The sequence below is a fragment of the Halichoerus grypus genome, chromosome 7 (genome assembly GCF_964656455.1).
Source record: "Halichoerus grypus chromosome 7, mHalGry1.hap1.1, whole genome shotgun sequence".
Lineage (NCBI taxonomy): Eukaryota > Metazoa > Chordata > Mammalia > Carnivora > Phocidae > Halichoerus > Halichoerus grypus.
The window spans coordinates 85217078-85484891 of NC_135718.1; the positions used below are offsets into that span (position 1 = coordinate 85217078).

Consider the following 267814-nt stretch of genomic DNA (forward strand, 5'->3'; position numbering starts at 1 on the left):
GGTCTCACAGACAGCATGTGGTTAGTCTTTGTTAGAGTGAACAGTAAAGAGGGTGCAGAGAGAGAGGTCGGCATTGTAAATGTCTCAGTGTTCCCCTTTCCAGAAATTCCTCCAACATTTTTTGGGCTGTACTCCTCTAATATGAAAATTCTATTTGACTGCCATGAGGAAAAAAAAAAGAATACAAGATATAGAACATGATTCAAGGAAAAAAACAAAACACTACAGAAAAGTACTTCGAAAGTAAGTACCATGAAGCAACCAGTCTCGCTCAAAAGCACTTGCCCAGAGAGTTCTCAGGTAAAATCCTAGACTCCAGAACTCAACCTCCACCATAAGTTACTGCTTTACAACCACGTGGAAATCAGATCTGTCTCTGGGATTCAGGCTTCCACACTTTCCGTTGAGTTCTTAACAATCCCCTTCACAGATCTGTGGTCTTGCTTCTGTTTTTTATTATGAAATGTTAAGGAAAGTGTGCAAGGGTGGATCGTTGTGATACAGTCTAATGCTCTATGCATACTTTGGTAAAGAAAAAAAAATGCATTGCTATATTTAAGGAATCTTGCTTATGTGCAATAGGGTTGCCAGATTTCACAAATAATGAGGATGCTCAGTTACATTCAAAATTTACATAAACAATAAATAAATACTCTCTTATGATAAGTGTGTCCCATGCAATCTTTGGGACATACTTATGACGCAGGCAGGCCAGGTCCAAGGACCTGGAGGGAGCCCCGCAGAACCAGCCAGGAGGGTCCTTGGCTTCACACAACCTAGAAATCAAATGCAAGCCAGGAGGAAGTGAGAACAGAGTCTATGGAATAATGTCAATGATACAGTAGAGCGGGCAGACGACTGGGAGGCTCAGAAAGGAGGAGTCTCCCCATCGCTTGGGGTTAGAGGTCCAGAGTCCATGCTCCTTCAGAAATCCAGAATGGGGTCCAATCGAAGGTGAGTGACAGGTGAACAGATGTTATTCCATGAATCAGCGAAGGTCAGGGGTATTGATGCCAGTGTCAACCGAGGTTTGACTCTATTGTTCTGGAACATGCTTGGGATCCAGTTCTGAGATGTTATCAGGTGTTTGGGGGCAGAGGACGGAACTCAAGGGACGATGAACTTTCTTGCTTCCCTCCTGGAGTGGGAACAGCTTTTTGGGTCGCTCAGATGCAAGGACATATAGAACACAAATAGATGGGGCCTAGCTGAGAAACAGCAGAGATGGAGCCTTTCTAAGATGAAGTCCCTTCAGCTCCCCTACCTCACTTATACTAAAAATAACACGAAATTCAAATTTAACTGGACATCCTGCATTTTATCTGGCAACTCTATGTGCAGGGTATTTTTCTGGGCAGTGAGTATCTGTAATGTGGAGGTCTGTCTCAGGACAAAAATACAGAGGAACAGAGCTAACTCTCTATGATTCTGCCATGTCTACTCAAGGCAGATATAACCAACCTGTAGGTATCACTTGATTTTAAAAGTTAAGAGAGTGCCGAAGGAAGTGACTTCTTACTAATCAGGAGACTCTTGCACAGAAGGCATATTCCTCTTTTTTTTTTTTTTTTTGTCTTTTTAATGTAAGATCTATGCCCACCATGGGGCTCGAACTCACGCCCCCCAGGTGAGGAGTTGTGTGTCCCACCCATTGAGCTAGCCAGGCACCCTGCCATGCTCCTCTTTAAGGGACACATCCATTGTTTTTGCAGGGAGAGTTTTGCCTTGAACTTCCCAGCCTGTAGCTAATTTCTTCTTAGGAAATAAGTTTGTATCATTGAGACTCAGAGCTGAAAAGTCATTTTATTATTTACCTAGTGGTGAGATTTTGAGCTGCGTGTCTACTTTTGTTACCAAACTGTGGAGTGAACCCTTTATTCACCAGGAAAGGCTTGCTTTACCAGCCCTGCTGGGATGAAGCAGGTGAAGCTTTCTCTGGCAGGAGCATTTCTGCTTAGCTGTGAAGCCATTGGGAGGAAAACACAGCAAGCCTTGTGCTCCAATCAGATGTGTGGAATGCTCGTCGCTTTTGCAAAAAGACAAGCAAGGATTGGCATTTACAGTTATCAGCTTGTATAAAAGTCCTTCAGAACATACCCACCCAAATTTTCCGTTAATGAGTATCGTGCCAAGTTTCTCTGTTGTGTTTTACAGGTGGGATTACCAGGTGTAGGTCTTAAAGAGGTCTGAAGTAGAAATATCTGATTATTATACAAAGTGTCCCTGTGGAAATCACAGGTTTCATTTGAATTCCATAGGAGACAAGAGGTGAATAAGGCCCTATTTTATTTCTATTTATAAATGTTTACTTGCAGAAGATATGAATCTGTGTTGAACATATTTTTATGGGATATGAAACCTATAAACCTAGACCAAAATTAGATTTAGGGGAGCTGGGGAATGGAGAGTTACTGTTTCCTGGGTCTGAAGTTTCAGTTTGGGAAGATGAGAAAGTTCTAGAGATGGACGGGGATGGCGACCACACAACATTGTACATTTGAATATGGCCGAAATAGTAAATTTTATGTTTTATATATTTGACCACAATAAAAAAAAATAGACCAAAATATCAAAGGTTATGTTTTTAAATATTCCAATCAAATGGAAACATTTCTGGGGCAATTCCCCAGGCTACCCTTTTGGGAAGAAAACACCACCTTAAATGTCATGAGTCAATTTTCACTTTAAGTGGTATTATTGAATCACGGAAGATTGAGATCCTCATAAAAAATACCTTGGCTTTAGGACTCTGCAGCCCAGTTGGGAATTATTAATTGGAGAGCATTGGCTGAACTTATTGTTCAATACATAATCTTTAATTAATATGATTTTACACTAAGTGTTTAGTATTCCAAGGGACATGCTGTTCTGATTGCCCCCGACTACAGACGAGTTTATTTTGCAACAAATTACTAGTGACTGTGTGCAAAGGGATCGAGGCACAGCTGTGGACCTAACTGCTGCTGAGGATGGTGATGCTGGTTGATCTTTATGAACAAATACAGATAAGAAAAACACCCATGTATGAACAAGAGAGAATATATATAGAAAGTGTAAATACACTCTTTAACCTTATTAGCTCCGTTAGTTAACTCATTTATTTGTCTGAGCCAGTGGTGAGTACTGAGAAAATGTTTCCTTAAAACGTTCTCTCCTGATTCTGAGCGAGATGTCTGTTTTCCACCCTCACTGACAATGAAACAGGGTCACGATTTTGCAGTCCAGCTGATGCTAGAGGCCAGGAGGTGGGTGGCAAGAAGCTCAGCAGCCCACCTGGGGACCTCACATTGGCGTCCGGGGGGGTATTACACTCCCTCCACACCAGAAAATCAGGCCACGGACTGGGAGGGAGAAGATTTTGCACTAATCCTGTCTCTGGGATGGTTGAAACTGTTTGACCTTGGGAAAACCACTATGTCCAAGTGGACTTCCGTTCTCCCCTCTGCATAACAAGGACTTTGGAATACATGGTTTCCCTGTCTCCCTCCCATGCACCCTGAGGCAGTTTTCCTGAAGGGACCAGGCAGCAGTGGAGGTGTGCAAATCTTCCTCCTGTCATTGGCCTGGGAGGACAAGCTGGCTCAGGAGCTCTGCTGAGAAGGGATGGATGCTGTAGGGTGAGCAGGCAACCTGTGTCTTGTGAATTGCTGTCTTGTTCCATTGCTGGGAATAGAAACCTACTAAAACTAACTCAAGGAAAATGGGGACTTTATCGGAAGGACACAGAATTTTATTTATTTTTTAAAAGATTTTTTAAAATTTGAGGGGGGTAGGGGCAAAGGGAGACTCTCCAGCAGCCTCCCCACTAAGCACGGAGCCTGACATGGGGCTCCATCTCAGGACCCTGAGATCATGACCTGAGCCGAAATCAAGAGTCGGACACTTAACAGACTGAGCCCCCCAGGCGCCCCAGAAGGACATAGAATTTTAATACAATTTGAGGACAGGAAGTGTAGCTGGACCTCACAAGGGACTGGAAAACAAAATCTGGCAGGTGGGGACTAAGATGAACACCCCTCAGATAATCCTGTCTTCTCTCTTCCCTCCAGTTTCCCCACCTTTCGCTCTACGTGCCTCCGACATCTTGCTCATGCCTAACCCAATTCTAGATTCATATGACATTTCTATCTCAACAGGAGAGACCAATTGTAGCTCCAATTATGACCAAAACCTGTGCATGAGACTCTCAAGCTGTTTGGGTTTGTAATGGATCTACTGGTTTCCTGTGGCGATCAGTCTGGACCATTTGTCTCAGTGCCCATTCAGCAGGGGCTCTGAGAGCAGATGGTCTTAAACAAGGGTGTGCTGTGGGTGCTTGCAAGCAGCAGAAACCTTCTCTGACAAGTCAGGCAACAAAATGTTCCAAGTACATAGGGTATCTCCTGCAATCAAAGGAGACAGGCAGGTCCTGGGTCCTCGGCAAAGGATGTTAACAGATCTTTCCTTTAGGGCACTGACTGCCCTTTATGTGTCTGCTCTAAGGGCTTTCTTGTTTTCCTATGCCATATTTTAAATTCCTGGGGGTGGGGGAAGAGTCTAAATGGCCCGGTTTAGGATGTGTCCATCTCTGGATTAATCTCATTTACAGGGGATGATAGTAGGAACAACTTGTCCCACTTTTCCCAGCACTATCCCAGTTTAAGCACCAAAATTCCAGTGTCCTGGGATCCCCCGCAATCCTGGGCAAACCAGGACATTTGGTCACCCTAGAACACGGTCACCTGTGTATGCATATATGGCTCTTTAATGGATTGCCCTGTGTGTTAGGGCCATTCATACAACAAAACGACAAACAACTGTGATGATCTATAGCAAAACATTTCATGGAGTGCCTCTTACATTCTACTTCTTGGTGGCCCAGCCCCAGTGTGCACATGCATGCGTGCTAACGCACGCTCGCAAACACACACAATCTTTTCATTCCTTCCAAGTTACACCTCTCTACCGCATGATTGGGTTATTTCATACACCACCACAAATGGACTGCTCGCCTCCCCAAGGTGTGCCCTTCTACTTCATCCAGAGGGGATGTTGTGGCCTCAGGGTACAGACTTTCTACATGACCTCCATTCTTCCCGTTCTTCCGTAACAACCCTATCTGTGTATATCACAACATACCCTGCTACTGGCAAAAGGAAAAGAAAAATTGTTGTCACGCTTTTTCTAAAAAGGAAAAGGGGGGCTTGGTGTGCGAGAAGGTATAGCAAGCAAGAAAGTAACTCAATAGAGCCAACAATCCTCATTACTGTAGCGGGTGAAGTTTTCTCCTCCTCAGCCCATTCTGTGATTCCCTGTGGCTTCAGCTGGCATCTCGCTCGGTGGGGGTGACTTGCCCAATGGGGTGACCTGAGGGGTGAGAACCCTGTGGTCCCGCCTTACAGGACTTAGTCCTCCACCGCCGTTTTTGCATCTGGGTACAGCAGTTTTGGAAACGCTCCCTCGAGGGTGAAATGTTCTGTCCACAGTCTTTGTATTTTTCTTGATGACCAGGTCCATGACACTAGTCAACCCCACAACTCCCGACTTTCTCTACTGCCCTAGAGAACCCGCCCTCCCTGCTGTAAGGAGTCCAAAGTCCAAGCTCCTTGGTACAAGGTCCAGCAGTCTTGGTGGTCCGGCGGGCCCCGGTACTTGCTCCTGGCTCCGTGATCTTCGACCTTGTGGCGGTGGCTGCGCCCCAGCTCCCGATGCGCGCCCCCCCACCCTGGGCCCTCGAGGCAGCCCCCCGGCCCCCGGCTCCCAATAAGCCCCCAGCTCCCCGGTGCAGCACCCCCGACTCCCCCACGCGGCCGGGCTGTGTCCGGCGCCAGTCTCCCCGGCATGCACTCTTGCCTCGTCCCGCCTTCAGCTCGCAGCCGTCGCGGGCGCCCGTCACCCCCCGCCCCCGGCGCCGCGCCCCCTCCGCAGCACCGCCCCGCGCCCGTTCACGGCCAGCGCTGTGCCCAGCCCGCGGACGTGTGTGTGACCTCCCGCCAGGCTCAGGTGCTCCGTCCGGCCCGCAGCGCCCGCCGGCTGAGCCGGCCGCCGCCAGAGCGGGCAACACCCGGGGAGGGGAGGCCGCGTGAGCCTTCCCGCAGCTCTCCGCCCGCGCCCCGCACCCACCCCGCAGGCTGGGGCGGGACTTCCGGTCCCGCTCGCGGACGCCTTCCGGCGCGAAGCGGAAGCCGGCTCCGGGTCCACATCGGGGCCGGCGGGTCCCGGGCGGCCGTCTCCTCATTGGACGCGCCCGTCTCCTCAGTGGACGCGTCTCGGCGCCGCGGGACGGGGAGACAGGGTAGGGACGCGGCGGGCGGGCACCCCGCGCGGGCGGAGGGCGAGCCGGGGCCCCGGGCTTGAGGGAGGCGAGCACGGTCGGGGGCGGTGGGCGCGGGTAGCCCCGAGGGCAGCCGTGAGGGGGGAAGCCGGGGCGGGGGGCGCGGGCGACCCCGGGCAGGGGATGCGTCCCAGAGGGCGGGGGCCTGGACGAGGCGGGCCGCGGGGCGGCCCAGGGGGCTGGCGGGGAGGGTCAGCCGTCGTCTGGGGGTCGCGGGCGAGAAGGGTGCGGGCGCAGCGGGTCGGGAAGGTGGCCGGCCGCCCGCTGCTGGACGCCGAGCTCGTGGGACCCCCCCCGCCAGGTGGTGCTGGCTCCTCGGGGCGTGTGTGTGCTCACCCCGTGCGGGTCTCCGGAGGAGAGCTCGCATTCCCGGGGAAGCGTGGACTCTCCCCTGCCCGTGGCCACTCGTGCCGCTCTCTTTGTCAGACCCGTCAGGTCATGTATGATTTGTAGTCGCCTGCCCCCGCGGTGGGGCTGGGACCCCCACCCCCCGACTGCGCCGTGCAGGCGCCCCCGAGACCCGCGGTCGTGCTCGGTGCTCTTCCCCGAGCGGGTAGCAGTCCGGGTTGTCTTTCCGCCTCCGTCGTGCAGTGAGCTCCTGAATGCCTTCACAGCTGCAGGGGGACTCAGCAGGGTTCTGCTTAACAGACAGCGTTTCTACTATTGCTTCAGTTCTCGGCTGAACTGGAAAAGCGCAACTGTACAGAAGCCTGCAGACAGTTTCGACCGATTTCTAAAAATTTACTTAGGCTTTATTTCTGCTACGTTGCCATTGACAGCGTGTTAAGAAATATTAATGACCCAAGATCTGTTGTTATATACACATTAAACACGTTCAGTTTTCTTTAGTGTCCAGTGAAGTGTGTGGGCTTGTTATAACATTACCGGAGGTGATCATTATTAATTTCAGTTTTTGTCTGCGTTGTATGTAAGTTTTATTGGCTGCAATTAATATGTGCTTCCCAATCTACATCGTGTAGTGTTTCCCGTAAGTGTAATTACGGAGACTCCGGGCTGTGAGCAGCGGGTGCACAAACTGGGCAAGGTAGCTAGGGACAGCCATCACGTTGTGGTTGGTGGAGGGTGATATCTGATGAGCGCTTGCTTGTTGCAGGTGTTTGCTATTTCAAGTGTTAAACGTTTGTATTTTTCAAATTACTGTATTGGTACAGGTAATTTTTGGATCTGATTTGGTGGTCTGACTTGCACTAATTAAATAAACTAGAATGTTTTGTATTTATTGCTGCCTTAGTGTCTTGCTAGCTTATAAATTCCTCCCACAACCCCAGTTTTATGGAGGTATAATTGACAAATAAAAGTTGTATCTATTTAAGATGTACAGTGAGATAGATATATATACATATTGTGAAATGATTGCCACAGTCAAGCTGATGGCAGATCATCACCACACATACTTAACCATCTTTGTGTGTGTGTGTGTGTGTGTGTGTGTGTGTGTGTGGTGAGAACAGTTAGGATCTACTCTCTTCCAGATTTCAAATTCCAGTATTGGTAACATGTATAAACTCTTGATGGACTTGAAAGTCTGTGCTTGAGTTACATAGTTATGATTTCCTTATATTTAGGGACACAGTTGGAAAGCAGTGCTGAGGAATAAACAATGCTTTAACATGTAATTGAGCATATTCAATAATTTCTCAAATTAGAAAATGAAAAGATGACACTGATCTTTATAGTTATTGAATTACCTGCTGTGTACATTTCTGTATATGTATCTCTTAATTTAATCTCATTTCCTTAAATTAGACAATTTTTTTTTTCTGATAAGGCTTGTCCTGAATTTTCCATAAAATCTTGGTTTAAAAAATGTATTCTTTCCCTTTTCCCTTGGCTTTTGGGAGATAAAGCACTTGAGAAAGTATGCAGGTCTTTAGCCTTTAGTTTGGGTAGAGGAAGTGCTTGTTTTTGAAACACAAGAGCTCGCCTTCTGTGGCAAGTTTCTAGTTATATGTCTGAATGATATATTTGAAATTTGATTGCTCTGTGTTCTGGATAATCTTTGAAATTTTTGTTCTTTGTCCTAATTGAGTACATTTTTAAGCTTTTATAGATAAATCCTACGTGTTATTCTGTAGGATTTAGATACATTTTACAGTTTAACCAATAGTGGAAATTTTTTATGAGGGTGCAGCAAATTACTAGTTATTCTTATGGATTTATTATTTCTTTTTGTTTCTGCTATGGCAAACTATGTATCTGTGCTTTGGGAGAACTACTAAAACAGTGATAAGCCCAAACTCTGTTTTTGTATACACCTATGTACACAGTCTCTTTTCCATCATCACCTGTTTGTAATATATGAAGTAGTTTGCTATATGAGTTTTTTGGTTCTGTGCTCTCTGATTGTCAATTTTATAATTACATAGTCCAGTCTCAGTTATCTGTACCCCCTAGTTAGAAAGCCATTCCCTGCCATTTGATGGAATCAGGAGAATTTGTTACTGCTGAGGAATACTGCTTCTGGACAAGGAGATTCCAAGGAGAGTGTTGGTTTTCTGCTGACTTACTACCCAGCTGCCTTGTCTGTAATGTAAGGTTGGGTGAGGCATAGTCAACCCCTTCTTTTAGTAGGACTTCTGTCCTTTTTCTTCTGCTGAGTTAGACCTTTTCTCTCAGTGACTAAGGTGACCTGGCCTCGGTGTGACTCGGGGGATCAGAGCAGCCAGAAGGGCTGCAGTCCTGTTGGTCTAACCTTGTTCATTCTACCGAGTCTGATCCCATAAATCTTGGCAAATTTTCCACCCTCCAGACACTCAGTTATGGCTGTGAACCATTTGTTTACATTATTATTGTTTAAAAAGTAGTTTTAATACTAAATCATAATTGGTTGGATTGTATAAATGGACTCAACTTAGTTTTGCCTAGAGTGAGGCATCACATTAAATTATACACAAACTTTCCTATTAAAGTGATACAGTTGGAGATATTATAGAAAATACACTGATTGCCATTAGTCATTGCTCTTTTACTACTTTTCTTGGTTGGTTTGCTTTAATTTGAGATCCTAATGAAAAGAAAAACTATCACATAAAAGATGTGGGGGAGGCAACCATTACTGTTGACCTGTTAAGAGGTGGTGATGGGAGCTGTCTCTGGTGGTTGGGAGTATCTTAGCCCTGACATTGTTTAGAATTGCCAGTGCTTGGTGATAATAAAATCAGCAGAAAGACTTAGTTGGCTTTATTATTGTTTTAAAGTACCGTACAGACAATGCACTGCTTTATTACCTGCAGGGAGCAGAAAGAGAAATCCCTCCTACTTCTCCCACCTCCATGAGAATGACCTGGCAGAGGCTCTTGAAGTCAAAAGTTTATGTGGTAATTAGGAATCATGGAAAGTCTTGAGGGAAGGGTTGAAATGTGAATAAAAAAATAAATATTGAGGTTTATTTTAGCTTTGGGTTTTATTTTCAATATCTAGAAGAAAACGTGGAGATTGATGAGAAGACCGGGCAGTATATATGAGCGAACGTGTCTTAATTAAAGTGGCAGAGGAGGTAGGGCAGACCCTAGGAAGTGATGCATTATCAAGTTCTACACTTTACCACAAGAGCTAAGACTATGCAGATAAGGACTATCAGAGTCAACACCTAATATTTTAAACCTAAGTGGTGACTCTTTCACAGTGATTGAATAGAGTTGCAAAAATAAAAATAGTACAAGGAACCACCTGTATACCTTTTATTTGGATTCACCTATTAACATTTTACCCCATTTGCTTTATCACTTAAGAACGAGAACACTTTTTTTTTTTTTGAAATAATCTCTACACCCAATGTGGAGCTCGAACTCATGACCCTGAGATCAGGAGTCACATGGTTTTCTGACCGAGCCAACCAGATGCCCCAAGTAGAATGCTCATGTAAAATATACTTCTGAATGGAACTGCTAACTTTCTTTTTCTTTCCTAACAGTTAATTGATTGGCTCTAACTCAGTGCTAGTGCTAGAAAGTACATTGGTAGACAATCTGATGTGACTCACTGAAGGGTGGTGAATGTTGACCAGTCCACGACCAGTGTGCTTTGATTTCTAGACTTCTGTAGCCTCTTGCAAGGTCTTATCATCCTGACCGGGGTTATAATTCTTATGTCTGTCTGTTGCTTTGTGGCTTATACCTTTTCATTTGATTTCAAAACAACCATGTAAATGTTCTTCCTTAGACCTACCTGATCTTGCTTACATTCACTCAAGTCTGCCTTTTCTTTTTTTCTTTTTTTTTTTTTTTTAGGATTTATTTATTTAATTGAGAGAGAGAGAGCATGCATGGGGGAAGGAGCAGAGGGAGAATCTCCAAGCAGACTTCCCTGCTGAGCAAGGAGCTGCTGCCCACTTGATCTCAGGACCTGAGATTATGACTTGAGGCAAAACCAAGAGGATTTTGGCTCAATCAAACCAAGATGCTCAACCAGCTGAGCCACCTAGGTGCCTCCTCTTAATCTCTAGTCCTTGGTTATTGAAAACAGCTAAACAGCACCCTTTTTAAGGACATTTAACCTATTTTGTAATAAATACCTTGTTAACACCTCAGGTAAGAGTATTTTTTAGGATTTCTACCTAAAAATATTCTTTCTGTGTCTTTAGTCCATTCACAGGGCCTTATGTTGGTTGATCTTTCAAGATCCTAGGTTTTTCATACCCTTTTTATTTATTTATTTTATTTATTTATTTTTAAAAGATTTTATTTATTTGACAGAGAGAGACACAGTGAGAGAGGGAACACAAGCAGGGGGAGTGGGAGAGGGAGAAGCAGGCCTCCCACTGAGCAGGGAGCCTGATGCGGGGCTCAATCCCAGGACCCTGGGATCATGACCTGAGCGGAAGGCAGACGCTTAACAACTGAGCCACCCAGGTCCCCCTTTCATACCCTTCTTAAAGTGCAGAGCTTAGAAGAGTCTGACTAACGTAGAATAATGACCATTTATGTGTAAATTATTTACAGAGTGCTTCTCTTATCTAGTCATTTGGTCCTTAGGGCAGGACAGGTAGTATCCCATGTCAGAGACGGAAACCATGAGCTATATAGAATGGTTCAGTGACTTACCGGATGTCCTCTGGAACGAGGCTGTGTTGTTTCTGGGATGCAGCCCCCCCAGTCTTCTAACCCTAAATCCATATACCCTTGATCCCGATTCACCTGTTCTACTGCATCTCCCTTTTAGATCCTATATCACATATTTTTGAATGTATTTTAAAATCCTTTTGGCGGGGCGCCTGGGTGGCTCAGTTGTTAAGCGCCAGCCTTTGGCTCAGGTCGTGATCCCAGGGTCCTGGGATCGAGCCCTGCATTGGGCTCCCTGCTCAGCAGGAAGCCTGATTTTCCCTCTCCCACTCCCCCTGCTTGTGTTCCCTCTCTCCCTGTGTCTCTCTCTGTCAAATAAATAAATAAAATCTTAAAAAATAAAAAAATAAAAAAAATTCTTTTGGTTTTCTTGTTTCTTCTCCCTTTTCACCAACTGAACTTGGTGTTAGGGGAAGAAAGCGCTGACTCTACTTAATCTTTTCTTCTGCACTTAACATAGTATCACTGCAGGCGTGCTGGGCCCATAGTATCACTGCAGGATTAGAGTGGACAGGTAGTAAAGTCATTTAATCCAGTCTTCTACCTAATTTGGATACTCTCATGACCCTTCCCTTCCCAAAGTTTATGGGAAGGGATTTATTTATGGCCCTTGCAGGAAAACTTAGAGTAACAAGGTGTTCACCTCTTTCTAATCAGCCTTGGTTCATTGTTGGGAGGCTCCAGGTATAAGAGTATTTTTTTACTTATAACAGATCCAAATTACCTATTGTGGTTTTTATCGATTTGTTTTAGTTATATCATCCAGAGCAACATAGAAGATCTATTTTCTCTTTGCAATGTAAAATTTTGTCATATATTTAAGGTTAAGTGTCTCTTCTCAGGTTAAATAATGCCACTACCTAGATCTCTCACCATCCTGATCCTACTATTCTGGGTGCAGTAGGTTGGCAGTATCTTGAAAATATGGCTTCCATAATTGTCCATGCTACTTTAGACATCTGATCAAGGCAGCAAATGGGGGGATCATTACTTCCTGTAAAGTTCTATTACTGCACGTTCAATATTACTGAAGTCCAAAATTACATTAACATTTAAGAAGACACATCTTGCTCTTATATTAAGCATTTGGTAAGTCAAAGCCCCCAAAATTTTCATGGGAAATCTCTTAGTCTGGTCTTTGCACCTGTGCAACTGGTTTTTGAACTGAACTACAGGACTTTACATTTATTCCTGTTAAATTTGATCCTGCCTGGGTCTCAGAGGTGCAGCATTTCAGCCTGTAGTGATCTATTTTGGTCCCAGTTTTCTTACTCACTTATCCTTTTCAGCTTTGTCTTTTACATTTATAATACCTACCTCTTCAAGCTTGCGTGGAGCCAGGGCTGGCTTTGGATTGATGATAGCTACATAGCTCATGCTCCTCGTAGGGCTTACAGGCAGATTGTCTGTGTGTAATTTTATACCAGGTTTTCTGCAGAGAGGTGTGACAAGTGGTGGTTCTCTGGATCAGGTGCCCTTATGCCCTGGGAGACCCAAGAATTACTTAGAGGCCATCCCAAAATTTGTGTTGGGTTTTCAGCTCCCTACCACTCACTTTTACACGCGTGTCTCTGAAGAATGGAGAAAACAAATCATTGGAATTGTGCTTCCAATGGGAGAGAGGCTGGCTTTCTCCCAGCCCTCCAGACAGAAGGCTACCACTTAAACCTCGAGTAGTTGAAACCCTGGTTTAAAGAAAGTATCTGGGACCTGCCATTTCTTATGTTTAAGATTTTGCTTGGAGTTAGCCTTTGAACTATATATGAACTCTTTATCCATACTCTAAAGACTTAAAAACTTACAGAGGGAAATGATAATTAATGTTCTTGGAAACTAAGCTTTGCCAGTGGCCTCAGTCCATTATTGTAACGGAGATATATAATTATGCATATGGATTATATGTAGATCGACATAGATTGTAGAGCTTATTTTCATTTTCAGTCAATGTCAAACCTTTCAGTCCCAAACTAGTAATCTCTTATATAGACACATTTTTTAAGCTTTAGTTCAAATCTTATTTTTTTTTATTTCCATATTTTTAACATTAAAATGGTTTATAGCTAAGTCTAGACTTGAGGAACGTCGATCAGTTGGCGAGATTAATTCTGTATTTACTAGGGGAGTTAGACATGAAACAATTGAGTTTTCGTTGAGTTAGGTACAAAATGGGAGAGGAGTAGTTGGAGCCCTAACCTGAGTTCAGGATATCTGGGTGCCAGAAGTAGCTGTGCCGCTAATGGGCTGTGACTGGTGGGGTGCTTGGCCTCGTAACCGTCCTGTGAAAAGTTAAGGGGTTGATCCCATCAAGGTTCTTGTTTTCCCCAGTGTTACGGGTAAGCCTCTCTCAGCTGCTGCTTCCTAATTCCTATTGTGGGAAGTCTGTTTCCTACGGTAAGAGTGGCTGGATTACATGGCCTGCAGGCCCCTTTTCAGCTCTGGTATTCCAGGGCTGTGCTGTCCAGTACCGGAGTCAGCGGTCACATGCGGCTACTTGAAAAACGCCTTTCTTCAGTCACACTAAACCTCCCAACCAAGGCTTGCGTGCCACACGGGGTCACCATGTCAGCCAGTGTGGATGGCGATATTTCTGCCTGCTCGGTGTTTGGTTGCACACTGTTCGGTCGATGCTGTTCTAGAACCTGCTCTGTGTGAAGTAGGGACAGATCTCAGGAAAATAACAATGTGGAAAGTGACTCACTGAGGATAGAATCTTTGTGTCTGGTGGGCAAGGGCAGCTGCCTCAGGGATGGCTGGGCTCTTTCACGGACACTGTTAATCCCCGCCAGTTCCCTTCACCATCGGGTAGAAGTCATTGCTGAGACACAGACGGTGAGCTGGGGGACTGAGAGGTCCTCAGCACTAGGTTTTCACGGCCCTTTCTCGTATACTCTATCCAACAGAGGACAGGACATATGGAAACCACACCTATATTGTGAGAACTAGTGTTTATCTGTAAAAGAGCCAGTTAAAGTTGCTTTTGAACTCTTGAAATGCATTACCTTTGTTTCCAGGGTGTGAGCAAGATTGGCATCTGTGTTAGGGAAATTTGACCAAAAAGGTATCTTTAGACCAGTGGTTCTTAACCTGTCAGATCCAGCACTCTGTTTTTATAACAAGTATTTTATAATTCCTCCTTTAGGATCCTGAAATGAATTCATAGATATACAAACCTAATGGCAAAGAAATGAACATAATTTCTTACTGTGATATAAAGGAGGAACAAAAATGAAATCACTTAAAAAATATATTTTTAATATGTATGTTCTCTACATGTTCCAAATGGTCAGTGTTTTGCCGCTGTGTCTAGAATCACTGTGAATGAGACAGTCACACATTCAGGCCTGGGCAGCTCAGCTGTACTTACGTACCCTGAATGCTGGTGCTGTCATTGAGGTCATTGTCCAAAATGGTGAGCAACTTGGTCAAATTCACACAACAGTTAGGTATGGCCTTGACTTGGCTTTCAAAGCAGTTGCATTTTGGGAAAATTTAATGATTATTAAAAGTGTGAATAAGATAATTTGTGTTTTTATGTTAAATGGCTCAGATAATTTAAACAGTTTTCTGTCCACATGTGTTTCTGGTGGGATATTCAACACTCAGGCAGGACACAGGATGATCTCGTGGCGCAGAAGTGAGCTGTGCCCAGGGCTGCTGTGTGCCTTGCACTCCTGGCCTCGGTCCACCTGCAGTGGACCTCGGTGCCTTCAGTGCCCCTCAGCCATTCTCGAAACCAGACTTTAACAATGCCCCTTAGGTTTTAAAATTAAACCATATTATGTTTCAGCCTTATAACATCAGAGGAAGCCAGTTTCTTTTCAGAGTGTGTATGGAGAACTCTTTTTAGATTAGGGATAACAAGTATGTGCTAACATCACAATTCTGATTCATTAGTGATGGTTGTCTTGAACATTGTGTTAAAAAACCTTGGTATTAAAGAATATTGTGATTTATTAGTTATATCTGCCATAGGCAGAAGGGGGAATGGCTGCGTGGGACACCTGCCATTTACTCCCATTGCTGATACAGTTCAGTGCATCTTGATCCACTGGGTGCCAACACTTCCACCCCAGGGGATTTGGAAATCTGTGGGAAAGTTTTTGTTTGTCACAGTGATGGGTGTATGTGTGTGTAGTTAGCATTTAGTGTTTGGGAACCAGGGGTGTGAAATGACCCACAGTGCTTTGGACAGTCCTACACAATAGGAAAATACCCCATCCCAAAATCTTGATGTCCCTCATGGGGAAACTCTGTCTAGCTCGGAGAAGAGTCTAATTATGGGAACTCTTCTGAGCAGGACGGTCACTGGGACTTAAACAGAGACCAGATATCTATTTGTCAGGGATGTTATTGGGGTCAGCAAACTACACCCCCCACGCTAACTATGGCCTGTGTTAGTAAATAAAGCTGTGTTGGAATACAGCGACGCTCATCCATTTATGGATTGTCATTGACTGCTTTGGGGCGACAGCAGCAGAGGTATGAGTAGTGGCCATAGAGACTTGATGGCCTGCAAGGCCTAAACACTACTGGCCTCTTTACAGAACAAGTTTCTAGTTATCATGTATCATAATGTTTTTTGAATGGCACCAGTGTGTGAACTGATGTCACTAAGTGTGTGATTCTTACATCCTTAGTAGTTTTGTGTGTGTGTAGTGATTCGGAAATCTTTTTCTCTGTCACTGTAGCACTGAAGATTCACCAATTGATGGATCAACAATAAAAATTAGAGCTGGAGAATTCTCAGCTTGATTTTGCAAATGTCACCAAGTAGGGCAAGGTCTACATCTATTTTGTATGCTTCCTCAGTTTTTGAGATTGGGCTGATGGTTGACTTTCCCCACAGTGATGTTATACTAACTGGTAGTGAGGAAATACTTTCAAAGCCATGACAGAGAAAAAAATGGAATCTTACAATCTTCTGAAATCAGTTTTGGAGCTTAAAAATTCCAGGTAGGGAATATCACTGTTGTTCTTTTCCCTCCTATGTATTTTAGTAAAGAAAAGCACAGTGAGATAGCAGTACTGCTAGTTTGTTGGTTTTGTGCAGGAAGTACTAATTTAAAAAAATACTTTAACATTTAAAAAATAATATTTTAAAAAGGTTACAAGAAACAGACATCTGTTAACCCTTATTCAGAAAAGAAAAAAAAATTGTCTTTCAGTATGTTGGTGTCTTGGGCTCCCCAAGAGACAGAGCCAGGGTGTGTGTGTGTGTGTGTGTGTGTGTGTGTATGTGTGTGTGTGTGTGTGTGTGTGTGTGTGTGTGTGTGTGTGTGTGTTTCAAAAGAGATTTAAGGAATTGGCTCATGAAGTTGTGGGGATTAGCAGGTCAGAATCCGCAGGGCAGGCTGACAGGCTGGAATGTGAGGGAGGCATTGCTGCTGCCAGGCTGAAGGAGAGCTCCTTCTCTGGGAAACCTCAGTTTTTGTTCTTAAGCCGACAACTAATTAGATGAGTCGCACCCATACAATCGAGGGTAATCTCCTTTATTTAAAGTCAGCTTCTTGTAGATATTAACCACATCTACAAAATACCTTCCCTGCAACACCTAGGTTAATTGTTTGATGAATTAACTGGGTCCTGTAACCCAACCAGGTTAACCCATAAGACCAACTATCACAGTATTTAAAACATGTTTGGTATATTAAAATATGGCATAGTGAGTACTGATTAGGATAATGTCTATATTTGAAGACCAGTAGTCTGTAAGGGATTATCTGGGTCTTCATTCATGTGTCAAATACAGAATAGAAAATGAACAATTAAATCAACCTTGTCACCCTTTGAAATGTAGAAGTTCTCTTTTTTGTCGTTTTTATATATTGGATATTAATTTTTAAAATTTAGAGTGCCTTGAATAATTTAAAAATTTGATAACTTTTTTTTGTTTTTTATAAGTTAATGCTGTTGCTAGCCTTTTTGCATAAAAAATTCTTAGAGGTGGGAATTAATTTTGCACTTATTTAGTCAAATTCTCTTCATTTGTGGTTGAGAAACCAGTCCCAGGAAGGTGGAGTGATTTGTCCAGGTAATGCAGTAAATAAAAGAACCATTATTAGAAGCTGGATCTGATTTCCAATCCAGTACCGTTCTGCTATGAGAGTGATTACAGGGAAGTGAAGCTAGTAAAGGGATTTTCTGAAGAGAGGGTGATTTTGAGTCCTTACTTAAGGGATTGAGTATGAATTGATAGTTGAGAGAATGGAGGTGATATTCAGTCCACTCGGTGCCACTGGCGGGAGGGTGGGCAGAGTGAAGTGGGTGTGTCCCGTGGTGTGTTCAGGTGGACAGCATACCCACTTAGGGCCATGGCGACATGGGATACCCCTGGGGCCTGGAGAGATTTCACAAGTAAGTACAGGCTAGCCATCGGGTGATTCCCAGGGGATAGTCCAGAGGACCTCAAGTTGGGAGACTGTGTGGTTTGGAAGAAGTGGCCGAGAGAGCTTTCTTTCGTGAGGAGGTTAGTAGAGAAACAAGGAGCTGTTGGAACCCAAGTGCTCTCTGAGCCCCACAGGGCTGGAGTTTGGAAATCCCCCAAGAGGGAATTGTAAGGATTCCCTGGGGCACAGAGAAAACATCGTAGGATGTAAATGGGTCCTTTAGAAGGTTTCAGGGCTTCAGGCATCATCGAGTTTACTTCCTTACCTGCAAAATAAGTGTATTAATACCCACTGCTCGGAGTAGTTAGAGGGAGTAAAGGAGATGATGTGTGCAATGTGCTCATTAGCATAATGCCTGGCTCGTAGTTCTCAAAAATGATAGCATTTATATACTATATCCTGACAGCTGGCTGAGGGTCTTACCAGAAGCTGTCACTAGAGTGAGATCCTTTTTCTTTCTCCCCTTCTCTTACACTTACTCTAGCTATTTTAGGCCAGCCTACAGCTGTTCACCATGGTTTCTTACTTCAGGTTTAGTATTTCCAGGCATAGACAGTACTTCTTCAGCTCTGTGGTCAACAGGGCTGGTCTTTCTGAATAAGCTGTGCTCTTTTTTGGGGGGGTTGTATTTCAATTGCAGATTTCATCTCATCAGATTGAAACGATGTACTTAACTATGGCATTACTTCCAATTGATTCTATTACTTTTTTTGCACTTTGGACTATTAACTAGGAAGATACAGTTGGAAAGGGGAGTGAAGGTGCAGGATTTTGAAGCTACTTCTCCCTTTCCTCTTCAAAGGGTTATTTCCTTCAGGTTTTGAGTAAAAAACAAAATGAAGTATTTCAGTGGATGCCAGCTCGAAAGAGAACTGATTTAAAAAGACATTTTCTCTGATAATTGCGTCTTAAGATATAAAAGCACTTATGGATGTAGACTCCGCAGTAGTCAAATAACAGATTTTTTCAGTGTATGGGATCAAATTTGAGATGACTAGATGTGAGGCATAGAGTATCTGCTCCAGCTTGATAGTGTGATTATTTCTGAACCAGGCTCGGAGCCGTTTCCCTGATGTTCAGAACAGAGTAACCTGGAGTGTTTAGTGTCATTCTAAGGAGCCTTGCTGGTACTCGAACATCTGTTGAGTAGGGTTCTCTCTGGAACCCTTAGGGCTGGACGAGAGTGTCTCTGCACAGGTTTGTATGCTGGGTTTAAATTTAAATTGAGAAATTTGTGCATTTCTACATTTCCACGCAAAAGGAGTTCAGAAAAGCTTGAAAGAAGCCTTCAGGGCAAAGAAGTAAGTGTGAATGTTTCTTTTGAGTGACCTCTGACTGCTTAAAAAAAAAAAAGATGCAATTAAATGAATATTAATCTTTGAATGATTTCTCTGTAGTTTGATCATAAGGTAGAACAGGTTTGTATTTGCAGACCCTAGCGTTTCACATTACCTGGTATCCTGTTTCATAGTCCTAGAGTTGATAAATATTGGTAATCTGCAGTAGCCTTTGATTTTGAGGGAAATAGGCTGGGCATTATTGCCCCTAAAAAGCCAGAGGAAGGGGGGTCTGTTGACTATTAGCGTTTGTTCTCTGGCCGCCCCTGCACCCTCTCCTGCAGTCTTTCCCTTCCCCTGCCCTGCGGTGTCCTCCATTAGGTAATGGTGCTAAAATCACCCATTTCTCTCTCTTTTGTACCTTAACCTCTCCACCCAGTGAAATCTCCCATTTCCCTCATAACTGATAGCTAATCCATAATTATTTGATTATGTCAATTCAGAGGAAGGTGTGGATGACCGATAGACCTACTCCTAAGGTACATTATTTAAATTGTATGTGTATTTTAAAGTGAAATTCATAAAACCACACAAAAACCTGTCAGTCCAAAGCGTTAGCACATGGTTTAATATATAGAGATTGCTTGTTTACCTGGTCTGTTCAGACTTCCATTTTTTGGACTCCCAGTTTCTAAGAGAACATATTTCTTCCTTAGAGGGGTTAAGAACAGGAGACATGATAATGGGGAGAGACAGGACCTTTCTCAACTTGACAGATTGGTATAGCCGCTTTATGACTTTTTCCTTCTTCAGGTCCTTCCTCTGTAATCTCACTACATTCTTTTTGTTTTCTTGTTTAAATACTCTTCTTAGGAAATATAACTCACTTCTTAATTGCAGGTTCCAATCTTCCGCCTTGCCATAAGTTAAGTGCTCCAAATTTATGGTATCAAGTTACAGGTTCTCTCTCCTGTGAAGCTTATGATTTCACTTTGTCTTTTTAGAACAGTAATAGTAAGTTCTGTTGATATGATGAATTTTTTCCACCAAAGAGTACAAGTCACCACTAAATGTGTTCCTCTTGTTAAAAATGTCTCTGATAACACTGGCTTCTATTTATTGATCAGGCACTGCACTGGGCATTTAATAGACATTATATTCAGCCCTCGCAACAGCCTTATTTAAGGTAGATACTTATATTTCCTTTTTATAGGTGAGGAAACCAAAGTTTAGAGAGTTTAAGTAATTTGTCTAAATTTGTAACACTTATAAACAGTGGAACTAATTCTAAAGTCTGTGTGCTTTTGATTGTATACTGTTTTCCTCTATGTTTTAAAAGAGCCTTAAATTGGGCGCCTACCCTCAGGTACTTTCTAGAGGGTATGAGCAGCATGGTGATTCTAGAATTCTTTTTTTTTTTTTTTTTTTAATTTATTTATTTGACAGAGAGTTAGAGAGCACAAGTAGGCAGAGCGGCAGGCAGAGGGAAAGGGAGAAGCAGGCTCTCTGCTGAGCAGGGAGACCAATGCGGGGCTCGATCTCAGGACCCTGGGATCATGACCTGAGCCGAAGGCAGCCGCCCAACCGACTGAGCCACCCAGGCGCCCCTAGAATTCTTTTTAATATCTACGTACTCACAGTAGTGTTTGTGATTCATCTGTTCCACTTTAAACTTCTATGAAATGCTATCAGGGTCTTTCAAGGCTGGTACCATAATGTAGCTTCGAGCAAGAAGTAGTAAATGCTTACAAAATATTTGCTGCGTGCGTAAAAACAATGACACAAAGAGAGGTGGCAGTTAACTTAGAGGGCTGTTCAGAGAAGAATGCATTTCTTTTAGAATGTGAAGCAGGAACTTTCTCATATTACAGCGGGCTGCAGGGCAGGGCTGGAATCCAAGCTTTGACGAACATTGCCCAAACTCTTTTTTGTTTTTCTGCTTTACAACCACAAGTTATTGCCAGCTGAACAGGATAATGGGAAGTAATGATGAATGCATTTGCATTTGCTGTAAAGAGAATTTTAGACACTTCCGTTCTTTTTAAACCGAGGTAAAAAGGCTGCTTTGAAATGAAGAGTAAATTAGTGGCTACTGAGTAAGTGGTTATTAGATTCCTGCTCTAGGAGTTGGCTCAGTGATATTGATGGTGGTAGCTGCCAGTTCACAGTTAGGTCTCAAATAGTTACTGCCCCGGGGGGTGGTGTAAGAATTCAGTCTTTCTTAAGAGTCTTTTCTTTTCATCCCTGAATTGTAGGTTTTGGATATAGGTGTTACTTTCCCTGGGACTGCTTAGGTTTTCTTAGGCTGTCAAGGTCAAATGCAAATCAGACTTTTAGAATTATCTGCTGTGGGTGCTCGTCCCCATGGAACACAAGAGAACTCAGCTGTTGGTGAATAGCCTCCTGTTCAGCTGCTCAGGCTGTGAGGTGGGCATCTTGAATTGCTGTGGTCACAGAATAGTTGGCAGTTCTTGATTCTTTTTGACTTTATTATGTTTTTTTATGGTTGCCTCTCAAGATCACTGCAGCAGTGTATTATAGAAAAATTTCATTAGTCCCTTAATCCTGTAACCTGATTATTAGTAATCAGATCTCTGGCCTCAAGTGAGCAGATTAGTGGCCACTGTTATGCCTTAATAATTTTTAATGATTTAATTTGTGGCTCTTTGGCATTGGATCTGGTTCTTGTGTTTGCTTAATGCTGTATGATGGGCATTAGGATTATCTACTATCAAGGAGTAACTGAATATAATTTATTTAGCCACTGCTTAAGGTGCTTTTTGACACTTCTGGTAGTGTGGTATTATAAAATAATATTAGAAACAGGATAATAATTCCATGGCTAGCTCACAATTATTGAATATTTACCGAGTGTCGATTATTGTGCTAAGGACTTTTACATCTGTCATATCTAATTTAATCCTTACTGCAGTCCTATTAAGGGCTGTCACGCCAGCCTCTTAGATGGAGACTGAACTATGTGGAAGCTAAATAGCTTGCCTGTGTTATACCGTCATCGGGGCCGGGGTCTGAATCTGGGCATCCTGACCTCAGGGCCACAGCCCTTAACTACTCCACTGGACAGCTAGCCTTCTGTTTTATACATCATCCAGCTCTGTGTAAGCTTTCTACTCCTGGAAGTCCACCAGGCCCTATCAGAGTCTGTGTATACATACAGGATTTTCCATTTCTAGTCAAATAGAACTTTCATCTTTAGTTTTAGTGGTTGCCAGTTGGTTTCTTGCAAAACAGTTTCAGCTTTTAGCATTTTTATTGCAGGTAAGAGGACTGTGTCACCTTGCTGACTATTTGACATATTGCTTTAAAGTTGGTAGCCAAACCTTTGTCCTGGGAGAAACAAAAAGTTAAAGCATTCATACTGTATTTTGGGTTATATTGTAGTTTGGGGGGCAGATTTGTCATTTGAAGTTTATCTTAGGTATGGAAATTAATTTCTGTTCTCTAAAATGTACAGATGGGGAAGGTCTGGAAGCGTCCTGTGTGGAAGAGAAAAAAGCCACTCAGAATATAAAATTGGCCATGGACAGTTTAAAGCAGGGATGGGGTGAGGACACGGATAATCCATATGTGGGTTGTCGAACTAAGGGTTTTTCACATTATTTTGTCCTTAGAGTCAACCTTTATAACACTCTCATTGGGAAACACTTGACATACTAAGCTTTTACTGAACATTCTGATTTTTGGAGCACAGTTTCTAAATTCACAAAATAATCTTTATACAACAAGATATTATTTTATTGTATTTTGGGATTATATGCTTAATTCTGAATTTTGACAAATTTTAATTAACTGAAATGAGTTACACATCTTTGAGGTAACATAATTTTTTTTTAAAGACTTCATTTATTTGAGAGAGAGCATGAGCTGGGGGGGAGGGGCAGAAGGAGAATCAGACTCCCCGCTGAGCTGGGAGCCTGATGCCCGACTCAATCCCAGGACCCTGAGCTGAAGGCAGACACTTAACCGCTTGAGCCACCCAGGTGCCCAAGATCAGTTTCTTCCTGATACAAACTATTTTTATTAGTATTATAGGTTCTGCGACTTGATCTCTTTTTTTTTTTTAAGATTTTATTTATTTGCAAGAGAGCATGCGTGTGCGAGAGAGAGAGAGAGAGAGAGCACGAGCAGGAGGAGCAGCAGAAGCAGAGGGAGAAGTATACTGTCCGCTGAGCGGGGAGCCCAACACGGGACTTGATCCCAGGACCCTGGGATCATGACCTGAGCCAAAGGCAGACGCTTAACTGACTGAGTCACCCAGGCGTCTTGGGACGTCCGGGGACTTGATCTTTTAACCCCAGAAATAACACAGTGTTTAGATTTACCCATATTCATTTATCTTTTTTTTTTCCTTCTGACCATTCTATTGCACATATGGATAGGAAGATGAATTGTTTTTAATTTTTCTCCGCTTTAGGGCCTTCTGTGGGTGGGGCTGTGCTCTGGCTCAGCACTTTGCATAGGCACCCCAGTTTTGCCTCCTGTTGTCCTGTTTCCCATAGCTTCTCCTCTCCCCACTTTAAGTTCTAGCCACTAGGACTGTGCACATGAGCCTAGGACATGCTGGTTTCAGAACTAACTCACCTCTAGATTTGTGCTTTCTTACCATTTCTGCCTTAGAACATTTCTCTTGCTTTATAGCTGGCTCTGCCATACATTCTAAAAATAATTTTAAAATATATAATACAGCATTTTTAGGGGATCTCCAGCCATCGGGTTTACATTGCCAAAGAAGTCCACATTGTTGTGCTTGATTGAAGTGTTTTGCATTGAACCTGGGGGTTGGGGGACGACTTACATACCCATTCTTCCTAACTGGCAAACCTCTTTCATTGAGAGTCCTGAGAAATAACTTGTTTCAGCCAGCTGGGTGCCCCAGAAATAACTTGTTTGAAAGAGAATGATGGGGTTCAGGACATGCTACCCCCAAATATGGCACTTGGGCATGTTGAATATTTTAAGCTGAAGGAATTTGAGAAATTGGCAGGTGTAGGAAGGACTTTCTGGCCTTTCCGTGAAGCAGGTCATAAGACCCACACCTGAGAGGTGCCCTCGCTAAACCCAGAGGAAAGGCTCATCCTTATCTCTGAGGATGGAGTGATGCCAAGAGGAATTTGAATGAATAGTCCTTGCTAAGTTTCCCCATTTTACTACTTCTTTATCTCATCACATTTTTCCATGACTCTGTTCCTCATCATACCTAGTATAAAAACATTTCTTTGGTCTTAATTTCCTTCTGAAGACTCCTCTGTCACATAAAATTTATGTTAAATAAATTAGTATGCTTTTCTCTTGTTACTCTGTCTTCTGTTACAGAGTCCCAGCCAAAATTTAGAAGGGAGAGAGAAAAGATATTTTCCTCCCCTGCAGTTTCTGGTGACTGTGAAGGCATGGCTGGGGCACCCCACTCACTCCAGAGTCTGCGGATGGGATCTTAGGAAAACTGACAAAAGACCAGGAAAGGTAAGACTTCTTGCCACAGTCAGCTCTCCCAGATCGCTGTCTGTAGTGCCCAGTCTACCCTAAAGAGAAGAAGGGAAACATTTGTCTTTGTCCCTTCATTTCCAAATTCAGATTAGCAAGAGAAAAACAGTTGTAAAAATCAGATCTTTGAATTGTGACTGTCGTGAATTTGGTTTTGGGTAACCAATTGATTACAGATCCTCTCCTTCCCGGGGACAGCTGTTCTCCTCCAGCTCCTTTCTGTCTCCTTGTGTCCTGAAAGCCTGGCTTGCCTTTCTCCCTGCAGGGGCATGCAAGTTACTGGACTTGTGTGTGCAGTTGGCCGGCTGCAGGCTGGGGGACCATGGGGTCCCCAGGGATGTGGCACCCCATTTGTGGCTAATGTCCGACCCACTGTTGCCACCTCTCAGGGGTGTTGTCTTAGTCTTTCTTTTGGCTGTCTTTGGGGGTGACTCTGAATCTTGAGAGGCCTGTATCTTCTGCAGCCTCTCTGGGGAAGCCTGGTTGTGTCCTTGTTTGAGCCATAAAACGCTCACTGGTTTTAAGTCATAAAAGGCTCATCAGTTTGGAGTTACTTGAAATAGGTATACCTTTGGTTAAGAAAAAGTGGGGCGGGGGGAGTTCAGTACTGCCAGGAATTTTTGTTGTTGTTCTGTCTGAAACCTGATGAGATATTTTAAAGGACTTTTTTTTTTTTTCTAAGAGAGCACAGGCAGGGAGAGGGAGAGAGAATCGTAAGCAGGCTCCATACTCAGTGCAGAGCTTGATCTCATGATCCTGAGATCATGACCTGAGCCAAAATCGAGTTGGACGCTTAACCAACTGTGCCACCCAGGTGCCCCTGGGAAAAGTTTTTAAATATTTGCAAGGCAACAAATTATTCCCGTTGTCCACTTCATATAGCATAGTACTGGTCATCAGGATTGGAAAATTAAAATCAATAGTATTACCAAAGATGGAGGGGAGATGATAACGCCAGGACAGAGAGAGTATGACGTGATTGATGTATCTTATAGTCTGAATGACTCCAATTTAGTTTGAGAAGATTATAATCTTTGTCCAGGATACAAATATAACCCAAATAAAATTAAAGAATAAGTGACCCTTTCAAAATTTGAAATTATCTTTTGTTCAGTGAAGCTGCTTCTGACAACCGGTATGTGTCTTTTGAGTTACTGCCTACTATTTAACAGAACATGGTGTCCTGCGCTCTCAGAAATCCATAAAAGGGCATCATATAAATTTAGCCTAAAAACAAATACTGAAACCCAGGTCATTATGTCCATAAAGTTTTCTCTAATCTCGTTGTCCTGTGATAATCTCTTCTGAATCACTACAGCACTTATACTCAACAAGTACAGGATATGGGGTCATCAAAGACAGGGATGAGAATTTATGGCTGTTTGTAAATTCTAGCCAGCGTCAGAAATAGCTCTGTACACATCATGGGCATTTGGTATATATTTGTTAAATAAATATAAGAATACCTTTTTTATCCAAAAATAAACTTACTGCCCCCAAAATAATGGCCACATATTTCACATATCTGCCTGATTCATAATTTCACATGTGTATGCATGTATACATATAAACACCAAACTGAGTAATAGTTAAAATGGAGAGGTAGCTCTCATCAGATAATAATGCTGACATTCAATGTTAAAACAACCCAGTTTTTAAGAAAATCATCTGAGAGGCATTTCACATTAGCAAAATCGAAGGCCAGCATATTAAAGGTTCTGTACAACTAATACGTACACACATCCTGCAGAAGAAAAAAAGGACCCATGAACAATTTTTAGAGGAAACCTATGTTGAGAACATTGTAGGTATATAAATCCAAAAGATCCATCAGTTCCATGTGCCACCATAACAACCTTTGCAGGTTTTTCGCACTTAGACACCATTCTTTAGAGATTAGACTCCTTCCCCATTACACCTAAAATAAAAGGACAAAGAGCAGAGGTTACCATTTCACAGATGTTGACTTGTCATCTATAAAAGACAGGTACAAAATGCCATACACACTATTTGATTTTTTTTTTTTTTAATTTTATTTATTTATTTGACAGAGAGAGACACAGCGAGAGAGGGAACACAAGCATGGGGAGTGGGAGAGGGAGAAGCAGGCTTCCCGCGGAGCAGGGAGCCCGATGCAGGGCTCGATCCCAGGACCCTGGGATCATGACCTGAGCCGAAGGCAGACGCTTAACGACTGAGCCACCCAGGCACCCCACACTATTTGATTTTTAAAAACGTAATGTCCTGTTGGCCTTAGCACAAAGCTGGAACCATTTGGAGAAGACAACCAAAAAATACTGTAGAAATCTATGCATGGAGACTCACTTTAAAGAACGTGAAGGGAAGGGGAGGAGAAAAGTTTCCAATATACATACACAAATTGCACAATCGTCATTGCAATGACCTGACCCCTCCTCCCCCAAGAATAAAAAATGAAATCTGCTTGTAAAGAGTCCTTTCAAACAGCTGATTGATTTTCATGGTCAAGTTACATGGTTTGTAAGACTTGAAGGTACTCAAGCCAGTGATAAACACCAAATCACATGACCCACTTGAGGAAAAGGCACGGAAAATCTGTCTAGGGTTTATACTGACTGTGCAAATGAATGGGCTTAGTCGTTACTCAGCATCACCACTTAAAAGCAAGCAACTGTTTCCTTTCAAATACTCATCCTTTCTCTTAGCACAAACTGAAAACCACTGTCAACAACTCTGAATCAATACCGCCTGCTACGGAAATAATAACTTGATAAAATGTTAACCTTAACCCATTAAAAAATATTTGGGTTAAGCATCTTTCCCATTAAAATCGTATTTTAACAATGTTTAGTGAGCAAAGGAAAACACATATCTTATGTAGGTAATCACATTATAAGATTATATGAAAGAAAAAAGAATATAGGAAACACTGCTCTAAAATTATTTTCTACTTCTAGATGCCCTCCTAATACTTATTGCTAAATAAGGAGAATAGATGAAAAATAGAACCTAGACACCATTTTTGATAATGCATGATTTTTTCACTTAAAAACATGAATTAATACAGATATAAGGAAAATTTCTCTTATCTAATTTCTTTTAATAAAAAAATCTGTTCTTGAGCCTAAAATCTGAAGAGAACTGATGAGGTACAGTTATCATCTCTTTGAAGATTACAGAGGCCCTTGAAGAAGGTAAATCCTCAGAACTTTGCAAAATTCCCATACAAATAAGTTTTTTTTTTTTTTAAAGATTTTATTTATTGATTCATTAGAGACAGAGAGAGAGAGGCAGAGGGAGAAGCAGGCTCCCAAGGAGCAGGGAGCCCGATGCGGGACTCGATCCCAGGACCCTGAGATCATGACCTGAGCCGAAGGCAGACACTTAACCATCTGAGCCACCCAGGCGCCCTACCAATAAGTTTTGACATGTTCACGGTAACTTCAGCCTTAATATTATAAATATTCTTAGAGTATTTGCTCCTACCTGAGCTTTACACATGGCAGTCGATGCTCAGATTAAGTAATTCTTGGCTTCTGTTTATCTCAGAATAAGATTCAAGAAAAACAATACTTAATGCTCCATTAAAAGATCTGTTTTCAGACTTTTCTCTTTCTTCCTCAAGGGGCAGTCAATATAAATAAGCCTCCAGAAAGGGGAGTATTCAAAAGCTTTTTTTTTGGAAGTCATCTGGTTCTTTATTATAGGGGAGAAAATACCAATTTCCTTCTACCTTTCTAAGTTCTCTATAATAGATGACAAATTAATGAAAGAAAGCATTCAAATTTATTTAATGCAAATTTTATGTGCTATAGGAGGCTTCAGAAGGAAATGAAGACCAAAGAAATGCTTAAAACCTGATTTTTATCCTAGGTTTCATCAAAAGTAGAGGGACAATGAAAAATAGGATAGGAAAAAAAGGAGTATGAGCTGAGAGTAGTAAACGGAGGAAAACAGAGTCTTCTTGGTGTCCCTGCATCTTTAGAGAGAAGTATGCTCTTTCCCTCCAGATACAGGGAGGGCACTTCTCATTTGAGGATCTTATGCCCTTCTTCAGGGGAAATTCAGCTAGTCCTTCCTGCATGTGCTATTTCTTAAATTCCTTCAATTTATAATATTCGACATGCCAAGGTACCATATTCTGGGGTAGCATGTCCTGAACCCTGTCATTCCCCCATGCGAAACTTTCCCAAGTCTCATGGTCCAAACCCCGAGTTGGTAGACTCTCCCACAACCCATGGAACCAATCTCAGTCCTGGGAAGAGGTCAGTCCTGTCAAACAGTTGTGTCTCATTTCAGGATGTGTTAGTCTAGGTGGGAGTAGAGATCCACCTACATTAGGCCTCTCTATGGTGTGAGCAGTCAGGCATTTAAGAAGGGACATTTTTCTAGAGACAAGAACAAAGATTAATGTTTAGAACAAACTCTAAACTCCGTTTTTGAGCCCAGATGGCAGTCAGTTAAGATTTCTAGATACTGGGTTCAAAGCATCTTTGAGATGGTGGAGTGAGGACAGGCAGCAACAATCTGACAGATTTTCCTGATTTGCAGTTTGAATGTCTCTGTGGGGTCACCATGTGTTCCTGTGAATTTCCTGAGTGGCCCACATGGCTACAGGCAGGAAGGTTGCTCACACATGATCTGCTGGGGCGATTTCTCAGATATTTAAATCAAATCAGCTATCCTCAGCTTGCAGGGCTTCCAGAAAAGGACAGTTTTGGTTCTCACTGCTTCCAAGGCAGAAGGGTGGGAGAAAAATTGGAAATGTTAATTTGGAGAACTATAGCCAGATATTGGAGGAAGCCAGAAGAATTCAGGATCCAGTCCAATTTATAGGTAGATAACAAAGCCTTAAACACAATGAACAAGAGTAGAAATTAGGACCCCCAAGGTGGATACAATTAGCTGCTGAAACATTGCTTTTCTCTATAGTCACTCCCATTTCTATCAAAGATAAAGTGTTTTGTTTGCAAAATAAGCCTAGTCTCATTAACTTTGGCCTGATTATTTACACAAGTGCAGCAAGAACAGGGTTGACCATATAGACTAAAATTTTTAAGGTTGCCTTGCTAGAACTTTTAATGAGGACTCTCAAATTAGATTTAAAAGCTTCTCATGGCTAGGAAGCCAAGCCAGGAACTTGCCACTAGATTTTGCCTTCAGTACCTATAGATTTGACTGAATTCCTCTCTTCCTGGGATTCCCAAAATATTTTAAGGTTCCTGGGTCTCCTAGGAAGTGACATTCCTTACTCACCTATAAGACTGGGAAACCTGTAAACCAATTACCAGGCCAATTTTTTCCTCAATAGAGTTTTATTAGCATGAAGACCATCTTTGTTTTTTAAAACTGTCTGGTCATATCTAATTGTATACATCATTCTCAAGTATGACAGTTGAGTCAAAGCCTTGGCAATATAACCAATGTTTTCTATTAGTTCCTGTTACAAGGAAAACAGATTTTTATTGGACTTAGGCAAATAACTATATTGCCATGAAAACAAAAATAGTAAGAGGTTCTGAGCTCTGGAAGGACCAGGGAGGGAGAAAAACTAATTGTTTAATTTCTTTTCACAAAAGTATACTTTACCAAGTTGCTGTAAATTATAGACAGTTTAAGAGGAAACCCAAATATTAAAGAATGAGCAATGTTTCAAAAAGTTGTTAAATTATGACCCTCCTCATCAGTTCATTCAGTCTCATGTAATTAATTTCTTGTTCTGGTTGATCTTTGATTAGCAGTTTTATGACCCCATCAACTTCATTCTTTGGAAAATTAGTCCACTGGTATGGTCTCAAACTTATTCAAATGATGGCATCATTGGGCATTCTCAGCTGTAGCTGATTGCAAACACTTTCAGAGAAGGATCAGGAGTAGAAACAAGTCTTTTGTCTGTGAATGACTAAAGACTGTAAAATGGCCATGGATAAAAATCTGATGAGAGGTCATTCTAATGTAACTGACAAGGAACTTTATTTCAGTGACATACGATACTTTAACGTAATAACCATAATTGTGACTGATAACATGATGCTGAGCACATCATGAACATCAAGAGTACTGACAAATTTCTCTGAACTTCATACAATTCTGAAATACTTCTATTAATAGCATATATCCATACAAATACAACTGAAAGAAAGTTATCACTTACTTGACAACATTTCCCATGCTGTTTATTTGAATAAACTTAATTAGTTTAACATCTCTCACAAGGTGAGAGACAAATCCTTTGAGATTTTCCAGGGACCCTCTTTAAAATATCAAAGTTAGTTTAGGTCAGAAAGACTTTATTTCGGGGGCGCCTGGGTGGCTCAGTTGTTAAGCATCTGCTTTCGGCTCAGGTCATGATCCCAGGGTCCTGGGATCGAGCCCCGCATCGGGCTCCCTGCTCGACGGGGAGCCTGCTTCTCCCTCTCCCTCTGCCCCTGCTTCTGTTCCCTCTCTCGCTGTGTCTCTCTCTCTCAAATAAATAAATAAAATTAAAAAAAAAATATTTCGAATTTGATTTTGGAAAGCTTGTAAAAAATGTCAAAAGATTTGAGTATTTGATTAAATAGTACATAGATCATTATAATACTTGATTATCTATTTAACCAAAGTGACAAAAAAGTTCTTAAAGGCAGATACAGAAGGTAACATAGTTGTGAACAAACCCTTAGCTCTTTTAATATTGAGAAGGTTTGGTTTTCTTAAGTAATCAAAGACCTGATAAAGACAACATGAAGCCCAGGAAATCATTCTGATAACACACAAAACTTTGGTTCCCCAGGAGGATTACTTAAAAGATAAAAATCTGTTTTCAATTTCTTAATGAAAGTGGGCCAATAATCCAAGAAAATCTGTCATTCTAGTTTTACATCAGTATACTTCTGATATTAAGGTTCATCTTTTTTTTTTTTTTTTTTAAGATTTATTTATTTGAGAGAGAGAGAGAGAGAGCACTCATGCGGAGGGGCAGAGGGAGAGGGAGAAAGAGAATCTCAAGCAGACTCCCTGCTGAGTGTGGAGCCTGATGCGGGGCTCAATCTCACAACCCTGAGATCATGACCTGAGCCGAAATCAAGAGTCCTACACTTAACTGACTGAGCCACCCAGGTGCCCCCATCTTTTTTTTTTAAACTTACAAATAAATCTATTTAATCTTAGCAGCTTGAACATGCAATAAATAAATAAACAGAAAATAAATAAAATGCTTTTTTTTGTCCTATTCTTTTCCTTTTTCTCATTTTCTCTGGAACAGCCAATCATACCCTATATTAGGACAAATTACTTTCTCTCAACAAAACCATATCCTTCATACCTTGTATACTTCTTCTTACCACAAACATATCTTATTTTCCTTGCATACTTTGTATATATTTTTCTTCTTCTTCTATATTATTTTCAGTAGTTTCATTTACATAGTCGATAAGAATTTTTAATCTTTAGTAACCTTAATTTTCAGTGAAAACTAGGGAGCAGGCAACTATGAGCTATCTGCCACATACTAACCATCTGTGGTATATTAGTAAATTTATGAATACACTACTTCACAATTTCTAGAGGTATTTGCCTCCTTTGAGTACAACTTTTCAATGTGGCAAAGGACATGTTTGCTTAACAGACCTAAATACCGTTTGTCTCTCTATAAAATTTCAGAAGCAAAAAGTACATAAACTTATATTCAACAATTAATGTTTCAGTGCTTTATGTTATTTAGAAATGGTCAAGATATTCAGTGACTATCCATTATTTAACTTAGTATAGCTAAGTTTTCTCCAAAAAAATTTTGGAAATTCTTTTTAAGTACACATATTATAAAACCTAACGATTATTTTAAAAAGGCTCATTTATAAACTTTTATCCCACTTAGATTAATTCACTTGTTCTTAACAATTATGCCTGAGTAGCTCATGAAAATTTTGTGAGACACTAAACAAGACTAACCATCATTAAAATTATTTTTCACATGGACAGATCAAGCAAGTATGAAAAATACTTGATTCCCCCCTCTTCTTCTTTTTTACTGTTGTCCTTGACATACACCAAGCAATTTATTTGTATTGCCATCCACTGCTGTATCAAGCTAGCTGCTTCAGGATTGTAGGCAACATGGTAAGACCTATTAATTCCAAGAACATGGGCCCACTGTTGCATTTCTTTTGCTTTGAAGTGAGTTCCTGATCAAAATGAATGCTGTGCGAAATACCATGATGGTGGATAAGGTATTTTATAAGTCCACAGACAGTAGTTTTGGCAGAAGCATTGTGTTTAAGGAAGGCAGATCAATATCCAGGGTGTTTATTCCAGTAAGGACTCAGTGCTGCCTCTTCCATGATGGAAGCAGCCCAGTGTAATCAGCCTGCCACCAGGTAGCTGACTGATCATCCTGGGGAATGGTGTCATATTAGGAGGTCAGTTTTGTTCCCTGCTGCTGGCAGATTGGACATTCAGGGATGGCTCTAGCCAGGTCAGCCTTGGTGAGTAGAAGTGCGTGTTGCTGAGCCCATGCATAACCTCTATCCCTGCCACCGTGACCGCCTTGTTCACGAGCTTGCCTGGTGATATGGGGGTGCCTGGTGAGGGAGGCTAATGATATCCACAGAGTGGATTGTCTTATCCACTTGATTGTTAAAATCCTTCTCTGCTGAAGTTACCCTTGGTGAGTATTCACATGGAACACTGAGATCTTCATACGTTTTTGCCCATTTAGAGAGGTCTGTCCACCTTCGTCTTTCCCAGATTTCTTTGTTCTCAGTTTTCTGATTATCTTTCTCCCATGTCACTGACCAGCCAGCCAGACCATTGGCTACAGTCTACTTGTTACAGTCGAGTGTCTGGTCATTTCTCCTTTCAAGCATAGTACACAACCAGATGCACTGCCCAAAGTAATGTCCACTGAGAGGGTTTCTCTTCACCGCTGTCCTTGAGGGAGGCCCCAGAGGGGAGGTGTAGTGCTGGAGCTGTGCCCTTTCTGGTGGTACCTGCTTCTCAGGCAGACCCATCTGTAAGCCAGGCCCGAGTCTCCATCTGTCAGCAAATCGTAGGGAGCTCCCCATGAAGCTGTAGGTGCAGACTGGGAGAGAGAAGGCAGAGTAGCAGGAGTGGGGTCCACTTCATGTGTCTGTCTTGTGCTTTCAGGGCCTGCTTGGACCTGACCATGTATGCATCACTTATATTTGATGATGGAGTGTGGCTCTGCACGCCCAACTCTGTGGCTTGGTGGGTCACATTATACTCCGTTCATGATGGGCGGCTCCAGTCTCATGGTAATTTGGGGCCCAAAGCCAAGCATTTAATTTGTCCTAAGGCCCAGTAGCAGGCCAAAGTGTGTCTTAAAAGGGGAGTATTTGTGACAGGGTGCTGGCCGGGCCTTGGTCCAAAATCCTGAAGGCCTGTGGTGAGTCACCAAACACATTTGCATCTGCCACTGACACTTCAGGCACCATGGGATCTGCTGCATCACGTGACCCAAGGGGCACAGCCCCAGTCAAACTAGTAGCTTTTCAGGTCACTGGGTAAATGGGCTGGAGTCACACACCCAAATGAGGAGTATGTTGCCTCCCAAATCCAAATCCAGGGGTTGTGCCTCTTTCTTGGTTGTAGGAGGGACCAGATACAACAACTTACCCTTCACCTCAGAGAGGATAGGTGGTCAACATGCCTCGACGTGTCTTACCAGTAAGGCTAGAGTAGTTCCTACTTTTCCTTCAGTAGGGCCCAGTCAGCACAATGCCATCGATGTAATGGACCAGTGGGAGATCTCGTGCAAAGGAAAGGTGATCCAGGTCTCTGGGAACTAAATTATGCCCTACAGCTGAAGAGTTGATATGCTCCTGAGGTAAGACAGTGAGGATGTATTGTGGACCTTGGCAGCTGAAAGCAAACGGCTTCTGGTGGGCCTTCTGGACAGGTCTGCGGAAAAGGGTATTTGCTAGATCAGTAGCTGCCTACCAGGTGCCTATGGGATGCATTAACTTACACAGTGGGATAACATCTAGCACAGCAGCTGTAATTGGAGTTCCCGTTCGGTTAAACTTTGGATGGTCCATCATTCTCCAGGATCCATTTGTCTTCTGCACAGGTCCAGTAGGATTTTCATGGGGATGTAGTAGGTATCCCCACTGCCATCTCTCAGCTCCTTGATGGTAGCAGTAAGCTCTGCAGTCCCTGGAGGGATGTGGTATTGCCTCTGATTTACTATTTTCCTAGGTTTGGACAATTCTCCTGGCTTCCACTTGGCCTTTTCCACGTAATAGCCCTCATTACAAAGGTCGGGAACCCGTGTGCAGATTCGGCCAGCTGCTAAGTGTGTGAATTCCAGTCATGCGTTCTGGCACTGGGGAGATAACCACAGGATGGGTTTGGGGACCCACTGGACCCATGTGAGACAGCTCTGAGCTAGAACTCCATTGATCACCTGACCTCTGTATAAGCCTGTACTCTGACTGGAGGGCCCACATGATGTTTGGGCTTTCCTGGAGTCTGTCACTTCAGAGCCAGTGTCCATGAGTCCTTGAAAGGCCTGATTATTTCCATTTCCCCAGTGCACAGCCTATGGAAAGCCCATGTAGGTGCTTTTGGGGGGATACTGGGAGGATGATTAACCGTATTCATTTTCTGTAGTGTGCCAGGGCTCTTCCTCAAGGGGACTGGGCCTCCCCTTCATTCAAGGGGCTCGGATCCAGGGGCAGCTGGGTATCTCAGCTCAGGTCTTGATCTCAGGGTCACGAGTTCAAGCCCCATGTTGGGCTCCATGGTGGGCATGGAGCCTACTTTAAGAAAGGGGGGATTGGCGGGCGCCTGGGTGGCTCAGTTGGTTAAGCGACTGCCTTCGGCTCGGGTCATGATCCTGGAGTCCCGGGATCGAGTCCCACATCGGGCTCCCTGCTCGGCGGGGGGTCTGCTTCTCCCTCTGACCCTCTTCCCTCTCGTGCTCTCTGTCTCTCATTCTTTCTCTCAAATAAATAAATAAAATCTTTAAAAAAAAAAAAAAAGGGGGGGATTGGCTCTAGATCTGTAAACTGACTCAAGTCTGGGAATTGACTGGGGGACCATGGCTCTGTTTGCATGTTTTGAGTTTTTTTTTTGTTTTTTTTTTAAGTTAGACTTTTGTTCACTTGACCTAGATCTCTTCTGCTTCTAGAGATCAGGTAGGAATTTAGTAGACTTCGTATCTACGTCACTTCTGGCAGCAACATGGATAACCAGCCAGTGCCATAGGTCTGTATGAGTCCTGCTCTTCTGATGTCTGTTTGGCCTGCTGTCCATTATAGTAACTACACCCACCTTGCCTTTGGCTGCTGAGTGCTGTCACTTGGCACTCTGGGATCCAGTTACTCCCACTGCGTTCAGGTTTTCCAGTTGAGTTGGTTGCAGTTCCCTGTAAGGTCTGGCTTACAGAGGAGAGCAATTAAGGGAGCTCTTCAAGAGTGCTGGGACCCCTCCCTCACAAATTTATTTCTCAAAGTATGGGTGAAAACTATGTCTTCTGGATCCTCCCCCACTGAGTGAGCAGGTCTTAAATGACAATCCACTCTAACAGTCCAGTCTCCCTGAGCCTTTGAATCCCTTCCTCTGCATTAAACCAAGGGAGCTTGGGCATTTCCAGTCTGCTCGCAGCACAGCATATTTTGATCTACCTTTCAGCCAACCAACCAACGAACCAACCAGTCGTTAGAGCCTTTGCCAACTCCCTGAGCTGCAACATTAAATGCAGAATTTCTTCTTTGTGAGCCCAATAAATCAATAAATTCAGCTCGATCCAACTTGTTGTTTCTTCCACTATTATCCCACGGCCTTAAATATTCATTCCCATACATATTCCTTGGATTTCTGCTTGTATAAATTAGAAAACCCAAGTAGTTCTTTTGAAATGTAGCACACTTCCTCATGAGTCACACTTTGTATCCCACCTTTAGGTACCTGGTAGGACTCGAGTCTAGTTATAGGTCTAGAAACATAGAGGGGTGGGAGAGGTGAGTCCTGAGGACAATCAGCATTGTCTTGCATGACTGCTGCCTCTGGGGAGATCATTACTATTTCCGTAGGCAGGTTAAACCCCTCAGATGGAAGTGGACAGGTCAGTTCTGTAGGTGGGGAGGCCACTACTTCTTGATACCCAGGAGTGTTTTCCAGTTGTGCTGTATTTAGCAAGACATTTTTAAAAAGATTTTATTTATTTGAGAGAGATTGAGAGAAAGAGCACGCATGAGTGGGGGTCGGGGGAGAGGCAGAGGGAAAGGGAGAAGCAGACTCCACACTGAGCAGGGAGCCCGGTGTGGGGCTTGATCCCAGGACCCTGAAATCATGGCCCAAGCCAAAGGCAGATGGTTAACCGACTGAGACACCCAGGCACCCCTAGCAGGAAATTTAAAAATATATGTATTCCTTTTGTCACTTAACATGATTTAGTAGAAATAGTATAGGATCTAGAGACAGAATATGCATTTGAATCCTGGCTTAATTATTATTAGCTATGGGGCCTTTGGCACATAGCTCTGAATCTCAGTTTCCTCATTTAAAAAGTAGGGATGATAATACCTACCTGTGACAAAGACTGCTAACTATACCCCAGTAGTCATTTTTTTTCTTCTTTTGAGACTTTCCAGTCCCACTCCAATGTCAGCTAACCCATGACCTCCCCAGGTATAACTGCATTCCTTAGCAAGACGCACCTGGATGTGGCCCTGTGACTAAGTTTGGGACCCTGGGATTTGAAAGGAAGAGTTGTGGGCAACTTTTGGGTCCTCTTCTAAAAGACAGTTATATTTGCCCTGATTGTTGAAGCAGTAGCCTTGGATCCAGAGGTAGACACCAAATGATGAAGACAACTCACTCACTTTTGAACTGTTATGTGAGAGAGAAATAAACTTCTGTCTTACTTGAGCCCTTGCATTTCTGTATTTCTTTGTTACAGCTATTACAGTTTGTTGCATCCCACCTAGTGGCCTAAACAAAACACTACCTTAAAGAGTTGTGGATTGCCTACTGAATGTCAGAAAATATTTGTACATCATATATCTGATATAAGGGCCTGAGCTCCAAATATATAAAGAACTCATACAACTCAGTGGCAAAGAACATTGTGATTAACAAATGGGCAGAGGATCTGAACAGACATTTTTCCAAAGAAGACCTACAGATGGCCAACAGGTGCATGAAAAGCTGCTCAGCATCACCAGTTATCAGGGAAATGCAAATCAAAACCACAGTGAGATATCACCTCACACCTGTTAGAATGGCCATCATCAAAAAGACCAGAGATAACAAGTTGGTGAAGATACAGAGAAAAGGGAACCCTCGTGCACTGTTGGTGGGAATGTAAATTTTTTTTCCTGCTTCTACACATACGTTTTATTTTTTTATTTATTTTAAAAAAATTCTTGGGCGGGGGGAATGCAAATTTGTACAGCCACTGTGGAAAACTGTGGAGGTTCCTCAAGAAAATTGAAAATATAGCTACCGTATAATCCAGCAATTCTACTTCTGAGTATCTGAAGAAAATGAAAGCACTAATTCAAAAGTATCTGTACCCCCATGTTCATTGCAGCATTATTTACAATAGCCAAGATGTGGAAGCAACCTAAGTGTCCATCGATGGCTGAATAAAGAAAACATGATAATGTGTGTGTGTGTGTATAAATATTTAAATATAATACTCAGCCATAGAAATGAAATCTTGCCATTTGTGACAATACTGATAGACGTTGAGGGTGTTATGCTAAGTGAAATAAGTCAGATATAAAAAGATAAATACCATATGATCTCACATGTGGAATCTAAAAATGAAAAACTGAGCTCATGGATATAGGGAACAGATTGGCAGTTGCCATAGGCCGGGGGTGCAGGTGGGCAAAATGGGTGAAGGGGGTCAAAATGTACAAATTTCCAGTTATAAAATAAGTAAGTTGTGGGGATGTAATATACAGCATGTGATTATAGTTAATGATACTGTATTGCATATTTGAAAGTAGAAGAGTGCGGGGCGCCTGGGTGGCTCAGTTGTTAAGCGTCTGCCTTCAGCTCAGGTCATGATCCCAGAGTCCTGGGATCCAGCCCTGCATCGGGGTCCCTGCTCCACGGGAAGCCTGCTTCTCCCTTTCCCCACTCCCCTTGCTTGTGTTCCCTCTTTCGCCGTCTCTGTCAAATAAATAAATAAAATATCTTAAAAAAAAAAAAAAGTAGAGTGGATCTTGGAACTCCTCATAAGAAAAAGAAGTTTGTAACTGTAAGATATTGGATGTTAACTGGACTTAATTCTTGGAAAAACTTACAATTTAATTTAGACATAAAAGAATGTAAAAATGTATGGAGAGGTACCTCATGTAACTTAATATTATAAATGGTTGTTTCTCACAAAGGTTTACAGGTTTAATTACTGTTAAAAAGCTGAACAATGAGGTCAAGCCTCTAAAGAAAGATGTGGGTCGGTAGCCCCAGAGGTGCCTGGTTTGAATTCTTTTAGCGGTTTCTTCTGGTATTTACCTCTGTATTTTTAAATATTATTTATGATGCCATTTCTTCATTTGTCACTTACCTGTTGACTTTTTAGTGAGGCAATTGAGGACTGACCTCTTTTATACCTCACTTGTCATTTCTCTTCCTCTCCCCCTCAACATTGTTCCCGATTTTTGGTTGGTCAATGACTTCATTTTTTTTTTTTTTGTAAAGATTTTATTTATTTGACAGAGAGACAGTGAGAGAGGGAACACAAGTAGGGGGAATGGGAGAGGGAGAAGCAGGCTCCCCGCGGAGCAGGGAGCCTGATGCGGGGCTCGATCCCAGGACCCTGGGACCGTGACCTGAGCCGGAGGCAGACGTTTAACGACTGAGCCACCCAGACGCCCCAATGACTTCATTATTATACTTAAGTATTATTTATAGTGGAGTCACAGAGTGATTGCAGTTATATTCACTTTTTCCCATAACTTGTTTTTTTTGGGGTTTATGGGGAATTTTCTTGTATTATCTTTTGGATTATTTCTTCTCCCTTTTTTCTGGAATTTTTAGAGTCTAGTATTGGATCTCCTGGATTTTGGTCCTCTAATTTTCTTTTTTCCTTCTTTCTCTCTTTCTAGTATCTGGGCATTTTCCTCTGCTTTATCTTCCAGTCTTAGTATTATATATGTATTTAAGTTTTCTGCTCTCATTTTAAAACCCCAAAAGCTTTTTCTTGTTGTGTAAACATTCCTTTGGATAGGCCCTGTTACTGTTTTATGGACACAGTTTCATCTCATCTCTCTGAAGATGTTAATTTCAGTTAAAAAAAAAAAAAGGGATTTCTTTGTGTACTGTATTATCTCTTTTCCGTTTGTTTTTCTGTTGTTTGGTTTCTTTCATGTAGAAGAATTCCTCACGTGTTTCTCAAGTGCTTGGCTAACTTGAGAAGTCTTAGTGGAAGCTGTGTGCATGGGTTTCATTCCAGGGCTGTTAGTTGAAGACCAGATTTATTTTATTGACACATCTCTGACTCTTAACGCCTGTAGTCTTCTCTGATTTTCTTCCCAAAGAGGAATCCTGTCTCCTGCCGAGGGGGTTTAGGACTGGCCACCAGATTCTGGCAGTTGATTAGGAGGGAGAGTTGGAGGGGAGTGGGGAGCTCACTACTCAGTATATAAACTTGGGGCAGATGCCTAATGACTGAGCCACTCAGGCGCCCCATCTTAGTTCTATAACTTAGGGTATCTTAAAGGAGCTATCTTGTCAAAGCCTCAGCAGTTTTACCTGAAAATGATGATACTAGAAGCCATTGTTATATAAGTTGTTTTCAGGTTCAAATGAGATAATGCCTTCAGCATAGAGGCTGGCATGATATAAACACCCAACAAATGTCAGCTTATAAACAAGACAGGCATGACCACTATGTGGCCACAAATGTGAACCCGTGGCTCTTCAGTCACACTATTGAGTTAGGAACACTGCTGTTGAACTGTAGGGCATGCAGCTATGGTTCCAATGGCCTTCACAAAGAGCTCACTGAAGAAGCTTTGTTCCCAATGTAGGGGTTAGCACTGATCTTACAGAATATAAAGAATAATCAAGAAACAGCCATCTAGAACTGCATGAATATGGAAGCTAGCCCAGATGGGAATCCGAATGCCACTGAGTAGTCATGACATGTTACTCAACCTCTGCATTCCACTTTCCTCATCTCTATAATGGGGATAATACCACTTACTTGACAAGTCTGTTAGAATAATAAGGAATAATCCATGTTACATGCTTAGCAGATGCCCAACACATTGTAAGCGGCCAATCAACGGTACTACAATAACAACTATGATAATGATAGGCACTTTACTTCTCTTACAATCGGGTAACAATAGAAGAAATGGGCTTACACTGTTCTATTTCTTTAAAAAAACAGAACAAAACAACTATTTCTTTTAAAGTCCAAGACACCACCTATTGAAATGCAGTTCTTCCTGAGAGAGGGGGAAATAGATATATATATCTCATTCCTATCCTTCCACAAAGTGAATTCAAATAGATGGGTGAGGGGCACCTGGGTGGCTTAGTCGTTAAGCGTCTGCCTTCGGCTCAGGTCGTGACCCCAGGGTCCTGGGATCGAGCCCCGCATCGGGCTCCCTGCTCCGCGGGAAGCCTGCGTCTCCCTCTTTCACTCCCCCTGCTTGTGTTCCCTCTCTCGCTATGTCTCTCTCTGTAGGGGGAGTGGGAGAGGGAGAAGCAGGCTCCCCACTGAGCAGGGAGCCTGATGTGGGGCTCGATCCCAGGACCCTGGGACCATGACCTGAGCCGAAGGCAGATGCTTAACAACTGAGCCACCCAGGCACCCCAAATAAATAAAATCTTAAAAAAAAAAAAGTTATAGAACTAAGAAAAGAGAGCTGGAATTTGACCCCATGCATTCCGGTACTGAAACCTACTCTCTGAGCATTCTCCGATGGCTCTCTGTCTTTCAACAGTGATAATAGTCATCTTTACTCGTCTTCCCTTCCGTTCTTGTGCTGCTTCTACTTCATGATGGTCTTTATCTTGCCACTGGTCTTGTCTTTTCAATTTTGATAGAATGGTGAATTGATACAAGTCATTTACAATAGTTGATTAATTGTATCTTAGTAAGAAAATTTGAAAGGTGCAGGGGGCACCTAGGTGGCTCAGTCGGTTAAGCGTCTGACTCTGGATTTCAGCTCAGGTCATGATCTCAGGTAGATCTCAGGGCACCCCCTGCATGCTCTCTCTTTAAAAAAAACCTGTTTTTTATCAATTTAAAGATACATGCAACTAATTTTATCCAGTGGAGTAGTCTAATAAGGAATGGAAAAGTCTAGAAGTTAGACTTTTCCTAAGAATGTAGTGTCTGATATCCTAAATGTTTAGAAATACACCGCTGATTTCAGCCGCTGAGACAGTGCAGAGGGAGAGAAGTATTTAGGTAGTGTCTGCTCTTAAAGGGATTATAGACTTAAAGCTTTTAAAAATTTCTATATAAAAGTTTTAAATACTGTTTGACCATTTGTTTGTGTTGATTGATGTTTTGTGTGCTTGTTGTATACTTGAGTAATCGGGAGATGATAAGGCAAGGTAGATACAAGTGGCCAAGTTAGAAGGCCGATCATGCTTTGCATCACCACCCACAGCGGAAACATGAGGGTCTAAGAGCAACCGTAAACCCGCCTCAGACGAAAGAGGCACATCACAGGCATCATATTGTCGCTGTTCATTTCTATCAGAGCAATCAAATTATTTGATAAAACAGTACTAGTTTCTTTTAAGTTTAGCTCCCAAAGCCAGGCTATCCTTTCCAGCAGGCTCTAATCAACTAGTGAGTGGAGCAGGGGTGAAGACGTGATTACATGTGCTTGTCCACCGGGTCACTGGCCGGACCTTTCACTGGCGGTATGTCTAGAGGGTTCTTAAAAACCGTGATAACAAAACCACATACCTATACAGTTATACCATTTAGTTATATACTATATACATACAACTTATTAACTTTAAATTTTTAATAAACGCTACAGTGAGCAGAGTACCCAGGTAATCTTGGGTCAAAGATTTTTTCTTGTTTATCCTTGTGACTGTGCACCTAGCACAGTGCTGGGCATGCACAAAGCGATGAGCACATGTTTGCATGAAGGAGTCTGTGAGTTAGGGAGTAAGTATCAGTCTGTAAGTTGGTACACATATCCTTATCATCCATAAATCCTTCTGTTATGAATATGTTTCATTTGCTTTCCTTAGGTGTTTGACTCCTTCCTTTTAAAAGCTTACTAAACTTTGGGATGCCTGGGTGGCTCAGTCAGTTAAGCATCTGCCTTCAGCTCAGGTCATCATGCCAGGGTCCTGGGATCGAGTCCCGCATTGGGCTGCCCGCTGAGCGGGGAGCCTGCTTCTCTCTCCCCCTCTGCTTGCCGTTCCCCCTGCTCGTGCTCTCTCTCTAATAAGTAAAATCTTTAAAAAAATAAAAGCACACTAAACTTCATTTCAAATAATTTTCTCGTGTAATAGGATTCCATAACAAATAAATAATGGCATATTTAACAAATGTGGATGTAGTGCTTACTATGTGTCTGGTACTCTTCTCCATAAGTCATGTTCTTCTCACGAAAACCTTAGGAGGTAGCTATTGATATTACTGCACGTATATGGGGAAACTGAGGCACAGACAATTTAGGTAACTTGCTCAGAGTTACCAGCTATTACGTGTCTCAGCGGGATTTGCTCCGTGTCTGTGCTTCACCACCACAGTAGTACGCTCCTGTTTTTAACAGATACCAACTCTGAGCCTATTTCCATCTGCCCAGAAGACTGCCCATACTGCTGGGGCTTGTCTTATTGTTTATAGTAAAATTTTGCTAAAATAGAAATTTTCTAACAGTAGCATTCACTATACTTATCTTTTATCATCAAACTATGTGATGAATATGTTGTGTTATTTTAAAAGTTATATTTATTGTAAGCATATTTGAAATATGCCTTGTAATAGTTACATTGATAAACTATCGATAGTGGTAAATGGGGCATTATTTCCAAATGTAACAGTGGGTGTGACTGTTGGGATGCTTTACCTTTCTGTTGGTAAAGTGCTCTTTCTGTCTGAAACATCTTTGAGGTGTCAGAAGAAATGAGAGTCGTTGGATCAGAAGGATTGGATTTTTAGACATCTAGCTGCTATTTTTGACACCTGTGCTAGGCACCTAGTGAATTTTGAACGTAGGACTGCCCTTGGTCTGCTCTAATAGCCCCGGGACCTGAGGAATTGGAGGGTCTCTGCTCCTTGCCTAGTTCTGTGATCCAGGAGAGTGCTCTGAAGATTCACGCTCTATTCTAGTTTGAGTTTGGTATCATACAAATCAAGGCACTCAATTTACATTTCGTTTATGGCTATATGCAGCCCTTCCTTAAAACCTTTGGGAGGGCGCCTGGGTGGCTTAGTCGTCAAGCGTCTGCCTTTGGTTCAGGTCATGATCCCAGGGTCCTGGGATCGAGCCCTGTGTCGGGCTCCCTGCTCGGTGGGGAGCCTGCTTCTCCCTCTCCCACTCCCCCTGCTTGTGTTCCCTCTCTCTCTCTCTCTGTCTGTGTCTCTCTCTGTCAAATAAATAAATAAAATCTCTTTTAAAAAAAATAAAAGCCTTTGGGATATTAGTATTTTAGTTATTTAAAGTCCCCATTAGCCTGAATTTTTTAAAAATGAAATGTCTAAATTCAATGTGCCATCTCTTAAGCAAAACCTGTCATTAAAAAAAGGAATTATCTGTTGAATTCATATACAGCTACAGCAGAAGGGTTCAATGTGGACAGAGCATTGTCTGTCTTTTCAGGTGTTACTGTTCTTAGGAGAAGAATAATAACTTTATTTCTCTTTTTAACCTTTATGCCTTCCCTCTTTCCCCAGTAACCAGTACCTTTACAAATACAGTATCTTGGGGCACCTGGGTGGCTCAATCATTAAGCGTCTGCCTTCGGCTCTGGTCATGATCCCAGGGTCCTGGGATCGAGCCCCGCATCGACCTCCCTGCTCCGCGGGAAGCCTGCTTCTCCCTCTCCCACTCCCCCTGCTTGTGTTCCCTCTCTCGCTGTGTCTCTCTCTGTCACATAAATAAATAAAACCTTAAAAAAAAAATACAGTATCTTGCAGAAATTGCTTTATATTAAAGATTAGAAACAACAACCAATAGTGACTATTTTCTGTAAATCTTAGTATTTGCCAAAGTATATTCTGTGGGACTTTACTTTAGGGGGATGCTCTGCTGCAATATGGTTTTGTAATCATAAGCTGAGGAGGAATTGCATAAATACCACCCCTCCCAACATACACAGATGCATGCGTCAGCACACGTGCTTTGAGGAGCTACAGTCTCTATGGATATGTTAATGATACTGAGAAATCCTATAGGGATAAAAACCGCCTTAGCTTCCTTCTCTCCACATTTCCCACGTTTGTTGGAACCTCGAACCCTTTTTCTCCATAGTATCTGTTGGTTGTCAGATGCCCTTTGTGCTCCACAGACTGAGAAATAATGGTGTGCAGTACAGCAGTGTGACAATATAGTAGTTTGCTGAGGTTTCAGAATAGCGATCCAACAAAAATCTGCCATTATTTCGTTTCTAGTTAATAAATAGATTTTAGGGAATAGCACTTAGAAATTTAGAAATTGAAGGTGCAATGAATTTTCTTTGAATTTATATACTATAGTTCCTTGCATTTGTAGACATTATTTACAAAAGACTTAATTTCTCTACTTGATATATAGTGTCAGAATAATAAGCCTTATTAATTCCAACTACTCTGGGGAAGTTATGCAAATCCAAGATAATGTAAAAACAATACGGAATGTTTTTTGAAGAAATGCAGTTTTATCACTGTAAGTACTTCATCTCAAATTATATCTTCAAGTGGGAGATTCTGGGTGGAAATTCTTTAAAGACTAAATATCGGTGACTTTAGGTACTTCTGAAATACTTGAGATTATTTTAAAGCATGTCTTTCAAAGGCTTAACTTTTATTATATGAATCTTATTTACAGTATTTGCTTGCTAAGTCATTTTCTTGTAAATTAATCTACAGATTCTTAATATGGCATGTCTCATAAAACCTTAGTTATTTAATGAGCTGTATCCTAATTGAGAGTAGAATGAAACCTGGAAATAAGGCAAAAGAAAGATCTTATCTAATGATGAAGGAAAGAAAATTTTGAGCAGTGATAAAAAATGACAAGGACCCAAGACTTGAACATTAAAGCCAAAAGGAATTAATAATTGCTAAACCAAAAGGAAAGACATCTGTTTGTTGAGTTCTGTAAAAGTCCAGATCGAATGTCAAGGAGTATTAAGTTACCTAGAATGAAAAAACAAAAAGAAAGGTGATGAGATGCTGAGAAGAGTTAAAAGATGCTGGAAAAGAAAGTTGAAATTAGTTACGGTGGTTGAAGCAGCCATGATGCTTAGATGTGGAGGAGGTCTGAACGCAGGGGCCAGTATGCAGAAGAGTCAGCCTCCAAGGAGCAGAAGCCGCAGCCTGCGGCGGCCGTGCAGGTCCTGGTGTGCCCTGCCCTGCAAAGTGCGCTCGGGGCCAAGGAAGACACCCGCAGGGTGGCAGCAGTCCTTACCCAGCTGCGCGCTTGCGTGCGAAGTGTTTATTTCCAGAATATATCCGAAATGGTCCGTTCCTTCCTCTTTGTTTTTGTATTTTTAAAATAGCATTTACACATTTGTTTCTAAAATCTTGTCAAATCAGCGGTTCTTACCAGGCTTTAATAAACCTGATATGCTGAGATTTCCTTTAATTGCTTTTTGCTTCTTCGGTACTTTATATTCCTTTGTACTACGAGGAAGTATAGTAAAGCCTGGTAGTGTCACTCCTTTGATAGGTATGGGGACATCAAGGTGAGGGTTGAGTGGCTAATGCAAAGCATGAAGGGAAGGAGGCTTCCATGAGCAGAAGTTTGGTATTTTCACAGGGAAAAACTATGATGGCTGACTGAGCAGGCTTTCTGAATTTAACTTTTATATCTTTGATTCTGCACTCTAAGTATTAAATCTTCAAGCATTATCTGTATCAGCACTGACTAATCTGCCTTTCATTATATAATGGATAGCTGATCTAGCTTTTCCTTTTAAGAAAATCCTTGAAGTATTAGGTCGTTAAAACAAATTCTAACATTTGGTGCTCATTAGTGTTGTAACTGAAACAAAAACATTTTAATGGTTGATCCCAGAGTATTTTGAAGTTAGTGTAACTTTGCTGGAAAGGTATTTAAGCTGTAGTATCAATTACAAACAGGCCATGAGCCAAGGTTCAAAGCTGTTTCTAAATAAGAATTCGAGTTTTTCAGAATGCAGAAAAGACATCATGCGGCTCTGTGCCATGTGGAAGCAGAATGGAACAATTACCGCGGGGTTTGTATTGATAACAGTGTTTCTCAGTGAGTAGTTTAAGATACTGTGAAGCAGAGTTTGGAATAACTCCCCAGGGTGTCCAACAATTGCTTTATTTTAGTTGTAGGCTGTGAAAGAGGTGTTTTGAATATAAAGGATGAGAATTGCTCGCTGATCAACAGTGAAAGCTTCAGACTCCCCATTTAGGGTTTTATAGCTCGTTGAGCTGACTAAAAATGGGTTACTTCAGCTTTCTGACTGTACATTTCAAGAAAACTGTCAATCATTTATCTATTAAGGTTAAAATAATAGTTTTTTTGTAATCTAGTGATTAAAAAGGTAAAATCGTAATTCAGATACCTGTTTGTATTTGGCCAAGGAAAAGAGTTTGGCAAAGAGGATATTTCTTGAATACTCAAACCTAACTTAATTTGCTTGTGGTAACTGTCGAAGAAAGGCAGAAGTGGGTTACTAATGTTCTGTGTGCATTCAAGATCGATTTTGCACTCCATTTGTCATCCTAAAGCAAAAACAGAAATGGAAGACAGAATGATTTGATTGATAGTAAATACCATCTAGTGGTTTATGTGTGTGTTTTGACTTTTAACCACACACTCTTCTTTGAAAGGACTCTTTTTTTTTTTAAATCCCAGACTATTTTTTATTTAAAGTTGTTTGAATTTGTGTAATTTCTCAATGTAAGATAAAAGACTTAAAATTACGTAACTATTAGATGTGTTTTCAATTAGTGTTTTTGAAACATTATGTAGATCTGCAATGTTATACACATTAGCACAGTGAACATTTAACAGTTCTTGAGTTCTGGTTATTTGAACAATATGTTTAGGTTGTTTTGAATTATTTTTATTGTGACTCTGAGTTGATTTGTTTTTGTGTGCATGTTTGTGTATTTTGGCTTTATCTGGACCTCAGCCAGATAGTTCAATGATTGTGCTATCGAGAGATAATTTTGAAGCCTTACTCTTTACTTTTTTCCCCCTCCATAAGATGCAGATTTTGGAATAGAAGTATGTTTTGAGGTATAGTATTTGGAAATGTATGAATCACTTGACGTGCTTTTAATATTCAGAATAATTTACAGTGAAACTGAATACTCGGCAACTGGTCAATGTTCTTTATTGAATATCTGCTATTTTTATCTAAGTAAAATGTAAATTTATCAGGTTTAACTTGTAGGATACTTTGAAAATATATTTTAAATGTTGGTTTCCTACCAGTTTTAATTTTTAATTTTGAAAAAATTCAGTTAAAAATAAAATTTAAGTGTTTAGTTTCATAACTTGGTTTTGATTTGTTTTGGTTTATATTATTTTGGTCCAGATCCACATTGTAGAATGTTGCTCATATAGAATAAAATGTCATTAACTCCAAATAGGTTGGAGTAATTTTTATAATCGTCCTAGTGAGACTTCTGTAATTTTTTATTATTTCTTGAGCCTGTTGTTTTGGGCATGTGTTGCCTTCTGTTTTTTTTTGTTTTTTTTTTTTTTTTTTAACCTGTGCTCGCCAGTATGATTTACATGGAGAATAAAAGCTGTGGGTGTTCATTAGGAAGAAGATGGAAGGTAGTAGATTTGTTTGGAACGCATTTTCAATGATGTAAACAAAATCAAAATGTCATCTTTATGATGATGAGTAAGTGTGGTTAACAAGTACATATGATGACAGGAGAGTGTAAGGACTGTGTCGGCTGCTGACGCTTTCATTCAGAGGTGCGGGGGGGCTCTGTAAAGCTGTGAGATGACATGCTCTCCTAAGTTCATTTTCCAGCTATGATGAATATCACTGCGTTTGATGGGTAACAGCTTCTATCTACCTCAGATTACTTTATAAGATAGATACTGTATGCGTGTTGTAAAAAATTCAAAAGGGGTAAAGGTATTAGTCCCTCTAGCCTTGCCCTGTCTTTACAAGTGACAGCTGACACCAGTTCCTTCAGTATCCTTCCTGAGATTTTATGCAGATACAAGCATGTCTGCGATATGTGCATATATTTTATTTACACCACAAACAGCGTCCTGTACCCTCTCCCTTATTTGACAACACATTTGGAGGTCATTCATTCGGCAGGTGAGTATTAATAAGTGCCTGGCTGGCACACATCCTGGGAATACAGCAGCAAACAAAACAGGCAAGATCTCTACTCTCATGGAGCTCACATTCAAGTAGGGGAGATAAACACACACGGAGAGAATGAATGAGTATTAAAATAGGGTTATTTTGTGGTAAAACATGACTGAACTAGGTGCTTAGGGATGGTCTTGGAAGTAGTAACTTTTAAATGGAGACCTGATTGACAAGAAGGGTCCAGCCAAGGGAAGATGAGCAGAAGGAGGCTCCAGGAAGCTAAAGAAATTGGTATGGATGGGGGTGTGGAGGGGGAAGGGGTCGGGCAGGCAGGGGCTAGGCCAGGTAGGGCCAAGGCAGAGGGTTTGGGTTTCATTTTAAGAGTGATGAGAGGCCCTTAGAAGGCTTGTTCATGTGCCTGATTTGTCAAGAGCGTGGTATCTGCTTTAGGTTTTTGAACAGATAATGCTGGCTTCTGTGAGGCTTTAGACTGTAGATACCTGTGCACACAGAGCTGCTTACTAGTCCATTGGACAATGGGGCATGTGCTCAGTCCTCTTTGGTTGACCTTTAAGCTATTTCCATTCTTGGATTTTGTGAACAACACTGTAATTGTACTATCTGTGTGTGTGGATAAATCTTTTTAAACATTTCTTTTTGGGGGGGGGAGCAGAGGGAGAGGGAGAGAGAAAATCCTCAAGCAGGCTCCATGCCCAGTGGGGAGCCCAATGTGGGGCCCAATCTCACAACCCTGATCATGACCTGAGTCAAAATCAAGAGTCAGACGCTTAACCGACTGAGCCACCCAGGTGCCCCTTGTTTAAACATTTTAAAAGTAATTTTTAAAAATGTGGAAGCAGAATGATTCTCATGAAGGAGAACCAATGATACGTATGTGAACTTTGTACTACTAAAATATGTTTTGCAGAACATCAAATATTTTTACCCTGAAGAGCTTGAGGGGGCCAGGGAATTCAGAAACATGTGTAACCTTGGTAACCAGTGTAAAATGAACATTTTTGAGTCTCTCAATCTAGTTTTCTAATAAAATTAACTTTATTGGGGCACCTGGGTGGCTCAGTCAGTGAAGCATCTGCCTTCAGCTCAGGTCATGATATCAGGGTCCTGGGATCGAGCCCCACATCGGGCTCCCTGCTCAGCAGGAAGCCTGCTTCTCCTTCTCCCTCTGCCACCCCCCTGCCCCTGCTCATGTGTACCCTCTCAAATAAATAATCTCAAATAAATAAATAAAATCTTTTTAAAAAATTAAAAAAGTAAAATAACTTTATTGAGATATAATTTGTGTGTAATAAAATGTACCCATTTTAAGTGTACAGTTTCAGGTGTTTGGCACATCTGTACAGCCCCCTCTAAAGAGATGTTCTGGCCTCATCTTGGCCTTTCCCTGCCCAAGCCCTATACCCGGTCATTTCTCCCAGGAGCTCTGGTTCTTCCTCGTGGAGAATGGTGTTTGGAACAAAGATCCAGACACTCAGTGTGCTCATGCTGCCAAGGCCCCATTGCTTTTAGGTACTGTCAGTGGACTGACTTTGGAAATCATATATGAATGTGCATATGTGTGTACACACACAGGTGTCTACGCAGGGCATATGTATTTGTATGTGTTTCTGCATCTGTTCGTCTTATAAATACCCTCTGTTGTATTCCAGTGTCATAGGGCTTTCTTCTCTGCAGCCTGCCTCCCACTAACCTCAGGATTTTACTTACTTGCTCAATCCCCTTATATGTACAACTCTTCTGGCTATAATTAGCCAGATTTTTGCTCCAGTACTTGTTGGCTCCCCTTTCCCAGCAGCCATGCCCTGCCCAGGTGACAGGAAAAGGTGTGGGAAGGGAGAGGGAGGAAGGGAAAGGAGTGAATCTTGTCCCAGTTACTCCATTGGGTGGAAAAAACTGAAGGAAGGAAGGGGTCAGGTAGAATTTTAAACTTGAAAATAGTCAATTTCATCAATTTCTCTTTCTCTCTTTTTGTTTCTGACTTTCATGTCACCAGCTAAGTTCATAAAAGTATTTGTAGTACTCTTTAAGCCTTTTGTTTTATTTTTGACATTTGAATCTTTAATCCACCTGAAATTTACTTGGAGTTGTTTTAGGATCTAATTCTATTTGATGCGTCCAAATGGATAGCCATTTATTCCAACATTAATGTTCACTAGTCTGTCTTTCCTCACCTGAGGTAAGATACATTCTCCACCGGATCCTGCTTTACATTGTTGTTTTCCTGCGTTCTTATGTCCCATTTATCTCTTTCTTCCACTGTATGCCCGATAGTGGGATAGCACCTCACAGGGTGATTGTAAGCATTACGTGAGAAATGCACGTCTGATGATTAGTAGTGAATGGTTAGAGAAGATGTGGTATATACACACTGGAATATTACTCAGCCATAAAAAACAATGAGAGCTTGCCATTTGCAACAACATGGATGGACCTTGAGGGCATCAAATAAGACAAAGACAAATACTGTGTGATCTCACTTACATGTGAAATCTAAAAAACAAAAACAAAAACCAAGTGCCTAGATACAGAGAACAGGTTGATGGTTGCCAGAGGCAGAGGGTGTGGGGTGGAGGAAATGGGTAAAGGGGATAAAGGGAACAAACTTCCACTTATAAAATAAACTACTCACGGGGATGTGATGGTTAATAACACTCTAGTGCATAGTTGAAAGTTGCTTACTTACTGTGGTGATCATTTCACAGTCTCTCCAAATATCAAATTATATTCTATACCTGAAACTAATGTAATGTACGTCAGTTATACCCCAGTAAGAAAATGATTAGAGCTGGCTGGCTGCTACAGTCAACACCTATTACCCATTGTTATTATCGTCTCAGTGGAGAAGGAATCCATTATTGAAACATTATTGAAACATTATTGAGAGTAAGTTGCAAAAGAAACATAAAAAGTATATATAGCAAGAAGTACTGGCATCTCTTTTTTTCCATAAAAACTCAGAACTTCTCATTTTTTAAAATTTTTTTTTTATTTTTTAAAGATTTTATTTATTTGATAGAGACACAGCGAGAGAGGGAACACAAGCAGGGGGACTGGGAGAGGGAGAAGCAGGCTTCCCGCCAAGCAGGGAGCCCGATGAGGGGCTCGATCCCAGGACCCTGAGATCATGACCTGAGCCGAAGGCAGACGCTTAACAACTGAGCCACCCAGGCGCCCCTAGAACCTCATTTTTGTACTATGCTTACGAATGACAGGAACTTGTATTTGCTATAGACAGATAAATTATATTAAAACACACAACCGAGATTAGATGAAGTTCAGTTATTTACAGTTATAGGTGTTCTAGATTACAGGATCTTTTGAGGGCAAACACTACATCTTATTTCATGTAACAATGTGTATCGAGCACCTGAACCAGTCGTAACATTTAGCTGGAGCTGCTCGCAGTCCAGCTGGGGAAACAGATGTATAAACAAATAAATATAAATACTATGAAAATGCTTTCAGTTGTCTTCCACTGATACAGAAATATTTATATCAGAACTGCACACATTCACTGAGACATTTCCGTAAACATAGGATGGGAAGATGAGAATGTTTAAATAGTGTTTTTTAGGGCGCCTGGGTGGCTCAGTTGGTTAAGTGACTGCCTTCGGCTCAGGTCATGATCCTGGAGTCCCTGGATCGAGTCCCACATCGGGCTCCCTGCTCGGCAGGGAGCCTGCTTCTCCCTGACCCTCCCCCCTCTCATGTGCTCTCTCTCTCTCTTTCTCTCTGTCTCAAATAAATAAATAAAATCTTTAAAAAAATAAAATAAAATAAAATAAATAGTGTTTTTTAAAAAAAGATTTATTTGTGAGAGAGAGAGAGAGAGCCCGTGCAAATGAGCGAGGGTAGGGGCAGAGGGAGAGTGAGAATCTCAAGCAGACTCCCTGCTGAGTGTGGAGCCTGACGAGGGGCTCAATCCCAGGACCCTGAGATCATGACCTAAGCTGAAACCAAGAGTCAGATACTCAAATGACTGAGCCACCCAGGCACCCCTTAAATATTGTTTAAATGCTAGCTTCCCATGAACTATATCTCAGAGTATTTACGTATCTGCCCCCTCCCCCGCCCCCAAATCCTTGTATAATGCCAATCTCAAAGAAGGCAAAAAGATATTTTGGGAATGCTTCTTTTGTATATTTTCTGCTGTTAAATACATTAACTCCATATAGTCCATGTTTAATCCTAAATAGTGAATGTGTATACACTACATATTAACAAAATGGTAGTAATTTCTGTACGATATTCTAATATTTTCTCTGAATGCTTCTTCTAATTCTGTGACTAAAATCATGTAAGTAATTTGTGTGTTTTTTTAAGATCAAATTAATGCATTTTAAAATCCCAAGTGTCCATTCTATGCACACCTATGACAAGATGATTTTAGCCATTCACTTGGAAAAGGGGCATGCCAGCTTTGAAACATACGTTCTATTTTTGTGTGGTAACCGTGTGAAAAATACCAATTACTGAAACTCTGGGAAGAATGAAGTTACTTGTAAACCTAGTATGCATGCAAAAAGGGCCATCTAAATCAAAACCATACTAGATGCAATAGACCAGATCTGTATAACATAAACCTTTCAAGATCAGTGTAGCTAAAAAAAAAAAAAAAAATCTGTGATTTGGGAAGGCAGCTTTAACAAAACAGTATTGTTGAAAATAACGACAGGGAAGCAACTGGTGGCCAGTCTGACAAAAGTGTACCTTGAAAAGACTGCGGAACCTAAAGTACCTTAGTGAGTGACGGTTACAGGTCTTGATTCTAGGACATTTTTTATAATATCTCGATGCATATGAAGCATTTTTGGCAAGTGGAATTATGAAATTTCCAAAAATTAAAAGCCTAAATAAAAGTACCAGTTCAGTTGGAACGAACATCATGACACAGTGTTATATATCAGTTATATCACAATACAGCGGAAAAATAAAAAAGAAAACCCTGACAATTTCAGATCTTGACGAGTGCAATTGAGATTCAGGAATGGGGCCTCCTGAGAAAGAGAATGTATTCTGGTGCCCCTGACGTTAGAAAGTTGTTGTAAGGAGGGCCACGGAGAGGAGGGGTGCAGGGCGTGTGCGGGCACCGCTGGGCAGAGCTGAGCCTCTGTTGAAATCCTGTCACCATCCCTTGTGGGTCGGCTGCAAGGGCACCTCCCCTTTCTGCGTCTCCCGATCCTGAGCTGGGACGTGTGCAAGATGGATGTCCTGCGCTGGTTGTGGGATCGAAGTGGGCACATACGGGAGAGACGTGCAGCGAGCGTCTGTGTCAGCAGACCTCCCTCCCTCCTCCCTCCCCTGCCCACCCCTGTTCACCCTTCTCAGTGTTCTCATCTTCCCACGTGTTTTCAGTTCCACCAACTCCCTTGTCGTTCCCTCTTTCTCTCTTACTCTGTTTTTTTTCCCATTTTACCCTAAGGTTTGTTATATTTTTAAATTTCCCAATTCCTGTCCCTTTGTTTGACGGGCCCAGTGGCTGTGCTTTCTGCTTCCTTTTGGGGTTCCTGGCCGGGTCTTCGTGTGCCTTCAGCGGGGCTGCAGAACCTGGCATTGTACATAAGGTTTTATGAAGATGCATTATTTAAGGGAAGTTTCCATAGTTCTTTACCAGTTTCAGAGGACTTCATGAGTTCTCTGAGTTGAAGATGTCCTCCTTCCCAGATGACTTGTTGGGCCCCTTTCCCTTTGCTTCTCAGGTGTCAGGGGACCTCTGTGTATGTTGGGAAGGTGCTCCCCACTCTGTTGTCTGCTCTCAGGGAGGACAGGAGATCCGCACTATACAAGTATAAAGGGACTTAATTATTCCCCAGTAATTCATTAACTGTTACATTCTTTTTTTTTTTTAATTTTTTTATTGTTATGTTAATCCCCATACATTACATCATTAGTTTTAGATACAGTGTTCCATGATTCATTGTTTGTGCGTAACACCCAGTGCTCCATGCAGAACGTGCCCTCCTCAATACCCATCACCAGGCTAACCCATCCTCCCAACCCCCTCCCCTCTAGAACCCTCAGTTTGTTTTTCAGAGTCCATCGTCTCTCATGGTTCTTCTCCCCCTCCGATTTCCCCCCCTTCATTCTTCCCCTCCTGCTACATTCTTCTTTTTTTCTTTCTTAACATATATTGCATTATTTGTTTCAGAGGTACAGATCTGAGATTCAACAGTCTTGCACAATTCACAGCACTTACCAGAACACATACCCTCCCCAGTGTCCATCACCCAGTCACCCCATCCCTCCCACCCCACCCCCCACTCTAGCAACCCTCAGTTTGTTTCCTGAGATTAAGAATTCCTCATATCAGTGAGGTCGTATGATACATGTCTTTCTCTGTTTGACTTATTTCGCTCAGCATAATACCCTCCAGTTCCATCCACGTCGTTGCAAATGGCAAGATCTCATTCCTTTTGATGGCTGCATAATATTCCATTGTATATATATACCACATCTTCTTTATCCATTCATCTGTTGATAGACATCTTGGCTCTTTCCACAGTTTGGCTATTGTGGACATTGCTGCTATAAACTCATTAACTGTTACATTCTTGGGTGTGCTTTAATATTTGAGTGTAACAGCTTTGCTTTTAAATATTTTAATGGTGTTAGGGACATAAAAAGCATTCTGTAGTTATTTTCCCTGTTTCAGATATTCCTAACAAATGGCCAGCTCCATTTAAAACAAAGTAGATATTTCTCATTTTAATTGTATTTTTTTCCAACTTGGAAACAAAAGCATTCAATATTTTTGAAGCTAATTGTCTAGTGGAGGAACATTTTATTTGGAATCAGTTATAAATTCATTAGAAAAAAATTCAGTTTGACAGCATTTGGGGTTTCTCATAAGCCTTTGAAGGCAGAGAGGTCAACTGTAACAAAACAGTATAGTATAGTATATTTAGTATATTTTTTTCTAGTTGGCCAAAGAGCCAAAGTTGTTTTCTTGACTAAAATCATCATTCACATGACTCATCATGATAGCCTGGAAAAGTTAGGCCTCCTCCAGGAGGAGGAGATACCCAAGTAACACATCTTACCAAGTGTCAGAGTTGCAAGAAGAAAAAGATTCCTTTGAAATTAGTGCTGCTTTCTGCACTGATGATTCTGACCTCAAAAATAAAACGGCCATTTTCAAGGGTCTTGATTCTGCTGGGGAGTAATCAAACCAAATTAACAAACACAAACCCCTTACTCCCCCTTTTAAAAAACTACTGGTGATCAATCCTGGCTTCATGTGTGGGGCTTAGCTAACACGTTTAACAAAAATAACTGAGTGCCTCGCCGGTGCTTGCTTGGGCTGTGTAATAGTGAACGTGGCACAGAAGGTTCTTGCCCTTGAGACAGACACACACGTGTGTAAGTATAGGTCCTACATATGTTCATACACAAATAGCCTCAAGTACAGTAAAGAGATGAATAGGGCCTGAGGAGAAGGCAATCTTTGCTTCAGAATGCCACCTACCATTAGTTATTTGGCAGAGAAAGTGGAGGCCTGCATCTAGTCTTGAGGATTAATGTCTTTTCTGTGTTTTAATAATAAAGTTGGTGCCAGGCCATGATTTGTGGCAGTTCAGAAAAGAAGCTGCAGTCATCCAATAATATTTGTGCATGGAAACAGAAAATTTGCCCTGGAAATGCAAACATGTGGACTCATACGCAAGGAGTGTTGGCCACAGCCTGTGCGGGAAGGCGGTGGGAACAGATGGTCTGTTTCTCTTGCCCCCATGTCCCTGATGCGACAGGGCTGAGTTGTGGAAGCTGGTGCCCGGAGCTGCATCTTGGAGACAGCTCTGCACTCCAGTCTCTGCCGACCAGTCTAGTGTGGGCCTTTCACTTGCTGAAACGGGGGCTTCAGTGCCTTCCCTCTGGTTCATCAGAAGAGATCCTGTTGTCCAGCCTAAATTTTCCAATTCACTGTTTTGTTTGCTTTCCTTTTTTTTTGTTTTTGTGGTATTTGGGTAATATTTTGCTTATCCAGAAGACTGTGCTTTGAAAGCTGAGCGTTGAGGGATAAGTGGGGATGTTGAAATGTTTTCGATGAACAAAATTTGGGGGACTAGGAGAGTGGCTGCTCCAGAGCATTAACAGTCCTGTCTGTGTCCCGAGGAACTGGGACAGTTCAGTGTAAATCATTTTCAGATTTGTCTGGATGGCGCAGGGACCCCCCCAGACAACCCTCGGGGCTGCCAATGAGAGCAAGTGTGCAGAGACGTGGGGGAGAGGGGAGCTCTGCCCACCCCACTCCCCTTAACTAGGGAGCTGCTACAAAGTCAAACAAAGAACTTGAAAACAGTGGACAAGTTCTTGCCTCTTTGTCACGGACCCTTCCCCCGTGGAGCGTGTGCACCAGCTCCCGAGGAGTTCCTGCATGTGACAAGGAGCCACCACAGGACCTTTTCACCTGGGCTTCCCTGTCCTGTCCTCCTCGGCCCTTCTCACACAAGGAAAGTAGGGAAAGGAAGTGTAAGAGTTGACTTCCACACTGAGAGAGCGAGGAAAGTAAGAGCTGTTAGAAATGATGGATTTAAACGTTGATTAACGTTTGAAAGCCCTGAAAGATACTCTTCAATTTTCTAAGTGAAAAACTGCATCATCTTCATTAAGAATATGTATAGAAGTAACCAACACTCAGAACTATGTAGAAAGCAACAGATTTTAGCCACTAATGAGTCTGAACCTTTGCAGGATCAACACGTGGAGATGGTTATTGGGTGCCAGCAGATAGATGCCCGTCCCGGGCTGCCTCAGTCAGGCCCGGTCTTCGTTAAACCAGGCCGTCCTGATTTTTGCAATTAATCTTACTTGGTTACTAAGTGCTTCTCATGCTTAATGAAACAAAATTTAAAGAGTTGACTAGCTTAATTTTGTAGTATGGAAGGCTTCCTTTTTTTATTTCAAAGCACATTTTGCTCCCCACCTTTTGAAGATACTTTCACTAATTCAGATTTTGCATAATATTAAGAATATCATCATTTGTAAGCTGTAAGGATATGTGATTTGAATGCTTCCTACCTAATGGGACTGGAATTTTTCTCCAGTTACGGGAGAGGCAGACCATCATTCTCCAATTTCAAAAACAGTATGCCGCTGGCTGCAGAAGGAGGGCTGAGCTCACAGAACATTTAGCATTTTGAAAAATATGTCCTGGGGGAAAAGATTTTTCTGTTCAAAAAGATACTAAATTATTTAGCTTGGCAGCTCCAGGGTGTGAATATTTTGAACGCATGACTGTCATTTATTTTTTATTGAGTTCAAATGGAAAAATTGAAAACTTTATTCTGACGTGTAGTCCTTCATTAGATCTCATATAAACCCCTGGCTGCAACGGCTGGCACGCTCCTGAGATCTGCATAGGCACATTCCACTCCGAGGGGACCAGTGTTTAATTTTCAGAATTCTCAGCAAATAGCAGAGCTGCAGCCAAGAATTCCTGCACCGAGACTCCTTCCGGCCCAGATGAAACTAATAATTGCTGGCTGTGTTGCTGTCACTTATTACTAATCCAGGTATGGCTGCTCACTGTTTTTAATTTTCTTCTTCTGAACCCAAAGGCAGTGTTTGCCTTTTCCCAGGAGAAGGCGTGATCATGTGCTGGAGATTCCAGCGGCTGGAGGTGGAGGCCTTCCCTACCCTGACATAACTGGGCTTTGTTGTCGGGCTGGTGGGTGTGGGCTCACTTGTAGACTCGGTGCAGCAGAGGATCGGCGTGGGGCGGGTCTTCCAGAAAAACAAGGCTGTGTTGGGGATTGGCCCTAAGGTTTTGAAGCTAGTGTGATGGAAAGCAGCTCTTTCCTACCATAGGGTATCGACTGATGCCACTGGCCATTTTGGGACAGAATGTTGAATTGGGTGGACAGTATGTTTTAATGTTTATTGCAAGTTATAAAAGTAATAGAACTTTGGGACAAACATTCAAAATATTATCACCATTTAACATTCTGTTAAAATCAGATCAGAATGTATTCATTTCACATTTTAAACTGTATTAATGGAAAAACAGTGTGTAGAGAATAAAAATCATGGAACTTGGAATTGGGCAGTTTTGGCTTTGTCTCAGCTGGCTCTCTGACCTTAGGCCAGTGGTGTAAGATCTCTGAGTCTTAGTTTTAGTCTTTTTTTTTATATATATATAAAAAATAGCATAACATTACAGAGTTGGTGTGAGGATTAACGATATGGTAGGTATGGGTGCCTATGTAAGGCCTAGGGCATATTTGGTACTCAACAAATGATCCATTCTATATTTATTGTGAATTGTCTGTCTCCGTCGAGTCTGTCTGCCTGCCCACCCATCCACCTGCCTACCTACTTGCCTATCTATTTATATTTATCTTATAGATCTTTTTTTTTTTAGGCTTCCCCCTTCTTTTTTTAATCCAGCTGTATTCTGGGGGTGCCTGGGTGACTCAGTCAGTTAAGCATCCAACTCTGGGTTTCAGCTCAGGTCATGATCTTGGGGTTGTGAGATCGAGCCCCGTGTGGGGCTCCATGCTCACTGGGGAGTCTGCTTGAGGGTCCTCTCTCCCTCTGCTCCTCCCCCTACTTGCGCCCTCTCTCTCTCAAAACTCAGAACTCTGGCTGAACTGACTGTAATGGAATAGAGGGTGACAACCGTAGAAGAAACTTGAGCAGCATTTTGGAGGCTGGACTGTGGATGGACCAGCACTGATGGGTTCAGCAGAGCAGAGAAGACAGAACAAGGTAGAAGCAGGTAATTGAAGGGCGCATCCCTAGAGGCCACAGACATGGAGGGCGCAGGGTATCTTGGAGGGCGAACATATTGCAGGACCTGCGAACAGGAGAATTGTTTGAAAATTGGGTTCCTGGGCTCCTGTCTCTGCTGCATGTGGCCAGGGGACTGCCTTTCCCCACTCTAGCAGAAGACTGGTGCTGTATTTTCAGAACCCTTCAGCTGGGCACAGTTAAGGAGAGGGATGAATACCACAATAGGTATTGGGTATGTATGAGTGATGTAAACAGACCAAAAAAGCTCTGGAGGAGCTTTTTTTCTTGTGGGAGGAGATAAACAGTGAACAGTAGATGTAGTAAAGTGGTTTGCCTAGGATGTTAGAAGTGATAAATACTTACAGAAGAACTTAGAATAAGGGAAGTTGTGAGTGCTGGGGGGAAGGGTTGTAGTTTAAAACGAGGTGGCAGAGTGGGAGTCTATTTGAGCAATGCATTGGGAGAGGGAAAGAGTTTTGCTGATTGGAGGTGGGAGTGTTCGGGGCAGAGGAACAGGTAGAGCAAAGGCCTTGAGGTGGACGCAAGACTGAAGCATCAAGGAGGTTAGCTGGTGGAGGGGAATGGAGGTGAGGTCAGAAGTACTGAAGGGCCATGGACCGGGCAGTGGAGATCACGGAGGGCCTTGCTGGCTATTGTAAGGACTTGCTTTGTCTCAGAATGAGTTTGAGTAACACGTTCTGACTTAACGTTTTAACAGAATCGAATCAGAGTCTGCATACTGCGTTGCAATGCTCTCTGCCCAATTTTGGCCAACACACAGAGGCTCCCAGGCTTATTGCTTCCCCCCTCCCACCACCCCCAACAGACACACACACACACAGGAGAATGGAGGATGTCTCTCTAGGGAAGAGAAACAGTTCTGCCATCGACATACGGCCACTGCTTATGTCTCTGCTGTCTCACTCTTAACTCGGACAGACGTGCTGGGGGAAAGTCTCTCACATGAAAGAAACCAAAACAAAGAGGAAGATTAAAAAAGAATGTGAAAGGAACAGAAACAATAAAGGAGCAAAAGACATTTCAAAGAAACTGTAATTAAAATCCTCAGATAAGAGAAGACTCTGTGTCTACGGAACAACAGGGGCTCCAGAAAGGATCATTCACAGAATAAATAGGGCTCTTGGATATTGGAAGATTATTAATTCAGTAGAAGGGCTGGGACATCAAATGGAGACTACCTTCCCCAAAGTAGATTTCAACAGGCGGGGAGGCAGACAATAAAGTGGAAATGGAGGTAACAAGGTGCAGCTAGAGGAAGCCGGGCTGGTGTTTGTTGGGCAGGATGGACAGGACAGGACAGGAGGCACTCCGGGACGGACAGGGCAGGACAGGAGGAGCTCTGGGATGGACAGGGCAGGACGGGAGAGGACAGGAGGAACTCTGGGTCGGACAGGGCAGGACAAGAGGAACTCCAGGATAGTCAGGGCGGGAGGAGCTCCAGGACAGGACAGGACAGGAGGAACTCTGGGATGGACAGGGCAGGACAGGAGGAACTCCGGGACGGACAGGAGGACCTCCAGGACAGGTTCAGGGAGACCACTGTTGTCCAGGTGCGTGTCACTGTCCAATGTACACATGTCACAGGCCTGGAGGTGTTGTCACCGAATCATCCTTGTATTGAGAATATGTGCAGAAAAGTAGGAGGCCGCAGATCAGAAGGAAACATGTTGTCAAAAAAGGAAATGTGATCGTCGTTCTATAAGCGATTCCTTTGGGAATAATATTTAGGTGCTATTTAGTTGTAATGTGAACAGTACTGATTTAGTGAACAGGTGTGATGTGCGGAGAAGGTGGGGGGATGCTCTGGAGAGCTACATCCATATCGTCTGTATGAAGTCCGTATGTAATGCCTGGAGTAGAAAGACTTAAAAAGCATGGGGCGCCTGGCTGGCTCTGTCAGTGGAGTGCATGACTCTTGATCTTGGGGTCATAGGTTCGAGCCCCACATTGGGCGTGGAGCCCACTTAAAAAATTTTAGAAAGCAGTTATGAACATGTGACCTGCAGATATTGAACGAGGAGAAAGCGTAGCGGAAGCAAGGAGGGACAGGGGACCACTTTGCCCCCAATACAGGTCCTGTAGAACTACCTTTAAAACTATGTAAATAGGTTGTTTTGATGAAAGTAAAAATTAAATTTCAGATATTTGATGAAACCAGGCTCCATCCATTCCTACACTGAGGCCACACTTGTCCCCAGAGTGTGGCTGTCTCTGGGCCAAGGAGCCCTCCCTCTGGGACAGCCCCTGTCTTCTCTTGGCTTCCGTGGCTGCCATCCTGTCTTCTGAATTACTGTGTTCCTTTAGAGACCTTAGTACAGTCAGTCCAATCGTAACCCAGCGTGGCTGGGAGCATTCCACCCCTAGTTCTCTGGTCTTGTGGTGACTCTGCATTTTCATCCCAAGGGCACCCTCACCCCCGACTTATAAGCCATTAGTGGTTATTTTCTCGTAACTTCCAATTGCTGATAACACATTTCACTCTAGAGAAGCCTACTAGTGCTTTGACTATTGTTCCAGCCATTTACATATTCTAGACCGGAAATTCTGCAGTATCAGGGATTCTGTTTCTTACGGAGTGCCTGTCAGTCTGTGCACACGGGAGATCCTCAGGTATTTGACACAAGTTCTCCTACGCCATGAAACGTAGGGTATGTAGTGTTTAAGAGCATGGCTTCTGAGTCAGTGAGCCTGGATTTGAATCCCATCGCTGTCACATCCTGGCCTGGTCCCTTCCTCTGTGTCAGGATGGGGGTGCGGGGCGCGACAGGGACCCCGCTCAGCACACAGCATGTGCCTGAGACTGCTCACGGCGCTGTTTCTGCCTCCCTGTGGGGCCATCACTGCCCTTGGCTTGGTCTGGTTATGAAGTCAGAGCTGCCCAGCACGTGTGCACGTGTTAATGACTCTCGGGCACATTTCTTCAGCTGTCCTTCTGGTGGATGTCTGCACCCGTCTCTTGCTGAAGTGCTCTCTCTCAGCTTCCAGTTAACACCGACAAGCCCTCTCCTTCCCAAACATTTCACCTTCTCACTGTGTGGTGTTCCTGGTCATCATCCTACTGTTCTTCCAAAATTTATTCACCACAGTGAATGATTAATTGGGCGTTTAAAAATATTTGGTGTTAGTAAAGCCACATGCCCTGAATTCTCTACTAATGTTATTGTAATATAGATCATGTTACAACAGAAATATTTTTAAAGCAAAAATTCTCTTCTCAGGAGATAGATTTATTTATTTTTAGGAATGTTTATTATAGAACTTCTGGTACAGTAGGGAAAATGTTCATGTCCTTCACAATATGTTTTCCTTGTGAGGTATTTTGGCTGCATTAGAAGAGAGTAGTAATGAGATAATTTTAGGGGTGTCTGGTTGGCTCTGTCCGTGGAGCATATGGCTCTTGACCTTGGGGTTGTGAGTTCGAGCCCCACGTTGGGTGTAAAGATTACTTAAAAAAATAGAATCTTAAAAAAAAAGATTATTTTACAATTTGTTTTTCTGAAAGGCTGAGCAACCCTTTCAAGACTGAGATGTCCTCAAGGGTAGGAATCTGTGTTCTGTTCATCTTTGTCCACTGTGTGACATTTATAAAGTCTTAACTGTCAACCGAAGGACTACATTCATGAGTGGATTAAAACTATAGTGTTTCATTTGTTTGTAATTTTTATTTTGATATAATTTCAAACTTAAAGAAGAGTTAACAAAATTAGTACAAGGAAATCCCATATACTGTTTACCCAGATTTACCAATTGTTTACTAAGTTTTAATTTTTTTAAAAAGATTTATTTATTTATTTGAGAGATTGCATGTGTGTGCGTATGAGGGTCTGGGCAGAGGGAGAGGGAGAGAGAGAGAGTCCCCAAGCAGACTCCCTGCTGAGCATGGAGCCCGACACAGGGCTCAATCCCAGGATCCTGAGATCAGGACCTGAGCCGAAGTCAAGAGCCAGACCCTCAACCAACTGAGCCACCCAGGTGCCCCATTTTTAATTTTTTATACATGCATAATGTTTTTCTGAACCCTTTGAGAATAAGTTGCTGACATCGTGCCCCTTTACCCCTAAATACAGTACGTAGTTCCTAAGAAGTCTATTCTCCTATAAAGTGCAGTCCTCTGTATTTAGCCTTGATATACTACTGTGCTCTCCCCTGCAGTCCACGGTCTCATGCTGCCTGGTACAGCCGTTTCTTTCGGGTCCAAAGCCATACGGTCCACATTAGTCTCATGACCTCCTTTAATTCAATCTGGAGCAGTTCTTTAGTCTTTCTTTACTTTCTTGACCTTAATTAACATATTTTGAAGAGTAGGAATCAATTATTTTGTAGAATAGTCCTCAATTTGGGTTTGTCTCATGTGTCCTCATGATTCAATTGAAGTTTGCTAGTTTTGGCAGGAAAGCCAGAGAAGGGATGTTGGGCCTTCTTCGTACCTCGTGATGTCAGTACCAATATTACTGATCTGGTCAGTCGGTTAGATTGTATCCACCAAGTTTCTCCACTGTAAAATTACTGTTTTCCCTTTGTAATTAATATGTAATTTGTGGGGAGATGCTTTGAAGCTATAAATATCTTGTTCCTCATCAAACTTTGACTCAATAGTTGTAGCATCCATCCTTCCAGATCTTCCCTGTTCGTTGGTATTATGCTCTAAGAAAGAGCTTCCCTCTCTTCTTTTTAAAATTTGTCTTAGTTCAAGCTCATAGATTCTTCTTTTATTCAAGGAGTTATATTCCTTACTGTCATTGATTATTTCAATGCTTGAATTATTCCAGCTTCGGTCTGAGGGAACCCCTACCTACTAACTGTTCCTCTGACCTTTGGAAATGTCTTCATAATTCTTGGAGAATTTCTTGCTTCTTGGTGTATAACAAGATGTTCTAAGTTCTTCATGTACTTTCTTTGCCCCAGCCCTGGACTCAGCCTTTTTCTAGGGTGACTTGGTTCCTTTTTGTGGAGAATGGTATTTTAAAAGCAAGATCTGGGTGCTTGGCGTACACATTGCTAATAATATGTTGTTGGCTTTAGATCCTGTTAGGTCTCAGATCTCTCAGTCTGAGCCAGGGAATATGCGTACCTGTGTGAGTATAATATACCTCCGTCTGTGTCTGAATTAAAGCTCTGTGTCTAAGTGAACAGTTCACGTCATCCCACTTCAAATCTAGCAGCCCACAATTTGTTCTAGTCTCAGCATGTTTGTAACCCCCAACGGCGGAAACCTGGCTCCATGATGCTTTTCCGTGTCCCTAGTATCTTGTCTAAGCCTTGGCATTGAGTGGTAAATCCATTGTTTAAGGATTTGGATGAATGAATGAGTAAATCCAGTCATTACAGTGTTATCTCTATACATATTCTCACTGCTGTAACCAGTATTTGGCATGAGGTGGATGGTAAATAAAATTTTGTTGAACAAGTGGTTCTTTCCTCTCCAATATCTTCCTATTTTATTTTCAAACCAAATGAGATATGACTACATATAAGTATTCTTGGTTTTATTTGTTTTTGTTTTTTTAAAGATTGATTGACTGATTGATTTAGAGAGCACAAGCAGGAGGGGCAGAGGGAAAGGGAAACAGAATCCCAAGCAGACTCTGAGCTGAGCGTGGAGCCCTACATGGGGCTGGATCCCATGACCTCGAGATCTTGACCTCAGCCGAAACCAAGATCGGACACATAACCGACTGAGCCACCCAGCTGCCCCAAGTACTCTTGTTTTTTGCCATTTAAAGCTTGAATCCAGAGAAATTATTCAATTAATAGGAACGATCATTTTCCAGTAAAAAAAAGTCATAAATAAAAATAAAATTACTCTGTACGAAAAACAGTTCTTTTATTTGAAAAACCTCAGATTTGGGCAGCACCATTGTAAAGGTTCCTGATTTTCTAATTACAGAAATTGTAGCTTGCAGAGTCTGGCACACTTTTCACATTTGTCAGCCTCCATTGTCAGACAAAAACAATTTCCATGTCACTGCTGCTTGTTACTAAGTTGGTATAAGAAAATGCTGGCAGCTAACTTTAGGAGCAAGATTAGAAATTTCTGATAACCTGCAGACTCATTGCCGGTTATATTAACTGTGAATAATCTGGGGAAAAAACAGTAGGGTTTCATTCACCAATGACCTCAAAGGGTGTAGATTTACAATTTAGAACAGCTGTTAATGATGTTCTTTCATGAAGTGGATTTTTTTTTCTTAAACCTCAGGAAATGCCTATTTTTGTCTTGATATAATTAAAACTAACAACTCCTTGCTCATAAACTCGTATTTCATCCCTAGAACTTGTTTAAAAAACTACTTTATCCGGGGGCACCTGGGTGGCTCAGTCGTTAAGCGTCTGCCTTCGTCGCAGGTCATGAACCCAGGGTCCTGGGATTGAGTCCCACATCGGGCTCCTTGCTCAGCAGGGAGCCTGCTTCTCCCTCTGCCGCTCCCTGCCACTCTGCCTACTTGTGATTCCTCTCTCTCTCTCTCTGTGTCAAATGAATAAATAAAATCTTAAAAAAAAAATAAAAATAAGAAACTATCCTTTTATGTATTTGCTTTTTCTCTCTACCTGAAGGGTATTAAGTGTAGCATATGCATTGTAATCTCTAGGATAGAATTCACAATATAATTTCTAATGAGTCATACTACTAGACACTTAGGAAAGAAACAAGTGGGTTAGTTTTCAATTAGCAATAATCGTGCCTCAGATAAACCTCATTGGCTACGATACTGCCACTGCGCAAAGCTACAAGTGGGTTAGTTTTATGTTTAGGAAGACTTCCATACAGTTGGCTGGGAATTGATTATTTTTTGTTTTAAAGAAGTTTTCTTCCAACATGGTATCCTTAACCCTTTACAGAAACATTTAAATTTTTTGTCCCCCTGCTTAAAAGGGGAGAGTGCCAGGATTCTGTATCTTTTTTTTTTTTTTAAGATTTTATTTATTTATTAGAGAGGGAGGGAGAGAGAAACAGCATGAGAAGGGAGAGGGTCAGAGGGAGAAGCAGGCTCCCCGCTGAGCCAGGAGCCCGATGTGGGACTCGATCCCAGGACTCCAGGATCATGACCTGAGCCGAAGGCAGTTGCTTCACCAACTGAGCCACCCAGGCGCTCAGGATTCTGTAGCTTTTAAAACTAAGAAAAATCAAGACATTTAAAGCACTTCAGTCTCGAAAGCCCTTCCTATTTAAAGAAAAACTAAATAGCAGTTTACATACTCTTTTCTAAGATTAAATGTTTGAAAGTATAAAGTTTTTTGGATTTCTTTTTTTTTTTTTTAATTTGAGAGAGCGAGCGTGCGCATGCGTGCGACCAGAGGGAGGGGCAGAGGGAGAGAGAATCCCAAGCTGACTCCCGACCCAGCACGGAGCCCGACGTGGGGCTTGGTCTCACGACCCTGAAATCATGACCTGAGCTGAAACAAGAGTCAGTTGCTTAACCGACTGAGCCAGCCAGGCGCCCCTGGATTTCTGTCTTTGTATAGACGTACAAAGCTAAAATCCCAAAACTGTTGTTTAAGAATTACTTGGGGGGTGGTTAAAGTGTTGTCGTATCATAGATTCCCTGCTGCCTAGTTTGGCTGATCTCGGTAAGAGGAGATTGCTCCAGCATCAGCCTAGTATTGCTGATTTACACACGCGTTCATGGTAGTAACTGTTAGAGGCAGGTGTAGTTGGCAAGACAAAAATGTCTTTGCACTTGTAGCCCAAAGTTACTTTTTTGTTTTCTCTTTGAATTGTCACTTCAGGGCCCCCTATTGGGTTTATGATAATGCAGTGTCTTCTTCAAGGAGTGGGCCCCCCAGGAACTGGACCCACATGAGGACTGGCAGGAGTTACCCAGGGAAACTCGTATTTGCCTCGGTGGGTCTGTGTCTGGCCCTGCCTGCCCACCTGTTCCTTGCCTTAAGCAGGAGGACTGTAGGGAGGGGGGAGCAGAGGGGCCAGTGGGGGTCTTTCTCTACGCTGGATGTTGTTCCCCCCCCCCCCCCACTTTCTAGGCACACCCTCATCTCTTGTCAGTGGTGGCTTTGTCTTCATTGCTTTCTCTCACAGGAGCACATGGCCTCAGAAATGGGATCCATGCAGTGTTTTGGGTTCGTGTTGTATTTCCTTCTGTTTTACATGTTTTTGAATGAGACAAACATCAAGTAAATTAAGATGCAGGTACATTTTCATTTCACTCATGAACTAAAGGTACTTATGGATAAGTAACTTCTTGTCACCCTTTCCTATAAATTTGCAGTGAGCCAAGCCTCTCTTGCCAGTTGAAGTAAACACTAACTTTCCTTTCTGTTTTTAAGAATGCAGCAGAGGGGTGCCTGGGTGGCTCAGTTGGTTGAGCATGGGACTCTTGATTGTGGCTCAGGTCATGATCTCAGGGTTGTGAGATCATGCCCTGGGTGGGCTCCACGCTGGGCATGAAGGCTGCTCAGTATTCTCTCTCTCTCTCCCTCTCGCTCTGCTCTCGCTTGCTCCCACAGTCTTTCTCTCTCTCTCAAAAAAGAGAACACAGCAGAATATTTGTAAAAAATGACACACGAATCTTTTAACAGAAACATATTAAAATTTAAGTGAGTCAAGTCCAGTTATGGAGGGGCCAGTTTGAATTAGAAAACAGTCTGGGGTGCAGATCTGTAGGTGTTATGCTGTCCCAGTGGTGGGGGGCTGCCCCGGGGGCTGTGGATCTTTCCCACAGTGGTGGCCCTGGAACAGCACAGTGTCTGCCCAGCACCCTGGACACGCTTGATAAATATCATTTTACTGAGTGAGTGAATCCTAAAGCTTCAGGTACTTCTTAAGTTTTTAAATGAAGGAACTTAATCTAGAAACTGAATAGCTGAGGTGGAAATACAGCCAGGTTCCCGGTAGCTGCTCAGCACTGACTACACTTTATCATCTTCAAAATCTGTAATAATTGGAACTGACCCGAACATACATAATAATGTGAGATTTTTAGTCATACTAAAAATTGTGATTAGCATATAAGTTATAAATAGGTAATTATAATATTCTTATGGAAGTACTTAAATAATTTGCTTTCTTGAGTTGTTAAAATACCTGTTCTTTTAATATTGTTTGCACTGTTCATTTGTTAGTAAACTCTTTGTGGGAGTTACGCAGACATTCTTTTAGTAAATTATCCTCTCTGGGCTGACATAAAGGCTGCATTCATTGAACAATATAGGATCATTGATTTTAGTGTGAAGGTACTAGAAATTATCTAGTTCAAGCAGTTCATTATTTGGGGGAGGAAATGGCCCTCCACGTAGTTATGTAACTGCTCAGTGTCACATTGGTGGCTCATCTCAAACCTGAAATAGAGCCTGGGGTTTATGGTTCTCTGTCTCGGGCATCTTTCTTGTAAATAATAGACTTCTCACTACTATGTAACATAAGTTAGTGTCTTTCTGTGCAGATTTATCTAGGCAATATGTTAAATATGTTCAAATATGGGACATTGAGGGGCAGCCTTACATGTAAAATTGGGTTTAAAAAACAACTTTTCTGTCCTCCCTAGCGCTCACAGAGTGTTGGTTGCAGAGGGGGTTAATGAGAGGGAGGCCCACAGGGAAGGGGCTAGGGTCAGCAAGCATTTGGGAAGAGTCTGAACGTCGTCCATCAGGAAAGGGAATAAAGGTAGTTGTTGGGGGCATCACAGACTGCGTACGCTCTGCATCTAACACCAAAGGCATGGCCAGGATGGTAGTGAAAAAGGCAAGTTGCAGAGTAGTATGTATTATCCTATCAAAAATAAAATAAGGGGCGCCTGGGTGGCTTAGTCGTCAAGCGTCTGCCTTTAGCTCAGGTCATGATCCCAGGGTCCGGGATCGAGCCCCTGCATCGGGCTCCCTGCTCCATGGGAACCTGCTTCTCCCTCTCCCGCTCCCCCTGCTTGTGTTCCCTCTCTCACTGTGTCTCTGTCAAGTAAATAAATAAAATCTTTAAAAAAAATAAAATAAAATAAAACCCTGCATGTGTATGTTTATGTATTATGTGTTATATGTCTCCATATGAGGAATGTAGGGATATATACACACATATAACATATATACATATATGTTACATATGAGATGTTTATCTGTGAACGAGCATGGAGCATTAATTGTCTCCTGGAATAGGATCTGGAAACTTTGTTGTTTGTTTCTTTGTTTATCATTATATTGTTTAATTTGTTTCAAGAAGCATCTATTAACTTTTGTTATTAAAAAGACCTAATAAAGAAAAATTAAAATCAACCTATAGCTTTGTGTATTTATGATTTTTTAGGGTTAGGGTTAGGGTTGCTAGAGGTACTTGGGTGGATCAGTCAGTTGACCATCTGACTCTTGATTTCAGCTCAGGTCATGATCTCAGGGTTGTGAGATTGAGCCCCGCGTCGCGCAGGGCGTGGATCCTGCTTAAGATTCTCTCTCTCTCTCTCCCTACGCACCACACCCCCCCCCCCAGCTCACGCACGCACATGCTCTCTCTCTCAGAAAAATATGGGATGCTTCGTGAAAAATATTGGATGTCATCTGTGCGCAGGGGCCATTTGATCTTTTCTGTATTGTTCCAATTTCAGTGTTTGAGCTGCTGAAGCAAGCACTGATGTTGTTGGTAGTGCTTTTTTTTTAAATGAACTTATAACAGTGAGGTCCGTTAGTAGAATTTCCCAAAGAAGAAAATCATAGATTACCTGGCTACTGATTGGCTGTGTTTGGTTGGTTTCTAATACAGTGAAATTCTTCAGTAATAATATATACAGAAGGGAACATCTTGAGGATAATTTTCAGATGTGCTTTCCCTAAGATCACATTTTTCAAATGCTTACATTCTTCAGTCACATAATTTTAAGCATTTACATAATTCATAATCTTTTGTATTTAGCAGTAAACTGATTAAATTAATATATTTACCAATAAAAGATGAATGTTATTTCCATGTGAAACCAAGACTCAAATTCTCATGCCCATGATTTAATGAAGACTCAAACCTTCCTTTTGTCAAGAAATGAATTGCTTAGTGTAATTACAATTTTCATTTAAAGAAAGAACCACATAGACTCTTTGCATTTTGCAAATTTTCTTAAATTCAAAGGCTCTGAGCCTTCAATAATCCAAATAAGTGCAGATACCTTTGTAATTTTCCAACAGAAGGGATGCCTCACGCCTAAGATGTTGTTTGTTTTAAATCACAGGTACTAATAAAAGAAAAATATTTTTGAATGTAAATATTTACTGGAAGTTTGTTAGTCATAGGTCTCCCATAGCACTAACAAAGCCATTATTCACATAAAACTTAAAAACTAGTCAATTTTAAATCTTGAAGAAAAATACTGGTGACAATTTGAGTGTATTTAGGATGGAGAAAACAAAATACATTTTTCTTGGCTAAGGTCTGTGTGTGTAATCAGTTGGTCTTGTGGCAGGCTTTTATTTTTTCATTAAAGTAGCACAAAATTAATATCTTTAAAAGACCACGAGAGTGTAGCCAAGACCTGACCCAGCACTGCCTGTGGACAGGGGGTTCTTTCTCTCTGAGGAGCTGCTGAAGCCTGCAGGAACCATGAGCAGCTGATGCATAAACTCATAACTGAAGGGTTAGTTGACTGATGCTACAGAAGAACAAATAAATTACACAGGATGGAACAGTTATAAAGAAAAACAGAGAGGTCTTATCTTCTTGATCTTTCTACATTTTGAGGGATGGGAGCACCTAAATTCACATTGTAGCTTTTCAGATGAATCTGGTGTGGCAAGCCCCTCAGGAGGAGCTCCAACACCTGCTCCTAATACAGCTGAGGGAGAATTAGACCATTATCAGGCCAGAGGAAACCGTGACTGTGGTTTACTGATTTTGTGGAGCGGGTGCTATGAAAATGGAAAATGGGGGAGAATTCTGGGCTTTTAATGGGGTGGGCCGCTGGGGCAGTTAGCTTGGGCCTTGCACTTATGGAGGGCCCTAAATTTAAATTTTTTGCTCTATCTCTAGTTAAGGTTATATGTATAGTTGTATGTTTTTTGTCTCTGTGTTAAAAACATTAAACTATAGAATATACTATACATTATCCTAACTCTATTTTGGCTCTTTTTCATTCTTTTTCTATGTACTTGGAGCCTACAAAGAGTGAAAGTGGCAAGAACTTCTTTTGGCCTCTTGGAGGGACAAGGAGGCAGGAAATAGTCGCAGAAGACAGTTGGTAGATGCTTGTCATTATGAATTAAAATGAAGAGCTCTTGATCTTGCTATTGCATTTTAAGATATGTACATGAACGTAAGCTTGCCTGGAAGAAAACAAAAATACGTGAAAACAGCCAGGAGAATTCTGCAAAGGAGAGTCACTTACCTATCTAACTTGATCTATCAGATAGCAAAGGGGGATAATAACCTCTTAATGTTGTCATGAGAATGAAAAGGTATTTTTTATTTAAAATTCTTAGGATAGGGGTGCTTGGATGGCTCAATCGATTAAGCGTCCAACTCTTGCTTGATCTCAGGGTCATCAGTTAAAGCCCTGCATTGGGCTCCCCGGTGGGCATGGGGCCTACTTAAATGAATGAATGAATAAAATTCTTAGGATCGTGACTGACACAGAACAAATGTTTAATAAATTTCCTGGTTTGGATACTGATTTTATTTCATAGACGTTACTCACTTGCTCTGTGTATATGGGGAGAGGTTTGGTTGATCAGTGTTGGTGGGGCCAGAAAAGACTCAGCTTCTGGAGTATATAATGTGATGTATCTTTAATCGATTAAAATGAAAGGAGTTACCCGTATGTTGGTGAGCAGGTTTGCAGTTTCTGTGCACGGATTCTTCTGTGCACACCAGCAGTTTCACTTCTTAGTGAGTAATGCAAGGATTGGGGGCGCTGACTTCCCAGGCAATTGAAAGTTTCTGTGTAACTTTTGACTCCAGAGAACTTCACTACTAATAGCCTGCTATTGACTGGAAGCCTTACCGATTGATATCTTGTCAGTTAATACATTGTTGTATGTATTGTGTACTGCACTCGTACAATACAGTAAGCTAGAGAAGAAAAATGTTATTAGGAAAATCATAAGGAAGAGAACATATACAGTCCTGTCCTGTAACATCTGTGTACGAGCGGACCCATGCAGTTCAGACCCGTGTTGTTCAAGGTCACTCCGCTGGAGAATCACCTGCATGTATGGGAGGCAGAAATAGGTTCATTGAAGCACTGTCAGTAGTTGTAAAATACCAGAACTCCTCAGTGTCCACCGAAAGTGATAGGGGAGTGAGCTTAATGGCTCCACACTGTGGAATAAACCGTAGCAGTTAGAAGGAGGAAGTAGAGCTGTGTGCGAGCCATCACTTGGGAGTGGTGCACATGATGTGACGGCATTTACAGGAAGTTTGAGGACGTGCACGACGGTACCCTGTTGTGTATGGATACGCGTGGCGCAATAGTACAAGAAATACTTGCATATGAAAACCCCAGGTTCAGGATAGCGGTCACATCTTCGGCGTGAAGAAAGGGAATAGAATCGCGGAATGTTCCGCAGGGGAATCCACTTAAAGCAGTTTATGGGGGAAAAAAACGCAGATAAGACAGATTTTAAAGATGTTTATAAAGCTGGTAAATGAAGGCGTGGGCACTCGTTATATCCATCTCTTTTTCTTATGTTTGAAATACTTTACGTGCACACAAATTAAGATAAGTATGTGGAGAGACTGTAAAAGCAGCAAGGAGAGGGAGACAGTGTGGCCCCTGGAGTCAGAGGCACGGGTCTGTCCTCTCTGCTTCTTCGGACTCTGGCCCTCAGCTCCTTGCTTTACTTCTCTGAGCTTGTGACCTCATCTCTAAAGTAGGGATAATACCTCTGGGCACCTGGGTGGCTCAGCCGGTTAAGTGTCTGACACTTGATTTCAGCTCAGATCTCAGGGTCGTGAGATCGAGCCCTGTGTCGGGCTCTGCACTGGACATGGAGCCTGCTTGAGATTCTCTCTCTCTCTCTCTGCCCTTCCCCCTCCCTCCGCTCACACGCACACTCTCTTTCTTTCTCCAAAAATAAAATAATTTTAAAAAATAGGATCTCTAGCCCAGTTTGTTAGGAATTAATAGCATCCCTAAAGGGCCTTTTATAGTTGTTGATGCAGAGATGCCAAGAACTGGGAATAAGGTCTGAGCAACAACAGGCACCGTCCTTGCTCTTACATCACTGCAGAGTCTTGTGGGGGAGGTAGATCATCAGTTAATCACCCACACAAATGTAAATGACACCTGTAATCTGTGTCTTGAAAGACATGTGCAGTGTGATTCCCTCTGATAGGGGATATTATGGACCGCAAATCTGTGTCCCCCCGGATTCATATGTTGAAACTCAAATCCCCAATGTGTTGGTATTTGAAGATGGGGTCTTTAAGAGATAGTTAGGTCTTGAGGGTGGCTTCCTCATGATGGGATTAGTGCTCTAGTAAGAAGAGACAGGAGAGATCTTGTTTCATCCCCCCTCCGATGTGAGGAAACCAAGAAGGGGGCTCTCACCACAACCTCCTTCTGGCATGCTGGCACCCTGATCCTGGGACTCCCCAGCCTCCAGAATGTGAGAAGTAAATGTTTGTTGTTTGATCCTCCCAGCCTATGAGATTCTGGCTACAGGCCTGCAAACTGACTAGGCCTGGGGAAGGAGAGCTGGTTGGGGAGGTCCTGAAAGGCTTCCCTGAGAAGTGCCTTAGGGCTGGGCTTTGAAGAAAAAGAGCAGGAGCTCAGTGAAGAAGAGAGGGTAGCTGGTCCAGCCTGAAGGCACAGCCCCAAAGTGCTGCTGGAGGGTGCACAGTTAGAGAAGGAGCCCAAAGGAGGCCAGTGGAACGGGGTGCAGAGCTCCAGGGGGAGAGGCTGAAGACAAGCTACGAAGCTCCGAGCCAGCTGTGCAGCACTCTGAAGGCCCAGCTGGGTATCTGGGGAATGAAAACAGCAGTGAAAGACGATCTGGTAGACTAGAGTCCCTGAAAATCAGGGTGAACCAAAGACATTCTTGAAGGATGGTTTGGAAACAACTGTAAACAATGGGGCATTGTTAGGAAGTCTTACAAATCGATCTGCCTAGAGAGAAGGACCCAGAGTAATCAGAGTTTAGATGGCTTTTTAAAAGAAGATGAGAATTGAGAGGCATAAGCTGCATCCACAAACCCGTGGGTAGTTTTTTGAAACATCTGTGCGATTGGAAAAGAGTTTTGATCCTCCCTCCCTTACTCCTTTTTGCCAGTAGCTGTTCACCCTAAGGGGTCACTATCTTTAAATATAATAGAGTGCTTTGTGGTGTGCATTCCTAAGTTTACACTGTTCTACAAACACAGCTAGAGCCTAAAATAAATAGTGAACAAATACCAAGGACCTTAACAGTATCCTACATAGATGGTTTGGGTATAACCACTGTTACCAAAATGACAATGATATTCCTACTCATTGCCACCCCCAGCTGAAGTGCTTAATACATGAATGTTTTAAGTGCTTTCCAACATTCATGAGTTAAACAAATACTTGTTGAGGGTTCACTGTGCCCAAAGCACTGTGTGTGGTGCGTGATGGATGGATGCATGAGTTTATTGGTGTGCTGCTGCTTGCTCCCAAGATCACTCCCCTCCACCCACCCTTGGCTGTGGAGCTGTTCCCCGTGCTTTCTGGGGCAGTTCCTGTGTCTCCTCCAGCAATAAAGGGACAGCCAGAGAGAGGAGAGAAGGGGAGACGGTGTGGGCTGGGCTCCAGGCACTGGTTAATAAGAGAAAGAGATCTCAGTCCTCATTGGTCACATTTAGAGGGTGCTAAGGGACCAACTCATTCTGAAAACTGGCAGGTAACGGGAGAGAATCAAGGACATCAAGTGTAAGTTAAAAAAAATAGAGACGTATAAAGATAAACATTTTTAAATAAACATTTGGCATAAAATTCTGTTATAGGAATGGACCTTTTTTCAGCTGGTTCCCTGTTGATGGAGAATGTGTTTCTATTTTCTCCTCTTCCTCCTCCTTCGATAAATAGAGAATGGTGCAACAAATATACTTGTTTGTATTATTTTGATGAACTTTAGGTTAGTCATAGGGTAAATTGTGGCAATGGGATTTCTGGGTTAGAGGGTATTTTTAAAGGTGTATTAAAAATATTTATAGCTGTTACTGTGTTTCCTCTGGAAAGGTTTACTAACTTTGTTAGCTCCCATGGGTCTGACAGTGTCCACACCCACACCATTGTCCGCAGGGGTGTCGGCAGGCTTAAATCTAGCCTAGCTGAAAGTAAAAGTAGCATCTGAGTGTTTTGATCTGAACGTAACTTAGTTATCAGTAAGTTAATTTGCCTTTATTATTATTATTTTTTAACCTCACATTTTTTGGCTAATGCTTTTTATTCAGTTCTAATCCAGAGTCCTTAATTGTTTAATGCTTTGGTTGGCTCCAAGGTGCTGTGGGTCCCATTACGCTTACAGAGGTGTGGCTTCATAAGGAGGCGCAGTGGGTGTTATGGAAAGGTCTTCAGGGGAGGAGCTCTGCTCTGTGATTAGCTTCACAGCGAATCATATTGATGGGGTTCCGGAGCCGACGACGAAGAAAGAATTCTTGAGACGTTTTGGTGCAAAATGGTGGTTTATTAAAGCTCGGGGATGGGACCTGTGGGCAGAAAGAGCTGCTGCCCCGGGGTTGTGAGGGGTGACCGATTATATACTATGGGATTGGGGGAGGTAAGGGAAAAGGGAGGTTTCCAAAGAACTTTCATATGCTAAAGAGGACCTACGAGATACCAGAGGCCTTGCCATTATCAAGTTAAGGTTGTTTACCCCTCTAGCAAGGCATTAACATTAAGATAGTTGGGAGCTTCCTGGAGGAACATTACATTCTGCCCACTTCAATTATCTCTCAATGGGCTGCCGATTATAAGGGCATTTAATTGTATCTCCATTTCCTTTTGGAAGCTAGGTTATTGATGATAGGAATGCTTTGTTCTTGTAGATTGCTAAGACATTTGTAAACTGAGGGAGACTCCTGTCTTGTAGGATTGTGATCTCTATAAGTTAACTATTTGTTTTTCCTTTAGGGCAGCCAGGAGTGCCTTAGGAATGACACATATATCCCATGGGGGGAGGGGGTTGTGGGGTGTCAGCTTCTGCTTTGTCCTCAGCTTGCCTTCTTTTCCCTCATCAGTATGATATTCTCGGCACAGATACCCTAGGTGAGAGATAGGGCTTATAATGAGCAACTACAACACGTTATGGTAAAGCATTTTTGTAAACTCTGAAGTCATGTAGAAATACAGTGTTACACTTTTAAGAAGTTTACTTACTTTTGAAAGCAAAACCTTTAAATGTTTTTTTAATTCTTAAAAAGATCTTTTTATTTTATTTTTTAAAGATTTTTATTTATTTATTTGAGAGAGAGAGAGCACGTGAGTGGCAGGAGGGGTAAAGGGAGAGGGGGAGGGAGAATCTCAAGCAGTCTCCCTGCTGAGCGTGGAGCCCAACTCAGGGCTCAATCTCAAGACCCTGGGATCCTGACCTGATTTGAAACCAAGAGTCAGATGCTTAACTGACTGAGCCACCAGGTGCCCCTGATTCTTAAAAAGGGACCTTATGTGCTCTTGGAAAATTAATTTCAGGAAAGCTGATTTCTGACCTTTAATATTGATTAGCATTGTGATTTTATGTGTAAGGAAACTAAGTGTAAATACTTGCTTTCTGGGGTATAAATAAAAGCAGCATTTTAATTATTGTATGTTTATTTGGCAGCTCAGGATTTTGTTTTTTCTTTTCTTCTGAGCAAAGACTTTGCCCTATAATAGATTAGGGCCCTGATAGTTATACCTTTAACTGAAATTGGCTCGCTCAGGGAAGGACTTTTGAAGACCATTAGTTTTAATTATGCTTGTTAGTGTAACCTTTGTTTTAAAAGCAAAATCATTTAGTATCTTAACTGACAGTTCATTCTCTGGTAATAAGACCCCTGGCTTAGTTGTGTAGGAGGACCTCAGCGATACATCTTCACTTTCCCATTTCCTTTGCCGTATGAAACGTGTCGCGGGCTTTCCTCCCGGACAAGCACATTTCGTGTGCATTGGTCATACTTGAGTGTGTGTGGTGTGGGTTGTTGGGAAGTGAGAGTTGCTGTGTTGGTGAAGGAACTGAGTGAAATGCGTCCTGTATGTAGTGACTTCACGTGATGCCATGATGACTTGAATGACTGGTAGACAGACTTGGAAATTATATAAGGAATATCCATATATTATAAAATTTTTAATTTCTGTAAAATGCAATTGTCTGCATTTTCCCCTATTGATCATGAAGAATATTTTAAATATAAGGTCATTTTTATAGGACATAAAACTTAACAACAAAAGGAGAAGACAAAAAGCAAACTAGTAATACTATAATGTCATCAAAAATGATGAGATTGATATCCATGAATTATAAATTCTTAAAAATGATAAGAAGACCAAATTCTTCATAGACAAGAGGGCAATTCACAAAAGAGGACATATATATTATTAGCATATGTAAAAAAAAAGATTTACTTTTCCCAGTAATCAAAGAAATGTAAATTTAGATACTCCTTTCACCTGTTAAGATTTAACAAAAAATGTTGACGGTTTGTCAGAATGAACATTCTTGCCTTGCTTGTGGAGTACAGATGGACAGACCATGCAGCTTTACAATAAGCATCAAGACTCCACTGCTGGGAGTCTTAAGGAAATGACAACATATATGTAGAAAAAGTCATGTATGAAGGTTAATTCATTGAGGTTTCTTAATAGTAAAAATCAGAAGCAATCTAAGTGGTTATTAGGGGAATGTTTGGTTATGCAACCGTTAAAATTTATATTTATGAAGCTTAACTTGAGCACTGGGGAGGAAGCAGGAAGCACAATCCCAGTTCTGTTGTAAAAAGAGGAACATGGGCACATACACGGGCCTGTTGAGAGAGCATCCCGGCTTTGGGATCACGGGTGACTGTTGTATCAGTGTTCAGCGTGGCGCAGTGTTTCTTCAGTATGCACGCACTACATCCGTCCCCAGAAAGAGAGCGGACAGTATTTACTTAAAATCACTTCTGTGACATCTACCCATGCGAGGGAACGCAGTCTGCCTCAGCCTTCCTAGCAGGAAAAGGCTCTTTGTCCCAGAGAAACACGTGTAGGTTTTCCAAAGAGAGGGCAACACTTTCCTGTGTGAACTACTCAGGGATGACGCGTTCTGGGGGAAGTGTAGCTTTCCCGGGTGTGGAGGCCTTCTAGAAGAGTAGCAGGAGAGTGTGCAGGACAGGAGGCTGGTTTGACCTCACATGACTTCGAGAACTTACGGGCCTGCTGTGCCCCACTATAGGGAACTGCTCCAGCCCCTTTAGCACTGGAGATACATTCCCGTTGTGCACATCCATGGATTTTAAGGAAGGAACTGGATGTTCAGACAAGCGCTTCTATCTTTTCTTCTTGAAGTTCTCCTGACAGGGGTGAGGGAGGGGCCACATTTGCAGCTCCTGTCATGGATTTATTGACAAAGCCACCTGCATTGGGGTATAATTTGAGCTTGTAAAATTAGCAACACAGTATTTTCAGTTGTGCTTGAACGTTTTTACAGGTCATTGTACCTTTGGTTTTGGTTTAAAGGAAAAATACTACTTTGACACTCTTTAATTCTGGATTTTGAAAGGGACACAAAAGATGCTCCTATTTTGGGAAGAGTAAACAGGAACAGATTTTTGAGTGAGTACCTTCATATATATTTATGTGGGTTTATGTATCCAACATGTACACCTGAAATAAGACTTTTATCAAATTAAGCATTTGAGAAGGCGGTTAAAGGAAATTTTGAGTTGGGGACTTTAATAATTAACATTTAGAAAAACAGCATTTCTTTCTTTTCTATAGAATTAGAACCTTGACACATCTTTAAAGGAAGCACTACATGAGCACAGTTGTCTCACTTCCTTCTGCGACTGACATGGAGAATTTTCAGCTTTTCTTAATCCTTTCCATCATGGTCTTTTTACCATATGTGTTCATGTCGTAAGAATAAAATACTTGTGGGACGCCTGGGTGGCTCAGTCAGTTAGGCGTCTGCCTTCGCTTCAGGTCATGGTCCCAGGGTCCTGGGATCAAGTCCCGTGTTGGGCTCCCTGCTCAGCAGGGAGCCTGCTTCTCCCTCTCCCTCTGCTGCTCCCCCTGCTCGTGCTCTCTCTCTCTCTCTCTCTAATAAATGAATGAATAAAATCTTTTTTAAAAAAAGGATAAAATACTTGTACGTTGCAGATCATTTAAGATAAAATGTACATTGCAAATAAATATGATAATGTTATTTTGCAATGATTTTTCTCATCTTTTAAGATTTAGCTTCTAAATTTAATTCTTCCTTGCAGGCATGTGAATTTTTCCTTACTTCTCGAGGGCCATTCCAATCATCTACAGAACGAAGGAGCAAAACGCACTCTTGCTAGTGTAGTAATCTGGGAGTGGCAGATATTTGGGAGAACTCCAGTACAGTGGCAGAAGGAGGAGATTGATGTCTGGTGGGATCTTGTCTGCATTACATTGGAAAGTATCTTTGTCCAGAGAGGGAAGAAGACATACTGCAAATTTGCAGGCTAATGCAAAGGGACCAAATTTTTCTCTTTGTAACTTTGTGAATGGAGAAAACTGTTCTCTGTTTGTTTCCTTTGTTCTAGTTTTAAAACTTCCTATGTGTTCCACTTTTAGGGCATTTCCCATTTGTCTGACTCTGTTTTCCATGGAATTTGACAGAACAAAGAAAACATTTTATGGTGGAATTACATAAATTCCTTATGTTTCTATGACAGGCCAGACTCACTGGACATAAATGATGATGGCAACAATTGACAGTATGTTAAACATCAGCATGGGGTATCTGTCTAGGTACTTGGAAACTAACATACACTAGAGAAATTAAAAATATTATCAGAGAAGATAAAAAAAGATAAGTTTTCCAAAGGAATTTTTCAGAAAGAATGTCAAAGTCTGTCACATATAAAGGCTTTACTGAAATAGGTAAGATTATGACTGGACCAGCCTTTAGCAAGATGTCTCTGTCCGTACAGCGAGAAGACTTGTGGGAGGGTACAGTTAACTAAAGAAATGGCAGTTAAAATAAGGCAGGAGAATAATTTCATGTCTTTTAAACTGACATTTTTTGTTTTTTAAAGAAGAGGAGGCCCAGACCTTGTCAGGTTGAAGGATGCAGAGGGCAGTTTAAGTACTGTAAATATGGGGCACCTGGGTGGCTCAGTCGGTTAAGCGTCTGCCTTCAGCTCAGGCCCCACATCGGGCTCCCTGCTTAGCGGGGAGTCTGCTTCTCCCTCTGCCTTCCCCCGTTAGTGCGCGCGCTCTCTCTCTCAAATAAATAAAACCTAAAAAAAAAAAAAGTTTAAATACTGTAAATACGTTCATAGCCTCTGACCCAGTAATTCCAAGCATAAACATTTATCCTAAGAAAATAATTTAAAAGACTTAGATAGACACAGCTGCAACAGGAACCAAGGGTGTACACATGGACCAAGTGTTGTATAGAAACCTTATTTTTCCACTTTCAATATTGGTTGTTTAGAGACAGACTGTGCAGGAGTTACAAGACATAGGCGCTCAGCCACAAGCATGCAGAGGGCTGTTAATTCTACAGATGGACTTGTACACGTGCTTCACAAGGCTCACTGGAAATACAGCCAAGGCTCTGGAAAGGGGCAGTGTGGAGGGTCACGGTGCTGTATTCATATCGCCAACCTGGGCAGTATGCTAACTGTGCTTACAGGTAGACAAATGCCAGATGCACCTGCACCGCAGTGGGGGCCGGTCACACACCGTAAGGGGAGAGGGGATCTGATTATAAGGAGAGCCAGCAGAGTGACAGCTCTGAAGATAGGGACCCATCCTGTCATTCTCATCCTGGTGCCCCAGTAGAGGACCTGTCCTGTAACCGGCTTTCAGTCAAGGATTCATGTTTTGTTTGTCACTCTTTTCTTTAAACTGATTGCTGGTGCAGGCTTCCAAATTCCTGCCAGGTGACTGCACCAGAATCACTTGAGATGTTTAAAAACATAAATGCCTAGATCTCCATTCCCTGGAATTCTTATTCATTCATGTGGGCTTATTTTCACAAGTTTTTATTTGAAATAATTTTAAACCTTCAAAAAACTTAGAGGGGCGCCTGGATGGCTCAGTCAGTTGAGCATCCTACTCTTGATTTTGGCTCAGGTCATGATCTCAGGGTCCAGGGATGGAGCCCCAGGTCAGGCTCTGTGCTCGCTCAGTGGGGAGTCTGCCTGAGATTCTCCCTTTCCCTCTGCCACCCACCCTGTCCCCATTCACGCTACCTCTCTAAAATAAATAAATAAAATCTTAAAAAACAAACTTAGCAAGTTCCCCTTGACCCTTCACCCAGCTTTTCTTCATCCTACCTAACTATAGCACAATTATTAAAACAAGGAAATGAACATTGTCTTAATGCTATGAACTGATGTCTTAATGCTATGAACTGATCTACAAGCCTTATTTGAATTCTGCCAGTTTTCCCACTTATATCCATTTTGTGGCCCAGAATCTGATCGAGGGTCCCACATTGCACTCAGTTGTCTTGTTTTCCCCGTCTCTTTCTGTGTTTGATGATAGCCCCTCAGTCTTTATCTTCCACGATGTTGGCAGTTTTGAAGAGCACTTTGTGTGTGTGTGTGTGTGTGTGTGTGTGTGTGTAAATGTCTCTCAATTTGGGTATATCTGATGTTTTCTCATCATTAGAATGAGGTTATGCATTTGGGGCAGAAATACCACAGGAGAAAAGCTGTACACCTGTTAGTACATCATATCAGGGGTATATGATGTCACCAAGTCTTACTACTGGTGATGGTAACTTTGATTTCTTAGTTACGGTATCCACCAGTTTGTTTTACTCTGTCTCTGTGTAGTTACTATTTTTTCCTTTGTAATTAAGTATCTTGTGAGGAGATACTTTGCAAATATCCTGCTTCTCAACAAAAATTACCATTAGGCGGATACCATAGTAGTAATTCTTGCAGGCAAGAGCATCTGTGGCTTGATGACTTTGCAAATATCCATATTCTCATCAAACCACTGTCACTCTTGCCTGCAACAATCATTACTATGGTATTTGCTTAATTTTTTTATTTTTACTATTCCTTCCACATTCAGTAATTGGAAAGTGACTGTAAGGAAGAACTGTCCCTTTTCCCTCGTTTACTTATTTATGTCAGTATGGCCTCAGGAGTATTTATTTTACTCTATGGGTTTTCATCCAATACCATCATCAATTTATTTTCCTGCTCAAATAGTTGCAGCCTTGGCCATCGAGAACTCCTTTGAATTAGCTTTTGACTTCTCTCTGCATTTTTTTTTTAGCACATCTGTACTTTGAGACATCACAAGGTATTCTAGGCTTGTCCTCTATTTTTCCTGCAATGGCTTTAGAGCTCCAAGGGTTTCTTGTACTGGATACTTGTATTTAGAAACCAAGATCAGGGTGCTGGACATGCTCCCTGCTGCTTGGGTGTCTTTGCTTGTAGGCCCTTTGGTGGACAGAGCTAGTGAATGCACATAAGTATGCTAGCACAGCTGCACACATTCGTTTCAGTATCTACCTACCTCTGACTCAAATCCCGTAGGACAGGGTTCTTTCTAACGTCACTGCCTTTCTTAGTGGCAGCCTATTTTCTCCAGCAGTGAGAGACTTGGCACCCATTATCTATAATACATTTCCTTGTTTGTTCAAATCTTGTAGACACAAAAAGCAGTGATTCTAACTGCAGGCGGTTTTGTCCCCAAGGGTCATTTGGCAATGTCTGGAGACCCTGTCCATTGTCACAATTCAGGTGGGGGAGTGCTAATGGCATCTAGTGAGGACAGGCCAGAGACATCCTGACCTTCCTGCCATGCCCAGGACGGCCCCCACAACAGAATTAAATGGTTCAGAATGCTGGTAGTGCCCATGGTGAGAAACCTGGGGCATCAAGCGGTTTCAGAATGGCCAGCCTGTACCCCTATGAGAAACACATAATCTTTGTGTAGTTACTTTTTCTTTAGTCTTACAGTATTCAGTCAAAACAGTGTTACTGAGTTTATTAGGACCAGTTCCTTCCTCTACCTCCTTCAGTATGGTTGTGATGCACTTGTAACCCAGTTAGGGTCCTTTGTTACTGTCTGTACTCAGTTTGGGGTTTGGTTGATTGAATGTATGTTCTAAAAGTCAGACCAGTACAGAAGGATGTGCTCCAAAAGTGCAGATCTGTTTTTACAAGTTCCTCAGATGATTTTGATTTTCACCTTTTTTCAGAACCAATGGTGTAGCTCATGGGCGTTGAAGTCAGACCTGAATTTACATCCAGTCTCTTATCAGGTATGTAATGTCGGGTAAATTACTTTCCCTCCCTGAGCCTACACTTCCAAGGGTTGTCATGAGGGTATGAAAGTATACATGCGGTGTTTATCAAAATGTCTGCACAAAGTGGGAGCCCACATGAGAGCTGTGTTCATTCTTTCCTGTATCCGTTTAACACATACACGGGCGATGCTACCGTGTGCCGAGGCGCTATACTTGCTCCCCAGTGAGACAAAATAAGTAAGACCTGATTCATGCCTTTTAGGGGTTCACATTTTAGGGGGGCTCTTGGCAGTTTTAGAGTGGCCATTTCTTACATCGATGTGGAAGCTTTTCCCTAGAAGGCCTGACGGGTGCAGACTATGTATTTATCTCTCTGGTGAGCTGTTGTGGTAAAACTCAGCAATCTAGAGAAACAGATCGTTCTGTGTCGCCGACTCTCTCAAATAGATGTCATTTCAGGCTTCTAAGGATGTCTAGATAGCAGACTGTACGAAGTTGAACTCTCTAGGGAGCACCTGTATTCAGGTGTTCAGAGTTCTTGGATACTAGCCATTCAGGAGATTTTTTAAACATATATGAAAATGTTTTGGAGCAGTGCTTCTCAGTTTTAGTTTGTATACAGATCATCCAAGGATTTAGTTAAAAAGCGGAATCAGTCAGTAGGTCTGGACTGGGGCCTGGGACTCTGCATTTATAACAAGCTCCCAGCAGATGTAGCTGGTTGTGGGTCACACTTTGAGCAACAACGGTTATTACATGACTTTGAAATCACATTTTCTGGGGCATTGAATCCTAGTTCTTCAACTTATTAAGTATGTGCCTCTTACTAGTGATTGATCTCACTCTGAGCATATTGCACCTTTAGGTTATTAGCTATTGAAGTCACCGCTTGGATCATATCAGCATTTTAAATTTGTAGTATGTGAGGACAGACCTCTAAAAACTCATTGGTGGAATTGAAAAGCAAGTGTCATGATTTGGTATTGCAACTAACGATGTGCTTCTTCCATTTGGATCTACATACTATCTTTGGATTTTTCTTCCCCATGGTGACAGCCACTAAAACTAAGTACCTAAATAAACTGAAATTAGGAGCAGAGTTGTGTTATGTTTTGTTTGGTTTTGGTTTTGGTTATGTTTTGTTTTTGGGCTCCATGTGGAGCCCAACTTGGGGCTTGAACTCACAACCCTGAGATTAAGACCTGAGCTGAGATCAAAAGTCGGACACTTACCAGACTGAGCCACCTAGGTGCCCCTGTTTTTTATTTTATTTTTTTTTAAGTAAGCTCTATGCCCAACATGGGGCTTGAACTTACGACCTGACATCAAGAGCTGCATGCGCTACTGACTGAGCCAGCCAGGTGCCCCAGACCAGAGGTTTAAAAAAAAATGTATAGATATACACACACATATATATAATAACACTGCTCTTACTATGTTAATATATAAATAATAAATAAAAATGTTATAGTGAAACAGTTTTTGAACCATCAATCAATAAAGCAATACTTTAATGTATTATTTACATTGTCCTGTTAACGTCTAATTTGTGTGTTTTTGAATTTAACAAATGTTTTGGTACAAAAGTACATTTCTGTAATTTATATTCTAAATCGGGGGTATGTGCTGAGGAGTACAAGGAGTGGAAGAAAAAAGTTTTGATTTTACTGCTATGTAGCAGAGAAAAAATGACTTTCTTTTGAAAACAATATTGAGGGCAGATGTGAATGGTTTGCCACGGGGACTAACTAAAGATCCCTTCAGGGTGTTTCCAGGATATCTGACACTGAGAAACTCTTTGTGATCACTCCATGTAGTTTAGCTGGAATTGGGGGCCCTTCACTGGGATCTAAATGTCTGGCAGCACAACCCTCCCCTCCCCAAAACAGAGGGTAAGGGATCTCAGAATTTAAGTGACCAATTAGTGTATTCCATTAATTAAATGGGATTGACCTATTCCCAATGAACGAGAGTTCCAGGATCTTCAAAACAAAATAATTAATTAGAGGTCTGTGGCGGTAAGTATAAACGGATTAGCCCACCCTGGCATTGTAGCGAAGCGAGCTGCGTGGGGTCTCCCTTGTTCTCGGTCTTTGCCTAGACATTTCTGGCTAGCTGAGCCACAGTGCTCAGACTCTTTGACCTGTAGAACCTTTTACACTCTTTAAATTGGTTGAGGACCTCCGGGAGCTTTTGTTTATGTGAGTTACAGCTATCAATCTTTACCACAGTAGGAATTCAAACAATTTTAGGGGGCGTCTGGGTGGCTCAGTCGGTTAAGCGTCTGCCTTCGGCTCAGGTCATGGGATCTCAGGGTCCTGGGATCGAGCCCCAAGTCGAGCTCCCTGCTCAGTGGGGAGTATGCTTCTCCTTCTCCCTCTGCTTTCCCCCCTGCTTCTCTCTCTGTCTCTCTCTCTCTGAAATGAATAAATAAATAAAAAAATTTTAAAAAACCAGAATTTTAAAATATTCATTAATTCATTAAAAAATAAAACTATTGCACGTTAACATAAATAACATATTTCGTGAAAAAATAACTATTTCTGCAAGTAAAAAAATGAGAATAGTGGCATTGTTTTATACTGTTTACAAATCTCTTTACTGTCTGGCTCAATAGAAGCAGCTGGACTTTTCTGTCTGTTTTTACACTCGGTCTGTTGCAGTGTTGCTCATCATGTAGCCTCTGGAACACTGCGCTGGACACTCATGAGGGAGTAAGAATGTAAAAGGGACAGACCTTGCAGGTGCCCTGGAAGGGTCTGTGGGATCCGGGGTCTCCCTTCTTCCTAAGCTAAGGAGGGGGTTGCCATGGCTCTCCGAGGCCTGCGTGGGGCTGAATCTGCTTCTCGGGAGAGGTTTGGCAGGGGCACCTTTAGGGGCTGTGTGTGGAGCCCCATCTCCCCTGTTCCAGCCTCCCCTGCTGTGTCATGGTTTCATTCTCAAATCAGCTTCTGTGGCGCCCTGATGCCCCACACGCTGCCTAGGTATGTCTCTGCTGCATCCAGTAAACCTGGTCTCTTTCAAGTTTGCTGAAAAATAGGCTAAGTGGATAGAATTTGCTCAGTTTTGAGTTTTTCTCTTGTAAATTATTCATATCTGTTCTTACCTTTTGTTCGTAAACATTATGTGGAAAGACATGAACAGTTATATTATTATTGATGCAAGACCTTGAAATGATCATATTAAAATTCATAAGCTTGTTTTTTGTTGTGATATAGGCCCTTGGTTGAGTTTTGTTTAAAATATATATATTTTATATACACATATGGGGTGCCTGGGTGGCTCAGTCGGTTAAGTGTCCGACTCTTGGTTTTGGCTCAGGTCATGATCTCAGGATCGTGAGATTGAACCCCACTCCCCCCACCTTCGGGCTCAACACTCAGCAGGGAGTCTCCTAAAGTTTCTCTCTTCCTCTGCCCCTCCTGCTCATGCTTTCTCTCTCTCTGTCTCTAAAATTAAGAAATCTTTTTTTAAATTTAATTTTTTAAAGGGAAGTGTTTCAATTATTGCTTTTATTTTTGTTCTTTTTTTTTTTTGTTAAGATTTTTTATTTTTTTATTTGAGAGAGACAGAGCATAAGGAGGGAGAGGAACAGGGAGAGGGAGAAGCAGACTTCCCGCTGAGCAGGGAGTTTGACGTGGAGCTCGATCCCAGGACCCTGAGATCATGACCTGAGCCGAAGGCAGCGCTTAACCAACTGAGCCACCCAGGCACCCCAAAGAAGTAAATCTTTGAAAAAATACAATTCTATTGAATAGATCCTGTTTTGTGCCATCTCACGCAGACTCAGCATGATACTTCAAAAAAAAAGCACCATAATGTTCTGGTATGTTCTGCCCGATGAGAAAGTGTGAAAACCCCTGCAGAGGGCAACTCGGGAGGCGGTGGGTTTAGGCTTCGTCTGCTGTGTGTGATGTTGCCTGTGGAGTCCCTCCCTCTCAGCTGTGGGGGGACCTCTCCAACTCAGACACTGGAGCTGATGCTCATGCTCCTTTGATGTTTCTCCTCCACGTTTTCCTGATGCTGATGGCACAGAGAGCGAGGGGCCAGGTCCTCTAGTTGTGAGTGCTGGGAGAACACCAGAGGCAGGATGGGGAGCAGCTGCCCGATTCAGGTATTCATGCAGTCAGGAAGTGTTTGCTGAGCACCTGCTATGTGCTTCAGAACTACACTGACAAGGTCTGAAAACACTAAGACTTATCTTCAGAGAAAGCCACACCAGTGGTAGGAAGACAGCGTTTGGATCTCTCTGGTAAATAATGTGTGCATTTCTTCCTCAAGGTGGATTGACTAGGATAGGAGGCAGCTGAGCACAATTGTGGCTGGCTGGGGGCCAGCTCTTTGAAGTTCCTGAACTTGTGTAGACTCGGCCTGTGGATTCCAGCGGTAGAGGAAGCTGCATGTGAGACCATCTGAGGTTGCACTTCCTTTGAAGCAGAATGACTCAAGGCAATCTTGGCATACACGGGGCCAATCAGGGGACCTAGAAAAGCCTAGAAAGAAAAATCCTCTGCCAGAAGGGAGTTGAAAATAGCTGTGGGTTATTTGAAACATCATGTTGACTTGAAGAGTTTCAAGAGAGATTATTTGGAGTTAATGTAGTTTCCCTACAGGCAGAGGATTAGTTGCTGAAGAGGATTCCTTACGGGAAGTTGGACGGGCTGCAGTGCCCCCTCCGAGTCCTCTGGGCTCTGGCCTGTGTCCTTGCAGACATTTCTGGAAAGGGCCACGTTATGGATGAGTGCACAACTCTGCACACGCACCAAGTGTGCGGTTGAAATGTTTTAAAGAAGGGTTTTGGGTGGGAAAAAATCATCACAGAAGCTGATGGTTCGGTTCAGAGATACGGAGTTACCAAGTTTCTCTTCCCTGAGGTCAGGTTAATGGGAAATCGGAAACCAAAAGCTGGTTCGTGTTACCGTCTCACACCTTAAAACCTTGCTTGTTAAGACAGGCACATTTTTTAAATACTTGTTTGAATACCTGAATTACAAGCCTTATTTTCCTGCGGCTTGTCATCCTTCTGAGTGGCTGTTCTGATCATAGCCAGGGCGTCTGGACATTTCTTTCTTTTTTTTATTTTATTTTATTTTATTTTATTTATTTATTTGACAGAGAGAGACACAGCGAGAGAGGGAACACAAGCAGGGGTAATGGGAGGGGGAGGAGAAGCAGGCTCCCCGCCCAGCAGAGAGCCCAATGTGGGGCTTGATCCCAGGACCCTGGGACCATGACCTGAGCCGAAGGCAGACGCTTAACAACAGAGCTACCCAGGCGCTCTGTCTGGACATTTCTCAACCAGTTGAGAGTAAAAGAACCCTGTCAGAGTATTTTCTTCTCTCATTACTCTGACACTTCTAGGCCAAAATGCCTAGTAGTTTCAGACATAAGAGTTTTCCTGAACCAAGTAATACTTGTAAATATCACATTGGTCTTTAAAAAATTTTTATTTTTATTTACTTATTTTTATTTATTTTTAAATATTTTATTTATTGATTTGACACACACAGAGAGAGAACAAGCACGGGGAGCAGCAGAGGGAGAAGCAGGGAGCCCTACGCGGGGCTCGATCCCAGGAACCTGGGATTGTGACCTGAGCCGAAGGCAGACACTTAACCAACTGAGCCACCCAGGTGCCCTGGTCTTTAAAAAAATTTTAATCTTGTTTTTTAAAAATTCCATTTATTTAAACTAAAAACAACAACTACATTTCTTCCACCCTCTAGCTCCCCCACCTCTGGCAACTACCGGTCTGTTCTCTGTACCTGTGAGCTTGGGGTGTTTGTTTGCTTTAGATTCCACAAGAGCGATCCTAGGGCATTTGTGTTTCTCTCCTCTCTGTCTGACTTACTTCATTTACCATACCACCCTCAGGGTCCATCCACGTTGTTGCAAATGGCAAGGTTTCATCCTTTTTTATGGCTGAGTAGTAATATTACACACACACACACACACACACACACACACACACATCTTTATCCATTCATCCGTCGATGGACACTTGGGCTGCTTCCACACCCTGAATGTTGTAAATAATGCTGCAGTAAACATGAGGATGCAGGTATCTTTTTGGGTTAGTGTTTTCATTTTCTTCAGGTAAATATTCAGAAGTAGCACTACTGGATCAGAGGGTACTTCTATTTTTAATTTTTTGAGGTATCTCCATACAGTTTCCAGAGTGGCTTCACCAGTTTGCATTCCCACCAACAGTCCCCCTTTCGTCCGCATCCTCACCAACACCTGTTGTTTCTTATGTTGTTGATTGTAGCCATTCTGACTGGTGTGAGGTGATATCTCACTGTGGTTTTGATTTGCATTTTCCTGATGATCAGTAATGATGATCATGTGTCTGTTGGCCACCTGCATGTCTTCTTTGGAAAAATGGCTATTCAGGTTGTCTGCCCATTTTAAAATTAGATTTTTTTTTTCTGTTGAGTTGTGTGAGTTTTTTTATATATTTTGAATATTAGCCCCTTATCAGATGCATGATTTGCAGTATCTTCTCCCATTTAGTCGGCTACCTTTTCCTTTTGTTGATGGTTTCCTTTGCTTTGTTATTTATAAATATTGCATTGTTTTTGTTTTGAATATCTTCATGTTCAAAATAATGATGTCTTTGAGAATGGAAAGAGAGCTTTTGTCCTAATTTAGCAGGTGGGAGTGGGGTTCAGAGGTCACAATAGCAGAGAAGTGACCCTGCTGACCCTTTATCATCTGATTGTTCCAGTTGCTGATTTTGGGTTCCGATAGGGACTCTCCTGGGGCCTTGGCTGCGTGGTCCTTGAAATATTGATTATGGAACTTTAAGGAGTTCACAGTTGGGGTGGATTTGCAAAGTGGGTCTGCCTGAATGTGAGGAGCAAGTTGGCATTTCCTACCAGTTGTTTAATTGAAGACCATTTCTAGTAGATGGTTTAGCTTTGTGGACTTACCCCAAATGGTCACAGCATGGCTCTCCTTGAGCCGAGTGCCCCCCCACCCCGCTCCAGTCGGTGCTGAGTGATGTATGTGCAGTGCAGAGAAAGGCCGTTGGTACAGTTTGATCTCAATGGGAGAGCCGATCATGGTGAGCCCCCCCATGTGACACAGGCTAGCCGCTGCATGGGCGTGAATGGCATGGAGCAGGTCCATACATGCGTGTATGGTGTTCACACATGCGAATGAAACAGACCATCTTCTAAAGAGTAAAATTTCAAGCCATTACATGTGTTGGACAAGCCAATCTTAAGAAAAAGTTTTTTAAAGTAAAATTTTTCATGGTAGTGTATTTAATGAAGACTTAGAACTACTTTTAGTTTTTTCTGAAGAAAGGCATGCTTGGTGGGGTGATATTAGCACGTCCACAAGAGTGGGAGAGTCTCTGAAACGTTAAGTGTTCCGGTATTTTTATCGTTGCTGTTCATTGAAGCTAACAGGCAAACCAGAAGGTGTTCCCACAATGCTTATTTTCTCCCACAGACTTCCACAACATCCACGGTGCTAACTTTTGTGAGAACTACAAACATTTTAAAGTTTTTTTTTATGTTATTTTAGTGACAACCTTATCTTGAGTCACTGCTTATGTTCTGTGTTTTGGTGGGTTTTTGTTATGAGATTTCTTAGTTTATTTAGTTGTTTACTTGTTTTTAGCCTTGAAACCTTTTAGGTAAGTAGTTTGTTTTTTTCTGAGATTCTTACTCTTGTTAAAAATACATTTTATACTTCAAGTCATGCTTTTCTGATTATGGTGTATTTTGGAAAACAGTGTCAGGATCCTTTTTGAGGTCAAGAATTTTTACCTTAAGAATGAGGGAAGAAGAAACGTCAAAATCCAAGTAAGCGAGTATTAAATAAATTGACGTCTAATCCCTTGAAAGCCAGGGTTCTGTTTGGTGTTCAGTTACCTTGTCCGCTGAGCTGATTAATGATAGGGGGTCTGTTTCCCCCCCAATAAGTGCTTTTCTGCAACTCCTGAAGATTCCTATGCAAAAGGAGCTCTTTTGAGAGATTTTCTGATTAAAGATGACAGAGTGCAAACACTAGCACTTGGGACACTATCTCTTGGTTTGTGTGATACTGATTTTCTTCCAAATATAGTTTTGAATTGGCTTATCATTTTTCTCATAGTCATAGCCATATATTATTACAACTACATGAAATGTATGTGTTTTGGGCAAAGACCACAGGAAACATAGAAAAAAAGGAAACTCCCTATTCTGTTAGAAACTTAGGATAATGGATAAAAATAATTTTTAAAAATTTCTCCATGTTGTGACGCACTTGGGTGGCTCAGTCGGTTGAGTGTTCAACTCTTGATTTCAGCTCAGGTCGTGATCTCAGGGTTGTGGGATCGAGCCCCATGTCAGCCTCCGTGCTTCTCTCTCCCTCTGTCCCTCCCCCTACGTGCTCTCATAAATAAATAAATAAATAAATAAATAAATAAATAATAAATTAAAAAAAAAAAAAAAAAACCTCAGCAATATGTAATAGTCCAAGGAAGACACTTTTCCTTTTTGACAATCTTGAAAAAAACATTTTAGCCTTCTCCATTTTGCTGTTTCAGAGCAGAAACCTTAATGAAGAAAGTTTTTTAAAGTTTTATCTTCAGTCCATAAATTTAAATCATTTTTAAATCAGTGATAGCTAAGAGCTGTGCCTTTTGAGTTCTTTTGTTGGCAAACATTCTTAAATATTAAATATTAGGTGGAAAGCAGAAGTGAGTTGATGAATAATGTATTATTACTAAACGAGATTTCCTTTAATATATAGAAGGTTACAATCCTCAAACTTTTACTATTTGTTTTTGTTTTGTTTTAAGATTTTATTTATTTGACAGAGAGAGACACAGCGAGAGAGGGAACACAAGCAAGGGGGGTGGGAGAGGGAGAAGCAGGCCTCCCGCCGAGCAGGGAGCCCGATGCAAGGCTCGATCCGAAGACCCTGGGATCATGACCTGAGCTGAAGGCAGACGCTTAATGACTGAGCCACCCAGGCGCCCCAAAACTTTTACTGTTTTTAAGTGATTACAACACCCTTATAATGAACTGCCTGCCCTATTAGATAGGCTCATTTAGTCATTTCTTCAGCATGTAGAATTCTCGGTTGCCTTCTGTGTGGCTGATGTTGTGTGCTGGGGACACAGTAGCGGGCAGAGCAGTCCTGGGTTCTGCTGTTGGTGTTTATTGATACACTCGCTCACTGTACACCAGCCACATACCTGGCGCTGTCCTGCAGGCTGGGGTCATGCTCCGTGGAGGAAGAAGCAAGCAGTAAATAAGTACATACATAGATGATGCAGCCAGTTTCAGATGGGGATCAGTGCTTCAAGGCCAGGGAGAAGTAACTGTGGACACGGACTGATCTGTTTTACAGCCTAGAGGACATAAATGCGAGTACAGTTAATCACACAGATGAATACGATAAATGCCACGAAGGAAGGGTGGAGTGAAGCCATGTAAGTCGGGGAGCTGGGGACTAGTCCATTTTGAGGGAGACAGGGAGGACTTCCTGCAGGAGGTGACATTTGAGCTAAGATTGAACGACAACTAGGTGTGTCAGTTTCCAAGGGACTGCCATATGAAGTGCCACAGACTGGTGGCTTAAACAGTAGAAATTTATTGTCTCATGGTCTGGAGACTAGAAGTCTGAGATCAAGGTGTTCCTTCTGAGGTTTCTAAGGAGAATCTCTTCCATCCTCTCTCCTAGTTTATAGTGATTTGCTGGCAGTCTTCAGCATTTCTGGCTTGTAGACACATCACCCCCGTCTCTGCCTTCATCCTCACATGGGCATTCTCTCTGTGTGGGTGTGTGTCCAAGCTTCCCCTTTATATCAGGACACCAGTCGTATGAGCTCATCTGAAGAAATTACTCGGTATCAACCCTGTTTCCAAATGAGGTCTTTCCGCAGTGTTGGGGTTAGGACTTCAGTGTGTGAATCTTGGGGGGACACGGCAACTCACAACACCAGCCAAGTGAAGAAGAGGGGAGGGGAAAACTTTTTTCTCAAGAAGTGAGGACAGCATGTGAAGGTCTCATGTTGGAAAGAAGCCTGGCTCACTTAAGGACAGACTTGGGGGCCGGTGCAGTGAGGTGGCTCCAGGACATGCTGAAGGTAGGATGGGTACAGAGGCCGCGTGGGCCCTGAGCATGGCCTGAAGGAAAGCAGGATTGCCATCTCCAGGTGCTGATACCCCAGCAGATAGAAGTTAGTGTCTGTTGGTCAGGAGCGAGGCTGCGGCTGCAGAGAAGGACTTCGGGGTCGGGGCGTCCTGGGTCAGAGTTCGCTAAAATCACTCAGGAACAGTGTCTCAGGTGGAAGGGCTGGGCTCCTTAGAACCTGAGGAGAACCCGCATTTGAGGAAGAAGTCAGAACAAGCAGCCCACAGAAAGGCAGTAGGAGGTACCTGGATGGAGCCCTGCTCAGAAAACCAAGTAGAGGATGGGTTAGTGGGGGCAGGTGCTACACGGAAGTTGAGGAAAAGGAGAGCTGAGAAGAGATCAGAGGTCAAAGACCAGGCTCTGTAGGAGGTGAGAGTGGAAACCTGATTGTTGTGTGTTGAGGAGGAGCAGGAGTAAATCATTAGTAAGTATCTTTATATAGTATACATTTATACTACAGCGTGAAAATACATAGTAAATGTACTGAACACTGGCAGGGGAAGGGGGTAAGGAAAGTGGCACCCAGACATGGTGGAAGATAGCAGGATTGGAAGCCAAGAGCAGGAAATGAGGAGGGGCAGGTGATGAAGATACCTAAGAGAAGGGTTTCCTTGCACAATTTATGTCCTTTTTCCCAGACCCCAAATGGTGGGGAAATCAGGAAAATAGGGAAAATGTTGTAACTCTCCTGTAAAAATTAAGGTTTAGCAATCAAGGCATAGATTGATGATTCAGAGGGTCCCACTGACATCAAGTCCTGAGCGAGAGCAGGAAGCACGGGCGCACAGGTCGCGGGCCAGGGAGGACATTCCTGGGAACCTGGACAGCATCGTGCAGGAGAGAAAGAGTCACACTCTCCCTTGTGGCTGTTACATGTCTTCGTGTGTATTCTTAGCCATGTCTGCTGCTAACAGTGAGTCATTCTTGCAAACAAAGTAAGTATTTTTTTTAAGAGTTTATTTATTTATTTATTTGAGAGAGAGCGCACAAGCAGGGGGAGCGGCAGGCAAAGACAGAGGGAGAAGCAGGCTCCCCACTGAGCAAGGAGCCTGATGCGGGGCTCCATCCCAGGACCCCGGGATCATGACCTGAGCCGAAGGCAGATGCTTAGCTGACTGAGCCACCCAGGTGCCCCACAAAATAAATATTAATAAGTTCATTCACATAGTTCATCACTTTGTATGATTCCAGGGAACGGTGTTCCAAGAACTAACAAGTACAGCAAACTGGTGGTCTGGACCTGCGGTTCTGTGTCACGCTGGTCCCCTCTCTAGGAGATTCAAATGATGTTATTGGAATGCTACCTCATTATGTCTGCTGATGGTTTCCAGGGCTTGATACATGCTACGGGCTGCAATTATTGCCAATACTTTAGTAGAACAAATGCAGAGAAGGTGTGAGTGTGGCTGTGGGATTGAAACTGATCTGTAATCTGAATTCACAAAGCAATACTGACCTCATTGGCACAACCAAAATCAGGGCAAGCAGACAAAATAATTTCATCATTAAAAAGGGAAATGGGTGTGGAATTTAAGAAACAAAACAAGTGAATAAAGAAAAAAAAAGAGGCAAACCAAGAAGCAGACTCTTAACTCTAGAGAACACATTGATCGTCACCAGGGGTGAGGTGGGTGGGGGATGGGGGAAACAGGGGATGGGGATGAAGGAGCACACCTGTCAGGATGAGCACCGTGATGCGCACCAGGTAACGTCTGGAACTGTGGAATCACTATATTGTACACCTGAATCTAGTATTGCTGTGTATGTCAACTATACTGGATTTTAGGAAAACAAAAAACGGAAATGAGTTTAAATGAAGCAAAATATACCCGAATGCCCAGCGTGGAGACCACACCATCTGTGCAAAATGAAAGAAATTTTTCATGAAACAGAGATTAAGACTGTCACTGTTTTGTGTGTTTTAAAATTTTCATTTAAAAAATGATAACTTTTGGGGCACTGGTTGACTCAGTCGGTTAAGCATCTGAGTCTTCGTTTTGGCTCAGGTCATGGGCTCAAGGTTGTGAGATCGAGTGCCCCAGTTGGGCTCTAAGCTGGGCATAGAGTCTGCTTGGGATTCTCTCTCCCTCTCCCTCTGCCCCTACTCCACTTGCGCTCTCTCTCTCTCAAAAAAAAAAAATGATGACTTTTGGGGCGCTTGGGGAGCTCAGTCAGTTAAGCGTCTGACTCCTAGTCTCAGCTCAGGTCTTGGTCTCAGGGTCATGAGTTCAAGCCCCATGTTGGGCTCCATGCTGGGTGTGGAGCCTTCTTAAAAAAAATAAAAAATAAATAAAATATAATGACTTTTATATATTTTTTCATTTTTAAATGATTTTTGTTGGACATTTATGTTATATTCATTTCATTTGTTTTCTGTTACTAGATGTCTATGAGGTATAGATTGTTCTTACATATTATTGAAATATATAATCTTATTACAATATATTGGTTAATAATAATAATAAACCATGCCTTTGTTATTAAATCTCTTGTGTTACAGGAAATCTCTGAAACTTTTAATATAATCCTATCTTGGAAAAATTATTCACTGTGTATGATTTATGTCACTTGTTATTTTAAACATAAATGTATGAAAAATACAGACTAACGTATGGTATTGAGAATTCTCGGGGATTCCAGTTTCTGGTTTCAGATACATCAGGGATTCACCACCTGAGACATGGATTTGACCCAAAGGCTAAGATGAAGGACATGGGTAGAGAAACCAGCGTCTGAGTAGGGACATCTCCGCTTTCCTTTTTTTTCTTTCCTGGGAAGGAACAAAAGATGCGTGGAAGTATAGATGAATTTCAAAATCTAAAAGATGGTTTCTGTTTTCTCTCTAAAGAAGGAGTGAACTCATACCTCTTGATTATGATGGGCAAGCAGGCTGGCCTGGGCGGCCAGGGTGGGGTGGTTATAGTTGGGAAGAGCTGACCAGGGATGAGTCTGAGGGAGCACCATCCAGTTGAAGGCCAGGGGAAGCATTTTGGGGAAATTTTGAAAGGCTTACTGATGACCCTTTGTGGAGCTAACCCCCTTGGTACTTTTTTGCCTCTGTATTCATTCCAAATAGTTGACTGAATAACAGTCAACTTAGAAAACTAATTTAACACATTTTAGTGTTACTTTGGCTTATATTTATTGTTTTAAGAACAAGTGATTTTTTTTTTTAAGATTTATTATTTATTTGAGAGAGTGTGCGTGCGTGTGCGTGCTTGCTTGCAGGTGTGTGCATGTGGGGGAGGGGCAGAGGGAAAGAGAATCTCAAGCAGACTCCCCGCTGAGTGCAGAGCCTGACAAGGGGGCTTGATCCCATGACCCTGAGATCACGACCTGAGCTGAAACCAAGAGTCGGATGCTTAACCAACTGAGCCATCCAGGTGCCCCAATAAGTGATCATTTTTAAAGAATAACAAAATACAAACTTTTGCCATTTTTCTCAATCTGTTGCTATTCCTTGTTGAAGGAATACATCAGTATCAGTGGTTGCCTTGGTTCTGACTCCTGATACCAAGACAGAGGAAATAATGTGCAATTCACCTCTTTTTTTTTTTTTTTTAAAGATTTTTATTTATTTATTTAACAGAGAGAGAGAGCACAAGTAGGCAGAGCAGCAGACAGAGGGAGAGGGCGAAGCAGGCTCTCCGCTGAGCAGGGAGCCCAATGTGGGGCTCGATCCCAGGACCCTGGGATCATGACCTGAGCCGAAGGCAGCTGCTTAACCGACTGAGCCACCCAGGCGCCCCTACAGTTCACCTCTTTAAGAGAACATGATTGATAGACAAACAGATAAATAGAACAGCAGAGTCCAGAAATAGACCCACACATATATAGCCAATTGATTTTTCAACAGAGGTGCCAAAGTCATTCTGTGGAGAAAGATTAGCCTTTCAACATGTGGTGCTGGGTGAACTGGCTCCCTTGGGGGATGGGTGAAATAACCTTGATCTCTGTCTCACGACAAATACCACGGTTTTTAAAAAATCGATCGTAGACCTAAATGTTGTAAAACCTAAAATCAAAGCTTAAAGAACAAAGCATGGAAAGCCTTTATGTACTTAGGGTAGACCAAGATTTCTTAGTCCGTTCAAGCTCCTGTAACAAAGTAGCACAGGCAGGGGTGGCTTACCAAGAACAGATTTTATTTCTCACAGCCCTGGAGGCTGGAAGTCCAAGATCAGGGTGCCGGCGTGGTCGGGTGAGGGCCGTCCTCCTGGTGGTGAATCTCATTGTGTCCTCATGTGGCAGAGGGGGCTAGGGTTCTCTCTGGGTTCTCTTCTGTAAGGGTGCTAATCCCATTCATGAGGGCCTCATCCACATGACCTGACAACCTCCTAAAAGCCCACTTCCTAATCCATCACATTCGGATTTAACATATGAATTGGCGAGGGGTGGACACAAACATTCAGACCATAGCAACTTCTTGGGACAAAATCACTATTCATATGATAAAAAAAGTGTTTTAATAAATTGGACTTAAAGACTGTACACGTTTCTGGGCATCAAAAGTGACTATTTAAAAAATGAAAAAGCAAGGCATAAAGTGGGACAAAATATCTGTAAAACAATATGTGACAGAACTTGTATCTAGAAGATTTAATGAACTTTTACAATACAATGATAAGTCGATTTTTAAAAAATGGGCAGACCTGAAAAGAACTTCAGTTATTTAAACTTCACAGCGAGGGGGCTCCTGGCTCTTGATCTCGGGGCTGTAGGTTCGAGCCCCATGTTGGGTGTAGAGATTGCTTAAAAATAAGATCTAAAAAATAAAATAATATTCACAGCAAGATACCACTTAGAGCCACCAGAATGGCTAAAATTAGAAAGACTGAGAAGGACAAGTGTTGGACAGAAAGCAGAACAAAGTGGAACATTTTCGACAGGCGCGAACGTGGTGTCATCCCTTGCACAACAGCCAGGCTCTGAGTAGACACACATGCAAGTCCATAGCTGCATAGTTACCCAGAAGTAGTGAAAACATGCCCACAGGCAGACTTGTGCATGAATGTTCTCATCAGCTTTAGTTTTGTTCGACAAAAGCTGGAAACAACCTCCATGTGTATCCGCAGGAGGACGTGTGAACGTATTGTGATGTAGTCATTCCCTCCGTGGTGCGGGGAAACCAGACTTCCGGATACCACAGCATCAGCACGGAGGGGTCTCCCAGGCGTCTGCTGATGACAGACAGGGCCCAAAGTACGTCTTCAGGGTTCCATCCACAAAGTTCCCGAGCGGAGAGGAGTCCTCTGTGAACGCAGGAGTTCCATCAGTGCTTGTCCGGAGTGGCACAGAGTCGGGAGACTGGCTAGAAAGGATGCAAGGAGTAACATTCTGTAGCTTGAGCCTGGTAGTGGTCACGTGGACGAGTTCACCTGTTTGTCAGAACTCATTGCAATCTGTACATTTTATTTGTGTAAATGATACATCAACAAAGCAGTTTAAAAATAAGAACATGAAATTGTGTTTTAAATCATTAAAATACTGTTAGCATCTAGTTTTATGTATTTGTTAGAAAGCATTTGGTCAGTTAAATTTACCAGGAGCCGTTCTGTATTTCTAGGGTGTTGTATTAAACCTTCAAGGACGCCGTTCCGTGAGCCGGTCATGAATAGTTGAATGTTGCACCTAATAGTTGTGGTGCAATTGAGAACTAACGAGGTCTGCCTGGTTACCTCTGGGAAAAGCTTCTTAACCTCTGCAGCTCTTACTTCCAGTTGAGTGGCTTATGTTTTTAACATGTGTACCAGTGTTATTAGATTTACTTTACTGTATCTTTAGAGGCTCAAATACTTGGTGTCTCAGTTACATTACACGTGCCTTAAAAACATGAATGTGTTCATTTTGGATTTCCTTCCGAGAAAGTATTCCCTGTGTTACCGGAGTCGTGAGCGTGTGCCGTCCTGCTCTCCTGCCTTGTGTCTCCGTGTCCTGCAGATGCATCATTGGCATCTGATTTTCACTAGCCAAGTTCTTGGAGGAAAAACATAAGCTTGCTTATGAAATGGTCTTATTGTAGGGTTCTGGTCACTTTCTTGGGGGTTGGCTATAGCTTATAGCACATGGAAGAAATTTAACTGCAGGGATATAGACATTTTTTTGAGTGGAAAAAGTCTGCACCAGTTGATGTATTATAAAAGTTTAAGCCAGTATCAAAATGTCTTTTCAGAGGTGGTGAAGGGAATTATTTTTAAAAGACCGAGCTCACACAGCAGTTGGGAGAGGGACACAATTACTGAGGTATCAACTGGTTTTTATGTGGCATAGAATGTTCTTTGAAGAGGAAAAGTGATTCTTTTGAAAAACAAATGAAAATTATTAGGTAATTTATAGCTCTTGAAACCCTTCCTGTTGAATTTTTGGTTTAATAATAACAAGAAAAAAATTTTTTCAATTAAAAAAGTGCCTAATACTTTAAACCATTTTCTTATTTAAAGATTTATTTATTTGGGGCACCTGGGTGGCTCAGTTGGTTGGGCGACTGCCTTCGGCTCAGGTCATGATCCTGGAGTCCCTGGATCGAGTCCCACGTTGGGCTCCCTGCTCGGCGGGGAGTCTGCTTCTCCCTCTGACCCTCCCCTGTCTCATGTGCTCTCTCTCTCAAGTAAATAAATAAAATCTTTAAAAAAAAAAAAAGATTTATTTATTTACTTGAGAGAGAAAGAGTGAGAGAGAGAGATAGTGTGAGCGGGAGGAGCAGAGGGAGAGAGAATCTCAAGCAGACTCCCCACTGAGCACAGAGCCGGATGTGGGGCTCCATCTCAAGGACCCTGAGATCACGACTTGAGCTGAAATCTAGAGTCGGACGCTCAACAAACTGAGCCACGCAGGCACCCCCTAAACCATTTTCAAATGTAGCATCTCTCATGAGCTCCCCAACAGCCCGCTGGGGTTGGCTGGGAAGGCACAGTTTCCATTTTTAATAGAGGCTGTGTGAGGTTGCATCCAGGGTTACGTTATATAATACACATTACATTACTTTCATTCCCTTACATCTCCTGATATGTGAGCTTGCATTTTGGACTAGTTTAAATTAGACAAGCTAGGGGCGCCTGGGTGGCTCAGTCGTTAAACGTCTGCCTTTGGCTCAGGTCATGACCCCAGGGTCCTGGGATCGAGCTCCGCATCGGGCTCCCTGCTCGGCGGGAAGCCTGCTTCTCCCTCTCCCACTCCCCCTGCTTGTGTTCCCTCTCTCGCTGTGTCTCTGTCAAATAAATAAATAAAATCTTTAAAAATAAATAAATAAATTAGACAAGCTAGTTGGCATACTGGGACCCTGATCTGGTTTATCTAAGTACGTAATTAACACTGAAATAGTTTAACTTTTGTGACATTTAATCTTTGATGCTTCTGAGAAAAGATTTAAATATCTTTTTAGAAAATAAGTTGCAAATACATTTTTGAGCAGCTTCTATTTGAAATAACACTTGATATGAATACAGTCTTTTGCTTTTTCAGTTGATTCGTACAATAAGGCCGTGAGAAAACCAAAGTTCACAAGAATTATGTTTCATACAGTCTTTCCACAGCCTTGTGCTGTCTCCTGAAATTTTCAACCTGTTGATTGTAGTGGGGGGAAATCAAGACAATAGAGTCTTAGATTCTAATGGTAAGAGGATATCTAAAGCAGTTTTAAAAGTTAATTTGCTTTCCCTCAGTCTCTGCCTTCAGTATCAATTTTCTCAGGCAGATGTCAGATGAAGACTAAGGTGTCTTCTTAGTTGATGAATTATCATTTACGATTTTTTTTTTTTTTTTTTTAGATTTTATCTATTTGACACAGAGGGAGAGATAGCACAAGCAGGGGGAGAGGGAGAAGCAGGCTCTCCACTGAGCAAGGAGCCCGACATGGGGCTTGATCCCAGGACCCTGGGATCGTGACCTGAGCCGAAGGCAGCCGCTTAACCGACTGAGCCACCCAGGCGCCCCTCATTTATGATTTCTAAGTTGTGGGTATTCAATCTCAATTTTTCTGTTGACCAAGTTTTCAATAATAAAATCTCCATTTTAATTATGTTCTCATTGCAAAGGGTGAGGGCCTTATTTTATATTATCTGGCTTAAAGGAATGAGATTATTTAACTGGAGCAAGAAGAGATTTTTTTTTTAATTTAAGATTTTTTATTTATTTATTTGACAGAGACACAGTGAGAGAGGGAACACAAGCAGGGGGAGTGGGAGAGGGAGAAGCAGGCTTCCCACGGAGCAGGGAGGAGCAGGGAGCCCGATGCGGGGCTTGATCCCAGGACCCTGGGGTTATGACCTGAGCCAAAGGCAGATGCTTAACCGACTGAGCCACCCAGGCACCCCAGAGCAAGAAGAGATTTAATGTTAATTTCTATGTAGAACTGTCTGTTGCCTTAATCCAGTTTTTCAAAAAGTAATGGTTTGTTTTTACACGCCCAAAAGGTTGCTGACTTCAAGAGTTCAATTAATTTTACTATAAAGTTTAATAAAAAGTACAATATATGCTGTGTCATTAGGTAAATTCGTAAGATGAATTAAAGCAAGTAAAATTCAGGTAGTTTAGTTCCTAAAACCCTGACGGGGCTCACGTGTTGGAGGGCGTACGTTACCTTAGGAACCTGAGTCCTTAGGACTGACCTGTACAGTGCATAAGAGTCTAGGCTCTGGGCTCAGACACCAGGCTTTAATGTCAGTTCTGCAACATTGGTAAATCTTCATTTTCTCGTTGATGAAATGGGGATAATCATGGTGCTTGCTTCTCCAGGGAAGAATGAGGATTAAACAAGCTTTATTCATGTGAATAATTTAGGTCATCCATATACGGTCACACGATGCAGGGAATTTGGATTATCTATCTCAGTAGATGAGACAGAAAACAGAAAATCTAGTTGGTGAGTGGCTTTCAGTTCATTGTACCCTTCATTTGTTGCTGTTCTTGGCTTCTGTTTTCTTTCGTCTGTTGGGGATCCTACTGAGTAAGGAATTAATCAGAATATGGAAAAGTTGCATTCTTCAACAAGTTTGCAAACTGGATGATATATCACTGGGTAGTCTGAAAGACTGAAACTTGACTGTAGTTATGCTTTAAATGAAAACAGCAATTACCAAAATCACCCAGAACTTACTTTTTTTTAAAAAATGCTATTTGTTCTAGAGCAGTTTTAGTTTCATAGCAAGATGGAGAGGGAGGTAGAGAGACTTCCCGTGTGCCCCCCGACCGCACGCACCAGACGGGACTTGTTACAGTGGATGGACATACACCGACACATCATAATCACTCAGAGGCCTTGGTTGTATCCATTAGGGTTCATTCTTGGTGGTGTGTATTCTGGGGATTTGGACAGACGTACAATGATGTGTATCTATCGTTACAGTATCACAGAGTGTCTTCACTGCCCTCATAAACCTCAGTGCTTCACCTCTTCATCCTTCCCTTCCCACTCGACCCCTGGCAACCATGGATCTTTATATTGTCTCCATAGTTCTTCCTTTTTCCAAAATGTCGTATAGTTGGAACCATACAGCATGTAGACTTTTCAGATCAGCTTCTTTCACTTAGTAATAAGCATTTAAGATTCCTCCATGTCTGTTCATGGCTTGAAAGGTCATTTCTTTTTAGCTCTGAGTAATGTTCCATTGTCTGCATCAATGTCTGTTCATTTATCCATTCGTCTACTAAAACACATCGTGGTTCCTCCCAGAACATACTTTTAAGGCAGGATAGTAACTCACCTGAAAAATTAGAGATATATCAATATGGCAGTAGTGAACCATGATCTCAAGTGATCTCAGTGTGATCCCAACAAACTTGACTATGATCTCCCTTGTGATCAAAGCTAATATTTTATGAACAGAGTGATGAGTGGGAGCTGAAGTTAGGGTGCTGTCTGGAAATCTGGGCATGAGCTGAGGGGAGAGTTTCTGTTTGTCTTGTTATTTTTAAAACAGAAAAACTAAGCTTATTTGTGAACTGATGGAGTGAGCCAGTAGAGAGGGAAGATTTTGCGAGAAGTGTTGGACAGTGCTCTGTAGTGTGCGAGGAAATGGCATCTAGGGCACAAGTGTAGGGTTATCCTTACATGTGAGAGTAACTTATCTCTAGGAGAAGGCAGGTGTCAGAGAGCTGGCCTGCCTGCAGACGCTGCGGGGCCCCTGGCAGTGAGGGTTGCTGCTGATTGCTAGTGTATCCCCAGGGATCTAGAAACTCAGGTCCTTGGCCCAGCATGAGAATGGGGGAGGATTTGTCAGAGGTTTGAAGAGCCGGGATCAGGTATGAAATAGTCATCAAAAAGAAAATGCTAGGGACGCCTGGGTGGCTCAGTCGTTAAGCATCTGCCTTCGGCTCAGGTCATGATCCCAGGGTCCTGGGATTGAGCCCCTCATCAGGCTCCCTGCTCGGCAGGAAGCCTGCTTCTCCCTCTCCCACTCCCCCTGCTTGTGTTCCCTCTCTTGCTGTCTCCCTCTGTCAAATAAATAAATAAAATTTAAAAAAAAAAAGAAAAAGAAAATGCTAACAATGACTGCAGACAAAGGTAGGTTTCCTTCCTAAGACTGACAGCCAACTTACTAGCAGGTGCCAGAAGGCTGTGGGCTAACCCTTCAAAGTGCTGGGGGGAAATAATTTAAGAGTAAAAATGAAAAGAAGACATTTTGGGATCTGCAGAGACTGAGGGTGTATACTATCAATAGATTTTTGCCAAAAGAGCTGCAGAACTGTATGCTTCAACTAGAAGAAAACTGAACCCAGATGCAAGCGTGAGAGGTAAGAATCAATATGAGCAAAGAAGTGGGTAGATATTTTGGTATATCTAAAGAAGCATTAATTGTAAAAATAAATATTAAAATGTAACATTATATATTTAAATATATCTACTAATATTACAGTGGGAAGAATTTGGAGCATATGCTTGACTATAACAAATTGCTTCAGTTACTGTGCTTTTCCCCTCTGGGATGAATGAGGACATAGAAAGCCCCGTGAGCTCCTGTCCCTTAAGCTGCCTTTGTGATCGCTGTTTAGAGATGGTAGAGATAGTGGGACCCGAACTGCACTGTGTAAAATCAGAGGGTGCCAGAGATAGTTGACATTACCTTCCAAGTATGCTAAACATTAATACTCTAAATCCTGGATTTATCAGACACCAAAGACATTCCCAGGCTCCGGGATGTTTGTGCAGAGAAGGGAAGAGTGCCCCTCCTGTGCGTTGGAAGTTGTGTATTCGGGCACTCGCTCAGCATGAGACGGCAGTGTGAATAAACGTTGAGTTTGTGCTTAAATACATTTTTTATTATCCGTGTCTTCTCCACTGTGTTCAGATCAGATAAAACCTAGCATGTGTGCTGTGTTCCCCACAATTCAGATCCCTTTTATGGAAAAGAAAAGTCTGCCTATTCCTTCCTTCAGGAAGGGCAAAGCTAATAGGCATGGAACAGCTGAAAAATATTCTCATGTCCTTTAGGTAAAGGGTTAAACATCTTTAGAAATCATTGCGGGTGCCTGGGAGGCTCAGTCCAACTCTTGGTTTCTGCTCAGGTCGTGATCTCAGGGTTGTGAGATCGAGCCCCGCATCAGGCTCTGTGCTCTGTGTGGAGTCTGCTTGAGATTATTTCTCCCTCACCCTCTGCATCTCCCGCTCGTGCTCTCTCTTGCTCTAAAATAAGTAAGTAAATCTTAAAAAAAGTAAAAGAAAAAAGAAATCACTTGAGACATGGGAGGTGTTTGATTACCTGCCAGTGTGAAGTTTTTAATGTTTTTATTTTTGCTAAACTAAAAAGTAATCTCCAAGATTGAAGTTTCTGAATTGTTAGAAAATATAATTTTGTGGGAGTTTCCTAAACCTCTTCTTGTAAGTGATCATCATAAGTCGTTACTAAGCCATTTGTTTTCAACAGTACCAAATATGCTATTTGTATGCTAAAATATTTGTAGACTTTTATCACCTAAGACATTACCATTCTTGATGTTCAAGAAGGCCAAAAGTTTAGACATTGGGGAGGGTATGTGCTATGGTGAGCGCTGTGAATTGCATAAGACTGTTGAATCACAGACCTGTACCTCTGACACAAATAATACATTATATGTTAAAAAAAAAGAAGAAGAAGAAGATAGCAGGAGGGGAAGAATGAAGGCGGGGAAATCGGAGGGGGAGATGAACCATGAGAGACTATGGACTCTGAAAAACAAACTGAGGGTTCTAGAGGGGAGGAGGGTGGGGGGATGGGTTAGCCTGGTGATGGGCATTAAAGAGGGCATGTTCTGCGTGGAGCACTGGGTGTTATATGCAAACAATGAATCATGGAACACTACATCAAAAACTAATGATGTAATGTATGGTGATTAACATAACATAATAATAAAAAAAATAGTTAAGAAGGCCAAAAGTTCATTCCCGAAACCTTTCCTCTTAATGTGATACTTTATATTAAATTTAGAAAGGCTAATTTATCTTTAGCTTGTTCGGGGACTCGTGTTTTACCTTAATAAAATGATTCCTAGTTATATGATTATATTATGGAATATTTTACCTTTTAAAAATTATATTTTACAAATGTTACTAGAAAAACGTAAAATATACTCATGTTGCAAGTAATGTCTTCTGGTAATGCAAATCAGATTATTTCTTTTGAGACTGATTTTATTGAGTTTTTAGATGAAGATTTTATTGTTAATATATCCGAAAGAAAAAAGAATTAAGTAGCTACAATAAACCCTTTCAGGGATAAGTCGGAGCATAAAAATAAAAAAATAAGATGTATTATGACATATGAAATGTTCTGTGGGGTTAACATTTTATTTTACAAATAGTTAAATAATTTAAGAAATATTTTTTTCCCGTCAGTGTTAATACTAAACCAGGCTAGTCTGAGATACGTATTACTAATGCTCAGAATGGAAAATATACACCTGCGGTAAGAAGAAAAATGTCATGGTAAATATGTTTATACAGCTGTGTGGTAATGTCAGTTATTATGAGTACATTTACAGAATCATGTAATGAGCCTCATTTTCAAACAGCCGTTAACTTTGGCTTAGAAATGCTAATTAAAGAATAACTTCATTTTTCAAATGCAGACTATATAAGCAATATATAGCATCATTTTAGCTATCCACAAGCTCTGAGTGCATAAATTTGATCATGAGTAGATGTTGCCTAATTTCTGAGGAAATAGAGACTTTCTGTAAGACTGTTTCTTATTTATAACTTATGCTTTCATTGCATACCATGCCCACCCCTTAGTACCAGACTGAGTTTCCATTAAACTTTATTGCACTTACATGGGCTCTTCTGTCATGCTTTAATAAAATTATAAAATTGACTTAATTGGGTCTGTGTGAAAGCTTCCTTTATCATTAATAATTCCATTTATTCCATGGGCTTATTAGTTTTGGATAACTTGAATGACTTCATTAAGATTTGCACTGGAATATGAATAAATACTATTTAAAAATTAAGCACAAGTAAAAGCAAATTTAAAAATGTAGTCATAGGACTTTGAGGATTAGAAAAATGTCTATTTGGTTCAAAAGAGTAAAATGTTACACTAAATATATATCGCCGTGGTGTTGTCTGTAAAAATATTTCATCTGGAAAATTTAATAGGCAGTGAGTGGTTTCATCCTTTTGTCTAGATCTTGAGCTGTTGTGCGCCATTAAACTCCAGAAATACCAAGATGGGGAAGGCTTATTTCCTGCCCTCAAATACTTTAGTTTCCTATATAGAGAGAATACCCAGCATCAGTTTGTAATTACCAGCAGTTAGTTTTCTTAAGCCTACTGCATGAGGTTGCAAATCTATTTAGCATATACATAGTGGAATCTTTATTACACTCTGAACTCTTTTTAGAACTCTTTAAAATGGATACTAAGTTAGAAGAGGGCCAGGAAAGAGACTACAGTAGATATGCTAAGTATCCATTTCCACTCCTGGAAAAACCAGTTCAAAATGCTTTAGGGGGACTTATTTTTTGCTTGTGGAAACAATTTAATTTCTAAGACGGATATGGAGTCATGGGGTATTTGTTGATTTGAAGCTAATTATGGCAGGTTTTGACCTCAGTATTTTTCACAGCACTAAGTATAGTGACTCATAAATTGAATTACTGAGTGAATAAATAAGGAATGATAAAGGAGTGGCCATTTATTGGCAGATAAGGAGAGCTTTCTAGCAGAGTGAGATCTGCGGTGGCCAGAGCTGTGGAAGGGTCTGCTTGGTTGGACAAGAGATGAGGTCGGGATAGACAAGGGACCTGATTAACAGAGGGGCTAACGTAGGGAAGGGAGTTGGTTTAGCTTTCATGTGACAGCCCTGGTTGGTACACTGATGTCTGGCCTGAGGAGGGTTGGTTTAACTCTGTTGGATGTAGTGAAAGGGGAAAGAAGCTGGAGCCATGGTTCTCAAAGTATGGCTCTCCAACTAGCAGCTTTGGCATCCTCTGGGAGCTTGTTAGAAATGCACATCCTTAAATGGGAATCTGCTGGTGAAGGACAGCCACAGCCGGGTTTTAAATGGGCCTTCCAGGGATGCTGGTCTCAGCAGGCTCATCGGGGAACAGCTTAGGATCAGGAATTCTATAGAAAAGATGACCACTAGGGTCATTTCCAACAGAAGACAGGATGGTTTCAAGATTTGATGATTTAGCACAGCTGTCGGGAAATTAGTAGTCCTTGAATGTACAGACTTTTAAAAGAAAGAGATGTTTGCACTTTGATGGAGTAGTAACCACAGGCTTTCAGCTTTGCAGGTTATCAGTTTACCCAGAAGTAACCAGAGACTTCTTTGTAAAGTACATTGTCAAGATATCATGGGATAGTGGAACAAAACTAGCTCGAACCAGAATGACACACTTCCATGTGATGTGTTTATTTTCCTGGAAGGTAAAACTATCAATCAAAGCAGCTGTGTGGTGCCCAGAGAATTAAATCAGCGGCAGCTGGATATTCTTAAGCATTATTTATTTTGAAATCAGTAGCCTAATTTAATTTTTCCATACCAAAAATATTTCAATGTAAAATAAATGGAAGCCTTTTCAAAAAATCAAAGACCATTTTCTCCTGGTCAGTGCTGAAGACCTTGGAAAAATTTTTATTCTTTGACCTTTTCTTTGACCTTTCTCTTTTTTTTTTTTTTTTTTTTTTTGAGAATTCCTGGGGATTATTACTCTTCTCTTTGTGGTGTTAATATGCTATGTTTTGCAAATGTATTGTATCCTGATGGCCTCAGGATTGGTTGGGAGGCACTGTTTTTCCTTACAGCATATACTTCCTACAAAAAAAGCTTCTTGGGATGACTTACTGCCTTTTTTTAAAAGATTTTATTTATTTATTTTAGAGAGAGGAAAAAAGAGAGAGTGCACATGAGGTGAGGGGCAGAGGGAGAGAGGGAATCCCAAGCAGACTGCACACGGAGCGCAGAGCCAGACGTGGGGCTCCATCCCACGACCCCGACATCATGATCCCGAGATCAGGATCCCTAGATCAGGACCCCAAGATCAAGACCTCAGCCGAAACCAAGAGTCGGACATTTAACCAACTGCGCCACGCATGCGCCCCGGGATGCCTTACTTCTGAGAATGATGTGGGCTAAATGGGTTTGAGTCAATTCATGTTAATTTCAGTTTCGGATCCAAGAAACATTTTCCTTAGGATCATGTCACCAATAATGTATGTAGAGAGCAGAGGAAGTCAGGAAGAGATGGGTCAGCGCCTGTGGTTAGTGTTTTATAGCCATTAGCTCACTGGTGTTCTTAGAACTGTTTCAGGCTCGTTATGAATTACACATGAAATTGTCACATTCGTGTGGCTGGCATAGACATGGCTATTTTTAATCAAAGCAAATAAAATATATATGCCACAATGACTGTTAGTGCTGTGCTGTGATGATTCAAGATTCCATCGACATTTGGGGGTGTGCACTTACCTTGTGCAGGTTATTTATCAAAACCCTATTGTGTATTAGGCACCACACTGGGTGACAGGAGAGCCCGGGTCAGCAGGGCTCCAGCTCCGTAGGCCTTGTTTTCAGCACCATCCTCCACATGCCAATGGCAGAGCAGAAGAGAGAAAACTGAAGGGACATGGCCAGCCTGAAAATCAAGACATGCACCTCAAAGACCATAAGGTGCTCAGAGATAGGAAGTTGTGATCGGACTGGAACTTGGAACTGTGGGCCAGCCAGTCTCCTGGCCAGGGCGGGAAGGTGCTCGAGGGCTCCTTGGCTCCTGCAGAGGGACTGGGGCAGTGGAGCCGGGCTCCTTGCTCGGAGGAAGAGCGGAAGCGAGAACCCTTCCCCCACCTGATTTCCATCACTGTTGTTGCCAGACGCTAAAAGTCGCCAACTCTGCCAGTGTGTTGGGGCCATAGCGTCATTAGAAGTTGTGAACCAAGGGAAGAAAGTGGGATAAAAACATGGTTTGGCCAGAAACCAGGGCAGATTGTCTGTTGGTTCTGTGTTATTCCTGATACCGCCATTGAACTGAATCTCTAAACTGCTAATATCTGCACTGTCTTAGAGCAAGTGTGTGAACACAGTCAGACTGGGAGAGGAGCTAAGAGCAGGAAGCCACAAAAGCAGTTGTCAGGAGAACAAGGTCGAAATGAAACAAAAATGACCTCCCTTTCAAAAATGATCCTGCAAACCTAATTGCCAGAGCATCTGTTAAGGAAGACAGAGCAGAAACTGGAACATTGAGTCCACTATTGGAACTCTCTCACAAGGATTGTAGATAAGTGTGTCTGGGATGCTCAGCGAGCAGAAGGGCTGGGCACCTGACGCCAAGGCTTCCAGAATCGGTGGAAGTCAGGAGGCAGCAGATCAAACGTACTCCAGGGACCAAATGGCAAATAAAGGTAAATTCACACTTGAAACACTGTAGTAGAACTACCTCAGACATAGAAAATAGTACAATGACTGGGGGAAAGGCTTCCCCTAATAGACTTGTCCTTGGCAGGTGAGATGCCAGAAGACAGGGAAGTAATAACCGGGCTGAGCTGAGAAAAAAAGAACAGTGTGCGTAGAACTTTGCACCCTCCTAAACTGTTGCTCCAGGATGAGAACAAAATTAAGAAAATTTAAAATATATAAAATAAGAGTGTTTACCATTCACATAACCTCCCAGAGGAAATACCAAAAAATAGACTCAACCAGAAGTTATCCCAGAGGGAACACTTGGGTGAAATCCAACAGTAGTACAGGAGGGGAGAATACGTCAGAGTGGGAGTCAGACCTTCCTTTGAGAATGTGTGAACATGACATGCTAAACAGCATTAATTCAGTTACTCCAACTACAAAGATAGAAGCCCTTACGATCCTGCAAATATCCAGTACAGGCAGAGAAACGAGTTGTTAGGCAATCAAAGGAGAGAAGGATCTCTGTGAGTCCATAGTCTAACAGAGAAAAGGAGATTTAGCTGTACCTTAAAGAAACGGAGCATTCAGCTTTGCTGCTCTCACAGGGGACTGAGCACAGTGCGTGCAGGTAATGAGGTTCAGGACTCATGCTGACAGTAGTTTGGCCCGACGTGAGGATTTATGTAAGAAAGTGGTAGAGGAGGTGCTTTTGAATTTTCTGGAGCCCTTCTGATGGGCATGGGAGTGTCTCTGTATCAGGAGAAATGGGTTCATCTCCTTGTATTATTTTTACTTACTTTTAAAACCTATTTTTCCTTTGTCCCTCAAGTGATCCTCAGACTGAATAAAGGCTGCTTAGGGATTAGTATAAATTAAGGGTGTCCTAGCAGCACAGAGTATCTGCTCCAGATGGAAGCCTGTTGCTGTTTCTCTTTAAATTGTCCAGAAGATGACATATCTGCAGCAAAGGGACTGAGATAGCTTGCATTTGCTCTGCTCAAAGGGGAACACCGGGGAGAGCAAGGGCTAAGGAGCTGTTGGAGGAGGGCAGCCACATCTGGTGGCTGTTTGTCTCCTACAGGGGGAAGAGACAGACCCCTGAGGGACTGAGGTGGCCGTGACAGCTGCAGGGGGTAGCAGGGGCAGGTGCCGTGGCTTTCAGAGGACCCTGCTGCGTCTTGACTCCGGATCCCCGAAGTGCCTTGAGTTTCACAGGCTCTTACTAACATGCCTCAACTACGGCCCTGGTGTCCAGGGTTATAACTGGTGTTAGGGGTCATAAGAAGAGAACTAAGGTGGAATCTTGGAAAGAACCACGATGCGTGAGAACGCTTAGTCCCACCCCTGCGGTGACTCTCTACGTCTGCCCAGGGACACAGTTTGCTCCAGTCGTGTTCCTTCTGCCAGTAAATTGTTGTAGGAGCCAAGATGACCTCTCTGTGTTCGATTACAGCATAAAACACCCAAATTCCCTTTTGCCTTCCTAGATTCAGTGGTATATTTTGTCCTCTCCCTTCAGCTCCCTATGTCCCCCTCAGATGGCCTGAGTCCTCCCTTGCTGCCCTTCTTCCCTGGTATTTGGTGAGTACGTCTTAAATTCACCCCCTCAACGCTGTGGTCATTGTCCATTTCCCATATACATTCACCATTTTGGGGGGTTGACCCCTATATTAACCAAGCTGTTCTAACTTTCTTCTCTAGGCTCATTAGACAGCAGAGGAATAAAAGCCAGTCGCACTATATTCATAAGCTCCGGTAAACTTTTGTTGAACTTGTTTGGTTATTTGAGGTTTCACTAAAGAATGTGAGCTAGAAAAATGGCCGAGTGATAGGGAAGCGCTTTCATGTCTGAGTATTGGCGTGCATGGGAATGGGGGCAAGAGGGGAGGCCCCGCTGCCAGATGCAGCTGTGTGATCTTGGACCGCGAGACTTTTGCGGGACTCTCTACCTGCAGGACTATGTGTTTATAGCAGGAATGCTGAAAAAAACCTATACTTTGAAAAAACTTTGAACCATACTTTAAAGTGGTGGAATAACGTAGAAAGTAGTGATTGGAACTTAGCACATTAAAAAGATTTATTTCAGTGTTGTAAAAGTGTTGCCCTACCCTGTCTCTTAAAGGTTTACCTCAAACACGGTCAGAAATGAAATATAAAATTAAGACAATCATTTTATAAAATATTAAAGAATTAAGCAAAGAAATTAATGGCTTAAGTTTATTTTTCATGAATAAAATAATTAGCTTTCATATATCAAACCATTAGCACGTGTAGGTATCAATTTAGAGTGCAGCTGTTAACCATTAAGACCTACATTATCCAGTCTGAACTTCCAAGTTCAATGGCTTATTTGAAAAGGAAGTTGATTCACAAAATATCAAAATAACTTGAACTATATTTTTTATTTGCTCAGAAATAAGATTTACCCTGTGGGCTTTTTTCCCCTTTTCCCCTGCTTTTGTTATTTAACCTTTCATCTTAAAAAAGAAGTCACAAGATATTAGCATTAAACATTCAGTGAAAGAGCAGATGAAACCTGAAATAGCGATCTGTTATTAGCATCTGTCTCTGGGATAACTTTTATAAATTTGAGATTCATACACTCCTTGGTCCTGGATAATTGGTCTGCTCCAGAGCCAAGTGGGGATACACTTGTTTCATTCCCAAATTTGTACTTGAAAGTAGGAGTACTTGATTTTTTAAGAAATGCTCTGCATAAAGCCTGGGTGAGGTCTGCTGTATGTATAACTGATGCTCTTGATTCCTCCTACCCAGGCGGGTGTAGAGTTACTCTGATGCCTGAGATCCAAAGAAAATCATGAAAATCTTCAGGCTGTTGTAAAACTGCTTGCCCCGCTATTTGAAGTCAGTCTTGATCAAAGACACCAGGATTTAAATTTTTAAAAGGAACTTTTTAAAAATAAAAACTCTTTTAGGGAGACTGTGCAAGTGCACAGTTGAACTTTTCAGATAGAGCACCAGGATCCAGAAGTGAAAGTGTATTACTATATACAAACTTAGTTGCCTTTTGAAATATATTACACCAATGGGATGTCAGTTTTACGCTTTGAAGTTGGGGTCAGAAAAAAAAATTTTTTGTGACCCCGTGAGGTGTGTGCATTATTATTCATTAAGATTCAGGTTTCTTTGGGCCAGCTCGAGGGGCTTTGCCATAGAAATGAGACGTGAGTGCTAGGACCTCCTCCTTCAGTATTCTCACTCCGGCTTTTTCCTTGCCCTCTTGAGAAGGATACAGAGTTACTTGTCACTGTGAGAATAAGCTCTGTAAATACTACCCCCTTCGTAAGAGATAATGCTGAGAGATCTTGTAAAATTTAGTCTTTGACAGTGTCAAAAATGTGGGAACTTAAGATCATAGGAGCAAAGACTGAGCATCTTTTTAAGATTTTATTTTTAAGTAATCTGTACACCCAACGTGGGGCTCCCAACTCATGACCCCTAGATCTAGGGTCACCTGCTCCACAGACTGGGCCAGCCCAGGCGCCCCAAGACTGAGCATCTTTCGTGTCCTCCTGGCTTCCCAGAATCTGAGCTCAGCCGCAGTTGTCCTGGACACTGTCTCTGTAGCCATCGTTGCAAATATCAGAGATTAGGAAAAGCAGTCATTCCCAAGATAGGCTTCTTTGATCTAAGTAAGTACATTTTAGCTTTAAAAGGGATCATTTCAGAGATTTGTGACAGTCCCACTTGTTTCTGTGCAGGGGTTCTGAGCTTGACCCTTGCTGCTGGATTTGACTCCTTGCAAAGCCAGCAGGGTGTGGATGCCTGTTACTAAGGCATTCCACTGGCAGAGGAAGGAATGAGCACTGAGTTGCCTAATATCCCAAAGGGATGGCGCGGGGGAGTGCACAGCATTCCCTCTCTGTGGTTCAGGGCGGTGTTACCGTGCTGTGTGAGGGAATGTGGCTTGAGGTTATTAAGTAGGGGACGCACTTAGGCATTCCTGGAGATATCCAGGGAGGCAAAGACTGTTCGGTGACCGGACAAGGCAGACGCTTTAACTCAAGAACGAAGCAAATAACTCACTGGTTCCATTTCTCCAGTTCCCCCATGTTTTTTGTTTGTTTGTTTGTTTGTTTGTTTTTCATCTTTCATTGTCCGGTGACAGATCTTTGCAAATCTAAATACTGGACATTCTAATGACATTGTGATGACTATCTCTTTTCTGTTTCCTTTTAAAGGCAGAGGTCATGTGGGTGGTAAGCTTTTGTTAGCTTAACTTGAAACTCTGATACAATGACCTGCTTAATAAATAAAGTATGTCCCTTATGAAGTGACCCCATGCCCCTCTCCTTTGGTGTCTCTGTGCAAACGCAGTGCTTGAGCCACGGCTTGTTATATGTCTGTCCTGGTCATTTTCCTTATACCATTAGGTTGCGAGTTTTGTTGTAAAGGAATAGAAATGTTTATATTTACTCTAAGTATTTTCCCACTACATTTTTGTCAAGAGTTTTGTGATCCTTGGTTATTTGAGAACCTGGAACAGGTTAACAGAGTTGTGGCTTTTTCTTCTCTACAGATGGTTAGGGTTGAGGATGCAGCAGGTGGCCGCTGTAGGTTTAGCTCTACCCCCCCCATCCCCCAAGTCACAGCATTCTGGGTCTTTTATGGATGCCAGCATATAGCAGCACATGTCACGGCACGTACTTGGCGGCCTGGGATGGGCATTGGGACACCTGCCTTGCCATGGCCACACGTCCCAGCCGCTGAGCTCCTGGAGCTCTTACCAGGCCATACCCATGAGGGCCGTCCTGGCTGATAGCCCGGAAGTCTCCCTGCCAGGGACGGTCATGGCCAGCTAGACTTGCTTAGGCACATTCACCTTTGGGGTTTGCAGCGAATGTGCCAAAGGTGGCTTGTTATTGAGGAACCTCATCGTGGACTAATTGTGGACTAATCGTGGAGCATGCCAACCCTTATGGGTTCTGTCTCCATGCTTTGAGGTGGCGTTTGCTGAGCTCAGTGACATGCTGCATTTAACATGTTAAGAAGCCCTTTTACCTTCCGTGACCTAATCCTAGTTTCTGATGTACCCCATTTATAAACGTATTCTTCCAGCCAGGCCTGTGATTTGAGTCTAACAACACTGCCGTGCTGTGATATAGCAGAAGATTTGAAGGAAGCCAAAAATACTAGAGTATGTCTCACAGTCTTGGATTCTGATACGAATAAATACCCCTGTCCTTCCTTTGTTATTACCTCCTTTCTTATCTTGTTAGGGGCATGTCACCGAACTTTTTTCCATATCAACTGCTCTCTGAAGACAGACATGGCACCAGTTTCATAATTTTGGACTGTCTGAACTACTGAATCACTGATTAGTGTGTTTTCCACATAAGAAACTACTCCCCTGCATTTGTGAAAGACTCCTAATGCTGTTTTCTGTCTCAGAGTTTGGATAGTTTGAGGTTCTTTGCTTGCCAAAAATAATATTACCACGTATTATGAAAAGGATAAATAAATAGGACCAGGATTCTCATTTACTTTCTTCTGTACAACTTATGTCAGAGAATGCAGTGTGTCACAGTGTCACTTAACTCGGGAGCCCTCGGCAGCAAAGACAGGTGTCTGTATGAGAGTGACACATCTATTTTCCTACAAAGTCTGACTTTTGGAAAATTAACTTGCCTGTATTTTTTTTTTAAAGATTTTATTTATTTATTTGGCAGAGAGAAACACAGCGAGAGAGGGAACACAAGCAGGGGGAGTGGGAGAGGGAGAAGCAGGCTTCCTGCTAAGCAGGGAGCCCGATGCGGGGCTCGATCCCAGGACCCTGGGATCATGACCTGGGCCGAAGGCAGACGCTTAACGACTGAGCCACCCAGGTGCCCCAAACTTGCCTGTATTTTTATTTCATGACATGCAGAAAGTAAGTGTAACTTTCTCCATAAATATTAGAAGTCTGGCTTCTAATAAAAAATTTCTCTCTCTTAGTCATAATCCCACTCTTAATCTACACATACCACATTCTTTTAGATTTATTTAGATTTATTTGGTAGCAGTGTGGCTGAAACCCTTAAAATAATATTCTAACTAGATTAAGAGTTAAGACACAGTGGTCTTCATTTGAGGAGTATATCTCATAGCAGGAGCATCAACTGTGAAAGTAAAGTATCTTCCTTTGAAATCCTATATCACAGACCAAAAATATTTTGGAAACTCTCCAGAGCCCATGGGTGCATTATGTTTTGCCTTTAAATCATTATGCATGACAAGATTATATTCTTAGATGATCTATAGTCTAGTTACTTTGTTATGGCTGAAATGTTCCGGCTTGTTTTTGATATAAACTATCAGCTCTGGGCCTCCTCCCCTCCTATAAAACATAACGCACTCCGGATGCTTTCAGTGGGAGGAGGCTCTCCTGTTGCTGAAATAGGCTGCGCACCCAAAGACTGAATGTTTACCAAAATTCCTGAAATCCAACCAAACTAACCTACCTGAGTTGGTATTCACATTTAAAAAGGTTTTTGGTTTTTTTTTTAGGGTTTTATTTATTTATTTGACAGATAGAGAGATAGCGAGAGAGGGAACACAAGCAGGGGGAGTGGGAGAGGGAGAAGCAGGCTTCCCACTGAGCAGGGAGCCCGATGTGGGGCTCGATCCCAGGACCCTGGGGTCACGACCTGAGCCGAAGGCAGACGCTTAATGACTGAGCCCCCCTGGCGCCCCTAAAAAGGTTTTTTAACTTTTGGTTAGGTTAAGGAGGGCTCAAATTTTTGTCTGTTTTAGTATTGCATGGTCAGATTTTTTTTCTCCACAGGAAGATAGAAGATTAGCTTTTCTGTGAAAGTTACTAATAATCTCCTTGCGTTTTGCTTTAAAATATGTACCCCAGTTTCTGATCTTCACTAAAATTTCTAAAAGTATATAGATTAATACGTAAATTTCATTCCTGATGACCAAAATGCTTTCTGGATTATTGATAAAATGTGTAGAGTTTCCTTGTGTTTAATCAAATCAAGCAAAGGATGTAGTGAATGAAAACTAAGACTTCCCAGATCCCCTTGTTTCCAGGACACTTTATCACTTAGGCCAGCATAAGACCAATTGGCAGTTATGCAGAAAGTTGAATTATGGCTCACTATGGGAGAAAAATTTTGTTTGTGTTCATTGTTTAAGAATATTTATGCTAATGCCAAGGAAAACCCTACCTTAGAAACAAAATAAAGATAAACTTTTAAAACTTCCCAAGAATAAGCTTGCATATTAGCTGCTGGAGTGACCTCCACTGGTTTGGATAAAAGCATGAAAAGCCAATCGCTGATATTTCTTATCATTCAGCAGCAATTTATTCCAAATTTACAAGCAGACAATAGTGCAACATATTGCAGTTATACTTAAAATATGTTGAATCTTGGCTGTTTCTTTCCCATAACCACAGTGGAAGTGGTCCTTGGGGCCCATAGAAATCAGCAAGAAAAAAAGATTTTGTATACCAAATTTTATTTTGCATTCCAAAACCACATTTATTCTGTTTAACAAAGTAGTAGTAATGTACCAAAGTAATAGTACGATGGCAAAAAATTTTAAAACATCATTCTTTTCCATAAATACTTGTCAGGTACTTGCCATGTACTAGATCTTCCGGAGTGGTATAAAAATGATGGTGATAGAGTTTGTGGGGTTAAGTGTAGATGAAGGGGGTGAAAGAGGTATAAAAATGACCAAGATAGGGGTGCCTTGGTGGTTCAGTCAGTTAAGGGTCTGACTCTTGGTTTCAGCCCAGGTCATGATGTCAGGGCTGTGGGATTGAGCCCCACATGGGGCTCTGGGCTCGGTGTGGAGTCTGCTTGTCCCTCTCCCTCTGCTCCTCCTCTCTCTCTCTCTCTGGAATAAATAAAATCTTTATTAAAAATGACCATGATAAAGAACTAAGGCGTGGTACATGCTGTAAGAGAGATGTCAGGGTCATAGAACTCAGAGAAGGACAAGAGGGTTCCAGGCTGGGTCGTCTGGGAAGGCTTTGTGGAAACACGTTACCTGTCATGTATTGTGAAAAATGGATGGGATGTGGCCGCAGGAAAGGTGAGCAGAGGTCACTGCCACGGGTGAAGGAAGGCAAAAGCACTGAAACGCTGTGTGTGTGCATGTGTTTGGAGCACATTCTGTTTGGCAAGAGCACCGCGTAGGAAGGGCCAGAGTGGAGGGTCTTGCGTGCCGGCCAGGGACTTTAAACTTGACCTTGTGTGCCTGGAGCAGCTGCTGGTGTTTCCTGGACTGGGGGCAGCGTGACCAGATCTGCCTGTTCTGATGGAGAGTTTGGAAGCTCTAGGGAGAGCATGGCTGAGGCTGCAGCAGTGGTTTGAGGGCCGACTGGGCGGCCTGGAAAGGAGAGGAGCGGTGTGCGCAGCAGTGGCTCCGTCTCGAGGACAGATGAGTGTGGGCAGACAGCCGTGTGAGGGTCAGGATCCCCACACAGGGCAGGTGTTCATAAATACATATTACATTTAAAGTTCGGGGCTTAAGTGACTGAGAGGATAAATAAACAGGAAAATCAAGAGGCTGTCTGAGGATGACGAGACAATTATACAGTAGTCCCCCTGCCCCCCTTTCCTGGGTTTCGCTTTCCCAGGGTTCCGTTCCCTGCAGTCAGCCGTGGTCTGGAGGCAGATGACCCTCCTGCTGACTTGTGGCCAGAGGGTCAGGGGTGGCCTGGCGTGGTGTCACACGCCCATGTCCTTCACCCCACATGTCACTCCCTGTCACAGGAAGAAGGTGTTTAGAGAGAGAGGCTGCGTCCACACGCTGTTATTACTGCGTATTGTTGTGATGGCTCTATTTTATCATGAGTTACTGTCGTTCATCCCACCTGTACCTCGTTTATACACGAGGCTTCATCCTCGGCGTGTCTGTGTAGGAATGGTCACGTAGGGTCTGTACTGTCCGCAGTTTCAGTGCCCATGGGGGTCTTGCACGTGTCCCCATGGATTGGGGGGACGACTGTATTGAGTTTGAGCTGCTGACAGGACTCATATATTGAAATGTCCTGAGGCAGCAAGAGCTGCAGAAATGGAACTTAGAAAAGAAGTTCAGGGGCGCCTGGGTGGCTCAGTCCGGGAAGCATCTGCCTTCAGCTCAGGTCATGATCCCAGGGTCCTGGGATCGAGCCCCGCATCTGGCTCCCTGCTCAGCGGGAAGCCTGCTTCTCTCTCTGCCTCTGCCCCTCCCACTCATGCTCTCTTTCTCTCTCAAATAAATAAAATCTTAAAAGAAAAGAAAAGAAGTTAAATGTGACAATACAGGCAGGAGACAGTTGACAAGAGCCTGGGCTGTCGGTAAGATTTAGAATAAGAGGACTGTGAGGGTCCTCCAGGAAAATGGAATCAAGGTCCTGGCTGCAGAGGACATGAGAACAGCAGAGACTGAGCAAGGAGAAGAGAGTCTTGCCAGGGGCATTAGGAGGTGAAGAAATTTATTTTTTAATTTTTTTTAAAGATTTTATGTATTTATTTGACAGAGAGAGACACAGCGAGAGAGGTAAGACAAGCAGGGGGAGTGGGAGAGGGAGAAGCAGGCTTCCCACTGAGCAGAGAGCCTGACGTGGGGCTCGATCCCAGGACCCTGGGACCATGCATGACCTGAGCCGAAGGCAGACACTTAACGACTGAGCCACCCAGGCGTCCCGGAGGTGAAGAAATTTAAAGAAAGTGAGTATTGAGGAAAGACCGTCGACTTTCGTTTCTGAAGGAAGGGTTTGGTCAGACGATGGGTAGGACTGAGAAGGGGTGAGAGGAGCTGTCTGGCAAGGAGAGGAATGCTGGACCAGCAGCCTGAGCACCAGCAGGCAACACCAGGCTCACTTTCCTAGGCTGGGGGGATGCAGGTGGACCTAGGAGAGAGAGGGGGACCGATACGTGCTGCTGGGGGGGCCAGGTGCACGCTCTGCCAGCTCTGTGCGTGTTTGGGGGGGGCTGCGGGGCACCTGCTGAAATTCCAGTTTCGTGGAATTTTAATTTAAATGTAAATTGTCACATGTGGCTTATGGCTCCCTTATTGGATGGCAGAGATACAGTGTGTAAGTAGTTAATTTAGGAAAGTGGACCAGACATTGTGAGAGATGGGGAGGAGTTCCCAAAAAAGTTCAAGGGAAAGATGATAACATTTGAAGGAACCCGTGGCCAAATAGTTTCATTATTTTCCATTAAAGAGGTAGCACTGTTTGGGGAGAGGGTGAAGGTAGGGAGCACGGGAAAGGCTTTCAGCAGCCCCTGCGGGATTTCAGAGAATGGGGGTGGGTGGGTGAATCTCAGCAGCACGGACAGAACAGCCTGCTGGAGGTGAGAGTGTGCATCGGGTCAGGTCTCTGCTTCCCTGTCTGGTGGCTTTTCAGTAGCATTGCCAAACCTGGGAGTAAACCAGAGGAGCAGGAGATGAAGTGGAGCGGGGGCCGTGGAAAGGCCGGCCCGGGGAGGGTAGCGAAGTAAGTGAATGCCGACCACAGGACTGCAGGTAGGAGCCAGTGAGAAGGGAGGAGGATGGAGTGAGGGCCGAGGGCCGGACCGCTTCGCCAAGGAGACCCTTGGATGTCAGACTGGAAGGTAAGCAAGGTCATAAAGCGTCCGTTTGTAAGAGTTGTTGATTTTGGTGGCAGGCTTTTCAACAAGAAATGGGATTTTAAAAGAAGCTGTTAACATTAAGAAATGTGTCCGGTGAGAGGAACCTACGAGGCTAATGCTTGGTTTTGCTCCAGTTTGCTTGCAGTCTGGTCTTGCTCCCAACTCACTACCTCAGCGTCAAATGTGTAGATTTGAAGAGTAAACCTGGGACTTATTTTATTCATCTGCAGTGATGCCCAAATTCATAAAAACTGAACTCAGAGCTGGGAGGGATCTGTGAGACCATCTATGCGTGCAGTCTGTGGATTCTGCTGATCTGGGGGCGTGATAGTTGAGGGTCACAGGGCTGGCGGGAGGCACTGATCCCCATTAGTGGCTGTGACGGGGGCAGCCGCGTGCTCTGGGCTGACGGCCTCAGTGTGTCCCCAGCAATGTGCAGAGACGTTGAAGTCCAATGTGGGGTATGACCTCCAGAACGTCCCTATGATCCCCTTCTCCGGACGGGTCCTTTAAGATGACTGTGCTGACCCAGTGCTTCACCGCATCGTGCCTGCTCTGCGGCACACGCCGGAGATTATCGGATGGGTTTGTTCATAAATACAGCAAGACCTGGAGTGACGTTTTGGATTGAGTTCCAGTGTGAAAGAGTTGATAAATCAGACCCGTCTTCCCTTTGCCGAGTGCCCTGTGCTGTGCCTCCCCTGCCCGCTCCTGCCTCTGTCCTGTCGCACACCCTCCGTCTGTCTACTACTGGAGGGAGAGAGGTCCCTCAATAATGGGACCTCAGAGAAAAGGGATATTGTTTTCAGAGATCATGAGAACTTTGTAAACTTACTAGCAATCGCTTTATACTCTAAATAGTATATTGAGAAACATACTGAAGCTATTGTAAAATTTTTTACAGTAGTAAAACTATTGTAAAATAGTAATGTAGTCCATCTGACAATACCAGAGGTGTACTTTAAATTGTCTATTTTAACATGGACCCAACATTTTTAAATAAAGTAAATATTGGTGAAAAATATAAATAAGACTTTGCAAGTTTATGACAGTTTGGGTCTTTGGTTTCTGTGGCACCCTAACTAATTTAATGGGTTTCTTGAGGTAATTTATGGGACCAACAACTCTAGAACCTTGTTTGCATTTCTTGCGCAGCAAGCACGATGCAGTGGGTTTAGCTGCTTTAATAAACTGAACCAAAGTCCTGTTCAAACCATCAAAGAATGCTAAAATACCTTCGTGTTCATTTTAGTTCTTTTCTTTCTTTCTTGGAGATTTTTTTGGTCTTACAGCATATGGCGTACGTATGACATTGGAATCCACACACCCTGCGATTTCAGAGACCAAATGTTTTAATGTATTTACTTGAGTAAATGTTTCTCCTCTTCTGTCTTCCTATCTTCTTCTCCCCAGGATTGGCTCTTCTGTATGTAAATTTAGAGGATACAGGGAAAAAGTTACCTTCCTACCCTCGAGGAGCTCATACATTGTCTTTATTTTTTTTGATGTTTACAATTATTTTATTTTTAATTGAAGTGTAATTGACAAACAGTACTATATTAGTTTCAGGTGTACAACATAGGGACATAGTGTCTTTAATATGCTGGTTCCCAGAATGTGGTCTCAGATCAGCAGGGTCTGCATTACCTGGGGACTCAGGCCCCAGACGCTCAGAATTGGAGCCCTGGGGGGATGGGATGCAGCAGTCTGCCTTCTCCCAGCTGTCCTGGACATTCTGTCACACTCTCAAGTTGGAGGGTCTCTGGTCTAATGGCTGGAACTTTATACTTATTTTTTTTTTATTGAGATAAAATCCATGTTCCAGAAATTCACAAGGTCATGCGCCATCACCACTGTTGAATTCCAGAACATTTTTATCACCCAAAAAGAAACCGCCTCCCTGGTAGTGGTTACTCCCGTATCCGTACCCACCCCCCCAGCCCCTGGCAACCACTCGTCTGCTTTCTGTCTCCATGGATTTGAGTTTTCTAGATGTTTCCTATAAACGCAACCATACAATGTGTGACCTTTCGCTTAGCGTCCTGTTTCCCAGGTCCGTCCATGTCGTTCCTCCATATGGCTAAATAACGTTGCGTTGTGTGCATGCAGCATTTTGTTTGTCCATGCGTCACTGATGGACATTTGAGTTCCTTCCGTGCTGTTACGATCGCAACGCTGCTTTGAGCACCCATGTGCAAGTGCTTGTAGGACCCAGTGCTTCAGTCCTCTGCTGCTCGCGGTGGTTCTATTCCATACGGTCGCCACTGACACCAAATAAAGGGAAATGCAGGATTAGGTGCCTTCACGTCTTGCTTCCAGGTTGGATGACCAGTCAGTACATGACCTTGTTTTGTGTGTGTTTCTGTTGACAGACACGTTATCTAACGTGTTGGTTCGTGGACATCGAGCTCACAGCCAACAGCACTATAACTCTTGCTTGACAGAAGCGTACCTAACACGCACATCACACCTTCTTGAGCTTACCAACAGCAGGCAGCACTGCTCACTGCTCTTTGGGGCCATTTTAAACAGTGAAATTGCCCACGAGAAGCACAGAAATGTGAAAAACCATGGCACTAAATAGAGAAAAGAACGCTTGTTTACCGCATGTGAACTAAAACAAGACGGGACGTCACGGTGTTCAGTATCATGTGGGAGCATGTGTGTTGGAGGACTCAAATTTTTCACTACTCTGTGCACACCCATGTTGGAAGTAATGTGAGGCCACCGCCAGGATGATTTGGGGTTACCAGTAAACTGGAGCCAATAGGTAAATTTGCAAATACGGAATCCACAAACACTGAGGATCCACTGTGCTAGGCATGGCACTGCTGTCCTACAGTGACTGACTGTTCCATTTGTTTAGGGAACCCCAGACCTGTTTCCTTACCTCCCTCCTTCCCCCTCCTCCCTCCCTCCTCCTTCCTTCTTCCCTTCCTCCCTTCTTCCCCACTCTTTCCTCCCTTCCTCCCTCCCTCCCAACTCCCTCCCTCCTTCCTCCCTTCCTCCCTCCTTCCCCCTCCTCCCTCCCTCCCTCCTTCCTCCCTTCCTCCCTCCTTCCCCACTCTTTCCTCCCTTCCTCCCTCCCTCCCAACTCCCTCCCTCCTTCCTCCCTTCCTCCCTCCTTCCCCACTCTTTCCTCCCTTCCTCCCTCCCTCCCAACTCCCTCCCTCCTTCCCCCTCCTCCCTCCCTCCCAACTCCTTCCCCCCTCCTCCCTCCCTCCCAACTCCTTCCCCCCTCCTCCCTCCCTCCCAACTCTCTCCCTCCTTCCTCCCTTCTTCCCTCCTTCCCTTCTTTCCCATTATAGCCATCTTAGTGGGTGTCCAGTGGTATAGGCATGCTTTTATTTTGCATTTCCTTAATTATTAGTGATGTTGAGCAACTTTTCATGTGAATATTAGCCATCCATTCATTTTCTTTGGAAAAAATGACTGTTTCCAAAACTTTGACTATTAGATTGCATTACTCGTCTTTTTATTGTTGAGTTGTGTTTTCTATATTGTGGATACTAGCCTCTTAGGTGCACGATTTGCAGATACCACCTCCTCTTCTGTAAGTTGTCTTCCCTTTCTTGATGATGTTCATTAATGTACGGAAGTTTCTTTTAACAAAGTCCAGTGTTACCTATTTTTTCTTTGATTACTTGTGCTTTTGGTGTTAACTTCTTTATTTTTGGAAGTGCTGTCTTTACGTAATTAATCAGTACAACCTGTTAAAAGAGTTTATGCATTTTTTAAATTAGACAGCGTGAAGAGTCAGATTTCAGGGTTTCAATAAATGATTACTTATTTGCCAGTGGCTGTAAATGGAAAGTATTTGTTTGCAGATATCAGATTTACAAGGTTTTTACATTGTGGAATTAAAATAATGACATCATCAGGGCCACAAGTCCATAAAGTAGTGTCAAAGTCATTTAACAAACAGCTGTTTTGCTTAGGAAAATTGAAGGGAAACACTTATCACTGCTTTAAATAATACTTTCCTCTTTAATAAAGAAGACTCTGCCTTTTAAAAACTCTGAACTTTCTGCCCTAAAAGGAGAGTCTCAAGAACATTCGTGAAAAAACATAAGAATCCCGGAACTTGGAAATAAATACGGGTTGGCGTTTATTTGTGTTAGTTTAAATGTAGTAGCCCCATGTGTCAGAAAACTGAATCTGTAACACTTAAGTTAGTCTAAGCAAGCAAATTATATCAGCTAACATGGCTTTAGTCTACTAAGTAACTTTAAATCCAGAAGATCAAAGGAAGTTCTAAGTAAAAACAGTCCTTGTTGCAATTTGCCCAAAGCAGGAAAAGGCTAGAAATTACATGTCACCTTCATATCCTGGCTTGCTGACCTTGTGCTCGGATCTAGCCCTAGGATCTAGCCCTAGCCCGTGTGTCAGCTGTTCCCATAGCCGAGACCCTGCCCCTCCGTGGGGAGGTGGGAGAAAGCGCTCCTGTCCTGTAGGAGCCCAGACACTGAGAGCCCCGGCCCCTCACACGCAGAATTCAAAGCCCTCTGCCTGTGCTTGCACTCCGTCCACCTCCGCTCCTGCAGCTCCTGCTGGGGCTGTCCCTCCGGAGCAGACCGAGCCAGCCACCGTTCTTCTTTGCACGTGAAGGTAATACGTTTACTTATTCCGCATGCGTGAATTAATTGTTTGAGAATTTATTTAAAAATGGAACTTTGTTCTCTGCTTCTAGGTTCGAATTTTAATTTCAACTCCTAGGTTTTTTTCTTGGTATGAACTTTGGCATCTAAATGCATTAAAAGTCTTATGAAGGTTATTTGAATTTTGATCTGACACGGAAAGGTAAGGTCAGCCATTTCTTGGGTTTATTAAAATGTGCTTTCTAGTAAGTCAGGAGGAAACCTCAGATTTAAAGTAGTTTAACATAATAAAATAAAATAATTAAATAAAGTAGTTTATGTTGGGGGCGCCTGCCTGGGTGGCTCAATTGTTGGGCATCTGCCTTCGGCTCAGGTCATGATCCCAGGGTCCTGGGATCGAGCCCCACGTCGGGCTCCCTGCTCAGCGGGAAGCCTGCTTCTCCCTCTCCCGCTCCCCCTGCTTGTGTTCCCTCTCTCGCTGTGTCTCTCTCTGTCAAATAAGTAAATAAAATCTTAAAAAAAAAAAGTAGTTGTTTCATGCTTTGTGAGTCTTCTTTAGCCTCTGTCTAAAGGAGAGGATTTTGAAAATATGTTCTTCTCTTGTTACTAGCTGGTAGAAAACTAGGTGTAGAACCCTAGGAATTACTTTACTCACTTGTGTGAATTAAATATCGGAAAAAGATGGTAAAATATTAGCATCTTCCAATCTATATGGATAGAAGTCTGGTGAAGATACCTACCGCAGAACTAAGGGTCCACAGCAAGCGTAAGTCATGGCAATGCTCATCTTAAATATGCAGGCTGTGTGTGACCTCAGGCTGTGTTTGAGTCAATGACACGTTTCATGCATTGTAATTAGATTTACCACTCAGAGTGGAAGTCAGAATGCGTGGGCCACATTTACGTGTTTTCTTTTTTATTGAATACATTTGACATTTACCATTGTGTAAATTGAAGACGTAGGTGTGTTGATTTGGTACATTTATATGTTGTAGCAATGAATGCTGTTGTAGTGATGTTTAGCACTGCTATCCCGTTACATAGTTACCCTTTCTGTCCAGTGTCGGGGGTAGTGAAGTTTTAGTGTCTTCGCAGGTTTGATGATGGTGGTTCAGTGTTGTTGTGTGGATTCATTGCCCTGCGCGAGCTCTCTGGCTTGTTTACTGCCCATTGCAAGTCTATACCTTAAACAACATCCATTTTATCCCTGCTGTGTTCACTTCTGCTTGCAGTAGAATAGATAATTTCTATGCCACTGGCAGGGAAATTCAGACTAGTTTAACTTGTGAAATATTTATATGTCTGAGAGTAAAATGTAAATTTTAAAGTAATTAGGAGATAAAAACTTTGTCAAAACTGAGGTATTTCACGCAAATCATTGACCATAAATGAGTTTCTTCAGTGGTAATGTAAGAAATTGAGAGCACACTTTACGATATGGTAAAATTTTCTCTAACGGGTAGTCTCATTGAAAGAAAAAGAACGAATATATCCTTTTTACCCACATGAAAGTTATTTTTGATCATAGTATTTATAATTAAGAAAACTGTAGTTCCCGGGCACCTGGGTGGCTCAGTTGGTTAAGCGACTGCCTTCGGCTCAGGTCATGATCCTGGAGTCCCTGGATCGAGTCCCGCATCGGGCTCCCTGCTCGGCAGGGAGCCTGCTTCTCCCTCTGACCCTCCCCCATCTCATGTGCTCTCTCTCTCTCATTCTCTCTGTCTCAAATAAATAAATAAAATCTTTAAAAAAAAAAAAAAAGAAAAAAAGAAAACTGTAGTTCCCTTTGAAGCCTCAGGAGTCACTAAACTAGGTAAATAAACTCCAAACTAATGCATGTTTTACTTGTGGACAGTGGATTTACTGCTTCCCGTGGTTTTAATGTCTGCTGACACATTTCTGCTTCTTAAAATGCGAAAATAAATAATCTTTTTGCATTATGTCATTTATTTCTACACTTTACATCTCTAACTAGGCTAAATGCTTTCATTGCCAATCTGGAACATTGGAGTACTTTATTACTGCATTTGTAACTTCTTGTGTTAGTGTTCACAAATAAGGCAGAGTATTTTCATGTGTCTTCCATGCTTCATCTAGCTTCCATCTTAGATGTGAATTATAGGATTGTGATCAGGAACTGTTTGCACTGATTATGAAAAATGTTGAAATGTCTGAAATGGTTGACCTACAAAGCAGCTCAGAAAACACATGTAAACCTCACTGCATCTTTGTATCATAGCACTGAAGCATCCCATACTTTACCTTGAGCCCATTGTCTTTAGTTTCTACTGAACTGGTCAGCCCTTGTTGGCAACTGTGGGGGAACCACACACCAGTGGGTTGCACATGCCTGTCTCGTGCCTTTTGCTGGCCTGGTGGGAGCGGTGCGCACGCCTTGCCCACCTCGCCCGTAACCCAGAGCACGGCCGGCAGCCTTGGCACACCGGCTCTGTGAACACTGTCTCTTCTTTAAAATGGCAAGTCCTGATCACACCCTAACACAGGAAATACACGTGGGTGTTTAGGACTGGATAGACAAGGTGCTTAGCCTGTCAGCCTTTTTGGAAAAAGTACAAAACAAAGTAACTCAAGTAAAACTTAGAGAAGCATGACTGGGAAGAGGGCGGCCTTTGTTGGCTCCGTCTGAATTTCTGTGCTTTATCGATTTAATCACCAGGAAGCAGGCTCATACCCTGTAGGTGCACATATGCAGATTCCAAGAGAAATGTCTGCAATGAACATAGTAGCTGCTTAGTAAATGCTTGCTGAAGAAGGACCTTCACCTATTTCACTGAAAAATGTGAGTTGATTCCCTTTGTGGGCAAACAAGGATCCCGCATGGCTGGTCACTGTGATTTCAGTTCATCTGCTGCCTGCAGGAGAGCAAGTCGAGCTCCCAAGCGTTTGTAGTGATAACGTCAGTAAAGACAAACAGCTTTATGAAAGTCTCACCCAGGTTCTCAGGAAGAGTGAACTTACTGATCCAAAGCAAGGAAGAAAAAAAGGCTTTACGAATTTGATGTTTTCCTAAGCTTCAGGTAAATCTCAGAGTTCTTTAAGTAAAAGGGTGTGTTTAACTGTGTTTGATACAAGTACCTGGAGGGATTGCTCAGTAGAGTGAAGGATGCCCTTGAGACGCTGTTTGCTGGACTCTGGGTAAAGAGCCCATTTGGGGCGCCACTCTAGGGAAATTGGATTTGTTACTGCTCAGACGTCACAGAACAGCAGGGCGTGGGGCCTGCTATCAGACACGTTAGCATTTGTGGGGAAAGCTTAGATAATTCCAAGAGTGGTGTTAAAAAACAACAGTTACCATCTAAACGAGACAACCCGAGTCCTTTATGGTGATTGATCTCGGTTTCTGTGTTGTGGAAGACATTTGAAAAATTCTCTCACATTCTTTTGCCTCATAATATGTGGGAGTTGAATTTTCTTGATTTGATTTATCTCGGTGGCGTGTTTTTCCTTTGAGCTAGCTGCTCAGTTTTAAGTTTCTGAGATGTGTGAAGTATTAACATTCCTGGTGTCCTCGAGCTTACTTGTGATCTGTTCAGCACATCAGTTAAGCTCCGTAATACGATCCTGTTTCTGCCGGGCAAGAGCTACAGTGTCCCAGAGGGATTGCCAATTGCAAGGGTGCCTGTTGTGTGGTGATTTTACTTGAGGCAGTAGTTTCAGATGAAATCCTGTGGCCTAAACACAGACCTGTCACCAGGGGGCGGGAGGTGGGGGGTGGGTCGGGGGTGGTGCTGCTGCTTATTGCCAGAGTGCCCTGTAATTCTTATCAGTGTCTGACGGCTGTCTGATCTAAGAATTAGAACGTTTAAGATGCTTAAAATGCAATATCTTTTTCTTTTCTTTCTTTTCTTTTTTTTTGTTTTTCTTGGCACAAAACTTCAGGGAACATGCTCTTTTAATACGAGGGCTTGGGACTTCATTTTGAAGATTGACAAGAGGCTGGGGACCTAATTTATCTTGAAGGTTAAATAAACTCATTAGTCAAATGGGCTGTATCCTAAACTTCAGTCAAATGATCCGTGGGTCTGAGGCCACGTGATGCCACGTTTCACCTTTTCTCAGTGTCGATGCGCGTGAATTCTGCGCCGTTGTCTCTCAGACTGTGGGGCAAAGGCACTGTCCTTACTGTGCCCTCGTCCCCACCCTTACAGCTTCAGAAGTACTCTTCACTGTTAGAGAAAGACCATCTAAATGCTCTAAAGCACATCTCACGTGGAGTACCGGTTCTACGTGTGTTTGAGTAGAGAGCAGCACTCTGCATTTTAAGCAATATTTTCTGCCTGTTGAGTATTTTGAGTGACCGTTGGTTGCTCTTATGACTTGATCAGCATTAATTAATAAGAAGTATAAATCAGTGATTCTCAGCCCTAGCCACACATTGGAATCATCTGAGGAGCTTTTAAAAAATGCTAATGACCACAGTCCATTCCAGTATGAATTCAGTCAGAACCTCTGGGGCCAAGGCCCTGGGTCTGTAATTTTTTTTTTTTTTTAATTACTAAAGTGATTTTAAAGTGCAGAAAGGGTTGAGAGCGCTGTAATAGACTCATAACTTTGTGAACATTTGTTGTATATATTACATTCCCTTCCAGACTTGTGGCCAAGTTTAGAGGCTGGTCGTGGCCAGCTCCTAGGTTAGATGAACCCTTATCAGAGGGCTTTCCAGAACTTTTGTCAAAGACCTTTGATTAATACTAATATGACAGAAGACTCCTCTGGTTTTATTTTACATAGTCTTAATTTTACCCGTGAACTCATGTGAAATTGAAACCCAGAGATACAAGAAGCCTTTCTTTTTGAAGGGCATAGATGTGTGGAGAGGGCACTGTATCGTGAGCGTGGGGAGACGTGGTGCATATCGTGCAGACTGATAATTTTTGTGGATGAACTTGGAAAAGGGATCTCTGAAAACTGTCCTCATCACCGCAATGCAGTGATAGTTCTCGTGAAACAGGAATTTCAGGAGACAAGCGTTCATGCTAAAAAGATGTTCTTGGCTATCATGTATCCCAGATGTAAAACAGAAGCTTTATTTTACATTCTCCTTCCCAGGTAAGACCTGTTACCAAAGGCACATTGGATGTAAAACACACGAGAGAACGGAGGTTGGCGTTTCTGCAGCCCGGAAGGCCCTGGCGCCTGCCCACGTGGGTCTCTGCTTGGACGACCGGACTCTTAGCTGGCCGTAGGACTGCTTCCCAAACAGCGTTTTCAGACTTGCTGTGACACTGTAAGATCTGCCTAAGGTTATGTAACCTTTATATTTTTGGGTTGTAAATCTGGGAGGGACAATTTATCAGACCGTTTTTTTTCCATATCACGAAGCTATTTGTAAATGTCATGAACAGTTGTAATGATGAAACATTTCACATTTACAGTTTATTGATGTCTTTATCAGTATCGACTGTGTATATTAAAAGAGGTTATATAAAAATGTTAGATTTCATTTTCAAAGGTGGTGTTTGTTATCATAAATCAGAACTACCTTCTCAATAATATAAATTTAATAGAACATAGTTACGTTTTCATTGTAAGAGTGAACTGTGACTCTCAGATTTCCTGGACTCAGTTTGCTTCTTCCTGGTGTGGGGAGAGCATAGTGTAGCACCCAGGGGGCTCTCGCGGAATGTGTGCTCAGGGGACAGGCGCTCTAGTGTGTACCACTGCCTCTCGGGGGAGATAACTTCTAATTTATCGCCATCTCTGAGGAAGGGGAACAATAGCAACACTCCCTTATTTTTGTAGAGTTCTTTGTAACATTTGAAATCCTCATCGGTGATTAAGTGAAGATATTGCTAGGTATTCTTGTTGAAGGAGAGCTTAGTGGTAGGAAGTTCGTGAACTTGTCTCAGAAGGGGAGAAGATTCTATTTCCTCACGTATGACCCATCTTGTCGGTTCCTTAACAAGCCTGCGTCTTTGATTAAAGATACAGATTTCGCTGTCAGGTCACAGTTACGTTTTGAAATTGTTCAAACGCTGCATGACTTGCTTTTCAGGTTTGCATAACATGATGCATGGATGGAAAACACTTCTTTTTTTTTTTTTTCCCTTCAGCTAAGACAGCAGAAGAGATGATTTATTGTACACGTGTTACATCCAGCCACAAATGAAAACAGAATTAGTCCCGAAAGTCACAGGTCCAGGGCAGGGGAAAACACTTCTTAGTTCAGTGAAATATGTCTCTGACACTCTTGGATTCTGAATTGTACCTTCTGAAAATGTCTTGGGAAATCTTGAATTCAGAGGCTATTTTTCATGCGGACCTTCAGACTGGGTTTTGTATCTTTAGCTTCCAGGGGTCCTATCGGAGCTCTCAGAGCTGGGCCCTGCCCTGGAGACATCTTGAGGTAGCCAGAGAGCCTTGGCGGGCTGGTCCGGGGCGGAATCCCAATCCTGTGATTTAGATCAGTTACACTTCAATACTTTGAACCCCCGGGTTCTCTGTAGTGGGTTTAGTAATATCTACAAAGAGGTATTGTAAGGAAAGCGCTTGACACAGAAGATAAAAAAACCAGTTTTAATAGCCCTTTAAGGGGAAAAACATCACTGAGACACGGCCTTCTGCAGGCCAGCTTAGCAGCCCCTCCAGGAAAGAGCCTGCAGGACAACTCCTTGTCCATGGGCAGTTGGAGAAGCTATCTACGCTCTGGCCACAGCACCAAGTATTAATAGTGATCAGAAACGAGGCCATCATTTGGGATGAGCATCAAGCCATTTTAGACGAACGATTTCATGTTAAAACAAATTTGATAAGTAATGGATACAGGTGACTGAATGCCTTTATACCTGGTGTGTCTTTATACATCCGTCCCCTAATATCTGCTACCACTTGAGGGAAAAAGACTGTCTCACTCAGTTAACTGGGCACGGTGCTTTAATGCGTATTTGTGAGTTGCACCCGAAAGATTAAAATCTGTACCCGTAGCTCTTTGTTAAGCTGTACTTAAACTTAGTTACCAACTAGAATCTCTCCTGTTAAAATGTGTTACTGTTCTCTGCCTTCATTGGAACGGCAGACCTTTGTTTCTGTCACTCCTGTCCTTTCCCTGCTTGACTCGTGCTGCTTGAATTGTGCGCCTTTTGCCGTAACTGAGGCCTGATGCTCTGGCGAGTCTGTGGTTTGCCTTGCTGCGTGAGGTGTGTTCCAGGGACCAGCAGTGTGGGCACGTTGCTGGAGGCTTGTTGCCCCGCTCCAGGTGGACTGGATCTGAATCTGTATTGTAGCAACATCCGCAAGTGATGCTTGTGTTTGAGAAGCACTGGGTTAGTGTTTTCTGTTTTACTCAGTGAAACTGTGCTGTGGGGAGCATCACTCTTCTGAAAAAGGTGACTGGCTAGAAAGCATGGGACCATGCTAGGGATCCTGTCTTGCCCTTTACTGTTAGGTTTGGTGATATGCATCTGACGAAGATGAGGGTTCTTCTAGAACACGTGATAGAGCTTATGGAGTCCTTTAGTAGAAAGCCCTGAAACCCTGGGCCTCGGGCTTCCTGGCCTACCATTTGAGACTCTGGATCTCCAGTTCTCTTTAGCAAAACGGACTGGCGATGCCTGCCACACCTGTTTTTCTGAGAGTTGAGTCAAGTGGGATCCTGCGTGTGAAATGCTGGAGCTGTCGATGGGGGTGGGGGTGGTGCTCCTCCAGCTGGTGAGCCCCGCCTTGTTAGAGGTCGGGCTGGCTTTGCTAGAGGTCACTGTGGTGATTGGAACAGGTCTGTGTATTCTCTTCATCATGGCCTTTAGATTTTAACTTGGCGGTTTTCTGACCATGCTCACAGTCCTGACTTTCAATTCCAGGTAGCTACAATGAGGTTTGCATAGCAATGCTTTAGAGATCTCTGTGCTCTGCTGGCCACCTAAATAGTTTGATTGCCCCCTTTGTGACCCTGTGTCCTGTAACTTATTTCATATACAATATGTTGATGAATAAAATTTTCATAACTCAAACAGGTCCTACTGTGGTTATACAATAATATATCCAATGAGCTACTACTTTCTTTTATTTTTTAAGAAAATATATATATTTAATGATTTTATTTATTTACTTGTCAGAGAGAGAGAGATAGCACACAAGCAGGGGGAGAGGCAGAGGCAGAGGGAGAAGCAGACTCCCCACTGAGCAGGGAGCCCGACGTGGGACTCGATCCCAGGACCCTGGGATCATGACCCGAGCCAAAGGCAGATGCTTAACTGACTGAGCCACCCAGGCATCCCTACTTTCTGTCTTTTAAATATAATTTCCTTATATTATAAAAATATGTATTACTATATTATTTTTATTATACCAATTGTGTATGTTATGCGTAATTATATATTCTACAGCTAAATCTGTAAGTTTTCTGGGTCTCAAACCAGAGTAGGAGGTGTTCGTGTGATCCCTGTAATCACATGAACTCCAATGACTTTTCTCTCTATGTTGAAACATGAGTGAAGGGTCTCTGCAGTGTCCACGGTGTCTGCCAGCTACCTGTGGAACTGGTCATGGTTCTTTTTCTTGGTTCATAGATAGCTTTGGTCCAATAGATTGTCATGTGTGTTTCCAGAAACCCAACATGGAAACGTGTCCTGAATACTCTGTATCATCTGTTCTTACTCCTCAGCTTCCTGTTCATTTCCTGCTTCATCCAGTTACTCAGTATATTGTGTGGGGTGTTATTGTAACAGCAGATATATTTCAGAAGATAAACAATGTAAAACACATCCACTGAATAGATGTTTAGTTATCCTTTAAGGTAAAATAACTTTGTTTCTGTTTTTACATTTTAATGATAATTACCTTTTGTGCAATGTTAGTCTCTGTGCTAGACACTTTATATGTTTTATTAATATTTTATTACTATAAAGAAGACACAATTATAGCAAAAGTTGTAAGTGCTACAGAAAATGAAATATGGAAGTCTTCGCCACCCTTCCAAAATTCCCAGTCCAGCTCTCCAGCAGGAAACAATGTTAGCATTTTGTATGTCTTTCTAGAAACTATCTGTGTATCCTAACCATATATATGTATCTCTCTCCTTTTTCAGTGAAATGGATTCATACCATATTAGGCTGTTCTGTAGCTAGGTTTTATTTACACTTAAAGATGTACTTTGGACTTCTTTCCATAGTAATATAGCCTGATCTAACTCGTTCTTTTTTATTGTGCAGAATGCCCAGTGTACAGATACGACAAAATTTAAGTCTGCTATTGGTGATATTTTAGATTGTTTCCAGTTTTCACTGGTACAGACAGTGGGGCAGTCTGTAACATCTTTATCTGTGCATTCATCTTTACACATTGTTCAAGTATATCCAAAAGATAAATTCCTAGTAGTACTATGGTCAAAGGATGGGGGTATTTAAAATTCTCATTAGGAGTGCCACGTTGCTCTCTTAGACGGTTGTGCTAATTTGCATTTGAAGTTTAACTCTAAGAAGAGCCAAGAGTAGAGACTGTAAGAGTGTAAATAATTTGACCCACATTCTCAAAGGTGGAAAGCAGTGGAGTCAGCTTTCAAACTCAGATCCACCCACACTGTTTCTTCTAAGCTACAGATGTCTCAGCCACTGTTTTGGTTTTTTTTTTAAATAATTTTTTTATTTATTAGAGAGCAAGAACACAAGGCGGGGGAGACGGGTGGGCAGAGGAGAGGGAGAAAGGCTCCCCGTGGAGCAGAGAGCCAGATGTAGGACTCGATCCCAGGACCCTGGGATCATGACCTGAGCCGAAGGCAGACGCTTAACTGACTAAGCCACCCAGGCTCCCCTCAGCTGCTCTTTTAAAGCATAATATTGGCTTTAAAGCTAGGAAGCCTTATTCCTTATCTTTTTATATTCTTAACACTCAATCAGCCAGTTATGATAATTCTTCCATGGTAAATACACAGCCCTTTATGGTTTTGTGTATTGATTTTATATCCTGCAACTTCATTGAATTCACTTATTCTCACAGTTTTGTGGTAGAGTCTTTAGGGTATTCTACATATGATATCATGCCATGTGCAAAGAGTGACAGTTTTCTTCCATTCTGACTTGGAGGCCTTTTCTTTCTTTTTCTTGCCTAATTGCTCTGGCTAGGACTTTTGATACTGTGTTGAATAAAAGTGGCGCAAGTAGACATCCTTCTTTTGTTCCTGATGGTAAAGGAGAAGCTTTCACATTTTCACCATTGAGGATGATGTTAGCTGAGGGTTTGTCATATGTGGTCTTTATTACATTGAGATATGTTCTGTCTTTGTTGAGAGTACTTACCACAATGGATGTTGAATTTTGTCAAAAGCTTTTTCTACAACTATTGAGAGGACCGTATGATTCTTCTCCTTCATTCTATTAATGCGGTGTATTACACTGACTGACTTATGAGGATGGAACCATCCTTGTGTCCCTGGAATAAATCCCATTTGATCACAGTGTATAATCCTTTTAATATATTGTCAAATCCAGTTTGCTAATATTTTCTTGGGGATTTTTGCCTCTCTGTTCATCAGGGATATTGGCCTGTAGTTCTCTTCCTTGCAGTGTCCTTGTGTGTTTTTACTGTCAGGGCAATGCTGGCCTCGCAAATGCACCTGGAAGCTTTCCTTCCTCTTCTAAGCCCTTAATGGTTTTCAGAACATTTTTACATTCTCATTGTGGTCCTATGAGATGGACATTGATTATTATTCTGATTAATACATGGGAAGAACTGAGGCTCAATGAAAAAAGAAATTAAATTTTAAAATGTTATCAGAAGATGGTCCTTGACCAAAGGCCTTATGGCCCCCAAACTGCCGAAGCACTATATAAAAACGCTAGGAGAAGAGGTAAAATAAGGGGTGTGGGATTAGTGGCTTTGAATGTATTGATATTGGTGCATTATGTTCATGAACAAGAGGAAAATGCACTCAAATTTCTGGCCACGGGGCCCTGTCACACCTTAGGCCAGCAGTGGCTCAGGAACAGCTTTCTTTTGGCTGCCTGTGTGTGTGACGGGCGGGGAAAATGGGTGACTTAACAGTTCAGTGCATTTGATCCAGAACTTCCTTTAATTCACTGCAGACATAATCACGTGGCATTACATCTGTCATGATAGTTCCTTTTTATTATGTTGATTCTTCCTCTGTCTCATCTGCTTTCCCCTTAGCTCTCTCTGTCTTAGGCTCAGACCAAATTTTTTTCTAAAGAAATAAGATCTTTCTCTGTAAGGGTGTAGGCTCCATTCTTGACTTCAGATCAAAAGTTTGCTGTTTTCCTGGCCAAATACATCTACTGAACTTAATCCACAGACATTTCTTAGAATAATTTTTTTCTGTTTTTGCTTTTAATTATTTTTTGCTTATAATTCACAACTTTAGTCAATTTGATTGTTCCTATTTTATGATTAAAGAACCTGAATCATAAGAAGCTCATGTGACTTACTTCAAATACAAGCCAGTCAGAGTTCAAATGATTGTTTACTCTCTACTAGTTCCTACTGCATTGAAAGAAGTCTCCAATTTAAGAAACAGGTTACGTTCCAAAAATCCATTTGTCAGTCATGATTTGGCACTTGGACTGCATTTTACCAATGGTGGGGGGAAATGTTATAACCTGTGATTAGGCCCCTTGGCCGGCTTACAGAAGTCTGTTTAGCTCTTATGTAACCACCTAATGATGCATTTGCAGTAGAAGTAAGAGAATGATCGTGGGATTCTGGTTACGAAGAAAACTCTTTCCCCGGAGAAGCGTCCAGTTGGGAGATGGGGACACAGAGGGAACTGGAGAGTCTACAGGGACATCACGGTGCTGTGAAGGCTGCTAGAGGCTGGGACACTGTCTAAAGCCCAGGTTCTTGTTAAAACTTTGAGGATTAGGTGGTTCTTAGACACTTGGCACCGGCATAACTTCCAGGACAGCTATGATTAGCATCGACAGAACTGATGGACAACATGGATTATCTGAGATGATATTAACGAACCTGATGGTAAAAACCAACCAGCAAATCAGAGAAAACATCCCCCCTTTGGTCCTCCAGGTGGCAGGGTCAGCAGAGCTGCGGACCCCACGAGCTGGGGCAGCCGGGCTGAGTTCTGGAGAGAAGGCAAGGGTCCCAGGTCGGGGGGAGAGGAGCCCGTGATGTCTCTGTGTGGAGTGTTTGTCCACGAGTGTCTGGTTCTGGGAAGTGACCGCATTTATGTCCTGTGGCTAGTGCTTCTTACACGTTCTAGGCTGCCTTGCACTTCAGCATACAAACAAGCATCTTAAATTTCACTTGGCTTTGGAAAAAGTCTAGTGCCTCTTTAGGTGCCCCCTGATTCATGTCTTAATTGTTCTCAGAGATTTGCATGCAGCTTTTTTTGTTGTTAGCAAAAGGGAGGATACATTCTTGGTGAGAGGAAGCTGCTGTGACAGATCCTCCAGGGGAGGCCCTGCCCTCCCCCTGGGCCGGTGACAGCGGGCCTACCAGCACCCTGTGCCAGGTGCCTATCCCAGAGAGGGAAACTGCCTTTACTACATGTTCAGGACCCCTCCCCGTTGTCCCTGCAGAGGAGGTTGGGACCTGTGACCACTTTCAGAAGTGATAAGACAGGAGGAGAGAAGTCAACATCCACCCGGTTTTATGTATATTCTGATGTTTTATAGATTCTTTGTCTTTCCACTAAAATAATTTACAAAGAAATTGTTTGACATCCATGTAATTCTTCCATCTCTTATGATGTTGAATTTGTGCATGTGTTTGAGTAGTCTTTTTCTGTCCAAAAGGTAAATACAGTAATGATGCTGAATTTGTGCCCAGCGTGTTCTGGGCACCAGGATCAGATTGGAACTGCGCATCGCTGTGGTGCGCTCTGCTCAGAAATGCCCCTGCCATGGGGCAGGTGTTGGGTGAGAATGCACACGGGACCTTCCTGGTAGGGGCCCAGGTTTGCCAGATTGGATGACCATACGCTCAGACTGAGCCAAGGTGATTTCTTCTGGTGCCTGTGTGACCGCAGGAGGCGGGGAGAGACCGGGGAGAGACTGCTCTGGAGGCTATTCTGTCTGCTTGAGGAGTGCCCTGCCTGAAGGGCTAGTGAGCTGCACGGGCTCTTGCTTTTTTCTCGTTGGCTTTCACGTGCTGGTTAAACAGACTGCCGGCAGTGGGTGACCCGTTGTTCTTACTGCAAATTCCCAGATTTTGTGCATGTGGTCAGAGGTGAGGTGGGTGAGTGGGGAGGGAGGAATTTGTGTGTTTTTGCTTTTGTTTGTTGATGGGACAGAAACATGCTACTGGTAATTTGTTAATTTTCCTTTACATTGAAAGCCTAGACCTTCTGGTAAAAGGAAGAAAAGTTAAAAACAAAAATCTCATTTCAAGCAAATCCTGCTCATACTATTTTCTCATGTGCAAGCAATGCTACATAATGTAGAAGACAAAGCAGTAAGTTCTTGGCAACTTACGTGGCTTGTTCATTTTTTAAGCATTATAGTCATCAGTTGAGGAGGAAAAACTCTGGTGTCTGGTATCTTGGCTGCAGCAATTCTTGGCTTAGCTGATTACTTTTTATTTTCTTTTGTTTCTTCTTATTCTAGGACCTGAGAGACTTAGGGGAAAAATCATATGTTCTTGAGATCTTTCTAAGACATGAGATGTTCTTAAGATTATTCAAATTATCTTAACCTTGACAACTCACTGCCCTCATGGTGGCCCTTCATTTTGTCATTACTCCTGTGTCCTAACACCCCATGCCTGGGTGAGGAGTCGAAGGGCGATGTTGGTGCCTTCTCTCTCCCTGTCCGCTCCTAAAATGCGCCAAGTCTTACTCCATACTTCACACCAAGGACAAGCACGGGGAGAGAAGGGTTAAAAACAGAGGTGGGGAGGGACAGGTGGGTGCACAGAGCAGCTATGGGCCCGAGTGCTGTGGGCCGCTGGGCCCCCTGTAGAGGCTGCTGCGTTCCCTCCACGATTTCGACTCCTTCCAGTAACTTTCCTGTCTTGTCTGCATCTCTGCCTGCCTGCCTGGCACTGGCTGGTTTTATATCATTTTCTCTCTTAGGGCCAAGAAATTGGAACATGGCTGTGAGCAACGGGAACAGTGATTTTGTGGTTCTGAGCAACGGCAGCAGCGCAACCAGTGCCCCCAAGCCTGGCGCCCTCACGGCCTGTGATGGGGACCTTGCCTCCCAGCAGCTCACACCCAGAGAGGCACCAAAAACAAAAGTGAGTCTGAATGGATGCCTGCAGGTCAATGGCACCGTGAAGTCCTCCTTTCTGCCCGTGGATAGCCACCAAAGAGTGCCCACGATGTTGTCCCCATGCTGCCACCTGTGCCCGTTCCATCAGCCCCTGGCCGGCCAGAGCAGTCACCCAGAGGGCCGCCCTGAGGCTGGCCCGGCCGCGCCTTCTGCTCTGGCCTCGTGCTGCACGCAGCCACGCTCCGAGTATTCTGCACCTCTGTGTCCCAGCCACTCGCCCGTCTACCAGACTGCGTGCTGCCTGCAGCCCTCTCCGTCCTTCTGCCTGCACCACGCGTGGCCCGGCCGTTTCCCACACCAGCCCATGCAGCAGCATGTGGCCGGCTTCAGGTGAGTGTGCACAGGTTCTGCTCGCCTTCGCATCCAACCAAGCCCACACGAGTGCCCCCGCTTGTGTTGATTTCCCCAAAAGGAGGAGGATACATGTGTCAGAGAAGGAAAACCAGAATGCACATGAAATAATGTGTCCCTGTCTCATCCGTTGAGCTCTTCGTCAGACACTCGCGCACTTTCTGCCTGCCTACCAGTTGGTTCGGTGTCCTGGTGGCCTTGACTTACAAAGTTCAGTAAAACTTTCCGTCAGCAGTTGCTGTTACTACTTGTGGGGGATACATCTGTGACAAGGCTGCCTGAACAGGAGTCTTGATGGTCATCAACCTTTATGACAATGAAGCAGTTGCTTCCTCATGCTTCCGAGCGGCCGCGTCTACCAGCTCTGTTCGTGTGGTTTGGGTGACCATCAGTATGTGGAGACCAGACCTTTCCTCGAGGGGGGAACCTGTCGATCTGTAGCGTAGATCTTTGAAAACTATGTTTTGTGAAACATTTTTGGGTCTGTGTCATGGCCGGCTCCTGCGTGTGCTTTCTGTTCTGTGTCTTCCGCTGTCTCCTCCACGCGCACTGCAGGTGAGTGATGTTGGTGTATCTTAGGAAATACTGAGTGCTTTGGAGCAACCAAGTATGAGTTCGCGTTCGTAGGTAATGAGCTTTCAGTGAGCTGGGAGAGCACTCTCCTTTTCTGATGAGGCTAGAGTTTACACACAGGGAGATGCGCCAGTCTGAAGTGCACAGCTTGATCGGCGGTGACCCTCGTGGTCCACACCTCGGCCCACTTGGAACGTTTCTTTCCGGGGTGATGGAGAATGTCCCCTCCGGCTGCCTCCTCCTCGTTCCTGCTCTCTTCACCCGACCTGGTCGCTGCTCTGAGCTCTGTAACTGCGCGCTGGTTGTGCCTGCTCTGAGATCTTGTGCGAATGGAGTCCTACAGTACGTACTCTCCAGTGTCCCGCAGTTTCGACTCAGCATAGTGTTGGAGGACTCGTCTAACTGCTGTGTGTCGTAGTTTTCCTTTCTGTTGCTGAGCCACAATCCACTGTGTACCTGGGACAGATTCACGGTCACCTACGGAGTCCGTCAGACCTCCAGTTGTGAAGTACGTCCTGGGGGCGTCACGTACATAGGGTGTGCTGACTGTAGCTAAGAACACTGGGCTGTGCATTTGGAAGTTGCTAATAGAGGAGATCTTAAAAGTTCTCACGGCAAGAAAAAGCTTTTGTAACTGTGGGTGGTGACAGATTTATTGTGATGATTTCACAATATATACAAATACCAAATTATGTTGAAACTCATATAATGCTGTATGTCAGTTACAGCTCAGTAAAAAAAGGAGTCAGATCCAGAAAGGGGTTAAGTGATGGATCCTTTTTACCTTTATCAGGTTTGGGTTGCTGTTGACATTATCTGGTTTCACTGTTTTAAAAAGAGGGCAGAGAGAGAGATGGGGAAAGACAGTGGGGCTCGGGGACTGGGGGACATTCCTCTGCAGCGTGTTTCTGCAGTTTCTAAATACGTTTTCTATGTCAGGGGCAAGAGTCTTTTAGTCACAGAACTATGGGAAGGACTGGCCAAAGCCATTTTCAGAACGCTAATCCTGATAGCATTGTGCTGCGTGACCACTTTGGATTAAATCGAGGAAGTAGTTGACTGTGAAATTATGTGGTCCTCGATATTGATCCTTTAGAATCATCAGTTATATGGTTGCAGGGTGTGAGGGGAGACAGATAGTTCTACATTTTGAGGCTGATCCCTCCTTTAAAAAACTTGAGAAAATATTAAAGCTATGGGCAGGGAACCAATTCTTTTAATACAGCAGGCCCGTCAGTATTTTCATGACTTTAGCTTAGCGTTTCTGAAAAACCTATTCTTAAAGGGATAAGAGTGCTATGTACATACAACTTTGAATAGGACGGCACTGAGGTGGCTCAGTCAGTTAAGTGGCCGACTCTTGGTTTCAGCTCAGATCATGATGTCGTGAGAGGTCATGAGACTGAGTCCCCTGTCAGGCTCCGTGCTGGGTATGGAGCCTGTTTAAGATGCTCTCCTTCTCCCTCTGCCCTTCCCCCAGCTCACTCGCACTATCTCTCTCTCGCAAATAAACAAGTAAATAAATAAATGAAATCTTTAATAAAAAATAAAATAAATAGAATGGCATTAAAAAACACAGATAAAAATGCCATATTTGTCCATCAAGAAAAGTTGTAGAAAAAAGTGGAATAGAAGTTTTTCATATAGAATTTTTCTCAAGAATTTGAGCCTTTTGATCAACTATGTATAACATAGAACCTTTTACAGATGCTTGTAAAGGCACGTCTGTTCGCAGTTGGGTCTGCCACATACTTGACTGTAAAATGTGTCCTGCCAAAGCCACTTCCTTATTTTATACATTTACTTATTTATATGATCAACAGTACTCACTGTTGTGATGCGGGGCATCACAGATGTAATTCTGAACAAGATGAGACTATGAGGTGGTAGGAAGGGAGACAGAAGAGCCAGCCACTGCTACGAAATCATGAGACGTGTTGCTGAGAAGGAGCTCATGGGCTGTGGGCGAATAGAAGTCACCAGTGGGGACGGGAAGGGTTTGCGCAAAGACGTGTCTCTGCACCCACGCCACAAATGGGCCCACCTGACTGGTGTTTGGGTTTGTCTTTTAGTTTCGTTTATAAAACACTTAAGCCATAGAGAATGTTTTAAAGGGTCAGTCAAGTGGAAACTGTAATTTTATCCTGGCCCATTTACGCTGCTGTCTTTCCTTACCTTCTATAAAGTGATAGGTTCTGTCTTATCCCTTCTTGGCCCTTTAGGCTCCAGCACCTCTCTCGAAAAGATTCATTAGATCAATGTGTGTGTGCTTTTTTGCTTTGTAACATTATCTGTTAATCTTTTGGTGGATAAAATTAAGATCAGTGCACGAATTATAGTAATACCCTATTTTAATTCCATTTATCACCAAATATGAGGTAGTTTACGTAGATCTCATTTTAAAGCTTCCGGTTGTTCATTTCTAGATTCCCGTCTTCATACCGCCAGTCTGGCCATTAACTACGGGGTCTAATTGAGAACACTAAGGAATTCAAAAAGGCAAGACGTAATGTCTCCCTACCAAGAGACAAGGCTACACCCCACTGGCCATCTGAATCATCTGGGCAGTTAAACATTAAATAAGTATTATAATAATGATGCTTCCTTTGCAGTAGAAAAAAATAACTCTAGGCAATCAGAGGAGGGAAGGAACCCTGTGGGTTGATGAGGTGAGAGGCCCTCTGACAGGGGAGGGCTTGCGGGGAGGAGGGTAGGAGTGAAGGGAGCAGGAGCGGAGAGTGGAAGGAGGGCGGAGGGAGGGGACAGAGCATGGAAGGGGTAGGGGAGCAGTGGCAGGGCATGGAAGGGGAAAGGGTGGGGGTGGAGCATGGAAGGGGAAGGGGAGCGGGGGCGGAGCGTGGGTGGCTGGGAAAGGGTGAAGGAAGTGCATGCAGACTGACAGCGTGTGGAAGGATGAGTAGAGTGAACAGGATGGTGGGAGTGGAGTGTGTGCGTGTGCGCGCGCGCGTGTATGAGTGCACGCAGGCGTGGCGGCATGAGAGCAGCCCTGCTGGAGCATCCTGGATCTAGATCTGGAAAGTGCCCCCTGGAGCCTCTCACACTCCGCGGGGCTGGTTTGGGGTGCTCTTACTGCCATCTGAGGATGGAAAGATAATCGTGTTATAACACAACTAAGAAAGTTCTGCTTCCAGAAATTAGCAGACAGATTCCTAATCCAAGCCCTGCAAAGAGCTGTTCTCCATGGTGGCGGAGGACTCCATGAATGATGCTTGGCAAGTCCCATACTCAAGTGGTAGGGAACCTGTGATGGTTCTGGGTGCCTGCCAAACACAGGTTTACTTCCCTGAAGGTGGTTTCATGGACAGATGGTCACTCTGAGTGCCCCCCCCATGGCCGGAGGCTTGAGAGCTGTGCAGTTGAGCAGGCCTGGCACTGAGGAGCCCGTGAAAGGGGCTGACAGTCGAGCACACCCTTGTCCGTGTCCTGAACATTGTGCCCTATGCCGTTTGTAGCCTGTGTCGCCTTCTCCTGCCGTCCTCCTGACTCTTCCAACGTGTGGCTCACTTGCTCAGAGGTGTTTGCTCTCCCCTAGGACGCTACTTGCTTTCAACTCTTTTTCTTAAAAAAGTAAGAATTGAGAACTCTTGTGTTATGTTATGAGAGAATCTACCTCCTGAAATCTGGTTTCTTTGTATACAGTATATCATAACACCCAGGGGCCAGATGACAGCTCTGAGCATTGTTTTCCAAACTGTCTTCCTATGATGCACGTGCTCTGCAGCGATCCACGCTTTTCCCCTTTCCTGAGCCCTGGCGATGGAGTTATTTCTATTTAGCTGGGAAATTTGAAACAGAAGTCACATTGAACACGTCATTAGCATTGTGGCATGAGCCTGGCATTGACACAGATCCCAGTGTCTGATTTGCCCCAATCACTAGACTCAAACCAAATGGCTTTTCTAAGATGCTGAAACGATGAGTGGACAAATTCAAAGTTATTCACTTATTCAGCAAGTATTCAATGAGTACTTGCATACATGGTGTCAGGTGCTGAAAACAGAGGTAAAAACTGCATGGTCCTTACCTTCAGAGGTGCAGAGGTGATATGGACAGGGCGAGAGCTGGGTCTCGGCCTGGGCAGACTCTAGGTAGGTCGTCCACTGTGTTGTCTGAGGCACAGAAGTTAAACATCGGTGTTCTTCGTCCATGTATTAATTCAGAAAGACAACCAGATCATAGTTATGTAAGTTCTTCCCTCCTGTTTTCCTCTTTTACAACGGAAGATCACTAATAGCGACATAATCCTAATCCTACTGATACAGATTGTAGGACTGCTGAGCAGGCGTGTTGCAGGAAAGGATGGTCATACTGTGTGCTTTAGACGGGCACTCTTCACAGGGCCCAGTAAACTGCAGAATTCAGTTCTAAGTCCTACTGGGCACCGTTCGCGTGCTCCGGAGTCCCCTGTGCCAGGGGCTCGCATACTGGACATTCCCATTCCAGCAGTTTCTGGCATTTCCCATTCTACCAGTTTTCCTGGGCAAGGCCGTCTCTCTTTTCTCTTAGAGCAACTGAGGTCCCTTCCGACCTCCGTGGCAGCAAATGGAGCCCCAGTGATGTAGGGTAGCAACAATATTTGACAGTGAATAATACCCTTTTTTGTCCACATGATTCTGGTTAATTGGGGTTTGATTGCTTGTATTTTGTTTACTGTATCACAAAGAAATGTCAAAAGATAAAAACCCTTTTCTTCAAAAATCTAAAGGGGTAAAGCCCCAGACTATAAAAAATTGTAGTGGGTCAGTATCCTCTAGAGGCCCCAGTTCCATCCCACAACCTGCCCTGTTATTTAGATGAGTCTGAAGGCAAAAGTGTCGGTGTATTTAATTTGTAGCCAGCGGGTATACAATACAACGTCAGACAGTTTTTCTGGGGGTAGGGAGACAGCCCTACTTGGAGGCACCACTGGTGCTACTTTATGGCTCGTGTTTCTCTTTTCCAGCCCTTTTTCCCTTGCTCCCCATGCCAGGTGAGGGGTGTGCACGCGGCTTGGCGCGCACAAGCCCGTGTGAGTCCTGGCACTGCCGTTCTCTGGCTTTGTGTCTCTGGCAGGAGTTCATCTCTCTCAGCCTTCGTTTCTGTCTCTGCAAAGACGGGAGGAACCATTCCTCTTCTGGTTGTGTTCCTTTCTGTTTTTTCTCTTTCTCCTTGCTTCTGTTTTTCACTCCGTTAGTCTTGTTTCAGAAGTCAGGCTGTGGCTGAACCCTGGCGGAAGTAGGTACGTGATGTATTGCTTTTCACTCTTATCCCACCGACCCCCGGAAGAGCAAGTGTAGCAGATGGTCACGGACTCGCCGTCTGGACGAGGAGAGGGTTGTTGAGAAGAAGCGGGCCTCTCCCGCCCCAGAGACCCGAGCTGCTGTACTAATGCTAATATATCGTCTGATTGCATGGTTAATTTTAGAAGTCTGGTAAGATTTAATCTTGATTTCATTGAAAGCGAGGTTTATTTTTAAATTCCTTAAAGTAGTCAAAATTTACTTTTAAAACAGGGTAATGTTTGTAGAATCTAAAATGTTCCGAGCTTGCTTGCCAAAGTCAGTCCGTTTGGCAGTCTGATGGGGTGAGACTTGTCTTAGAGACTAGTGTGCATAAGGGAACAGATTTCGGAGGGTGCCGTGGAACGCACATTTCAGACTTTGGACCTTGTTCATCCTTTGCTTTCATAGTAAATGTCAGCAAACAATGCCCTCTTTATTTGAAAATTAATTAGTTAATACGACATTTTGGAGTGAGGCAACCATGTTTTCTTCACCTCCTTTCCGTGTCAGTGAGCGTTGTTTAGCAGATACTAGAGACTGAAGAGAAAAAAAAGAAATGGTTCAAATTTTCTCCTTCTCTTTTGGCTAAAAAAAAAGTTTAAAGAAAGGTAAGAAGTTCGACCAACAGTAAACCCTAATGAAAGGATCAGGTACATCTCTTCAGGAAGACCCCAATTGCTTGCTGAGGGCATCCTATTTCCAAACTTAAGTGCTTGGCTAGCTGTCACTTAAAAGAATTTATATAACTTAATGTTTATTAGGAGAATTTTGATTGCTATACTATTTTGTATTCTTTTCAGCAAATTGACTCCATAAAAATGCATCTCTTTTTTTTTTTTTAGCACAAATCAGATATCTAACCAGTGGGTTGGTATTTTGGGTATGAACTACACCTGGGGCGTACCTAGTAAATATTTGCCCTGGAACTCAGTAAATATTTGTTGAGTGATCACAAAAACAGTAGTTCTTGGAATATCTTATGTAATGAAAAACTCACAGAGTTTAAACTTTTTAAGGAAACCTCATGAAGTTAGACCAGTCACTGGCATCAGGCACCATGATGGTCTCAGAGGGTAGAGATGATGAAGACAAACGCAGGTGCTATCTGAGCACAGAGATATTCTAGAGTGTCATGTGAGTCCCAGAGAGGGATTCGGGGGGCCTTGCCTAAACGCACACGGCCTGCAGCCTGCCCTGCAGGAGCAGGAGGTCTGGAGGGGCTGGGAGTGGGGGCATGGCGGGGGCGTGGCATGTGGTCTCCTTTGTCTGGAAAAAGACCCAGAGAAGGGGTGACAGCACGTTGTGCGGGGTGTGTTCCTCTCATGGGATCCCGGAAGCACAGCGTGCTGCAGTGGTCCAAGGAGACTGCCCCCCCCCCCCCCCCCCGCGCCCGAGCAGCATGTGCCCATTGTTGTGTGAGCATCATGAAGAACTTACTAAGGACTCACACACAGCAGCTATATAATTCTCATACCTTTGATTCACTGACCTTTCCCTGGGCCTGCTGAACCAGGTTTTGGTACTCCTGTGTGTCTCCAGGGCCTAGCACGGTGCCTGGCATTTAGTAAACACTCAAATTAATTGTTTAACAGGCTAATAAATAATTGAGCATCCATCACATTCTTGTGCAGAGCTTATTTGTATGATGTGATAATTTGATAATGAAAATCAGGAACCATTGGTCTAACGTAGTAAGATATTTTCCCAAATAGTGGAGGAAGACTCCACAGGTTCTGTTTCCCTAAAAACACTCTTATTACTTTTGTTTGAGTCTATTTGGGGGGATGCCTCCTTCTGTTCTTTAAATCTCCCTGCAAATGCATTGGTTTCTGACTTTAAAAAAAATGGGGGCACCTGGGTGGCTCAGTCAGCTAAGTGTCTGACTCTTGGTTTGGGCTCAGGTCATGGTCTCAGGATCCTGAGATCAAGCCCTTCATCGGGCTCCGTGCTCAGTGCACAGGCGGCTTGAGATTCTCTCTCTCCCTTTGCCCTCCTCCCCCCCACCCCACGCGTGCTCTCTCTCTCTCTCTCTTCCTCTCTCTCAAATGAATAAATCTTTTTTAAAAAATCGCAGACTCATTCGTGAAGAGCAGAGGGAGGACATGTAGAAACCCGGGCCTCACGCAGTTCCCAAGCTGCCTTCATACCTGATTCTGGAGCCCCTTTGAGAAAGTCACACGGGGCCAGGAGCCTTTGCTCCGGGAAGTCGGCCAGGGATAACCTTTCTGTTTGCTCGGCTCCAGCCACCTCCAGGATATTTGCAGGTCTCGTAAGAGTGACTTTATAAAGCTGGTGGATGAACCATAAATTCCTGAATAAGAGTTTGGGCTTTTCTTTGTTCATATGTATTTTATGGATTTAGAAAGCAGACTCAAATAAGGTGCAGGACCAGATGTGATACCTGTTCTATGTGGATTTGTGAGTTAGGTGGTTTGAACAATCCAGGGCTCTGATCGTTACCAAGTAGCTTGAGATTCAAGCATGATGCTTTCCTAGGAATGTGAGCAATTTACTGCTTCTAAACACTATTCTGTGTGTCTAGTAAGAAGTAAGGATGGACAGTTAGCACATTCATTCCTTCAGACCGTATTTGTGTGTCTGTGGTCACGTGGGCCTGCCCACCTCCCCTTCCTGAGACACTGCTTATAATTACGCCTCTTGGCCCTGGCTCAGGGATCCTGCACGGTTTCCCCCAACTCCTTGACCTGGCATTGGAGTCAGGGAGGGAGTGTGTTTGCTGGAGGAAGGAAGGGTGGTAGTTCAGGGGAAAGTCTGTAACCCTGGACAGGAACAGGGTGACAGATCTCAGGCAGTGAGATGACTATAACAGATTTTCTTCCTGCCATTCAGCAGTTTAAATAGAAGTCTGATTAATGATGGCCTGGGTCTTTGTTTCCACTTACAGATAATTGAGACTTAGAATTTTTGGGATCCCAGCCAACACTAAATATTCTGGGGCTTTATTTTTTAGGTATTAGCCTAGGAGTTTTTAGTTGTCAGCCATTGGCCACCGTATTGACCGCCAGAAAATAAAACTATTTCATTGTAAAGCAATCCCTAGCAGACATGCATTTAAATGTATTATCCGATTGTTAAAATGTCCCCCTCGCACGCAGAGTTAAACCCCACCTTGAGCTCCACATTGTACTGATTTTTTTTTCTTATTTTACTTTCTCACCCTCATCTTCTTGTCCCAAAGAACATTCTACTTGAGCAGCATTTGTGTCTGGTGAGTATTTTGGCTTGAGGATTTTAGACTTCATTCCAGCATTCCATGCTCTTAAGTTAGTTAAGTTTAATAAGATTTTGCTGGCTCTCTGTGAGCTTTTCTTGGATCTCTTATTAGTGATTATCATTCACATCTTAGTAAGAAAAGTATATGCTGTCCTCTTATTTAGCATGTTTGGTGCGGGGCCCCCAGCAATAGTCTTGCGTGGGAAGGCTCACATTTAAGGGCAAGTGCTTTATAATTTAGTGTTACTTTAACTGTAATGCATGGGGCTGTTTGCTTTATAACTTCCAGCTAACCCGTGCAGATGTAACTTCACGGGCTGAGGAAGAATGTTTTCTCTTAACCAAAGCTACTTCTCAGCCATTTAAAACTATTTTTAATGAACCGATTGTGCTTTTCAGTGTTGGAATGTCTTTTAATAGTTTCCTTATTAACACATAAGGCACTCTTGGGTTCCTCTTTTGGGGTGTGCCCTGCGTGGGACCAGAGCCACGTGGTATTTTGACCTTTAGTGACTGCCTGTCCTCTTTCCCCCTTCTAAGTGGCAGAGACAAAATGTGTTTGAAAATGAAGTTCCCACGACCTGCTTCCCTCACCTTTCAGCGAGCAGCCGAAGAGCTGCCTTTTAGCTAGCGGTCTCTAAAGAGGAGATAATTAATTAATAATAGAAGAGGAAGAGACATCCTTCCTCATCGTCCCCAGTTTTGTATAACACAATTCCTTTCTTGTTTACTGAAATCACTGGGGAAAAATTAGCATCATGTCTTGCTTGCTGCTTAGGACCAGGCTCTACTGATAAGACATTTCTTTTTAACTTAAACTGGAACTCAGGCTGTTCCATGGAAGTGGGATTTGTTCAGCGTATGGGGCTTTGAGTCTCAGTGGGACAGACAGGGAATCACGTATATCATGCACAAACATACTTCCCTTTTGGAACATCACATAGAGATGCCTCCACAGGTCCCCAGGCTCGGTTACTAGTGGGGGCCACTGTTCTCGCTCTTCCCTCCGCGTCCCTACTGGACATATGTCCTTCAGTGTCAGCTTGTTCCTCTTCTGCCAGTTTCAATTAAATTGGCTCAGGGATCCTTAAATACGTTCAAAATGCATGTTCCTGTCATTGTGTCTGCTGCATCTTTTATTACATCTCTGCAAAATTCTTAATGTCTCCAGGGGGAAAACTGCAAATCACAGCTCAACTGGAGCTGGGATTTTCTCAGCTGATCAGTAGCCACTGGATGCTCACCTGGGCTTCCAAGTGGGTAGAAGTGAAAGACAGCAAAGGAGATTCAGCAGCAGGATTGCCCATAACCAGACATCTTAGCAGTTCGGTCATTTCGGAAAACATGCTTTATTTTCTCCCATAGAGTTTCCTATCAGTCATAAAGAGAATATAAAACTTGTATGTTAAAAGTGTAGACATTGATTACTGAAGGTAGAAACGGTCATAATCAGGAGTCTAGATGTATCTTAGATGTAAATTCAACATGGTTTGAAATAGGATTTTAGTGTCACGTAATTTGCAAGTTAAATATCTTATTTTTCATTAGTTAAAATAACCAACCTAAGACATTCTGCTTAAAAATCATGATTTAAAAGAAAAGCAGTTCTCTGTCATTGTGAATCAAGTCTGTAAAACGTAGAGCACACTCACGTGCATTTCATGTGTGCACCTTGGTGAAAATGGGAAGTGATGAGACGGTCGTTAGGAGCCGTGTCTCCCCTTCTCTCATCTGCAGATGCAGGCTGTGTGTGGAAATACGGTCAGCTACCAGTTGTGTTAATGGCGTCCTTGAATATGTCTGGTCATGTACACGATTGAGAAAATTTAGTTTTCCATCAGCATTGCAATTTAGATTATGTAACATTTAAATTATTTTTATTCTGCTATCACATGACTATCTCCTTTATGTAATGTCATAACAAAATTACCTTTCTAAGAATTTTAACAGTAAGCTTTATCACTACCACAAATATTCTAAGGTATTCCAAAATAATGAATAATAAGTTTGAGTAAATGCATGAATGAGTAAAATTCTTTCGGAATTATGAGATGGGACTTGGTTGTGTTTTTAGCCAAGAAACTGGATTTCAGTGGCATAAAGTCTCAAATTTATAACAATATTAGTGGTTTTACCGAACCCTTCCTATATACCAGACCTTGTGCTCTATTTTACACACGCTCTCTGATTTAATCCTAAATAGCCCGGAATTCAGAGCTGTTGCTCATCTCCATCGCTAGATGAAGCGATGAAGTGCCCTTTCGGAGACTAGGGGCTTACAAAGACGGGCTTGGGGTGAGTCCTGGTCTCTCGCCCACGTGTGCGACTCCGGCATCAGAGAACGAGGCGTCTTAGTGTCAACAGAGGTTCAGGAGTCCGTTACTGCTGTGTTGGAAGCACAGCAGGCCCTTGAGGTCACAGATCACATGCAGACGATGGGCCTCAGGCTGCAGGAAGATTTCCAGGCCGGGAGGCAGAGGCAGCTCCTCACACGCCTCTCGCACAGACCGGAGGGAGAGTCCACCCGATTTCCCTGCTGTCTGTGTCATGTCTGCACTGCGCTCCAACAGTGTTGGAAATGCCAGTGGTAAGGAGTAGATCTCGCAGGTTTTAAGGGCAATACGCCCTTTTTGGAAGAGCTGTCCAGACGGGACCCTCTGCTTTAGATGTCAGGCTGCCCCCGACCCCCCAAGGGTTCTGGCGCTCCTGCTCTGCCTCCTGGGAGAAGTGCGTCCTCATTGCAAACCCCTGAGCACGCTTCCTTGTGCGCCTCTCTGTCCAGTTTCCCCCAGCGGGACTTAGGCTCAGCCGCTGGACGTGGACAGCTCACCTGCTTCTTGAGAGAACAGCCGAGGCGTTTGCCGCCAGCCGCAGGGAGTCCTGGGTCTGAACCCTGCCCTCACACCCATCAATTGTGCAAATTTGGGGGGTTCTTTATCCTTTCTGTGTCTCGGTTCCTCATCTATAAAATCTCCACCTACCTTTCAGGATTGTTTTCAGAATTAAATGTTTACTGTGCCAAGTGCTTAGGACGTCGTGTTTGGCACGTAGTGAAGTTCTCTACGTGTTGACTCTTGCTATCTCTAATACGTAATTATGCTTCATGTCTGGACTCTGTATGACCTGCAGGCTGACTCCACCCTCCCCTCTCCTGGTGATACCCAGATCGGTGACCTCTTCCGACAAACCCGTCTCCTTTCTCCTCCTGAGTTCTGTGGCTCGCAGTCCCCACTTACGACCCCTTTGTACACAGCTCCCTCTCCGTAGCCGCAGCCCCGTGCTTCCTCTCTCCCCAGTGTTGTGGCCTTGTTGCCCTCGCACTGCTCACCGAGCCCCTCTTCCGTCTCTCCTACCTTGTCCCTGTGTTTTTCCTTCCCCCTCTTGCCTGTAAAAGATTTCAGATCCTGGGGGCACCTGGGGGCTCAGTCGGTGAAGCGTCTGCCTTCAGCTCAGGTCCTGATCCCAGCGTCCTGGGAGTTGGGCTCCCTGCTCAGCGGGGGGTCTGCTTCTCCCTCTGCCCCACCTCCCCGCTTGTGCTCTCTCTGTCTCAAATAAATAAATAAAATCTTTAAAAACAAAATTCAGATCCCCGTTTCCTGCCCATATCTCTCATGTGACATGTGTATTCACAGTAGCGTGTAGGACAACTTCCTTTGAATATTTGCCAGAGTATCAGGGAGCACTTTGAAACCCTTAGACGGATGCCCATGTACCTTTGTTAATTAGACACAAGTAAGCATAGCTTATTGTAACTAGATATTGTCAACTCGGGCAAGATCGTGAAGAAACTAAAATGTAAGGAAACAGAACAATATGCATTTTTTTAAATAGCTTATTCAAAAGTAGCATAATGACAGAAAACTGAACCAAGAGTAGCCTTGATCAATGAAGTTGTGTTGCTCATCAGAGGCAAAGGACCAGTGAAGACTCATCTATGAACCACCCATTTAAATGTTACTAGGGCTTCATTTTTACATATATTCCTAAGTTTGAGCTAACCTGAATTTTATTCTCAGTTTGTCCTTAAACTTTTCTCTTTGGCTGTCTTTAAAAAACGGCGGTCCTTTAGGCAAAACTCACATATGGTGACAGAAGCCTGAATGTTGTTTACCTGTGGGGGCAGGATATGGTGATTGATTGGAGGGGGCACCGGCGAGCCTCCTGGGCTGCTGGGGAGGTCCTGTATCCTGACCTGAGTGGTAGGTACATGGACATGCACGTGTATGATAATCCATCAAGTTGAACACTTACACTTTGTGCCTCTTCCCGATGAGCTGGGTGAAATAGGAATGACGTAAGGAGTTTGAAAAACTAAAATGTCCTTTCCTTGTTTTGGAACACAGGGACAGTATTCCATTCGTTCTTATGTTCCTGGTTGTGCAGTGGGAGAGGGTGGGAGGCAGGAGAAAGGCGTGGGGTGCTTGCCCCCAGGACTTTGTCCTCCTCCCAGCTCCCCCCTGAGTCATCCCCTTGCTGTGTGTGTAGATAAATGTTTTCCTGGATATGAAGAGAGCATACTTCATGTCAACAGCTGTGTTTTTATTCGGAAGCTGAAGCGTAGAGTCTTTTGTGACACGATCACGTTCTTGCCTGGTTTGCTTTCCCACTGGCGTCTCTGTCAGCCGCCCATCTTCCCGTTGTGGTGCTTGAGAGTAGAAACCGTCTTCTACCTTTTCCTACTCAACAAGTAGGTAGTGAATTGGGGTTTCTAGGGTGGAGAAGAGATGACAAAGGAAGGATTTAATAATACGGAGAAAATAAAGAGCCATCCGTGGGGAGACAGTAACACATCTTTTCCACCCCTCTGCCAAAGGTCTTACGATAGAAGTAAGCCAAGGTTATAAAAAGATTTCAGTTTTCCATATGGAAGAGCCAGATTTAGGGCCAGGAAGGAGGAACAGAGAGGGTGTTTCTATTATTTCTGACATGAGAGAGTCTCCATATGTAAGCCTTTTCTTCCAGAATACCTCATCCTATGACATAAGTCAGGTTCGGGGCAACTTACTGTGCTCAGTTGACTTAGAACGGAATGTGAGTTTACTTTGTGAGAAATATCTCTGTTTGGGGAAAGCATACGGGAGTGTGGCCGTAATTCTGCCTTTGGGGCTCATGCCGTTGTCCTGTTAGGAAGTTGTTCTGAATGAGCTAAAGGCTTTGGCATCTCCTTCAGGAACTTAGTTCTAGGCTGTAATCTAGGATGTGCACATCACTGGAGAACTGAGGTCCTCTAGTTATTCCTGCTGTTCTCTCACTCACCAGAGCCGTTGTGAAGTCACAGATGCAGCAGTAACACTGTAAACCCACTAGTTCTCGAAAGGGAGTAGGATTTCCTAAGTGCACTCTGTCCTAGCTCTTGCCTGTCCTGAAGCCAAAATAATGAAAACCACGGATTTTGTGAAACGCAGTGAATGCGTGGAGCCACCAGGACAGATGAGACAAACCTCAGTATACATAAAATCTCACTAAAGGAAAACCTCTTGATGACTCCGTGGGCTCCTCACTTCTGCCCAGCTCCCATTCTCAAATGCGCCAAACATTTGCTTCTGACAAAAGCCTGGAGGAAGTGGGAGGCGGTTTCACAGCCCAGCATCCCTGAATCTGGCTAAGGGTGGGCACCAACTCGCTGTGAGATTCTTCACCACCAGTGTAGCCTACGAAGGCCATCGGCCACGGCTGTCCCCACTGACGATGAACCCCCAAGAACAACTGCACAGATGGTGCCCAGTGGGTCTGGGGGTGTCAGTGGGCGCTGCGTGATCAGCTCGCTGTCGTCACACGTGTTTTATGAAAATGAACGTTTAGACCCTCGTTTCCCCCGAGAGCAGGGCTTTGCAGAAGATGACAGCCAAAGCATCACAAAGTGATAGGGCTGGCCTCGGTTATTCAGGGGAAATTGGGAAGAAAACTGACCTCTGGGTCAAAGGTCACTCTTCAGTGGTAAAAGTCGTTCCTGAAATTACAAGGGAAAATTGCAACTATGGAAATTTTAAGATGCGTGGCCAAAAATCATGTTAAAAACAGACCAGATCACAAGTAGGAAAAAGTTTCCACAACTGTGATGTTTCATAGCCATCAACAGGTTCTCTCTCATTTGTGAGTAGGAGAGATGCGTGTGCACACACATGAACACACATGCATGTGGACACGCAAAAGAGTGGAGTTTGTGATTACAACTCTGTGTGTATATTAAATAAATGATGATAAATGCAATGGCACGCTGTATGGCTATGAAATGTCATGTTTTCAGAAGATTTTAATTACTTGGGAAAAGCTCATAATCCAAGGTGATGACACTTTACACATCCAGTGTGCCCTGTGTGTGTGTTCAATGTGTAGATTTAGGCACAAAGGGGAATATATGGAAAGGAAATAGATCGAAAAGAATATAGAGGTTAGATCTTTGTAGTGAGAGTGTGGATAATGGCTTTTCCTGCATCATTTCCTGCATTTTCTGGCTTTAAAAAAATGAATGTGTTAGTTTTATAATCGGGAAACAAAACTAACATTAAAACAAAATATATCTCCCCTCAAAGCTTTGCTCCTCCTTTGAAAGTTAAAGTTCCGGGCACCTGGGTGGTTCAGTCAGTTAACTGCCTTCAGGTCATGATCTCAGGGTCCTGGGATCGAGTCCTGTATCGGGCTCCCTGCTCAGTGGGGAGTCTGCTTCTCCATCTCCCTCTGCTCCTCCCCCTGCTTGTGCTCTCTCTGTCTCTCTCAAATAAATAAAATAAAATCTTAAAAAAATAAAGTTTCTATTTTATTTTTATTTTTTTAAAGATTTTATTTAGTTATTTATTTGAGAGAGAGAGAGGAGAGACAGAGAGTACAAGCGGGGAGGAGAGGGAGAGGGAGAAGTGGGCTCCCTGCAGAGCAAGGAGCCTGATGTGGGACTCTATCCCAGGACCCTGGGATCGTGACCTGAGCTGAAGGCAGACACTTAACCGATTGAGCCACCCAGGTGCCCCAAAGGTAAATTTTTTAAATAAAAAATGAAGATTTTATGCTGCCTTTCTGTAATAGTAGGTGGGAGACTCAGGTGAGAGGTTCTGGAAAGCCTGAGCGCTCTTGCAGGTCTGCCGCCTTGGGGACACCACTGCCTTCAAGCATCTGGGGTCCCTGCAGTCTCCCTGTGACACGCGCCCGCTCCGGCGTGCTGCTGACCTCAGGGTTCACATCTGCACGCTCATCTGAAGCCAACATGTGGGGAGCCCTCCTACCAAGCCCTTTTTAGCACTTTTTTCATTAAACCATTTATTCAGCCATTCAAAAATATTATCTCTCTCGCCGTTCACATAAAGAGTCAGCATTATTTTTCAAAACAGTTTAAAACATAAGTTCTTCCCTCCCTTGTGGAGGATCGTTTCCATTGATTATTCACATGAAGTATTTCAGCCTAGAATTTTGATTAGGGGCGCCTGGCTTTCCAGCTGGTGCCTTGGCTTGGTGTTCAGATACCCAGGTGGTGATCTGAATGATCTAAAGCTCCACAGAATACGTAGAATTTCAAAGCAGGGAAGGACCTTAGAAATCATTTAATCCAACTCTGTTTATTGTACATATGAAGAGGGTGAAGCCAGAGAGCTTGGGGCCCACGGTTAGCACCCCATTAGTCACAGGCTTCCTGACCTGTCATCGTGGTCTTCTTGTTACGTCGTCCTCAGAATACACATCCAAACTCTGTTGGCATAGAGTCTACTCCACTGCAAGCTGAACACGGTGGCCTAGAAGCTTCTGCTTAGCTGCCATGGAGCCTCTCACTGCGGCCTGAGAACAGGTGGGTCCCACCACGCTGGGGTCTTCCTCCTGTTTTCTCAGAAAATTCCCATTTGTTCTCATCGGATTCTTTTCAGCTTAGTTGATTTTTTTTAACCTTGGACTTCCAGCTGAGAAGAAATCCCTTTTCTATCAGTATTATTTTTACAAAAGCTGACCTTGTTCGAGTTTTGCTTTGATCTTTATTTATTCGATCTTTTGGCAGTGGAGTTATGTAAATTTAGTTTCTAAGTTAAAGGATAAGTATGAACAAATTTAGTTAAGAAAACTCTGTTTCTCTATATACTGTTGTTCTTAAACCATAACTAAAGACTTTCTGTGGATGGTGGGGACTAGCCTGTCCTCCTGGCCAGCACAATGAAGACGTCACAACAGCTGTGTGTGGGGGGGGGGGGGATTGGCTACACTGTTGCAATTCATTTGATACAGTGGATTTTTATTAGTTCTGTAACTCCCCCTCAAAGTTGTTTGGTTTTGTTTTGTTTTTTTTATAGCAGGTGTGACTTTTAACCTTCCACACTCAAACTTGTGTGATACTGAGTAATTTTGTAGGGACAATGTAATCCAAAATATGTGGGAAATGAATTTTAAGAAAGGTTAATGATGTCTCATAATTTTGAACTCAAATAATCGTTTTTATGGTGAACCAAATATGGACAAGTCAAACTAAAAACTGGAGACCAGGAGAACTTGGAGGGAGAAGGTGACCGACAGGTTAGTGAAGGACGTTTGTGCTTCTGCTGTGCTCTCAGTCTCACCAAGGAGGGCCCTGTCCTTGCAGTAAACCTGGTGACTTTGACTTAAAATTCAGATGTCCCTTCACTGAGGTCGTGATTAACATACACACTCTTATTTATATAATTTGTATAGTTTGTAGTGAAAATGCAAAATGGTTTTGCTTTTTTGTAGATAAGATCCATAAAATTTTGAAAGTGAGAAGTGTTTGTGTGTCTTTCTTAATGAGAGTAATGAAATATACTTGTTGAGCCAGGCTTAATGTCAGTCTCAAAAACGTGCTTATAAAACTGTACCCTCAACCTCCAGACCAATCTTTCGGACAACCTCTTTGTCCACATTGTCACTAACTTCACTTCCTTGGGCCCTGCTGCTATTTTTAGTTCATTCTATAAAGATGTTCAGTGTAGTTTTAGGCATTTCTGATTGACCTTAAAGTACATCATCGTATATCAATCCTGAACACCAGTGAGTATGGAAATGTGTTCTAAGGTACATAGGACAGATCAACCTGCTTTATTCAACATTTCACCAGAATGTTTTCTGGTCGTACCATATATATTTATGAAAATATATAGTAATAGTTTTTGTTCCGTTATTCATAAGATTCTCAGAGGTTTTCTGGTTCATTAAAGGAAGATTGAAGTCATTCCATTTCTTCCTCCCAGCACCGTGCTCCTGGACCATGCACTAGCTCCCAGCCTGGGTTCCCTGTGTCTTTAGTGCTTCTCCTTGGGGTTCACTCTGCACACTGGCCCCAGATCATTCATCCTAAAATCGAGTTTTCAGCCACAGCAGCCCCTGCCTCATTAGGCTGCCCCCGCAGTGTCCCTGTGATGCGGCTCAGTCTGCTCAGGAAGGCCCTGCACGATGTGTGAAGTTTGCTATCCGTCTGCCTCCTGTTCATCTGTCCAAGCCCTGCCTGCCCTCCAAGTCCTCCCTCACATTCTGCTTCTCACACCTAGTTCAGTGCTACTCTCTGGATTACTCTGTCCTCATCTTATCTCCCTGTTCCCTGTCCACTCCATGTTTGCACCATACTTTTAAGTTCTGCTTCTTTTCTTGTAGTATTCTCTCACTGTTTTTGTTTGAATGTCACATTTTCCTGGCAACTGCCCAGAGCGGTGGCCCCAGCTCGGACCATTGAGGTCCTGCTCTGAGGCTACTGAAGCCGATCTCTGGTGAGGAGCCCGGGACCCTGTTTCCATTAAGCCTCCAGGGAATTCATTCCAGTGATGATCAGATTACTCGTCACTTAAACTGTACAGTAAATGTTTGAATTTCCGAACTATCAATTTTGTATTAAATGGATTTTAAGTTCTTTGAAAATTATGATCTGTGTATAGTATTAACTTCATCTAGTTTATAGTTAGGATTCTGTATCAGTGAGAGAAATTTGCAAATAAAATACTTGGCTCACATGTACCTAAGTGAATAATTTATACACAATTCTCCTTTATAAAAATTCTTTCACTTCTTTTTAATTATACAACTAATTCACAAATACATTCTCATGAATTCAAAAATACAAAGTGAAACTCATCCTTGATTCTTTCCTCCCAGGGTAAAGAGGGTTATTGATATGCCAAGTTCCCCTCCAAATTTTTTTAATACATTTACGTCTTTAGAGGACTGAGCCTGCGTGGCTCAGTCGGTTGAGTATCAGACTCTTGGTTTCAGCTCAGGTCGTGATCTCAGGGTCGTGAGATCGAGTCCTGTGTTGGGCTCCGCACTCAGCACGGAGTCTGCTTGAGATTCTCTCCCTCTGCCCCTCCCCACCTGCTCTCTCTGAAAGAAAGAAAGAAAGAAAGAAAGAAAGAAAGAAAGAAAATCTTTTTTAAAAAAGACAATTTCCTCATACTCAAGCATTTAATTTAATATATGCTAAATGTCGTTGTTAATATGTATAAAGTGCTTGATGTTTGTGAGATGCTCTTTAAATGTTAGTCCTCCACTGCCAGCCCTTTCGTCCACCTGCCTGGTTCATTTTGTACTTCTTTTGGTAGTTGGGGCTCCTTGGTGGTAACAGCTCCAGACGTGAGATGACCCGCATGGAGGGGACGTCCTGCGAGCGTTCAGGAAATGCATCACCCGAGCACACCCAGCTCTGGTGTGTGAACGGTGGATCAAAGGCTGGCCTACAGGTTGCTCATTTCATCTTCTCAACAGCACCCGAGGGTCCCTATGATGATCCATGCAAATACTGGAGGACAAAGAATGCTTTGGTTTTTGTTGGAAGTCTTAAGAATGTTCATCAGGGTGTGGATTCTTTACTTTCAGATACTTTCTTCCTCACATACCAGCACTGAACTGAAAAGTTATTATTTGCAGACTGCCCTTTTACAAAAAGGCAATATGGCACAATCCAGTGGGACAATTGAGACAAAAATGTGCTACTTTAGGCACTTTCTTACTTAAATTTGGCTACAGCCCATGAAGCAGAAAATATATTTCCTTCAAAGCATTTTCATTGTTCAGAAATATACAAAGCTATGTCAATGTTAACCAGACTTATGATCATTGTACAAGTGAATCTAAATATTGATCATTAGGTTGTACTCCTGAAACTAGTATTGTATGTCAGTTATAGCTCAATTTTTTTAAAAAAAGAAGGAATGGAACAGAATGGAGAGGCTTATATGGTTAATTAGTCTTTGACAAAGGAAACAAGAACATCCAATGGGGAAAAGACATCTCTTCAACAAATGGTGTTGGGAAAACTGGTCAGCTACATACAGAAGAATGGAACTGGACAACTTTCTTACACCATACACAAAAATAAACTCAAAATAGATTGAAGATCTGAGTGTGAGACCTGAAACCATAAAAATCCTAAAAGAAACCATTAGCAGTAAACTCTTTGACATCGGCGTTAGCAACATTTTTCTAGATATGTCTCCTGAGGCAAGGGAAACAAAAGCAAAAGTAAACTATTAGGATTACACCAAGATAAAAAGCTTTTGCCCAGCAAAGGGCAACAGCAAAGGCATCAACAAAATGACAAGGCGATCTACTGAATGGGAGAAGATATTCACAAATGATACATCTGATAAGGGGTTAATATCCAAAATATACGAGGAACTTATATAACTCAATACCAAGAAAATCCCAAACAATCCAATTAAAAACTGGGCAGAAGACATGAACAGACATTTCTCCAAAGAAGACATCGAAGTGGCCAACAGACTCATGAGAAGATGCTCAACATCACTGATCATCAGGGAAATGCAAATCAAAACCACAAAAAGATCCCACCTCACACCTGTCAGAATGGCTAAAATCAGCAGTACAAGAAACAACAGGTGTTGGCGAGGATGCAAAGAAAGGGGAATCCTCGTGCACTGTTGGTGGGAATGCAAACTGGTGCAACCACTCTGGAGAACAGTATGGAGGTGCCTCAAAAAGTTAAAAATAGAACTACCCTACAATCCAGTAATCGCATTGCTGGGTATTTACCCAAAGCAAATGAAAACACTGATTTGAAGGGAAACATGCACCCCATGTTTGTAGTAGCCAAGATATGGAAGCAGCCCAGGTGTCCATCGAGTGATGAATGGATGAAGATGTGGTAGTGGGGCTCCTGGCTGGCTCAGTCAGTAGGGCATATGATCTCAGGGTTGTGAATTCAAGCTCCATATTGGGTATAGAGATTACTCAAAAAAATAAAATACTGCAGTTTAAAAAAATAATTAAAAAAAGATGCAGTACACACACACACTGGAATGTTACTTAGCTATAAAAAAGGGTGAAATCTTGCCACTTGCAACGACGTGGATGGAGCTAGAGGGTATTATATTAAGTGACGTAACTCAATCAGAGAAGGACAAATACACGATTTCACTCATATGTGGAATCTAAAGCACAAAACGAGCAGAAACAGAGCCCTGAATACAGAGAACAGACTGGTGGTTGCAGAGGGAGGGGAGGGACAGGTAAAGGGCAGAGGGAGGTCCAGCTTCCAGGAATGGGATGGATAAATCCCGGGAGGAGCAGCACGGCACGGGGAACACAGTCAGTGGTGTTGCCCCAGGGAAGTGTGGTGAGGGACGGCAGCCACACTCGTGAGACCGCAGTGTAACACACTCTTGCAGTGTCACCGTGCTATGCGCCGGACACGAACATCGCAGCCTGTGTCGGCTATGCTTCAATTTAAAAAAATAAATAATAAAAAATAAAAAGAAATATAGTTTTCCCTCATGGTTTTGATTTTCCCAACTGCTAAAAAGAATGACTTGGAATTTGTGAAGCTGACACTGTCTCTTTGTAAGTTGTGATATTGATTCTGCAGCTATGTCAACAAGAGAGCTCTAGGTGGCTGGGGGGCGTATTCCTGGTTTCCTAATCTTCTTTCCCTCACCCTGCAATCCCCCACTCTCCCAAACACTGTTACAAGAGAGAGAACGCAAGGGAAACAAAGAAATACCATTTGTAGCTTTTCCAGATTTTTTCTTTCTTGTTAACTTTCCTCTCATACTTCTTTTTTTCTATTACATTTTTTTAAATTTTTTATTGTTATGTTAATCACCATACATTACATCATTAGCTTTAGATGTAGTGTTCCATGATTCATTGTTTGTGCATAACACCCAGTGCTCCATGCCGAACGTGCCCTCCTCAATACCCATCACCAGGCTAACCCATCCTCCCACCCCCCCTCCCCTCTAGAACCCTCAGTTTGTTTTTCAGTTTTTAAAGACTTCCCTTGCCTCTGTATCTGCCTCGACCCCGTCATGGGGATTCCTCCGCTCTGTACCTCCCTCCTCCTGTCCTGAGAACTTTGTGGGCTCATTAGTTGTGCTCTTGACCGAGGGATGTGCACACGGCACAGTTCACTATCCCTCGGGGTCCCGGAGCCACGGTCCCCAACTGTTCTTGTTCTCAGGTGTGAGGTGCCGGGCAGCTTACTCCTATTTGTGAGGACCCGAGTTGCAAACTTAAAAAGTGCTTTCTTATGCAGATTGGAGATTTGCCTATAATGGTGTTGCTGTCACCCACTCGAGCACAGAAATGCGTTCTGGAGCTAGTCCTCTGGGAACGGTGCACAACTCAAGCTCATCCCTGGAACTGTGTCACGGTGCAAATGCCGTCTGCTTTGGGGTTTTTTCCTCCGTTAAGAGGCTGAAAACCTAACCAAAGAACGGGCAGATGTTCCCACCTGAGATTATTTCTGTTTGTTTGGTTTTGGGCATGAGTTTATATGGTATTCAAGGTGAATGAACTCTGGAAAAGACTATTTCGCTCTGTAATAGAGATTAGATTGTTTGTTTTTAGAGTTCTTTATCAACCCAAGACTAAGGTTAGGTGAAAAATCATGCTGCGGGTTCTATTAGATAGAGATTAAAAGCAGCAATTCGGAAGGATTGTACAAATGGTGGAGGACAACTTCTGGTGGATGGAAGTGTGGGGGGCGCCTTGCTGGCCTCCTCTGGGGTGAGAGGTGGCCCGGCATCATCACTGATGTCCAGTCGGACGGGTCTCGTGTCCACCTGTCGTCGTATCATTTCACACATCTGTTTGTCATGTCAAAGGGATTTCATGTGTTCCCAAGGAGTATCTTGGTGGTAACCCGTTTTCCTTATGCAACGGATGTGACCATCTCTACTTTCCCAAATATAACACAGAATGAAGTCTTTATTCGAGCCAAAAGAACATGATGAGTCTGTGGGTGTTTCTGCCTCTAGGGAGTAAACTAGTCATAGATCCATAAATTTATCTGATTAAAAAAAATGTTAGTGGGGGTGAGTAGGGGAAAGAGAATATTTACATTTGTTACAACCCAAAATGTATATAATAAAATATCATTTCTTTGCAACTGCTGAGTATGCTCTGCCCGAGAGTCGTGGCTCTGAGGGTTCACGTTTGACCTAAAGACAACGAAGTCTGTTAGGTTCTTACGGAAAATCAGGAGGTGGTTTTGAGGATGTCTGACTTGAACACTGTGAGTAAAATATTAAGGGTTCGTGTACCAGTTAAATGATCTGCTTCTTTGTTCAGCGCCTTACTCTCCCACTCTGTAAAAGTAGGTTTTCTCTTCAAGCTCATTAGTAGCTTCATCACTGGGGTTCAGGTAGCATATTCTTTAAAAACCAGTATGTGGAGGCACTAAGAACCACCAACCCGTACGCTGTAAATGGATTAATTGTATGGTTTGTGAATTGTATATTAATAAAATTTAAAAAACAAGTATGTAATTATATTGAAAATACAGTGTTTTGGTTTCCGGATAGATTTACCCCCCAAATTAAATATTCTTCATAACTACTTGAGTAGTTGCCATTTCTAATGAAAGCCCCTTTTGAGCCCTTCACCGACTCCGTGGTATCACTCCTTCCCGCCGTGCCCTTGGCGCCCCGCCGGCCACGTGTGCGAGGGTCCACGGCATCCATGCGCCTCTGCGCCTGGAGTCTGACGAGTGTGTTTATCAAGCCTGTGCGTGCTGGCTGCCTGTTTGGGTAATTGTGTCATTTAATTCAATTTAAAAACAATCCATTTATATGTCCACGTCCTGGGCAGCCGCTCTGACACCCCCACCCTGGCCTGCCGGGCACCCCCCGCCGTGTGCGCCCACGCAGGAGCGGTACCGAGGACAGTGCTAAGTGCACATAAAAATGTTGTGTTGTGGGCGCCTGGGTGGCTCAGTTGGTTAAGCAACTGCCTTCGGCTCAGGTCATGATCCTGGAGTCCCTGGATCGAGTTCCGCATCGGGCTCCCTGCTCGGCAGGGAGTCTGCTTCTCCCTCTGACCCTCCCCCCTCTCATGTGCTCTCTCTCATTCTCTCTCTCTCAAATAAATAAATAAAATCTTTAAAAAAAAAAAAATGTTGTGTTGTGATGCCTTGTTTCTGATTGGTTTTCTTTTGCTTTTTTTCAGACCACGCAGACCTTTCAAGTTGCCAAAAAGGTAAAGTAATCTGTATCATCTCATTAGATAATGAAGTTACCTGCGCACTGTCCTCTTCTGCACTTGGGTCACATTTGTTGCTATTCCTGCCTTCCTCATTCGTATTTTTATGAAGGAAAAGTACATTTCCCCTGACTTGGCTGCTTGAGTAATGCCCTCTCCCAAAGTGGGTGACCTAGATTCTGTTTGTGTTTCATCGTTCACATCGGCTCCTTCCTGCAGTGGATCCCTTCCTTCTTGTTTTATTTGCGGAGGACAAGTCACTGCTGTGCCATCTGCCATGAGTTGGGTTTGTAGCCCTTTGTTTCGGGGGTTGTCTGTGTTTCTTCTCCAAAATGTGGTTACCGTATTAAACTGGAGGTAGTCTTTTATGTGGAAATTTTGAAGTTTTATCTTTTCAGTCAAAAAGCAGAATTTTAAAGGGTTAAGTGTTTTTTAAAAAAAAGCCTGGTCTCCTCGGTGATGTGCTTATAGGTGGCAGTTCCAGATGTTGGCGACTAAACGATCGTTGAATCTCACCTCCTAGAGAAGGCTTATCCTCTCTTTACGGTATAATTACTACATAAACTTTCATTTGTAAATTCCTTCTCCATTTAAAGATTATTTATTTTTAAAAATTGTGCTAAAATAGAGCATAAAATCTGCCATTTTAACCGAGTGTAAGTTCACGGCTCTGCGGCGCCAAGTTCAGGTTACTGTGGGGAATGGCCACGGTCACCTCCAGGACTGCCTTCATCCTGCAGAACAGAGACTCTCCCCGTTAAACCGCCGCTGCTCGTTCCTCCTGCTCCCAGCCCCCGGCGCCACCCTCTACTTTCCGCAGACGCCTCCTGTGAGTGCACTGGCCCGTGTCACGCAGCAGGATGCCCTCCAGGCTCCTCCATGTGGTGGCAGAACGTCCTTCCTTTCGAAGGCTGAATGACAGTCCGTTGTCTGGATAGACTGTGTTTATGGCAAGAGATAAAGGAAGAGGTTATACAAGTAACTATGGCATGTGAGGAAAATGAATTTCCATTTTTCTACAAACAATACAACCCTCTCTAATGACTAAGATTTTTGCATTTTGAAGACATTCTTTCATATTTTTTCTGTTATTACATTGGTATTTTTACAAGTTCTAGTGTCTTCTTTTCAGTACGTACACATACAAATACAACTTCTTCAAAAAAGCCTTTCCTGATTCCCTTCCCCTAGCTGGAAGTAATCTCTGTTGAATTCACAAAATATCTGTATCCCTCTAAAAACACACATTTCTTTACCTGGTTTTGTAAGTATTTATAAAGTTGTCTGATTCTCTGTATCAGGTTCCACGTCCCAGAAGGGCGACATTTGTGTCTGCCGTGTTTTTACTCCCAGATGCCTGCACCCTTACTCTGTGACGTTAACCGCATTGACTTTATTACTTCCAAACAAAGAAAGAGTTCTGTATCCTGTGTTCTGGGAAATTCCGCAAGCTCAGTCAGTCCTCCCACTAAATTGATAGCCGATGCCACTGGGAAAATTATGATTAACAACATTTTGAAATGCTTGCCCTTAAAGGACAAGAGGAATAAGGAACGGTTAAGAGAAATAGAAGGGGGAAAAAACAAGGGAAAAAGAGATTTTCGGGAAGAAAGGGGTAGTAACTAAAGTGTTAAATACTGCTCAGTTGAGGGAGAATGAAAACCAAGAAAACTAGTCTGTTGGCTTTGGCAGGTTCGAGAGAGCAGAGCCGGGCTACAAGGGGTTACGGGTTGGGTGTTTGGTTGGGAAGGGGGACCTGGTTCCAGGGCACTCACACGGTGTGAAGCCCGGCTCTCTGCTCAGAGGGAAGGGAGAAAGGAGAGCCTGTTTCCAGAGAGGCCAGGAAGGGCAGAGGAAAACAGCTTTGTGAGCTGAGAGAGGAAAATGCCCTGTGGAGGCCCATTGTGGTACAAATGGCCTATTTAGAACCGGCCCCCACACAGTGGTGACCCACACACAGTGGCGCCTGAGCAAAAGTTAACCTGGAAAGACGCTTGGTGCATTTGTTTGGACAGTTACTTCTGCTTTCATCCCAGGGTAAGCCCAGCAATAAGGTGGCTAGGACCTCTGAAGGTGCGGGAGGGACACTCATGAAAACTGCAGCATGCCGACAGCCTGAGCAGGACGCCGGCCGCATGCCCGCGCCGATCCCTGGCTCAGCTGCAACTCGTGTCCCCGTCCCGTGGAGGGACGAGTGCCTCCGATCCGTGTCCTCTCTGGGACTTAGCTCCCTGAAGGGCCTCAGGGAGAAGTCCTCCTGGTTGCTGGCTGGGAAGTGCTGTGGTGCAGAGGTCGACGGCATTTGCAGTTAGGCTGTGGTGTTGTCTAGAGGTTTCCAGAATGAGAGCGGGCACAAGAAGGACAGGACTACGTGACATGTAGGAGGACGAATCACAGTGCAGTGGGCCTTTTGCCGCATCTGCTCCTGCACACGTGGTTCACTTCTCAGAAACGAATGTGCAGATACTTTATTCTTTTCACTTAGATACATTATAGGCCTTGAACCCAGACTCACCAGGAGTGGAATTAGTGAAAGATGTAGCAGTGACATTTACAGGCTATATTTAATTTCCTTTGCTTCTCCGGTTTTCCTGCTTTATTAGATTTTTATCTTAATGTTACAACATTGTCTGGGTTTCATAATGTACATGAGACTTCTGTTTCCCACGTGGTGCCCATGGCTGAGCCATATCCAGTGTAGGCAGCAGTAATGCGGTAACGAGGAGAGACCCTTGCGGACTTCCCCCCGCGGTGCTCAGTGCGGTGACTCCACCAAGTGTGAACATTGTCTCTGGGAGGGGTTCGCCCCTGAGACACGCGCTGCGGGAGGAGGGAGTCATAGCACCGTGACGCTCAGCGGATGTGGAAGAAGCGTGCGGCGATCACTAACGCCGTGAAGTCTCCATATGGAGTGAGTCTGGGCACGCACATGGCCTAGGGCAGGGCTATAATATCAAAGCCAGATGTGCTCAAGGGAAGAAAAGCAATGATTGAAAGGGGTGTTAAGGTTGCATATGCCTGCAGATTTTTTAAGAACACAAAACAAAAAGTCATTATCTGGGGAAATTAAACACTTGGGGACCCAGTGCCCCCTGTTGATAAGAGGTTTGTAGGTAAGAACACAGAACTTGTGGTCCATTTGCAAGAAAATTGATCCATTTAAAATAAAGTATAGGGATTGTCTAAGCCTGGGGCCATTTTCATTGCACAGGACTGATGTTTTAAAGGTCTAAAATGTAAAGGACTCTTTTTAAGGCTGAAGCCGGGAACAGAAAGTCTCAAGTGTGCTGTTGACAAAGGACTAGATTGCTTCTACACTTGTTGCTTTCATCCTGAGTTTGCATTTGGTGGAGGAGGAAACAGAGTCCAGGGGAGACTGTCAGCACTGGGCGTGTTCCGAAACAGTGTGTACGTTTGAACAAGCTCAATCAGCATCTGTGATTGATATGTTTTCATTACATTCAGAATTATGTTCCAAGGATCGTTCCATCTTATCTAGCATAATTTTTCCTGAGTGAGTTGTTAATTCAGAATTTGCAGGCTTGTGAGTAATGCCTGGGCTTGGAGACCTGTGGACCTCCGTGGTTTTGCATTGTGAAATGAACCGTTAGTGTGGCTTGGGAATTCAGTGTACAGTGTGAATTTGGGGGAGCGTACACTTGTGGCAAGTAGACTTAGTCCTGATGTCTTTTGTTTCTCTCATGTTCAGAGCAAGATATGATATCACAGTGGTTAGGAGGCCCCATTCTAGAGCCAGATGACCGGGGTTCCTATTTGTGACTTTTTTATTGAGCTATAACTGACATACAGCATTATGTTAGTTTCGGGCACAGCACATGATGATTCGGTATTTGTATATATTGTGAAATGACCACCACAGCAAGTCTGCGTAGTATCCGCCACCACACAGAGGTATAGAATTTTGTTTTCTTGTGGTGAGATCTGTGAAGATCTACTCTATCAGCCACTGTCACATGTGCAGTCCAGTGTTGCTAACTGTAGTCAGCATGCTGCATGCTGCATGCCCAGGACACCGGCTGGCCCTGCTTCGTGGTGCAGAGCACAGATCAAACTGTGCCACAGTGCATCTCAGAAAGCCATGAGAATTAAGTGAGGTGATGTATGTAATGCGTAGGAACCACTGGTAAGTGCAAGCGATCATTCTTCCTCCTGAGATCACCTTGAGAAGAACAACACTGAAAAATCCCTGACAGGTGTTCCCTTAAAGCATAATTATGTTGTATTTTAATTTCCATATTAAAATTTCATGTGAAGTAAATACCCCCAGAAAGCCAGATCTGTGGCGTTGCGCCATCAGAATGGAAACATGAGCAGCCTTGTCTTGGAGACAAACAGCAGCTTCTCTGAGCGACATTTAGGGCCACCAGCTTCATTAAGTCCCTGGTCTGACTTTGAAGAAATAACCCACAAACACAGGAGTAAGGAGCCAGAACCAGCCATCACAGCTGTCAAGCTAACACTGTGGAGGATTTGAGAGTAATGGTCCACAAGCGAAATGCTCCTTTTTTCTCCAATATGAATTCAAGAAACCTGAAATTGGCAAGATACATTTTTGAATTTTAGAAGAATTCTGTTCAGTCAACTCCTGTTGAGCACAGAGTTCACATCAAGATCTGCAAGTGTCATGGGGCGCCTGGGTGGCTCAGTCGTTAAGCGTCTGCCTTCGGCTCAGGTCATGATCCCAGGGTCCTGGGATCGAGCCCCGCATCAGGCTCTCTGCTCGGCGGGAAGCCTGCTTCTCCCTCTCCCACTCTCCCTGCTTGTGTTCCCTCTTTCGCTGTGTTTCTCTCTGTCAAATAAATAAAATCTTTAAAAAAAAAAAAAAAAGATCTGCAAGTGTCATGACAGTAAGACCCAGGATCTTACAGAAGGGAGGGGCGCCCGGAAGAAATTACTCCAACCTGGGGCGGGGTTGGTAACAGTGAGGGGAAACCAAGGCCCAGCTGCTGAGGTTGGTTGGAGAGTGAAGGGAGGGGCGGGTACGCACAGGGTACCTTCTGAAAGGTGTACTAAATGAACTAAAACTGCACTAAACGAATCTAGAAAACAAGCATCTCTCTCTCTCCTGGAACTCAGGCTGATGCGTTCATTATAGTTTCAGCCAGAAGGAAAGTGGCAGGTTTGTGGGAAGTTTTGGTTTGGTTTGGTTATTCTTAAGATGGATACATGAGCCTGTTTGTGGGCTGAGTTCTCCTCCAAGAACTGCCAGAGTACAAGGATGGAGAAACAAGTTCCAGACGAGACTGCAGGAGGATGGGTCCTCTGTTCAAGTACATTTTCTCCCCACGTGAGGGTGTAGATTGTAGATCTCTCCAGGAACAGATGTAGATGTGAAATGCTATCTGTCTTATCATCTCACTGCATCTTTGATTGATAAACTGGACTAGGTCTGAGCTAGGAGGATTTAACACATTGCTCTCTTGGGCAGCAAAGCCTCGTGTTGCTTCTAAGCGGCCTCCTGTGTGCTCCTCTCTGCCCTGCAGCTATGCATCCCTGATAGCGGACTGGCCCGTGGTGGTGCTGGGCATGTGCACCATGTTCATCGTTGTCTGCGCCTTGGTTGGGGTGTTAGTGCCCGAGCTTCCCGACTTCTCTGATCCACTGCTGGTAAGGAAAATTCAGCCCGTCAAATTTCTGTAGCCCAAAATTATCTCAAGAAATTCAGTATTTTAATACGTGTCAAATTATATAATTTAGTATCCTGTTTCTTTCAAAACCTTCTCAACCTAACAGGAGTATGCAGCTCTCTTTCTGAAAAGTAAACACTTGTCATCCTATTTTCAGATTCTTAAAAGGTCAAGGAACTTGTTTGCCATTACAGACCTGGAAATTTTGCTTCCTGGCTCCCACATTTAAGCTAAAAAGCAATAAAATGGAGAATCTGCATTCTATAAAAATATTTTCATAAAGTCTTTTAAGACTGAATGTCTTCCCGCCGCCCCCCCGCAGAGAAGTGAAAGGAATTTCAGTTTTACTAAGAGATAGCAGGGTCTGTTTTTAAGTAAATGTTCCCATAAAACACTATAACATGCATGACATAATTTGATTTCACCATAATTTTTTATAACATCAAAGTAAGTATTTGCTAATTGCTTAGGTATGATTTTGAAAGCGAAGCTTCAGACACAGTTACTCTTCCTTGCTGAAACAGGTCACACACCAGAGAACCAAACTGCCTTGTCGTAGTGAACGGTGGCCGCCATCTTGTTCAGTGCTGTTCATTCCTGGGGTAGCTGCGAGCAGCATCTGTGCTTCCTGTTGAAAGCCACATGGCGCCCCAGCATTGCTTTCCCAACCTGCTGTAACCATTCATAGCCTGAAGAAAAGTGCACTAATGGGAATTTGTAATATTTTATCTCAGGGTTTTGAGCCAAGAGGGACTGCGATAGGCCAGAGACTGGTCACGTGGAATAACATGGTGAAAAATACGGGATACAAAGCAACATTAGCAAATTATCCTTTTAAATATGCAGATGAACAAGCCAAAAGGTAATTGTTTATTAACTTTTACACAAAACATTGCTTGATGAATTCCACTATTAAGGATTGCCTGAGCAAGATGACTAAATGCAAGTGTGTGGCTCAAAATCTTTGCCACTGAATTTGTTTACATTCTCGTTGTCTTTTAAGATTTTGTTGTATTAAGGTAAAAAAGTGAGGGTTTGGGGTTTTTTTCTTTTACAGAAGTGAGAAAATTAATGTTGGTTTCTTATATTAATCCTTTTAATTTCAGGTAGGTCATGGCTAAAGTATACCGTTACTGGTATGCTTATTGGACTTGAAATAGTTGTACTTTATTTTTACGTTTTTATGATTGCATTATGCTTGACACACATGGTTTAGTTTCGGGTGTATAAGAGCAACTGGAGAAGTCTGTACCGTACACTGTGCTCGCCTCCATATGCCGCCGTGCAACACTGTTACAGACTGTTGACTACATTCCCTGTGCTGTCCAAGTGCTTTATTGAGGATCACATTGTCGTTCCATTTCAGCCATCGGGATGATAGATGGTCAGATGATCACTATGAAAGAGAGAAAAGAGAAGTTGACTGGAACTTCCACAAAGACAGCTTTTTCTGCGACATTCCGAGTGAGTGGCATCCTAGGTGAACAGCCCCTCGGGGCTCCTTGTGCTCGAGATGGAGCACAAGTAAATTGAGACTGGTGGGAGGATATGCTGGGCACTGACACAGATTTTAGCTGAATTAACTTGTAGTTTTACTTCTCAAGGTCAGTCAACCACTAATCTGAATTTATTTACCTATAATAAAAATTAATGAGATTATTGAGTTAGATTCAGTTTTAAGGAAGATAAAAATATCAAAAAAAAATCTTGACCTTGCCCCAAATTTCAAGTCATTTTAAATTTCTTACATTATTTTAAAAAATATTCCCAGTGAACAAGTACATATTTTTGGATTGAACCCTAAAATAATCTATATTATCAGAAGTATGCTTTTTAAGTTTTGTTTCATTCAGAAAGCATAAATAATAGCTTTCCCTGTGCCTGCCTTGTTGTTAGGCATTAGAGATAGAAAGATGAACAGAATACGGTCCAGAAGCCCACGGCTGGAGTGCCTTGGGGGCCAGCCCAACACGTGAACACATCAGGCAGCAGGACGTGACTTGTCACGGAGCGTGAAGAGCTGCTACTTAGCTCCACAGAATGTGGCCTTGAAGAAATGAGGGCCCAGGTGTGTAGGAACTTCCTGAGGTCAGGAACCCAGAGTTGAATGTAGCATCACCAGGTCTCCAGATGCTGGCAGCAGATTCACTAACCAGCCTCTGCTGGGGTGTAGAGCGTGGCCTCGGGGACACCAGTGCACCTGGAGGTCGCTGCTTAGCCATGGAGAGCGGGCATGAGGACCTACAGCTTCTCCTTCAGCGAATCTTCACACCAATGCTCTTTTGAATTCAGCTTTTTAAAATTGTTGTTGAAAATCCCCCTAAAATGTGTATTTTCCTGTCTTGTTAAAGGACCTCACCAGACCTCTGATGTTTCTAGATCTAGCCGAGCCTGAAGGTCTTTACTTGGGACACTTTCACTCTACAGTAACTGAGAGATGGAAAATAGGAGATTAGGGAGAATTTTGTCCTGGTCCCAGGAAGGAGCACACATGTCTTTTTCTGTGTCTTATTAGAAAATTGGACTCTAGTTGAATGTTCTGGTTGGTTTCTCTCTCTCTGAGTGACACTATAGATTTCTGAACCAACATCTGTTGGTTAATATCTGAACCAGGATGAACATTAGCAAATTCATGAAATGTGGCCACGTCTGTCCCCACAGCCCACACACAACACTCGTCCCCTCGGCCACGGCTCCACCTTGAGGAAGGCCATCCCAGTCCTGCTCTGAGGAGGAAATGTTTGTTTCCATGGGCTTGTCTTATTCTTAGAAGTCAGTCAACATAAGATAATGGCCATTTGGTGAAGAAAAGGGTTTATTAAAGAAAATTTCATAATCATGAATAAAAGCTCATGTATTAAAGTTTTATTCATAAATTTGCCGATTGGTTTTCTTTGTCAACACAATTAGGCATTTTAGATAACAGAAAGTGAGTCCATTCTGTTTTATTATATGAAGTTCTTCTAATGGCGGAGGGAGCTAAAACAGCACTAACTCACCCACTGTTTTTCCTTTAGTTCTCACACCTGTTTGAGAGAGACGTGCTTACAGATGAGGGGCCAAGGCTCAGAGGAGCTGTTCATCCCCACAGCTGGGGCAAGGCAGGACCTGGTTCCACTGCTTCTGACCCCAGGGCCGGGCTCGCCTGTCCTGCAGCTGGCCTGTGTTAGTGTGATTACCACAGTACTTTTTTTTTTTTTAAGATTTTATTTATTTATTTGACAGAGAGAGACACAGCGAGAGAGGGAACACAAGCAGGGGGAGGGGGAGAGGGAGAAGCAGGCTTGCCACTGAGCAGAGAGCCCGATGCGGGGCTCAATCCCAGGACCCTGGGACCATGACCTGAGCCGAAGGCAGACGCTTAACGACTGAGCCACCCAGGCGCCCCTGATTACCACAGTATTTATCTAGACTCTGGTGGACCAGAGAGACCACGGACCCAGCCAGAACGTGTAGTGTATCTGCGACCCTGGCCCACATTCGGTACCTGGTTGACTGTTTTTAGTGCTTTTAAATTGATCACCTGCCATCTTTCCTCCCTAGTGTGCTGCCAAAGAGAACACCCACTCTTGATATTCCCTAATGGATCCTTCTTGGGTTTTACACCCCATTCTGATAATGTGTTTCAAAATTAAGAGGGAGGCATTCAGTTAATTTTGTGCTGAGCATTCTTATGGATTACTGTTCCTAAACACAGTCTGATCAGAAATAGATTTGTTATATAACTCCTATGAGTTTTCAGATGTTGTTTGAGCAGAAACAATATTATAGCATTGCTTTATTTTTTTTCTCCTGGAATTTATCAAGGAAAGGCTCCCTGCTGCTAATGACTTGTCCCTATGCTTCCCCAGTTTGACTTGCTCCTGAATGGTGAGTCTGATGAAAGAAATGGACAATTATAAACCTTTTTCTTTTCTTTTTCATGTCACCAGGTGACCGATATTCCAGAGTAGTATTTACTTCAGCTGGAGGGGAGACACTATGGAATTTACCTGCCATTAAATCAATGTGCAATGTAGATAATTCAAGGGTATGTAAAGAAAAACTGAAATGTGTTGAGAACAAATAAGGTTGTATTTTAGCCAGTCCATTCCCTGCTGACCCTGGTGACTCATGGGATGACGGTACTTACTTGGGCCTTACTCCTGGGGACCGCACGTCCGAGCCCGGCTTGCATGCTTGTAGACCCCAGGATCTGAGCGCTTCTGCGTGGCCCCATCTTTGACACCCGCCACCTTCTCCAGAGAAGAGCTCTTTCCTTGATGCTGCCCCATCCTCTGGTGTTTCACAGCTCAGACTTTGTCTCTCCTTTTCTTGGATGGTCTCTCTCCTAAGCTGGTTGTTTCATCCTGAAGCCACTGTCAGCATCTCAACTCTGCAGTGAACAGCCTGCCTCTCTGGCAACCAGTGGGTCTCTGGGGCAGATTTAGGGCACAGGCTGGGAAAGGGGACACCCAGGGGTGCGTGTCTGTGTAAATGATGAGGAATCCAGCCCAGATTGCTCTGAACTCTGAACACCTTGAACACAGAGGATTCGAGACAAAAAGCCCTCCGCTCTCAGTCTCTGGAGCTGAAAGATGTCAGCCCCAGAAACTGTGACATCTACCTCTGGGCTTGGAAGATCTGTCAGTTCTGTGTGCTCAGAGGCAGATTATCCCAGGAGAGACTGCTGTCTGCGGTCACTGCTGCACCTGCCCAAGGCCAGGAACCAGGTGGAAAAGGAGCTCATTGTATGCCTAGTGTAACTATAATGCGGAAACTCACTACTAGAAGGAAGTGTAATCACACGCCCTCCTAAGAGCTAGCCTGATCCCTGGTGCAGGCGCCTGCGCTGGCCATAGGGCTTCTCGGGGAAGTAGACCGGGCTCCTGGTGGTCACCGGGTCAGCTCTCATCGTGCTCACGCACACACCTTCCCCTCTTGGGTCCCAGGTCTCCCAACTTTAGTCTTCATTCTGAAAGATGATGTGTGTTGTCTGCCGGTCCAGCTAGCAGGATTTTCCGTGAGCGCCATCTTTTCTCCGCCCAGCTCAAACAGACCAAAGTCACCAACCTCTCCACACAAACGAAGGTTCTTAACCACTGGTCAATTTATATCTGCCTTATTGTCTTCTCTCTACAGCTGTCAGTTCATTATTCGGAGGCTGTGAACATGTTACAACCCTCCCTGTGTAGAAAGTTAACTTTAGAGGAGTAAATACTTAGAGTACTTAGTATGTGCAGGACTTCCTGCTTGGCACTCTCCATCCCTCCCTGCAGTCAGCACCTGGCCTTGGCACTTGTGACCCGTCTTCACAGACATACTCACAGAGCAGTTCAGTAACTCCACACTTTCTAGGCCTCGATTCTCTACCTTTGCTGTTGACCTTTAGACCTTCCTTCCCCTGAAGATTCTCACGTGAGCAGATCCACACAGCTGATTAATTTGTCAGGGTGTCCCAAACACTTGACCAGGTTATTTCATTTAGTCCTTGTGACAGTGTTAACGATTTGAGGATCCTGAGTGGGAAATAGCATATAGGATACAACAAGACAAGGGAAAAAGGGTGGTTGTCTTCTGCACGTGATGCATGGTGGGAAAGAGACTCAAGGGAGACTGGGTTCAAATCCCACATCCACCTCTTACCCTCGACATGGACTCCCCCGTCCAGAACACAGGCAAATAATAGGATTTACAGGGTCCTCACGGCCTTGAACCAGCAACAGCTGATTCTGTGAGTGCCACTGGGGCTCTCAAGCCCATAAGCAATGCTTTCATGAATGGAAGCAGGATATTATTTCGTACACATGTGAGTATGTATCAGATGCTATTAGATGATAAAAATCAGCATGAGGAGGTAGCTCACAAAAAGGCATACAGAGAGGGTAATATAACTAAATTGAAGGGAAAATCGTGGGAGGAAAAGGTAAAGCCACAGGTGTGATTTGTATGCAGCGATGCATGCCCACAGTCCGCCACGCTCACTGGTGGTGGCTGCACACCTGTCTCCTTCCCTGGCCGCCAGAGCAACTTGGAATTCGCAGTCGGTGGCAAAAGTCACAAAGAGGGCAACAAGCTGGGGTTTTAGAAGAAGCCGGCCTTCCCTCACACTAAGTGGGGGAGCACCGTCTCCGTGGCCTCTGTAGAAGTGTAATGTCATGCATAAAGTTTTTAGTTAGCAGCATGTTCACGAGATGCGCAGTCATGAATCTGAGCTGATTTCTAAGCCGTGCTCAGGCTGGTAACAGGAGAACATTATGGCAAAAGCTATTTCTACAAGAAATTAAAGCAATGAAGTCTAAGTGTGTGGCTTCCCAATGGCCTAGCTTGACGGCATTTGCAAAGCGTATAGACTGTGGAAGGAGCCGTGTGCCTCCTTGTCTGAGTATTTCCCTCTGTGGACTCATAGTCAGGCCCAGATGGCCCTGAGTTCGAGCATGTGATTCCTGGCAAAAACATGGTGGGCACCTGGTCCTCTTCTGAAACGTTGAGGAACAGACCCAAGACGTGTCTGCATGAATGGTCAAGCCAGTTACAGATCCACAATGACAAATGAATAAACAGAGGGTCAGGGCCCCAGAATTCTGCCTCACAGAGCAGGTTATCATTTTACTTGTTAAATACTATTTTTACCAGTTGCACACACCTTCGTATTCCAGTCTTGGCCTCTGCAGTGAATGCACAATGATAAACCTTAGTCACAGAGATAACATGTCCCGTGACACCCTAAGTGATAACTGTTTCGTGGCAGTTCAGCCTGCAGATTATTACTGTACCCTTTTCGGGTCTCCCAGCTCGAGAGGCTTTGCAGAGTGCTGTCAGTCCTGGTGGTGACGCGAGTAAGTTGTGTCCCCTCTCCCTTCCCCTCCCCTGACTTCCCCGCTGTCCTGCTTCAGCACTTGGCTATCAGCAGCCATCAGTGGGTGGGACATACAGCAAATGATGCTGAGCAGAGCTTACCTGTGGGGTGATGACTCTGGGAGATGGCCGGCAATGGGCACAGCATCTTAAGCCAGACGTGGCCGTTGTCACCTGCTTGTGTTTCCAGCACGTGGAGCTCCAACCTGAGTCCATTTCAGTTCATGATTCCAACGGGCTTTGGTTTCCAGAACAAAGGGCTCCTGTTTCTGATGCCGTCGTCATGTCCTCACAGAATGCTTGTTTTCTTAGACACTTTCAGAAGGAGCCTCAGACAACTCCCCGGATCTCCATCCCCAGGGACACCCTGGCAGACCGTCCATTCGTAGCCACAGTGTGTTTCTCAGATCTTGACTCTGCTGGAAACCCTTCTCCCTCTTCCTTAGTCTTTGCACTTCATGGAAGTTAGAGCTTGAGGAATAGCTCTGTAAAGGAGATTTGAAATTTAGTGCCTAACACTCTGTTTACTGCGTAGGTTTTGTGGACACATGAGACCCCCTGAAGCTTAGTGGACCCCAGAAATGTGCCTCCTGATGCTTGTTTCAAAGAGGACTGGAGGGGTTTGTCACGTGGGAGGAGAGTGGATGGGATCCCGTAGTAGGGCCCATTCTTTATTCTTACTCTGTTCTTAGCCTTTTACGATATCCCCAACCTCACCAGTAGTTTTAAAAGTTAGGGTGTCATTTAAAACTCTCCTTTTTCTGTCTTCTCTTGCTTCCCCCAATTCTAAATCAACCTCACCCCTGCTGCAGTCTGGCAACAGATGTGTGCATGGACATATTATAGCCACAGAAGCAAGATAATTCCCTAAAACATCCAATCTGTGACTGACTAGAATGAAAAGGGCCACTTTCTCATGAGCTACAAGAAATTACTTCCAGTAACTGTTCTTAGTTTGAAACTTAAAAGATGTTGAAATCATTCCAATGAATCTCTTTCCCAAAAACATGGCAGAAAGTACACCTGCCTTTTGTGTGAAGATGCACCTGCTTGCAGTCTCTTCCAGCCCCACGATGTAACAAATGCCTGAGTATCTCACCACCCTGTCACGTACTGCCAGGCTGGTGTCACCATCCCACCGCCCTTCAGACTTGGGCACCCCCCCTGCAGCTTTGCACGGACCCTGACGTTCAGTATGCTCCTTCCCAAGCTGAACCCTGATTTCTCTGTCTCACTGTGAGCTGCTCCGGGGCAAGGACCCCTGTACCCTCCTATTCTACGAGTGTAGGTGCTCAGTAAATATTGTTTTCTCTTTTGGATGGATGGATGGGTGGGTGGGTGGATGGATGGATGGATGGATGGACGGATGGACGGACGGACCAGTGGATGGGAGCACAGGGCCTTCCTCCCTGAAAGCCTACACAGTCTCTTGGGCTCCATGCTGTTAGATTCAGGGCGCTGGCATCCAGCTCGGGGTAAAGAGTATCAGTTACGACATCTTTTCTCTTTCCTTATTTCCGACCCTGTCAGAGTCCTCGAGGACTGTGTGGAAGGTTGTACATCAGCCAACTCCATCTGTGAATTAGAGGACTGGCTCTCAGCAGCTTACTAGTCTCTAGTTTTGATAGCGCCTTTGATCTGCATTTATCTTGTCTAACTTTTTAATCTTTGGTCATACACATGCAAACCCTGCTACTATTTGGAAAGCTTATTCAAGGTCATTTCTTTCCAGGCTTTGGCTGGCAACCCTGTTCCCTTCATCGTTAGCACAAGTGTGAAGCTGGTGGCAGGCTTCATAACAATGCAGTTTTCCTCCATCTGAGACTGTCCAACGCTGGGGCTATACCCCCTTTCTTCTCACCAGGCCGACTCCACAGGCTTGTGTGATACTTCTTCGTGGGATGGGAACTGGTTATCTGCCACAAAACCCAGAGCAGTGCTATCCCAGGGTTTCCTGTTATTTATTAGGTGGTTCCGTTTCCCCTGACATAGCATGTATGAATGCTTTTACCTAGAAACAATTAAATACTAATTATCCTATGTTATAAAATGTTGAATAATTATTGCTCTTTAGAAATGAGCGGAAAAATTAAGCCTTTGTTAAAGTAGACATTTTAGTACACTTGAATAATAACCCTTTTGGCTCATTTGTCTTTACCTTCAATAGAGGGCCCTTTAAAAATGCTTTATTATGGGGGCGCCTGGGTGGCTCAGTCGTTAAGCGGCTGCCTTCGGCTCAGGTCATGATCCCAGGGTCCTGGGATTGAGCCCCGCATCAGGCTCCCTGCTCGGCGGAGAGCCTGCTTCTCACTCTCCCTCTGTCTGCTGCTCTGCCTACTTGTGCTCTCTCTCTCTGTGTTAAACAAATAAAAATCTTTAAAAAAATAATAATAAATAAAAATGCTTTATTATGGAAAAAAAATTTTTTAAGATTTTATTTATTTGACAGAGAGAGAGCACAAGTAGGTAGAGCGGCAGGCAGAGAGAGAGGGAGAAGCAGGCTCTCCCCTGAGCAGGGAGCCAGACGTGGGGCTCGATCCCAGGACCCTGGGATCATGACCTGAGCCGAAGGCAGCCGCTTAACCGACTGAGCCACCCAGATGCCCCTATTATGGAAATTTTTAAATGTATGCAGAAGTAGGCTAGTGTACTGAACCCCCACGTGTGGGTTGCCCAGCTCTGACACTTGGGGTACATGGGCAGTGTTGTGTCCTCTGCACCACCCCCCCAGGACTGGTCCCACCAAAGCAGCTTGATGGCTAGGCCTTCAAGTGGTATGGGGAGCGGGATTCTGGGATCATTCTAAGTTCCAAACAGACGATTTGTGCCAATGGTCCCTGTGATTGGTAGAGTCAACTATTAATAAAGGCAGAGAGTAGTTTAATTGTCCTTTCTGGACTTTGGAGTCTCCTCCTGGAGCAGCCTTTGGTAAGTAGAAGTGAGTGGGTCACCTTCTACAGACAAGCTCTGGACAGGCTCGAGAGAAGGGCATGGTTCCTAAGCTCAGCCTCAGGAAAGAGGGGCCACTCACACAGTTGACGGATTTGTATGGAATTGCGAAGGCTCTGCCGTATTCTAGCAACCCCACCCTTGGCAGTGGAGGATTTTTTCAGTTTGCTGTAACAAGAGCAGCCAGAGAAGAAAGGCCTCCGGGAACAGCTGTAAGTAAGGCACTGTCCACAGCAGACCCAGAGCCGTCCTACGGCCACCACACAGCAGACCCCACGTCACCAAAACCCAGAGAGTTTCAGCCAGCTCCAGGAAGCTTTGACGGAAGTGTGGAAGAAATCAGCTCCTACTGAAGTATTTGTTAATCAGATATGCAGACTGTGCTTGCTTCTCAGGAAGCCATTTCACCCCCGGTCTCTCGTGCACCCCTGACATCAGTGCTCCCCATGTCACCTTGGGGCTCGCTGACAGTTTTCTGGCGGAATATTATCTTTGCTTCCAGCTAGGTTGGTTGAGATATGTAGTACCTTTGTCACCAAAAATTTCATGCCGATAACCAGAAGTTTTAGGCAAAGCCACCAGTTTGTTTCCTCTATCAATTGGACAACTGTTCTCTTAAATTAATCCTATAGATTCCGTACATGAGCCCACGGCCTGTCCTTTTCATTGCCTTTTAAAGTAACTTGGAAAAGGCCTGTCTCCTAAAGAGCTGCTAATTCTGTGTCCTTCTTAAAACCGAACCAGCACTGGTGGTTACATGCCCATGTGTCCCCTGCACGCTGAGCAGTTTTCTGTCCAGAGGGAAGCGCCTGGCGGGTGTTGCGCGGGGCAGGCTCTGGGGGGTGGCCACCCGTGTCCCAGCTGACACCTAACTAGGAAGATGGCTATTTAACCTGTCCCTCAAGGCCGCCTTAATTCAGGCCTCTGGGTGAAACGGTTCTAAACGCCGGTCTCCGTGTGTCTCTCTCCGCAGATTAGATCCCACCCGCAGTTTGGCGACCTGTGCCAGAGGGCCACGGCCACGTCCTGCTGCCCCAGCTGGACGCTGGGGAATTACATCGCTGTCCTCAACAACAGGTCGTCCTGCCAGAAGATTGTGGAGCGAGACGTGTCTCACACGCTGAAGCTGCTGCGCGCATGCGCCAAGCACTACCACAACGGCACCCTGGAGCCCGACTGCTGGGACGCAGGCGCCAGGAGGAAGGGGCAGCTCAAGTGCACGGGCGTGCCACGCAAGTGCACCAGGTACAATGCTGTGTATCAGATCCTGCACTACTTGGTGGACAAGGACTTCCTGCCCCTGAAGGCGGCTGACCCTGCCGCGCCGGCACTCAAGTACAGCATGCTCTTCTCTCCCACAGAGAAGGGGGAGAGCATGATGGACATTTACCTGGACAACTTCGAGCCCTGGAACGGCTCAGATGGCGTCACCACCGTCGCCGGCATCGAGTTCGGCATCAAACACAGCCTGTTCCAGGACTACCTCCTCACGGACACCGCGTACCCGGCCATCGCGGTCCTGCTGGTCCTCCTGGTCATGTGCGCCTACACCAGGTCCCTGTTCATCACGCTGATGACCATGTTCGCTGTCATCAGCTCCCTCATCGTCTCCTATTTTCTCTACCGCGTGGTGTTCAACTTTGAGTTCTTCCCTTTCATGAACCTCACCGCACTTGTTATTCTGGTTGGAATTGGCGCTGATGACGCGTTTGTCCTGTGTGATGTGTGGAGCTACACCAAGTTCGACCGGCCGCACGCGGCGACCACAGAGACGGTGGGTGTCACTCTGCAGCACGCGGCACTGTCCATGTTCGTCACCAGCTTCACTACGGCCGCCGCCTTCTATGCCAACTACGTGAGCAACATCACCGCCATCCGCTGCTTCGGCGTGTACGCGGGGACCGCCATCCTGGTGAACTATGTGCTGATGGTTACGTGGCTCCCGGCCGTTGTCGTCCTGCACGAGCGCTACCTCCTCAACATGTTCAGCTGCTTCAAGAAGCCGCCGCAGCAGGTCTACGAGGGCAAGAGCTGCTGGACTGTGGCCCGCCGGACGTGCCACAGAGCGCTGTTTGCCGTTTCAGAAGCATCGCGCATTTTTTTTGAGAAGGTGTTGCCGTGCATCGTTATTAAGTTCCGCTACCTTTGGCTGCTGTGGTTCCTGGCCCTGACCGTGGGTGGGGCCTACGTCGTATGCGTGAACCCCAAGATGAAGCTGCCCTCCCTGGAGCTGTCTGAGTTTCAGCTGTTCAGGCCCTCCCACCCCTTTGAGCGCTACGACGCCGAGTACAAGAAGCTCTTCATGTTTGAGCGCGTCCACCGTGGCGAGGAGCTGCACATGCCCATCACTGTGGTTTGGGGCGTGTCCCCAGAAGACAACGGCGACCCCCTGAACCCCAAGAGTAAAGGGAAGCTGGCGTTGGACGGCAGCTTTAACATCGCAAGCCCGGCTTCCCAGGTCTGGATCTTGCACTTCTGTCAGAAACTGAGAAACCAGACTTTCTTCTACCAGACGGGGGAACAGGACTTCACCAGCTGCTTCATCGAGACGTTCAAGCAGTGGATGGAGAACCAGGACTGCGACGAGCCCGCCCTGTACCTGTGCTGCCGGCGCTGGAGCTTCCCCTACAAGCAGGAGGTCTTCGAGCTGTGCATCAAGAGGGCCATCATGGAGCTGGAGAGGGGTACAGGCTACCATCTGGACAGCAAGACCCCGGGGCCGCGGTTCGATGTCAATGACACCATCCGGGCGGTGGTGCTGGAGTTCCAGAGCACCTACCTCTTCACGCTGGCCTACGAGAAGATGCACCAGTTCTATGAGGAGGTGGATGCCTGGATCTCCCGGGAGCTGAGCTCTGCCCCCGAGGGCCTCAGCAACGGCTGGTTCGTCAGCAATCTGGAGTTCTACGACCTCCAGGATAGCCTGTCCAACGGCACGCTCGTTGCCATGGGGCTGTCCGTGGCCGTGGCCTTCAGTGTTATGCTGCTTACCACCTGGAACGTCATCGTAAGCCTGTACGCCATCATGTCTATCGCCGGGACCATATTTGTCACCGTCGGCGCCCTCGTCCTGCTGGGCTGGGAGCTGAACGTCCTGGAGTCTGTCATCATTTCCGTGGCCGTTGGCCTGTCCGTGGACTTTGCTGTCCACTACGGGGTTGCTTACCGCCTGGCCCCGGATGCCGACCGGGAGGGGAAGGTGATCTTCTCCCTGAGCCGCATGGGCTCCGCCATTGCCATGGCCGCCCTGACCACCTTTGTGGCCGGGGCCATGATGATGCCATCCACGGTTCTGGCATACACCCAGCTGGGCACCTTCATGATGCTCATCATGTGCGTCAGCTGGGCCTTTGCCACCTTCTTTTTTCAGTGCATGTGCCGCTGCCTCGGGCCGCAGGGCACCTGTGGGCAGATTCCGCTGCCCAGGAAGCTCCGGTGCAGTGCCTTCTCCCACGCCCTGTCTGCGACCCCTGCCGACAAGGGGCAGAGCAAAACACATGCCGTGAATGCATATCGTTTAGACCCCAGGGCCCAGAAACCCGACGTGGAGCACGAGTTCTATGAATTAGAGCCTCTGACATCCCACAGCTGCACCGCATCTGGGAAGGCGGCTTATGAGGAGACCCACATGTGCTCTGAGTTTTTCGGCGGCCAGGCCAAGAGTCTGGGGCTGCCTGTGCACGCCGCTTACAGTCCAAGCTCCAGACACGAAGCCAGCCCCGCCTCCTTCCCGCCCGCTCTCGAGCAGCACACCCTGTGTCACTTCTTCTCTCTCAGTCAGAGGTGTGGTTGCCCAAACGCCTACAGACACCTGAGCCCCAGCCCGCATGTGTGCCAGCAGGCAGGTGACGGCCTGTGCCCCCGATGCGCCGCCGCCGCCACCACCAGCAGCTTAGTGCACGTGCAGAAGGGCGTGGCGCCCCTGCAGGCTGCGCAGCAGGCCCCCGAAGGCTTCATGTGCGCCGTCCCACACATCCGCCACTGCGCCTGCCTGCAGGGCAGAGCCAGACGGCCAGGAGCACAGAGTCCTCTGCCCACAGGCCTCTTCCTCCACCCGGTGCAGCACGGGCAGGCCCAGGAGAAAGGCGGCAAGGCCAGCGCCCACGGCGCCCAGGGCATGGGAGAGCCCAGTCCACAGACGCCAGAGCCACCGTCCTTTGTCCGCAGAAGCCCCGGGTCCTTGCGAAAACTGAACTGCTGTGATCCCGAAAACAGCCAAAGGGGACTCTCCAGAAACAGAGAGCTCGGGAACATGGAGGGCAGCGGAGGGGCCTGGAACAAGGGCTCGGGGCTGGGGGCTCAGGCGGACGAGGCAGATAGGAAAGCAGAGCCGTGCCTGTCACAGGACTCGGAACATTCAAATCAGAAAGAACCGAAACCCGTATTTAACCGTGGCACGGGGGACGCCCGGTGCTGCCCTAATGACCCCCAGAGCTGTGGCCGAGGGGTCCGGCTGACGTGCGGTTCTGCGGGCCGTCAGATGCCAGAGCTTGAAGCCAGTGGGCCCCCTGCGCTGACACACTCGGAACTTTCTGGTGAAAGTTTGTTAATAAAAACACTTTAATAAATATAGTGTTAAATTCAGAAGCAGTGCCTCTCAATTGTTCCTTTGAAATGGAAGTAAAATTGTAAAGGGAGCCCCAAAATGCAGGAACAGGCTTTACTTTGTTAAAAATCATAGGGTAGTTTCATATTCTGTATGAACAGTCAACAAACTCACATATCTCATGAGTGTTGGCTGATGATTGGATTTTATATTTTCAAAAAGTACAAAGTTCAAACAGGTGTTATATTTACTTTGATACCCGGCTTGACCAGCACTGGTGGGCGTCTGCTGTGCGGTAACAATGAGCCCTAGGTGCAGAGTCGGAAGCTTCCGGAAGCGTCGGGTCTCTCTGGCCGTGCTGCTCACCTGATACCCTGACTCGGGTGCAGTGAGCAGGACTTCTGATCGCCCAACGTAAACACTGACTGTGATAGAGACACTTGAGTTGGGATCCAGGAACTATACAACATTAAAATTTATATTAATTTCCACACATATTAATGGTGCTTTCTGCCCCTCTGCGTGAGTAGAACTTACATGAAGCCAGTGACTCATTTAGATCCAAATTGGGGTCTTTTCCACACTAGCCAAAACCCACGGACATTCAGGTCTCACATCTGATCACCCAGAAGACGAGGGCGCCATCCCGTGTCAGGCCACACGTATGTTAGTGCCAGAGAGAATAGCACCGCACTTGCTGGGGTTGGGCATGCGTGGATAGACGCGGGGGGAGACGGCCAGTGGGCCCTAGAAGCTTTCTGGTTGAGGGTGTCCCATGGAGCTCCGTTCCCTCTGCCATCAGACTGGGGCCCTAGATGGGGGGGGGGCGCTCCTGGTGCCGCTAATACCCCGACTGCTGCACTCGTGTCCCTCCCATTCTGCCTCTAGTTTGGTCCTCCCAAGAGAGCGGGTGGAAATGTTTTTAAATACAGTGTTCTTTCCAAAAGCGGTATTGCTTATTTTCTGAGAACAGGTTTCCAAATTAGAACCGAGTATTTTTCTAGGGCCTGAAGTCAGGAGTTGGAAGGGACCTTATGGTTCCCTGACTCCAACCCACGTTTCTGTTAAGTAGCTTTCTGGCTTCGTTGTTAGGGGACTCACTCCCTGACTCCCTTGCTGACCGCAGTCTGTTGTCCTATAGCTTTTCTACCCGTTGGCCCTTCTGTTCTCTGAAGCAAAAACACATGCCTCTGATCTCCCATGAACGTCCCGCTCCCTCCACTGCTCTTCCTCTGCTGGGTTGTAAGCCGTTCAGATGCTGACTGAGCGCCTCCGGGCAACACCTGCCTGCGTGGAGGCCCTGAAGGGGGGACGGGACGGTGCTCCTGTCTGTTCTCTTGGGGACGGAAGTAAGGCGTGGCGCAGACATCACTGCCAAGCCTCACGCAGCGTGGAGGAGGCCCACCCGCTAGGCCTGGCGCGGACTGCTGCTGAGCCGCCTGTGGGAGCGGGTTAGTCCTCCACCCTGAGGCTGAGGACCCCGTGTCCATCCCCGGTGCACTCGGCTCTGTTAGAGGAATAGCGCAGGAGAGAGAACACTTGAAAATAGGACTCGTGTTTTTCCTGAGACCTGTAACCGTTAGGCTGGCTAGTGAAAGTCTGGCGACCCAAAGCAGCTTTATGCTGGCACGGACACAGACTGAGTTTAAGGATGATCCGAGACACACTTCCGAACAGTCTCCCCTGAAAGACTGTCAGGGGGGCTGAGAAACTAAAATCAAGAGAGAGCGAGCTGAGGAGGGAGGGGTCCTCTATCCACCCGGGCCCTCAGCCGGCTTGGCGATAGGCCTGCTGCACCGGTACCCGTTCTGGGAACAGAGGACCCATCTTTCCGCCCCTCTGCCTCATTACCCCAAACCTTGAGTGTGGCCGTAAACCCACGTGGATTACATCTGCCGGCTTTGGGCTTTGAACTGACTATATTTTTCATGCAGGAATTTCTTAAAGAATTTGGTAGCTGGAACTAGAAATCTTTTTTTTTTTTTAATTCATTACCAGGCAACAAAGGGTCCCTATTTCTAGTTTTGTCTCACAAAGAAATTCCATCCTCAGTCCTCTTGTAGAGAATTGCAAAGCAGATAAGAGGTCGAGTTACATGTGGGAAAAGAGCCCTTTCACTGTGAAATAGTTGTAGTTCGGGGGGTATTTGCGACAGAACGTACTTTCAGGTTCCAGCCTGTGTTCCCAGATCCATCCATGACTTCTTCCCTACAAGGTCACTTCTTACATCTCTAGTTGATGGAAAAGTGGGACAGGCCGCAAGCACAAAGCGTGTCAGAGAAGAGCTGCAGGGCTGTATCCGCTGTTTTCCGAGGTGACACTGAGCTCTTGTTATGTTAAATTTCTTGACGATGCATGTTGGATGGTTCTCAGCATGAAATGATTGTAGTGGGTGGTTTGAAGATGGGGTCTTACAGCCAATCGGGAGATGTTCCTGATTCCCCTGCTCTCACATGGAAACCATCTTTCCACCGGCAGTTAGGACAGTTTCTGAAGGAAATTCGAGGAAACCATGACTGAAAACAGCTGTGTCTTTTCTCTGTAACAAGGAGAGTCATTTTAGAAGAAAAAAATTAAGTCCATGTAAAAAAACCCCCAAAGACTCAACTGGATTTTTTTCATAAGATGCAGACACAGCTGTGAATATAGAAATTTGTTGAAATCATGAGGGGATTTTTTTTTTTTTAAATGCAGAAGAAACTGTCATGTTCAGATACCCTTTATACCATCATGGATCTTTCCAGAATGTTTGCTGACATTTAGTTTGTTGTGTCCAATTGTCATATTAATCTGCAGTGTTTTTTGTAAAATAACCACTTTCTTCACTGTTTGATTCCCCATAAATATACATTATATTTCCTATAAATATACAGGGAAAAGATGAGTAATGAATATCCATGGTTGTTTAGTAGAATTTTGTGTCTTTTGTTCTTAATGCTTTAACTGCCCAAATTTTGGATTTTTCATGAAAAAAAAGAACAACCCAAGAGTATAACTTCTGCTCTCATGAGCTTTAGAAAGCACAGCATATGGCGAGGGTCAGCGTGGTGCCCTCCACTCCCCTGAGCACTCAGTGCGGGTGAGCGCGGCACGTCAGCAAGGCCCCCCTGAGATCTGGGGCAGCTAGCAGTTTGGGGGAGAGTAGGGTGCAAAGGAGTGATGTTCTGCACTCAGGAGCGCTCTTCCTGGCCGGGACATTCGGTAACCTTGAGAACCATCTACTTTTAATTTGAGTAAGAAGGTCAGTCAGTGGCCCAGGCGGTTACGAGGAGCTGTGTTCCGGGATTTAAGCCAACGTTGGCTTTTACCAGTCAACGCCCCCACTGTTCCCACCAGGTGCCAGAAACGGGATGCAAGTCCTGACTTTGGTGCCTGTTGTGGGTGAGGGTGGGAGCCCCGCCGGGGACTCTCAGTGACACAGGGGCTACACTTCCTTGCTCAAATCAACCGGAATAGTTAAACTTTGATGTTTGCCCTCCTACTCGTATTTTTTCCTCGTAACTCTATAGAATGTGATCTGCGCCATCCTAAAACATGAAGGGCAGACTGTTTTCAGCAAGAGATGTTTTTCTTTGGAGCCCAGCAAGATTCCTTCAAGATCTGGTTTTAATTTGTGACAAAGTGGCAGCTCAGCCTTTATCCACTAATTGGACATTTTTGATCCATGAATTTGACTTTAGCTTTCTGCATTTAAAGGGGAAAGGATTTGCTGAGTAAATCAATCGGACAGCGGTTATAAGAGCCTCTTAGCCTGCCGAGGAAGCCAAGCTCCAGAGTCTGAGACTCTGCTACGAGCCCCCACCTCACTCCACACCGAGCGGTCCAGCTGGAGTGTCTCAAGGCAAGACCTGCCCAGATGTTTAAGTCCTGGTTGAGAATATTAAGACAGCATCTATTTTTAAAGGGTCCTAAATGTGAACTTTGTGGGCTGCTTCCCACCCAGGGTCATTACCCCCCTTGGGCAGCTCTGCGGTCCACTGGTGACCTCTGGTTCCCCGCATCCGAGCAGCAATCACGGGCTGTGCACAGTGGTGCCTCCAGGGGGAGGACGTGTGGAGCAAAGCTGCTCATACGGAGATCCGGAGAAGGCTTTGGGAGCACGAAATCTCTGGGACGCCCTCACTCAGACTGACGTCCAGGTGTCTGCTCCTTCCTGTAGCTGGATTTCGGCTTTCAGTTTCTGGAAGAGTGTGCGTGCCGGATGGGGAGAGAGATGGACTGGATGACCTTGAGCATTGGGGTATTTCTATCACAGAGCCCAGGCTTCGAATGGCAGGCAGGGGGCCTTCCCTTCCGTGGACACTTCGCCGCCAGTCATAACAAATCACAGGGCACTTTACCATCCAAGAGAAAGCAGAGGTTAGAAAAGCAAACAGGGACAAAATTCAGTCCCGCCTCTAAATTACTGTGACTCAAAAAAAACAATTTAGGGACAGATCCTGCCCTGGAAACAAAAACTGTGGATTGATTGTTACACGGCACCCAGGGTGGGAGAGCTCATCTCTAATTCTTGAGCCCCTTCAGAGGGGGAGGGAGGGCTTTCTGTTCATTGTGTTTTGGTGTCATACTTGGGTCTTGGGAGAATCAGGTGAATGGGTCCTTCATGCAGTGCACTGTCCTGAGAGACCACAGGAAACTGCCCTGGGGTCCCTCTGGCACCAGCTTGCGGTCCTCCACCCAGTGTTGCAATCGCCTGAATACCTGTCTCCCTCACTAGACTACGTCCTTGAGAGACAGAGGCCCTGTGGCGCTCCAGAGGGGCACCTTGCCATGCTGGCAACACACACCTACTGAGCGCCGTGGCGTGCAGGGCGTGGAGGAGCGCCTCTGACGATGTACAGCCCCCGCCTTCAGGAAGCTTCCGCCCTTAAGAAGCAGAGTTGAAGCCCTCCAAGGAAAAGGGATTTGCAAAGCAGGGAACTGCACAAGGAGACTTCTGTTCAAATGGGAGACATGAAGGTGTTGGGACGAGGGTTCGATGTCTTGAGCATTTTAGAATCTCCTGGTATGAACAAAAGATGGAGTGATGTGGAAGCCCCGGGCTGAAGAGCAGGACCTCAGCTTCCACGTCTATCAACTGAAGCTGGTGATGCCGTCCTCCCAGGGCAGCGAGGACGCGGTGGACAGGACACGTGAGATGCTCCTGTGCAGAGAGCTCAGCCCCAGCGGGGCTGTTTGCTGGCCCCACACCACACTGAGGCCATCTGTCTGTCTGTCACTGGGCAGCAGGTGTGTGTGGTGTAGAGAACGTGGGTGTGTACATGCCGGTCTCCAGTGCAGGCATTTGTGCAAATACTACAAAATAATGACAACTTCATCCCGCTCTAGTCTGTCTCCCTGGACATCGCTGTGCTTTAAATAAGTGGTATTTACTTACGTTCCAGAAGTCTCCCACATCACCGTTTTCATCCACTATATTCTGAAGATGTTCTTGGAGTCAACTTAAATTCATTTAAATTAAATGAAATGCACTGTCAGATGTCTGCTAAGTGTTGAGTGAGTGAGTGGACAAAAGGACGACGAATCGTTGACGTAATCTGGGCAGATATTTTCCCCTGTTCACAGATGATGAAACCCAGGTTGAGGGACTTAACTTGGTCATTCAGTTCAAAGTGCCCAGCTAGGAGTCCAGGGTTTTTTCCAGGATATAAACCCATCATTACAAAGTCATTTTAAAAAATATGTATAATGATTCCTTGCTATTGTGTTGATTTTAGCAGTCTGTATGACCTCTCATGACATAATTACTTACTAGCCTGTTAACCTTTGTTTAGTTATTAATCAAAGTAGATAAACATTTTTATAGTCCTGTATTTGCTATTTGCATATATGAATGCTGCCCCATGTGTGTTTCATATTCATTCTGAGGGTCTCATAATGCTCAGGAATTGAAAAACAATACCCAAGACCCACAGTGGTTTTTCTGCAATGATCTGAACTGAAGAATCTTTTTTTTGAAGATTTTATGTATTTGAGAGAGAGAGAGCATAAGCAGGCGGAGGGACAGAGGGAGAAGGACAAGCAGACTCCCCGCTGAGCAGGGAGCCCAATACATGGCTCGATCCCAGGACCCTGGGATCATGACCTGAGTCAAATGCAGATGCTTAACCAACTGAGCCACCGAGGTGTCCCTGAACTGAAGATGAATCTTTCGTAAAATGGACGGACCAGAGTGACAATTCCCGGAATATATATTTTATTTCACAATCTCCTAATGTAAAGTTTTCCCTAATGCATACTGACTTTCCCTTCATTAGTCTGCCACCCACATGTCGATTCACTCATCCGCTAACGCAAGAGCTGAGAATAGCATCAGCGGGACCTCGCTGGCTCTTTGTCCACATGGGACATGGGGTGGATCTGGAGGTCTGACGTAGAGAGAACATTCCGGGTGTCGCGGTTGCTGTCGCACGAGGGAAGACAGACTCCTGTCCACCCAGGACGAGCTGGGAGCACCCAGCCAGCCTGCTGGGAGGGTAGGGCTGGGCCCGGAGGGACCGAGGCCAGTGCGGGGCCAAGGCTGCTCTGGATCTGTGCCCTCGTTGGAGTTAGAGGCAGAATTATTTTTCCTTCTGTGCTGAGTGAAGTTTCTTTTGTTAAAGCAAAAATAAAGACAGAAAGACCAGCAATTGAATGCTGAGTGGGAATTCTCACTGGCCAAGAGGAGACTGACCCATCGGTCTGGGCGAAGGCTCCTGGCTTCTGTCCGCCACGCTCACCCCAATAAAGTATAAGCTTCCCCATGTTCTCAGGCAGGTCTTACCACCCCGACTGTGTTTGGGTTCAAATGATGCAGCCGCCTTTCCTGGGCCCTGGACACTGGGCCATTCCAGGGTCAAGTGCGATTGCTCCTGACGTCTGTCCTCGGGCCACGGGCAGTGGGCTCCTGAGGGACAGGGCAACCTGCAGACATCACAGGACCCGGACGCCCCTTGGGTCAGAGCCAAAGCCATGTCCCCGGCCCCTGAACCTCGTGCAGAGAGGCCACTGTCCAGGCGCGGAGGCTGGGCGTCCCTGGCTTCTCCCACAGCCTGGCCCACACAGTGCAAACACGGCGGGAACTGGGGCGCCCCACAGAACCCCAGGGCGGGCCCCCCACAGGGCTGGCAGGGATCCACGGTGGCTGCACCCCTGCTGCCTCCGTCACGCGGCCCCAGCGGCTGAGCGCCCAGCTCCCACTCCCCAGGGAAGCAGGTACTCCCGTCCCTCCGCCCGTCGGCCCCATGAGACTCCCAAGGGCAGGAGGCGGGACAGGGAGTCCCCGGGGCAGGAGGGAGCTGGGGGTGACCCTCCCCGCATCCTGCAGGGACTGAGTGGGGGCTGGGATGGGGCTTGGCCTGAAAAACAGCTGGAGCCGAGGCGGTCACACTGTTAGGGTTTCAGACTAGCAGGAGGGGAGGCCGCCACCGGGGCTTTTCTCTGTCCCCGCCGGGGCGGCCCCAGCCCTGCCCTTCCCCCCACTCCCCGCACACACAAGTGCAGGATGTGAGCTCTGGGCTTACACGGCTCCAGGGCAGGTGCCCTTGGAGGTGGGCTCTGGGCTGTCCCTGCGGAGACGGCGGGTACTGTCAGCAGGCGGCAGGCACCGGGGCCTGAGCCCATGCGCATCTGAAGGACCGGACGCTCGGGTGCTTTGAAATGCATCCTGTTCTCTCCGCACATTCATGCGCACGCACTTGAACACGGCCTGTGCATCACGGGGGTCTCGGGTGTCGTGAGCCTGTGGCCAACAGCCACAAAGCATGTGCGTGGGGCAGTTCCAGAAAGTTCCGAATGTCATCGAGCGCCTTGTAATACAAGGTGAGGTGTGTGGATGGGCGGCAGCGCGACTTCGTGCCGGTTTGAAATCCAGAATCCCTGCGGGAGGAGAGCCTGCCCTTGGGCAGGACCCCGCATGATGCGCATGCACGTGGTGTGCGGCTCAGGTTCTCCACATCCCCGGGGAGCTTGAAAACGTACTCACGCCGGCTCCCTCCTGCACAGATTCTGATTTCGCTGGTCAGGATGTGGCCTGGGCACCCGCGTCTTCAAATATCCGAGGGTCTGACTTGACGCTTACTGACTCCTCACGCTCTCCGTCCTTCATTGGAACCACAGCCAGGATGGAGCCTCCAGCGGGTCGGAGGGCAGACCACGACGCCTGCCCTCTACGACTCAGGCACTCGACCCAAGCACAGCCCGCAGCCACTGGAGAACCGAGCTCTGTATGGATTTCATGGCACGATTCACAGAAATGTTAGTGCCCCCAGCGCTGTGCGGGCTCTATGGGCTGAGGGTCTGGAGGAAAGTCAGGGTGGATGGGTCTTGAAGCAAGCGTCGTGGGCGTGTGTGCAGTGGGCGCCAGGTGGCACTGCCCCATGCGACCCCCGGCTGGAAGCCACAGGCTTGCTTCTTTGGGTGGAGCCCCACACCCGGCGCACTTTGTTTGGCGGGAACAGCGAGGAAGGGACCGCAGTCCCCAAGTCTGTGCGGGGCCCCCCGCACTACTGGATGGCTGCTCTGAGCACGTCTCTGCCCTTCACTCGTGCAGGGTTAGAGGCGAGAGCGCACCTGCTCGGAGCCCAGCAAATCCACTGGTGGCTCCAGGGCGGGAATTAGCCCGTTGTGACAGATGACAGATGGAAGAACATAGGAAGTGTCCTGTGCCCTCCCCGCCGGGAGTGGGTGCCGGGAGAAGTGAAGGGAAGCCGTGTCCCCAGGACCGAGCCTGCCTGCGGCTTCGAGCGGGCAGCCAGCTCCCCTAGCCTGGGCAGCCTTCCCAGGACCCAGGCTCATGGTACAAACTGTGGGCCTCTCCTTTCTTCCCCGGGAGCTTGGGTGGCTGGGAAGATGTGTTTCCGTGTTTCAGAAGAACATAATAACGAAGCATTTCAAGGGGAGCTGCCATTAACAAGAGCCGGCCGGCAGGGCGTTAGGGAGAGAGGCGGTGCTCAGCGGGTCAGCAGGGAGGCACCACCACAGAGCCCATGTGCGGTCCTGGGGCGAACAGACCGGGCAAACAGTCCTGGGGCATCTGGGCTTCCCACATAGCCAGCCAGCTGTGACCCGCAGCAGAGTGGGGCCAGGACCCCGCAAGGATGCCCGCAGAGAGGGTTTGCCCTGAGGTCTGTTGAATTGCTTCCCCGAGGCCTCTGAGCTAGAAGACACAAGGTCGGCTGGGGCCCCCACAGGCTCCATCCGGGGCTCCAGGCCTGATGCCAACCAACGCATGGGTGTCGGGGGGAACAGGGCTGGAGGCCTCTCTTTTGTCGCCCCTGCTTGAGGGTGTGTGGGGCAGGCTCCTGCCACGGAGACAGCACGAAGGCCAAGCCCACGCCTCGAGGGCTCTCCTTGAGGCCTGCTTGCCGATACAGGGAAGTACAGAGTAACTGGAGGAGCCTCGCTCATTTGGGCCCCATGAGGCTCCGGCTCGGCTGTGTGACTTCCTTGAGCCAACGAATGTGGGTGGTGGTGACAAGTTCCGCCTCAGGCAGAAGCTTCCAGAACCAGCACATGACTTCCTCTGTGCTGAGCGGCCGCTCGGTGGTAACATCAACCGGGACGGTGGGTGATGAAGCTGCTTGCCCTGATCAGCCTTGGCCTCGCCCGGTCAGCTCTGCTCAGAGGCCGTCCGGGTCCAGCGCAGACGCCAGTCCCGCCCCAGTGGTGAGGGGCCGTGGTGGACAGTGGGCGAGGGCAGGATCCCACTGTCTGGGACTCACGCTGAGCACCCGCGGCAACACAAGGCCCGGCAGTGCTGTGGGGGCAGGGAGGCAGCCGGGGCAGATCTCGGGGCACGAGCGAAGTTAGGTTTGGTGCTGGGGGTCTGGGGGAGCTCCCAGAGGGTCCGTGGCAGGAGAGTGACCTCTGATTCAGGTTCACATCTTCCTCGGTCTGTTGGCGGGGGATCGATGCCATGGCCGGTGGGGGGGAGGGGCGGGCAGCACGGATCCCACGGGACCTGCAGGGCTTGGACGTGGGACGCAGGACAGAGGGAACGAGGACACTTGGCTGAGCTCCTACCTTGGGAAGGTCCAGATGTCACTAAAACGTGGACAGGAAGAGAGCCACACAAAAATGGGAGATTTTTTATTTCCTTAGCAGTTTTCTCGAGAGTCCTTTACCTATTGGGGGCGGGGGGGCTGAGGGTTGGTCCCCCTCACGCTCCTGGCTTTTGTGAGAAGGGCCCGGCTCGCTTCCAGCCCAGAGGCCTTTCTGCTGCCGGCATCTGACTGAGTGTGAGGAGCTCTCTGTCCGGCTCTGAAGGGCGTCCACGTCCTCATGGGAAGGACTCGCCCAGCGGCCCCGGCGGACAGGACACAGGACAGTATCTGTTCTCGCCGCACTCTTGGCGCCACGTGGGGAGAACAACGGGAGCAGCACCCCGGCCACGGGCGAGGGTGTCGGGGGTACAGTGGACAGGTAGTGAGCTTCCCACCCCGAATGTGGGGCTGAAGCAAGGACTCGCCGAGCTTGGGCGCCGACATCTGTCCTCCCAGCCTCCCGTCTTTAGGCAAACGCACAACAGGAACAAACCCACCTTAAACATACAGATTCTCCTTTTAGCAAAGACCCAAACAGCCTGGAGCCTGGATGCCCCACAGCCACTTGGTCCCGCCCGGCCACTCCGATGTCCCGCTTTCAGTCTGTAGGGCGTCGGCGTGACTGTGGTCCTGCCGCGGCTGCCGTGACGGCGAGGTCGACCCTGAGAAGCCCTGGTCGGCCCGGTTCCCTCGCTGCTGTCCAGCTCGTCCTGAGTAAAAGGTTGTTTTGAGCCAGGAGCCGACCCTGGACAGGTCAGACGTGCTCTGGGGTGGGCACTTGATGGCTTAACGTTTCTCAGAAACATGAAGGAAGGTGTGAGCTTCCTCATGTGTTGGAACAGGGTATGGCGACGGGGGTGGGGGGCTCCCAGGGGAGTTCTGGTGGCAGGGGTAATGGTGTTGAAGTGCTACCACCAGTCCCTCCGAACATGGCCCCATTTAGAGAGGCAGTTAGGTCAAGACGGAGTCATGTGGGGTCTGGTGAGGCGCAAGCGGACGGACACCTCTGAGCGTGGTGCCCTGGGGTTTTCGGGGCTCCAGCGGGCAGGATGGATGGCACTTACCAGCAGTGCAGGTCGTTCATGACACCAGCCAGTGCAGGTCGTTCATGACTTACAACTGTAAGGTCCCTCAGAGGAGCCCAAGAACATTCTAGAAACCCCAACTCTCAGTTCGGCCCCTTTCTGTGCATTTTTTCCCCGGAAAACCCTCATGTTCAGACACTGCGGGAAGAAGCCCACGATCCCCTGGGACCATCCTGTGGGGCGTTCGGGCAGGTTGGTGTGACGTCTGGTTTTTGCTGGTGTTGTCCCCACACTGGCCCTCGTGTTGCATTCTGGGGTGAAGGAGGGGCTGCAGGCTCATCGCGGGGGGCGGGGGCCGGGAGGGAGAGTGGCAGCCACTTCCATGCCTCTGTGGCCACTGTGAAGGTGTGGACAGTACCCCCGGGAGAGAGGACTCTCCGCTAACAGGTCTAGAGCCAAGCGCTGACCCCCAGCCTCCGTGCCAGCGCCCCAGACACTGGTGTCCGCCTGCGCTCGTCCGTCCGCGCCCGCCCCACACAGGGGCAGCCACAGGGTCTCTGGGGCGAGAGGGACACCAAGAACCCATGGGGGCCGGGTGAGAGGTGCGGCAGGAGCCCGAGCGGGCGCCCACCTGAGGAGGCTTACTGGTGGAGGCAGCATTTCAGCCGGGTCAGCAAGGACAGGGGCCGGGCCGCGAAGCAGGAGGAGGACCCACAGGCGGGAGTGGAAGGAAGAAGGAGGAGGACACTGGGGGCCCGGGGAGGGCCCGAGGGTCACACCAGAGCCTTTCACTGGGGCCAAGGGCGCCACAGCACTCGTGGCCAGCACAAACCAACGCGGGAATGACGTACTTCCTCAGATCCGACACCTCAACTGAGCTCGAGCAGCACCCAGAGCTGGGGGTGGGCTCTGGGAGCACCCTCCTTCCCCGGTTGGACCCGGGGTAAGAGCCCACGTCTAACATCTGTTGCAAGAAGCCATAAACATGACGCGTTCTGCTCTCCAGCCTTGACAAATGTGCCTCACAGCAACTGGAAGGCCATGTTGAATTGAGAATTTTTGAGTTCTGTGCTGCAGAAGGTGGGGGTGTGGGGAGAGCTGGCTGCGGTCCCCTCCCCTGCCAGCATGGTTGCCTGGGCCTCGTGTGCACCCCGTGGACCTGCAGCCCACGGGCCTTCGTTCTGGTCCCCCTCCTGCAGAGAGCTGTGTGGTGGCCGTCCGCTGAGAGAGACCGTCCTGGGAAGGGGTCCCACACTAGTCCCGCAAGCAGCTCAGGGCCATCATGGAGGGAGTCTGGGGTCTGGGGTCCGCTGAGCACAGTCCAGTTCCTGTAAGGCAGGACGTGGGCTGATCCTGTGGACCCTGCCCCCTGGGAAGGCCTGCATCCAAGGGGCCCCCTGAAGTGTGGGTGTTGGGGCGGTGGGGTCCCTGGGCCTCCTCTGGCACAAGGAGAACGTGGCTGTCATGTGAGCCGTGGCTGATGTCCCCGTGGAGCGTTTCCATGGGGGCAGACGAAGCCCCCAGCTGGGGACGGTGTCACCAACCCAAGTAGGCCTGGTTGGGTCCTGTTGGGCTGGGAGGGGCTGCAGGCCGGGGAGCTTGTCCTGGCCCGCCAGGCAGGGTCCCCTCTGTACTCCCGCCACCTGTCCCGTCCCGTCCAGGGCCTGGTGGCTCTGGGTCTGAGCGTCTGGGCGGCCAGGGGAGGCAAGCTCGCGGGGCCTGGGAGGGAACCTGGAGGACATTGATTCCATTCCTGAAAACTGAAATATTTTTCCTCGGTTCTGTCTTTGGGAACACCTACATGTGGGGTTAATTTATGATGACATCCCAGACAAAAACAGCCCAACGCCCAAGAAAGCCCCATGTAGGTTCTCTCCACCCTTCCTCCCCGCCTGGCAGCTCCTGTGTTCCCCAGAGCCGCCGGCTTCCCTCTCCCGCGGCTCAGGCCCTGACACGTCAGCCAGCCGGTCAGCCAGCGTCTCGCTCTGTCCCTGCTCTTAATTTACCAACTAGTTATTACACGTGGCGGGTGTGGTCTCTGGGGGGCATTGGCGGCCTGCCCCAAGTGGCACACCCCACAGAGATGCCCCAGCTGGGACTCTGGCCAACTCCTAGCAGCCACGCTCACCGACTGGGAACGCAGGAACTGGGCCATACGGAGGAGCCACGGGGAGGGCAGTGGGCGCCCAGGGCCCGACTCCAAGCAGGGTTCTAACGCGGGTGTTCTCATGTCTCGATGCCAAACACCTGAGGGGTGTCGGGTGATGGAGTCTGCTTCTCCGGTGGCTCACGGGGCTCATCATCACTGCTGTCCTCCTCCAAGGGCGTGGGGGCTGGCATTGACCTCCAGAGCTGTAGGAACAGAGCAGGGGTGTGGAGGGTAGGGTCCGAGTGAGGCCCTGGTGTTGGGCCCCCCAAGTGCCTCCAGGCCAGACCCTGTCTGGGTCCCCCTCTCAGCAGCTGAGCCCGCCCTGCTCGTATCATCAACACCCCGCCCCTGGGGCCTCCCCATTGTAAGAAACACACCGTAAACACCTGGGCCTTGACCCCACATCTGCCTCCAGCCACGAACCCGTTTCTTCACTTTGTAACAGAATCTCCCAGGCCCTTTCTTTTTCATTTTCTGACTTCTTTTTGGAGATGTTCACGCACGTCAAGTGCATGCATCTTGAGTGTAGAGCTCCATGACGTGGTGAGATGCCTCCCCCCCCCCCGGTGAAGCAGCCAGCGTTGCCCCCCAGCCCGTGTCTGCTCCTCTCGCAGAGGAGAGCGCGCTTCAGGGCTCCGGCTAACCCTCCTGCGGCAGTCAGCGGCTGTCTTTGCAGAAGGCAACCACCCTCCTGTGGCTGGACATTTTCACAGAGAGGAGGAGTCCGGGGGACCGGGGCAAGGCCGCGGTGTGTGTGCTGTGCGCCTGTGCCCTCTGAAGACAGCCCAGGAGGGGAACAGCAACGAGAACTCCGGCGGGGCCTCCGGGGGTCGCTCTCCCTGCCACTACTACAAGAAAACCATTTACTGGGTTTTCCTTAACATTCAGTGTTTCCAAAATGTGCAATTGGAGGCCTCTCTTGGATGGATCCTTGAAATCTAATAAGAAAACCATACTGTTTGGGGCTGTATTGGGAAATTCGGTGCTGAACTGAAAACCACATGCTCTTAGATTCTTGGTCCACCGCTTCCATGCTCGACAGAGCAGGTCCCTCTGAGACTTTCACACGCTTCCCTGCCATTGAGCACGTTCCGTTCAGTGGCTGAGTCATGTGTCAGTTATTTACATGTTTCCCTCTGTGTCTTCATCATTTTGTTTTTACTTTATGTTTCTTCTTGTACCAGTCATGTTACGTGACCTAATCCCGTGTCCCTGTGAGCTCTGCCCGAGCCACCGTGTCTTCACCGCACGCCACTCCTAGATCTCATTGCTCTACTTTGTGTCCACTTGTCAGTATTTTGAAGGACATTCTCTTGTAATCTCTTCCAGAAACATTACCTTCCCACTAAAAGACTTTCTGAGTCTTTGACTAACGATGCTTTCGTTTTGCACAATGATGGTCTGCGAGCAGGTATTCAATTCTGGGGGCAAAATCGTTTCCCTAAGAAAACGTGAGGACGATGCGTCCAGTCGGGCGGGAAGTCTGCTGCAAACATGTGTGGCTTCTTTCTTTTTATTTTTAGGATTTTATTTATTTATTTATCAGAGAGAGAGGGAACACAGCAGGGGGAGTGGGAGAGGGAGAAACAGACCCCCCACTGATCAGGAAGCCTGACGCGGGGCTCGATCTCAGGACCCCGGGATCATGACCTGAGCTGAAGGCAGATGCTTCACCGACTGAACCACCCAGGCACCCCTACATGTGGTTTCTGTGGAGGACATCTCGTTATCGTTGGCTCTCGTCCTGGACACCCATGGGGACACCGCCTGCCCGTGAAGTCCAGAAACTTCAGGCATCTCTGTCCTCGTGTGCCGAGTCTTGTCCATTCCCACCAGCACTCTCCAGGCCCTTTTGATGGCAGATGGGTCTTTCCTTGACTTTTGCAAAAGTCCTTCTCTTCTGGTTTTGTTGTGCGGCTGAGCCACATGCTTCCGTAGAGTAAATTCTGTGTTCCGGAAGCTTCTGTGGGTGTGAATATGCTCTGGGCAAGCAAACAGCTAGGTCTCCATGGACATTTCTACCCAGTCCTGTCCTCTCCCGTCCTGCCCTGTTCATCCCGGAGCTCCTCTTGTCCTGCACTGTCCGACCCAGAGTTCCTCCTGTCCTGCCCTGTCCATCCTGGAGTTCCTCCTTTCCTGCCCTGTCCATCCCAGAGTTCCTCCTGTCCTGTCCTGGAGCTCCTCCTGCCCTGACTATCCTGGAGTTCCTCTTGTCCTGCCCTGTCCGACCCAGAGTTCCTCCTGTCCTCTCCCGTCCTGCCCTGTCCATCCCAGAGCTCCTCCTGTCCTGCCCTGTCCGTCCCGGAGTGCCTCCTGTCCTGTCCTGTCCATCCTGGAGCTCCTCCTGCCCAACAAACACCAGCCCGGCTTCCTCTAGCTGCACCTTGTTACCTCCATTTCCACTTTATTGTCTGCCTCCCCGCCTGTTGAAATCTACTTTGGGGAAGGTAGTCTCCATTTGATGTCCCAGCCCTTCTACTGAATTAATAATCTTCCAATATCCAAGAGCCCTATTTATTCTGTGAATGATCCTTTCTGGAGCCCCTGTTGTTCCGTAGACACAGAGTCTTCTCTTATCTGAGGATTTTGATTACAGTTTCTTTGAAATGTCTTTTGCTCCTTTATTGTTTCTGTTCCTTTCACATTCTTTTTTAATCTTCCTCTTTGTTTTGGTTTCTTTCATGTGAGAGACTTTCCCCCAGCACGTCTGTCCGAGTTAAGAGTGAGACAGCAGAGACATAAGCAGTGGCCGTATGTCGATGGCAGAACTGTTTCTCTTCCCTAGAGAGACATCCTCCATTCTCCTGTGTGTGTGTGTGTCTGTTGGGGGTGGTGGGAGGGGGGAAGCAATAAGCCTGGGAGCCTCTGTGTGTTGGCCAAAATTGGGCAGAGAGCATTGCAACGCAGTATGCAGACTCTGATTCGATTCTGTTAAAACGTTAAGTCAGAACGTGTTACTCAAACTCATTCTGAGACAAAGCAAGTCCTTACAATAGCCAGCAAGGCCCTCCGTGATCTCCACTGCCCGGTCCATGGCCCTTCAGTACTTCTGACCTCACCTCTCACTCCCCTCCACCAGCTAACCTCCTTGATGCTTCAGGGAGCACAATCCCAGTTCTGTTGTAAAAAGAGGAACATGGGCACAACACGGGCCTGTTGAGAGAGCATCCCGGCTTTGGGATCACAGGTGATTGTTGTATCAGTGTTCATGCTTTTCTGCGTGGCGCAGTGTTTCTTCAATATGCACGCACTACGTCCGTCCCCAGAAAGAGAGCGGACGGTATTTACTTAAAATTACCTCTGTGACATCTTCCCATGCGAGGGAACGCAGTCTGCCTCAGCCTTCCTAGCAGGAAAAGACTGTTTGTCCCAGAGAAACACGTGTAGGTTTTCCAAAGAGAGGGCAACACTTTCCTGTGTGAACGTGAATGTGAAATGTAGCCGAAACGGAGGAAAACGAAGGAGGAGGAGGAGGCCTTCTGGAAGCAGGACTGGTTTCGAGGTTCAAAGCAGGTGACCCTTCACGACACAGTCCACAGTTTTTGCCCCAAATGCAGAGGAGACTGGAAAATCATGGAAGAGTCTCAACGGGCTTTTCCCGCACGGGCTCGAGGAGCCAGTGTCCCACAGGCAGCCGCACCTTGGGGGAGCTCCCCACCACCCTCTCCTGGCGCCCTCTGATGACCCGCACCTACTGTAGTTCTCCCTGACCCCGTCTTCCTGCAGTGTACACGTGGGCCGCCCCGTCCCTCCTGCGCTGGCATCTCCTTCCGGGAAAGACGTGCCAGTCGGCAGCGAGGCACTCGGGGGCGCCCGGAGCTGCTCCTTTTGTCCCACTTGGGACCCTACCGAGGGCCCGTCCACCAGAGCATCTGCCGGGCTTCTCAACGTTCTCAAAAAAAAAAAAAATCACAAAACACACTTCTGGGCTTTCCACCGTGATGATAGATCTGTTTGGGGAGCATTGATATGTTAGAAATCCCGAGCTTCCCAGTCCGTGAACATGGTGTATCTCCATCCACTTAGACGTTTACAGTCCCTTTCCACGATCCTTGGGACAGTCTTCCTGTATTCCAGTCTTGCGTGCCTTTTGTTGGGCTCCTTCCCGGATAGCTGGTTCTTTCTCACGTTTTTGTAAATGACACGGAGAAGTTTTCCGGTTCTCATTTTTTGCTCATATATAGAAATACACTTCATTTTTGTATGTTGGCCTTCTGTCCAATGACCGTATTAATCCGGATTGCTTGTAGATTCTTTTGGACTTTGTGCACACGCAGTCCCATCATCTGCTCAGAGGGCAGCTCTGCTCCGTCCAGTCCCTACACTTTGTTTCTTTGCCGTCGAGGACGATGCTACAGAGACGTGGTAAAAGGGTGTCCTTGTCTCTTTCTCAACAACAGCGAGAGGGGCTTTGCCCATGAGGGCGCCTCTCGGCTGCAAGGTAACAGCCACTCACCGCCCGTCTCTCCTGCTCTGAGACCACGTATGTGCCTCGCCTCGCGGGTCCTGCAAACACCGCAGTGGTGTCCCCTCCCGCGGGGAAGGAAGGGAAGACGCTGTCGGTACTTTGGAAATGGGGAAACTGGGCTCAGCGCTAGAGCAAAGCTGCCTGCTGCCCGGGCCCCCAGGCCAGGCTGTCCCAGGGCCCCGCGTGGGGCAGGGCCGGGCTTGTGCGCGGCCTTATGACCGGAACTTTGGAGCTGAAATGGGCGTGTTTCTCCCAGCAGCACTGGGAAGAACGCAGATGCCACTCTGTCGCTCCGACCCCGTCTGTGGGACGGAGACCTCAGTCCGCGGCTGGGGTGTACGCAGTAACCTTGTCTTTGGGTCCACAGGAGGGCTGGACGCAGAGTCAGCGCATTCATGCTGAAGCAGCATGTGCAGCTCTGGTTCTGCGGGGCTTAAACAGTTCACGTACGACAGTCAGTGAAAATCAAACCTCACGTCGCTGGTGTCTTTCCGAAGCATTGCCATTGGCCCCGATTGTGATGATGGTGGTGACTGACCTGAGGGAAGCTGGCCCTGTTCACACGTCTCTGTCCCTTCCTGGACTAAACGGAGAGTGGGACGGAGCTTGGCAGCGGTTGGCTCCACCTTCTGAGCCTCCCATCTGCTCACTGGTCACGAGCCCACCAGGACCGCGTGCAGCCTCCCGTCCCTTCCCGTCCCCTCCCGGTGGCCGGTGCCCACCCCCCGACCTGTGCTGTTCTTCCCCCCCGTCAGCCGGCGTGAGGATCGTACTCGAGACCCTGTGACGGTTTCCTGTGATGCACAGAGGGCAGCGCGAGACCCCTTACCATAGCCATCCCTCACCAGACCACCCGTCCCCTCTCAGTGATGCTGCCCCGGCCTCCGCTGCCCCCGCCTGCCCCACCCACACCCTGCCTAGAGCGCCCGCTGCTCCGCATCCAGCACTGGGAGGCGACGGCCCCTGCGGCAGGGTGACCCTGGTTCTCTCGCCCAGCTCCAGAGCTGCCACCGCTCAGACCAGCCACCACCTTGTGGAGTGGGCCCCTCGAACCACCCCGTGCACCCCCCTGCCCGAGTCTGCTCATCACAGAAGTGTGTTTGTCTGTTGTGTTGATCGGGCCAGGGGCCTGCGACACTGTGTCCAGAACCGGGCGCGTGGCAGGTGCATACCCGGTAAGTGTTGAATGAGCAGACAAGGAGTCGGGATGATGCCCAGGCCCCGGCAGGTCCTGGGCCTGGTTCGGGCGCTGAGAGAGGGAGGATGTGGCGGCTTTCCCTCGGGACAGGGGCCGCAGACCCCTGTTCGGGGAGGCCACTCCTGTGGTGTTGTCCTAGCTGAGCGAAGTTCACTAGGGGCACAAGCCTGTGCTCCACTCACCTTAGAGACCTCGGCACTGAGTACGGGGCCTGCCACAGAGAGCGCACCCCATTAGCGTCCCCTGGGCAGATACATGATGGGCTGAAACAGCCGCTGGTGTTTCGCAGCAATCTCAGTTTTGTGGGCTGCCCACGGCCACAGAGACGCCAGGCAGCAACACCCTGATTGGGGATCAGCCGGTGGGCCTGCCCACAGCAGGAGTCTCTGGGGAGGTGATGTGGCCCACTTGGCCGGGGGCTTGGGGGCCTGCCCCCCATCGTCCTGGAGCTCCACCGACAGGCCTGGGCCCTGACTCAGTCGCTGAGACTCCAGGGGAGCCCCTGCTCAGGATGAACGAGTGGGGACAAGCATCATCATGACGGGTACCCCCAAACGCGACGGTTGTGCGGGCTCGGGACACATAAGGAAAGTGGGTAACACCCCCGGGCCCTGTGCACAGGGCGTCGGCGGTGGGTCAGACAGCTGCACGGGACCGTTCTGGATCCAACACCAAGTCCACGCCTTCCCCGAATTGTCCCAGAGGGCCGGCGGCCATCTTGTCGGGGCGTCTGTCTCCGGCGCCACAGCCCTCGTAACTGCCCCTCTGCCCCAGACAGCCCACCCTCACCCTTTGGTCCAGATGTGGACACCAGTTTCTGTGGTGGCGTTTTCACTGTCAAAGGTGTTTGGTTTGGAGCCAGAGTCTCCACTTACGTCTGGAGGATCGGGAGACTCACTTCAACCGCCTTGACCCTCAGTTTTCTCACCTTCGAAGTAGGGGCGTGTTTTCCTGGTCCGAACGTTCTGAGAAGTCGGCATGGCCAGCAGCTTAGCACCTGGCCAAGCGTCTGGGACGTCGTTCATCCCTTACGACGGATGGAATTATTACTGCCCAGTGGACGTCTGCTGTTTGAACTGACCGACGTGTCCTCTGCCCTTCAGAGGCGCTCGGTCTGCCAGAGAAGGTGCATGGAAGGTGCCGGAGTCAGTTCTCGGGTCCTGCACCCCTCATCCCCGGTCCCCAAGTCACCACCAAAGGTCACCTGTGCCCCAACTGGGCCTCGGTCCCAGCACCTGCTGTCCGGAGTGGGAACGGCCCAGTCCTGGATCCTGGCTGGACGCCCCTTCTGGGTTTCCACATCACCTCCTTGGAGGCCTCCTAGGAGATGGGGACAGGCTGGGATGGGGAGACCATCAGCCTCACCCTCGTCCTGCAGATGCTGCAGAACACAGCCCTGCCCCCCCTTCTGCATCATTCACCTCCCGCTGGGGGGACAGTCTGTGGGCGTGTGACCCGCCCCGGAGGAGGGCCGATGGGAGACGGGGCTCCGAGGACAGCACCCGGTGTTGAGAGGAGCACTGCAGACTTGGCATAAGAAATGGGGTCTCCGTAATGATGACTTTTTAGACCATTTATCTCTAGCGTCTGGCTAAAACCCACATTCGCGAGTGAATGAACAGACTTTCGGGAACTAACAGACGCCGCAGGAGCCAGCGCCAAGCGGCCAACATGGAATTGAATTAACACACTTTTACTGCGACACAAACAGTGAGACTGATTAACTTGATTGTTTTGTACTCACTGTTTTCGAGCCATTGAAAGCACGTTCTCCTTCTAATTAACCTTCTGGGTTTTGTCAAAGCCCTGAGCCAGGATTTATCAGTGCTCTGCTCATGAGCAAACACCTCCCGAGTCCCCGCAGGGCAGAGTCCATCAGGGGAGACTGCTCGGGTCTGTCTGCACGCATCAGTGAGTATCACCCACAGTGACCGTGCGTGCTCTGTATTCCTCACGGTCATGACACGACTGCGACCAGTTTATGGACATACAGAGTGACAAGGAGGGATGAGCTTAGGAAAGGCCCCTCAGTGAATGTGACAGCTGCACGTCTGGCTCCCAGTCTCACAAGCCCAGAAACATGCTATCAGCACTGCAAGAGTGGCTCTGTTTCTTGGGACAGACTCACATTCACCAAAATCATAGAGGCTGATGTATAGACCAGGATTAAGCCCTTAACCATGGAGGGTCAGCTGAGTTCTCTCCCTGGGGCTGAGCTGCTTGGGAAGCTGAGTGAGAATTACAAGGTGGTCTTTAAGCTTGGAAGCAGAGTTGCCAGCATCAGGCTGGGTCTGAAAGAGGGGAAAAGCTTTGATTCTGAATGATGCTTGGCAGGTCCCCAAAGGTAGGGCCATTTGATTTATTCATTCTTCATCTCTAGCACTTAGCACATAGTGGGTGCTCAATAAACATTTGTTGAATCAATAAATATGTCCCAAAAGGCTGACCCAGGTCCCAACAGCTGAGGGAATGGCTGTGTGGTCTGGGCATGTTTAGGGAGGGCCGTGTGGAGAAAGTGGGCACAGCGGGCGCAGGCTGTGAAGCCTGGCATCCTTAGCACGGGGACTCATAAGGTGGCGGTGGGAGAGCTCTCGAGAGAACATGAAAAATTAGTCCTGGACAGGTGTTGAGAACTAGACATGTGGGCTGGCTCAGTCGTTACATGGCCGTATGTGTGGCCCCCAAAAGATGGTAAACTTAGGAGGAGTTGGGGGCTAAGGTACAGAAGACAGGTTGCCCCGAACCCAGATAATGCCAGTGGTCACTGGCTTAAAAGAAGGCGGTCAGCTGAGGTGGGCTCTCACCAAGTGACAAACATTGGACCCACAGGCTCACGGCGAGGGTTGGGCAGCGCACAGGGGCACGGTCTCCATGTGGGGGACCCCATGTTCCTGTGAGCTGTTGGCCGTCTGCCCCAAAGCGATATCTCCAGCCTGGGTGGCCCTTGGACTTCCTGGCTGGCCAGCCCGCAGTGCCCGGGCCCCGTTCATCAGGCGTCTGGATGCACCGCCCCGGCTGAGACCGGAGCTTCCTGTCTTCCCGCAAATGACCGTTCCAAAGATAGATGTGCCTTTGCTGATCGTTAGAATATGTTCTTTATCAGCAGCTGGGTGCTCTGAGATGGAGCCTCACTATTTCTAGCCCTGGAAAGCAGAGGCGAAGGGTTATTCTGAAAGTAGTTAAAATGTTCTCTATGTGGGCTCCGAGGCTGCACCTCAGGGCTAGTTCCTTCCTTGCTCTGGGAGAGGGCGACTCTGAGGCACCTGCTCTTTGTTCTGGGGACAAACACGGTGAAATGAACAGGATGAGCCCCGAGGCCTGGTTTGTCGTTCCTGTTTCATGACTCAAAGCTATACATCTCAGTGGGAAGCTTTTACAGTGAAAAAGTGGGAGGCTTCCGATCTCCGCAAGAGGGTGTGTATTGGCGGTAAGATTGTCCAGGCTGGGGCTTTATTTCCTGAAAACGGGCATGCTTTAGGTGGCTCATCTGGGAGCCTCCTGGCTCAGCATCACACGCTCAGGAAGGGACCCGGCGCCACCGCGGGAGCCCTGCCGGCCGGCAGAGCTGCTGAATTCTGTGCAAGGCCCACGGCCACCTCACCAGGGGCCACAATGGCTTCTGTCCCCGTTGAGACCACCTGAGACCTCAGTCCCCTGTGACGTGTGCTTTCCTGGGAATATCAGTTGTAGGACAGACAAGCCTGAACGCCCGGTCAGTCTTTAACAGCGGTTATTTCTTGTTTGTTTTGCGGTCAGGTGAGGATGTTCCTGGTCAGCAAGTCCCCTCCCCGAGAACATCCAGGGACCCAGGCCTCCATCCTGCAAGTCCCTGGTGGGCTCTGCATTCAGCCTGTGGGTGGAGACAGACACGGAAGATGCACCTGCCGCTCACCCACCTGTTCCTGCCGTGCTGAGAACACGCACGCGGCCCTGCCAAGGCGCCAGGTGGGCCCCACAGAAACACCTACACGGGGCAGAAAAATGGGAGGGGGGAGCCCGGGAGGGAGGCTGAGGAAGATCCCTTCAAAGAATCACCCTTCTGGGGTGGGGCTGCCTGGCATGGCCCAGCTGAAGGGAGGCCTTTGGGCCTGAGCAGGAGGGCGCGTGGGCCTGGAGCTGCCATGCTGCGTGCTTCCAGCCTCGCCTGTCACTGCAAGCAGGGGAGTTCTCGGGGGGCATCGCCCAGCCCAAGAGTCATCCTCATCCACCTCCCTGAGGAGCTGCATTAGGTCCTCCAGGGGCATCCGTGAGCCTCTCCAGCTCCTCAGGCCCCATCGCCTCAAGGAAAGAGGCAGCTCACGCAGCCCCCGTGAGCCCCAGCCTTCCCAGCGGTAAAACACAGTTCTCCTTCAAAGTCCCTCTGGCTCAATGGTTGTTGACGGGGGTACTTTCGTCCCCCAAGGGGATGCTGGGCAAGGTCTGGAGACAGTTTGGGTTGTCACACTGGCCACTGGCGTCCTGTGCGCACGGGACAGCCTCACACAGGATGGTCCAGCCCGCGGTCGCTGGTGCTGAGTCGAGAACACTCGGTTCCCGCCACACAGAGATTAGCCCGCACGAATCTGGGTTTGCTCCGAACGTGTGATTTCTGTGTGTGTGGCACACGCGAGGGTTCTGGCGTTGGCTGTCCCTCAAGTAGCTCCCGGGACCTGACACCAGCGTGTCACCACAGCAGCTGTGTTTCGGGAGCAAGCCTGAGTTCCCCACCGCGTCCTTCCCTCTACAGGACTGAGAGAACTGAAGCAGGAACATGAAGACGGTGCACTGGGTTTCCGCTGTGGAATTTAGACTTTTGTCCCCAAATGTTGGTGGGAGGGACAGTTTGCTCAGAGCCCCCCATTCCTCCCTGTGTCTCCCAGGTCTGAGGACACACAGCTGTGACATGGACGCCTCCCTCCCTCCGTCCCTTCACCTTTACTGAGCACCTGCTACGGGCTAGGCTCTGTCCCGTGCGCTGGCCATGGGGACAGGGACTCGGACAAACATCCTGGAGTCCTGAGAACATAAACACATCGTCACGGGCAGTTTATCTTCACAGTCAAGAGCTGTCTCGATGGAAGTCAGTTTATTTTGTCCCAGTGCCAGCTAGGAGAATCCTCTCAGATACTCTAGTCGAGGGATCACAGACCATACACTTTTGTTACAGAAATCACAGATTTTAGCCTCCCTGCATTGGGAGCCCTCTGGAAAGCCTTCCAGCCTCCCCCCCGCTGCCAGGCTGGGGAGCCAGCCCCACTGAGTCAGGGGATGCAGAAGATAGGGGCCCTGTGGGGGCAGAGGAAAGCACCAAGACTTGGCCAATTCCTCCCAGGCTTATAAAATTCCAGGGCCAAGTCCAAGCTCCCGAAATAGAACGGATGGAGAGCAAACTTCCTGGCTTTGGAGGGACCCCCGGGCTGCTGAATGGGCTGTTGGGTACGGGAGGGGGTGTGAAGGTGGGTGGGTAGAGGGACCCGAGTGACCGCAGATGATCATGGCCCAGGGCCCCAGGGCGGCAAGGGCACCAAATCCCTGTGGGCTGTCACCTCTTTCTTTAGCAAGAGACAGTTTGCTTTCTGTGGTCTTAGGCAGGAGCAAATGACAATGTGGCCGTGGGCTGTGCAGCCATGGGCCAGTGACACGTCTGTCCCGCGGGCCGGGGCGTGGGTGCTGCGTGTCCACAGCTACGGGCAGCGAGAAGCACATGCCTGGGTTGGCGTCTCTGTTCTGAACACACCAGCTCATTCACCCACCATCCTCGGTAAGAGGTTCTTAGTTCATCAGCAGCGTGTTAAAAATTTATAGCTCAACAATGAGCCTTTACGTGGACATATTCTCTGGTCACAATTTGTCGGGTTGAGTGAAGGCTATTTGTGATGTGTTCATTGTCTCTTATGAAGGTATCAGGCACCGTTAAATAAAAACAAGCATTAGATTATAAAACAAGACAGGCCTGCAAAACCAATTTGCTCACTGTGACCAGACGGGAAACACTGACTCGAATCCGCTGGGCATTGACCAGCTTCCAGATACGCTCTGGGATTTTGAAAATCACCGTGTGGGTTTGGGGCGCACACTTCCTGCCACGGTGCCTCAGTTTCCCTCCTTGTTAGCCCAACCCAGACACACGGTTGGAGGATTGAAACAAAGCAATCACACCCACAAAGTCTGCGTGCTGACCCTCAGGCTCTGGAATCACCTCCTGATGGCGAGAGCTCCCTCCCATAGTCTGGACGCTGACGCCCCAGCCACAGGCCCCTCTGTCCTACACAAGAGCGAGAGGACGTTCCCCGAGTGTGCTGGATTCCAGAACCACACACACTCTCTTCTCCTGGTTCCTCTGGCCGGTGCAGACCGGCTGGGCTGGCTGCCTGGGGTGGCGCCTTGGGGCCGCGGAGGATGGGCACTGCAGCGGGCCGCCCCGGGGGGAGGTGCGGGATCTTCTCTGTCCCTTTATTCCTTGGGGATGTGACCACGGTCTTCCCAGGATTAAGTCAAGCTTGTGCCTCCAGCCCATGTGTTTCTTCAAGGGGACACAAACGTTCAATGGCGTGGCGAAGTGTGCTGTGTGCACATATGGACAGGGTACCATCTCCCTCGTAGTGTTAAGGACGCTGAGCCCAAGGCCGGCCAGCTGGGACGCTGAACCGCGGCTGAGAGTCCCCCGCCCCACCGCTCCCCCCAGCCCCAGGCCTGCGGCATCCCTTGGGCCCGCAGGCATCCCTGAGCGAGTCCTTCTCTGGCCAAGCCTTCCCGTGCTGCTGCCACTCACAGAGCCAAGCTCGGCCCTGCACACATGGCCACGGACCCCAGGGAGCTGGCGCACGCTTGTGCAGGGGACTGTTACCAGTGGACACTCGAGGGTGCGTGGGACTGTCCTTGTTACTTGGGTCCTGATTTCCTCTTACCAGAGGCCGCGTCCACACGGGAAAGTGCAGCCTTCCTGTTTGGAGCTGTGTGGCCATCAGAAGCACCTGGCCTCCTCATCCCTCCTCCCGCCTTTGGTTTTCCGAGATTGCTTTACAGTCTAGAAGACGAGTGGGAAATTCCCATAACAGCCCCCAAGAAAGGAAGGAAATCCAGAGCTGGCAAGCCCACAACGGACTCTGTCCCAGAAAGTCCTCCCTTCCGTCCTGCTGCGCGAGCCCCTCGGCTCCCATGGGGTGCAAGGGCACGGCCTCACCGCAAGTGCATGGCCCGGCCGGGGGGCGGTGGGGGTGAGGGTCCTGTCGGCACGTGGGCCTCCCGCGGGGGCTGCCAGCCACAGTGATGGGCGAGGGGCTGGCGTGGACAAGGCCTCCCACTTCGCATCCGCCTTCCGGGTTCCAGGGGAGGCCGAAGTCCTTCCCCATTATCTGCACATCATGAAACTAATTCATTTTATTTAACTTCTCACTTGCTGAGCAACTATTACGTAAAAGCCATTCCCCACAGAAGGGTCTCTGAGACTAAAAAGAATGTAAGTCCTTGTCCTCAGGAGGACAACAGACACGGGGCGGGAAGGACGATGGGCACAGGGCATGGAAGGACAGACGGAAACGGGCAGGGAGGACAACGTCAATACGGAGCTAAGCTGGACACAAAGGCCAGGGCACAGGGAGGAAGAGGAGCAGGACCCACAAATCTCTAGGCCTGAGATGGCGCTGGACATCCCTGGGGGCCACCCCATGCACCCTGCACCCTGAGCAGCAGGATCCGGCTCTGGCTCAAGGGGACCCTCTGTGGCGCTGCGGGCAAGGGGTCTGGGGAGACTCACTTTCCCTCATGAGCATCCAGGTGCCCCCTCTGCCCTTCTGGGCACTGGCGGCCTCCCCGGTCCACACAGGGATAGGGCGCGGGGAGCAGGGAGGAGGGAAGGAGTCACGTTCCCCCCAAACTGAGGATCTGGAGGCCAGTGTCTGGGAGATGAGGTAACGTCTGGAGCTGCTCTCCCGGTGGAGACAGGGCACGCACGGCCGTGTGCCCAGCAGGCGGTCCCCGCCCCCCCCCACACCGCCGAAGTGCCGCAGATCTTCTAGGGGCAGAGTGGCAGCAGGAGGGGTGTTTAGAGGCCTTCAGGAAGCCTGGGCTCCGTCCGTGCAGGCCGGTCTGCGACCTCGCTCAGCCTCCTTCCTGCGCCAGCTGCCAACGCCTAAGGGAAGGGTGGCCTCGGCGGGGCTGGGGGAGGGGGACACAGAGGGCTCGCGTGCGCGGGTTGGGGGGCAGCTGTGGGGCTGTTCTGGGGACCGTCTACGCACTGGGCCCATCTTGGCACACGGCCCGTCTGCCCTTGTGTGAGGGTGCAGCCGCACCAGCCGTGGGCCCCTTCAGTCCACGGTGCCTGGGTGTGGCGGGGGCCGGGACCCACGCAGCCCCGCAGAGGAGAGGTGGGTGCCTTAACACCTTTCCCGGAGCCTCCTTCCGCTGTCCAGACCCTATGCAGTGGCACTTAGCATTTTGCATGTCCTGGCCGTCCTCATTTTGCAGGACGGTTGCTGGTCACTATTGAGAAACGGGCTGGCAGAGCGAACCCCACCTGCCCCGGCAAAGAGTTAACCAAGTTAATGGCCAGCTGGTTAGTTGGGTGCAACTGGCTGGGATTCACACACCACGGAACGGACTTTGGCAGGGGCACTGAACCCTCTGTTGGCTTGGCCGTCCCACTGAGATGGGGTGGAAAGGGCGCACAGCTCGGAGTCCTGCACCTGCTGCCTCTCACACCTGCACTTACCCTCGTCCAGCCACAGGGACTGGGCTCGGGCCTCACCGTCCTGCAAGGAGTCCACACCCAGGCAGCCTGGCTCCGCTAAGCAGCAGACCGGCAGGCCAGCTGGACTCGACCCCGGCCGCCGTGCAGTGCTGGGCAGCCCAGGGTCTGGGGTCTCTGGCCTCCAGCACCAGCGGGGAAGGAATGGGGTCCCACAGGCCCTTCTTTTTCAAGAGAAGCCGCCTTCCCTCCGACCCCAGAGTAAGGACCGGGGAGGCTCCCTCCTCACACGTCAGAGGTGTGATCTGGGGTCAGTCAGCGCCGACCTTCCCTTTCCATTCTCTCCCAAGCGGTGCCTTACTTTCCGTAGCCTAGAACTGACAAAAATGGCAGAGGTCTGAGGAAATGGGGTCTGCCAGGGTTACTAGAATATTCCCGAATCTTTGTCTGCCTGCAGCCTTGCTGCCCACAGCGACAGGCAGGGCTACAGCAGGGCTGTCCAGCTCCCCTTGGGGCCTGGGGTCTCCCCTGCACAGACTGTCACCCAGCCCAGCCCGAGTTAGCGTGGATTTCCCACAGGGACAGTCTGGGATCACACGTCAACGATGCTGTGTGTGTGCACATGCGCATCCGTGCATGCCCACAGTGTGTGTGTGTGTGTGTGCGCGTGTGCATGCATGCCTGCCTCCACCGTGTGTGTGTGTGTGCATGCATGCCTGCCCCCGCAGTGTGTGTGTGTGCGTGTGTGTGCCCGCCCCCGCCGTGTGTGTGTGTGCATGCCCACCCCATGGTGTGTGTGCACACATGCATTTGTGTGTGTGTGTGCATGTATGCCTCCCCCTGCGGGGTGTGTGTGTGTGCGCGTTGTGTGTGTGTGCACACGCGTGCATGCATGCCTGCCCCCATGGTGTGTGTGTGCGTGCGGTGTGCGTGTGTGCCCGCGCTCAGGGTGTGTGTGTGTGTGTGTGCATTCTGTGCACGTGTGCATGCCCACTGTGTATGTGCATGTGTGTGTGCGCGTGCATGCATGCCTGCCTCCGCGGTGTGTGTGTGTGCATGCCCCCCTGCAGTGTGTGTGTGCACGCGTGTGCATTCTGTGTGCGTGTGTGCCCACCCCTGTGGTGTGTGTGTGTGTGCATGCATGCCTGCCCCTGCCGTGTGTGTATATGCATGCTCACCCCACGGTGTGTGTGCGTGTGTGCATTTGTGTGTGTGTGTGCACGTGCGTGCATGCCTGCCCCACAGTGTGTGTGTGTGCGCATGCCCGCCCCATGGTGTGTGTGTGTGCATGCGTGCGGTGTGTGTGTATGCGTGCATGCGTGCATGCATGCCCACGCTCGGGGTGTGTGTGTGCGTTGTGTGTGTGCATGTGTGCATGCCCCCGGTGTATGTGCGTATGTGTGTGCACGCGTGCATGCATGCCTGCCTCCACGGTGTGTGTGTGTGCGTGCCCCCCCCGCAGTGTGTGTGTGTGCACGCATGTGCATTGTGTGTGTGTGTGTGCGTGCATGCCCGCCCCCGCGGTGTGTGTGTGCCGAGGGAGGTGTGTGCATTCATTTGGTTTCTGGAGGCGGGAGAGGTGGTGTCCCAGGGACAGGACTCCATGGCACCAGGTGGGAAGTCCAGGCTCTGGGCACTGTGTCCTCTGACGTCAGTGACCTGCGAGATGCCCTGGGGCCGGCTCCTGTGGAAAGCTCTGGAAGACTCCGGAGCAGAGCAGAAGGCCAGGTCTTGGACTGAAGCGCCAGTTCCCTGGCTTCCTGGGCAGAGGTCCTGCAGCACCACCTGGGGGCGGTGAGGGGAGCGGCCGCCGGAGGCCACCTGGGGCTTCTCTGGGGTCCATGGGGGTCACGCCCGGCACTGACCCCAGAGGAGAGGCCGCGGCTCCTTGGGAGGCTCTGGGGATGTGCTGGCCCTGGAGTCTGGGCCTGGCCGGGCCCTGGAGTGACCAGAAGACCCCATTCCCTCCCACCCGCCTGCCCTGTTTTTGTCTGAACAGCTGTGCTGTTAGGAGGTGACAATCACTGGAAGATCCCCCGAGTGTTGGAACCCAGGGAGACCCTGGCGTCGGCCGCCCGTCTTGTCGTAGGTGAGGAGCCCGCGGCTCAGACAGGCTGTCTCCCCGGCCTGGCCGCCCTCCAGCGTGTGGGGACCCCGCCCATCTGCAGAGCCGAGGCTGGGCACCCATGGGGCCCAGGGAGCCAGGCGGTGAGGCTGGCACGCGTGTGGGGAGGGGGAATGCAGCGGGAGGTGGGCGCCAGGGCTGGAGACATGGCCGGCACCTGGTCCAGGAGAGAGGCCGCCTGCCGTCCCGGTGGATGGGAGAGGGCGCGAGCTCACGGTGGGATTCACCCCACCTTCCTGGGCCCAGCCACGCCCTGCGTGGTGTCTGGCCTCGCACCACCAGGTCTGTCTCCAGGCACTCACTTTGGTGGCTTCCCCTTACTGAGCACCTGTAGCCCTCTGCGCAGTGGCAGGGAGGGCTGAGGCCCCGCACCGCCGGTGTTTCGGGGCGGCTCCTTCTCAGTCTCAGAGGGACAAGAAGCCCCAGGCCTGTCTCCTGAGCTGCCTGCATCCCTTCCCGTGGCACGCCTGTACGTGTGCCTGTCCTCAGACATCCCCTTTTCTAAGGACACCTGTCAAAGTCACACTCTGAAGAACATGTAGATTTTGCAGGGGACACGATTCGGCCTACGGCAACGCACGGTTCTGCTCCAGTGGCCCCTGCGTGTTTCCTTCTGTGATCTGGAAGCCGAGGGCCCAAGGGAAGGGGCATTCCAGGGCAGGAGATGCTTGGAAGCTTGGGGAGCAGCGTGCAGTTCTGGGGATTGTGGGGGCAGGACAAGCCACTGCTGAGGGAACGGAGACCCTGACATGATCTTGAGGGAAAGTTCTGCTTTTTGGGGCGTGAGGACACATCTCCTCCATCTCCTTGGGAATCCTTCAGCCAGGATTCCCTGGTTTATCCCCCTGTTGGAGTTAGATTTGTGTTGGGGAAGTGACATGAGGAAGCCCAATTTGGCTCAAGGGCAAAACCAGGCGCTGCTGGGGGCCCCGGAGGCCCCAGCAAACCCAGATTCTACTTGCCTCTCCCGGGACCAGCGCCTGGCCCTCGTCCCGCACACCCCGTGGCACCGCCTGAGCGCCAGTCGGCACCGTCTCCATCCCCACCCGCAGTCATGGCCCACGGCCAGGACCTGGTTCCTTTCTCCTCTGCCCCATCCCGGCCGCTGAGTATGGCGCCCTGCACGCAGCAGGTACTCGAAGGCCGCCCTTCCACACAGGGCACCCAGGGTGTGCGGGATTCAGGTGGGATGTGTGACCACACCTGGCACTCCCTCGATTTCACAGCCGGTCAACCACAGTCCCCGGCAGATTCCCCTCCCCAAACTGGCAGGTTTGGAAGTCTCTAGAAGAGCCCCGTGTCCACGAGGCTGTGGCCACTGCGCCCTTGGCTCTCACGCTGGGGGAAGGAGAATTCTGGCCGAGGCACCTGGCGCTGGAGGCAGATCTAAACCAGGCGGCTGTTTTCTTCAGGCGCGAGAAAATGGAATTTGCCTGATAGTGTCTGAGAACCTCTTCCCACTTCATAAATTCTGTTTGAAAGGGAGGCTAATGGTTTCAGGGACGGCGTGTTGGAGATGGATCGTAGCGGTCAGAAGACAGTGTCTCCCAGACCTGCTGCCTTGGGCTGCAAGCCAGGCCCTGCAGACTCGGGGTGGGGAGGGTCTGCAGCTGGAGTAGGGCCCCCCGTGGGCTGAGGGACGCACGAGGGGGGCTGCAGCCAGGGGACGTTGCAGAGGCTGGGAGGGGCTGGGGGACGCTCTCTGAGGAAATCAAGTCGGGGGCCCCTCGCTGCCAGGGCACCATGACGATGAGTGTGGCCTCGCCGTGTGGGGAGCTGGTGCTGCTGAGGGCTCTGGCCTCCGAAGCCCCGTGCCTCACGGTGCCCGTGTGGGGACCAGGAGGTGGGGCCCGGCCGCGGGCCTGATGGGAGGGAGAACTGGCTCTCCTCTGGGCCCGGTGACGCCGTTGGCAACGCATACCTGCTCCTGTGTGTTCCACACACGTTCCCGTGTGCACACAACGCTCCTGAGATAAGCCAACATCTAGTACATCCCGCACACCGTGTGCTCATCAGCTGGTCCCTAACACCTGGAGAGAGCAACCTCTGTACTTCAGACCCGGCCAATCTCACCACTGTGGCCACGCCCACCCTACAGACGGGGAGGCCGAGGCTCCGGGACACCGGGGCTGCCCGAGGAGCAAGCAGTGAATGGCAGAGGCAGGTGTGTGGCTCGGGGCCCCACTCCCAATCACCACTGCATGTGGCTCCCGCTGACCGGACACCAGCTCTGTGCCCGGCCTCACACCAGCCCGGCAGGAGCATCAGGTAATTCCCAGAGCCGCACTCTGAACTGGTGTCTTGCTTCCAAACCCCAGGTGCCCAGTACCTCCGGGCCCTTCCCCTCCGGGAGTGGCTCACGCCGGACCCCACACCCTAACCCGGGCCAGCCTGGCTTTTCTTGTTGGCTTGTTAATCATCACAGTCTGTCCGGGGACACAGCGGGGTCCCAAGTTCCAGGAGTCAGATCTGCTGGCCTCTTTGAGATCCAGCCTCCCGGTGCCTGGGGTTTTACTGTTCCTGCCTTCAAATGCAGGTTTGAAATACCCACATCTGTCCAGAAAAACTCTCGCAATTGTCTCTGGAGTAAGCTAAGGTGTCTGCAGGAGCTCAGGTCTTTGAAGGCAGCTCAGGAGCCTTCTCTCTGCTTTTTCTTCCTCTTTGAGGCTTGTTTTTAATGAAAAGAAATGGCAGCTGGTAACATCCCTGAAGCTTTTTAGTGGGGATCCTATAATGAGGTTTGCTTAAATTCTGGGTAGGAAGTGTTTCCTCCCCAGACTCAGATGCAGGGTTTTAAACTTCTGTGATGTCTGCGGCCGCGTCCCTTTGAGCCAGCTGGGTTTGCCTCTTCAAAGATGTCAGCCCAGCCTGGCCAAGTTTGGAGTTTACAGTTCCGCTGATGGCGAGCCGCGCGCGTGTGAAAATAGGTCAGCCTGTTTTCTTCCCTCTCTCTCTTACAGAAACTGTATGTGTGTGTTCCAACATCCCGTCAGTCAAAAGCAGTTGAAGCAATAGCTCACTTTTCCCCCCAAAAGATTCACTTCAAGACTGACTCAGATTGTGGAACACTTCAAGGAAAATTTTTTCCATGAAAGTGAAGTGCAATTAATGAGGAGGGAGCTCGTGGGAGAGAGAATTCATCTGTGTTCGCTGAAATGCCTGTTCCCTCCATATCCAGATTATTAGGAGACGTGAACATTTCTTTCCATGACGAGTCTACACGGCTTAATTTTCCCAACTGAAACTTTAAACAAGATGAAATCGCACACACGTCCACACTATGTTGTTTGAAGGGACTGATGAAGAAAGTTCCCAAAAACGCGTAGAACGAGGAGCCGGTGCGGCCAGGAGCACATTCGCCGTGGGCTGGGAGGGGAAGGATGAGAGGCGTCCACGCGAAACGGCTCAAATGCTTTTTACTGACACAGGGAAGCAGCCAGGTCCACAAAGATTGCACTTCACCCTGTTTCTCCCGAGTTCGGGCGCGTTCCCGGCTCTTGGCTCTCGGCTCAGCCCTGGGTGTCTAGGAGAGGCTCCTGAGCTGCATCCCGCCTTCCTCCCCTGGCCTCGCTGTGCTCCATGTCTGTCCACACCCCTGTTCGTACCCGCCCCCGACAAGGGCCCTCCCTTTGCTCCCTGGTCCTCAGCTCTCCCCTCCTACTAGGTCTCCATGGGCACATCAACACTCTCAAGGCTCTTCCATCTTACAGCAGAGCCAAAATCTTTTCTTAACCCATCTCCCTCCTGAGCACCTGTCTGTTCTGCCCTCCACAGCCAAGTTGCTTCCGAAAGCAGTCTACACTTGCTGTCTCCACTCTCTAGCACTAGTCATTCCCCAAACAACTGCCCTCTGCTTCCTGACACTGCTCTGAGTGCATCAGTGACCTCCACAAGCCAAAGCCAGGCCCCTTCTTATGGGATTTCCATATCGCATTTGACAGTGACCATCTGTTTGTCCATCCCCACCCCACCCACCCACCCTTCTACCCATCCTTCCATCCATCCATCCACCCATCCACCCTCCCAACCTTCCATCCCATTCATCCATCCACCCACCCACCATCCATCCTTCCACCCACCCTTCCATCCATCCACCCACCCTTCCATCCATCCATCCATCCACCCACCCACCCTTCCATCCATCTACCCACCCATCCATACATTCATCCATCCATCCATCTACCCATCCTTCCATCCATCCACCCATCCATCCACCACCCATCCATCCATCTATCTATCCATCCATCCACCCATCCTTCCATCCACGCACCCATCCTTCTATCCATCCATCCATCCATCCATCCTTCCATCTATCCTTCCATCCATCCTTCCATCCATCCATCCACACACCCATCCATCTCATCCATTCATCCATCCATCTACCCACCCACCCTTCCATTCATCCATCCATCCACCCACCATCCATCCTTCCATCCATCCTTCCACCCACCCTTCCATCCATCCATCCATCCACCCACCCACCATCCATCCTTCCATCCATCCTTCCACCCACCCTTCCACCCATGCATCCACCCATCCTTCCATCCACCCACCCATCCTTCCATCCATCCACCCATCCTTCCATCCATCCACCCATCCTTCTATCCGTTCATCCATCCACCCACCCACCCATCCACCTTGGAGGACCACAGGTGCAGGGGGAGGTTTCTCTGAACATCCCTTGTCTGCCTGAGGATGGATCCTCCAAAGGACCGCAGGTGTCACAGACCATGTCCCGGGAGGACTTTCTGGGCCACAGGATAGGGGACGGGATGCCACTGACCCTGGACAGAATTGTGACGGGCTGTCATTCCACCACCAGGCTTCTAGGGCCCGGTCCCTTTCCTACACATCATGTCCCCCCCCCCAAGAAGGCCTGCACCCCCCCTTTCCCCAGGGTAGCATCTAGGCCAGAATGCTGTGCCACCTTGGGAGCTACTCACATGCCCTGGGCGTCATCCACGTAAGGATGAGGTCTTCGTGCCAACAATTGTGCTCGTCCATCTCTCATTACAAGGGTCTCCTCTGGGAACTCAGAAGGTGGGAGGGACGTTAGTTTTCCTTCCCTAAGGGGCATGTGGTGGCCCCTCCAGGCTGGGGTCCACATCCTGGCCTTCGCCCTGACCCTCCGTCTGCTGCCACTTCCTGCAGCCCCAGTGGCTGAGAACCGCTGCTTCCAGCCAGGCCCCCATGTATCCCGCTGCTAAGAACATCAGGTGTGGAGTCTCCTCATGTCTAAGAGACCCAGGGGACGTCTGGGCCTGGAGAAAGCACTCTGAGCCTCGCCCTGGGATGTGGGAGCAGAAAGGGACCTCGGAGACCTTCTCATCACCACGGGGTGGGAGGCATGTGTTGCGGGAGGAGCGTGGGCTCAGCCACATCCCGCCGACTGCATCCGCCGATTTGGAAGCACGTGTTTTCACAGTTGACACTGAACAACCAGGATGCGTTATACAGCTGGGCCACGTGTTAGTGGTTCATCAAATAAAGGACAGTCGGTGGCATGTCGGATGTGACCGCACGATTTCACTTCTGTTTTTATAACCAGCTCAGAGTTTCATTGACAAGGACAGTCCAGCGGCCAAGTGCATTGTCCCCTGGCTTGGCTGGGATGATGAAGGACCTGCCGACGGAGCTGAGCCGAGGCCATGGCGTGGACCTTCGAGATGCTCTGAAGCTTAGTCTGTTCTTACCTCAGAAGTGTGTGTGGAGACAGTGACCCCGGGGTGACGGGCGGCAGGCCTGCTCCCGGGCTCTGGGGCACTCCCGTGCCATGGCTGCCTCTGTGTGGGGCTTTATTTCCACGGGGACGGGGGTCTGAGCCGGGCAGGCAGCAGTCTGGGGACGACCCTGCGGCTCTCTGCATCGGCCCTGTGGTGGCGGAGAATGCGGAGCGATCGAAGGAGGCCCTGCATCCCATCTACCATTTTCTTTATACAGGGGTGTCCTGCATAACGGGTTACAAGCAGCCCATGTGGTTTACTTCGCCATGTGCTTGGGGCCTAATGGCACCAAGCCTGCCAGCACCAAAGTCAAATTTTTAAACAGTAATGGCTTTAAACGCTGATCAGATAAGTACGTATGTAACCAGTTAAAGTCCGACTGCCTTGCATAACCCGTAACTCACAAAACCGCACCCAACAGCAGCTGGCCATCGATCTTGTGACCCCGGGGCCACAGGAGACCCCAGACTGCCGCTGCCCTTCGAAGCTCTCTGCCGAGAGACCCAGCCTAGACATGAAGGCCCTCCGGCCCTGCGGCCCCACTGTCTCTGGAAGGTCAGGGTTAGGGCCAGGCCAGGGCTGGGCCTCCTGGGGAACCGTCCAGGCACCATCCAGACCGAGCGCGTGGCTCACGGCTGCCATCTACTGGTCACGTCTGCCTCCTCCATCAGCCCGGACTCGCCCTGGGTGTCGGGTGTGGAAAAGCAGGTTCATCTCATTGTAAGCATCGACCTAGCTTCACTGGGGTCTGTACTGTGAGGGTGAAGCGGGGTGGCTGAGAGGGCCTTCGAAATGCCACTGTTTTTCCTGAAGAACATAATACACAGGAGGGTCCATCCTCAGATACGCAGGAAGTTCTAAAATGGAGGAAAAGAGCAGAGCTTCCTTACCACAAACACAAGCACATTTTAGACTGCAGACGGGAGGAGGGAGCACGTGTGGCCCACTGGTTTTGCTGCCATCCCCATGGGCTGGTCCCTGACAGTCCCAAAGGGGCCACTGTGCTCAGGAAGAGGACCCGGCTGTCCCCGGCAGCAGACACCGACCAACGGGGAACGTATGTCTCAGGAGAGGCAGAAGCAGAACTAGTGAAGATCCCCAGGGTCGCCACACCCAAGCGAGATGCCAAGTATCCAGACGGGCTTGGATAACATCATAAAACCCTACTCTTCGTCCCATAAAACAAATGAGGAAACGTAAACTCAGAAGAGCTCGCTGATTGGCCCCAAAGTCACAGATTAAGTCCAGGCCCCACGTGGGATTGAAAAGCAGCTTCATCGGCTCTGAGTGACGGGTGTGGCGCCTCGGCTGTCCCACCTGCCCCAGCATCGGGCCTGGGGCCATGTGTTCTGTGACAGAGGGCTGGGTGCCAGGTCACAGGGATAGGTGGGAATGTGTCCTCCTCCTCGGTCTCCCCCAGTTATGGGCTGGAGGGCGTGGGGCAGGTGTCGGGGTGGGTCAGACCCCATGGACACCTTGTCCCAGCGTCCGGCGTAGGCATTGCCCCACGAGGGTGCGCATGTGGGGTGACAGGACCCCTCACAGCCCAGAGCCACTGGTCCAGGAACCGCCTCCACCTTGCGGGTGCCTCCTGGCCACCCACAGCCCCGGGGCCCAGCTTCTGTGTCCACCCGGGACTGATGCTCCGTGACGGATGGCACCGAAGTCAAGGGAATATTCTTGTCTGACCACAGACACTCTTGTTGTCTGCTGTCCGGCGGGCTAGGCACGTCTCCGACCGCCCTGCGCCACTCCACCCCCACGGCTGCCGAAACAAATCACCGCAAACTGGGCAGCTTACACAACAGACTTCTGTGGTCTAGTCCGGAGGCTGGACGCCACGCACGGTGGCCACAGCGGGTTCCCTCTCAGGCCGGGGGACACCTTGTGTTGCGCCGTCCCCGGCTTCTGGCGATTCGCGGCATCTTGGGTGCTCCGGGGCGTAGACGCCTTGCCCTGACCGCCGCTAGAACCTGCGCACACAGTTCTCCCCGCGGAGCGTCTGCGTCCAGAGTCCCCCTCGTGGAGACAGAGCCCAGGCCCTGCGCCCGCCCTGCTCCACGGCCATCCCTTCAAACTACAAAAGTCCCGCCAGGTCCCTTTCCCGCGTCTCAGTTGTGAGGTCGACCGTGGTCGGGAAGCAGCTTGTCAGAAGGACCCAGCGTCCCTAACGCTGTGACACTTCCGTGCCTAGCTGTTGCTCGGACCGTCAGTCACTGCTGTTAATCGCTTACCAGCCTAACTTCTCGGTGAAACTTGACCACAGGCATCTCTGTGCAGGAAACGCTTAGTCGGATGGGGTTCAGTCCTGTCTGCGGCTCAGGCGTCCACTGGGGCTCGTGGGATGTGTGCCCCGTGGACAAGGGGGGCAGGACCGTAATTCCATCTGCAATAAGCGGGTCTCCACATCCGGTGACGCCTGAGCTACTGGGTTTGGGTCTGAAGCACACGAGCTACCAAGGGGACAGAACTGAACCTACAACACTCCACGACTGACCCTCGTCCGTTCCCTTCTGTGCGAGTTTCCCCTGAGCCGTCGTGAAGTGAAGGGCCCCTTGTGGCCACACAGGCTCGGCCTCCGGGGCGTCGGGGAAGGGGCACAGGCTTGTCCGGAGCGTGTTGGTTCAGGATGTGTCCCCAGTTGGCAAAGGACAGGAGGGGTCTGTCCCCGCACAGGGTGACAGCTCCGTGGCGGGGGCAAGAACAAGGTCCCTGCACAGAGAGCTGCCACACTGGGGGGAGAACGGGGACTTTCAGTGGCTACGGAGAAGCAGAGTCCGAAGAACCCCGGGGTGGACGACTTACTAGCTGAGCAGGTTGCTCATCCCTCATGGGTCTGCGTTTCCTCCTGTGAATGTGTGGAAGGTGTTTGGGGCCATGCCTGGGAGTGTGCCCGCCCGCCACCCGCTCTCGGGGCCACTGCAAGGAGCCCAGACGCGGCGGGTGCGGGCGGGCGGCAGATGCGACCCAGGTGCCTCGCAGAGTGGCCCCCAGCAGCCTTTTGGGCCTTCACCCTTGGCCACCCGGCTCCTGACTGCCCTGGTGCTCCCACAAGGGTCGGCAGGAAAATGCAGGTGGGAGGGTGCCCGCCATGGGCTGGGGGCTGCAGGGCCCGCAGAGCCTCACGTCCTGGCAGCCGTGAAAGCCGTCACAGCCATTCTGGAAAGTGCCGGGCAGACACTCTTCTGCGACCCCTTCACCCCCGTTATTTACCCCAGAGAGACGGGAGCAGGTGCACAGGAGGCTGTGAGGGAACGGCCGCACCAGCTCTGCGCACAGCACCCCCGTTCGTTCTGTGGGTGAGGATGAGCCTCAGCGGGAGGAGCCACAAACACCTGCTCGTGAATCCATAAAATGCGTGAAGAGGAGCAGACTGCTCAGTGTCCAGCCAGATGCAGGGGGTTAACTGAATGCCTATTTACACGAAGTTCTAGAAGGCTCAGCTCCCCCGTGTTGGTGGGAACCCTGACCCTGGCCGCCTGCGGTGGGGCAGTGGCGGGTTCCGCAGGGAAGGGGCAGGAGGCCACTCTCGAGGCGACGGAAATACTCCCCGTCCTGACGAGGAGGAGATCACACTGGTGCAGACGTTTGTGCAAATGCATTGACGTGTCCACGTGGGATCCATGTTTGTGTTAGAAAGAGAACAACCCATGGGTTTCCGTCTCAGAAAACGGGCTGGTTTTGCCCCAGAGCCCAGGGGCGGGTGTCCAGCCTCATGGAGCCACGGAAAGCTGGTGGCCCATGTGCTCCCCGGGCTCCACCCGGCCTCGACGCAGTTATTTTGTAAACAACCACGCTCCTTGCTTCTTTTAATTTGGAGGTGGGGGGCGATCAACAACAAAAACCCCAAACCTGGCACTCCAAGCAGTTCAACCACACTCAGCTGACTAGGGGGCCACGTGCAGAGTGCTCTCTGCGGCCGCGTCCTCGGACGACGCTTCTCTGGGGCCAGTGGCCCCACACCCACCTCCCTCCCTTTGTTTGACTCCTGTGCCCGAAGGTCTTCCTCCAGGCCCTCTCCAAAAAGAACCTCTTGTTTTCAACCCTGGTGACTTATTTTTGCAAACCTCTCCAGGCTTGGCACGACCTGCAGGCCTGGACGATGCTGGCCGCATAACACAGCAGCAGCGGGGAGAGAGCTGGGAGCAAGGATGGCCAAGGTCATCGGAAAAACCAGGAACGCAGCCTCAAGCGTTAGGCCCTCAGGGCTGCTCGAGTGGCAAGTCCAGGTCAGGGCAGCGGGAAAACTCCGACGAAACACCTGCTTCCTGCAGGGCCCGGATGAGACATGATGTCACTGAGTTTTATCGTGTCTCAGGGAGGCGACCTTCCTGGGGAGGCGAGGTGCCTGCCCTCGGAAAAGAAACACGATTTCCAGCCCAAAGTCAGGAATAAAGCCGCCTTGTCCTGGTGGCCTGGACCACGGTGCCTGAGCGGGGCCTGCAAATTCCTTGCAAGCCCTGCCCGTAGCACTCACGTCTCCAGCTTCGCTCCGTATCCCCGTGGAAGCAGCAGGAATCCCACAGACAATCACCACTCACTTGTCCAGTTCTTTTTTCTGGCATTTCCCTGTTTCTAAATACACACGCAGAATGCTGGCTCTTGATTTAACGTTCCAGATATTTTGTATCGATTTTTTATTGTGGTAGACGAGCATGTGTACTCCCTATTCTTCCGTTCTCCCAACAGACTTACTTCATGATTACAAACGTTCAGCCATGTCTACTTCACGTCATGTAGAGACTACGTTCTTCACTGCAGATTCACGTGGTTGAGAGGAAACTCAAAGTCAAGTGTATTTGGAGCCATGAGTCAGATTCCCTTAGACGTTTCTAGCAGCCCCGAAGAAGAGTCTAGATTTTTCCAGAATAGTCTGTCTCACATACAGCAAGCTCTCCCCATTCTTAGACTATAGTTCTTCCCGCTTAAGAGTGACCCCAAGGGACCTCTCTACGGATGGTGATGCTGTGACAGCGGGATGCAAGGAGCTTCTCCACTGACCACCTGGCGCCCACATCACCGTCCCAATGTGACCCGGCCAGGCTTTCCTCCTGCCAGGTCTTGGGAAGCGTCACTTGGAAAAATGGCCTGAAACAGAATTCCAGCTGTTGGGTCAGCTGATGGGAGGGAAGGCAAATGAAAAGAACTGAGGAATGTTTGGGGTCTTTGCCAGAAAAGAGAAATTCAGGAATAAATTAGAGTGGCCTGTTGAGTTCAACAGTGGCTGGGACATCTGCTGTGAACAGGCCCCCCCATAAACTATGACAGAAACGTCAAAAGGTGCTTTTTAAATGTGTTTGATTAGGAAAATTACTGCTATTTGGATTTTTGAGTAAGAGAATTAGAAAGGGTTGTGGGAGGGGCGCCTGGGTGGCTCAGCTGGTTAAGCGGCTGCCTTCAGCTCAGGTCATGATCCCAGGGTCCTGGTATCGAGCCCCGCATCGGGCTCCCTGCTCGGCGGAGAGCCTGCTTCTCCCTCTCCCTCTGTCTGCCGCTCTGCCTACTTGTGCTCTCTCTCTATCTCTGTTAAATAAATAAAAATCTTTAAAAAAAAAAAAAAAGAAAGGGTTGTGGGATGGACTCCCTCCTTATGTCCCAACCTACTGTTCCCACAGAGACGCTCACCCTTGTCCTTCACAGGTCTGGCTTTGGCTTGGAAAACAGTCATGGGGACAGTCACCCAAAGCAAGGGGGTACCTGGGGTAACGCTGCCCCCCCCCGAGCCCCCCACCCTGCCAGGACAAGGGAGCACCCTTCCTGACGGTCCTGATGCAAGACCAGGTTCCTGCAGCGTGGGGAGAAGCATGGCTGCCCCATGTGGCAGGAAGGTTTGCCCTGAGTCAATGGCCTTTTACCGTCTTCCTGATTCCTGGTTACAGCTGTTCCTACAGCAGTGCCTTGGTGTGAGGGGTGTTGTCCTAGTATAACACTCACGAGAAGTACTTCTCTCTGTCTTCCCTCTTTATCCCTTCGTCCCCCCATCCCCCGTCCTCATCCCTCCACCCCTTCATCCCCCATCCCTCCATCCCCCATCCTCCTATCCCCCACCCCTCCATCACCGCATCCCTCCATCATCCCATTCCTCCATCACACCATCCCACATCCCCCCACCCCTTCATCCCCCATCTCCCTACTCCATCCCTCTACCCTTCATCCCCATCCCCCACTCCTCCATCCCCCCACCCCTTCATCCTCCATCACCCTACCCCATCCCTCTACCCTCTCATCCCCCATCCCCCACTCCTCCATCCTTCCATCCCCCACCCCTTCATCCCCCATCCCCCATTCCTCCATACCCCCACCCTTTCATCCCCATACCCCACTCCTCCATCCCTCCAAACCCCATCCCTCCATCCCCCACTCCCCCATCCCTCCATCCCCCATCCTCTTATACCCCCATCACCTGCCCCTTCATCCCCCATCCCCCACCCCTCCATCCCCCACCCTTCATCCACCCACCCCTTCATCCCCCATCCCTTATTCCTCCATCCCCCCACCCTTTCATCCCCCATCCCCCATTCCTCCATCACACCATCCCTCCACCCCTCCAGCCCCCATCCAATCTCTCCATCCCCTCATTCTAGCCCAACCCCTGGCTGCTCATCAAAGCTGTGACCATCCCTCCACCCAGGAGCCCCACGCCATGCTGCATGGTTTGAAATGAGCCTCGGGCTCCTAGCCCTTCTGCCCCCCACCCAGCACCCAGCACCTCCCAGGAGCAGGCGCTGACACCAGGGATGCTGGGCGTCGCAGCACACCTCATCCATGCACCAGGCCCTTATTAAGCATGTACTATGGACCAGGCACTGTATGGGGCTTAGGCTACAGTGATGAATAAGACAACGTCCCTGCCATCAGGGGCTCACAGTCTAGGCCAGTGACAAAGATCTGTAGGGTTACAGGAATGGAAATTCACCAGGCAGATGGGGATGAGGACAGAGAGAAGGAATTCCTTCCCCAAGCCATATGTGGTCTGTGACGGCCAGTGAGGGTGGGACATCAAAGAAAGGTCTGCCCGCGGAGCTTGTAGTCCAGAGGGGCCAGGGGCCAGACAGGCTCACGGCTCTCACAGGAAGTCGTTAAGTGCGTTTTAGAAGAACAGGTAAGGTGCCGAGAATTTGCACAAAAGGGAGAGAGGATGCTGGGTTGGAGGCCTCCCAGGAGGCTGCATGGGCTGGGTTTTGAAGAACATAAAGGATGGAGGTGCAGAGCTGGGAGAACGTTCCAGAAGGAAGAGGTGGAGTGGGGGGATGTGTGTTCTGGAGGAGTCAGGGCCAGGGGCACAGGGACAGGAAGGACATTTTGGAGCGCTGGGCCCCAGGCCTAGGGGCACCCCTCAAATGTGACAGCCGAGGTGGGGCTGCTGGGTTTGGAGGTGCTGTGCATGAAGCCATGGGCAATATTCTGGCACACCTTCCTTGGTTTAAATTTTCTTAGTACTTTTGCAGAAAAACATTTCTGTATTAAAAAACACGCAAAAAGACAGAATGCAAAATATGTAGAGATTTAAGATAAAAAAAATACAACTTCAGAGAAGTTCCCACTGCCTCCAGAAGGCCCCTCCGTGTGCGCACGCCCTCGGGGCCACAGCAGGGCAGATCTGAGAAGCCTGACGTCTTTGGTAGATAGCACCAGGCCCGCAGATGAGAAATCAGGCCCAGAGAGGGTATGTCATGTACTCACAGTCACACAGCCACCCCCGAGCAGCAGAATGAGGCCTGGAACCAGGCTCTCTGTGTGCAGCTGACGAGCGGGGTGTGGGAGAGAATGGAGGGGAATGCAGGCCATGTGCGAAGGAGAAGAGCTCACAAGAAACAGGGATAGTGCTACGGCTGCAACGAGATCCAGGTACTGTCCCGCCCGCTTCCGTGGGGCCACGGCTTGCCCCAGACCGAGCGGGACTGGCACCGAGCAGCAGCACCATCCCTGTGGCAGAAGCAGGAAACACGCCCTCTTTTCTGTGTTTCTTCGTCAGTGTTGTTCTGCAGAGCAGAGGGCGCCCCTTGCCGACCGAGAGCAAGCACCAGAGGGAGGCTCGCAGCCATCTGGGACCCCTCTCCCAGGCCCTTCCCACGACAAGGGCATGGCCTGTGGTCGGTGCAACTGGAGAGAACAGGATTCCTTTCCATTTCCAGGTCAGTGAGACCAGGCATCCTGCGGCTATGGGAATCAAGAGCTATGTTGTTTTCCTAGTAGGAAAAAACCAAAAACCTCTCCAAAACAGGACCCTGAAATGGTAAGAGTTATCTGTGGCTTGGGATTAGCTGGAAATGCTCCTTGACTAGGAGACTGTCGCCACAGTTTGCAGCTGGATGCTACTGTCCGTGTTGGCGTCCTTCTCTTTCTTCAGAATGTGCTGAGTGTGCGAAGGAACCAGCCAACGTCCTGGAGAACATCGGGCCACCTCACGTACTGCCGTTTCCACACGAACCCTCTGATGCACTGATGCTTCACCAGCTGGTACTGGGACAGGGACCCGACGATCACCAGGATGAGGGCGCTGTCCAGGTCAGACACGCACCTGCTCTGGGCGTAAGTGAAGGCTTCCAGGCACCACCCGTCTTGGAGGAAGTGTCTGCTCACGAGGCAGACCACCTTCCTGCTGCCCCACACGGTGTCCTTGATGTCGGCGATGTGCTCCCGCCCTGGGACAAAGTCTCTGTCTTCAAAGCACCTTCAAAGGTTGAATCTGAGCATCCAGGTGTCTGAGCAGAGCCCTCTGCACCCACTCAAAGTCTCTGCCGCTGAAGCAGAGGTAGGCCTCGTATTTGTACGTGTCGGACTCGCAGCGCTCGGCGTGGACCATGGGCAGCAGTCTCTGGGCAGCCCTGTAACACATGAAACAAAGCCCCCGGAGCTTGGTGACCACGAGGACGGTCACGAGGAACAGAGTCAGAGTGACCGTGCAGGAGATGAAAAGGGACAACTTTAGGGCCTTCAAGACCTCCTCTTCATCGCAGCCCTCCATGGAAACAGAGGAGAGAGGCGTCCCTGCGAGCGCGTTGGGGTACGTGTAGTAGATATCTGCACGAGACCCAAATACAGTGACGTTGGTCTGGTCGAGCCAAGTAATGAGAGGATGGAGGTCACACTCACAGATGAACTTGTTGTGCGTTATGTCCACGGCTCTGAGGGACGCCAGCAAGTTGGGGTCCAGGGACGGGAGCTGGTTTCTGGGCATGTCTAGCACCTCCAGGTTAGCAGACAAGTCGCCAGGAGCAAGAGCCTGAATCAGCCTGTTGGAGTTGAGGTCGAGGTCCCTCAGCGCAGTCAGGTCACTAAGTGCCCCGGGCGGGAGGAAGGCCAAGTAGTTGTTCAGATACAGGATCTGGAGCCGTGAGAGCCCCTTGAACACATCCCAGCAGAAGCCGGTTTCCCAGGCAAGCGGCAACACGTTTGCTCCAAGGAAAAGCTTTTCTAAGCTGAGGCTCCCTGTTGGGCCATGAGCTCGGCCGCAAGAGGAAAAGCGGTTTTGATTCAGAATGAGGACCTGGAGGTCAGGGACATGGAGGAGGAAATAGAGATCATCCAGATCTTCTAGCCTGTTCTATGACAAGTGGATGAACTTGGCTTTAAGTCTAATGTTCAGCAAGGCTGCCAGTTTATTGCTACCCAAGAAGATAGTGTCTAGGCTTGGCAGAAAAGGAATTGTTTTAAGAGCATTGTCCCGGAGATCCAAGGTACATAATGTTTTCAGGAATCTGAAGGTCTGGTCCTGAATGATCCCAATGTGATTGTTTTGAAGATCAATAGAGGCTACCTGAGGGAGTCCATAGAAATCAGAATTATAAAGCTCCCCCAGGAGGTTATATGACAGGTTGAGAACCTGGAGGCTGTCGAGGCCATAAAATGCTTCTCTTGCAATCCTGTTTATCTTGTTGTGGGCCAGGTTCAGGAGCTTCAAGTCCTTGAGGGCCTCAAAGAGTCGGAAGTTCAGGGAGAAGATGAAGCCATGGGACAGATCCAGCCGCAGCGCCGCACTCCCGGTCGGGGTCCCTGATGTTCGGGAAGCCAAACCCGGACCCCATAATGTGGCGGGCCAGAACCAGGGAGATCTGGCTCCCATGACGTCCGCTGTCCAGCCGTTGTCAGAAACGTCCAGGGTTTCTAAGGCCGTGTTTGTGAGCGGGTTCATGCATGCGCCCCAGTCCACGGAGACCCTGCTGTATGGATGACTGGCAGTGAGGTTTAACAGGGGAGCGTTTTCCCTTGCAGCGGCTGGAGCTCATGTGAACACACAGTGGGGATCTGGTTGAGGGAAAAATCAGTGGACTTCAGGGAATTCAATTCCCAGAATGAAGGATGAAGGTTAAGGCCATGAATCTGATTCTTGGACGGGTCCAGGTGAGACAAAGACTCTAAGTTTCTGAAATAACCATCTTTTAATATATTATCAGGCAGACCACAGTGGAAGAGTCTAAGTTCAAGCAGGTGGGGCAGCCCCTGAAAAGCATCGGGATGCAGGAAATCTACCTGACTCTTGCCCAGGTCCAAGACCCTCAGGTTGGGCAAGTTTCTGAAAGGTTCTCTGCCAGTGGTGAAGGGGGTAAACTGAGTCCCAAGCTCCAGCAGCTGCAGCCGCTCCAGGAAGGGAAGGATGTGGTTGTGACAGTCCGGATGTAGTTGAAGCTCAGCAGGAGGGTCTGGGTGGTGCTGGGGACCGGAGGCACCTGGGTGAGGTTGCAGGAGCGATACAAGGCCCTCTGACGGTCAGAGGCACAGGAAGGAATTGCAAGCACAGGGCCAGCTGCAAGCGTCACCCCAAACAGAAAGCCCGGTGGCCTCCCATGATCCTGCAGGGAAGGAGGGAGGATGAAAACACAGCTGTCCCAGCTCAAGGCATCGCACCAGGGCCCCTAGGACTCGGAGGCTCCCCCATGATGCACCTGCCCCCGCCAGATCCCATGGCCGTGGCCGTGGCTGACGTGTCGGTGTAGGTAGCGCTTCTCGCTCTTACAGTGCGTAGTAAGCGCTGTTCTAAGTACCTCAGAGGTACTTGATCTTTATAACAGTCTGTTTCTCATTCATTAGTTCATGCAATCACTTATTCAAGGTTTGCAGAGAAAGCTGAAGAAAACAGCAGGTAGAGACACATTTGTGTTCTCCCTCCCCCGCCCCTGCCAGGGACCCTTCCTCACCTGCTGTCGGCTCCGCAGCTGCTCCCCAGCTGCCCTGGCCAGGGCACAAGCCCATCTACCCCTCTGCCCTCGCTCCACACACACGGCACATGGGATCACACATGGCATGTCATATCACACATGGCAAATGGGATCACACACAGCACATGGATCACACATGGCACATGGGATCACACACAGCACGTCGCATCACACAAAACGCTCGCCCTTTTCGTCACTCTCCATGAAGCGTCGGACGTGGCGGGTCTAGAACAGCCTGTGTGATGGCGTGAGCGGGCGTCAGTACAGGGCGTCCATACCTGCGTCTGGCTTGTGTCCCCAGCGCTGCACTGGGTGGTGAGGTGTCCCGTCTCCCGTGCCGGGGGCGCATTCAGCCTGCTCTGAGTGGAACCTCCAGAGGAAAGGAAGGACCCCGTGGCTCGGAGGATGGAGAATGGTGCGAAGGAAGGGGGTAACAGGAAGCAGGTGTGAGTCTGCACAGAGCCTTAACCCGTGGCCACGGAGACAGCTTCCCATGGGGCTGGCCCACGGCTCTGCAGAGGCTTTGTTCCGCCTTGGGGCTGATTTGTGGTGGGGTTTCCATGGAAACCCTGAGGCTGAGACACACAAATTATAGCAAATCAGAAGTAGGCGTGCACCCGGCGTTGACCCCAAGCATTTGAACCGTGCATTTACTAATCATGGGGAAGAACTCGGCGAGAATGTTGATCAGGGCTACTCATTTCTCCACCATTTGCACCCGAGGCCGAGGCAGGGGTGGCAGCAGCAGAGGCCCCGCACCTCTCGTGGGCCACTCACCCTGTCCGTGGCCTGGGGACCCCCCTGTCCCCACTCACTTCTGGTCTCTCCTTGCATTCCCCAGGTGGCTCCCTCCTTCTCACTTCCGTGGTCTGGCTCTACCTGCCTCCCCAGCATCATCGGGACAAGCGTGCGCTGCACGTCCGCCATGTGCTGGGCGCTGTTTGGGGCCCAGGAGGGGTGAACAAACAGGCCACGCTCGTCCTCGGGGGCTTATGTTCTAGTGCAGGCAAGCAGGGAAGGGGTGACACCCAACAGAAGAAGGAACGTAAACCGGCAACATGGACACTGGGACCGCCAGGGCGGGGGCCGGAGGCTATTTGTAGAGTAGCCAGGAAAGCCCTCCCCGATGATACTTTATTTGAGCAGAGACCCGAGGGAAGAACAGGAAACGGAGAGGCCCGGTGTCAGTTCCACCACATGGGGCTCCCGTCTGCCACCCCAAACTCTGTCCAACCTCAGGGCCTTGGCACATGCTGCTTCCTGTTTGCTGCTCACATGGCTGGATCTCACGTGGACACTTCCTCAAGAGCCTTCCCCACACTCGCTACTCGCAATAACTCCCCGTCCCCTGACTCTTGAAACCACCCTGCATATTTCCCAAGCCCTTCATCACCTTGTGCAGCCTCTGGTTTCCTTATCTGTGGTCTGTCTCCCTGACTCGGCTACCTTCTCCATCAGTGCAACAGGCGTGGGGAAGGGTGCGTGCCGCCAGAAAGGAAATACAAAGTGGAGTAAGTCACCCTGCCAGCGAAACGTCAGGGCATTCGATCTGCTGGAGGAACTGTCTCTGGTAAGAAGGAAACTGCATTTTATCCACAAAACATCCCGTGTAGCACAGGGGCTCCCAACGGGGACGCTGCCTCTGCCGGAGCATCCTGTGAGCGCGCGGGGGGTTTCGGGGTGTTTTGGTCATGGAGAGGAGGTGACGGGAGCCCCCCAGCGAGCGGGGAGGCTCGCTGGGCGCCCGCGGCTGGAGGATGTCCCACCAGGCGGCCCTGGAAGCTAAAACCGTGCTCAAAACTACCTCAGAGCCTGACTCTTTTCTCGGGGCCAACAACGTATTTCTTGCACTGTTTTACTATATACTGAGTTTTCTAGGCACATGACCACCTTGTAAATCTAGGGAAGATCGTACCTTGTTCCGTCTGGAGCTTGACGAGGAGTTATTCACCATTTCAGAAAATCCCTTCATGGTGCCCAAGGCCCTGGGGGGGCGCCTGGAACCACGTGTGCACGTGTGTGTGTGCGCACACGCCAGTGTGCGTGTGTGCACGCATGTGTGTGCATGCGTGTAAGCCAGTTTATTCGGCCCTCATTTCTAAATGTCAAATGTAATTTTTAAAAAGTTTAAGAAACGTCCATTAAATATTTTCCTACGTCTCTTAAATCCAAACTTATTCTTTTTTTTTTTTTTAATATTTTAGCGGGGGGAGTAGGAGAGGGAGAAGCAGGCTTCCCACAGAGCAGGGAGCCCGATGTGGGACTCGATTCCAGGACCCTGGGATCATGACCTGAGCCGAAGGCAGACGCTTAACGACTGAGCCACCCAGGCACCCTGAACTTATTATGTGTGAGAGTCCAAATCACTCATTTTGCCTCCTAGTGTGGGGCTCATTTAATTCGTCATAAATGACTTCCCCTTTAATTTTTTTGGATATTCCTGTTAGGGCATTACATTGATTTCTTTAAAATTGTGTGTATGGGTAGATTAGATTAGATGTGTGATTCCATTTCAGAATGGAAAAGTCTGGTCATTTAAACATTTGTGGTAAAAAGCTGCTTTCCTAAGCACTGCAGTCCTGAGGTAAAGCTTCTAGCCCCTTCTTCCCACATTCACTGTAGGCGCTGCGATGATTAAAGCCAGATATTCTTACGTACTATTTCCACCCACGTAGCGTGTGGTTGTCCCTCGCATAGATGATCAGACTGAGTCACAAAAGTAAAACTGCTGCTTTCTTCCTCAGTGAATTTCTTTTGGATTCAGGTGGGCCTTGGAGCCAATGACCTTGTATTTACGGAAGACACACCTGTGTTCCAGGAAGTGTGATTCAAGTTCAGAGTGATCTCAGTAGATAAAGTGAAGACTAGTCAGAAAGAAAGCAGAAACGGGCAGATGTGGCATTATGGCCCCTCGGCAGCCCCAGAGGCCAGGCCCAGCCCCCCAAGAGGGCACGGGCTCTGGGACAACACCATCCCTGCCATCCCGATTCCTAAGTGAACCAGCCTGGCACCTTCACGGAGACGGGACGAGAGATCACGGGTTCCTGCGGCGACCTGCATCAGGCTCCAAACTCCCGGCACGCGTCCCGGGCTGTAGTTCCAGAATCTGGGGCAGCTCTGGTGGCCTGCACTGGGCCACGTGGTGGGAGGCGTGGTTCTCAGGAGGGAGATCCTCCTGGAGACACACACAGATTCTCAAAGGTGCTCTGAAGGGGGCAGGAAGAGCACTGAGGATGTGGGAGACGTGTGGTTGCGGAAGACCACACTCTGTCTCCCCAGCCGCCTTCCTGTCTCACGGTGGGAGCGGGGCCCTAAAGCAACGTGCAGGGACCACACTCTACAGTAGTTCTTAAATACTTTGAGACTCCAATAGCTCTGATTCCTTGACCTCCAAAGATGCACACGCGCATCAGGACCCAGCTTCCAGGGTTCATGGACCTCCCGACGGCTGCTCCTTCCAACCCATCACTCACGAGGAACAACCAGCACATTCTACAAAGGGCCCGGTGGTAAACATTTCAGGCTTTGTAGTCCAAATACCACAGTTTGCCAACCTTTGTTCTAGAACAGAATAGAAACTTTGATTTCACAAATGAGGATTTTAAGTGAGTGTAAGATAAACATATCCTGATACTGAGCTGCCAGTATTTGCAGGAAGAACTCACTCGGCCCCAAGTTGTTCGAACATCAGAACAAATTCTCATCTTACATAACCAGACAGAAAAATCCCTGCAGAGACACACAAGGGGGAACACCAGCTCAGAATAACAGTCGAATGTCCTAGTTTCACTTTTGCCTTTTTACAGACGACTCCTTGCTGACCCCCAAATGCATACCCTGGGCTAGGGGGCTCAGCCCTGAATTCGTGGCAGTAACGAGTGATACATGGGAGCCCCAGACAACACACTCTAAGATGCTGAACTGTCAAGCCCATGTACAAACAGTGAGGTGGGTAAGGCCAGATTTTAAAGAAAATTATTTGGGCTTATGTTGGTTGTATCACAAAGATACAATGCAGGCCGATTTTCATATGAAATACAGAAAGGTGTGAAACACTACATTTCTACCTCTGAAGGGGGCCTCGGGGGGGTCAAGTTCCAGGACAAGTGAGTGGACGGGTGCCGGGAGGCGCGACCGCCCAAGCAGAGGGTCCTGGAATGGGAGCCAGAAGCCCACGTGGGTTGAAGTAAATATGAACAAGTCCTGTTGTAGGGCGTGTCGAATCTAACGATGAGAACCAGGCTGTGAAGTTGTTCCGGACCCCGTCAGACCTCCGCGAGAGACACGGGCGGTGGGCGGCACCAGGAGCAGGTGGGAGCGGGTGTGGACTTTGGGCAATCCAAGAGAGAAGACCAAGGGTCCCCACGTGGGGTGAAGCAGAGGGAGCGGGAGGGGTGCATGCATGTGGAGCAAGGCTCGGAGGACGCGCTCACGTCTCCCCAAGCTCTGCTGCAGAGAGCGGCCACCTAGTGGTGCAGGGAGCGGACACACGATCCTGAATCGTTACTGAGCAGATGATGGACAACGGCTTACCCTGCTAACTGTGAGTGCATCAGGTGACATACGTGTTCCTTCCCCCAAATCCCGTGCTACGCAAATTCACACGACAAAAATGGGGCTTCTGGGGAAAGGAGGCTAGTGTCCAACACTCAAAATCTTCCCTGGTGGCACCAAAAAACCTGATAAAGAGAAGGTAGCGCAGTCGTATAGATGTTACATGGTTATGAAAGACACGGTGCAGGAGACCGCTTTCACCTTGAGGGTCACTCAAGCCCGAGTCCCAGGCTTGCACTGAGCTGCACAAGGCAGGGGATGCGGGGATCCCTGGGAGCAGGTGGACAGCAGTGACAGCAGATGTGGATGGGGAACCGAGGTCCCCGACAGGTTCTCAAGTGTGTTGTGTTTATTCACATATGAGGTGGCTCAGCTGGGCCCAGTTTTCTTCATTTAAACCTAAGAAAATGCCCACAAGCCCACATGAAATTCACATTTCCTAGCGTGTGGATTAAACAAGCATGTTACTCAAAGCACGTGTTAGAGCATCTATGCTTCAATTCAAGGCTAACGGCGCCAGTTTGGAGGATAGAGCTGCTGTTCTGTCTGCGAGCCTCTGGCAGAGCCTGGAGAGGCTGCAGGACGGGCTTGGGGACCCGCTGGGGCCAGCGTGGACTCGGGTCCCAGAGGCTCAGGGACCTGGGTGGATCCACTCCCCAGCCCTGGCGCGCTCATGCTTCGATGAAGGACAGACGAGCAGAGAAGGTCTCACCAGGGCTGCAGGTCAGAGTCGCCGGGGGGCCTGGGAGCGAGGAAGTCCAGGCCTCCCATAGACCAGGGACAGGACACAGCCTTACAACAGGCCTCTGGACTCTCAACAAGCGTGTGAACTTTCTGTACACGCAAACCGGAGACTCCCTGGTGTAGACGAATGGTTCTTGAACTCGGCCGTCCTTCGGAATCGCCAGGGGACATGAAAACAGTACAGGTACCTGGGTCCCCTTGGAGAGATGGTTTAGTCGGTCTGGGGACGGCGGGGCATCCGGAGTGGCTAAATCGCTCCAGGTGATTGCAAGCACAGAATGCCGGACATGCCAGCTTCACAGCTGCCATGCCGACTCGCCCGCCTCGGGACACAATCCCACTGTGGGTGTGTTCCCAAGGGGACGGAACGCAGAAAGAGCATCATGTGCACGACCACCGAGGGAAGCAAGCCAGCGTCCACCGACAGGCAAGTAGGTTGACAAAAGGCGTCGCACACACAATGTACGAGTCAGCCTTAGCACGGAGGAGACTCCGACGGCTGGTGTGACTAGCGAACCTCGAGGACATGGTGCCCAGTGACATAAGCCAGTCCCAGAGGCCAAAGGCGGTGTGATTCCACGTGTGTGAGCCAGCTGGTGTCTGGGCTCTGAGGGCGGCGGGAGCGGCACGGGCGGCGTGACTCCCCCTCCTGCCAAGCATGTTAATTACGATAACGAGACCAGAGGGAAAACGGTCAGCCACTCTCCCGTTTGAGTCAAATTCACTTAGCTTTCATCCCAGCCGTTAGCAGAGCAGGTGCCTTTCTTGAGCTAACGGCCAGGACAGCAGACCGGCTGGCCTAAGCTTGGGTGAGCTCTGGGCGCGTCTCCACACTTAGCCCGGCCGGGGGGCCCCTCGATCCTTCACAGACAATACTGGTCCTGGGCCCCGGGCGGCACCTGAGTCTGAGCTGGGTGGTTCCCTGGTGGGTGGCGGCCCACTGCGGGCAGCTGCAGAGGACTCGCTGAGAAAAACACTGACTTCATCTACAAATGGGGACTGGGAGAGTTTCTCCAGAGTTCATGTGGCAATGAAAATTCCGAACTGAATCCGAAGGCGGGTGTGGAGGGCTGGGTCTGCCTTGCGCGAAGGCTTGAGGCCAGGACACTGGGTGGAGTCAAAGGACACATGTGTTTATGAGCAGAACAGGGCATCCCACGGACACAGGCCTGCCAGGGGGCACCAGGGAGGCCACGCTGTCTCGAGAGCCACGTCCTTCTAAAAGCCATCTTTCTGTAAATCAGAATTCCGCTCCCGAGGACAGGTGTTATCTCTTTGGTTCTCTGCCACGCCACCAGCAGCCAGGACATACCACGTGGGCAGGTGTCCCCTGAGTGAATTTGCCACGTCGTGCCTCTGGGCCGTCCCTCCTGTTCCGTGGTCCCCAGAGTGTTGGGGGCTGGTCTGCGTTCTCTGAGTCCCTGAAGGGCCTGGTCTGGGCAGGAGCTGGGTCCCGGGCACACGGGCACATCCCTCCTGGCAGGGAACACTTACCTGTAAGCATTACACCACCAGCGTCTGAGAGTGAGCCTGTCCCTTCTTCTTCTTGCTTGTCTGGACGCAGCTGGAAATATCCTTCTGGGCATCTGTGGCGCTCCCTCCAAATTCTGAGCCCTTCGAACTGGCTCAACCCTGTGTCGAGTATTTCTGTTTTCAGCGTACATAGTCATCAAACCTAGTGAGGTAGGTGAGGTCAAACTGGGAGAAGCTTCCGGTGTGACCTCGGTGCAGCTGGTGGCCAATCCTGCGAGGCTCACCCCAGGACACCACCAGCATCGACTCCCCTCCCTTCCGGTCACGGCCGTGCCGCCCCCTTGCCCGGGCAACCCATGGACCTCCCCGCTGGTCCCCCACTGACACACACACCCCTCACCCAGCTACCCAAGGGAGCCAGAGAGCACAGCTCTGCTCAGAAGCTGCACAATTCTTGAGGGCAGGGGCCTGGTTTTTATTCATGCCGTATCCCTGAAGTAGCACACTTAAACACCCCAGTAATATTCCCCACTAGTACTCTGAAGATTTATTTTCATTAGGAGTACTCACCTCCCAGGCCTAACACAGGGAGCTCCTGACACGTCCTCCCCATTCTAGGGGCCCAGGTCCCCCAACTGTTCTACAACTTCTGTTCCCGAGACCATAGGAACTTCATCAGTGATGCGGGTGGTCAGTGTTAATTTGGTGAATCAGGAGAAAGGGCTTTGGTTTTCCTAAAGGAGAAAAGCTAATTAAAGGGGAGAAACAGAAAACGTTATGCACGTGTTTTTCTTTTTTTTTTGAAGATTTTATTTATTTATTTATTTATTTAGAGAGACAGAGAGCATGAGCAGTGAGGAGGGGCAGAGGGAGAGGGAGAGAGAGAATCCTGAGCAGACTCCCTGATGAGTGCAGAGTCTGACATGGGGCTTGATCTCACAACCCCGAGATCATGACCTGAGCGGAAACCAAGAGCTGGATGCTTAACCGACTGAGCCACCCAGGCACCCCCATGCACCTGTTTTTCTATGCCATGCAGCAATTGTCCTTGTAGAAGATTTTGAAACTATAGGTGTGTCTCTTACGGAGCAGAATTTTAATTGGAAAAGACCAAAACCATTTTGTGAGTCAAGGCACATGGAACCTCAGAGCTAAAGGGTTCTTGGAGATCTCAGGCTCAGCCCCTGGTTCAGAAGGTGTGCATCAGAGCCAGTCAGGAGGGCAACTCGCCTCCCCGTGACTCCAAGAGGGAAACTCTACCCTTTCACAATCAAATGCATTCTTTACCAAATCACTGTGATGCTGAGGAAGGGTCTCCGTGGGACCTGAAAGTCCCTTCCACGACCTCACGGTGGGCATTTGGCGACTGCGGCTCAACCAAGCATGGGCTGTGGACAACGCTCACTGCCCCACGGTGAGCATGGGACTTGCAGGTTTCTGGGCAGACGGCTAAGGTCGCCATCAGAGTGTGACGTTTCTAAGCAGTCCGGCTAGGTAAATTAGGGCTGACTGAGGGGACACTGACTAGGAAATCCTCAGGGCATAGATGGAGGACGAGGGGTCTTGCCAGTTGGAGAACTGTCTGGCACTGTGCATCGCTGCAGAGGTAATCACACTGGTGCTCAGAGAGGCTAGGCGCTTGCTAGAGGTCACATGTCCGTTAAACTGGGGGCTAGGGCTTATGTCCAGCTACAAACTTAGTCCTCATTCTGATCTTCCAAAAAACCCCAGATGGAATACACCAGGAAACAGGTGTAACAGGTAACAGAGAGGGCGCTCTGCACAGGAATCACTGGGAAATGTTGCTGAAAAGCAGATTTCGCCAGCATCTGGGCTGGGAGCTGAGACTCTGCCTCTGGAGCAAGCCTCCCGGTGATCCTGACCCGGAGGGTTCACCGACCGCAGCCTGAGTGGCAAGAATAGTGACCTGTCCTCGGTCACTGCTCACTGCTGACCAGATGCTGCCCAATCACTTCTGAGAAGGGGCCACGTTACTACATTCACCCCAACTCTTCTCAGCCCTGGAGGGTGTAGCATCAGATGGTTGCTAACGGAAATCAGTTGAACCCTCTGAGGAGGGGGCTGGACAGGCCACGCGGGTTTACATGCACCTCGGACACAGGTGCGCGGGGCGCTCCCCCAGCCGACGGGCAGGGGGCGGCAGAGGGCGGAATCCGCGGGCGCACGGGGAGCGGGGGCGCACCGGGAGCGGGGCTCGCCCAGGACCGGGTCGTCTTCTTCCCAAGCGCACGGGGCTCAGAAGGGATTATCCACCCCACCCACGCGCGCTCGGAGCTCTGCATCTGTTTTGATGGGTGGGGGAATCAGAATGAGGACTAAGTTTGCAGCTGGATTCAAGTCCTGGCTCCCAGTTTAATGGATGTGTGACCTCGAGCAAGTGCCTAGCCTGTCTGAGCACCAGTGCGATCATCTCTACACTAGCCACAGAAACAGTTTCTACTTCCCCAGGGACACTCCAGTGCCCGACCCAGAGAAACCGGTTACTGACGCACGCGTAACCCGCTAATATTTCTTGCTTAAGTACACAGACATCATTTATCCAAGTGCACCTCGCGGGAAACGCACTCCCTTTAGGAACCACTGAAGGGGAACACTGCGGAGGAAACGGAGTTTCTCCCTATGCCGGGGCGATCTGATGCTTCCCTTTTCTGCACTCATGGGAAATTATGTAAAATCTCGCCTGACTGTGTTTAGTATCTTCAGGTGGTGGTCCCCCCAAACCACTGCGGCATCCAGAGGCACTGGTATTCTGAAAACAGTATGTTGAAAACCCAACAGAATGGCTTCTCTTGGGTCTGTTCATTATACATTCCTTAGCACAGTCTTAAAACATCTGATTGAAGAAAGTAATTCCATGTGGGTGATTATTAAAGAACAACAGCTGAAGGCACGACACCTTTCAACTCCTTGAGAGCTCCCCACGGAGCTGAATATCTCTCCCTGTCTGCAGAAAATTCATCAGAGGCTTGACAGCCTCCCTGAATGCAACTCAGCTGAAGCCCCCAGGCTGACGGCCAAGCAAATTGCCAGGACGCGGGGCCGGGGGGAGCAGCAAGGGCGGCAACCAGAGCAGAAAGCTGGGAAGCCCCACCCTGCATCCCCTGAAGTATTGACAGTCTGCGCTACAGAGCTGCAAAAATCATCGGGATTGTGATGTAAACTGAGGCAATTGTGGGGGAGGCACAGGGAAGGAAAACTGACGGGGAATGGAAATGTGAGGAGAGATTACACAACACTTAAGAAGGGAGCGTGAGGAGGGAGTCAGGCCAGGAGGAGGGGTCCTGCTTCTCCCCTGCCAGGCGCAGAGGAGGGAAGATTTCACTGGTGGCTCTGCAGGGACTGGGAGCTGGGGCAGGGGGGCTGGCGAATACACCCCTGCTGGAAGCCCGTCCTCCTGCACTGTGCCCAGCGTCCCAGACCAAGGGAGCTTCCAGAGGGTGGAATCCGCCCTGGGCTGGCTGCCCGGAGGCTGGGCTTCATTCCGGGTGGGGTGGAGTCAGTCACACACATCCGGACCCAGGAACTGCACATCGCAGGGCTTTCTGCTGAGTCTGTGAGCGTGCAGAAACAAACAAGCAGGCCTATTCTGCTTTCAACACTCAGCAAAGCTGAACTTCCCAGTGCTCTCAAACCAACAAAGAAGGCTCTGTGATGCTGGACACAACTTCCTGAGAAGCCTTTCTTCCAAGAAAACAAAACCAAAAAACCTGGCAGGGTCAGCTTTGTATTCAGACAGTGGAATCTAAGCACTCCCTGCTCTGCTTAGAGCTGACATGCTCAGGATGATCACGTGACAGCACTTAGGCTGGGAGGGCCACGGAGGCTGAGGTGATTTTTACAATGTGCTCAGTAATTAGTTTTGGCCTGGGCCCTTCCTCTGGAACCCCATGGAACCTGCCCACAATCCCACAATTAAGGGATTAGTGTCTAGCACCACAGACCTTCTACCAGGGCCCTGCCCCACCATGTCCCCTGTAACTCGCTGTGCCCGCCATACCGGGAAGTTGCTGGCCACTGTCTTCTACCCACGAGAACAAGGGTGAAGCAAGTCAGGGATCCAGGGGTCCTGGACAGATTTCTCAACGCTCACCCAGGGTGAGTAAACGCAGGGAAGTGATTCAGCCACGCTCCCCAGGCCGGCCACCCCCAGCATCAGCATCCCCAGGGCTCTCTTCCAGTCACTGAGCAAGAGGACGGCATCCCAGATGTACCTGACGTCAGAACAGGGCATCATATTGATAGCGACACTACCTAAGGATGCTCAGGTTAATTAAGCTGCTTGTTTGTGGGTCACTGTGAAGGACAGGAGTGTTCAAACACTAAGTGACTTCATAGCTAACCCACAGGGAGGAGAAAGTTCCTGTCACCGATTCCCACCCAACATGGTCTCTGCGGGTAGGCTTCCTGGGACAGCGCACCCCTCCCCCTAAGAAAATCAACCGAACCCACCTCACGCCTGGGAGGATGTCATTCCAGCCGTGGTTTCCCCTGTCTTCATCGGCAGATTGTTTATAACGTAAAGGCCAACAATAGTGACCGTGGAGAGGGCGCCTGGGTGGCTCAGTTGGTTAAGCGACTGCCTTCGGCTCAGGTCATGATCCTGGAGTCCCTGGGTCGAGTCCCGCATCGGGCTCCCTGCTCGTCAGGGAGTCTTCTTCTCCCTCTGGCCCTCCCCCGTCTCATGTGCTCTCTCTCATTCTCTCTCTCTCAAATAAATAAATAAAATCTTAAAAAAAAAAAAATATTGACCGTGGAGGCTGTTTTCCCGGTGCTCTGGGTGGGCGGGCTCAGGCCTGTGGTCTGGCAGCTGGGCAGCGTTCTGAGATTTCCACGGCCCCGCGGGCGTGGCTGTCTCCCTTTTCCAAGACAGTGAAGCCACCTGCCCCCTGGGGGGTGGGGACGAAAGCGAAAGTGACAAAGTCTGACAGCTTTCCAAAGGTGGGGTGCAAGGGACCTCGTCAGAGCCGGGGCTTCGCGGTGGGCCGCCCGCCGGCCACCGCGGGTCCGGGGAGGACAGCCCGAAGCGGCCCGGGACGCCCCCAGGTGGGGGTGACGCCCGACCCCGCCAGCAGCCCGGTCCCCGCCCCGTCCCCTGCCCAGGGTCCTCGTCCGCGGCCCGGCGCTCACCTCCAGGAAAGGCTCACCCACGCCTCCGCCCACTCCTCCCAGCCCCTCCTCCCGGAAGGCCCGTGGGCAGGCCCCTCCGACCCCGCCCACCGTCCTGCCCCATCCCCGCCCCTGGACAGATCCGGCCCCACCCACCTGCCTGCCTCATCCCCGCCCACCTGCCCGGCCTCCGCAACCCCCCACAACCCCCCGGGCCTGCACACCGGCCCAGGCCCCGCCCACCTGCTTGCCTCATCCCTGCCCACCTGCCCGGCCCCGCCCACCGCCCTGCCCCATCCCCGCCCCTGGACACAGTCGACCCCGTCCACCTTCCCCGGCCCCGCCCACCTGTCCACCCCGGCCGCTCCGACTCCGCCCACCTGCCTGCCTCATCCCCACCCCCTCCCATCGTCCAGGCCCCACCCACTTGTCCCTCTGGGCAGGTCCCGCCCATCTTCCAGCCCCGCCCCGCGGCTCGGGTCACCTCTTTAAGTTCATTGACGGATGGAGGGATCTCCTGCTCCAACCCCAGGGCCCCTCGAATGCGCCCCAGAGGCTCTGCGGCTGCGGGGACGAGGAAGAATGTAGGGTACCTGTGGGCTTGGGGGGCGGGAGGCTGGGACGCGTGGGTGCTGGGAGCTTTACGCTCCCTCGAGCCGAGGGGAAGGGGCTGCCCCAGGACTGTCCTTGGGCTCATCCAGGCCAGCACGGCCGACCCTCCTGCCATGGTGCAAAGGAGACCTGGAGTAACAGTCCAAAGGCACAGCCGAGCTGGCGAGGAGGAGCTCGCTGGACTCCCCGCACAGTGCTCCCTCCCCTTGGCCAAACCTCCAGCCAGATTTCCAAGCTCTTGAGAGACTCAAAGCAGCAAGGGGCGGGGCGGGGCTCCATCCCAGGACTCTGAGATCATGACCTGAGCAGAAGGTAGATGCTTAGCCATCTGAGCCCCCCAGGTATCCCTGCTACTCTGGATTTTAATGGACAAATCAAGTGACAGTCCTCAGCTCTGAGCAGCAAAGACTTTGATCACCAGCTCCTCCTGGGCCACAAAGAAAGAGAAAGGGAGCTTTCACTCAAGGGCCACACATGAGAAGACCTAGAGGTTCTGGCCATTCACATGGGAGTTGTCACCGCCCCAGTGACCTCATCTGTCCAAAGACAGGACCACGGAGCAGGGGCTGTGTCCCTTGGAGCCAGGAGCAGCACCGAGGAGAGGGCTCTGGGAGTCCCTGGGCGTCCTAACACTGAGTCCCTCCCTTCCCCACACCCTCCTGGGATGTGCTGCTCATTCATGTTAGCCAGTGTCTTTATGCTTTTATGAGCCAAGCACCATGCAGGGTGGGTAGGATGTAATATCCATAGCTGAGTGCTTACCATGTGCTCTGCTCCGTTCTATATGTGCATTAACGGATTTAATCCTCACCGAAACCCTACAGATCAGGACGACTGCCATCCCCATTTCACAAATGAGCAAACTGAAGGGAAAGAGGTTATGTTACTTCCAGGTGCTCCCACAGCTGGTCAGTGAGGATCTGAACGTGGGTCCCTGGGCTCCAGAACACTTCAGCACTGTCCTGAACTGATATCACGATGATAAACAAGCTGGACAAGGTCCCCATGTCACAGAACTTCCCTTCCGGCTCCGGAGACAGAAGACAGATGGGGGCAGGGCTCAGGTGTGGTCCCCGCCAAGGACGTCACCCTGACTCTCTGATGGGGGGCGTGCCAGCCATGGAATCAGGAAACACAGGGCGGGTGGGAGCGTGGCAGAAGGTGGACTCGGAAGGGTGGGTTGAGCTCAGTACGGGGTGCACTGGTGTGGGGCTGTCTGTGGGACGGGCCGGTGGCACCATCCGGCAGACAGCTGGAGTCCTACGTGGAGACAGGCCGGGAGGCATCAGGACAGCGGTGACAGCTGGAGACATTGGTGAAAAACTGCGTCTAGAAGACAGGCAAAATCAAGGCCCAGGAAAGGGAGTAAGAGTTTGCAAAAGAAAAGACTGTTAAATGTAATTATATTAAAATAAGACCCCTGTTCATCCAAAGATATCATTTAAAGAGTGCAAAGGCAGGAAAGAAAACTGGGAAGATGCCTGTAATTCTGATGACCTCCAAGGAGCAAGAATCCAGATTATATGAAGAAGGCACACAGATCAGTAAGAGAAGAACAGGAAAACGGACAAAAGATACAGGCAGATACTCCCTCCGCAAGCGAGCAAATCCCGGCAACCACTGAATAAATGAAAAGTGCCAGACCTCATCCGTGATCTGAGAAACGCAAATCAAACCCTCATAGATCCCATATTTCACATAATCATGTTGACCCAAAGTAAGAAATCTGGTGATAACAAGCGTTGGTGATGGTATGAAGCAACAGAAACTCGCACGTGTTGCCAGTGGGAATGTGAGTTGGCGCAGGCGCTTGGGGAAGCGGGCACTCATTCTCTGGGACAGCTGAAGATCCACGTCCCCTGACACCCAGAAATTCCATGCCTGCCAGGGTATGGCTGGGAGCTCGCACGCACTGCATGACACACGGGCACTATGGTAGACAATTTCTACAACAGCGCCCAGTGATTCTCACTGCCCGGCATTCTCTCCTCCTTGCAACCCCTCCTCTGGGTGTGGGTTGGACCACCAATGTGCTTCTCACCAACAGAATGTGGCACAGGTGACGCTCCTGAGATTAACTCACAAAATAACGTGATTTCCACCTGTTCACACCTTCTCTCTGGCCCTCTCACTGGCCCTCCTAGGAGGCCAGCTACAGTGCTGCCCCGCGGCCGCGTCCCCAGGGCAGGGGGTACCGCTTGCCAATTGCCAGCAACAATCTGAAGGCTTAGTCCAACAGCCTATGGGAAGTGAATCTTGCCAACAACCCCCCGAGGAAACGTGGACGTGAATTCAGTCCAGGCGAACGCTGACACGATCCCAGCCTCGGTCAGCGTCTGGACAGCAGCTGTGGGAGGCGCCGGGGCCGAAGGACCCAGGCAGCCAGGCCCAGAGTCCTGGTTGTTTTAAGCCACTAAGTTTTGGGGGTGATTTGTTATATGGAAATAGGTAACCAATACAATCACCAAATTGAGAATCACCCAAATGTCCATCAAAAGTAGGATGGACAAATAAACTGCAGATCAGTAACAGTCAGACAACGGAATGTTCGATAGCATTGAAAAGGAATGAGCTATGACTCTATCCAACAACATGGATAAAACATGAAGACATATGTTGAGCAAAAGATATATACATCTATATATATCATGACCCAAGAGAATAGACGAATATTATTTCACTTATATACAATGCAAAACAGGCAAGGCCACGTTGTGCTGTCAGGGTGTATGTATGTCAAGAGCCGACAGATGGCTTTACACGGCCAGGCCAACTTCACTGTGGAAGCCAGGGGCCCAGAGGGAGGCAGCCCCACTGGGAAGGGCTCCCACTGGGAAGGGCTCCCGCTGGTCTCGGAGGGCGGGGCCTCGTTCTGCATCCCATCCCACGGTGTTTGCGTTATGATTGCTCATCACAAAATGCTGCTGTGTTTTATGTGTGTGCACGATATTTCTCATTACAGAATTATCTAAGAGAGGAAGACTCACAGTAAGTGGACAGAAAAATAGGAAAACCGAGAAAGAGGAACTTAGGAAGGTCATCATCATGTGGCTCTCAAGAAGGTAAGGGAGAAATTAAATACCAAGGAGAGTGAAGAGTCCCACAGGATGTGGCCGGCGGCAGCGCCCTATGCTGGCAGATCCCCAACAGGCGTCTAAGATGTCCACGCCTGGCGCACCCCCCCCCCCCCCCGTGTGGGAGGCCGGTGATGCTCATGGGTCGTCTGTCCCGTGACCAGGTCACGTCTATAACACTCCATCTTAGCAGACCTTGAAGAAGCAAACAGCCACGTTGTGAGCTGCCTCATGGAAGGGCCACGTGGCCAGGACCTGAGGATGGCCCCCAGAGCGCGAGTGGTCCCCCCACCACTCAGCAAGACCGTGGGGGCTTCCACCCTAGGATCGGGAGACCAAGCTCTGCCAACAACTCCAAGCTCTGGAAACGGACGCAGCCTGCGGTTTCAGGTTTGTGAGACCGGAGCAGGGATTTCTGACCCAGGAAGCCATGGGACAGCACACAGGAGCTGTTTTCAGCCAGCAGTCGGGGATCCTCACGCAGCCTTATCTGCACCTTTCCATCCCTGGCCTGGCTCTGGGTACCACTTGTGGCAAGTGCTCCGTCAGCGCCGGCAAGAAGAGTGAGCTGAGGCTGATGGAAAGCTGTGTGGCTTCATTGCACCCTTAGCAGCCGTACTTGGGGACCGTAGGGCAGGGACTTTCTCTGCGGCAGCCCACGAGGGCCTCTGGGCTTCTGTGGAGCCACCGCCATGCCGCCATGCCCTGTAATCTGCAAGTCCTGGGAGACCCTGTGGGGGGGCTGGAGGAGGGGACGCACGGGGAGGTAGCTGGGACGGCCGTCTGCTACGGGTCTCAGATGTCTGGAGTAAAGCATGTCTAGCAGACTCTGGACGAGCTTATTCATGGCTCTCCAGGACGGGCATTACCTGCAAGCTCAGGAGCCTGTGAAGCCTGTGGCTTCCCAGTTTAGCCCTGAGCTCTGGAAGAGCCTCTGGCTGGTGCTCCCTCTTCGGAGAGGAAGTTGCCCTATATAAGTGGACATCGCCCATCCCTCTGTGCTGGACTCCGGCTTCCCGGCCTTCGGAAACGCCCCCACTGGATCTCCAGAGCCTCTTCCTCCCCTCCTCCTCCTTCCCCTTTTCTTCACCGCCTTCCTCTTTTTGCCAAAGCAGAGCTTTTTATTTCCAGGAGCTGTGTGCAGTTAGCCTCTCTCCTCTCCTCTCCACCAGAGGCCCAGACATGGACTTTAGACCCAGGGCCCTCTGGCCCCAGGATGATGGATGACGGGGCCGCTCTCTCCTGGGCCCTGTTTCCTCACCCTCCCCCTCCATCCCCCAGGTCCCTGTCAAGGTGGATGCCTTCCCCCCATGGGGGGCCAGTGAGCACCCAGCACTCGGCCTGAGCGGGTGGCCCCATGACCTGCGCCCGCACACCACAGTTTCAGGCTCAGCTGCAGGGTTGCATGGGTGGGGGTGCTGGGTCGAGCACACTTCCCTAACCTCCCGGCTCCTAGGCACCATGGGTGTGTCCAGGGGAGACGTTTTCCTGGCAACTCCAGTCCTGAGAACGTGAGAAGGTGAGATGTTCCTTTTCCCTTCCTCTTCTGGGCAGGGAAGGGGTAGAGATGGACCCTGAGTCCTTGCTTCTCTTCTCAACATGCAAGCTGGAGAATATTCTTCGGCCGCACTCAATGGTGAACGGTGTTTGTCTTGACTCCCTTTGTCCCAGAAGGTGCTGGCAGCTGCTGACGATTCGGCCTCCGGGCCATGCTCTGCGACACAGTGGGTCACCTGGATTGGGTCAGACCCAGAGCCGCCAGCTCCCCACCCGGGTCGGCCTTCCCACTGCAGGCGTGGCGGCGCTGGCTTCCTCCTCCCGCAGCTCCCGAGGCTCCCGCGCACAGGGAGGGTCGTCCTGCCTCCTGGCAGCAGGTCCCCGCTGTCCGGTCAGTGCGGCCCTGGACCAGGGCCTCCTCTTCCCCGTCCCTCGTTGACAGGTGTTCACCGAATCTCTACTCGGCAGCGCTGTGGGCTCCAGACCTGCCAGCCCCGCGTGCGAAGCCCAGCTCTGCGACCCGGGATGGGTTTCTGTTGAAGCCTCAGTTCCTGACCTGTGAAGTGGAAGGGTGATAATAGCCATGTTACCAGGCTGTTGTCAGGATTAAAACAGCACGTGGCCTGAAACTTCGAAGCCTGGCGGTGGTGGGACCACGTGGCTGTTGTCATGGTGATGTGGGAGTGGAGAAGCCCCACCTGTCACAGGACCGTGATGCACACACACACAGGCCACAGGGTGAGTGCCACAGATATGAGTGCCACAAGACAGCGTAGGGCACGTGGGTTACAGCTGGGCTGGTTCTCTATCGGCCGGGTCCTGCCGCAGTCAGGCCTGTCGCCATCATCGCCACCAGCGGCTGACCCCACCCAGCTCTGTGTCAGGTCTCTCTGATGGGCCGAGTGACTCTGGAATCCCACTACTTCAAGTCTTCCGATGGATTCTCCTTGTCCCTGTCCCCCTCGTAGCCTCCAAACTCGACTCTTGCCCCCTGCCCCTCCTGCCTCTCACCTGGAGCAGGACTCCGTCCTCCCCGCCCCACGATGCCTGGTCAGTGTGCTACTCATTCCCTCACACACCCTGACACCGTGTGAAGTTGGCTGTGTGTCCACCGTGCACTTGCTTAGTGCAGGAGCGCCCCGCTCCATCCAAGCCCCTCGCCGTGGTCAGCCCGTGGCTGCTTTGAACACACAACTAAGTGGAGGGGTCTCTGTGTGGCTAGACCCTCCCGAGCCCCATCCCATCCTCTCGCCTCCAGCCACAGGCAAACCCCCAGCCTGCTGTCTTCACGTCCCTCCTCTTCGATAAGAGCTCATGACTTTTCTTTTAAAATGATTGTTTCCATTTCAAAGGTGGCACTTGGCTACTGTCGGGCTGGAAGCTCCAGTACGGCAAACAAGGAAGGGACCACATGGGTTCGTCACCCATCCAGTTATAAGCGCTGCTAACACTCGGATGACTTCCTTTCCAAGCTACTGGCTATGCAGTCATCATGTGGCAATGGCAAAATTGGGTGACTTTTTTTAAGAAACAATCTTCGCTCCTGATTGTAAGAGTGCACACATTCACTGCAGAATATTACAGAAAATGACAACGTAAAGCAGGAAAACTTACCGAGATTCTCCTACGTGCCCACATTCTTCCTGCACACGCATGCACGTGCACACACACACACGCACACACGACACGCGGCACCTCCTTGCAACCACGAAACAAATTCAACGTTACCACGCCTTAAGGAGAATGGACTATGTTATGAAACACTTTGTTGGAAGACAGGACCAGGAATGCCACCGTAAGAAATGTGCCTGCACTCCTGTCCGAGGCGCCTCTGCCGGTCACGGGCAGCGGCGTCCATAGCGCGGGGCAGTGAAGCCATGGGCCTGGCTCAAGCCCCACGTTCTGCTACTTCCTGGCCCTAGGGCCTCGGATGGTTACTTAACCTCTCTGCGCCTCACTTTCCCTCACCTGTAAAGTGAGGGTCAAAATAGTACCCGCCGCGCCGAGCTGTTTGTCCTTTATTGCTTAGAACGGCGTCTGGCGCAGAACGGGAGTTAGCGAGTAGCATTCCCATTTAGCCTCCCGAATGCTCTGCTCTGCAGCAATGCAACCACCACCTGGTTTTGCAGCTGTCACTCAGCAAAACAAAGGCCACGTGGGTGGGAAATTTACCGCTACCAGCGGTGGTGTCCGCCTGTGTGCGCATGCACCACCATCAAAGCAAACTTCCCGGGCCCATGCATATGCCCCTGGAGGGGATCTCTGCATCCTGGGGAATAAGCTTCATCTTCGTCTCGTCTCCTCGCTCCTCCTCTCCTGAGCTGTGTGTGTGCGTGTACTGCATTGTCAGGGCCACACTGTTTATGCTCTTTTTAAGGAATAATTAACATAAAAGGATATCCACACACTTTAGGTGGAAGATGATACAGAGACTAATAATATTTGCTTCCTGGTATTGTATTATTTTTTAAAAATAAAACAAAAATACTGTACCACTCTCGATGTAGAAAAATCACTATTAAATTTCCTCGGTATTGTGTAGCTGTATCTAACAAAGCCAAAAAAGGTTCTTGGGTAAACCCCCCTGGCAGAACTCTCCGCCAACCCAACGGGTTACTGCTACTCATGGCCGCTGGAGAAAACACTGTTCTCTCAGGGCCCATGAGCACGGGAGAGGTGCCTCCAACCGTGGGCGGTGCTTACGCTCCACGCCGCCCACGGGGAGAGTGGCCTCCGACCACGCGCGGTGCGTGCGCCCCACGTCACACTGGCTGGAGCTAGAAAGGACGCAGACGCCGGGTGAGGAACAGGTGAGGGGACTCTGCGCAGTCACGCTTTGCTCTGGGAAGCCATAATCAGACTACAGTACTAAAATTGGGGTCCAGATCCAGCGAGAGAGGACCCATAAATACATTTGTATGTGCCTTCACCAGTCTCGTGTTCCAAATTTAGCTCTTGGTTGAATGGGACATAGGTTTATGTAACTTTTCCCCAAAATGTTATGTTTTCTATGCCCGTATATAAGAACATTTTTATACAGAATATTTTTATATCACATATCACAAGTAATTTGGCTGGGAATAATATTCTTGAATTCTTCCTTCACTCAAAGTGCGCTGGAGGTAACTAAGAAAATACTTAGCATTGCCTAGAAGTCTGTAACATAAAATCCATTTCTTTGTTCATAATGCAAATGTAAATTTTTCCCTTTTCTAGGAATGGTTATAGTATTTTCTTGCATTTCTTTATAATTGAAAACTACTTCCAGAAGTTTTCTAGAAATGGGTCAATTGCTTTTCCCTGGAATCCAGACTGCGCTTTTGTACTTCGGCTGTAGGCTGTGTTAATCCTGCTCCCGATCCTTTCTGTTTGCTGCAATGTCTTCTCCAGGAACACCTCCCATTCCCATGCTGGGGCTCCACTCTCTTTCCTCCTTCCTTCCTTTTAATGAGAGAGAGCGAGCGAGCAAGCAGGGGCGGGGGAAGGGGCAGAGGGAGAGAGAATCTCAAGCTGACTCCACGCCCAGTGTGGCGCCTCATGCAGGGCTCAGTGCAGGGCTGGATCCCAGGACCCGGAGATCATGATCTGAGCCACAATCAAGAGGCCGACGCTTGACTGACTGAGCCACCTAGGCGCCCCTCTCTCATTTCTACTCCTCAGAAGGTAAGACTCCCCCTTGTTCCACCTGCTGACTCGCACCTGAGGCTCTGTCTCGCACCTATTGCCCCAGACTCCTAGCGTTGACGTCTCTGCTCTTCCCTCCGCTTCCCGGAAGTGCTCCTGGAGGCGTCTTCACCTTGCTGGCTTAGTAGGTAACAGTTAGCTCTGCCCTTTACCCACACAACGTGGCTTCCCCTCAGTTCTTACTGTGAAAAGTTACCAAATGCAAAGGCTGCAAGAATAATACAGCAGTCATCACATAGATTCCATAATCGTCAATGTTTTACAATGTTGTAATATATGTGTATTTAAAATATGGACTTGTCTGAAAACAAATTGCAACTATTGTAACATGCCACCTTGAAGGACTTCAGCGTGCACGTCTCTTAATAGGAAGTTCTCTTTTTTATAATCTCAGTACTACATCCCACCTAAAAATTAACAATAATTCCCCAGTATCCAATAACCAGTCATATTCAGACTTCCCTGACTGTCCCCCCAGGGCCTTTCCCCCAAGTTCCGTGCATGGTCGAAGTTAACACATCACTTTCTGACGTTTGGCCTCTTTAGTCTTTAACCCAGAGCAGCCCCTTGCTCCCCACGCTTTTCCAGGATGTTACATGTACATTGTCCCACGTTCGGGATTCGTCTGATTGTTTCCTCTAGGTGTGTTTAGCTTATCCCGTTGCCCCTGTATTTGCTGTAACGGGGAGCTAGGTCTGCAGGTGACCTTCTCAGTGTGATTTCAGTGTCAGGGCAGGAAGCATTGGGCCCTCTGTGGTAAAGATGTATTTCCCCTCTGAGGTTAGCGAGCCATCCATGGGGTGATACCAGGCACCCATGTGAATTTTAACACTCCTGTTGTATGTTTGATTTCACTGTAGGATTTTCTGATCGTCCATGCAAGACCTGTTGTCTTCATCCTGGACTGTTTTCTCTCAGCTCTGCTTTTTGAGGTCCTATCTTTTACAGAGTGGATTTCTTAGCTTTCCTTTAGGTTTCTGTAGAAAACCTCCTGCCGAGATTGGGACATTGTCTAAGTCTTCAGGGTGATGGATGTTTCCCGTGTCCCACAGCATGCTTCACAGGTTCTGCTTGGGGTTTGCTCTACTCCTTCTCGAGGGGGCAGGGATTCACCTGGACGAAGCATGTGTCCACAGAGGGGCATGGCGCCCCTGCTCACTCACCTGTGTGTCAGGTTTCCTTTCTAGACTCATCTCTGCCAGCCCGATTCCCACATCTAGTGGCTGGATGACGAGTGTCTTCCCCAGCCTGTTCTCCGGTGTATAGAAGTCCCGTGCTCAGTGCCACGGCTCCCGGGGCTCCCCAACCTGTGTCCCTCCTCCCGCCGCTTCTTGCGGCCTGCCCCATTGGCTTTGGGTGTGGAGTCTGTGAGCAGGTGCGTGCGGAGAGAAGACAGGCTAGAAGAAGCACGGTTCCTTCCTGTTCAGTGGAGCTGCCATTTTTCTGGGTCGCTGTGAATTTTGTATTTCAGAATCCAGGCTGGGCAGTGGTGGGGAGCAATGGGGTCTCATATCTGCCTCTGGGCTCCTCCATCCAGGCTTACAAACTTTGTGGTTCGGAATGGCAATGGATTGACTGTTAGACCTAAATTTTAGGTTTCTTCTAAGTCTCTATCCCCACCAGTGTTTTACTGGGAAGAGGGGAAAGTTATGTTGGTGACTGACACGCAGGCTACCCCGCGCGTGTGTCCGGCTGCAAAGGCCCTTTGGAGTCGAGGCCCCTCCCGTGGCAGTCGGGATAGCATCTGGCTCCGGAACCCCTCTCCCCATCAGCCTCACCCTTATACTGTCCTTAGCTCCCTGTGAACGGAGGCTGCAGCCCCCGCAGTCCCCGTTCCTCTGAGTCCTGGTAGCACATGGTGTCTGAGCCCTCATGCTGTTCCATGCCCAGGTCTTCTGCTTCCCACTGTCGGTTTGGCCTGCAGGCCAGCCTGGAGCCCCAAGGTGGACGTTCCCGACTCCGGGGCACACGGGGGGCACAGTGCACCGCCGTGGAGCGTTTGTGTCCCCGACTTGCGCGTCGGGAAGCAGCCGATGCCGCACCAGCTCAGACTGGCTGGGGTTCCCACCGTGAACGATGCTCCTCCCGTGACCCACAGGCCGTGCCCTAAGCCCCACCACGTCCTGTCCCCACACGCCCGCGCATCCGCCCCGCACACCCTTCCCGGGCATGTCTCAGTTCTCACAGCGTGGACTTGATTTCCTGGAAAGCACAAAGAATAACGCCTTCCTCCCAGGACTGATGTGTGCGCGGGCGGAAGTGGGTTTGCTCCGTGCCGGGAACGCCTGGGCGCCTGGGACCGTGGATTCCGGGCGCCCCTATATGTGTGGGAGCTGGCCACCCTCTTTCTGTATCTTATTCCCTGTGTCTCCGTGCCCCGCTCTCACTTTCTTCCTCTGTGTTGGTTACTTTACGGTAACCGCCGCTGGGGTGGCAGATTTTTCTGGCTCGCAAGGCCTGTTCCTTGACCTTCTGAATAGTTGGGGCATAAAATTCCCAGTCTGTACTCGCGTATGGAGGGTCTTCCTGCGGCGGTCCTCCGCTCCGTCCTCGCTCGCGCACTCACCCGCCCATCCATGCAAACGCTTTGTAAACGACCGCGAACGGCTGGGAGTGTGTGTGTGTGTGCGAGTGTGCACGCGTGCATAACTGCAGCCACCTACCAGCTACCAAGACAAACGCAGGATGGGGGGGAAGGGCTGAGCAAGGGAGGGGCTCTGATGGGCAAGTAGCAGGTGACAGCGATGTGCCTTTACCACCTTAACTGGGTTCCTGATTCCCACACGTTATTCTAGGGGAATTCCCGTTCACTTAGCCTTCGGGAAACTCGCGGTAATTCCTGGGGTGGTCGCGTCCCCCAATGCGTATTAGCTAGAATGGCTTCCCCAGGAGGGCACAGGGCTCTGGGGAAGCCGCCCGCTGCCATCGGGCACCCGGGGACATGACGGCGCCAACCATCTGCTAACTGCAGCCAAGCCCACGCAGAATGGACGTCACCGCGGAAGGTGGCTGGGGAGGAGGGCTGCCGGGAGGGACTATAGCAGGCTGCAGGCCTGTCCCGGAGGGTGGCCGGTCCCCGCTGGGCAGGACAACCATCACCTGCCGTGCGGGTCAGTGGGGCTGCTGAGGGGGCGCCCCCGGCGTGGGCACGGGGAGGTGCAGACACAGCCTAGGAGGCCGTGCCACCAGGGACCTTCAGGACAAGACGCCGCCAGTGGTTTTGGCAGAGGTGCCTCTGGGGACGTGGGAGCAGATTTGGAGGAAACAACCCTCCAGACGTCAGTCCAGCACCATCTTCCCTGTTGCACCCCATCCTTGCAGCCACCTCAGCTCATGGCTGTGGATTCACAAGCCCTCCCCGGATCCCTCGGGCCCCTGCTTGCCCGGAGGGACACAGGGCCTGTCACGTCTCAGCCTCTCCCCTCCCCAGACCTCTCAGGGGAGGGACAATGCTCAGCGTCGGGGGGACAAACCGAGTCCTCAGAGGAGAGGGGCCATCCTGAACAAAGAGCTGCCTCCCGCATGTCCAGACCCACCATGGGTGGTCCTCCCCATGTGCCTTGTGACCCTTAGGCTTTCTATCTTGGGAGGTCCCTGGCTGCCCAAGGGTAGGGGGTGGTCCCGGCCTGTTGGTTGCTGTGGCCAGAGGTGCCCCACTGCCCAGGGGGTCTCTGTGCTGCTCAGGACTAGCTCAGCGGGGGAAGGCCAGCCCCTCTGCCTCCCATCCACACCACTCTCCACCAGGCTGGCCATGCAGACCTTCGCTTCCACCCTCAGGATGTGGTCAAAGCAGCTTAGCTCATGCACATCCCCAAACTCTTGCTATCCCTGGCCCATAAAAGGAAGCAAAGGGTTTCTTAAATGAGGTATGAAAACCATGCACCTTAAAGAGAAGGACTGATGAAGTATTTGACTACATTTTTTTTTAAAGATTTTATTTATTTATTTGACAGAGAGAGACACAGCAAGAGAGAGAACACAAGCAGGGGGAGTGTGAGAGGGAGAAGCAGGCTTCCAGCGGAGCAGGGAGCCCAATGCGGGGCTCGATCCCAAGACCCTGGGACCATGACCTGAGCCGAAGGCAGACGCTTAACGACTGAGCCACCCAGGCACCCCAGGATTTGACTACATTTAAGACCAAAAAACCCTTTAGTTTTCATATGCTTCTACTTCATCATAAATAAGTGAAAACAGCACTCGAAGACGGTAATAATGTGTTGGTAGCGTGCACTGCTGACGAAAGCTTGGTATTCAGGATGTCAGTCATGCCCACAGACCCCTAAGCTAGAGACAGAGAACACCACCGAAAGATGGGCAAAGATGTTCTGTTCCAGGGAGAAAAAGCGTCAGTGGGCAATGAACTCATGAAACTGTACCAGCCTCACCAGCGATCAGAGATCTCCCACCCAAACCAGTGTGATGCCACGGCATCCTGCTGGGAGGCAGGTGTCTCTTCCCCATCCTGACGTTTGCTTCAAGGAGGAGACCCCTTGTATCCACAGCCTCTCATGCTACCCGGTCTCCTCCCCACGGAGATGGACTGACTTACCTGGTCGGCGTATTCGGCTCCTGTTTTTCTCCTGGGTGAGGCTCACGTCACCAGGACCCAGAGTGCAGGGAGTTTGGCCTCTCTTCCCCCCAGCCTGGGCAGGCGTGGTTACGCCCAAGCGCACGCTGTTCCGAGGCTCCCACTTGCACCCGACTTTACCACTGCTGATGGTGATGCTGGCCGTCCACCTGCCCAGTGCTCTGCCTTCTTCCTTGAGTGGCTCAGTGCCACGAGGACAATGGCGCTGGTTGTCCTACCAGCAGAGCTCCCCCAAAGCCTGCCCATCACCTGGCAAAAATGAAAAAACAAAACCCGAAAAACTAACAACTCCAGCGTAGCGGGCCCCCGTGCTGGCCGACGGGCCTGGGAAGCCAGCGGTGAGCTGCTGTGCGGCTGCGGGTGCAGAACACCCCCCTGGGCTGGACGGGGTACGGGAATGCTGCCTGTCGCTCCTCGCCTGAGCCTGGGCCTGCATGACAGCATGCGGCGCTTCGTCCTTACTGAGCCCAGACACGGCCCCAGAGCCCCTCCCCCAGACCCTCCAGGGAACTAAATTCTTAGTCTTTTCTGACACTAGTTTTAGTGCTTAAAATTTTTTGTTCATGCTTAAACATTTCTTTGCAATAATATTGATGTGTGGACGGGTCCACTGCTGAGCGTTTGTAATTCTCAGAGAATGGGAGGAGCTGAGTGACACCGGCTAAGGAAATTAGGGCGCGTTGACATCCTGGGGCACATGCAGGCTTTGAAGATGGTCTTGGAGAATATTTAAGTCTGTGAGACGCAGATCTACATCTATGTGTGGAGAAACATAAATTAGCGTATTGTGTATATATACCTGACCCTGTCCCGCCTGCTGGGTCTGAAGAGGAAGCCACGTAGACGATCTTCCTGGGTGGCCTGTGTACCGAGAGCCCTCCACGGCGGGGGGCGCTGGCTTGCGGACACCCTGCCTTGCTGGGCGGGACAGCACCTCCCGGGCCCCCATGGCCCCTCACATGGGCGCTGTCCGGGCTCGCTGCCCGCACCGTTGTCCCCCCGCGGCCGTGGCACAACCGCGTGCCCTGACCCTGAGGACCGTCGGAGGAGTCGTCCTGCTGCCTCAGACCAGGGGGAGCTTGCTGAGGAGGGGCAGGGGGTGGAGGGGCCCCTCCTCAGAGTCTGGGTGGGGTGGAGATGCGCTGCATGCGCCCCTGTCACCTCCTTCCCTGGGGGAGTGGGTAACCAGTGGGACAGTTAAGACTCAGGCGGCCCCGCCAGCAGGGGACCAAGGATCGGCAGCAGCCGAACAAGGAGCTGGGGGGGGGGTGGGCAGGAGCCCCCGACCTGCCGTAGAGTCAGAAGCCCCCAGGCTGAATGTTCGCTGTGCATCCCTGAGCTGTCCCCGAGTGCTGGCCGTGTGTCCCTGCAGACCGGGCCGAGCTCCTCCTCCCCCACGTGGCAGGTCTGGCCGTGGACACGAAGGCCCGGCACCGGGGTCTCAGGAGGAGGCGACACAGGTCTCCTCACTCCGGGAACTCAAGGGCAGGCCTCCTGGCAGCGGAACGTTGCCGACGGCGAGATTTGGACCTGCTTCCACAGTCCTCCCGGGAGTAACTCATTTACGGACACAACGGTTGTGGGTGGCAGGTGCGGCAGAGACACCAGCTTTGTCCCGTGTCTGCCATGTGCCTGGCCGCGGCCGCCGCCTCGGACCCACCAGCCTGCCTGGACGCCGGCCTCTCCCACGCTTGTCCTCTCGCTCCCCTCCGCGCCCCTTCACCTCCAGCCGCCGCTCCCTGGACTGAGTGCAGCTTGTGGACGGTCCCCGGGCTGCAGACCCGGGGGCAAGGGGAACACCCCGCTGGGAGATGGCGGGAGTGGGGTTTCCAAAGCATGGTTTTCTGCTGTTTTAAATTTCCTAACCACGAAAACATTAGGAGTTTCATACTGTTGCAGGGAAAATGGAAATATGATTTATGCCCAAATTATGGACCCAATTTCATAGATATTTGGTACTTCTATCGTGAATCTGACAGGTACATATTCTTTTTTTCCACTAAGAAGCTGTTGAGTATGGAGAGAAACTACTTAAATGTAATAACTCTTCACTGAAACCCCAGATCAAACATTTTACTAAGTGGAAAAATGCGGGAGTTGTTCTGTTAATTCAAGAACACAATCCGGGGCCTGCTCTTGCCACAACAGGTCAACACGGTGCTGGAGGTTCTAACTGATTCTGTGGGATGGGAGAGTGAACCCAGAGCAATAAATATAGGAAAAGGACAGAAGATATCTTCATTTGCAGACGACTGGAGGCGTACCTAGACAATCTATTAGGTTTTATTACAACTGGTAGAATTTAGAAAGGTAGAGCAATACAGAGTTTTGATCCCATTCATAAGAGCAACAGAACTATACACTTTCTAAGGCTAAGAAAGGTATGCTACTGCTTCAAATGATAGAATTGAAGCAAAGGACATAAAACCGAACCTCCACAGCTGGAGATGTACAAGACGGGTTTCTGTGCAGAAAGAGTATCAGACACGTGCCAGCCCTTAAACTAATATATAAATTTAGGGCAATTATAATTAAAATGCTACTTTTTAAAAAAGATTATTTATTTGAGAGAGAGAGAGGGAGAGAGAATCTTCAAGCAGACTATGAACTGAGCGCAGAGCCAGACGCAGCACTTGATTCCAGGACCCGGAGATCACCACCTGAGCTGAAATCAAGAGTTAGACGCTCACCAACTAAGCCACCAAGGTGCCCCTAAAAATCCTGCTTTCAAGAACTAGATAAAGTAATTTTAAATTTAATATGGATAAAATAATTTCAGGGTTCAAAAGTTCAGAGAATATTCGTGAAGAAAAGTAGGAATGAGAGAGGACCAGCTTCAGTAAACGATATGACGCAGACTCGCGTTCTCAGTGCCTGGACGGCCCGGGGTCAGCACCAGAGTGGTGGGTGGGACACGGACGAGAGAGTCCGGAAAGAGATGCAGATGACAGAGGGAGCCAGACCGTGATGGTGGCACCTCCAGCCAGAGGGAGAGGTGGTTTACTGAAATTGTACCCACACAACTGTTTTTCCAACTTCAAGAGAAACAGATATATGCCCCAAGCATATATAAAAACAAATTCTATGTGAGTTGAGTGTTGGCATAAAAATAAAACAGGAAGGTCTCAGGATAGGATTTTGGGGCATATTTATAAAAGCTTGGGTGAGGGAACTCGTCCTAGCTGAGGAAGGAACCTCGTAAGCCATCAAAGAAAGGGTAAAAATATGTGGACTTACAAAAATTAGACATTCTGTATGACACGAAAAATCCATAAGCAAAGTCAAAGAGTGAACAGTTGATTAGGCCGTGTATTTCCGTTAGGTGGATAGAGAGGAATAGAGAGTGTCCGTGAATTAACTGTATTTTTCAAAGATAAATCATAGTAAGAAAACCGTGGCAGAGGCGACCCAAGAGTCCAGTAAACACACGAAAAGAGCCCAATCTCACTCATTGTCACGAAGTACAGGTTAAACAAGGAGGTTTTCGGGTGACCCGCTTGTCCCCATTGGCCTGGAACGTCCAGGATTGGAAACCCCTGGGTCCTGAGAGAAGGAAGAAGAGCCTGGAGCGTCCGAAGCTCGATTGGACCAAACGTTTCCTTGGCAAGATCACGTCCGCACAAATCGTGCTTCTGGACTCCATCAGGGCCCCCCAGCTCCCCCCAGTGCTCACCTGCATGTCCGGTCCCCTGGCAGACAGGAATGCAGCCTGTGCTCTGGGTGCTGGGGAGGCAGAGAGGCAAGATTGGGGGGCGGGTGTTATGGACTGAATGTGTGCCCCTAAAATCCACATGGCGAATCCCTAACTCCCAGGGCGATGGTATTTGGCTGGTGGTCTAATCAGGTTGGAAGAGGTCTTGGGGACGAGGCCCTCCATGATGGGACCTTTATGGTGACCTCATATGAACAGACAACAGCTCTCTCTGCCACGTGACGGGGCAGCAAGAAAGTGGCCGTGTGCCACAGAGGGAAGGCTCTCCCCAGAACCTGGTCACGTGGACACCCTGACCTCAGACTCCCGGCCTCCAGAACTGCCAGAAACAATGGTCTTCTTCAAGCACCCCCATGGCTGGGGCATTTGTTAATGGCCACCCAACAGGGGACTCCCCTCCAAGTCCAGGGAAGCACTGACCGGTTAGACCCCCTCGTTAGGAAGGCAGGTTCTCGGGCCTTGGCCAGACTTTCACAACCAGAACCGCGGGGAATGGAGCCCGGCAGTCCGAGCAGCCAACAGCTGATTGTCGCACCTGCTCTGGTGGAAAGCCACTCGTTTAGACTCTGCCTCAGAAGTCCCGCGTCTCTGGAGACGCGCTGTCGGGCTGCCGGGCCCTGGCCGGGACCCATGCTGGGGGGCTGCAGGGCGTGGGGCAGAGAGAGGTTGGCCAGAGGGCTTGCACTCACGCGGGGTGGGAGAAATTCACCAGCCGCTGCCGCCTTCCCAGCTTCCCTGCCCGGGCCGGTGGGGCAGCGGCGGGGATGGAGCCCCTTCCCCCCACCCCAGCCCTGAGCGGAGGAGCTGTGTGGCCCCCAACGGGCTGCTGAGGAGCTCAGCCTCCTCCATCCTGTTCTTGAGTGAGTCAGGCCCCGATGGCATGCCTTGCCCATGCCGTCAGCGAGACCGGAGAGGCTGCCTCTCATCAAAGCTCTGCCGCCTCGTGCTGGGCACCTGCTGGCGGGAGAAAGGGACGTGTCCCGGCCAGGGGCCACAGCCAGTCCCTCCAGACTGGCCTTCCTGGCTCAGCCCCAGGGGGCAGGGGGGTGCAGCCGAGGTGAGAAAGTCTGTGAACGGCGGTGTCTGCCGTCCTCGGGAACAGACACCTGTGTGTCCGCCCTGGCTGGGCTAGGGGCAATGCCAGACTTGCCAGACACCCCGTTAGAAGGGAGGGGCCGTCAGTGACCGGCTCTGGGCGTGTGTGATGGGGAGTCTTATGTGTCAGTGTGACTGGGCCACGGGGGCCCACGTTGTTCCTGGCATTCCTGGGTGGGATTAACACAGGAATCCGTAGGCTGTACTCCCCAGAGGATGGTCTTGTCCAATCTGTTGAGGCCCGAGTAGCACACAAGGCTGACCATCCCCTGAATGAGGGAGGCCTCCTGCCTGATGGCCTTTGTGCGGAGATGCGGCTCTTGCTGGTCCCACAGCGGCTGCCAGCCTTTGGACTTGAACAGGGACACGGGTTCTGAGGGTCCCATGACTGCATGAGCCAGCTCCTTACGGTAAACCTCTCTCTGAGCGTGCCCCACGGGCTCAGCGTCCTGACGACCACACATGTAAGCGGATGGGTCCCGCGCGTGGAGAACTGGCCAGACGCCTCCTCACAGAGGCCTCTGCGCCCGACATGGGGTGGGGTGCTGAACAGCAGACTGGGCCGGGGGGCTGGCGGCAAGGAGCTCACCGTGTGTTGGGGGAGCCCCACATCCTCCTTACCGAGTGGGGCTCAGGGCTCAGGTCCCGCCAGTTTCCTCCCTCTGCAGTTCCCCCCCGGCCAGGTGGGCCTGGCGCTGTTCGAGGCCCTGTCACTGTGGTGGCTGAACTCTGGGCGCTATTCTAGGCTGGAGGAGGGAGCCTCAGGCACGAGGGCAGATGCACAGACTGGGACACGGGAGACGAAGGTGCCCCACACTGAGCAGGGTGGACAGGCTGCATCCCAGGGGCCTTGCCAGCATGGGGTTTGAACACCACATCTCTACGGTTCCCCCTAAATTCAGCATGCAACATTAACTAGAGGTCAACTTTTTTTTTTTATAGGTTTTTCTTTTGGGGTAAACGTACTTCAAGGAGGGGCGCCTGGGTGGCTCAATCGTTAAGAGTCTGCCTTTGGTTCAGGTCATGGTCCCAGGGTCCTGGAATCGAGCCCCACATCGGGCTCCCTGCTCCGTGGGAAGCCTGCTTCTCCCTCTCCCACTCCCCCTACCTGTGCTCTCTCTCTCACTGTGTCTCTCTCCATCGAAAAATAAATAAAATCTTAAAAAAAAAAAAAAGTACTTCCAAGGAAAGGCTCAAGTCAAATTTAATGAGTTTTGAAAAAGGGGAACAGCTGCACAAGCCAAACCCCATGAGGCTAGAGACTAGCACTGCTGCCTTGCCGGAACGTTCCCTCTTGCTGGTCCTCAGCGGACCCCAGCCCCCAGCCCCAGAGGCAGCCGGGGTCCCAACTTCTCCACCACCTGCCAGTTTAAGTGGAGTCGTACGCTGCAGGCTCCTTCCCCTGAGCACGTCTTCAAGATTCATCCGTGATGAATGAATGACATTGCACACGTCCGTAGCTCCCGCCTGCCTGCTGCTGGGGAGCACCCACCGTGTGTGGTCCCGCCCTCCTCTTGGCAGGTGCCCAGGCCGCTTTCCGGCTTGGCTCCCGGGGACGACAGTGGGTTCACAGCTGCATCTTATTAGTGAAAGTGGTACACCTGCTGAAGGTCACACTGCCCGTGGGGGCAGGGCCTCAACCCGAACCCAGCGGCCGGCCTGACGCCAGAGCCCAGAAGTCCTTCACGTCCCTGTCTCTGGCCGCTGCTGGCCTGGGGCAGCTCAGCATTCACCGCACCTGTGCATCAGGGCAGTGTCTGCGAGGGGCATCCTCGGAGCTGCCTTGAGCCCTGCTTGGCTGTGGGGCAGCGAGGTGACCTTGGGCACACGCCTGATCCTGCCTCTGCCTCTGCTTCGTCGTCCGTAAATCGGGGTGCTCACAGATGCCTTCGCAGGTCGTTTAAATGAGCTGATGTCCACACAGCCCCGCGCTGGGCCTACGGTAAGTGCCGGCGGGGGCTGGTGCTACGACTTTGACGGACACAGGGTTAGCGCTGTCCCGAGGCCAGATCCCTGTGCGAGAGGAAGGACCTGGCTTTCACGAGGCCATCAGCTTCACACAGGCGTGCTTGTCAGCATCCTGCCTCGCGGTGTCATCCAGCACCCCCTGAACCTGCCTGCACTCACGCCGGGGGCCGTAGCCCTGGGGCCGCTCTGGACCTGGGGCAGCAGGAACCACTGAGCCGTGCTGCTCGTCCGTCCGGTGCTAGGGGTTCCCGGGCAGGTGCTCCTGGCGTTGCAGAGGGTGGGCCCGAGCTCCCGGCAGGGACATCTCAAGAACAGACCGTCCCTCCGCTGCGTCTCCCCTCTGCTGTGTTCTTCCCAAGCCCTCACTCCTGCTGCTTGGCTTCACGTCCCCACACCAACCACCTGCAAACAAGCCCTTGTTTCCGGCTGAGGAAGCTTCTGTCGTGCACAGGCCAGCAGGGAAGGCAGACGGAGAGCCGGGGCCGGGCGGCGCCTTCCAGCTGGTCCGTTGCGAGTCCAGGTGCCTGTGCGGCCCGGGGGACCTGGCCAGTGCGTCCTGCGAGGCTTGAGGGCATTCGGCGTCAGGACGGGACTGGTTCCGGGTCTGTGCTAAGGTGCTGCAGCCCCCGAATTAAACAGACGGTTCCTTGTAGGATGGAACCCATCGTCATCATATGATCCAGCTGTCCACCTTGGCATACCCTCAGAAGAACGGAATGTGGGGTCTCGAGCTCTCTGGTGCAAACATGCAAGGGGAGAGTATCTGGCTTGAAAAAGAAGGAAATTCTGCCACGTGGACGAACCTGGAGGACACTAATGGGGCAGTGTCAGCAGAACGTTCTGGAAGAGAGTACATCCTGCGTCTCTGCCTGGGGTCTGGGTGGCCCTGGGAGCACAGGAATATCACTTCCCTAGTTTTGGAGAAAGCAGGTGAGGAGGGGACCAGCCTCGCCAGGACACTTCCAGCCCCCCACTTGCACCCGGTGCTCCCAGGCTGACACCCAGTGTCTGTTGGGAGGACCTGAGAGTCTCCGCTGTTTGGGTCTGGGGTCCTTGGATCATGGGGTGCAGGCTCCCCACTATGGGGTAGGGGAAACACCCCCTTCTGGAGAGGACAGACTCATCTTGGAAGTGTCAGACTTGCTCATACAAGAGCCGAACCAGTCCCCACACACTCTCTATGGCCGTGCACTCAAATGTCTGCTATTTGCAGTCATTCCCAGAAGCACGGGATCGTTCATTCATTCGTTCACTCAAAGAACATTCACTGTCCACCAAGTAGAGCCACGGAGCTGGGCCCCAGGAATGGCTACAATGGAGGCCAACCTGCCCACTCCCCCCCGCCGGAGCCTCCAGTCCAGGGCCAGAGCCTGTGGGACGAGGTGGCACGAAGCTGGGAGAGGCCTGGCAGGGGAGCAGGGATTCGGGCACAGAGGACAGGAAAGACCTTCAGGGATCCTTACGCTGAGAGCTGAAGCCCCAACAGGGAGCCCAGCAGAGGGGTCAGGGCAGCATGCGCGATGCCCTTGGGAGGGGCCTGCGGGGTGAGGGGAGAGGGCCCCCTTGGTGTGTAGAGGAGAGGGGGCTGTGTTCCCATTCTGCGGGTGCGGGAGGCTGCTGGGCTCTGAGGCAGAGAACTGGGAGCTGTTCCTGCCACTGGCCAGGAGGTTCCGTTAGCGGCGGCTGCCCCAGCTGCTGGTACTGGACTGGCCAGGCCCCTGTCCCCCTAGCTGGCCTCCCACGCGGGCTCCCTCCCCGGCCCAGCCAGCCTGGGGGGCAGATCCTGCTGAATTCCTTCATCTTCCAGGGGCCTCTGGGCGTCTGCAGTGTGGACACAGGTGGGATTCGGGGGTTTCCGAACTGGCGCCCCCTGATTCTTTGAGCAAGCCTGCCTGGGGCAGCGTCCCTGGGACCCAGCGTCTTCCGGGGCTTTGGGCTGAGAGACTGCAGGCTGATGGGGTCAGCAGCTCAGCTCACCTGTGCCAGGACCACTCCCCGACCCGCCTTCCCCCACTCGTGTGCACACTCGCACCCACAACGCACACGGTCTTGGAAGGTGGGCTTTGTTGCCGGGTGCTAAGGGCTCGGGCTCCTGCCTGGAGCATCAAATGCTTAGAGGAATCGCAGACATGGCCGGAGGGAGCCCAGCGCTGGACTGCATAGCTCCCAGCATCACTCATTCACCACTCGGCCTGCTTTGGATATGCTATTATTTGCTGATTTTTAAAAGTTGCTTTTTTAAAAATGAAGTATCCTGATTTAAAAAGGAGAATGTATTTTTGTTGTACACGTGGAAGGCTAAAAAGCAAACACCTAAATCTCCAAAGAAGGCTGCCCGCATAACATGTACAATCGTCTGTGTCCCCCAACAGGCAGGTGTACCCCACCTGGGGATTTGGCCTGGGTCTGGGGGCACCTGGGAGGAGCCCCTGCACCAGCACCATGCTAAGCCTGGGGCACGAGCACCCACTGCAGGCAGGATGGGCCCTGCATCCCCCTTGTGTGGCAGGCTGACCTGAAGATGCATGTCCTCGTGGGGGGCTCGAGAGGAAGGGGTCAGCCCAGGAGCAGGTGGGACTGGCCCCAGGAGACTTCCAAGGCATGAGGCTCCAGCTGCCTCCCAAAGGGCTCCCACGACCCCGAGATCATGACCTGAGCTGAGACCGAGAGTCCAGTGCTTACGGACACCTGGGGGGCTCAGTCGTCAGGAGTCTGCTCTCCGGGTCCTGGGATTGAGTCTCGCATCAGGTTCTCTGCTCTGCAGGGAGCCTGCTTCTCCCTCTGCCTCTGCCCCTCCTGCTGGTGCGCTCTCTCAAATAAATAAATAAAATCTTTTAAAAAAGAGAAAAAGAGTCCAAGGCTTAACCACTACACCACCCAGGAGCCCCCAGAAGTTGGAAATTCTAAAAGCAGGGCTGCGTCCGCCAGGGGTACCCAGTCTTATCAACCGCTCACCTGGCCAGTTTGGGAGCCGCGGGCAGAGAGGGAAGGACATCGGCTCAGAGTCCTACATTTAGTGACAGAGATCCAGAAACTGGGTCTCCTGGCTTCACCGCATGATGACGTTTGTCTAATAAATAGAAAAACCACGGGAATGGCAGCAACACGTGACTGAGCGAGGGCGAGGAGCTGCACCTCAGCGCGGGGTGACGTCACCGGGTAGGAGCTCCACCTGAGCGTGGGGTGACGTCACCGGGTGGGAGCTCCACCTGAACGCGGGGTGACGTCACAGGGTAGGAGGTCGGCCTGACTGCGCGCGCTGACGTCACCAGGTGGGAGCTCCACCTGAGCGCGGGGTGACGTCACCGGGTGGGAGCTCGGCCTGACTGCGCGCGCTGATGTCACCGGGTGGGAGCTCCGCCTGACTGTGCGCGGTGACATCACCGGGCCAAGGGGCTCCAGGCCGGAGGGAGGTGGGACAAGCTCAGCAAAGGCTGGAGAGACAGCTCAGGCTATGGAAAAATGCTTAGTTTCAAGGTATTTTGGTTTAATAGCCCTTTTTCTTTTTTTTTTTTTTTTTAGCCTTTATTATGTAGACGCATGGAATAGTTCCTACGTGCCCCCGGGTGGTGGGGAGCACTGCCGGGGTCCATGCGCGGGGCGGTGAGAACCCGGGGTCTCATTGTCGTCCGACTGTCCCCGCGTTACCGCGGCTGCGTCTCTACCTTGGGCGCTAGGTAGGCTGATTCTACCACAGAGCTGGGAGGGATGTGGGGGTCATCCAGGCCACCTGCACACCGCAGCAAGATGGCAGGCCCGCCGTCGTGGGGCCCTTGTTAGGAGAAAGATGCACAATTGAACCTGGGGTACAAAAATGAGTATTTACTTAGAATAAGAAACCACAACAAGTTATAGATTACAATAAGCCGGCCACACAGACATCACAAAAATAACACACTTGAGAAAGAAGTAACAAAATAGTCTGTAAATTATGGTTATTGATTATCTGCTGCCAATCGTCCATCATAC

The 267814-nt window shown here is 47.7% G+C and overlaps 2 protein-coding genes, 1 long non-coding RNA gene, 2 other non-coding genes and 1 pseudogene across 19 annotated transcripts; 2 read left to right on the plus strand and 4 right to left on the minus strand.

Annotated features, from left to right (window-relative positions):
- The first annotated feature begins 5940 nt into the window (after window positions 1–5940).
- On the plus strand, window positions 5941–185224 carry DISP1 (dispatched RND transporter family member 1). Of its 15 annotated transcripts, none has more exons than XM_036109014.2 (11): window positions 6138–6274; window positions 83978–84044; window positions 131233–131405; window positions 134778–134909; window positions 140154–140682; window positions 165171–165200; window positions 170708–170831; window positions 171586–171713; window positions 172218–172315; window positions 174784–174881; window positions 181611–185224. In XM_036109014.2, the coding sequence occupies exons 5-11, from the start codon at window positions 140171–140173 to the stop codon at window positions 185199–185201; spliced, it is 4581 nt and encodes a 1526-aa protein (XP_035964907.2). In that variant the 5' UTR covers window positions 6138–6274; window positions 83978–84044; window positions 131233–131405; window positions 134778–134909; window positions 140154–140170; the 3' UTR covers window positions 185202–185224. The 15 variants fall into 15 exon arrangements, with proteins under 15 accessions (XP_077933942.1, XP_035964907.2, XP_077933945.1 ...); XM_078077819.1 differs by having other exon boundaries at window positions 140154–140317; XM_036109012.2 differs by lacking the exon at window positions 134778–134909 and having other exon boundaries at window positions 131233–131421.
- LOC118546320 (U4 spliceosomal RNA) lies at window positions 66305–66447 on the minus strand. Its single transcript, XR_004922536.1, has one exon. It is a non-coding gene; the product is annotated as a U4 spliceosomal RNA (small nuclear RNA).
- LOC118546321 (U6 spliceosomal RNA) lies at window positions 70178–70287 on the minus strand (annotated as a pseudogene).
- Window positions 185225–221309: 36085 nt separating the features above from the next.
- On the minus strand, window positions 221310–243628 carry LOC118546314 (uncharacterized). Its single transcript, XR_013449784.1, has 4 exons — window positions 242959–243628; window positions 239059–239222; window positions 238510–238690; window positions 221310–221415 (listed from the first exon to the last, which is right to left on the minus strand). It is a non-coding gene; the product is annotated as an uncharacterized LOC118546314 (transcript).
- On the minus strand, window positions 228049–232644 carry TLR5 (toll like receptor 5). Its single transcript, XM_078076897.1, is given in 9 exon segments — window positions 228049–228913; window positions 228916–229232; window positions 229234–230541; window positions 230543–230624; window positions 230627–230755; window positions 230758–231153; window positions 231156–231351; window positions 231996–232180; window positions 232578–232644. Coding segments are annotated over 9 exon segments (2754 nt in total). The 3' UTR covers window positions 228049–228839.
- A 7929-nt stretch (window positions 243629–251557) lies between the features above and the next one.
- On the plus strand, window positions 251558–263015 carry LOC144382477 (uncharacterized). The gene is made up of 3 exons (XR_013449469.1): window positions 251558–251608; window positions 252325–252461; window positions 262898–263015. It is a non-coding gene; the product is annotated as an uncharacterized LOC144382477 (long non-coding RNA).
- The last annotated feature ends 4799 nt before the right edge of the window (window positions 263016–267814 follow it).

Bases quoted from the DNA above. Each gene is read 5' to 3' on its own strand.
- DISP1 (XM_078077816.1), top strand. From the start codon at position 83,995: ATGGGCGTTGAAGTCAGACCTGAATTTACATCCAGTCTCTTATCAG. The intron at 84,041-140,153 runs GTATGTAATGTC...TTTCTCTCTTAG, and splicing joins TACATCCAGTCTCTTATCAG to GGCCAAGAAATTGGAACATG. The intron at 171,714-172,217 runs GTAATTGTTTAT...GTTCCATTTCAG, and splicing joins GCAGATGAACAAGCCAAAAG to CCATCGGGATGATAGATGGT.